Source organism: Corylus avellana, chromosome 1 (genome assembly GCF_965113065.1).
Source record: "Corylus avellana chromosome 1, dhCorAvel1.hap1.2, whole genome shotgun sequence".
In the NCBI taxonomy this organism is placed as follows: domain Eukaryota; kingdom Viridiplantae; phylum Streptophyta; class Magnoliopsida; order Fagales; family Betulaceae; genus Corylus; species Corylus avellana.
In genome coordinates this window covers 45864512-46104525 of record NC_142490.1, presented here as the reverse complement: position 1 = coordinate 46104525, position 240014 = coordinate 45864512, and the positions used below count along the sequence as shown (strand labels likewise).

Sequence of the window (240014 nt, the reverse complement as noted above, 5' to 3'; positions counted from 1 at the left end):
TTTTTGTAGATTTAATTTTTTAAATTAAATTAATAAAAAATTAATATTTTTATCAAGTAAAACGATGCGTTTTGAGTGGCCTTAACGGCTGTTAAAAAATTATGACGGTAGGGATTTTATTGTTATTTCAATTGACCTAGGGAGTAAATTGTTGAAAAAAAAAAAAAAAAAAAAAACCTTGGAGTTTTTAATTTTTGCGTGTTGACTTAGAGACTTATAATATATTTTTCCATTAATTTTTTAGATGGTTTTTTCTTTATTTAAAATTACTTTGACAATTTTAATATAGTAACATATGAATTATTTAATTTAAAAATAACAATTAATATTTTATGAACTATACTATAGAATTTCTCTAAGATTTTGACAATAGATGCTGACAATACCTACTTATATATCTCCAAGTAAAAGATAAAATAGTTTAATACAACTATAAAGAACATCTCATTCTCATCCTCTTTAAGTTCACTTAACTCTTGCTTGATGGTTGCTTAAAAAAAAAAAAAACTCTTGCTTGATGGTCTCTCAGACCAAAAATAAGATTAATTTTTTGCTCGAATTTATTTGAAAAATAGAAAGTTCGTTCGAGCAAAATTGTGATTAATTGTGAGTGAAAAGTGTTTCGACATCTTGATATTGGGATTATTTCTAAAAAGGCTATGTCTATAAAATAAATTTATCGGAACTAAGTATTTATTTAGAAAAAATTACACTTTATCCTTCTAAAGTTTCATATGATTTGTAATTTGACATTTAATGTTTTAAAATTTGCAATATACTTTATGAAGTCTCAAAAATTTGCAATGTGACTCATTCATTAAAAATTTATGTTTTCTTATACAAAAATTATGAAAAATACTTAATTGCCCATATTTAAAAAATAAATAAAAAAAATTGGGGTGGCCTCAGCCAACCCCCCCCCCCCCCCTTTTTTAATTTATTTAGTTTTTATTTTTGGTTTATTGAATTTGGGACATTTTTGAAATTTCTTAAAACACATGGGAGCAATTTAGAAATGTTAGACAAAAAAATGCATGTGAGCAATTTTTCAACAAATTTAACGGAAATTGCTAATGGAGTGGCCGAATGGCTACATTGCAAATTTTTGATACTTTGTTATGGTACATTGCAAATTTTTAAATATTAGATGTCAAATTGCAAATAGGGTGAAACTTTGAGAGAAAAGTGTAATTTTTTCATTAATTTATATTTAAGGGTTATTCCACATCGGTTGTGGAAGAAGATGGTGGCCAATTTATAAGTGTGAGGGAAAACTTCACATCTTGAGCTAGCTTTTGGGGCTGAGAGAAGCCCAAGACCTAGGGCTGGCAAAACAGGTCCGCGGGTCGACCCGTTTACGACCCGCGGGTACTCGCAACCCGTTTAAGCAATACCCAAACACGACCTGTTTAATAAACGGGTCGGACCCCCCCTGACACGACACGACACAGGTATTTTCCCGGTCACGGGTCACCCGACACGACCCGTGAGACCCATTTAAAATAATGGGTCGTGCCAGGTCGACATGACCCGACACGACCCATTTATTAGGAATAAATGGGACAAAACACTTAATAGACGCATTTTCAACCTTAACGCCTAGACCTAAAACTCGTCCCTGCCTAACGCACAACCTCAACGCCTCGCCCAATCGCTGCCGCCCCTACTGCCCCACTGTTCTTCTCCTCCCAAAACCCTTCTCTACTATTTCTCTACCCCTTCTTCTTCCTTTAGTTCGTGACAGGGAGGAGAGGATGTGGAGGTTAGTGGTGGCAATAGCTGCTCTCTCCAGTCAGGCAGTAGCACGGAGCTTCTATGCAACCAAAAACCCTAATGTACTTTCTTCCTCTAAAACCCTTACACAAGCTGATTTTGACTCACATCTCACTGAAGCGGGGCAGTCTTCGGTGGGTTTTGGTGAAAATGGTGATACCCAATTGGAGAATTTTTCCGATGGGGTTGAGATTCCTGGGGTTTTAGATAGGGATGCCCAGTTGGATAGTTCTGCCTCTGCGGCAGTGCGACATCAGCGGCGCAGCAGAGAGAGGGGGAGAGCGGCAGCGAGCGGAGAGCGGAGAGAGAGCGGCGAGCGAGAGAAAGAAAGAGGGGCAACGAGCCGGCAAGAGAGAGAGCGGCAGTGGATAAGTGGAGAAAGAAAGGAAAAATGGAAAAAGGTTGGAGAAAGCAAGAAGGGCAGTGGACCGGCGGTGGCATTGCGTGAGCGTGGCTGCGTGAGGAGTGAGGACTAGGAGCCGAAAGGGTCTAGACAGTGAACTCTAGATCTAGAATCTGGTCTCTGGAGAGTGAACTGCGTTTTTCACTTTTTCCTTTAGGCAATTAGGCTAAAAGTTTTTTTTTTTTTTTTTTTTTTTAAAAAAAGGTGTCTGGCGGGTCACCCACGGGTGACCTGTGACATAACCCGCCAGACCCTCATAAACGAGTCGGCCCGTTTATGACTCAAACCCATTTAATGTAAACCCAAATCCGCTAATTTCGTGTCGTGTTCGTGTCGGGTTGTCGGATCGTGTCAAAATTGTCAACCCTACCAAGACCACCTAACACTGATATCAAAGCTCAGGTTTACCAGTAAGTCTTGACCCAACGGTCCACGGAAGAAACGGGTTATCGCTGCTCCGACCTAAGGCCCGATGTATGAGGTGAAGATTGTTAAGGTTATCCCACATCAGTTGTGGAAGGGGCTGGTGGTCACTTTATAAGTGTGAGGGAAAGCCTCACCTCTTGAACTAGTTTTTTGGGTTGAGAGAGACCCAAGACCACCCAATACTAGTATCAAAGCCCAGATTTACCAACAAATCTCGGGCCAACAGTCTACGGGAGAAACGGGTTGTCGTTGCTCCAACTTAAGGCCCGATGTGTGAGGGAGAGATTGTTAGGGCTATCCGCCTATCCCACATCGGTTGTGGAATGGGCTAAAATTGGTTGTCTCTGTTCCGACCTAAGGTCCAATGTGTGAGGGGGAGATTGTTGGGGTTATCTTACATCGGCTGTGGAAGGAGTTGGTGGTCACTTTATAAGTGTGAGGAAAAACCTCACCTCTTGAGTTAACTTTTGGGATTGAGAGAGGCCCAAGACCACCTAAGAGACATAACCGACTAATTATCTCTTATTATTAGTTTTCTTAATAAAAATACTTCACATGAAGTTCTTCTTATATAAATACAAATAACATATTATTAGTGATAAGTTGATTAAATACAAGAATATGAAGAGTTGGCAATTAACATAACACACGTATTTAATTCGGATCGAATTCACACGTCATGTCAAAAATTATTCGCGATAAGCCAAAGTAACCCAGGAGCGATGTGATCAACTCAACAACCCATCAAAAGTAGATAGCTACCGGTCTTCTTTGTCTCAACCACCAATTATCTTTTATAAAAAGTTCCGATATGTTACTCCATATTGAGTTCTGCTGCCTGACCCATATTGACTTCTGTGGGCTTCTGGTGGAGAAAGATGGGGGAGTTAATCAAAGACGAAGAAACTAAAGGTACCCATTTTCAAACTCGACCCCTTCTACTCTTTCCTCAACCCCAACAACACCCTTGATTGATTGCTGAGAGTGAAAAAAGTCAATTACATGCTCTGTTTTTGCAGAGGTGAAAAGTCAGGAGGATTCTAAGCTGGAATTCTCAGAAGACGAGGTAACACTCATTGCCAGGATGTTTCGGTTGGTCGGAGACAGGTTTGTTTAGGCACTCTGTATCGGCGACAGAGCCATGCATGCAAATCTTAGTACCATCTAAATTCTAAATATGGTAACATGTGTGCATATGTATATATATATAGGTGGTCTCTGATTGCTGGGAGGATTCCTGGAAGAACTGCAGAAGAGATTGAGAAATACTGGACTTCAAGGCATTCATCTTCATCTTCAAGCCAAAGATCATGACACAAAGGCTTTGATTGTTTCTTTTAGATACATAGTGTCAACTTTCAAGCATGTTAGATATTTCGGCTCCGTTTTTTAAGAGGGTGTCTTTTTTTTTTTTTTTTTTTTTTTTTTTTCAATAATTTAAAGTGTTTTGTTTGTTGTGTGTTTGAAGTTGTTTGTTAATGTTTTTTTTTTTTTTTTTTTGAAACTAGAAAACGTATAAAAAATTTGTAATATTATAAGACTTGTTCGAGTTTATGTATTGTCCTTTTTTCCTAAAATAATCCTTATAAGATATTCGCTTTTGTGGAAGTTTGCTTATGCTTTGATTGATTGCTCTACTAATCCTAATACTTTTAGGGCAGTGTTTGTGAAAAAGATGGGCTGAAATGAGATTATTTATAAGTAAATTTAATTATTTAGTCATCGTGATACGAATTACAACTTTTATAATAATAGTTATTACCTAAAGCACTCTATATCATCGGTCGACATCAAATAATTATGTTGATCCCCTAATAATGAAGTAGGACTACCACGACAAGGAGATTCCATATGCTAAGTGCAAAGTCACAATCAAAAGAAAAAGACATTTATTTGGCTCATGTTTTATTTGGTTCGTTTACTTGTACTCGTATCTTTCGTTTTTGGGTCTATTGTAGGGGATCTCACTCTATTTTGGTTTTTTGACCGCTTGTACCCCTTTCCCAATTTAATTAAAAAAAAAAAAAAAGAAGAATAGAAAGACTTGAGCAATTGCATAAGTTATATTCTCGATATACTAATCAAGCTTGAATTATATATATTGATCTCTGAAATATGGCACACATTTTGATATAGTGTCTAATTTTGAAAATTTCCAATCCCATCTCAATATTTTATAATTGTAAATAATCTAGCTATTGTGTCCAAATTGATAATCATGTTTATGTTGATCAACACAAGGATGGTAATTTGTGAGTATAAGATTATATAATTTAATCACTCAATTAATTTAATTAAATCGATTAAATCTTTCAATCCTAATTTGTTAATTTGTCAGATTCACAAATTGTGTAAAAAATTATTACCCATGAATGTCACACGTCAAGTTGAGATTGTGTCTCGGTACAATACTATAAAAGAAGGTCACCCTTAATTCGATCAATTTAAGTAAACTAGTCATACCATTCAACCTTAATAACATTCATGAAATAAAAATATTTTCTGGTGACAGTTTCTAACCATTTTTATATATTTAAAATAATTAACAAATAATTTAAAATATAAAATACCACCGACATTGATAGGCCCATGACTCCAAGCCCGTTTCAGGCCCAGCCTAGTCCCAGTTTTTGCGCGAGTCTCAGCAGAGGTTTTAGAGGGTTTTTTTGGCGAAGGCACAATCGCAGAATGGAGTTCGAGAAGAGAAAAGCGGCGACGCTAGCGTCACTGAGCTCAGCTGACTCCGACAAGTCACCGAAAGGCACATTGGACGCGCCGATCATCCCCCTACTCAATACGCTCAACCACCACCCCTCCTACTACACCACCAGCTCCTGCTCCGGCCGAGTCTCTATTCTCTCCCAGCCCAAACACTCCACCACTCTCAACAAAAAAGCCCGAGGCGGCACGTGGCTCTTCGTCTCCCACGACCCAGCTGATCCAGACTCGGTCATCTCCCTCGTCTTCCCCACCGAGTCGACTCAGCAACCCGAATCCGAGCTTGTCCTCAGGTTCGAGCCGCTCATCATCGCCGTCGAGTGCAAAGACCTATCTTCGGCTCAGTCATTGGTCTCCATAGCCATATCCTCCGGGTTCAGAGAATCCGGTATTACAAGCGCGGGCAAGCGCGTTATCGTGGCGATTCGGTGCTCGATTCGGCTGGAGGTGCCGCTGGGGACCACTGAGACGGTCATGGTCTCGCCCGAGTTTGTCCGGTACCTCGTCGGCGTGGCGAACGAGAAGATGGAGGCTAATAGGAAGCGAACCGAAGGGTTTTTTCGTGCTTTGCAACGGACCGATGGGTTTGCGGAGTGCGACGGCGGCGATCGGATGGCGGAGGGTGCGGCATTGAGTGACGGGAACTCCTCGATGTGTGGCGAGGGCGCTCACGTGGAAGAAAGAGATGGCGATACGCATTTGGGTAATTTGATTGATATTACGATAAATTACCACTTGTCTTAAAGCTTAAACAGATGGGAAATGGTTAATTTAATTACTCTTTAACAGGTTTGTTTATGATTGTAATGAATATGTATGAGAGTTTAGGTTAAAGCAATCGAATCAGAAAAGGTGATGAAATGCTTTGACTACAATTAATATTGTTCAGTTGTCCATTTCTCGCCAATTTACGTGGTAGTTCGGTGTTGTTCTATTGGAGCCCGTGATTAAAGGTTGTGACTAAATCATTAGCGAATATGTTGATGTTGCTCATTGGTGTTTTTTGAAGTAATAAGAATGAGACTAAGAAGCATAAGGCGTTTGGCATCAACAGGTATAGTGATTCTTGATGCTCTGCGTGAATTGTGAAGTTCAATATGACGAGGACTATATATAGGTTCATTTTTTTTATTATTATTATTTTTTTAAGATGATGTGTATCTTAGCAAATATGTGTGGATGTCAGCGTTGCTATTACATACTAATATATGTTTGATTGCAGGAGACCTTTCCTTTTAATGTGAAAGAAGAGTCTGAGACTTTGAATCATTGGCAGGGACGGTGGGGGTTTCTGGTTGTAGTCTGTCTGTTGTTCCAATGGTGATTGTTGGTGAACCTGTGGAGAAGCTTTTCCTTTGGGGTCACTCGTCTTGTGTACTTGATGACAAAGTTATAGTATTTGGTGGTTTTGGAGGCACGGGAAGGCATGCAAGAAGAAGCGAGTCTTTACTGCTTAGTCCATTTTCTGGCACATTAAAAGCGATTAATCTGGAGGGCAGTCCAACTCCACGTTTAGGTCACACGTGTTCTCTGGCTGAAGATTGCGTGTTTGTTATTGGAGGCAGGGCCGATCCTGTGAATATTCTAGATGATGTATGGGTCCTCAATATAGCAAAGAGCGATTGGAAATTAGCAGGATGTATTGGCAGTGTTTTTCCTCCCAGGTGAAGCCTTTTGTGAGCTGATGCTTCTATCGTAGTTTCATCTCTTTGTGCTGTTCATTTTGCCATAACAGTGTTTTCTTGTAACTATTGTTTTAAAGTGTAACTTTTATTTGGTAATGTTACTTATCAAAAAAAAAAAACTTTTATTTGGTAATGTCTAGTTGAAAAACATTGATCTATCTCTTCTAAGTCTATATGTTTTCTACACAGGCATAGGCATGCAGCAGCTGTTGTAGGCTCAAAGATATATGTATTTGGTGGACTTAACAATGATTCAATCTGTTCATCCTTTCATGTCCTTGACACAGTTAACCTGCAGTGGAAAGAGTTACTGGTAGGCGGGGAGTGGCCGTGTGCCCGTCATTCTCACTCAATGGTGGCATATGGGTCTCGGCTATTTATGTTTGGAGGGTACGATGGTGAGAAAACACTTGGAGATTTGTATAGTTTTGACGTTCAAACATGTCAATGGAAGAAGGAAAAGACTGCAGGAAGAAGTCCACAAGCTAGGTTTTCCCACTCAATGTTTGTGTACAAAAACTATCTTGGGGTTATTGGTGGTTGTCCAGTTCGACAACATAGTCAAGAGTTGGCATTACTTGATTTGCGGCTCCGCATGTGGAAGCATGTGACACTTGATTCTGTTGGAAAAGATTTGTTTGTGCGAAGTACTGCCAATGTCATTGGTGATGATCTTGTTATGATTGGTGGTGGGGCATCTTGTTATGCATTTGGAACAAAGTTCAGTGAGCCAATGAAAATCAACTTGCTATCCTTGACATCTATAAATGGCAATCCAGTGCCTTCTAAAATTATACAAATGCATGGTACCCGTGGAAATAATGAGAAGACAGGAGAAAAGAATGAATTTTGCCAACCTCCACGAGTTGAAAATGTAGAGACTTTAATTGAAGCTCCTGTCTTGAACTTTGAGAGTGAATTACCTGGAGAAAATGGGCATCAGATAATTGCTTCACATTGGGTTCTACAGCTTGAAAGGAAATATGCAAAATTAGGGAAGGACATATTGAAGAAATTTGGATGGTTAGATCTTGGAAGGAAGGTTTATTCTTGGGAGGATGGAATACACATTTGTTTTCCCGTGACCAAAAACTTTTGTGGTGTATTTCATGAAAGGCAGCATCATTCGTCAGATGATTTTGAAGGATATAGTGACCGTCATTTATCTAAACCATTTACTGGAAAAGGGATTTTGTTAGATGACGTCTCTTGTTTGGAAGCCTTTAATCTTTTAAAGGAGTGTGGTGCCACTAAGCTGGTAGATGAGGTAGCTGAAGTGAAAAGAGTGGTGAAGTCTCCCCTAAAAGTAATGAATGAGGCTGTGGCCTCTTTGATAAGGCATAAAGACATTTCAGAACAACTGTTAGAGGAGCTACCCACAAGGTTTGTGCTTCGTTACTTGTTTCTTTATTGTTTGCCTGTCAGCTACAGTAATATGAATTGGGAATTTATTTCATGTCGCTTTCTTCAGTTAGAACCTTGTCTAGATGAAAGCTGTACTGGCACTTTTTGGCTCTTGGATACAGCGCCCATATACTATAGTCTGACTCATTAAATTCTCTCTGCCTTTTCAGATGGGAGCGACTTGGCGATATTGTTGTGCTTCCAGTGACATCCTTCAAGGATCCAGTGTGGGACACAATTGGGGCCGAGCTTTGGCCTATTGTTGCCAAATCACTTAATGCTCGTCGTCTTGCCCGCCAGGTAAGCTATATGCTTCAATTACATATAAACTGGTATATTGCTTGTTGATCCCTGTTTTCTTAATTGTGTCTAAACGTATTCTTTTGTGCCTATTTAATGTAGTCCATATTTTGGTTCCTTGAACTACCCTGTGCATCTAAAAGTAAAATAAACTTAATATGAAGGAAATGGGCATCTATTAAATTTGATTTGCATGTGATAAATATTTTGAAAGATGCGGTAAAAGCAAACAACAGAAATTTGATTATCCTCTTAGAATAACAATATTCTGTCCACAAGGTTGGATGCGTCATCATCCATTCAGATTATTGGTATAGATCCTCCTTTCAACATGGGGCATTGTTATGGCATGACCTTTTTGTCTTTACTATTTTAATTATTTATATTGAATTATTACTTGATAGACAAACAAAACTAAGTTTTTTTTTTTTTTTTTGGTTTCTATCAAGGATAATTTTTGCTCATTAGTTATTGGTTGAAATTAATTATTTATTTTGTTCCTACTGATGGGCGACTAGTTTTCAACCTCAGCTAATTAACTGCATTCCTCTTTCTTGAAAAGGGGCTACACATTGTTTTCCTAGCAGGTAATATCTTATAATGAATGTAACTAGAAGCTATAAAACTGCATAGCATGTTCAGTCAGAGTGAATTGCAGAAGTCTCTTCTGCAATTCACTCGCCAGAAGGTTTTGCTATACTTGTCTTTGCTTTGTAGTGAATTGGGTTTTTCTCGTACAATAGTTTCATGAGTTTTCTGGTATTTTCTAGGGCCGAGTTGCACCAACTGGAACAAGGGACAGTACTTTGGAGATTCTAGTCGGAGATAATGGTTGGGTTGATCATCGCGAAAATGGAATTCTCTATTCTTTCAATGCTACAAAGTGTATGTTCTCCTGGGGCAATCTTTCTGAGAAGCTTCGTATGGCCCGTCTAGACTGTAAAGATGAGGTTATTGTTGATTTGTTTGCTGGAATTGGATATTTTGTGCTGCCATTTCTTGCCAGGTGTGTTGTAATTATCTCTAGATTCCCTAAGGAGTAGTTTATTTATCAAAATTCCTTTCATCAATTGTGATATGAGTTTATCCAAAATAAGGAGGTAGAAAATTAGGCAGCATACAACCGGGGATAGGACATGTAATCTTTATGCGTAACAAATTTCAAACTTATTATCATGTCCTCTAAGATAGGAATTTATCCAGGAGAATAAATAATATATAAATCAGTTTTACTAAAAAAATGATAATTTAACATAGGATTACTATTGCACATTTGTGGGCTGGAATTTTGGCTCAGAATATGTGAAGCTTTCTAATTGTCTACTCTCATAGAAGCAATTCAACTGTTTGATAATTTGTACTCTACTGGTTCGCTGACCCTCACCTTGCTTGACCAGGGCAAATGCAAAACTTGTTTATGCTTGTGAATGGAATCCCAATGCCATTGAGGCACTGCAGCATAATCTACAAGCCAATTCTGTGTCTGATCGATGTATCATACTTGAAGGAGATAACCGGATTACGGCACCTAAAGTATGTTCAGCAACTGATTTTTTTTTTTTTTGGTTAATAAATACTCATGCTGCAACTGTTTATCCAAATAATTGGAACCTTATTCTTCATGAATTCATTGATTAAACTCCCATTAGGTTATTTCAAGCAAGTCAAAAAATTTCTTCTACTGATTATATAGATAGGAAAATCTTAACTGACAGCACATTAGCACACAGAAGATTGTTTATATGAAATGTGCATGTGAAGGTCATGGCTGATCAGGAAATAATTTCCTGTCAGCTTTCCTGTACGATATTTGATGAGAGCTGGATGTAGTGACCAGTGGCCTTACATAAATGCTTGATTTTTTAAATTAATTTGGAAGAAAAATTATTATACCTAGATGCTGCTCTTTTTTTTTCAAGAAAAAAAATTAATTTTATTTCTTTTAAGCCAAGACCTATGATTGCCACCTGAGCTAAGGCCCAAGGAATTCCTCTCCGGTGTCAGTTAAATGCATCTATTTTTTCATTCTTCTATTTAAATTTAGAAGCTCCCGTCCAATTGTTGATGATTGAAACCTTTTGTGACCTGGTTGGCAACAGTCTGTGATCCCATCCTTTATATACCTCTTGATAGAATACAGATGAAATGATTTATCTGTATTGGCTGATATTTTACACTGGTTTGGAAGGAAAAATTTAGTGTAAAAATATGCATTCATCTACAACAGGATGTGCTACTGCAATTGACTCCTTTTGATTGTTTGCCGACAGGGTGTTGCTAATCGAGTTTGTCTTGGTCTCCTTCCAACAAGTGAGGGCAGCTGGGTAACTGCTGTAAGGGCATTAAGGTAGTTACAAATATTCCATATATGGTTCCCTTTAACAAGATTTTTTTTTTTTATCGTTTTTCATTTTGTTGTTGACAACATCTTAAACTTCCAGGAAGTTCTATATATGCTCCCCCCCCCCCCCCCCCCCCCCCCCCCAATGATTTGTTCCGTATTGTTGCTTTATTTTTTGGATTGAAATGTCATAAACTTTGAGGATAAATTCTGTGCAACCTGAATGTTAAACTTCCATTCCCAGCTTAGGTTTTGTCTCCAAACATGCTCTACTTTCCACGAGATGCTTTGCATTCAAGGCAGGTGGAGCTCAGTTTGAAAGTGAAATACGCTTCCTTTCTTGGACGTGCTTGTTTCTTTTAAACAAGATTTCTTTTTGCATTTGCTTTTGTTCTCAATACATATGGTATCTGAGATTGGCTGAAAGTTTTCTTTTTAATGTGGCACTGAAGTTTTGAAATTTAGTTTAGCGTACAATTTGTCACACTATGCATATCTCCAAATGGGGCAAAATTGTGAATCAAAAGGAGGAAAGGAAGAGGAGGAAGACAAATCTACAGTGTGATGGTGTACCGTATTAAGATAAATGCCTTTTTTCAGTTAAAAAGGTTCCTCATGATGCCTTCGTGTCTCTTACCACCTACAACATCTAATTTCTGATTAGCTTGCCCCTGCAGATTTGATTTGTTTCTATTCTTTAATTCATCGACTATAGTTATCATTAAAAAAAATGTCAACTCATCAGGGTACCTAGTAAGTAGTAAGTGGAAGCTTATATCCCAAGCCAATCGTAGCATCTGGATTTTGGAAACCCACTATTATTAAATGTCTTAAGCAGCAGTTCTGCTTTGATGATAGTAACATAACCTTCACTGTTTCTGCTTGGTTATGTGAAGCATGAGTTCTCTCAAGTAAATTGGATCTAAAGTTGTCGAAAACTTTCTGTCAGCATTTATTCTCCCAATTTTAGGTCTAAATGGTAGATTCAATTGCATATGATCTTTGGCCAGATTCATTTTTGGAGTCCCTATTTCTTTTGACTGTCTTCTTCCCTTCTAATATTAACGCAGGAGTGAGGGTGGGATATTACATGTGCATGGGAATGTGAAGGACTCAGAGGAGGGTTTGTGGACGGAACATGTTTTGAAATCAGTATCTGAAATTTCTAGATCCGAAGGTATTCCTTTTTTGGGTAATGCTTGGACATATAACACCTAGGAAGTAATACTGAGGATGCCTGAACTTGCTCTTTTCTGCTTCGCAGGTTATTGTTGGGAAGTTTCAATGGACCATGTGGAGAGGGTGAAGTGGTACGCCCCGCACATCCGCCACCTTGTTGTTGATGTGAGATGCAAAGAGACCCAATGATAGCACTTGAGCCTTATGTTTATTGAAGGTAACAAAGTAAGCTTCTGCTTATAAAGATTAAAGTTGGGGTTTTTGAGTTCTATCACGTGCTTAGCCCCGAGCTGATCTACCTTTGTTGTTGTACTTAAAGTAGCACTGTAGCAGCAGCATTTTTCCTTGGGATAGAGATTCTCTGCAATTTTATTGTCTAGATTGCTAGCAATTCGGATAACAAATGTGAGAAAACTTTTATAAGGTTTACTTGCCTGAACAGGTCTTAGGCAGTCCCTTTTTCTGTTTAGGTTTATAAGAGCGTCTCATATTTACCGCCTGAATTGCTAGCAGTTTGAAAATAAATTACTGAAAATCCGAATCCTCTTTCTTTATTAGTATAGCAGGAGCATTAAAAACTCGCAAGTGCATGGGGTCCCACTGATCTGGTAGGCCACCCCAATCGATAAATCTGAAGATGGGAGAACACGCCCAGAGCCCGCCCCATGCTGGCTTTGCTTTGTAGAAGTCTTGAATCAAATTGCTGGGTATAATTCTTAGCATTATTTTTAGATAGCGTGGGAATTGGACCAGTAGTAAAAGAAAGGGGTGCCGGTGGGGCAGCATTTCCAGCGGGTGTAGTAATGACATGCAATCGACACCCACATGGGGCAGCATTAATGCATAATTTCATCTTATTAAGTCTCCAAGTATTTGTTATTTTATTAGTATTGTTACATTTTAGTGCTTGATGTGATAAGTGTAACATCGACTGTGACGTTAGTTTGTAATGAATTTGTAGTAAAAATTGTAGAATCCTTAACTTAACTCTTTGGATATAAGTGGTGACTAGAATGCACGAGTGTTATTAAATGGGCTGGAGGGCATACTTGCCTTCATTTTTGTGAATAACTGTTTAGTTTGAACTGAAAAACCTGTCAATTTACGCTAAAAAATAATTAAGAAGGAAAAGTTGGTAAGTTGAATCAAAGACATGTTGTAGGTGGAAGAATCGGGCAAATGCACTGGAAATTAGTTGTTGGCAATTTATATCCAAATAGTTCTTCCATTTAGTCGTTGCAAACATCCTTAAATTAGGTTTAAGTTTTGTTTTGTTTTGTGTTTTTTTTTTTGACATGTCCATACAAGGGAAGGGGCATGGAGGATTTGAACTTGTGATCTCTGCTTCATTAAGCGTGATCTATAGCCGATTGAGTTACCTCTTAGAGACTTAAGTGTTTTTTTTTTTTTTTTTTTTTTATTCTTTTAAATTAGGTTTGAAGAGATTATTTCAACTAAATTGGCATTTGTCATTAGAGAAATGCTACAGGTATAAAGGGAGTTTTACGAACAAGGTCTACGTACTGATGTGGCCAAACAAAAAAAATATTGGAAGAAAAAATATGACCCATGTAGGGTCACAAATGCCATGGGTCTCGGCCAGAGACTTGCCATGGGTCAGGTCATGACTCATAGTTGGGTTTGGCCAGACCCTGCAGGGGTCACGGCGAAGACCCAAGCATGGGTCACCGTGACCCGTTGGGTCTTGGCCATGACCCACATGAGTCTGGCGGCTAGACCCAGCGTGGGTCGCGGTGACCTAGGCGAACAGCAACCCACATTGGGTCTCGACTGGGTCTTATAGCTAGACTCGCGTGGGTCACGACCAAGACCCAGTAGGTTACGGTGACCCACACCTAGGTCTCCGCCATGGCCCACACGGGGTCTGGCTAGACCCAATCGTGGGTCACGACACCCACGACATTTGTGACCAAGCATTGGCAAATTTTTTCTCTATTTTTTTTTTTTTTTGTGCCACGTTTGTACGTACACTTTGTTTGTAAAACTCCATGGGTGCCTATAGCATTTTTCTTGTCATTATAGTTGAAAATTTCTCTTTAGCCCAATTCTAAAGAAAACTTTCTTGAGAGTACTATTATTAATTAACTGACTATTAAATTAAAGACGGCATCTATCTTTTGTAAGTCATTGTATCTAAAGATGATTTATCTGCGCCCTTTGATGTTTCCCATTTGAAATTTCTAGCGTTTGCAAAGAATGAGACACTTGTCGGTGATTCAACTATGCTGAACCATGATATGCTCGGTTTTGCCTTACTATATTACTCCCCCCTCCTTTTTTCTTTTTTTTCTTTTTGTATAATAATAATATATTCATTGGGATAGCAAAGATGCTATAAATGGTATTTGGTTAAACGTGTACGTTTATCTATATTTGATATATTTAGTTTTTTAATTATATAGAATCACATCAATAATTTATATATTCTTATAGTTACTAAATTTTTCTTCTTTGTCCATGATAGTCAATGTATATGTACGAAGCTTGACTTATCACCTTTCGTGGGTCGGTGGGTTTACACTTAACAAGTTGGGGGTGGGAATTCTAGCAATTTGTTACTTTTAAATTGCTAGTAATTTAGCCCGCAAATTGAGAGAATTTTATGAGGCATATTTGGTAGGCGGGTTGCTTGAAATATGTTCATGCTGGTAAGTCTTGTAAAAGTTTTTATATTTATTGTTTGAATTATTAGCAATTTAAACAGTAAAATTGTTGAGAATCTTTATCCTCGAGTTAGATGATTAACTCATATATTTCAGACTAAATATAATTTTCTTTCAAATTGAGTTTGAAAATTTAAATTTAGTTTATTAAATACAAATGAACAAGAGCAAATAAGTTTTGGCTAATTGGCAAGTGTCTAAAAAGCATGTAATTCTTACATGCATTTTGAACATATGTTAGTTTAATAAACAGTATGAAGAGTTTTTTCCAATCTAGTTTGAAATAAAACTTATGGTATTAGTAAATTAATTAATGATTCTTAAAAACTTTTCAAAAATTGGACTAGTAGTCCAAGAACACATAACTACATAAGTAGACTAAAACTAAGAGTAGTGTTTAGAAGAACACTGGCGTGTATGAACAGTGTGCACGTCAGTGTTCATATATTATTATTATTATTTTTTTTACTGTTTAAACCATATATGAAAAAAATGACATATATGGTTTAGATTCATCACGGCCCACGATGCACATGGATTAGATGGGTCTCTTGCTTGATTACTCAGCTTGTTTCCTTTTGTCATGTCTAGGTAGCTAGATAACGTGGTGATGAAGAAGGGGACAATGCCATAGCTTTCATTGCATTATTTTAGTTTGCGTCCTTGGCTTTCCTTATATAATACTAGTGTTAGGGATAAGTGCTTCTCATCTCCCATTCATATAATATAAAGGAAAAATCTTTTATTATAGAAAAATGTTACGTACTATATTTCTATCCCACTTTTATTTTACTGGGTAAATGTGACGATGTTCATGAACTATTGGATAGGCTTTTAGTAAACAAAAATTTAAGAGTTAATAGACACAGTTACATCAGTCCATTGAAATGAAATATAATATGTAACATTACTCTTTATTATAATCTTCTTACAAACTCACGTAGCAGTCTATTAAAGTGTCACGTGACATAATATGAGTGAAAAAATTAAGCAACAATATTTGACAGACAAATTTAATTATTTAATAACTCGGTATATCAGTTTAGGTGAGAAAGCCTTGGTAAAAGTTGCATGACTTCTACCATCACCGTTTATGAACATAATTCCTTTCAGTAGTCCACTTCATGGACACTGAAGACTGAGAACAAGACAAATTCATTTGAGTAAATTGGTAAGTATCATGTTGCTTCCAGTAATGTGCAACCTTGCTTGTTAATTACCATTATGTCCTTGTCACAGGCAGGTGACCATCGATAAAAAGTCAAATCCATCTTAATTAGAACCAATGGGTATTGTCATTTGAAAAGCAGAGGATCCAAATCCTCCATCTACACCTACTTGTTCAAGCTCAATTAAATGACTTCAATTATATTAGCATCATTAATAATGAAATTAAAGGGCTACCCCACGGAACAAGATCATCTCCAATTCAAATGAATTGGATAATATCCTGTTAGTTAGAGCATTCCTAACAGCCTCACTAAATTTTACTCACAAAAATAACAAAAAGTACACTTTTAGTTATTTTAACAACTCACATTTTCAGAGCACGCACAACAATCTCATTACTTTAACAATCAACTTTTACTATTTTATTTAAATATTATTTTTCAAAGATTTGTTTATTTTTTCTCTAACTTTTATATTTTTGAATGTTTGTTAATAGTCTATTTTAAGAATATTTGTCTTATTCTAACAGTAATATTTTTAAAAATTTGTAACATTTCCTTCATTTTCTTAGTTTTAATTTCTATTGGACGTTACTAACTCAGTTTTGGAATTTTTTTTTTTTGAGAAAAAAAGAAGGGATTTTGGTCTTTACTATCATTCAGCAGCAATAATATTTAATGCAATTATATGGCATAATATATACTTTGATTTCATTGAAGAGGGAGAGAAGAAAAGAGAAGGGAGAGAGGCTAAGAGAAAAGGGAAAGAAAAAGAAAAAAAGGAAAGAGAAATGAAAAGCAAAAGGGAAGAGATAAAAAATATATTTGTTTAATGAATATGTGAGTAAATAGTGAATTTTAAGTTTGGTAATTACTATTCACCTTTCTACTTTTTTCTTTTTTTTTTGTTAAAGTGGTCATGTTGAAAAGTGTACATTTAAGTTAAATTGCCTCACTAAAATAACAAAAAAAATAGATTTGGTGAGGTTGCAACGAGTGGATGAGTATTTTTGTCTTTTCACTTTTTGAGGGAACAAAAATACCCCTTCACCATAACTAATTGGATATTATTCCGTTCAAATAAAATAGAGATGATCATAATTACTACCCCCACATGGTAACTTTAAATCTCTTAAATAGGAAAGGATTTAGAAAAGATGATCGCTACTCAATAGGTGAGCTTATATACAAGAGTATTAAAAAAATACCAACTACCAAGTAGACAAATCTTATGTTCCAATTCACTATTTGTTTTCATTTTTAGTTTTGTTATTGTTCTTATTGCATGCTTTTGATTGAAAATGAGAATTTGCATAAATTATTCTTGCCATGTGTCTTTGATTATGTTGAAGCAATTTGTCCAACTACTAGACTGGTGATGAACCACCTGCAAAAAAAGAAGAGATGTCAACTGCAATTAATATTAAATATTAAAATAATTCACTTTAATTTACAACCGTTAAGCCTATCTCTGTTCATATGCATTGTCCATCAGCTTAAAACCTTAAATCAACTAGTTTTAATTGCCAGTCAAGAATATTTACTCTGTTTGTTAATGTTTTTTAAATATTTTTACGAGAGATTGCAAATTGCAGTGAGGATAGTACGTTTACTTTTTCCTAAAATAAGTTTCATGAATCATAACTGCTCTCAGTAATTAGTATTTTAGCTGGAAGACAATTTAGTCCGACTTCCAACACACGTAAAGGGTTGAAATATTGGAGTCAGTTGGGCACTGATGAAAGCAGTAAATGATGTAAAGACTACAAGTGTTAATAAAGGAAAGCATCATAATCCTGCAAATGTTGCTGAGGTTACAAGTGTTAAATTAATAAATAAAATTATCTTTATGTATAATTACTTTAATGGCAAATTTATCCGTCTCTGGCTTATTTAAGAAGCACCGACAGAGAAGCAAAAAAGCAAAGTCAGTTTTAGTGAGAGTGAAGAAATGGCTTCCAATTCCAAAGCTCTCTTCTTCTTTGCTTTGTTGTCCTTCTCAGCTGTGTCTCTCAGGCCTGCTTTTGCAGACAATGAGGAAGACCCAGGTCTTGTAATGAACTTTTACAAGGATGCATGTCCTCAGGCTGAGGATATTATCCGGGAACAAGTCAAGCTCCTCTACAAGCGCCACAAGAACACTGCTTTCTCATGGCTCAGGAACATCTTTCATGACTGTGGTGTTCAGGTAAGCTTTCCTCTCTCTCTTTCTCAACGTTTTTCTTTGATAAAATAAAGCATTTCTAATTCTATGGTTTGTGAACTAGTCATGTGATGCTTCACTACTGCTGGACTCTACAAGGAGGACCTTGTCTGAGAAGGAGACAGACAGGAGCTTTGGGCTGAGGAACTTTAGGTACATAGAAACCATCAAAGAAGCTGTGGAGAGGGAGTGCCCTGGAGTTGTTTCCTGTGCAGATATCCTTGTGTTGTCTGCTAGGGATGGCATTGTTTCGGTAACTCACTTCTGCCTTTCTCTGTCAATTTCACCTTCTGTCATTTGGCTTTCTAGATCCACTTTTCCACTCTCTGTTGTCTGTCTTACAGATGTTCTGGGTTCTAACAGTGTCTGATTAAGTTTTTTTTTCAACTTTTTTCCTTTTATGGTAAAGAATCAGAAGGGTTATGACAGATCTAGATCTTCTTATTAATTGTTGTACCATAAAGCTAGTACTGTTCTAGTATGTAAATGTGAATTTTGTTTTGAACTTTGGTACAGCTGGGAGGCCCTTACATCCCTCTGAAGACTGGAAGAAGAGATGGTAGGAAGAGCAGAGCAGCTGTGGTTGAGGAATACCTCCCAGACCACAATGAGAGCATCTCTGTTGTCCTTGAGAGGTTTTCTGCCATGGGTATTAACACCCCTGGAGTGGTTGCTTTGCTAGGTATATACACAGTACACTCACATCATCCATCATGCCCACATACTTTGTAACACATATACATGAGATTTACATGCATGCATACATGACTAATTAATTCTATTTAGTCTGTGCAACTGCCCAACAGTAGAAAAAATCAGTGTTAGCCTTGAATTAAAGTGGCTTAAATTGTTTAATTAATTCTGCTTTAATCCAACAGGAGCTCACAGTGTTGGTCGAACCCACTGTGTGAAGCTGGTGCACCGTTTGTACCCAGAAGTTGCTTCTGAGCTCAACCCGGACCATGTTGAGCACATGCTATACAAGTGCCCTGATCCAATCCCAGATCCTAAGGCTGTTCAATATGTGAGAAATGACCGTGGAACCCCTATGATTCTAGACAACAATTATTACAGGAACATATTGGATAACAAGGGACTATTGATAGTGGACCACCAACTAGCCACCGACAAGAGAACAAAGCCTTTTGTGAAGAAAATGGCGAAGAGCCAGGACTACTTTTTCAAGGAGTTTTCAAGAGCCATCGCCCTTCTCTCTGAGAACAACCCTCTTACTGGTTCAAAGGGTGAGATCAGAAAGCAGTGTAATGTTGCCAACAAGCTTCACTGAAAGCTCTACTACTATTAAGTTAATTAAGCTCTTCTTTCCTTGTCTGTATAAGGGGAAGAGTGAGAACTGCATAATAATGTGGGCTTTCTAGCTAAATCCGTTTGTTTTTCAGCAGGCGGTGGCTGTGCCAGCTCACTGCTTTTAGTGTACCTTTCTTCTTTCTTCTTGTGAGGTTGATGATGTTATGGGCATGGTGGATGTGGGACATATGTATATGTATAAATGGTAGTGATGGTGTGCGATGAATGTGTTGCAATGATGATGGTTATTGATGACTCATGCATAATGATATAATAGTCTCTTAGTGTGATCATCATGATGTCTGCATATATAAGCTCTACTACTATTAAGTTAATTAAGCTCTTCTGTCCTTGTCTGTATAAGGGGAAGAGTGAGAACTGCATAATAATATGGGCTTTCTAGCTAAATCCGTTTGTTTTTCAGCAGGCAGTGGTTGTGTCAGCTCACTGCTTTTAGTGTAGCTTTCTTCTTCTTCTTGTGAGGTTGATGAAGTTATGGGCATGGTGGCTGTGGGACATATGTATGTATAAATGGTAGTGATGGTGTGCGATGAATGTGTTGCAATGATGATGGTTATTGATGACTCATGCATAATGATATAATAGTCACTCTTAGTGTGATCATCATGATGTCTGCATATATATATATATATATATATATATATATAAGTAAGTGATGTTTGCATATTTAGATTTGGAATCCAATGGACAAGGCTAAAGTTAAGAAGCAAAGAATGTATCAAAATGTGCAATGGGGCCCCAAGAGTACGCAGAATTAACAAAATGACATTAAACAAAAAGTAAAAGATAAAAGTAGATTGGAAAGATTTAGTAGAAGGATAAAGAAAAGAAGAAACAGGGAAATGGTTCGGATAAGATTTGCGTATAAAGCTGTGTCCTTTATGCACCAGATGTGGCTTGTATTCTGTTTCTAGGCATGTAAGGACATGGTCAGATATGGACACGTGTCTTAAAGAAAAAGACGGGGACACAAGTTCTATCGTGTTCTCACAAGAACAAGATACAGAGCCATTTCCTTATCATTTTTTGGCAAGTGGGATTGTCAATTAATGTAGTCTCGACAAAGAGATGAATTGTGGAACAAGTGTCGGTCCCCCTCCTTTCCTTTTTCTTGTTTCTCACGGGTAAACTAACTCTTCATGCCAAGCCACGGTTAGACTTGTGTCATGATATTTTTACTTTTAACTGGTGACTGAATGTAACCCAAACATTCATGGATTATGGTGTGAAAAAGCTAGTCTTAATGATTTGGCAATGGACAGTGCATTTTTCAGTTACTTGGGATTAGAGCTTGTGCTCAGATAAAACATCACCATCAAAACTCTACCATCTGTTGAGAGTGATTTTAGACTTTTAGTGCAAGGGATAACAGGTCGAGGAGAGTGATGAGAAGCTCAAGCCCAGTAAACTTGAGCCCAATTGAATCCTGAAAATGCCAAGCAGGGGATACAAAGCTTATTTCATCACCAATTTGAAAATCCGGGCAAAATTCATCCAAGAGTTATAATATTGTAGGTTGGGTTCATACTTTCATACCTTAGAAATTCTGGTTTGGGTCTTCAAGTTTAGACTAATTCAGTGCAACCAGGACCCTCAAGTTGAGTCTACTGGAATTAACTCTAAAGCAGATTTTGATACTGTAGTAAGCCAATTATAACCAAAGCAAGAATTCAGAGTCGACAATGATTCAATAGTTATTGCATTGTAAATCATGAAGCTCTTTTCTTAATCCATCTCAGAAGTTTCATTGAATTGACGAATGCAAACTTACATAAAATAAGAACTTGTAAGTTACATGCTGCAAAGAAGAGGGCCAAAAATGCATCAGATTGCATCATTCTTCCACTAAAAAACTATTCCCAGTGATGAAAATTTACATGGAAATCATGTATGACAGAAGGTTCACTACTTGCACCTTGCTAATGTTCTTTTGGATCTATACTGCTTGAACTGCGGTCAGAGTCACTATCAGCTTCCACCAAGGCCGCATTGTTCTTCAGTGTGCCTGCTACCTTGTTGGGTGAGAAAGGACTGCTGGGGGGGTGGCTGTAATAAGGCTGTTGATGAATGGAGATGTAATTTGCAGTAGATGGAAAAGATGGGAAACCATATGTAGATGGGTAAGGTCCAGGAGGAAATGGGTTTGGAGGAGGCCAATACATTATAGGTAGGAAAGCATTTGCTTGCTGTTGTGGGAACACATGGTATGGGGTCTGATTACGAAAGGAGACATTAGTAGCAGTGCTGGGCATCACTGGATTTGAAATTTCATGGGTATCTGCTGAGGTCTGAGATGGCATGGGCTGTACTGCTGCCATTGACCGAGTGGGAATAGAGTTGCAGCCCATTAACCCAAATTGAGTAGGAGGTTCAGAGCTTGAAGGTGTAGACTGTTGGGCTGAGGATCTTTGCAAATTATTAGGCTTAGCATTTGAGCTGGTTTTTTTCCTCCCCCTTGCTTTAGTCAAAATCGTTTTCCCAGTTGACTGCTGAGAACCACAACTAGCCTGCTGAAAGAAAAAAGAATTACCAAACTGAGAAACTAATTTTAAACAGAAATCTCAATCTGTTCACTTTGAGTATATGATAATGAACAAGTTTTAGAGTCATATTAGGATATTTGCCCAGAGAATGCTAGTGAACCATTTACAAGCACTCGTAGACTTGTTTTTCTGAATGCATTTTCCTTCCAAAAATCAGAGCTGAAAATTGTATACAGAATGACAATAATCTCTCCTCTGCAATCTCTTAAAACTTCAAGTTATTCACATTAGAAGATGCATTTAATATTGGTTTGGAAGGCGTCCGGCACCAACTTCCCTTTCTATGTATATATCGACAACCTCTATGTAGCCAATTTGCAGTTATGCAAATTCAATTTTAATTTTTAAGCTTTTTGCAGACAACTACTAAATTTAAAAAAAACAACTGACTGGACAACTCACAAAAAGTTCTCAGTAGTATGAAATTGGGGTTGTGATCTTACAGTATTGCAAGGCACCGGATGTGGAAGAAATAACTCCTCCCCTTCAGCATCTTCATCTGTCCTGCAATAAGATGTGCATCAAGTACAATGACTCTAGATGATTCAGCAGGGATTGAAGACCATGACAAACAGTTACAGGTAGGTTAAACTCTACACATTTTGGCCAGATATAACCGAACAGTCCACATAGTTTTCATTATGTAATAAGAAATGGCCTTATTTCTTCTTGTCATCCAATTTGGTCATATGTGAGGAGAATATATTCAAGCATGCTATTCTATTGACTATGATTTGGAAACCAATATCTTAAATATTCTGCTATTCCATTCCATAAATATCATTTCCACAAGTATGCAGTAATGCATACCTGTAATATTTTTGAAGCAAGTCCAAGTTCCGGTATTTTGTTTCCCTTTGAACCAGGTCATCAGGAAAACCAGCCATGAACAGAAGTGTGATGCCTAAGGCCTTGAAGAAGAAGCTCCCACTGCGAATATGAACTAGCATTGCTTTTCGACACACCAATGGCCCAAAAGACTTGAGCTTGTTTCTTCCCATGCGCTGCCTAACATATCTGGAACAGTTCAGCATAGGACTGCTTTTAGATTAGACTGCAAAAGGATAATTTCAAATATTTTCAAAGCAGAAAGAAGTGAAAATTCATTGCATTGATTGCTAACACTAGCAAGGTTGAGTATATAAGAATACAACCATCCTTAATTGAAAAGTTCTCTATATTGTTTTAAGTAAACATTTAAAATTAAGGCAGTAAAGGGGGGAACAAGAAAACCATTTTGCAATGCATACATTGTCAGGAATTATGAAAATGGAAAAATGACAGGGAAAAGAGATGAATATAGATAAATCAATTATTTTACAAATCAATTATTGAAACTGTTAACCAAAAATCAATTGTTGGAAGTTTGGAAAAGTACTTACTCATTTTGTGGAAGATTTCTCGTTCTTCCTCCATACTTGATACACAGAAATAAGCATGATGGGCAACTAGCATCAGATGGTCGCATAGCCTTCTCCTCCTCAAGTATCTGAACAGGACATAATGTTGGATTCTGTCGATTGGGACAAAAGACCTTCCTCCGGACACCGGGATTCTCATATAAAACATGCTCCTGATAATAAAATAATTTAATGGCTTTGTTGATTAACAGAGGATTGAACAAGGAAAGAAACTAACTTGAGCAACCTGCAAGTTATCCAACAATAAGATAGAAACCATTCATATTATACAACTTATAAAAGGGTCCATGTGCTGATGTGCATCCTCTTGCAGTTGAAATATGTATTGAGACAGCTTTTTAGCAGATCTTACGATTCTTATGATTCTTAGCCGCACCATTTCAAATCTTATGATTCTTTGAGGGTCAAGTCTTTAGATCCTATGATGATATGCCTGGACCCAGAACAGACGTAGTTCAGCATATACCCCTTTATGTCAGGAGGCCAGCCAGTCAAGCAGAAACTGATGTGTGAAACACAAGATATATCCTAATTTTCAAGCAACATTTGATCTACCACGTGACAAACACCTAATAAATTACTTAATAAAGTTCAAATGAGATACTGCCTGGTGAAGACACCATCCTCTTGCTATCATCAGCTTAAACTAGTAAAGCTGTCTAATTCACTTGACAGACAGAACAAGGGGAAAGAAGTAAAGTAAATGTTCTGGGAAGCACTGTGCTACTGATGATAAGACAACATGGCAGCATGATGTGGCCCAATAGCCTCAAGATTGTATACATACATAACGTCAGTACTTATTATTGTGGATGCTTTTGAAGACAACATTCAGAGATATCAGGACTAGAATTCATTCAAAAACATCTGGAGACCTTTAATCTTAGATATCTAGCAACGTGCTGAAAAGGTAATGGATACTTCACATCAATTAAATAGAATGCCACCGGTAAGAACAGCAGCAAGGAGGAAGAACACCAGCAATTATCACCATAACTACTCACATCTTTTAAGTGACTATGCTAAAACCAATTATTGAGACTAAAGAAACTAACATAGTTTTCAAAAGCAGACTACTTACCCCAGGATTCTTTGGAGAAACATATGGTTCTCCCTTCCTTAAAATGCTAAAATGATTGAAGTCTAACTCATACATATCTTCACACCCATGCCTTATACCAAGAGATGAAAAAACTATAATTTTTCTTATGGTGTGAGACTGGGCATTTTTCTGTAACAGGATATCCGATTCAATGATTCCCTTCACTTCTTTTGGACAGAAAGCCACCTTTGGAGGTTTTTTCGGCAAAGATAGGCTTCCAGGTCCTGTATGACAAACCACTTTATCAAAAGTAAGGATCTCAGCTGGTTCTTTATGTCCTTCAGTCTTTTTGGTTTCGTTCCTGCCAGCTCTTTTGAGGTCCCTCTCATCATAAACTGGCTGTTTATCAGGTACCATGTGATTTTCCTTTTGATGTTTATTTGTTTCTCCGTTCACAATTGTATATGTGGGCTCACTCTGACCACCAGAGGAGTTATCCAAGCATGGTATATGTGATCCATCATCAACACCATCATGAAGATACTCTTTCAGCTCATCTGCAATTCTTAAATTCTGATCAATGTCCCCAACTTTATGGTCACTGTTAATATAATCCTCTTCACGATAATCTTCATCTTCGTCGTCACTGTCATCTGTATCATCACAATCTGCAGTTGAATCACCATCTTTAAATTTTTCAAAATGCAAAAACGGGGTCTCATCCATGCTCATCCAATTGACCAAGCGGTCTCCTAGACTTGGATCTTTTGGGGGCAAACACTGGGGGTCATGCGTCTTCTGCGATGCCGTTTCAGTTTTACTAATATTTCCATTCTCAATTCTATCACTAGCTATTTCTATTTTCTGCCTTTTCGATTTCTTGAAGCTTCTTTCAATTGCATTGGGACAATTGCCCTGAAATTAAAGTTAAAGGTAAGGGAGGCCGTTAATAATATGATCAAGAGAAATTTAATAGTAGAAAGAATTACTAAAGGTGTGTACAGCATACCTCCTATGCACACCTCTCTGTTAACTTTAATTCAAAATCAAAGGTATGGATGAAAGATAAGGATAATAAATGCACAAAAGAGGTGTACAAGTAACATTTTCCATTGTTATTGTAGAATTGTAGGTGCCAAGAAAGCTTGGCTGCTTGCAAACCCAGCAACACCCAGAAGATGGAGCAGAAAATGAATAAGAAGAAAGATCTGATCTTCAAAGACCATGATAATACACCAATTTGAGAGAGTGAAAGGTGAAGAGTGTTCCTTTAATAAGTTAAGAACTCTGTTTTAACAGTAGTTTTTAGATTAAAATGAAACTTCACCTTATTGTGAATGTAAAATGCTGTTCAATAATCTAATGAGCACATACTTTGCAGAGATTTCAGGAATATCGCATAATAATCAGATCGAACAGGTGATCCTCATATACTTGTAATTCACAATTAAACAAATATGATCTATTGATAAAACAATGTCTCCAATGAACATTAAAAAGTTAAATAAAAGAAAAGAAAACAGCACATCCAACGGTTATCTAATTTCTATTATGTAATTTGAGTTAGAAGAAAATGAAGCACATACTGATAAAAGACAAGTCAAGAAACTAAGCAGAAACACAAATATGAACTGGGCGGTCGTACTTGTCCATTTGTAGGAAGAGATTCCTTATTCCTTTCCTGTATTTGAGCTTCAAGAATTGATATTCTCTCCAAAAGCTTAGCATTCTTCCGTCTTTCCCTTTCTAACTCAGCAGTAATTTCAGCAATAACATTGACACCCTCCCCTTTCACTTCTTGCTCTATAGCACACAATGCAGAAGCATTGACCAAGCTAGCACAGGATTGAAGCTCCACCATTGGAATATACTAAAAGCCAATCTCAAAACCTATAGCTAGCCTTGAACCAATAAGAAATAAAAAAAATGATAAACGCCCACTAATCAAAACCTCCACCAAAAACAAATGATACATGAGAACATACGAGAGAGCAAAGATCAAAATACCCATGTAGCAAAACTGCTGGTGAAGTCAAAGAAATGACCATTTAAATGCAAAACCAATACCCATCTCATAGAGGTCGTTTTTGAAAGCATTTGTACTTTAGCTGATCAATGGGGAGAATGTATCCATGCATTAAGATTCTTAAAGAATATCTGAATGTTCACTGGAGGGGTTGAAGAACTGTGTAGTTTGAAGCTACACGGTCATGGACATATAGAAGAAAAAAGTTCAAAAGATACCAAGAGGGAGAAGTCTCTCTGTAACCAAAGATATTCTAGAGAAGGAGATGAAACCGATCGATTGGGATATGAAGAGCAGGCTTTTGTAAGAAGTAACTGAGGGAATAGAACGCCGAGGTTTAAGGCATGCATCCCCACGTGCTCCTCTCTCTCTCTCTCTCTTCCCCATTGGATTTCGGGGCTCCGAACCCCGCAATTCACACCAACTTGTTTTAATTGAAATTTAACTCGTTGAAATTGAAATGAGAACATTTTGACGTTCATTTCGCGTATATTTTTCGCTCACGTATATATACGAGATAAACACCAGAATGTAAAGACGTAAACCAAGTCCACCCCAAATTGGTTCCATCAAAACAGGTGGTGAAAAGATTACAGATCCATCATGACAGTTGAAAGATTGCTCTTTTTGGTTTTTTTGTCAACACCTGCTGTCTTGTTGTACCTTGTGTGATCATGTATCCGTTTGAATTAAATCTTAATAAGAATGAAAATGATCTAACATTACCCATATATCATAAATCACATTTTTATTTTTATTTTGTTAATAATTAGCTAAGAATAAAATAGTAATGAGATAAAAGTGTAGTTATTTTTTGTTGATAATTATTTTTATTTTAATTAATGTACGATCTTACAAAGCTAATTAAATAAGCACTTATTTTTCCATTGGTTATAACAACTCACAATTCTGACTTAATCATAATGGCCTTGTCTTCTTATGTAAGTGGTGAGGCTGGTGCCCAATTTAGGAGCATCCGAGGCTGGGACTGTATTATAATTTGTAGATGCTCCTCAACAGGTTAAAATATTTTCAAAAGTTTACCTACCTTCCAACGTTTGACACAAACAAGAGGAAGGTGTAGAAGAATGTCAATGGTCACCCTTTTTACCTGACCCACTTAGTCCCCCATACCCTCTAGCAATCAAGCTGGTTAGATTCGAATTTGGGTTCAGTTTCAACGGGAATTGGAAACATTAAAATTAAGACACGTGTCTCGTAATAAGACACAAAAAATACATAGCTCAATTTCAATTGAAACTGAACCCAAGTCAATTAACTCGGGCTTACTATTTGTACTTTTTCTTCTTTGCCCGACCAAAATATTAAATCAACATGTTCATGGGAAAGCAACCATATGTGAATTTCCTAGGAACCCATTTTCTGACATTGACTTCAAATTTTGTGGCTGCAAGACTTTTCCGGGAGAAAAAAGGTGTTATTTTAACACCCAATTGCCTCAATGAATGTGCAGTGATACCTTGAGCTTGAAGAAGCTTTATTCATTATAATTAATTAAGATTAAGTCCCTGTAAAGCTCTCAACTAAGAGAAATGGCTAACTATCAATTAATTAATGCAAAAATCAATGAGCAAAAAGTTATAATATCCCAAATAAAAAGAAAAAAAATTGAATAATGCTAGAACTCACACTTTTATCTAAATACTATGTCACCTCGCTAACATAATAGTGTTAATCAACCCTTAAAATTATTATTATTATTATTTTAAATAAGGGCTAATTCAAAAGTTGATTGACATCGTCACATCAATATATAAAATAATATAATTATTAAGGAACAAACAGAGTCTGTTTTGGATTCACTCTTTGAATCTAAACAGATCCGAACCACTATCTAGCATTATCCTTATCTCTAGCATTATTCTTATAGTTGTTTTTATCTCTTCCTTTTTAGTGTTCTAGTTGTATTTGTTCTACTTATTTGTATTGCATTAATTCTCTTAGTTTGTATCAAGTTTGGGTTTGTCAAACTTGATTATAATTGTAACTCTTTGCCTATATATATAATGAGAATAAAGCTGAGACTTAATTCCGTCAAAAGCAAGTTTACTCTGCTTTCTTTCAATAATAATTAAATAAAAAGTGTTATTTATAGTATTATTCATACAAATTTAATGTCGGTCTTAACTTGTGAGTCTTAAGACCCCTTTCCCAAATTAAATATTAAGAAAATAGGTGCACACGTGCATGTAATATGCTTTTCTGCTTAGTGGGGTACAATATAGAAAACAACCTCACGTGCAATGGTAACCTAAATGGTTGTCTCTTAAGGCAATTTGTGTCAGGGGAATATGAAGCTAAGCCTTGGATACCATCCTTCTAATTTTAAACTAAGCCCACCCATATGAACAAACCCTTGTTTTCAACAATTACAGCAACCCCATCTTATTTTAATGGGAGTAAAAGATAAAATACCCTTTGATTGTATCAGAGCTCATGATTATTTAATCTTTTCACTGGAGGGTTGCCCAATTAATGAATAAAAAGGGTAGCCTAAATCAGAGCTTTTCTTTAAAAAGGAAAAGAAAAATTGAAAAAAAAAAAAAAAGCACCAAATCACAGCCTTAGTAGCCCATGGAAAATGTGCTGGTAAGGTAATAGGAGTCCACAATGAGTACACACACCCCTTGATTCACTACTGGCTTTCTAGTTTTTAAGCTATATAATATTCATTTGAGAATGCAATTGGGAAGGTGTTATATAAATTTTTTGTTTGCCTTGTAGAGTGTGTTTAATAAGATTAATCCTTGTGATATCTAAGCTGTACTCTGTATTGATTAGCTTCACATGATAAGTTTGTTTATGTTTTTGATGACACCAAATTTTGTATAGTCAGATTGGATGACGGGTCACCTACAAAATAGGGAGAAAACTACTGGAGTAGGGAGAGTTTCTGATAGTTAAGTGAGTGATTTCGTCAGAGAGAGACAAATGGAATGAAGATAGTTTTGTCTTGAGGAAGGAGATTACCTTAAGTTTGGAGGAGGGGAGTCTTTTATTTGAGGCTCTCTAAGAGCTTTTTTGGGCTTTCATGATAGTTGGTCTTTGATTTTATTAGGCCTTATGATTATTTTTCAACCACATCAATACTAGAAGCGGAGAACTGTCCTGATAATTAAAAGCCTAACATAAAATGACTATGTAATTCAGTTAAGAATCCTCGATTATGGATATTAAAGCCTGTATGATAATAAGTGAATATCATTTTCCTATTTTCTGGTAAAAGTACTCAATAGGGACCATGCCATTGAAAATATTTCTAGAGAGAGAAGAATGAATTAGCACCCAAACCTCTTGCTTACACTGCTACAACCACATAAAAATTTATACTCCTGCAAATAAAAAGACAATTAGAATTTGGAAATTGGAAATTGGAATCATGGGAATTGCATGAACAACCACTGCTACTGGTGGAACTAAGATAGTTTTTATGTCTGTTTCTATTCATTGTGGCAGACATAAATTCAATGTAATCAACTGTTCCTGTCCATTCAACCGAACAATGGGATCTGTGCATATTTTGTGTATGATTCTATCTGTACACTATCTATAATTTCTTCTTCTGAGAGATTTCATGGTGCAATGATCAAGGTAACTTTTAACACTTTTAGAAGAAAATGGATGCAAAAAATAACATAAAACTCAGAAAATGAAAAATTAGTGCAGGAAGGACCATATCTTTTGCAAGGTAATCCCAACCAATTAATAAACAGTCTTGATACTAATACTTGATTCATTTCTTAATCAGTTAGCTTATTCAATTTCATCTATTTTGTTTACCACAATAGAATTTCCAAAAAACAAATTGGGAAATTGGGTTTTTGTTTCACTTATGTTTTTTTTTTTTTTTTTCCTCCCTCTGTTTTCGATAGATAGTACATAATGATAATTTTTGCTGTAATAGCTCATGTTGTTTTCAAATGATATGTAATCTTCATAATGGATGAATCTTTATGATCATATCTGATCTCACAATCTCTGCTTGGACTTGCATTCTATGCAGAGTTGAGAAACAACTTCTAGTACAAATGTATATGTAATATTCACAATGTATGAATCTTTATGATCATATCTGATCTCACAATCTCTGTTTGGACTTGCATTCTATGCAGAGTTGAGAAACAACTTCTAGTACAAATGTAATTTTGTATTGAATGAATGAATAATTATGGACGTACATGTAAATGGAATTAAAAGAAGAATTGAAAGTTGAATACTTTTCTATTGACCATTTACATATAATCAACTTTCATTCTCAAATTCTATATTCAACTTTCCATTCTTCTTTCAATTCCATTTACATGTACATCCACAGTTAGTCATTCAATACATAGCTGAACTCAATACAGAGATTAGTAAGCATGTTATAAAATAGGGTAAAGTCTACGTACCCGGTACCCCTCAAACTACCATCCAATTAACAATGTCTCTCAAACTTTCAATTGTGATAATTTCTTCAAAACTACCAACACATTGTCAATGTCCTCCCAATAATGAAACTACCTTTAGTGAAATAAACACAATGTCCGCCGAACTACCCTTAGTAAAATAAAACTTCACTTTGTGAGTAAGGCAGTTGTATTCTAACCGGAAATAAGTTAGAGGCAAAGATCAAGTGTTGCCTCTCTTCTTGAACCACAAGTGAGAAAACCTTGTTGATGGAAAGAATCTGAATTCTAACATGTGAGTAGCTTTCATTCAATCCCATAAGAAATTGATAGACATATTGCTGCTGATGATAAGCCATGAGAGTCTTCAATACACCACACCACATGTGTAGCTAGGAGCTAGTTGATGATTTCCCAGCTCATCCCAGAGTCCTTTAAGAGAAGTGAAATAGGAACTCACCAAGTTGTTTTCTTCTTACAGTGAGGAAATTGTTTTCTAAAGCTGAAAAACTCGTGGTCCATTGTGTTGGGAGAATTGATTTTGAACATCAATCCACGTGTTAGATGCATCATCAATGTAAATGATGCTAGTAGCTATCTCCTTCGATACAGAATTCAACATCCATGAGAGGAACATGTTGCATCGAGACCATGCAAAACTCATAGAATTAGAAGTGTTTGATGGCTTAGGCAGAGAACCATCAACAAAGTTGATCTTATTTTTGGCTGATAAAGACATCATCATTGCTCTTGCTCTGATACCATATTGGAAAAGGAAAAAGAGCTTGAGATTTGGAAGAATGCATAGAGATGATTGACATTAATGAAAGATTATAAACCCTTTACAGATAATGTATAATAGAATTTGTTCTAACCATACAAACTGCAAACTAACTAAACAAACTGAAAGTTAACTAATGCTAGCTCATTATTAATTTCCTCCAATATTTTAATTTTAATTTTTTTAAAAAATTTATCCGAATTCTCATACATTTTGAAATGAAGGTCTCTTTTGATCTATTATAATGACAATATTCATGCTATTAATCATGTAATAATAGAGCAGATAACATGTGCTGCTCATATAAATTTGGCCTATGCCAAATTCTTGTGACTGCTGATATTTATGACCCTATAAAACATGGTGACAAAGCACAATATTTTCATTTTTTTTCTTTCTTTATTCTTTGGTAATTTACTCAATCAACAGAAGATAATAATGTTGATAAATATATACAAAACTATGAAATAATAAGTATAATTAAAAAAAAAAATGAAGATATATATATATATATATATATATATATATAATTCAAATTACAAATTGATAGCCAAGAACTCAAATAGGATCAAGAAATCACCTTCCTCAATGAAGACAGACAGAACCCGAAATTGCTCCTTTACCCGGTTGGACCGGTTGTATAAAGGAAGCGATTTGTACGGTCCAAAGTTTACCCGACCCGACGAGTTCGGTGTGACCCTGCTTTAATTATAGCGGCCCAATGGGCCCATCCATGAGCAAGGCCTAGATTGACGATAATCCAAGTTATAACATCCGTAGACGAAAACCAAACCAAAATGTCCAACAACAGCAAAGATCCCTGGTGGGCTCCAGACAAGCTCTACCACCTCCTCTTCTGCTTCTCTCTCACCCTCCTCTTCTCTTCCCTCGCCACCCGTACCCGCTACCCGTTCCTCCGCCGCCACGCCATCCGGGTCGGATCCGTCCTTTCCCTCTTTGCTGGCGCCGTCAAAGAGGCTGCCGACCACCTCGGATTCTTCCAATCCTCCGGAGCCTCTGCCAAGGACGCTGTCGCCGATTTCATCGGCGTTTTTATAGCTTATCTCGTGCGATCGGCGTTCGATTTATCGTACCGACCCGAACACGATCCCGTCCTGGCCCGAGGGGCTTCGATGGTATGAGAGCCGCTACTGGGTCCGAATCGTTCGTGGGGTGCAGTTATTTTTTCCCATTGGGAAATGTCTCCAAGTCAAGGCGGCACAGAACCCAAGGCGTTCCTTCCAGAGCGGCTCATACACTTCCCAATGCCCCCTGCATCTGAGCCAATAAACTCCCTCCTCATGCCGTCCAGCTATCTCCCAATGTCTGAAACCTCAATCAATCTCAGCCGTCCCCGCTGTCTCTTCCCCTGGGGCCAAGAACCGGATCTTTCAATCTGGTCTCAAGATTTTTTTTTTTTTTCTTTTGTAAGTACATCTCAAGATTCTGGAATAGCGAAAATTTTGCATTTGGCCCATATTTGTAGCTGAAAATAAATCCCTTTTGCTTAATTATAGAAATGTTTGTTGGCTGTTGCAAATTAAGATTCTCTAAAATGCTTAAAAAGTATATTATTATAAATATTTCTCTTTTTAAGTATATTACTTAGTAAATATTAGAAAAATGTTAGATGTTATTTTAGTGTTCTCCTTATTGTAATGTATCTTTTAAAATTATTAATATATTAACAGTCAATAATAATAATCTTAAATTGAACGGTGATTTTAAAAATCATATTACAGTTAAGAGCACATCAAAAGAACACTAAAAAAACACTTAATATTTTTTTAAATATTAAGTTTATAAATAGAACACTAGAAAAACAGTTAATATTTTCCTAAATATTAAGTCATTAAAAATGATAAATAGTAAGATGACATCGCCCCAACAGAACTTTGCCTTAACATTATATTGCTCAGGTTTTGGCGGGAATTCTTATCCTTTTTACCGCCAAAAAAAATAGACTATATAAAAACATTCCCTCAATTATTTCCCACCCCCATCTTCATTCTCTTCTCTTCCCTCCAACCCAAACACCAAGCAACCCACGAGAAACGCCGTCGTTTAGTTCCCGCCAGTGGCTTGAGCGGTAATCTTCCAAACTTTTGTTTTTTTTTTTATTATTATCGTTAAGTAATAGTGAAAATTTTTCATCAGCCCATGCTTGTAGCTGAAATAAATCCCTTTGTAATGCTCATTTTCTCGACTGAATGTTTGTAAGTTTGTATTTGAGTGTTGATGTGTTTCTACAAAGTTTCCATTACAGACCTATAGACTTTTCTTGATGTTACAGTATATGACAGAGTATTGAGTGTATCAGGTGAACCATCTGAGTTATGGAGACAACTTGTGTTATTCAAAAAACCCAAAAGAAGCAGAAACTGAGTGAAAAAGAGGACATTGATGGGAACATAAAAGGCTTAGGTAGCTTACCTGAGGAGGTTCTTCGACACATACTTTCCTTTCTTCCAACAAGAGATGCTGTTAGAACGAGCGTACTTTCTAAAAGGTGGGAATACCTGTGGGTTTCTATTCCCAATCTAGATTTTGACAGATACATATATGATAAGAGAAAGCTTGTGGAGAGAGAGCTTTTGATGAATTTTGTGGACAGGGCACTTTGTCTTCGTGATTCTTCCTCTGTTATAAAACGATTCACTCTCTGTTGTGATGAACTCGGTGACGGTTTTGATGTTGTGTATGATTCTCGTATTTATTCTTGGATCTCTACAGCGGTAAACCATAATGTTCAAGAGTTGAATCTTGATATTAGATACTTTTCACTGCCTTCTTGCTTGTTTACTTGTAAGACACTGACAAGCTTGTACCTTAATATGTGGTGGAATATACTCAAGCCTCCCACTACAATTTGTTTCTCAAATCTAAAGATTTTGACTATCGAAAGGGTTAAATTTTCGAATGAGTACTTAACACAGCAGCTATTTTCTGGCCTGCCAGTCCTTGAAGAGTTGAAATTAGAAGATTGCAGCTGGGGGAATCTCAAGTTTGTGACCATTTCTGCTCCCAAGCTACATTCACTGAGCATATTCGAAATGCTAGATGATGATATTGAGAGATCTAGTGATTTGTGTCTGGTTATGATTGTTGGAGATAGTCTAAAAGAATTTTATTACAAGGGTCTTATGTTCGCGGAATATTGCTTATATAATTCATTCTCAGTTGAAAAGGCAGAGATTGTTACTAAACCTGAATATGATCGTAAACCTAAAAATATTGCTCGCTTCTTGTGGAACCTTCTTATAGGGCTCCCTGGCGTAGAACTCCTAAGACTTTCCTCTGACATGGTTAAGGTATGCCTGCTTCTCTCTTTGTAAATTCAATTTTTACTGTAAACATATCAATATAATGGTGGAAAAATTAAGCCCTCCTTTGCATTGCTTCCATAGATGTGGTATGATGTAGTGGTAAAATTGGAAAGGGTAACCAACTAAAGGTTAAAGCTAATGTCATATAAAGGAAAGTTACCATTCCATTTAAGTTGTGATAGATGTTACATGAATGATCTTGTAATTCTTTGCCAACTTCAAAGAACAATTATGTTATAGTTTTTTGTTTCTCTTCAATTTCATAGAAAGCTATATTTTTGTGATTTAACCATTCGTTTGTCATGTTAATTACTTTATTGTTGAGAATTCTCGTTTATGTAATTTTTTATAATGCTTACAAAATGAAGTGGTCAAAGCTATAATATAATCTTGCAATACTTGAATTGATGGACATTTCATAAATTAATTGATTTATTTTTTTTTTGCCTTTTATTTCTTTTAGAAAGTAATGCAACCAGACAGGATTAGTCTCTGCATCGCATTTGGAAAACCATTGGATAGGTGCTACTCTGATGGTTTCTTTTTGAATGATGAAATTTCCCATTTGTGGTTTATGTTCCTACTCTTAGGCTATGTGTTATTGATGTTAAACACAAGCCTTCTGCCCAGAAAAGGAAAAAAAAAATCCATATTCTTTTGCTTGGTAAGACTTGAACCCAAATCTTACTCCGATTCCATCCAATTTCTTACTACCAAATCCATGCGACTTTCTACGTACATAAGCGAGTGATTTGAAATTACTGATTAGTTTTTTTGTTTAATTCTAAGTTACTCTTGTTGTTCCTCATCTCTTAATTCTTAATCACTCTCCACCATGATCCTAGCATGTGTTTAGAATGTGTTTATCATTTTTGTTTGCTTTGTTCCTGGAAACATTTTAATTATTGATGCATTGCTTTGCCCTGTGCTTAGGTTCTGAGTAATTCTCCAGAATTCCTACCTCATATGCCTATGTTCAATAACCTGATCGATTTGATAATAGTTGACAAAAGCGTTGATCTTGACTGTACAGTACTATTGAAGATACTGCAAAAATCTCCGTGTCTTCAGACTTTGAACTTTTCTGAGGTAAACTTCAAAGTCTACTATCTTGTACTTTCTTCTATTGTTTCATCTTATTGCTAATTTACCATGATTGATAAAATATTTACTTTACAATGATCATTTAGGGGATCAGTCTATCCTTGAATCGGGAAGAAGATGATATGATATTGGACCCGGTGCCACCATGTTTCTTGTCCCATCTCAAGTGGATTAAAGTTGGTAATTATTTTGGCAATGAGAATGAGCTTTTTGGGGTAAAGATTTTGCTAGAGAATGCGGTTGTCTTGGACAAAATAATTATAACTTGCCCAGTTTCTTGTTATAAGAAATTTGAGAGGCAAGTGAAGGTATTTACACAGTTGTTCGAGCACCCTAGAAGGTCGCAAAATTGTAAAATCATTTTGGAATTTCTGTAAAAAAAGCTAATTAAATTTCTTTATTTTTGGAAAAGGTAACCTTCTCCCATCTTTATCTTCTTTAGCCATTTTACAAAATGTGCCTGTTAAATTCTCACAAAATGCTCTCAAATTCCTGGCCAGGAATATGAAAATGAGGGAGGTTTATGCACGGAGTAAAATTTTGAGAATAAAAGAGATTAGATTGATTTACTGTAGTGACAAAGTAACAGATTCTATTAAGTTACTTAACAGAAATTGATTTTAAATAATAAACTTTTATTTTGGCCTACTTTAAGGATTTATAAATTATTTTTTTATACCACATGGAGAGACTCGTAATTTAGGCCAATTACATGGGCTTATAAATTATTTGTTATACCACATAGAATGATTTATAATTTAGTCCAACCACAAATACCAATTTTACATTTATCCATTTTAAATATAGTTCGGTTGTTATATGGTGTTTTTATCTTATTTTCTTAATGTGTATGAGGTATTAGTATTTTAGTTGAAGGGAGAAAACTCATGTTTTTTCCGTGACCGCATAGAAACATCTCTCATTCAAGACACCACACAACACATGAAAAATAAAGAAAGCAGTAAAAAAGCCCATTGAGCAGCGATTTAAACAGAGAATGAGGCGGATGGAGGCGGGCAGAAGAGCATCTGGTAGAAGCTCGAATGGAGGCAAGCGGTGTGTGAGATTCACCCGCCAACATGTGAAATACTGAGATATACGCGCTGGCATGTGAGGACCACACAGCAGTGTGGTGGTTGGAACATGGCAAGCAGGGATGGTGTCGTCGGAAGGCAAGGCAGGGAGGCTGGGGAAGGCCTGGTATGGCGCCTCAGAGTTGGGGAGGAATGGAGGCCGACAGATCGGGCTTGGAAAATTCCAGAGTTGAGAATCACCGTAGAATCGAGAACGGTGCAGTTGCAAGGGATGTAAAGCGGCCAGAGGGAGCCGACTAGTTGGGGCGACGTGGACTAAGGAATGGCGGCGCCGCTACTCGAGAAAAATAAAAAAATAATAATAATAATAAGGATTAAATACTAAATACCCTTAGGGTTTAATTGCTTTCTTTTTTCTCTCGTAGGGTTTGATTTTTATCACATGAAGTTCCTGTGGTTTTGATAATAGACTAAATTATTCATCTATCAATTGACCGTTAGTTGACTTAACGGAAGTCCACGTGGACCAATCAAATGTTGACACGTAACACATACATAATTTTTTTTTAAATTAAAAAAAAGTATTTTTTTATTAAAAAAAAAAAATGGGGGTGGCCGTTTTTTTTTTTTTTTTTAAAAAAAAAAGTTACATTTTTTTAATTTAAAAAAAAAAAAATTAAGTAGGTGCTATGTGTTAATATTTGATTAGTTCATGTAGACTTCCGTTAAGTCAACTGACAGAATGACTAATTTGATCTATTATCAAAATCATATAATCCTCTCGTAATAAAAATCAAATCCTAAAAAAAAAAAAAAAAAAAAAAACAACAACAAAACCCCAAGAGGTTTTTAGTATTTAATGCTAATAATAATCTCTCGGGAGAGAGAGGAGAGAGAAGAGAGCAGCAGGCTCATTTTTATGTTCCTTCCTCCAACCAAAAGGGCATAGAAAAGCAAATGCTGAGGTTTGGAGGGAAAGGGAATGCTTTCCGCGCCAAAAAAGAGACCTAAAAAACACATTCCCACCACAAAATCCTATCCTTTCTGGTTCTCTTTCGCTGGCCTCTAATCGAAACAACAATCCACCCACGAGAAGCGACGTCATATAGTTCCCGCCAGTGTCACGAGCGGTAATTTTCCAACCTTTATTTTTATGATCTTTAAGCGTTCTTGATTCTTCCTTATATGATTTGCTTATGTGCTTGTAGTGTTACTTTGTTCAGATTATCATTTATCCATTAACAGAATGCAATGAATTGAGAAAAGTTAAAAGAAAAACTAGTGAGAAATGCTGAGATTTTGTGTAGATTTATCACATTAACATTAATCAAATCTCGTAAATTTTGATTGCTTAAACTTTTTACAAGAACTCAAGTTATTGACCGTTTATCCATGCTATCAGCTATGAAGTGCATGAATTAGAAATTATGTTCCTTTCTTGAATTTGATAATGTTACAAATGTAAATAAGAAAGATCCAGAAAAATCAAGCAGTGAATAATGGGGTGTTTTGTATGAAGAACTGTCAATATTTGTTATGAAAAAGTCAAGAAAGGAACTTGCTATCTCATGCTGCCATTCATGCTTTCCTTCCAAAAGAAGCCCAAAGTGCATTAACTGAATCGTCACTCCCCCAAGGCGTTCCCTTCCAAAGCAGCTCATACACTTCCCTATACTGTGCGTTTGATTTCCGATGTGTTGCACGTGTTCTTCATCTGAGCCGTTAAACTCCCTCCGCATGCCTTCCAGCTATCTCCCAATATCTCGTCACCCATGAATTTTCTCTGCCTTCATCAGCTTTGAATCTCAACCTCTCAATGTCTGCAAAACCCTAAAACTTCCTCATCTCCTCCACCAAATCAGACCTACAAAACACGTTACCTCTGCCAAATGCTTTCCCTTTTTGGTTCTCTATCGCTGCCCTCCAACCCAAACACCAAGCAACCCACGAGAAACGCCGTCGTTTAGTTCCCGCCAGTGGCTTGAGCGGTAATCATCCAACCTTTTGTTTTTTTTATTATCGTTAAGTAATAGTGAAAAATTTTCATCAGCCCATGCTTGTAGCTGAAATAAATCCCTTTGTAATGCTCATTTTCTTAACTGAATGTTTGTAAGTTTGTATTTGAGTGTTGATGTGTTTCTACAAAGTTTCCATTACAGACCTATAGACTTTTCTTGATGTTACAGTATATGACAGAGTATTGAGTGTATCAGGTGAACCATCTGAGTTATGGAGACAACTTGTGTTATTCAAAAAACCCAAAAGAAGCAGAAACTGAGTGAAAAAGAGGACATTGATGGGAACATAAAAAGCTTAGGTAGCTTACCTGAGGAGGTTCTTCGACACATACTTTCCTTTCTTCCAACAGAACATGCTGTTAGAACAAGCGTACTTTCTAAAAGGTGGGAGTACCTGTGGGTTTCTATTCCCAATCTAGATTTTGACAGATACACATATGATAAGAGAAAGTTTGTGGAGAGAGAGCTTTTGATGAATTTTGTGGACAGGGCACTTTGTCTTCGTGATTCTTCCTCTGTTATAAAACGATTCACTCTCTGTTGTGATGTTCTGCTTGATGCATCTCGTGTTTGTACTTGGATCTCTACAGCAGTAAGCCATAATGTTCAAGAGTTGAATATTGATATTAGAGACTTCGATGTAGTATTTTCACTGCCTTCTTGCTTGTTTGCTTGTAAGACACTGACAAGCTTGTACCTTAATATGTGGTCGTATATACTCAAGCTTCCCACTACAATTTGTTTCTCAAATCTAAAGATTTTGACTATTAAAGATGTTACATTTTCGAATGAGTACTTAACCCAGCAGCTATTTTCTGGTCTGCCAGTCCTTGAGGAGTTGAAATTAGAAGATTGCAGCTGGGGGAATCTCAAGTTTGTGACCATTTCTGCTCCCAAGCTACATTCACTGAGCATATTCAAAATGGAGGTGCTAGATGATGATATTGGGAGATCTGGTGATTTGTGTCTGGTTATGATTGTTGGAGATAGTCTAAAAGAATTTTATTACAAGGGTCTTATGTTTGCCGAATATTGCTTATATAATTCATTCAGAGTTGAAAAGGCAGAGATTGTTACTAAATCTAAATATGATCGTATACCTACAAATATTGCTCGTTTCTTGTGGAACCTTCTTATAGGGCTCTCCAGAGTAGAACTCCTAAGACTTTCCTCTGACATGGTTAAGGTATGCCTGCTTCTCTCTTTGTAAATTCAATTTTTACTATATAAAATATCAACATAATGGTGGAAAAATTAAGCCCTCCTTTGCATTGCTTCCATAGATGTGGTATGATTTAGTGGTAAAATTGGAAAGGGTAACCAACTAAAGGGTAAAGCTAATGTCATATAAAGGAAAGTTACCATTCTATATAAGTTGTAATAGATGTTACATGAATGATCCTGTAATTCTTTGCCAACTTCAAAGAACAATTATGGTATAGTTTTTTGTTTCTCTTCAATTTCATAGAAAGTTTTATTTTTGTGATTTAACCACTCGTTTGTCATGTTAATTACTTTATTGTTGAGAATTATCGTTTATGTAATTTTTTATAATGCTTACAAAATCAAGTGGTCAAAGCTGTAATATAATCTTGCAATACTTGAATTGATAAAGATTTCAAAGGAAAGTGTATGCAATTCATAAATTAATTGATTATTTTTTTGCCTTTTATTTCTTTTAGAAAGTAATGCAACCAGACGGGATTAGTCTCTGCATAGCATTTGGAAAACCATTGGATAGGTGCTACTCTGATGGTTCCTTTTTAAATGATGAAAGTTCCCATTTGTGGTTTATATTCCTACTCTTAGGCTATGTGCTATTGATATCAAACACAATCCTTCTGCCTAGAAAAGAAAAAAAACAATCCTTATTCTTTTGCTTGGTAAGACTTGAATCTAAATCTTACTCCGATCATCCAATTTCTTACTACCAAATCCATGTGACTTTCCACGTACATAAGCGAGTGATTGAAAATTACTGATTAGTTTTTTGTTTAATTCTAAGTTACTCTTGTTGTTACTCATCTCTTAATTATTAATCACTCTCCACCATGATCCTAGCATGTGTTTATAATGTGTTTATCATTTTTGTTTGCTTTGTTCCTGGAAACATTTTAATTATTGATGCATTGCTTTACCCTGTGCTTAGGTTCTGAGTGATTCTCCAGAATTCCTACCTCATATGCCTATGTTCAATAACCTGATCGATTTGATAATCGTTGACAATGAAGTTGATATTGACTGTACAGTTCTATTGAAGATACTGCAAAAATCTCCATGTCTTCAGACTTTGAACTTTTCTAAGGTAAACTTCAAAGTCTATTATCTTGTATCTGTTTCATCTTATTTCTAATATACCATGATTGATAAAATATTTATTTTACAATGATCATTTAGGGGATCAGTCTGTCCTTGAATTGGGAAGAAGATGATATGATATTGGACCCAGTGCCGGCATGTTTCTTGTCCCACCTCAAGTGGATTAAAGTTGGTCGTTATTTTGGCCTTGAGAAGGAGCTTTTCGCGGTAAAGATTTTGCTAAAGAATGCAATTGTCTTGGACAAAATAATTATAGCTTTCCCGTTTTCTTATACTAGGAACTTTGAGGAGCATGTGAAGGTATTGACACAGTTGTTAGAGCTCCCTAGAAGGTCACAAAATTGTAAAATCATTTTGGAATGAGCTTTTCTTGAGCTCTTACTCTAAAAAAAAAGCCGTTAAATTTATGTATTTTGGAAGAGGTTAGAGTACTGCTTTGTTGGCTTTCTACCTTAATTAACTTGTGGAATCTTCATTAGTTCTATTTGGTGATAATAGTTTTGAATCCTCGATGCTATAAGCTCATGCTATTTTTTTGGTTCTCTCCCTTTTTTTCTTAATTCAGTGTCCTTTGAGAAGCTCTCCTTACAATTTTTTTTTTTTTTTGTTTAAGATGGAGTAAAGAAGTAGAATTTCGATTGGTAATGCATATTTGCAAACCAATGAGCTTTTGCTCAAATGCTTCTCCCTTTGTAACAATGTGAAGGGTGAGGCTGTGGGTTCATGTTTCTGCTGAGTGTGTAACTTAAAAAATGATTTACTTAGCCTTTGAATTGTCTTCGCTTTTGTAATTATCTCCAAGAACTTTTAATTTGGCATATTAATCTTTTTTTTTCTTTTTTTTTTTAAATTTCATCTATTTGTTAGGATTTTTTCGATAAATCTTGTCAAAATTTCAAAATACCCATTATTTTTTTTTAAAAAAAAAATTGTATATAAATCTTGTCAAAATTGTAATTATTTTTGCAAATTTTGTTAAATTTTAACATGCGCTTAAATTTTTGCAATTTTTTTCCTAAAAAAAATAATAGGCATATTGAAAATCTTGGATTGAAAAAAATTGAATGATAAATATACTAAATTGAGATTTTTTTAAGTTTATGGGATAGTTTTAAATGTGATGAAAGCTTATGGGGTTAAGTGAATTTTTCGGTTTTAGAAAGGGGACGCGCACTAGCAAAGAATTACATCTATGTTATTGATTCTTTCCTTTTCTTTTCCCTTGGTTGCAAATTCATTCATATAAAAAAGAAGAAAAAAAAATCTCTATTTGAATAGATTGAAATAGTTAGTGTCATGCATGGTTTCTAACTAGTTTCTAAATTACATGATTTATGACCTTTTAAAGATATTCTAATAGTACATTTTAAATATAGAAATGTTTGTTGCAAATCAAGATTCTAGAAAATGCTTTAAAGTATTTTATCGTGGAGATTTTCCTTTTTTAGTCCCAAGTCCCAATAATTGTTTTCAAAATAAATTATTAGAATTTTGCTATATCAACATTTATGACTTCTAAAACACATGAAATATAGAAAATACCCAGTTAATTAGCGTGAGACCAAATCAAATCTTATGTATTTCTACGTGATATTACTTATTCACAATATATAAGTCCCATTTTTTTTTTTTTTTTTTTTTTCATATTTTAGCATTTTTATATTTTATATATATTTTAACATAGTATCAGAGTCTATATTGAAATATATATAAAATATAAAAATACTAAAATATGAAAGAGAAATAAAAAGAGAGAGCGAAAGTGGAGAGAGACGTAAATGGCTACATCTTGTATATTCACTATATCAAACAATATTACATAACTCTCTATTTATAGAGAGACAATAAGTAGTTACCAAGAAACTCAAATTAAACCCTAAAATACATAAGGAAATAAATAAACCCTACATTACAAATTAAATAATGAAAATATAAAATATTCTAACAAAGGAAATAATATATTCTAACTTTTTTTTTTTTTTTTCAACAACTATAATCGTCTTTATTTATTAAAATTTATGTGGTACAATTGTAAAATCAAGTCATTCAATAATTATTATCTTATTTTATTATAACAGGGATCTTTCAATCTGGCCAAGATTCTGTAACGTTGAAAATTCTGTTGTAGTTCATGTTTATAGCTGCGAATGTTTCCCTTCCTAAAGCTCCTGTATTTTGCTGAATTTTTCTGAAGAAGTATTGGGGATATAGGGTAACTGTCTGAATATGGAGGCAAATTCTATTATTCATAAACCCAGGGCAGAGACTGAATGAATAACAAGGCATTGATGGGAAAAGAAAATGCATGGGTAACTTACCCGAGGTGGTTCTTCGACACATTCTTTCCTTTCATCCCATAAAAGATGTTGTTAGAACGAGTGTACATTCTAGAAGGTGGGAATTCCTTTGGACTTCTAATCCCCATCTTAATTTTGGAGAACCTTTGCCTGGTATGGAAACACTTCTCATGAAATTTGTGGAAAGAGTGCTTTATGTTTGGGACTCCTCTGATATAAAAGAATTCGTTATTGATTTCGATGTGAAATGTGATGCATCTCGTGTCAAGTCATGGATCACTGCTGCAGTACGTAAGGCGTAACGTTCAAATTTTGAGTCTCTGCCTTTGGGACTTGAGAGGACATTTTTCATTGCCTCATTTGTGTTTTCTTGTGAGACACTGAGAATCCTTAACCTTGATATACCGTGTATCCTCAAAATTCCTCCTATAATCTGTTTCTCAAATCTAAAGATAGTGAATATCACAGATGTTACATTTCCGGATGGTTACACAACCCGGCCAGCAGCTTTTTCTGGTCTGCCAGTCCTTGAGATGTTGTGTTTAGAAAAATGCAAATGGGGTTGTCTCAAAGTTTTGAGTATTTCTGCCCCTAAGCTTTCTTCTCTAACCATAATCGAAGATGATATGCAGAATCCGACTGATTCTGATTGTTGTCAGGTCACAGTTTTTGGAGCTAGTCTCAATGAATTTTTTTTACACTGGTGATTTCTTCTATGAATATTGGTTATATAACTCATTCTCACTTGAAAGGGTAAAAATTGATGTTAGTTACTCTGATGAGAGAGCAAGACAAGTTGCTTACCGGCCGCATGTTTAAGGTACTTACAGGGCTCCCTAATGTAAAAGACCTAGAACTACAAGGTTCTGGTATTGAGGTACGTTTGCTTCTATCTTTATGATTTGAGTATTTAATGTATTTTATCAACATAATGGTGGAAAAAACTAAGCCCCCTCTGCATTTTTTGCATAAACGTGATATCACCACTAAGGATTTGGTGAAACTACCATTTATGCTTTAATGCTCGTTGAGTTGTGACACATGTTAGAAGAACATTCTAGTGGATAGCTACTACCCCCGAAGCATATAGCTAGTTCCACCCTTGTCTACACTAATACATTTGCTTCTCCTTTTTTTTTTTTTTTTTTTTTTTTTCTCTTTTTTTTTTTAATTAAGTAATGTGAATAAATGAGTTAGTTTTAGTATCAGAATGGGAAAATCATTGGATAAGTTCTACTCATGGTTTCTATTTGAATGGTGAGAGATTCTATATATTGCCTATGTTCTAATGTAGCCTGTGTCTCTTGGAAGAGTTATAGGGTTTGTGAGTCATTAGGGTTTTGAGATATTTTGATCATTGTTATATTTTCCTAAACCTATATAATAAGATGTGTGGTGGGCTACGTAACAAGTTGAACAGCCTCCACCTTTTATGTCTAAACCGTTCATGCAAACTACAACATGGTATAGAGTCTTAGGGTTTAGGTTCTTGGTCCCTTTAATTTGTTTGTAATCTTGGTTTTCTCATAATTTTTGGTTTTCCTCCCTAATTCCTTCACGTCTTTGATAGTAAGTGCCAAATCAGTCTTCGTTTTGCTTCGTCAGACTTGAAGCTAAGTCTTACCTGACCCCATCCAATCTCTTACAACTTGAGCCAAAGCCCAAGTGACTTTTTACCTAATATTAGAAAATGACTGGAGATTACTCATTAGATTTGTCTTTAATTCCAAGTTGTTGTTCTTGTTGTTTCACTACTGTACTAGCATGCTTTTATTATGCGCTTGTCATTTTTATCTGCTTTGTCCCGTTGAAGTCTCTTAATTATGATGCATTGCTTTATATTGGTCTTAGGTTCTCACATATGCAGCAGAACTCCTACCTAATATGCCTATTTTCAATAACCTGATGTATTTGGAACTGGCGTCATTAAGTTTAGATTGTGCAGCAGTATTGAAGATATTGCAAAATTCTCCCTGCCTTAGAACTTTGAATTTTATTGAGGTAACTTCTCTAGGCTACAATGTTAACCATCACAAATCTTTCCATATATACCATACCATGTTGGCTAAATCGTTTAATTTGAAATGAAATTTGGCAGATCGACTGTGAGAACGATGATATAATACTGGATCCAGTGCCTCCATGTTTCTTTTCAGACCACGAGAGCATTGAAGTAATTAGATCTTCTGGAGATAAGGAAGAGCTTTCTGTGTTAAAGATTTTGCTAAAAAATGCAGTGGTTTGCTCAAAGCATTTTGCAAGGGACTTAAAGAAGCAAAAGAATTTCTACAAAGAGTTGATAAAGCTCCCTAAAAGGTCACAAAATTGTAAAATCTTTTTGAAATGCTTTCCTTGAGCTCTTCTCTAGATAAGAGCCATTAATTCCTTTTTCTTGAATATGTAAAAGTATGGCTTGTTGGCGTTCTATCCTACTTAGATAACTTGCTGCTATGAAATGTTAGTTTGTGCTATTTAGAGATAATTAGTTTTGAATCTTCCAAACTGTAAGCTTATGCTCAATTTTATGTGTCCAGTGTTTACTTTGAATCCTCCAAAATTCTCAATTATGCATGCTACGTACTATGGAATAAACACCTCATTGTGATTGTTTGGCTTTTTAACTTTTGGCTATATTTATCAGAAAAAAAAAAAAAAAAAAAAATTCCATAAAATGATAAAGAAGAGTTAAATCATAGTTATAACAATTCAAGAAAAAGGCTAGCCGCATTTACGTTATTACTCCAAGAGAATTCGGCAATTTGGAACTTTTTTAAGAGTTACTTATAAAGTCCAGTTTTACTTAGTAATTAAGCATGTGAGACTTGGTATCTATGTCTGTCTTTATAAACCACCTACTAGTCCTACTCTATGTGAGCTATTCATTTTCTTAATATGAGACCAGGGTATTACAATCATTCCCTTAAACCCTTGAGGTTATCGATAGAGCCACGACAAGCAATACTCCAGTAATGCATAACACTATTAGGTGGCTTTAATACCACTTATCACAATTCAGGAAAAGCTCTAATCAAATTTGCGTTATTACCCCAAATTTGAGTTTATTTATAGTCACTTACCGAAACCCTGTCCCAACAATTGTTTTCAAATTAAATGATTGGAATTTTGATATATCAACATTTATCACTTTTAAAAAACAATGAAATTTAGAAAATACTAACATAATAAATATTAAGTCATTAAAAATGATAAATAGTAATATGACATCGCCCCAACAGAACTTTGCCTTAACATTATTTTCTCCAAACCCAAAAGCAACAGCAAATGCTCAGGTTTTGGCGGGAATTCTTATCCTCTTTCCCGCCAAAAAAAAAAAAATACCATACAAAATCATTCCCTCCATTACTTCCCATCCCATATTTATTCTATTCTCTTCCTACCAACCTAAAAACCTAGCAACCAACTTGACGCGCCGTCGTTTGGTTCCCGCCGGTTGCTTGAGCGGTAAGTATCCAGCCTTTGTTTTTATTATGCTGAAGTAATAGCGAAAATTTTTCATTAGCCCATGTTTGTAGGTGAAATAAATCCCTTTGTAATCCTCATCTTCTTAACTGAATGTTTGTAAGTTTGTATTTGAGTGTTAAGTGTGTTTATACAAAGTTTCCATTACAGGCCTATAGCCTTTTTATTGATGTTCCCGTACCTGACACAGTATTTGGTGTATCAGGTGAACCATCTGAGTAATGGAGACAACTTTTGTTATTCAAAAAACCCAAAAGAAGCAGAAACTGAGTGAAAAAGAGGACATTTCTGGGAACATAAAAAGCTTAGGTAGCTTACCTGAGGAGGTTCTTCGACACATACTTTCCTTTCTTCCAACAAAAGATGCTGTTAGAACAAGCGTACTTTCTAAAAGGTGGGAATTCCTGTGGGTTTCTATTCCCAATCTAAGTTTTGAACGATACACATCTGATAAGAGTAAGTTTGTGGAGACAGAGCTTTTGATGAATTTTGTGGACAGGGCGCTTTGTCTTCGTGATTCCTCTGTTATAAAACGATTCGCTCTCAGTTGTGATGTTCTGTTTGATCATGAAGCATCTCGTGTTTATACTTGTATTTCTACAGCAGTAAACCATAATGTTCAAGAGTTGAATATTGATATTGATATTAGAGGCTTCGATGTAGTGTTTTCACTGCCTTCTTGCTTGTTTACTTGTAAGACACTGACAAGCTTGTACCTTAATATGTGGGCACGCAAACTCAACCTTCCCACTACAATTTGTTTCTCAAATCTAAAGATTTTGACTATCGAATATCTTACATTTTCGAATGAGTACTTAACCCAGCAGCTATTTTCTAGTCTGCCAGTCCTTGAGGAGTTGAAATTAGAAGATTGCAGCTGGGGGGATCTCAAGTTTGTGACCATTTCTGCTCCCAAGCTACATTCACTGAGCATATTCAAAATGGGGATGCAAGATGGTGATATTCAGAGATCTGGTGATTTGTGTCTGGTTACGATTGTTGGAGATAGTCTAAAAGAATTTTATTACAAGGGTCTTATGTTCGCGGAATATTGCTTATATAATTCATTCTCAGTTGAAAAGGCAGAGATTGTTACTAAACCTGAATATGATCGTAAACCTACAAATATTGCTCGTTTCTTGTGGAACCTTCTTATAGGGCTCTCTGGCGTAGAACTCCTAAGACTTTCCTCTGACATGGTTAAGGTATGCCTGTTAATTACTTTATTGCTGAGAATTCTTGTGGAACCTTCTTATAGGGCTCTCCATTCGTTTGTCATGTTAATTACTTTATTGCTGAGAATTCTCGTTTATGTAATTTTTTATAATGCTTACAAAATCAAGTGGTCAAAGCTATAATATAATCTTGCAATACTTGAATTGATAGAGATTTCAAAGGAAAGTGTATGCAATTCATAAATTAATTGGTTATTTTTTTGCCTTTTATTTCTTTTAGAAAGTAATGCAACCAGACGGGATTAGTCTCTGCATAGCATTTGGAAAACCATTGGATAGGTGCTACTCTGATGGTTTCTTTTTGAATGATGAAAGTTCCCATTTGTGGTTTATATTCCTACTCTTAGGCTATGTGTTATTGATGTTAAACACAATCCTTCTGCCTAGAAAAGAAAAAAAAAATCCTTGTTCTTTTGCTTGGTAAGACTTGAACCTAAATCTTACTCCGATCATCCAATTTCTTACTTCCAAATCCATGTGACTTTCTACGTACATAAGCGAGTGATTGGAAATTACTGATTAGTTTTTTGTTTAATTCTAAGTTACTCTTGTTGTTGCTCATCTCTTAATTATTAATCACTCTTCACCATGATCCTAGCATGCGTTTATAATGTGTTTATCATTTTTGTTTGCTTGTTCCTGGAAACATTTTAATTATTGATGCATTGCTTTTGTGCTTAGGTTCTAAGTGATTCTCCAGAATTCCTACCTCATATGCCTATGTTCAATAACCTGATCGATTTGATAATCGTTGACTACAGAGTTGATCTTGACTGTACAGTACTATTGAAGATACTGCAAAAATCTCCGTGTCTTCAGACTTTGAGCTTTTCTGAGGTAAACTTCAAAGTCTATTATCTTGTATCCGTTTCATCTTATTGCTAATTTACCATGATTGATAAAATATTTATTTTACAATGATCATTTAGGGGATCAGTCTGTCCTTGAATCGGAAAGAAGATGATATGATATTGGACCCAGTGCCGCTATGTTTCTTGTCCCATCTCAAGTGGATTAACATTGGTACTTATTTTGGCCTTGAGGAGGAGCTTCTTGCGGTAAAGATTTTGCTAAAGAATGCGGTTGTCTTGGACAAAATAAATATAACTTGCCCAGCTTCTTATGACAAGAACTTTGACAGGCAAGTGAAGGTGTTGACACAGTTGTTAGAGCTCCCTAGAACGTCACAAAACTGTAAAATCAGAGCTCTTACTGTATAAAAAAAGAAAAAAAGAAAGCCGTTATATTTCTGTATTTTTGAAAAAGGAGTATTGCTTTGTTGGCCTTCTACCTTAATTAACTTGTGGAATCCTCGATGCTATATGCTCATGCTATCTTTTTGGTTCTCCTCCCCCCCCCTTTTTTTCTTAATTCAGTGTCATTTGAGAATCTCTTCTTTCAATTTTTTGTTTTGTTTGTTTGTTTTAAGAGTTTTAGATGGAGTAAAGAAGTAGAATTTACGATTGGTAATGCATATTTGCAAACCATTGAGCTTTCCCTCAAATGCTTCTCCCTTTGTAACAAGGTGAAGGGTGAGGTTGTGGGCTCATGTTCTACAAGTGTAACTTAAAAATAAAAATAAAAAATTACTTAGCCTTTTAAATTGTCGCCGCTTTTGTAAATATCTCCAAAAGTTTTCAATTTAGTGTATCAATATTTTAATTTTTTTAATTTCATCTATTTTTTAGTTTTTTTTTGGTTAAATTTTGTCAAAATTTCAAAATACCCATGCTTTTAAAAAATTCGATATAAATCTTTGGGAAAATTTCACTTTGGCCTTTTTAACTTTTACTCATTTTGACAAATTTTCCTGAATTTTCAAAACTCTTACTTAGGACCTCTGTTAGTTTTCAACTTTAAATTCAAACAGTTTGTATTTTTATACCCATTATATCCTCACTCAGTCTACTTGAAATTTTGAAAGCACCCAAAATTACAGCACGAGTGGGACGGGGGAGGCGAAACCACCCCCAAAACCCATTCTTTTTTTTTTTTTTTGGGGGGTGGCTGGACCGCCCCCTTGGCTATGAGGGTGGTTCGATCACCCCTACACCGACCATGGGCTCACGCCGATTTTTTTTTTTTTTCCTTTTTTTAATATTTTGCCTTTTTTTAAAAAAGAAAAAAAAGAAAAAAGAAGAAGATAATTTTAATGCCCAAAAACGGTGTCATTTTGGGCTGGGTGGATGCTATAGTTTTGGGACTCAAAATGGTAGTTTCTAGATGAAGGTATAATGGGCATAAAAATTCATTCCATTTGAGTTTAACATTAAAAACTAATAGAGGGGTTCAAAGTGATAGAAATTGAAAGTTTAGATGCCCAAAGTGAAAGATTTGAAAGTTTGGAGGGGTTTATCAAATTGCATGGAAGTTCAAGGGGTTAAAATGAAGTTTCCCCTAAATCTTTTTTAAAGATTCTGTTGTAATTATTTTTGCAAATTTTGTTAAATTTTAACTTACGCTTAAATTTTTGCGGTTTTTTTTTCCTAAAAGAAAATGGGTATTTTGAAAATTTTGGATTAAAAAAAAAAAATGAAAGATAGATATACTAAATTGAGAGTTTTTTAAGTTTTTGAGGTAATTGTAGATATGATGAAATTTCATGAGATTGTGAAATTTTTCCTAAAAAATATATATTTTGTGGTTTTAGAAAGGGGACGAGTGCTCGCAAAGGATTACATCTGTGTTATTGATTATTTCCATTTCTATTCCCTTGGTTGCAAATTCACTCATAAAAAAGAAAATGCTCAGGTTTTGGAGGGAATTCCTATCCTTATTCCCTACCAAAAAATCGACCGATAAAAACCATTCCATTCGTTAAATCCCATCCCTTTTTTCCACGGAAACAGCAATCAACCCATGAGAAGCGATGTCGTTTAGTTCCCGTCGGTCAGTGGCGGAGCCACATAGAGGTGGCCGTGGCCCCCCCAAGAAATTTTTTTTGAAAAAAAAAATTAAATAGGATCAGCATTAATTTATTGAGAATTTTTTTTTTTTTTTCTAAATTGGGCCCCTCAATTCTCTTGAAAGCTCTTTTGTTTTTTTCTAAATAGGGTCCAATGCACTACAGCTGGCCCCTCCATATTAAAAAAAAAAAAAATTTAGTTTATGTTTCTTTTGGGCCTTTGGCGGCTGCATGGTCTGATATTATTTATTAAAAAAATTTTGTTTTCCCCATTTCTCAAATCTCAATTTTACGCATCTTCCTCTTCTCCCCCTCATTGCCCTCAGTGACTCAATCCCTCTCTATTTTGAATTTGATGTCCATACCGATCCGACATTACAAATTTGTCTTCTATTGCAGAATTATGCCAAGAATTGGCAAAGACAGAAAAATCAAAGACATACTATCTTATTGATAGATTGATTCATCTTATTTTGACTCTTTCAGTGTCTACAGCAACTACCGAACGAGCATTTTCAGTAATGAAAATTGTTAAAACACGACTACGCAACAAAATGGAGGATGATTTTCTTGCAAATAGTTTAGTTATTTATATTGAAAGGGAAATTGCTGAGAGCTTTCATTTAGATTTGATACTTGATGATTTTGTACTTCTAAAAGACCGTAAAGTACAGTTCTAGACACTTTTTTGTATTTCTGTCTTTTTGATGTAATGCTGACATGTGATATTTCTAATATATCAATTTGAGCACATATTTATGAACTTTTATAGATATTTTTTTGTGATGTATATTTTGTGTGAATTACCAAATTTTCAGGACGCAAAAAAAAATTTTAGGACGCAAATTTTTTTTTTTACGACCCCTACATTCTGAAACGTCTGGCTCCGCCACTGCCCCCGGTGGCAATAATTGGCATGAGCTGTAAATATCAAGCCTTTGTTTTTATCCTCCTTAAACCATCGTTCTACATTCTTTAAGATTTCAGTATTTATTATCTGCTTTCCAACTTTTCTCGCTGAGATTTTGTGCAGATTTATCACACTAACATTAATTAAATCTCGTAGATTTGATTATCACGACATGTCATTTTGATTGCCCAAAATTTTCACCAGAACTCAAGTTATGGGCCGTTTACAGTTTATCCATGGTATGAAGTGCATGCGTTAGAAATTCTGTTCCTTACTTGATTTTGGTAATGTGAAAAATGTAAATAAGATTATAAGAAAGACCCAGAAAAATAAATAAGTGAATAGTGGGGTGTTTTTGTATGAAGATCTGTCAATCTGGTCAAGATTCTGGTTTGTACTAGCTCATGTTTGTAACTTTGTATGTCAGTGTCAATGTGTTTCTACAAAGTTCCCATTATAGGCGTATAGCCTTTTGTAGATATTGCTTTGTCTGACAAAGTATGGGATGTATCAGGGGAACCATGACAACTTCTCTTATTCAAGAACCCCAAAAGAAGCAGAAACTGAATGAAGAAGAGGACATTGATGGGAACAGCAAAAGCTTAGGTAACTTACCTGAGGAGCTTCTTCGACACATCCTTTCCTTTCTTCCAATAGAAGATGCTGTTAGGACAAGCCTACTTTGTAAAAGGTGGGAACACCTATGGACTTCTACTCCCAATCTAGATTTTGAACTATATGGAGCCTGCTAAGAGAATTTTGTGGAAAGGGTGCTCTGTCTTCGTGACTCCTCTGATATAAAACTATTCAGTCTCTGTTGTGATGTGCTACGTGATGCATCTCGTATTAATACTTGGATCTCTACCGCAGTAAGGCATAATGTTCAAGTGTTGTATATTGAGCTTGAGAACTTCGAAGGAGTATTCTCACTGCCTAGTTGCTTGTTTACTTGTAAGACTGTGACAAGATTACACCTTAATTTGACCCATATCCTCAAGCTTTCCCCTACAATTTGTTTCTCAAATCTAAAAGTTTTGACCATCGAAAATTAAGCACAAAATTCTTTTTCTTTTGCTTGGTAAGACTTGAACCTATATCTTACCCTAATCCCATCAATCTCTTACCACTTACCAAAATTCCAGATGACTTTTTACTCTCTTCATCTTCATCTAATTCTATTCTTCTTTTTCTCATCTCATAATTATTGATCATGATACTGATACAATTGCTTTATCCTGTTCTCAGTATCTCAAATGTTCAGCAGAACTCCTACTTCATATGCCCATATTCAATAACTTGATAAGTCTGACATGGGATTGGAACCAAGCAGATCTTGATAGTGTAGCAATATTGAAGATATTGCAAAAATCTCCTTGTCTCAAGATTCTGACATTTATGAGTGTAACTTCACCTGAACTTCAATTTTTACCATTGTGTATATCTTTTATCTTATTGTTGATTTATTAGCGTTGCTAACACTTTTAGTTTGTGATGATAATTTAGGGGATCACTCTCTCCTCGGATCGTGAAAAAGATGATTGGATACTAGAGCCAATGCCTCCATGTTTCTTGTCCCATCTCAAGCGCATTGAAGTTGGTAGTTATGATGGAGATGAGGAGGAACTTTATGCGTTAAAGATTTTGTTAAAGAATGCCGCTGTCTTGGACGAAATAATTATAACTTGCTCAGAACATTTTGCAGGAAACTTAGAAAAGCAAGAGAATTTCTACAAACAGTTGATAGAGTTCCCTAGAGGGTCACAAAATTGCAAAATCGTTTTGGAATGACTTGTTCCTGAGTTTTTACTTAGAAAAATAGGTAGTATTGGTAATGCATACTTGCAAACCAATGAGTTTTAGCTCAAATGCTACTTCCTTGGTAGCAAGGTGAAGTTGAGGTTGTGGGTTGCATGTGCAACTTTATTGATTCTTTCCCTTTCTTTCTCTGGTTGCAAATTCACTCTCTCTCAAAAAAAAAAAAAAAAACCTATTTGAATAGAGTTTCTATATTACATGATTTATGATCATAAGAAGAAAGATATTGTAATAGTACAGTTTATTTATTATTTTTTGACATGTTCACACAAGGGAAGGGAAATGGAGAGGGAGAATTCGAACTAGTAACCACCACTTTATGAGACGTGGTCCATAGTCAACTGAGCTACCCCTTGGAGAAGAATTACAAAACTTAGATTTATTCTTCAACATTATTTATATGATAAATATTGCCTTGATAATAATAGTAAATAGTAATATGACAACATGTTAAAAAAAAAAAAGTAGTAATATGACAACGTCCAAACTATTTAATTTCAAAACCCCCCAATTAATAAATCCTAATAAAACAATTTTCATAAAAAAAAAAATTAAAGACCTAATTGCGGTCAATATATATTCTTAAATTAAGGTCTCCTACTTAATTTAAAAAAGGCATTAATATCATTTGATTTTTCAACCTTCAAAAAGAAATAAGGCTTCAAAATTAATATAAATAAATAAGGGAATAAAATAATAATAATAAAGATATTCTTAAATAAAATAAAATCTTAAAATTCTTGAAGGTTGTGGGGCCGGTGAGTAGATATTATTTTTTGGCCCTATAAAATGACAAACATACCTCTCAAATATAATTAACTGAAGATGATCAAAGATTGTGTTCAACATTTAAAATCAAATGGAAAAAAAAATAATAATAAATGCTAGAAGATGAAAAGTTTCTAAAATATTTTATTCAATTACAAACTTTTGTATAAAAAAGTTTTTCAAAATTAAAATTGATAAAAGGGTAAAGTCCACATGCTCCCTTCAAACTACCATTCAATTGACAATGTTCCCCCCAAACTTTTAATTGTAACAATGTCCCCTCCAAACTACCACAATATTGTCAATGTCCCCCCCCCCCCCCAAAACTAGCAACAAGACAAAAATACCCCTATAAATTCAAAAAAATAAATAAATTTAAAAAGCGAAAAATTTTAATTTAAAAATAATAGTTTTTTAAAAAACAATTTTTTTTTTAAGCAAAAATTTTTAATTTTTTTTAAAACGGAAATTTTTATTTAAAAAAAAAAACTATTTTTTTATTTAGTTTTAAAAAACAAAAAATTTCATTTTATTAAACGAAAATTTTATTTTTTTAAACGTAAATTTTTATTTTAATAAAATTATAAAACAAAAATAAAAATAAAAAAACAAAAATTTTCAATTTTTATATTAAAAAAAAAATCGAAATTTTTTGAATTTTTTTCTTATAAAATTGATTTTAAAAAAAATGGCCAATGTTTGGATTTTATTTTATTTTTTGTTAGTTTTAGAGTTTTTCTAGAAGTTTTGTTTTGTTTTTGTTTTTGTTTTTGTTTTTGTTTTTTTATTTTATTTTATTTTACTAAGGGTAATTTCGTCATTAGGGGGAACATTGACAATTTTTGGTAGTTTGGGGAGGACATTGTCACAATTAAAAGTTTGGGGAGGACATTGTCAATTGAGTAGTAGTTTGAAAGGGTTACGTGGACTTTCCCCTTGATAAAATCTTACCTAAGATCGCCATATTATCAATTGAAAAGAGGATCTTGTAAAATTTTGAATATAAAAACTTAATAAGTAATTTTGCATTTTAAAAAGCGAGAAAAAAAAATTTTAAAACAAAAAATAGTTAATATTAAAATAAATATTATTTAATTAATATTTACATATTACGCCTAAAAAGACTCTTCACAATTTCAAGTTTAACCTTAAAACCTTAGACTTCCTCCTCTGCTTCCATTACACAAAAACAGACCTGCAAAACACGTTCCCTCCACGGAATATTTTCCCCTTGTGTTTCTCTTTCACTGCTCTGCAACCGAGATAACAATCCACCCACGCGAAGCGTCGTCGTTAAGTTCCCGCCAGTGGCCTGACCCGTAATCATCCGGCCTTTCTTTTCGCTTTTATTACATTACTTTGTTTTTAATGTAACTTTAAGTCGTGGTTCAGATTTATCGTATTGACACTATCTGAATAGAAATAATGTTTAGGATGCGTTTGTGATTGCGATTTTGTAAGAATAATTTATATTTTTAAAAGAAATTGCAAAACGTAAGGCATTTGGCACTGCGATTAAAAAACATTTACTTTAAAATAGGAAAAAAATATATGATTTGAATAAGCAAGCGAGGGGGTGCTTATTTGAAAAATTGCGAATTTAAACCAAAATCATGAATTTGCATAACAAATATTTAATAAAAAAGTATTTTTTAACATGTTTTACCAAACGCCTTTACGATTTTAAAAATGCTATTTTTAAAATCGCACTTATTGAAACCGTAATTCCAAACGGACCCTTAGGGTGCGTTTGGGAGTGCGTTTTTAAAAAAATAATCTGCGATTTCAAACCAAATCGCAACTTTAAGGTGTTTGGGATTGCGATTTTAAAAACGCAAATTTTAAAATCGCAGAAAAATCTGCGATTTCCATAAGCTGATTAAAGGGTGCTTATTTGAAAAAGTGCGAATTTAAAACAAAATCACGATTTCTATTAAAAATATATTTGGCATAATAGTTACCTTTTTTAGAACGGTAATGAAAAAAATACCAAGAATACCCACCTAAAATATATTAAAACCCTTATTTTCTCTTTTTTTTTTTTTTTTTTCTTCATCCTCCTTGTCTTGTTCATCCTTATTGGTAATTTGGTCATGAAACCGCAATTATATGCTAATGTTATCCAAACACTCAATTGATAAAAAAAGTATTTTTTAGTATGTTTTACCAAACGCCTATGCGGTTTTAAAAAGTAACGATTTTAAAAACACAATTTTTAAAAACGCAATTTTTAAAATCGCACTTATTGAAATCGCACTCCCAAACGGGCCCTAAGTGTTAAAAGAATTTTATGTTGGATTTCCTTTAGAAAATCCATAGATTTTTGCGCACGCATGAAAGTAATTTTGAGAAAAAAGTAAGAAAAAAAATAAATAAACAAGAACTCAATTTAATTGTTGTTTATTTGTCGTATGAAGTTCACGCTTTAGAATGTGAATAAGAAGGGCTGAGATAAATCAATAAGTAAATAATGGGGTGCTTTGTTTGAGGATCTATCAATCTGAAAATAATTCTTGTGTGTTAGCTGAAATAGCCTTTTATAGACAAAACTAGTGTTGGATGTATCAGGGGAAACCATCAGAATTATGGAGGCAAATTCAGCTATTCAAGAACCCCAAAAGAAGCAGGAACCGAATGAAGAACAGGACATTGATGAGAACAGCAAAAGCTTAGGAAACTTGCCTGAGGATGTTCTTCTAGACATCCTTCCCTTCTTCCAAAAAAGGAAGCTGTTAGAACAAGCCTACTTTCTAAAAGGTGGGAATACCTGTGGGCTTCTATGTCCAATCTAGTTTTTGATGGATCATTGCCTGCTAAGAGAACAATTTGCTTCCCAAATCTAAAGATCTTGACAATGAAACGTGTAACGTTTTTGGATGATTACTCAATCCAGCAGCTTGTGTCTGCTCCACCACTCCTTGAGAAGCTGGAATTACACAACTGCAGCTGGGGGGATCTCAAGGCTGTGACTATTTCTGCTCCCAAGCTTCAATATCTGAGCATAAGGGAATATGTGAGCATAAGGGAATATGAGAGACGAAGATCAAGCAATGGGGATGTTTGTGAGGTTATGATTTTTGGAGAGTCTCTCAAAGAATTTTATTACAGGAGTCTTTTCGGCCACTATTGCTTATATAACTCAGTCTCATTGAAAAAGGCAGGGATTTTTACTTACCCTAATCAATCAGAACAAATTGCTCATCGCATGTATAAGCTTCTTGCAGGGCTCTCCAACGTAGAATTCCTACAACTTTCATTTGCTGTCGTTAAGGTATGCCTGCTTCTCTCTTTTGTAAATGCAATTTTTACTGCAACATATCAACATAATGGTGGAAAAATTAAGCCCTCCTTTGCATTGCTTCCATAAATGTGGTATGATTTAGTGGTAAAAATGGAAAGGGTAACCAATTACTTTGTCATATAAAGGAAAGTTAACAATTCTAATTTACTCTTCTCATTGCATTGCTTTATCCTGTGCATAGGTTATGGTAATATATGGGAAAGAACTCGTACCTCAGATGCCTATGTTCAATAACCTGATGGATTTGGAGTTCATTGGAATGTCAATAGATATTCATTGTGCAACACTACTGGTGTTATTGCAAAAATTTCCTTGTCTTAAGACACTGAAATTTTCTGAGGTAACCTCGTCTAAGTTACAATGTCTACTATCTTGTATCTGTTACATCTTATTGTTGATTTACCATGAAGAGTAAAAAATTTCATTTAGAATGATAATTCAGGGGATCGGTGCTAAGTCAGATGGAATATTGAATCCAGTGCCTCCATGTTTCTTGTCACAACTCAAGTGCATTAAAATTGATAAGTATGGTGGATATGATTATGAGCTTTCTGCAGTAAAGATTTTGCTCGATAATGCAATTGTGTTGGATGAAATAGTTATAACTTGCGTTTTGCAAAGGACTCAGAGTTGCAAAAAGAGTTTTATAAACAGTTGAGAGAGCTCCCTAAACGGTCACACAATTGTAAAATGGTTTTGAAACAACCCTTTCCTGATTTCATACTCTAGAAACAAGCCATTAACTCTTGTTTCTTGAAAGATGTAAAAATATGGCTTGTTGGCCTTCTACTCTATCTAGGTAACTTGCTGTTATGGAATGTTCGTTCGAGCTATTTGGTGATTAATTAGTTCTGAATCCTCCAAGCTATATAAGCTTATGCTAAATTTTGTGTTCAGTGTTTGGTTTTTTATTCCCTACTTATGGTCTTAATTCATATTCATTTACGATGTTGCCTTTGGAAAACCAACTGTAATCTTTAGTTGTTAGGAGAGTATTGATAGTTTATCTGTATTGTTTGATTGTTGTTTCATATCTTTTTTGGAAGCATCCCTGCTTGTTCCTTTACCAATTCTCTACTTATTTATTTCCCTTTACCAAATCCTGTGAAAATTAACCAAAACCCATTAGACCACCTCCTTTTAGTGTGTATTTTAAAACCTCCATTGGAAAAATAAGTGGCTCTAAGAGTCATGGGGATATATTTCAGTCTAGATAAAAGGTTGCTTTATTTTGCTGTCTCCCACCAAATTAAATTGGTTTTGTTTTGGTTGTGTGTAGGATATGCTTCCTACACACTTAGAGCAGCTATTACTTGTTTATATTATCAACTCCCCTTGCACCAAAAAGGCACCATGCCACTTCCCTAGTTATGCTATAACCGAATCCTCGTCATTTCAAATAAAATATCAAGAATTTATTTTATGATCATTTAACGGTGTACATAATACTATATTATTCAAAATTTGAGTAACGATACTTTTCATACTCATTTTATGCCTACTGATATAAAAGATTTGAAGTGGCTGACACGAGAAACCACTGAAAACACGCCACATTGGCCTATACGAAATGTTAAAAACTTAAAAGGCACTTTTTTTTTTTTGGGTATTTATTTAGTGATTGTTTGGGGGAAAATCTAGCAAGAATTAATGGCAGCGAAGGCATATGATTTGTGAGGCGAGAGAGAGGAGGTGCGTCGTTTTCTTGAAAAAGGTAAAGCCAGAAGGCATCCATCCACACAATCTGAGTTTTTTTCTTTGATCATTCGGGCTTTCACTACCACCTTTTTTGGTGGGCCTTCGTCAAGTTGTGGCTGTTTGGGCCCACTGCCACAATCCATCACCCTCCATTAATTTAAAAGTAACAAAGCGTCCCTCTCTCCTGGATCGGACCCCACCCCAATTTTCCACCTTTGGATCTCCCATGCCCAACGGCTGGATGTTGGACGGGGCCAGCTCAAATTGGGCTTTGTTTAAACAACATAAAAAATATCACTGTACCTCTCATATAAAAAAAAAAAATAATTGTTAAAAGCATGTTTGGGATTGTTTTTTAAAAATAAAGGTTTTAAGTCAAAAAAAACGCTTTTTGAAAGGAAGTTTTTGCCAAAAGTGCGTTTTAACTGTTTTTAGGCTTTTTGGACCCTTAAAAGCGCTTTCAATTTTTTATACCAAATGGGTACTTTTTTCTTTAAACGAATTTTTTAAGTGTTAAACACATTTTTAGGTCTCTGAAACGCATACCTGAACAGGCCCTAAAGCTGGGTGCTATTATAAAAAAATTTATACCTACATTGAAAAGAGTAATTGTCCACTGAGATTAGGCTTTTATAATAAAAGAATTCCAATTACAATTTGACTTGTTATTTTGGGAATACAACGTAAATGTATATCAAAAAGAGCGAAAATACGAAGGCATTTTGACATAATTTTTTCCAAAAAAAAAAAAAAAAACCCTTTTAATCTATATATACCCTAGTACCCTAGCAGATTCCTCTTGAGAAAAGTTAGCCCTTGAGGTGGGGGGATTAGGTTAAGGTTGGTGTTTATTTGAGTAACTAGAATCTTAATGCGAATTTGTTCATTTTGATGGGCTCATAACATGTTATTGTGTCGGGTGTACATCTTTATTTTTGAATGGATTCTCATGTTCTATGCTCTTATTTTCTTATAGACTCCTACACAATTATTGGCTGTCAACTAAAGACAACCAATATGCTCTTTCTAAACATCATGACATGTACTTTGGCTTCCTTTCTATTTTCTCCCTTTTTTTAAAAGACATTAATAAACACTCACAATTACCTTATATTTATCAATTTATGTCACATCAAAATAATTTAATTTTAAATAAATTAAAAACCAGAAGTTGTGCCCTATCACTCATCCAACAATTGACCTCTACTGGAATCAAACACTTTCAACCCAATACTCGAATGGATAAGATTACGCACCATTTGACTTTCAAGCTTCCCTTTCTCCTCGTTAAAATGACTACACTCAATCTAGATTCTAGATGCCACTGTTAAATCACCATATTTAACTTGATTTAAAAAAAAAATTGTGTATTTTATTTTATTCAATCTAAATAAAATATTTTTATCATGTCAGTTGTCACTTCACGCGTGGTCTCTTCTTCCTCTTAAAAAGGAAGGAAGGCCCCCCAACAAATTAATTATATTAATCACTAATCACTAATCACCACTCATTCACAAGATTTAAGCGTATTAAAAATTGTTAATTTTGGTCATTACCTTAAGCAACAACATAAGAAAATTGATGGATCGGGGTATGGAATGGTTTACACGTCAAAATCAGTCACCGCCAGACTGGCAAAATAGGTACCCATTTATCTTTTGTACATAATTATTCTTTATGACGCTTAGAAGAATCTTATTATAAAAATGCATGGATAAGATAAAGCCAAAAATGAGGAGAAAATAAATAATAATAATAATAAGGTCTTCCTCTTCCTCATGCCTTTTGATTTTTCCTTTTTATTTACTTCATTATCCATCTCTATGATTTTTTTTTTACTTTTTATTCTTCCCTCTCATAACTATTTTACGTAAATAATAGTACTAAGAAATAAAAGTGTGCCACATCAAATTTTATAGAAAGTGAATTGTCGTTCTCAATAAATTGGAAAGCAATCCGGTGCTTAGAAGCACTTTACTTTCTTCTTTTAAAGTTAAATTAAAGTAATGTTCTGTCAAAAGTGAAAAAGTAAAAATAAAATAAAGTGTTTTCAAAACATAGATTAAGATAACGCCTGATATCAAACTCAAGTCGGGTCGAAGTATATGTATAAAATTATATGCTATAGGGCTAATTATAACTTGACTTTTTTTTCATTACACATGTAAGACTTCTTAACCTTAGCTTTACTAATTTTGTATAGAATTTGTGTCGAATTCACGGATCGTGTCAAAAATTATCCGATTACGTTGCAAATTTTGGCTTTCTTTTTGGGCAATGATATGCACAAATGAGCTAAAAATTCCAGTAACACACTTTTGACACAAGGCTAGACTCACAGCAGTGACATAACCAAGACAAATTGGGAGCAACACAGCTTCCAAATTCCATAACCCCAAGGACAGAAGAACAATAGGGACCTCAATCAGAAGTAGAAATTCTGAACCAATAGCGCCTGGGCTCACTCGTGGCCGAGTTGACTCGGTGAATCGACCCGACCGAACCGAATCATCGCCCAAGAAAAAAATAGGAATTAACAGTAACCAGCTGAACCCATTTTTACCATTAGCCATCGAACCCGGTCTGACTCCAAACGGCGTCGCGAATCCGGCTCATGTCGCGACCCTTGAGCGTGCGGCCCACGCCCTCGAAGACCGAGGTGGCGGCAATCTTGCGGCTGCGCGAGTACTCACGCGCCAGGTACTCGTGCGGTGGGACCATCTCCGAGTCGCGATCGTCGTCCAACCCGTCGTCCAGCCCGTGCAGCGAGTCCACCGAGTCGACACGGAGGATCTTGCTCCAGTCAGGCACGTTCACCGGCGCAGACGTGGCCATGTGCCGCTGACGAGGAGTCCCCCCCGAAACGTCATCGTTCCCGCGGAACTGGTGCACGATCCTAGACGACGACGTCCCAGAGTCATCGAAGGCCAGCGACAGACCCCCCACTTGGCGGTCATCCCGGGGGATCCGCCGCTGCTGGCGAGTACTCCTCACCCCCGCGCTCCCGTTGCTTTCCCCGGAGGCGCGTGGACTCCACTCGCCCTGCGAATTGTTGCTCTCGGAGGTCATGTTGTCGACCATGGACCACACGTCCTCTTCTCCGAGCTCCGACGAGTCCACGCCATTCGAACCCTGGCTGTGGCTCCCCAGCAACCTCTCGCTCCGACTCGCCGTCAATTTCCGACCCTTCGCCATAATAGCATTTGGTCAGAACCCCCGCAACCGAATCGGGTTCCACCGGCTAAACCCACTAAAAAACTACGAAATTTTTTCCACAATCAAACTACGCTACCAACTACAACTCCATTATAGTGGCTCAAGCATAAGCTGGGTTTGGAGGAGTGGACATGTATATATAGCAGTTGGGTTACACCACCACAAAACTTCATTTCATGTGAATTTGGGGTTCATTTTGTCTCTGCATTTCGTCAATGAACCTCCAATCAGATTTATGGTGAGAATAGAAGACGCCAAGTCCGTCACGTATCGAAGTGAAAAAGAGAGAGACAGTAATTACTTGTTGTTAGTTCTACGCTCTTTCCAATTCGCGTGCGGTTCACTGACCAATTGCTTGTGAAGTTGTGACCTCAACGAGACTTAGCCTATTTTGGACAATACACTCCAATGAGATTTACCATTTTTGGCCATTGCACTTTTCTCTTATGTCCAAATGTTTTGTTTTTGGAATTCTATCTAATTCAACGTCGGTCTCCATTTATCTTTTTAAAATGTACGATTTAAAGAATAAGGCGTTATTTAAAACATGTAACGTCTTAAAAATACGGTTAAGCATTTAGTAAATGAGAAATGTTTGATTTATATTTTATGGCAATCTCTTATCTATTTTTTTACAAAAGATTAGCAAATACACTAATAAATTTATAAACTCACATGAAGATTCTACATATTTAATAGTAAATTTGCAAAACAGATGAATCTGTAACGGTTTTCTTTTCAAAACGTACTCGGTAAAATTTGAGGGCCAAACCGACTCTAGTAAGAAAAAGGACAAAGCCACTTTTGTTAAAGTTCTTTTGTTTCCTCTTTTTAAGATAAAAAATTAACAAATGATTATAAACATAAAGCACTCACAAGAATACAGAAAATTGTTTTGAAATTTATTTAAACAAAAAAAAAAAAAATCACATTAACAAACATATCCCGAGCTTATATTCAAAGTAATGTTAGATACCACACAAACATCCCACAAAACGTGATAAGGTGTAGTAATCATTTATTTAATTTTTTTTTTTACAATGACTTATCCAAGAACTATTAAATCCTATGACGTTAATTTTATAGAACATTTTTGTGATACGTAGCATTACTCTTATATCTGTCACCTTTGGTTGAAAAGAATATGAGAGATGATAGGAGGTTGGTATTATCTTTTAAATATAATAAATAGCATTCCTTAATAGAGCCATATCCTGATTTTAATTTTACAGAAATAGATTTTTTTTTTTTTTTAATTCTTACTTGAATTTTTAAATCTCAAAAGACAAGTTCAGTTAAAAAAAAAAAAAAAAATCCCATAAAAAATATATTAACAAAATTTCCATCACCATCAATAAAACAAGAATCTATGACTTGAAATTCAATCAAGCTCAGACTCTTTTGGTGATGGTTGTGATGCAATTAATATCTTTTATCTAAAAATAATTTACAGAATCTATTTTATGTGAATCTTGTGGCGGCGATTGAATTACACGTGCTTGAGACCGGATATATCCACGTCAGTTTTCATTCTCTGCTCCAGGAAGGGCCCCCGCTATTTAACCAATCTTGTGTTGACTGCGTCAAGTGCATCCAACCTGGGGCCCACGCTCCACGTGGGTGACTCGTCCTATAACCGCCCACCACGTGTGTGCTTCCAATACCGGTGGAGGCCCGCCAACCGGAGTCACCATCAACGCCACGTGTCCAAACAGTGACCGGCTTGAAATTGTTGAAAAAGGGTTAGAGATGTTCTGGGAACGCTAATGATAGTGACAATAAATTAACACTGCATAATTGATTGCTAAGGACGTAATCAGTTTTTAAGATTGTGGTTTAAAATAATCCCCCACTTGTTTTTGGGGGGTTGGGGTTTCCGAAAAGCAAAGTCACCGTGAGAGCCACATTGGGCGGTCCAGAATGAAAATGGTGGGGGCCGCAATTGGAATCGTCGTTTCTGAAATGAACAAGTTGCCTTATCACCATTCATTGTCAAACATTTCACCATCACAAACAAAGTCCCAACCCCATCCGACGGCCAGATTTCACCCAACCCGTACGGTTGTAATTTGCACGAGGGTTTCGACCACTTAAGCCCCTAAGTTCGACAATTAAGGAATAAGGATCATGTTATTATGAGTAATATTATATAGTAGACTCTTATACTAATATCATGCAATTATGAATTTATGATGATGTGATAGTAAATATCAGTCATTGATTTTTATTTTTATAAACCTTTGTTGATTTAAATATTAATATTCAATGTCACATCATCATATTTGTATCATAATAATATGAGAGTCTAGTAAGAGCCTGTTTGGAATTGCGTTTGAAAAATAAAGTTTTTTGGCAAAAGCTTTATTTTTAAGCTTTTATCAAAAGTGCGTTTTGGCTATTTTTTGATTTTTTGGATCCCTTAAAATCGATTCTAATTTTTTTTATCAAACGAATATTTTTTTCTTCAAATGAGCTTTTTGAGTATTAAAAGCACTTTTAGGCCTCTCAAACGTTATCTCAAACGGTAACAAAATATGATTTCTCGATAATTATTACTTAAGATCAAAATTTTATTTCAAACTAAATTGAATGACATTTGTTTTTAGAACATGTATTTTTTTACTATATTTAAAAATATAACTATAAAAATAAATATTAATTTAATAGACTGAGTCAGAAAAAATATGAAATAAACCGTGTAAACAATTTTGTTGTTCAAATCGCTAACAATCTGCTTACTTCTTGTTAGACCACGTGAACTCCATAAAAGGGCTTTGTCACCCAATAATAATTTGCTGGAAATTCTGGATTTTTTTTTTTTTTTTTTATTTGAGTATAAAAATAATCCGGATTTATTTCTAAGGTTTGAGTGTTGTTTTCAAAGCCTATAAATTAGTAGGTTGATGGTACTGTAAAGTGCCACTTGTGTGGTGGTATTATTGAGGACCCCATATTGACCTCATTTTGTGGAGCGGACAGGAGATGGGACCCGGAATTACCATGACCGGACTTATTTGGGACCCGCAAGAAATTTGTTGGGTTTGCCAGATGCGGGCCCTGGCCCAACTCTGGCTAGTCTTGGACCTATTATTGCAATAAGTATCCTATGCTTGCCTAGGACTTGATCCAAGGTATATATACAGGTATCAAGTCGTCCTAAGGGATATTTCAATCAGCTGTGAACCACCACGCCTTATAAAGTGGAGGTCACTAGTTCGAATTTTTCCTCCCCCTTCTCTTGTGTGGACATGTCAATATATATATATATATATACACACTCATTTCTACTCTTATTTATAGATGATTTTCATGATTCTCTATTATCAAGCCCAAAAATCATTTCAATTTTACATGGATTTAATTTTATAATAAAGTTTTCTTCCTAACATGCCCGAAGAACAAATCTTAGTTTCATAGATTATGTTGAAGCAAATTTCCTTCGACCCAATTTAGATACAACTATCTTTGCAATTGTATAGCAATGTACTAAATAATAATACTTTAATTTTATATGAGGGCATGCGTATCCTCTTGTTAAAAAAAAAAAAAAATTACTTTAGATTCGATGTCTATCCTTTAAGATATTTAATTTCACCAATCCAAGTTTGGATTTATGATGGGTGAATATTCATTGGTGGCTTTAAGTATTCCCCACAACGAAACCATCCAAAGTAATAGGAACATCTATAGGACCTCCTCCTCAGTGAAAGCACCCAATACTATATAGGAACCCACATGATCTTTGTTGAATTAAAACATCGAAACAAAAGTTAGAATTTTCTTTTTCTTTTTCTTTTTCTTTTTCTTTTTTATTGTATAAACCTCTAATATTCCATGACCCACCATTTCTGTCTTCCATGTCCAACCATAAAAAAAAACCTACCTCTATAAGAAGCTGATTAGGGGATGCATTGAAAGTCTTCACTAGACTTAGCTTGGTGCCAAAAAAAAAACAAGATTTGGGTGCGGCATGCATAAAATATTCGGGTACTAAAACTTTTACTACAATTTTTTTATAAATTTATTTATATATAAATTTAAGTATTATTTAATAATTAACAGTATTATGTGCACGCACGGTCATACCGGTCACTTTAAACCTATCAAATTAATCCATAATAAATAAATACGAAAAAAGCATTAGTTTTTTTTTGGGAATAAGAAGCTCACCTGCTCTCCAAAGCGAAAACCAAATAAATAAATAGGAAAAATGGTCTCAATCCATGTGATATCATGGTTTCCAGGTTGATAATTTGGATATTTTATGAATAATATATTGAAAGCAGCGTTGAGGGTTTCTATAAAACAAAAGGCTCTCCTCCCACCAGCATATTAAAGTCAGAAAAATAAAATAATAATAATAATAATTTTCTGGTGGCTGTATTATATTAGTTAATCGGATCCACCGGATCAAGATCAGAGAGATTAAAATATTATTTGTTTCAGGCTTTGATGTGCGAAAAGTCATGGTGTATGATTAGTTTAACATGTGTTTGTTTGTACTATAAAAGTGTTGGGGTACTGTAGGAGTATCAGAAAGTTTTGCCAGCAAATGAACTCTGATCGACTCTCGCTTTTTTTTTTTTTTTTTTTTTTTCTAGAATAAAAGTAAACAGACATGTTCCTTAAATTTTACAGTGTGTGTACAGTACTTCCCAGTTCTGGGGAAGCTAGCCATGCATTTGGGTTTCCATCGATCATCCATGTCTTATTATGATATTAACAGCTAATTAACGATTAATCCTGTCCATTAATTACATATATATGACCTTCAACAGCTCATTAGTCACCATCTTAATAATAATAATACGTACGTGAAGCCACTCATTAAGAACGACATATTTTGTTAATAGTGTTGTGCTACATTGTTGTCCAACATAGCAGACACATATAATATATAGTCAGAGAAAGATCTTGACAAAATGGTTATAATATGAGAGAGAGAGCTTTAAATAGATACAATCTTTTAATACGATATGTCTATTCACCATGAACATACGTCTCCTATAAGAACTTACGATAAAGGATGCACGCTATTATAGTGTGATCACATGTCACATAATTTTAATAGGAGAGTCCGAGTCACCATTCTAGTGAAAAAAATGGTGACATGTAGAGACGGAACTAAGAAGAGGCTTAGGGGCCGGACGGGGCTTTAATCCCCCAAGCCTCAAGATGCTCCCTTATAATTCTTTTAAAATCAAAATTTTATTCCCTTGATTTTTGTCGTCGATCTCCCACGTCTAAAATCTCAATTCCGCCCCTGGTGACACCACTGACATGGGTGTACAACTTGTTTCTTGGATAGGTGTGTGTTGGTACTAGGATTTGGCTGGGTGTGTGAAATATAACATAAGTACATAACAACTTGCATGAACTATAAAAATCACAGCAGCCCAGTTGGTGAGGAGCAAGGATATTGATGATCACTATCCTAGTTTCATCCCCTATCCTATCCTCTTTTGAATTGTTATTTTCATGTTGGGTCACCATGTCTCCCATCCCATCTAATATGATTGAAAAGTTCCATTAATTAAAACCTTTCAATAAATATACTGAAATATAATAATTATCTCAAAAATTTAAGCTCTGAATCTTTTAATAAGTGGGGTTCAAGTACACATAAAATATTTAATTAAAATCAAAAATAAATTACGAAAACAAAATCAACAGTTATTTTATAAGTTTAAATTGATATTAAATTAAAGAAAATATATATATATATATATATATATATATATATATATATATATATATATAATAACTATTATGATTATCCAGTAAGCCACAAGCAAGGATCGCTATCCTACAACTTTTGAAATATTACTTTCATGTTGGGCCAGCTATAACCCCAGTCATTTGTCCCATTTCATCTCGTTAAAATACTTCATGATAAGCCTACAATTAAACTCCTGATATAAATTATAAGAAAAATGTATAATAAGTCTGTGAGTTAACCTTTTAAAATTTAAATTTTTTTAAGTTTTATTTTTCAAAAATTTCCTCTTTGGGTTAATCGAAATGACAATAAAATCTCTACCGTCAAAATTTTTTAACAGCCGTTAGTCCCAATTAAAACGCACCGTTTCATCTCACTTGTTGAAGGATGTTTGATCCCACAGTGAGAAAGAGCGTTAAAATATTAGTTAAATTATTAAATTCAAAATTTTCAATCAACTCAAATAATCAGCGATTTATCATTTACCAACCTCAATGAAAACATTGTGGTGCATAATCAGTAAGATCATTAGGCAATATATTCATCACGTAACATCATTTACCATTAAATTTCGACCACAAAGGAAGAACATTATGTTCCATTTAAAACAAGACAATACTATTAATCATGCATGTTATTGCTTTGATCTTGTAAACCTATAACTCAATAAGGTACAACAATATATATATACCTGCTTATCTCTCTCTCATTCTCCATGTTTTGTTGCTTTCGATATTCTCAACAAATATCAAGCTTGCAAGAATACTACCAAATTTTCGTAGAACGTGCATGGCTTATAAATATATAGAGTATATTCTTTTATGTAAGGCCGAGAATCAGGAGAACCCTACCACAGGCAGTGTTCCAATGACATCTCCGTAGTCCTTCAACAATTTTATAACTTACAAAATAAATAAATAGATAAATAAAATAATAAATAAATAAATCTTCACTCTCCTATAATGACATCACATTATGATCATGACTTGATCAAACCTCGATCTCTTCTTTTTTTTTTTTTTTTTTTTTTCATGGATTCCTTCTAGTATTTATTTATTATACAATTATTTCTGCCAGAATTACTTGCTTTGTTTAACAATTGCATTTACAAGAATCTTGCCCTTCAAGAATTGAAAGGGTATCCATTAATTGTTTAAAGCATTGTCGCATCTCAATCAAGCACCCTCCAGGCCCCATTCCTAGTCTCCTGTTTGCACTTTCTAGTCAGCATGTATTGATTAGGAGTGTCGATTCATGTTCAAACTTTTGAGTTCTTAACTTAATCTATGTACTTAAATAAGTCAGATTCGTCAGTTTTAACTCGTTAATTATGCGTTAGGTTCTTATTGAATTCGCAGGTTGATCGTGTCAAAAATTGATATCCTTAATATTGTGTGTTGAGTTTAGATCATGTCAAAACACGAGTATAAGACCATATAACTCAACCATAATCTAATTCTTTTAATTAAATGGTCTAGATCCTTTAACTCTAACCCATTCATTTTATACTGAGTTCATGAATCGTGTAAAAAATTATCCAAACTAATATTGAGTGATGTCTATACTAATATAGCCCTAGACAATTAGCAGCATTGCTGCTATTCTAATAATTCATATGTCATGTGAAAGCATTTGTTATTGTCACAAGTCATTATCATTGGACCAGGATCCTTTGCAACTAGGAATCTCTTACAATTGCTTACCCTGCAATAAACATACAATTATTACTTATCCGAATAACTGTTCAAACTGTCGAACATTTTTTAAAACATGCAAATTTCATAATAATAATAATAAATAAATAAATAAAAATTTTCTCACAATTATAGTCGAACAGGCTGCAACTCAAAGTTGCATCGAGTCAGAAGAACATGGTATATATAAAGCTTCACGGGTTAAAGAACTTTTCAGAGCTTTTTGTAAATTGGTCTGAGGTCACATTCAATGTGCCTAGCTAGCAAGGACCTAACAATTAGTAATTTATTTGTCTCCAGAAGCATATCTTTAAGCTCAGCTCTATACGTACGTAGATAAAGTGCTCCTCCCACTTGCAAAATATGATGCCTAGATTTGTGGTTTCAGCACCGGTGGGAAGTCCATTTCTTGGTCAGGTACGTTCTGTAGTCTGTACAATCATTAGACTTTCTTTGGCTGAAAGAATCGAAAGTATGATTTACTTGGCATCTTATTATTTGATGTAATGTGTCACCAGAACCAAACAGGCCAGTACTCTCACAAATCCTTTCTGATAATGACTTTTAAATGACGTAACCAAGCCTGAATTAGGATAGGATAAACTATTAATTGAATGATTAAATTAACTATTTTTTTTTATATAAATCTAAATTTTTGAGATAATTAGTGATAATTTAAGTCGCTCTCTTGCTTATGTCTTGAAAACTCTACAACCACCTATACATTTCATCTTAAATTGTGGGTTGACTTATGTGGCCTCTAAGTTCATAACATGAGTGAACCCTAATTAGGTTATCGGTTTTAATAAGGAGAGTGCTAGGGGCATCCATCCACAACAGCTTTTATTGCAAAGTTTCTTACAACTGACATGACAATTCATAACTGGTAAAATAATTGAATTAAAAGTCGTACTTGTTAATTTAATTAGTTAGTGATTAACTTGTTAACCATATACTTTTAATTAATCGTCAAGTGCTGCTAAGGGTATTATAACTGTTACTAGGAATTGTTCTACAAATTGACGTGTGACGGTCACTTACTATGTCAGTTACTATATAATTAAAAGTTGTAATATTCTACACATTTTCCTTGGCAGCATATGTTTCGTACAAGACCTATCATGTCCACATGTCGCGTGGATCATAAAGGGACAGTTTCTGGTGCAAAATCAACATTACTTTAAAGCATCCTTGTGCAAAAACTAGAATATATAGGTTAAAAATTACCATGTGTTCATATAGACTTGAAGGGGAAAGACCAGTAAAATGTTTGGTTTTTTCTGCTTGAGTTGACTGCCAAATTTATGTTTAGATCTTTCTCTTGACTTCTTCTGAATCTCTGATTGTATAAGCTTCATGGATTACAGAAGTCATCTAACAAAACTAGATTTGTGCCGGGCCATTTTCAATGTAGAATCAAACAATTAACATAATTAATTATCTTTTTAGAGATATTACTCTCAGGGTTCATTTGGTTCCATGATTCTCTCTGTTCAAACATGCATTTTTTTAAACAAAATCGCATAAATAGCTACTTTTCAGTAGTTCGTTTGAAACGTCAGAAAAAAAAAAAACACCTTTCATTTTTTAAAACACATTACTCATGAATTGATAGAAACAACACTCTTTTATAGATTTTATCAAATATTTAATTAACTACATATTTTGAAATGTTAAACCAAATGGACACTTGTATGTTTGAGATTGCGTTTGAGAAATAGAGCTTTTAAGTAAAAAAAAAAAAAAAAGCTTTTGTGCAAAAGCTTCATTTTAAGATTTTACCAAATGTACGTTTTGGCCATTTTTTAGGCTTTTTGAACCCTTAAAAGTGTTTTTAATTTTTTTTACTAAACGAGTATTTTTTTTTCTTCAAACGGGCTTTTTGAGTGTTAAAAACATTTTTAAACCTCTCAAATGTAATTCCAAACAGACCTATTGACAGAGACGAAATTAATACAAATTATTAACAGGTGCGATGACAATTACTACAAAGTATATATTTATGGAAAGATATTATTTTTACACTTCTTGTATACATCTCTTATAAACACATGTCATTTGAATTATAATTAAAGTATTGGATGCGGTATTAACTATATAATTAAAGTAGTCCCCAAGGGGTAGCTCAATCGGCTGTGTACCACGCCTCATGAAGCGGAGGTCACTAGTTCGAATCCCCCACCCCTCTTCCCTTGTGTGGACATGTTTAAAAAAAAAAAAAAAAAAAAAAAACTATATATATGCAAGTAAAAGGCACGAAAAATATTAAAAAAAAAAAAAAAAAAAACATAAAGAAGATAAAAGTTCACATTCTCCCCCTCAAATATTAAAAACATTATCAAATGGAGCCAATTTTGTGTACATGTCTTTGAATGAAAATATTTAAGTGTGGAAATAAAATGGGGATAAATAGTACATAAAAAATACTTTGTTGTATCTCCCACTTGCCCACTAATATTCCAAAACTTGTGGCTATGGCATTGTGGCAAGTCCATTTCTTGAACAGGGTAGGGTTTGTACAATCATGGAAAGTAGCACTATAGCTCTTGTCTGGCCAAGGTGGTGACTCATCGATTTTCTTGGTATCTCAATGCTTCAGCCATAAATGTCAACAGGACCCCCAGGACATTTCAAGTATCATTCCAGGGCTCGTACTCAGCATGATTGTAACAAGCTTTTCATCAACTTTTTTTCTTCTCTCTTTTCTCTTTTATTTTTACAGCGTCTGACTCTCCGTGGATATGCTAGATACGAAGGATCGGGATCCCCCCATTGCAGGGATCCTTCATCCTTGTAATTATTTCTTGCTTTTTGTTAGAAACGCTATAAATTATCTTTTTATTTTATTTTTATTTTGTCAAAGTTAATGTGACTTTCAAAATCACCATTAAATCAAAATTCAAGTATGATTCATCTAAAATTTAATTGTGATTTTAAAAATCATATCAAGTTTAGGAAGATAAAAAGAAAGTCTCTATTATTACTTATTTTTCGTTGAGCAGAAAATTGTAAAAAAGATTTCTTTGTTCGAGCAATAGAGTTCTGTCCAAACAAGGAATTTACCTGTGTTTGGGATCCACTCGGGTATAAAGCCTTGTTCGGGTAGGTCTTGTTGATTTAAATTTTTACTGTCACATCATTATAGTTGTATGACAATCGTATGAGAGTTTATTAAATGAGTAATGCTATGAACTATTTTTTTATCCTCCTAAAACTGATGTGGCTTTCAAAATCACTATTGGATCAAAATTCAAGTATTATTTATCTAAAATTTAATGATGATTTTAAAAGCCACATCAGCTTTAGGAGGATAAAAAGATGATAAAAAGATGGTCCATTATATTACTCTTATTAAATATCATTACTACATCTTTATTCTCTTTTTTTTTTTTCTTTTTCTTTTTTTTTTTATAGTAATACTAAAAGGATTTTTTGTGTCTCTCTTATATTACCCAAAAATAATGTGGCTTTTAAAATCACAATTTAACCAAAATCTGATAATGATTTATTACAAGCCAAATGATTTTTGAAATTACACCAGAGAAATTTCTAGATTACTTATTTTCTTTAGAGCATTTACATATGATTAGTCAAAGGCTATTTTAGCCAGCTGAAATGCAAATTTGAGTGAAAAATTACTCACATTTGGCTAATTACTATAATAAAATTGTAATGTTATTCTTCATAAATATTTAGTACACATATTTCATACAGTTAATAATATTGCGTGTTTTAAGTAAAATTTAGTGAGCTGCTGCAATACTCACCAAACTTGGTGAGGGCTATACTATACACTCACCAAAGGTTTTTAAAAAATATATATGTTGGTCTGTCTCCATATTGGTGTCCATACTAATTACTAGTTGCTTCCAAACTAAAAATAGGCATTTGTTGTGTGGAACTGGATCTCTTCGGTTCAAATGAGTAGGAGAATATTCAGTTAATTATATTTTGATGGGTATTTTTGTTTTTGTTTTTTTACTTTTTAAATGACAAAAATACCCATTCAATATAATTAGTTAAATATTCTCCCGTTGAAATGAACCGGAGATGATCCTAATTCTTGTTGTGTCTTCTCCTCTTAAATGATTTTTTTTTTTTTTTTTTTTTTGGGAGCAAATACAAACAAAAGGGAAGTGTTATATAGGGGGATCATTCCCACTATTAATCCCAATAGAAGATAAGATGGAAGAGGAATTGGGAATGCTTCCAAACATAAAGTTGATAACGACTCACTTGGCGAGGCGGTGCACATGAAAATTTACACTTCTAGAAACTTTTGTAGCATTCAAAACTTGAAAATGTTGTAGTTTTAACTGAATGTCGGCAATGATTGGAGCAATGGTCCATTCGGTGAAGAGATTCTGATTGTTAATAGCTAAGATAGAAACCAAAGAGTCACCCTCAATCAACAAATTGTTGCAGCCTTATAAGATAGCAAGATCTATTCCTGTAAGAGCAGCCATGGATTCTCCTTTGTTCACGTTGGTGAAAAGCAGTTTTTTGGTGAATGTTGAGATGATGTCACCAGATGAGTTGGTTAGGACAGCAGCAATGACTAAAAAATAAGCATTAGTAGCAACATCAAAGTTAATCTTCATAGAACCCTATAGGAGAAGGAAGCCAAATGGATTGACCAAATGAAGATACTTTCCAAGCTTGGAGATGTGTCCAGATGACATTAGAGATGGACTTCAAAGTGTTGGTTTCTTAAACAGCAGTTCATTGATTCAAATAGAACATGCCCAAAGAGCTTATTGGTCCAAAAATAGAGAGCAAAACAAGGAAAAATTTAAAGAGGTCGGGCCTAATAAAGCTAGGGCCTATGCTCAAGCATTGTCTTTCGAAATGGGTTTAGCAGGCTTTACCTTCAGGTTGGGCCGATTTCCCACATTACAAGGCCTGCCAGGTCCATTATTAAACAAAAATAAATAAACTATTTTTGATGAATTAAAAATAAACTTTTTTTTTGTTTATTTACCTTAAACAAAAGTAAATAAAACATTAAAAAAAAATAAATAAATCAAAGAATGGTTGGCAATAAGATAGTAATGGTATAAAAATATAATTTCTGAAATTATTCAAAATTATAACGTCATTAAGAATGAAATATTAGTTTATTAGACTTCTCTAAATATTTTTTTTTTTTATAAAAAAAATAAATATAAAAACTTTATCCTTTAATCTATACTTACATATAAAATCACACATACTTATAAAATATTTATTTGAATTAGTGAGTTGTCAACGAGTCAAATATATATATATATATATATATATAAAATAATTTCATCACTACATCGTTCAATAATATTCTTACAATATAAACATTTTTTCCTCTTAAAGTGAGATACACATAATAATATTAGGAATTATTGTTTGATAAAATATATTTTTTCTTTTTTTAATGTAGGGCTGCCAGTTGTGCATGAAATGGAGACAAGTTGTCACGTCGAAGGGGTGGCCCACTGGAGCTTGATGCGAACAAAGGAAACACAGCGTCTTGACATGTAATCTTTTACGTCCTTGTGGATCTGAGTCATCTGACGCGTACCTCATTCGTTTCTTTCTTTGGACAACATCCAATGTAGCATGCCCCGCTTAAAACCTATAATCCTTTTTTTTTTTTTTTTTTTTTATATTTTGTTTAAAATATTCAGACCAATATATACACCGACTCACATACTTATATTAAATTTTAAAGGTTATTTGCGTATCATATTTGAATCGTATCGAGATATAAATATAAGATTGAATAAACTTCACATGCGGATGGGCCGCAAAACACCACTTTTGCAACCTCCAATAAGAGGTTAACACCTCACCAAAAGCACAAAAAATTTACAAAACTAACCTACAACGAAAAACACTAAATTTTAAGGGTTTCATCTTCTTACTTTTCCTTAATCATCTGCCGACAAGTCCCATTTCTTCCTTCTTCCTTATCCTCCATTTATTCTTCCTTCCACATAGAAAGATAGAGAAAAGAGAGATGTTGTGAGTGAGAGAGAGAGAGAGAAAAAAAAACCCAACCATAGAGATGCTGTCGTGACAAGGCCGGCCAGACCCAGCCACCTAGGCAGCTGGGTCTACTAAAACGCCGCAGTGACCCACGGCAGGCGGCTTCCGTCTCTGGTAAGTTCCTTTAGGGTGATAAAATTTCTAAATGGTTAACCTTTCCCTTTAGGATTTAGTTTTGAATTCAAAAATAAGTTTTGAGGTATTAGAATCAATTTTTGAGGCATTAGAATATGATTTTGAAGCTGAGTTTCACAGAAAAATGGGCCGGAGATGGTGACCTAGCCGTGGGTCTAGCTGGGTCTGCCGTGACCCAACTGTGGGTCACGCCGGTGGTTTAGTTTTGTTGGCTGGCGCCGGGTCTAGTGTTTTGATCTTATTTTGTTAAAATGTACTTGCTGATGTGTTATCACATGAGTGGATGTTGCAAAACACCATTTTTATGCACTGATTGCATAATAGGAGCTCTTTATAAGATTATATAGGTCAACATTAATCCAATCGATTTAATTAAACATGTAAAAACCCTCGATCATAATGTGTTAATTTTATGTTAGGTTCCTATTGAATTTATAAGCCGTGTAAAAAATTGTCAATCCAAATATAACATTAATGTAAAGAAAAGTTTACATACTGACATGGTAATGACGTGACATTTGCCACATTAGGAAGCACATCACCGAAGCAATAAAAAATAGAATTGGGCTAACGAGGCAATATCTATCCATCATTTGATCTATTCTTATTTAAAAATGATAAAAAACAATTAAGCTGACAAACACTCTAATAATATGAGAGCGGGACAAGAAATGAGTATTTAGAATATTCTAAAAAAATATTAATGCATTGAATCCCGTAAAATTTGGCATTGCATACTGCCATACTGAGATGTCTCTTCCATGAGTGGTGACAAATGTAATCAAACAATCAAAGTTAACCTAACAACACAAAGAGTGTCCCCGATAGTTTAATCGGCTGAAACTCCGTCTAATGAAGCGGAAATCACTAGTTTGAATCTTCTTCCCCCTTTAGTACAGATAGGTCAAAAATAAAAAATAAAAATAACACAAGGAGCTCTAATAATGACTAATTCTTTTGGACTCTGGCACAAATGTGACTAATTATTAACTTCATTGTAATATTACTCAAAAACTAACAGGATTTAAATGCCAAAAAAAAAAAAAATTTGGAAAGAGAAAAGTGCTGCTCAATTATATTTCCTCAATTCTGTTGTCATATATCAATGAATTATACAAGAGTGTGGGTACATCCTCATTCCTCTCTAACAGCTGCTGGGAAAAATGACACTATTCTCTATGGAAACAAAGTACATATATATTTTTCATATTCAAAATAAAGTGCAACAACTAGAACCAAGAGAAGGAAACACCCCTTTAGCAGGGCTAAAAATCATCAATTGAATTACGAAACAAATTAAGGAGTGTTGCTCTGATCACACTTTGCTAAAACAACAAAATTTGAGAAACGTAGCTCACCTAAGTCTTCTGCTTAAGAATGTGGCGCAGTTGAGATTTCTGGCTTTCCAACCTCACCCCCAAAAGCTTGGGCTCCAAGTTCTGCTTTTGGACGCCTCGAGGCCACTCTATGTACCCTTTCATTCCTTGAGTGATGTGTGGATTGGCCGCCTCCGATGCGTCCCGTCGTGCCGCTTTATCCCGGCATCCGAGTCTGAGTCCACCACCTTTAGGAACTGAAAGCAAGCAAACCTCACTGACTTCACTACTCACAGATCCAGGCTCTGCATTTTCATCACATTCGGTTCCACTCTCCAAAACATTTTTCCCTTGGCTGAAGACCCTACCAACAGAGGCCTCAGAACCACTAGCTCTTCCCCTGCCTCGGATTTCTTCTTCTTCTAGCCCGCTGTTATAATCAATAGCATGGTTTGAATGTTTCAGCATTGAATTTTTGTAAGAGGCATCATTGTTAGTGCTTGAAGCGTGTCTAGTGGGACTGTAATTTACACAAGGTTCAATCTCGTCCCCCTTGGCTTTGAATTTTATGAGATCTTCATACATAGAGAATATATCATCTGATTTTGGGGGCATATACGAAAATTCGTTAATATCTTGAGCATCCATTGATTTAACTGCCTGCAGGATCAACTCGGCTTTCCTTAAGTCCATAACATCCAGGGTAGAACTTCTGGACTGCAGAAAAGTTTCGAGGTCTGTTAACAGCTTGTTCATCTGGCAATATCTATCTTCAAGAGCAAGTTTCGCATCAACCAGCTTCATTTGGACGCGTTCTTCACGCCAAACGTCAGCCATCTGCAACATCCGCCTCTCTTCTTCCACTTCCTCAAGGATTTTCATCGAATCCCTCTTCAATGTGTCGACCTCGGCCTTATCTTCTCCAATCTGCTTAGCCAATTCATTACAAACCTCCTCCATTAGTTCTCTCCCCCTTTTCTCTTCCTGGTAATTTTGCATGATCTGCATTGTTGATAACTTGGCATTGGCTAACTCATTCACCAATTTGGTATTGAGCATTTCCACCCTCTCACAAATCTTCCTCTCCCTTTCTAATTCATTCTTTAAGTCATCAACAACCGCACAAATTTTCTTTTTTTCTCTGCTCCGCCATGAAACCCTTTCCTCTTCAACTTGCCTCAGCAAGAGTTTCACTTTTTTCTTAGAGGATCGCTCCTCAGCTTTAAGCTCACAAATTCGTGATCGAGCATCCAATAGTTCTGCTTGCAAAGCAGAAACAATAGAGATAGATGCAGCATTTTGATCATGGAGAAGCGTCATGCGGCCGTAAAACCGGCAGCCGTCATGAGACACTTTCGAACTCCTGGGTTCCCACTTTGTAGTCCCCTCCATTGAAGATACAAGCTGGGGTAAAAGCAAGTAGTTAAAAGAACAAGGATTAGGTCGTGAAACTCTAAAAAGAGAGACAAAAGTACAAGAATAGCAAGCTGTGATCTTTCTGTTGCTGAGAAGGATTAGAGCAATTGACATGCATGCTAAACCCATTGCTTCATTATCATAACATCCTCTATACCCAAAATTCACATAAACAATGGCGTGAATCTCCTTAAATAGAGCAAGATTTCTAAGATTCAGTCTCACTGGTATTGTTCTAATCTAAAATTCTTGTAATTTTAGTAATAAGTCCTTGTATTATCACACTACTGATTATAATTAGTTTAAAAATGACCAATCTGTAACACAAGAGTTCAAACTGCGGAACAAAATTGAAACAGCCAGCACTTTAGGAACAATTGCAAACTAGAATAACCCAGAAAAAATTCATCCAATAAAAGAAAAAAAGAAAAAGAACCCAGAAAAAAGAAAAAGAAAAACATGTACAAGTAATAAATATATATATATAAAATGATTGGAGTGAAAAATGATTCTCTATTTACTATCGTTCTTTACAAGCCTCTCGACTAAGACGACGTTTTCTAGATGAAATTTCAGTTCATTTTCTTTTCTTTCTTCTTTTCCCGCATTTTCTCAGCAACCAAACACATCACTAGAGACAAAACGAAACGCTCCCCCGTTGCCGCGAAAACTTTCGAGTAAAAAACAAAACTCTCTTTCAAAGCCAAAAAGACTCCGAATTGTGAGGGGTTACCTGAGACCCAACCCGATCACACGGCCCGCATTTGAAACCGCCAATTTCACCACCACCACTACCGGCCGAGACCTCCGTGAACCGCAATTGCCAGAGCCCGGCGGCAAGCTTTCTCGCCGATACCGCGACTCTCGCTCGCCGGAATTGTCCTCCTCCGGCGAGCTTTCCTTCATCGCCGTCGTCGTCGAAGAACTTCCACTTCGAGTGAGGAGTCACCGGGCGGCGCCGGGAGGAGAGGGTGGATACGCTGGGACGCTTCGGTTTCCGGCGACACCCCGTCGCCGGATAGTGGGGCCCGCCGGTGAGGTTCATTCGGTTCCACGAGGCGTGGGAGGCATTACTGAGTTCGAAGTTTGGAAATGCTGTCCAAAGCACACGCAGTTCGTATTTGTATGCGTCCCTTTTCTGTCTCTTTCTTTCGTCTTTTCTTGGGTCAGGTGTGTTTGGTTTTTTTCGGATTTTATTGGATTCTAAATTTTTCATAAATTCTAAATATTATATTTTAATTTTTATTATCTATAAAGAGGCCGCCCATTTTTGTATCATCATGGTCTGATTGGGATTGCATTCGATAAATCGAGTTTTTAAATTAAAAAAAAAATTTTGGTAAAAATTTTATTTTTAAGCTTTTGTCAAAAGTGTTTTTTGTCATTTTTAGATTTTTTAGACCCTTAAAAACGCTTTTAATTTTTTTACCAAACAAAATTTTTTTAAAAAAAATTGGATATTTTGAGTGTTAAAAGCACTTTTAGGCCTGTCAAACGCAATTCCAAACAGACCCTAAATATCCCATTAAATTATGAATTAAAGTGATAAAATCTGAATCATTTTATGTAATCATAGGCTACAACTATCAAATCCCTCACAATAATGGCTACTACTCCTCAATACAACTCATCATGTTGAGGATATTCCAAATAAAGAAATGTACGTATATTACACTTCTATTTCATATACATCTCAATTGGCTTCTCGCTGTGTTCATCATCATTTCATTTGAATCTTTTTTTCTTCTTTATTTTATAAAGATTACTCTTCTTTTTATTTATTTTTCTCTCTTTTGGTTTCTTTGTTCTTGTTGCAAGTCATTTGCTACCAAAAAAAAAAAAAAAAAAATCTAAAATTTTAAAAGCAAATCTAATAGATCAAGGAATGCACTTGATTATGTTTATGGTTTCTTTTTATTATGGGTAAATTGTGTTAAAGATTATCTGTTAGACTGTTACTAATTCAATTTTTCACTTTCTTTTTTCTGTCCAAACATTATGGTGGTGGTGGTACAGTGGATCTGTAGATTCATGTGGATGGCAGCCAATTTATGACTCTTGTTATCCTATGTTACCTTCTTGAAACTGATATATATTGATTACTAAATTCACAAAGACTAGAGGCTTTCGCAACACTACATAGTTCTTATGCTAATTTCTTGCTTTTTTTTTTTTTTTTTAAGTAAAAGTGTAAAAGCATCAACAAAATAATTCAAAACACAAAATACTCTTAAAATAATTAAAATCATTTTGACCTTAATGTCACGTTACAATAAAAATAAAAATAAAATAAAATAAAAAACCCTCTATCAGATTTGGTCAAACGAATCATAAGCTTTGTTTGTTAAAATTTTTGTTTTTTGTTTTTATGCTCTCAAAATGAAAATATTAACAAACAACTTAAAACACAAAACACTTGTAAACATGGACAAAACCAAAAAAATCTAATGTGATGGGGCAAAACTTGAAAAAAAATAAAAATAAAAATTGTGGGGATAATACATTTTTTTGAATTTACCTTATAAAAAAAAAAACAAAAAATTTAAGAGAATTTTAAAAATTTGGAAGGGTCAGCCCCCACCCTGCCCAATGCCAATGGACTTGGTCCTTTATTTAAAAATGGTTTAAAATTTTACCTTTTTTAAAATAAGGAATCGGCTCACGTCTATTTCATTTGAAATTAAGAAGAGTTAATTTCTCAACCAATAGCGTGTCAAAACATGTTTTTATAATAATAATAATAATAAATAAATAAAATAAAATAAAATAAAAAACCCTCCAAATACGTTAGCAAATGGACTCAATATAGTCAATATGTTGTATACAAAAAAAAAATATAGTCAATATTTTCAAATGGTGGAGGAACGTGTGGCCAACAACTTTAGGCCCAAATACGTTATCATAAATGAAACATAAGAAGAGCATCCGAGGAATCTAATGGCCTGTCGGAGATGCATATATTTGGACAAGCATACAATGAAAAAGACTGTCAGGTTTTTAGTGCAATCCAATTATACGGCAGTGAAAGGCATTTTTTCCATTGAATTCTCCAGGAAGCAGCTCAAAAATCTCGGCTGTATGCAGTTAAAGTTGCTTCCACCTCAAACCTGCATACTTAATTCATTTCAGATGGATTCTGGTGAAACAGTGCTCTGAGAGACTGAGACGAAGCACACAGAGATTCACCAGTGTTTATAGCAGACCTAACCCAATCCACTTGTAAAATTGGCTTTGGCTCCTCTCCACCTGCTATGTCCTTGCCATACTAACCAACCAACCCAGCCCAATAAAACTGGTTGGTCCAACAGTGGCTTCTATCAATTTCCCCATTTTGACAAGACTGACAACTATTTTTGTGTACAACCTTTAGGGAAACTTATTTATATTGGAGTAACTGAAGGGGCTAAATCATTGTTTATCATAATTTCAACAAACAACTGTTAAAAATAAATGACCATGTTCATTCCATCGTACTACTTTGGTAATATGGACCTCCAATGACCATCATCTCTACAATTAGGGTGTTTAAATTTCACGTAATTTGAGTACTCAAAAAGGGTGCAAGGCTTATTGTTTAGGACAAGCAAATATTGCAAGTTTTTCTATTCATGTGTTGGGGTTATCTCACATCGGTTGTGGAAAGAGTTGGTGGTTGGTTTATAAGTGTGAAAGAAAGTATCACATCTTGAGCTATCTTTTAGGATTGAGAAAGGCTCAAGACCACCCAATATTAGTATTAGAGCATAGATTCAATCAACAAGTCTCGGCTCAACAGTCCACAAGAGAAACGGACTGTCTCTATTCCGACCTAAGCCTGATGTGTGAATGAGAGATTGTTGAAGTTATCCCACATCGGTCGTGGAAGGGGTTGGTAGTTAGTTTATAAATGTGAGAAAAAACATCACATCTTGAACTAGCTTTTGAGATTGAGAGAGACCCAAAACTACTCAACAACATGGGACGTCCAATTGCGTACAACCCATGTATAAAGGATCCCAATCCTATGGAGAGGCAAACTCCAGGATTAGTTGTTGCAATTTTGAAAAGAATATATATGTGCATTAACAAGAAGGGATAATTTTGAGGACCCAATTCTTTAGTATTTGCAGCGATATTAGAGATCAGGCCGTGCAAGCCAATACACACACAAGCGTATATATACACACACAGTCATCTTGCCTATTGAACAAGTATGTATGGGTTGTAGTATTCACTTGTTTAGTAAATCTAATCAAGTAATATGAATTTTTTTGTGTAAGTTTTAATATCGTTATATAATGTTTTCAGTGTGTTTTTGAAAATGCATGATTTTAAAGTTTGAATTGCATTAAAACAACACCCTTTTATAAATTTTATTAGATACTTAATTGCGTTTTTAAAAATTACATTTTCATTAACTCTATTGTGAAATTTGAAATTTTCAAACCGCGTACTTTGAAACCGGCAAACTAAATGGATAATAAATAAATATCAGTATGTGATAGTGATTGATTGGGGCGTTGGCGTGCTATGAATGTGACCTGAATGCTGTGTCGAATAGAGGCAGTGGAAACTAAATGAGCAAGTCTTTTTGTGGGTTCACCTTGCTTTAATGGGTTGTCTTCCAACGCCTAAAACCTCCATGCTTGGAATGGTTGTTGATTGTTGTCAAAAGTGTGATGAACATCCAATCACATTATAATCCATCCCTCGCATTCTTGCTGCTTTGGTTGGAGACGGGTTGAGGGGCTTTTCAAGGTTCGTAATCCTTTTCGTGCCTTTCAGAAGGGTTGGGTGATTTCTCGAGTTTGTGTCCATTCACTTTCCTCAAATTGCCAATTAAGACGACCAATTTTCTAGTGTTTGTGCCAAGAATTCATAGAATTGTGTCATTTATTTGGCACATTTTCTCTTATTTTATGTTTATGTATGGAAGCTTATTGTTTGGTTATCCAACTATTTGGTCGTGATGTTTTGCTTAGAAAATAAAAATTATAATCCAAATAAAGCTTTTATTAAAGGTTGTAGGCCATATGAAAATTGGGATTAGGTGCAATTTGCCCTGACAACAAATAAGATAGGGGACATAGTTTCCTCCAAATTGGATTGGAGAAATTTCCTTCAACCTAGTTTATAAAAGTAACGTGCGTCCATTTTTTTAATAAAATGTATTTCAACTTTGTTCTTACTATTAAAAAAGTATGTGCTTTTCAAATGTTTAAGAGACACATGTTATTTTTATAGACTAAGTTAAAGAAAATTCATTCAACTCAGTTTGGAGACAAATAGGCCTATTAAGACCCTATCTTAATTAAATGTCCAACTTAACTGCATTTCAAGCTGTCAATTGCAAAAAAATCCCAATCCATTACACCGGCTCAAAGCAACGGTCGGGATTAGAGTTGTGACTTGTGAGATTACACCACATCAGTTGATTTGGTGAAGAACTTCACCCTTCTGCCCCTTGGCTACTTTATATTATGCTTAGTTGGACACAATGTATTAATTGGAGAAGTTAAGTTTGTTAATAATTCCATTTGCCATCCCAACCAAATTGTACGAAAAGCTTGACGAGTCCAAAAATGCACAACTAGGATAAGACAGAATGGGAATCGTGATGGGGTAAATGCGGTGAATCATAATTGGAAAGCTCCTTTTGTAGTGATTTTGTGAAAGGTAATTTTTTTTTTTTTTGAGGAGGAGCTTGGGATTCTTATTCAAAAAATCTCAATAAAAAAGTACACTCAGGGAGGAGGAAGAACTTCCTCCCTCCTTACAATACCACAGATGCTTGAGGGAATTTCTTTCCTCCAAAAAGAACCTATGCATGACATGCTTGGTAGCATCTTGTGCTAAACCGTGTGCGGCAAAATTGGCTTCCCTTGGAGTATGTATCACGCACGTGTTGCCCATGATCCGTAACCCAGCCTGAATGTCCTCAATGAAATGGTCGTATCTCCTTCTGCATGGATGCATTGAATTGATTGCATTTATAACTTTCAACGCATCCCCTCCTAAGACAACACCTTCACCGCCAAGGTCTTTCCCCATCATAATGGCATACAAACCAGCAATTGCTTCTGCAGCAGCCGGTTCAAGTAGCTGCCATTTTTAATGCTTCGTGCTGCACATACCTTTCCCATACAATCTCTAGAAAGGTAAATTTTTTGAACAGGAATGTTGTTAAATTTTATTGATAAAAGATCTGATAATCATATTTAAAAGTTATTAGGTTACAAAATCATAGATATAATAAGAAATTTTTTACAAGAAGTAGATGCTAACCCATTTACAACTACATGCAGTTATGAAACAGATTTGCTCTGGGCATATTAGATTTAAGATATGGATAGCAGAAATTTTCAAATTTTATTTTTTGGCGTTTAAAGATAATCTCACACACCGATTTAGTTCTTATCCGTCCAAAGGTCAGGAGACAACTCACATCCTTAACCCAAAGGCCACAATAAAAAGAACAAAAAAATCGAAACAAAACAAACAAAATCCCCAACACAAGTAGCAGCGAAGGAGTACGGCATTGTAGACATCCTTGAAAAGACACGCCTTAACTAGTGAAGACAAACAGATCTGAGTTTGAAAAATTATATCTAGATCTAGATCAACAAACTAGATCTAAAATAAAACAGTCAGAAATGGAGACCGGAAGATACTACAGAGAAGACACCGGACACTGATACTAAAAGAAGAGAGAGAATGATAGGAAAATAGGAGGAGAAAATAACGACAAAGCCTTGTGAAAGTTAAATTGGAACCCTACAATAGACACGGAAAATAAAAAAAAATGAGCATCGGTGTGATTTTGAGAGACTCTCTATGAGAGTGGTCTCGGCAGCATTGATAGCTCCCAAATGTAATGAAACAAATCTAGTCATTGCAGAATTCATAACGACTTTAAGGACTACAGTTTTTATCAGAGAGTTGGGGCTGCAAAAGGTATAAGGGGAAGGAAATTCGGTATAGGTAGTGCAAGCATCATGTAAGGAAAACAAAAATTGGTGCCGATATAGACAACTAATTGACGATGTCCGAATGGTGCTAAATGGTCGACAACAGTTAAGAGTGTCTCATGTTAGATTGGAAGCAAATCTAGCTATGGAAGCGCTTTCGTTCCGTGTATTAGTAACATTGTGTTAGTTGAACACATTGTTCAATTTTTTTTTTCTCATCAATAAAATGTGCTAATCTTATTAGGTCCAATTTTACTGTCAATACACGTGTGTGATGTTGACATGAGTTAGAAATTGTATTAAATATTATTAATAGAATTCAATTCTATTACAATTTTTAGCTTGTTTCAACATTACTTCAGAACAATGTGACACCTGTTTGGTAATCAAATGAGCACGTGAAAATGACTTCAAATTTGCCACTTCATTGAAATTGAATCATCTAACTTTGTAATTGGTGGGTTTTAAAGTTTTTTATGAGGAGCTCAAAAAATATCTTCCAAGTGCACATGTTCATTCAGGTTTATTTGGTTCAACTTTTTTCATTGGTTCCAGCTTTGAAGAGTTCAATTTATCCAACCATTTTTCTTCGCTGTTTGCTTCAACATCTCCGTCTTCCACATCTTTCCAATGGGCTTTAATCAAACCGTCTTACGTTTTTCGTGGTCTTTGATTCATGCTTGTTTTTTTCTTTTTGAGTTTAGCCATGTTATTCGTGTGCTAGCAAACAAGATGAACGTCACAACGAGAATTTTCATGCCTATTTAGTGTAAACTACTTTAATTCTCATTGATGTCTTAGTGACACTAGGTTAGATTATGATTCAGTTAATTTAAAAAAAACACTTACTATTTATACCGTCTATGCATTTTTTGTGACGCTTCCAACAGATAAATATTATTAGGGGTACTTACTTTTTGCTCTCATGAACTATAGCGCATTGACACTTTCTCCCCATGAACTACCAACTATGACATATAACCCTATAAAACTATCATCTTATCACAAAAAGCCTCATTTCGTCAGTCAAAGAGGTTAAAATTGACGGTTAACGGTCATATACAAGTCATGTGTCATTTTATTTTATTTTTCTTCTATTTTTGCCCTCATTTTAAATTGTTTTCATGTGTTGGATTAGGGTTTAGAAGGGTATAAGCGTCATTTTCTCTGTCTGAAGTGAAGGCAAAAGTTGAAGAAAAAAAAATTAAAATGGTACATGACTTGCATATGACTGTTGACAGTTAATTTTAACCTCTTTGACTGACGAAATAGAATTTTTTGTTATAAGATGGTAATTGCATGAGGTCAAGTATCATAGTTAATAATTCATAGAGAAAATACCAAAGCATTGTAATTCATGAGTGCAAAAAGATAATTACCCCAGTGTTACAATTAATTTCTCACGCGGACCATTTTGCATAATTATTTTATGTCCAACTCTATCTTGATGAATCATTACCTCTCGAAGCCTCGCGCTCCCTTCCTCGGTCACCATATTCTAGACCCTTTTCATTATTTACTGTAGAATTGTCTTTTGCTTAGAAAAGAAAATTGATTTTTTCAATTACTTAAAAGACACGCTTGTACACGCCCACAAGCGAAATCATGTGAGGCAATTTCGTCAATGTGTCCACCACTAGCACTATGCGTAGCTGTACAACAGACAGTTCTTTCTTTTTCTGTTTCGTTTCTTTTTATGGACCATGATTATGATTGAAAAGGACAAAAGTTTTCTTCCAAAATAGTTGCGAGGAAATACTTTCCATTTATTCTTAAACGACTCATTTTCTAAAGGGTTAAATACTAAATTAGTCCCTGAGGTTTCACAACTTTATTTGTAAAATCCCAACCACCATTGGGGGTGGTTTCGGCCACCCCCAAGGCTCCATGGGGGTGGCCGAGCCACCCCCTGGTACCCAGGGGTGGCTCGGCCACCCCCACCCGAAGGTGGCCTGGCCACCCCCATGGCCAAAGAGGGTGGCCGAGCCACTCCCTGTTTCGTCCTTTTTTTTTTTTTTTAATTAAAAAAAATTAATATATGTGCCACGTGTCGACGTCTGATTGGTCCACGTGTCAGTTTAACGGTTAACTAACGGATGGACTAATTTGGTCACTTATCAAAACCACAGGGACCTCCTGTGATAAAAATGAAACCCCAAGGGAGAAAAAATAAAGTTGTGAAACCCCATGGGAGTTTTGGAGTATTTAACTCTTTTCTAAATGAGTTTTAAAAATTAATGTAAAAATTATATGCACTAAAAATAAGTATTAATAGTCCTCAAGCGGTAGTTCAACTGAGTAAAAATTATACCTTATGAAGCAAAAGTTACTGGTTCGATTTCCTCCCCCTCTTATGTGGACATGTCAATATATATATATATATATATATATATATATATATATATATATATAATTAGCCCTACATTACATTACTCAAAATATATATATATATTAAAGAGTAATGTAATGTAGGGCTAATTATTTTTAACATGAAATTAAATTGTTAGAGTTGAGAAATCGGATCCATTTAATTAAATCGGTCGGATTATGACTAACTATATAGTTTTATAAGTATGCCTCGACATGACTTGAACTCAATATACGACATAATTTTAATATAACTCGTAAACCTGACATGAAACCAATACAAAATTAGAGGGCTAGAGTTGAGGAGTTTAACCTGTTTAATTAAATTGTCCGGGTTATGGTTAACCTATATAGTCTTATACAAATGTTTTTGACACAACCTGCATCCAACACACCAGTGGCGGAGCCACATAGGCCTGGCACCCCCAAAGATTTAAAAAAAAAAATTCCCAAATTTTTTTCTTTTGAAAAAAAAAAAAGAAATTCCTTGGATGCTAGTGTATGGTAAACTTTAATAATGCCGAAACTTAATACATATGTATGGTAACAAAAAAAAAATCCTTATTTAATACATATGTATGGTAAACTTTAATATCCATATGATTGTTTATTTTGTTGTTTAATGTTTAGAAACTTTGATTGTCTCTTACGAGGTCTTGATTTAACTTGAAAATTTTAAGTTCATGAATAAACTTTAGGTTTATGAATTGATTGATTTAACTTGTTAAGAGCTTCGATACTTGATGATTTTGTACTTCTAAGAGACTGTAAAGTGTAGTTCTAAACACTTTTTTATTTTTTTTTTATTTATATATATATATATATATATATATATATATATATATATAGTGCCGACATGTTACATTTATAATATATCAATTTGAGCACATATTTATCAACTTTATATATATATATATATATATATATATATTTTTTTTTTTTTTGTGATGCATATATTATGTGAATTACCAAATTTTTAGGGTGGAGAAAATTTTAAGATGCCAAAAAAATTTTTGTGGCACCCTGATATGAATTGTTTGGCTCCACCACTGCAACACACTAACACGAATTATGACTCCTAATGTTATGAACTACACTGTTATCTCCTCATTAATTGTTTTACTATGCAAATTTACCCTTTGATTTTTTTTTTTTAATTTTTTTTTTAACAAAGACAAATTCAAATGTCGTTCGACATTGACACATCATCATAATATAATAGTGATTAGATAAAAATATAATTTTTAACATTACTGGGGCATGAATTGGCAAAATCTAAGACTTTTATTATTCAAATTGGAACCCAAAAACTAAATACAAATCAAATAAAAAAAACTAAGACTAAATATGATTTTTTTTTCCGAGAAAAAAACAATAGCAAGCTTAAGATTCAAGAAGAAATAAATTCGTCTATGCAAATAAAACTGAGCGCACACGTGAAGGCATGGACTATTATGAAATAAAACTACAAAATTTTTAGCTTGTTTCAACATTACTTCCGTAACAATGTGACACCTGTTGGGTAATCAAATGAGCAGAGAAAATGACTTCAAATTTGCCACTTCATTCATGTTTATTTGGTTCCAGTTTTGAAGAGTACAATTTATCCAACCATTTTTCTTCGCTGTTTGCTTCAACATCTCCCTCTCCCACATCTTTACAATGGGCTTTAATCACACTGTCTTACGTTTCCACTTCAACTTTTCCGTGGGCTTTGATCCTAATTTCGTGTGCTAGCAAACAAGATGAACGTCTCCATGAGAATTTTTATGCTTATTTAGTGTAAATTACTTTAGTTTTTATTGATATCTTAATGATACTGAGTTAGATTATGATTTAGTTAAATTTAAAGAAACACTTACAATTTATACTGCATTTTTTGTGCCGCTTCTGACAAGTAAATATTATTATGATTACGTTGAATTAGAATAGTTACGATTAATTTCTCACGCCGGCTATTTTGCAAAATTATGTTACGTCCAACTCTATCTTTGAATCATTACCTCTCGAAGCCTCGCCCTCCTTTCCTCAGTCACCATATTCTAGACCCTTTTCATTATTTACTGTAAAATTGTCTTTTGCTTAGAAAAGAAAATTGATTTTTTCAATTACTTAAAAGACACGCTTGTACAAGCCCACAAACGATATCATGCGAGGCAATTTCGTCAATGTGTTCACCACTAGCACTATGCGCAGCTGTACAACAGGCAGTTTTTTTCTTTCTGTTTCTTTTTTTTTTTGGACCATGATTATGATTGAAAAGGTAATCGAAAAGGACAAAAGTTTTCTTCCAAAATAGTTGCGAGGAAATACTTTCCATTTATTCTTAAACCACTCATTTTCTAAATGCGATTTAAGAATAAATGTAAAAATTATATGCACTAAAAATAAGTATTAATAGTCCTCAAGAGATACTTTAATTGGCTGAAAATTATACCTTATGAAGTGAACGTTATTGGTTCGACTTCTTCCCCCCTCTTATGTGGACATGTCAAAAAAAAAATATATATATATATATATATTAAAGAGTAATGTTATGTTGGGCTAATTATTTTTAACATGAAATTAAACTATTAGAGCTGAGAAATCAGATCCATTTAATTAAATCGGTCGAATTATGGCTAACTATATAGTTTTATAAGTATGCCTCGACATGACTTGAACTCAATATGCGACATAATTTTAATATAACTCGTAAACTTGACATTAAACCAATACAAAATTATAGGGCTAGAGTTGAAGAGTTTGACATGTTTAATTAAATTGTTCGGATTATAGTTAACACAACCCGCATCCGACACGCCAATGGCGGAGCCACATAGGCCTTTGGGGGTGCCGTGAGATTTAATTTTTTTTCCCAAAATTTTTTTTTTAAAAAAAAAGAAAGAAATTCCTTGGATGCTGCTGTGTATAGTAAACTTTATTAATGCCGAAACTTAATACATATGTATAGTAACCAAAAAAAATCCTTATTTAATACGTATGTATGGTAAACTTTAATATCCATACGATTGTTTATTTTGTTGTTTAATGTTTATAAACTTTGATTGTCTCTTACGAGGCCGTGATTTAACTTAAAAATTTTAGGTTCATGAATAAACTTTAAGTTTATGAATTGATTGATTTAACTTGCTGAGAGTTTCGATTTAGATTCAATACTTAATGATTTTGTACTTCTAAGAGACCATAAAGTGTAGTTCTAAACACTTAATTTTTTTTTTTTTTGATATATATAGTGCCGACATGTTACATTTCTAATATATCAATTTGAGCACATATTTATAAACTTTTATAGATTTTTTTTTGTGATGCATATATTGTGTGAATTACCAAATTTTTAGGGTGGAGAAAATTTTAGGATGCCAAAAAAATTTTAACGACACCTCCAATATGAGTTGTCTAACTTCGCCACTGCGACATGCGAATACTAATTACCACTCCTAATGTTATGAACTACATTGTTATCTCGTCATTGTTTTACTATGCAAATTTACCCTTCAATTTTTTTTTTTTTAACAAAGACAGATTCAAATGTCGTTCGGCATTGACACATCATCATAATATGATAGTAATTAGATAAAAATATAATTTTTAACATTACATCGGCATGAATTGGCAAAATCTAAGACTTTTATTATTCAAATTGGAACCCAAAAACTAAATACAAATCAAATAAAAAAACTTAGACTAAATATGATTTTTTTTTCCGAGAAAAAAACTATTGCAAGCTTAAGATTCAAGAAGAAATAAAATTCGTCTATGCAAATAAAACTGATCGCACACGTGAAGGCATGGACTATTATGAAATAGAACCAAGTCAAAGATACCATTTGCGTATCTGTGTTCACACTAGACCTGTTCAAGAAGATGCTCTCTTTTATCCATTTCACACTGAAAAGGCAAACTAGAATATTATTAACCATTTCATTTGGTGTTATTTGGTCAACCAACCGCCCCGTTAGATTGCCACGTAAGAGAGACACAGTCATCTGACGTGCCCTCTGTTTCTCGGAACCTAAATTGCTTCCATGTATAAATAACACGAACCTCTCCAGCTTCCAGATCTCTCTCTCTATCTTTCCAGAGAAGCACAAGAAAAATGGGAAACTGTTTAAGGCGTCAATCTGGGTCGTCGGTGGTCTGGGCCGGGGATGATTGGGGTTCTCTGACGTCGAAGAACTCTTTTGAAGATGATGATGATGACAATGCATGCAACGTGGAAAGGCATAGGCTGCTGGGAGTTGAAACGGGAGCGTTTTCTTTGTCTTCCTCTTCTACCAATACCAGCACTACAGGAACAAGAGAGGTGAAGATCACGATTACAAAAAAGGAGCTGGAGGAGTTGGTAGGAAGAGCTGACATGCAAGGGTTGTCTACGAAACAAATTCTGTCTCGTTTGATGGACTCTGCTGATAGATATGATGAGCATCAACGGCCGTGGAGGCCTGCCCTGCAAAGTATTCCCGAGGTCAATTAGCCGTCAATTAGCCATCATCACCAAGGTTAATTAATTGGAATATATGTCATTGTATATAGGGATAGAGGTGCCCGAATTGTTAAAAAAGCTTTTATTACATGTGAATTTTATAGATATTTTCTCACATTTTTTGGTCGAGATTGAAAATTAGTGAGGACATGGATCGTGTTATGTAGAAGTTGGAATGTAAATCCTTTATGTACATATTGGATTTTGTGGGTAATCGATCGAGATGCATGTAAATTGATTAGTTCTGTAAATTGATTAGTTCTTTTTTGAGAAAATTACAGTTTACCCCTTAAAGTTGATAATGTTTTACAATTCGAATACCAGCGTTTTAATTTTTGCAATCCACCCTTCAAAGTTTCAAATTTTTGCAATTTGACCAATTGTCTCTAAAACTTTTCATATTGCCCCTAATTTTTATTATTATTTTTTTAAAAAAAAAAAATTATAAAAAAAATTCAGGATGGCTATGGCCATCTGATCATTTTTACACTCTCAATTTTTTTTTTCATAAATAATAAAAAAAATAAAAATAAAAATTATGAGGAATATGAGAATTTTGGGATAATATTGGTCAAATTGAAAAAAAAATTGAAACTTTGTGACGATACATTACAAATATTGAAACTTTGATGTTCAAATTAAAAAACGCTATCAACTAATTTTCCTTTCTTTTTTAGCTTGAGTTTCTAACCTTTCTCATCACATGGATCAGGATTTAGGCTCAATTTTATTGTATTTAATTTAATATTAATTAAATAATTAAATTTTTTATTTTTTATCCGTTTATATTGTATTTTTGTGGTAGATTCGCGTGAATGAGAAAAGCAAACAATTATCTCTGCTCGTAGTGGAAGATGATCTTCCAATATTCTAGAGTATTATATCTTATTAAACAATAAGAAAATATATATAGCAGGAATTAGGGAATCTAATACAAATGCCACCTTCACTGCACAGTTAAATAACAGTATCGTTTTCTTTGGCCAAGGTGTGTCTTCCAAAAGGCTATCTACGATGTTGTGCTATTTCGCTGTTGCTTGTGGGGTTTTTGTTTTTTAATTTTTATTTTGTTTGTCCTGGCCTTCGGGTTGTGGATGGATTTATTGTCATTGCCTTCAGGTTGAAGATAGAGTAGATCGGTGTGTGGGCTTAATTCTCATGATTGGATTTTTAGTTTCTAGTTGTTTTTTTATTTTTGTTTGTATTTGAGCTACCTATGTCCTAGATCTTGTTTGTTTAAAGCAGATATGTTCCTTAAATGCAATTGTACATGGGTTAGCTGAAGCTTGAAGTCATTTTTATGACTTTGTAATCTTCATAGCTTTTGGCTATGATTTTTAAAGCTGTATGCTTTATGATGTAAGAGTTTTATGTTCATGAAATTGAGGGCTGCTAGGCATCTCAACACTTTTTCCCAAATGATCTAAAGTTTGGACTCACATTCATTTAAGAAAAAAAAATATATATAAATTTATTTATTTATTGAATAGACCAGATCATTTGAAAAAAATGAATTTGGAAAAAAGTGTTAGAATGTCTAGTATTATCCCATGAATTTCATCAATGGAAATTCTATATTTTTCAAAGAAATATATATATATATATATACAATAAAAATGAGATATAAAAACATCGTAAAAAAATAAAAAATAAAAAGAAAAAAAGAAAGAAAGAAAAGGTCTAAAACCGTGTGTATGAATGTCCAACTTGAATTATAGTCTTAATAGTCGACAGAGTGAGCCCAGCCCATTGAAATGTCAATTTCGGGTAGGCCCTATTGCCCATATCGCGCTGGCATCGTCGCCTGTTGCCGCCCACCACAATGATCAGCGGCCTATTGTAAATGTATTATGTACCATGTATTAAAAAGAAAAAAATAAAAAAGTGTGATCAACGGAGGATCATGTAAACAAACAACTTCATTAAACTAACAAATATAAATAATATATAAACAACACCAAGAAGAACTTCAAGATGAGGAAAGATCTAGATCTTCTCTCCTCTCCTTTCATGGCAGTAGTGCTTGACATCTTCTCTGTAAGCTCCACCGGTCTCTATTTCTGGTGAGTTAGTTTAGATCTAGTTTGTAAATCTAGATCTAGATTCAGATCTAGTCTCTTCAACCTTAGATCTGATCGTTTTCTTCAACTTAGGCTTGTCTTCCGAAGGAATGTCTACAATGTTGTGCTTCTCCATTACTGCTTATAGGGTTTTTTTTTTTGTTTTTATTTGATGGTCCTAGCCGTTGGACTGATGATGTGAATAATGCTCATAGCTTTCAGGTCGAGAGGAGAATGGTTTGGGTGTGAGTATTTTGCTCATACTTGGGAAATGGCTTCCTGTGCTCCTGGAAGGAGTCTGCGCTAGCAAATCTGTTATATAATCTGAAAATCGGATTGAGATAACGGATATTTGATGTCATAAATTGGTTTATCATTGTAAGATCTGTTATGTTTTTGATTTTTTGACGTGTAATCTTTTAGCTTCGGCTATGATCTTGTAAAACTATATGTTTTGTGATTGTAAGAGCTTTTATGCTCTTGACTATTATTAATGAAATCATATTGATTTTTCCTAAAATTTTTTTTTTTTTTTAAAAAATGGTATTATGTACCCACACAACATTAAAAAGCATAGAGAAAAGAATAAGCACAAAAGGTGGTGCAAAATACCTAAGCAACACATAGTTTATAAACACCTATAAGTGAATGAAAATATGGATTGAGAATTTGAGACCCATCTGGTGCAATTGTTTTTATGCGAGCACTTCATTTTAAATAAACGATTACACTCTTTGATGTAAGAGTTTTATATTCATGAAATTGAGAGCTATTAGGCATCCCAACACTTTTTCCCAAATTTTATTTTCTAAATGACTGGACCCACATTCATTTTTTTTTTTTAAAATATAAATCTATTTATTTATTGAATAGGCCAGATCATTTGAGAAAAAGTGTTGGGATGTCTAGTATTATCCCATGAAATTTCATCGATGAAAGTTCCATATTTAAAAAAAAAAGAAAAAAAAAAAGGTAAAAATAAGATATAAAAACATCGTAAAAAAAAAAAATTTAAAAAGAAAAAAGAAAAAGAAAGAAAGAAAGAAAAGGTCTAAAACCGTGTGTATGAGTATGAATGTCCAACTTGAATTATAGTCTTAATAGTCGACCCAGAGTGAGCCCAGCCCATTGAAATGTCAATTTCGGGTAGGCCCTATTGCCCACATCGCGCTGGCATCGTCTCCTGTTGCCGCCCACCGCAATGTTCAGCGGCCTATTGTAAATGTATTATGTACCCACACAATAACACTAAAAAGCACAGAGAAAAGAATAAGCACAAAAGGTGGTGCGAAATACCTAAGCAACACATAGATTATTTATTAACACTTATAAGTGAATGAAAATATGGATTGAGAATTTGAGATCCATCGGTTGCAATTGTTTTTATACGAGCACTTCATTTTAAATAAATGATTACACACAATAACTGCTATTAAGTGGCTGAATCATTTTTTATTAGCTATTAGAGTGATTCGGTTATCTCAACCACTTTTTATCATTATTGTCTAAATAAATTTTGAGCTGTTTGATCACTTATTCGAATAAGTGAATCTCATATAAGCTTTTTCACATGTGTTGTTGAATTAAATTATTGTCTATCCATATTCAATGTTGAAGAGTTTCATATTAATTAAAGGAGTGCTACACGAGCTCTCACTCTTACCTTATCTAACGCTTACTCCTTTATGTGGTAATTGCTATACTAACTTTTTACTACAACATTTTTTTAATTATATGTACTTACTTTTTTAGGCAACTATCACCTTAAAGAGTAAGTATTTAAACATGTAAAGGTGAAAATGGATCCAACACTTCTCTATTAATTAATTTAAATGACTAGAATGTTTGCTAAACTTCTCATTTTCTGTTTTTTTTTTTTTTTTTTTTTAAACAATGTTAATAAATAATCATAAACATAAAATGCTATTTAAAATATTTAAAAAATAAATAAATTGTTACGTTTTATGTGATGTCATGTGATGCCAGAAGAAATTTTGAAAACAAAAATAAAAACCACTTATAATTATCCTCAAAAACTAGCTAGCACCAGAAAAATTAAATCCCAAACCCATGCACTGACAAATATTAATTACTTGAACAACCAGCTGGCGAAATTGGCTGTAAACCCCTGAAGGAATGAGAAATCCACACGTGTGTGAGACACGGCAAGCATGCAAGCAAGCAGCTCCACACACGTGTCACGCGTGCAAGACAGAACTGGTGTACAAAGTGGCGAGTGGGGGAAAAGGCAATCGATGGCGTTAATGCGACCGGTGCTGTTTTGTCTGAGTTTCTTGGGCCCTTGGCCATGTGGGGCCCTACCCCTCACTCTCTCACAGCTAATATTATTACTTACTAGTACGGCTTTCGTCCCCACACACTTTGGAGCTCATTCATGGCTTCTCAATACTCTGTCTCTTTCTCTACATTTGTTTATTCACACATCCACCACTCCCTTAATAGTTAATTCCAAAGGCTGAGACTTCTTAGCCACTCTTTCTACTTTGTTTCCTTTTTAGCTTTGTTTGGCAGCGTTTGGGCGCTACTGTTTTTGATTCTTTTTCTTTCTGTTTGAGAGTGATAGAAGTGAAGGCATGAAAGGGTGGGTGTCTCTCAAGTTCAGTCTCAACATCGTTCTTGTGGAACTGTTTCTGTTGGTTCTCTGTGAGTATGCAGCTTTTTACTTTGTGATTCCTTTTATGGGTTTTGGTTATTTAACTTATTTCACATGATCTGTGAGCTTTCTCAGTTGGGTCATTGTTAATTTCCTCTATTTTGGAAGAAATGCAACTGGGTTTTGTTTTGGTTTTGGTTTTTTGTTTTTTAAATGCGTTTTCTAGAATTTCACCAGTGGTATGTAAACATGGTGTTCAAAGTTCCTTTTATTTTTCAGCTTTTGAGAATGTGTTGCACCGGCAATAGATTGGCTGAGCTTATAGTCTCTTGTGCTATTGGCACTATCGGTTTACTTGTATGATCTCCATGTTGTGTTTGCTATGAATTAATTTCTTGTTCTGAAGCTTCTGATTGAGGGTAGTGCTAGGGTTTTGGAATTAATTGGTTTCATTAGTTTAGGTACAGAGTTGTATTAATAACTTGCCACTGTGTTGGTGTAGTGGCCCGCTGTTGTTGTGACAAATGGGACACAATTAATGTCTCAAATCACTTTACATGGCTTAAATTTTGGCAAGGTTGCTTTTCATGGAAATGCTGCTAACATAAGCATGATCTTATTGGGTGCGTCTGAGGACTTTGTACTTGGTAACAATTTCCGGAGAATTGATCAATAAGGGAGAAGTCATACTGCATCCTTTACTTAGAACAAAATAAATTAACGGGTCAATGAGACTCCTTTTTTGTGTGTTGTTTAATGGAGGGTAAAACGTCCGCTTAAAGCCTCAGTTACTTGTCAAATTTTGTGTTAAAGTTTAGAGCTTTCACTCTATTTTACTATTTTTTCTTTTCTAGGCTGTTTTGCTTGGATTTACTGTTTTATTTTTGGTTACTTTTCTAGTCAGTTTTATGTTTTAATTTGTAAAGAATCATATTTATTGCCTCTTCAGGTTTTTACAAGTTTACTCCTTTTTCATCTCTAGAATATTTTCTAGTATCTCTCTGTATGCGTGCCTGAAGCAATTCAAATCTTTTTAACTTTAATTTTGTAAAACGCAAGAGGAAGCTATACATGTATGATTTTTTGTTACGATATTTAAATTTACAAGATAATATCCTCTCTTTCCCATGCTTTTGGTATAGGTTTCCATGAATCTTGCTGCAGCCGGTTAGATCATCCTAAAGGTCCTGTTCTTATGGTAAGAAAAATGGATGCTATTCTTCCTGAGATCTCTCCTAGTGGTTCTCCTCAGCCTTTTCTTCCTCTTCTTGCACCTTCACCATTGGTACCCTTCACAAATGCTACTGTCCCAAAATTATCAGGTCTATTAATTTATTTATATATAGTTTTTGTAGTTTTTTTAATGTTAGTAAAATCTTTATTTACATTCCATTCTTAAAGCTATTTGGATTGAGAATTTCACTTACATTTTCTGCTTGGTTATCTCTCTCTTCCATTACAGGGCTCTGTATGTTAAACTTCTCTGCTGCTGAAAGCTTGATGGGTGTAACTGCAATAGATTGCTGGTCCGCTTTTGCACCATTTCTGGCTAATGTAATTTGTTGTCCGCAGTTGGAAGCCACTCTTGCAATTCTCATTGGTCAGTCAAGTAAAGAAACCAATGTGCTTGCTTTAAATAGGACCCTTGCCAAACCTTGTCTCTCAGATATTGAGCAGATTCTGATAGGTCAGGGTGCAAATGATAGTCTAACACAGATTTGCTCCGTTCATGCTTCAATTCTCACTGAAGCATCTTGCCCAGTTAAACATGTTAATGAGTTTGAGAACACAGTAGATACTTCTAAGCTTCTGGCAGCTTGTGAAGTGATTGATCCTGTAAAAGAATGCTGCGCCCAAATTTGTCAGAGTGCAATATTAGAAGCTGCTACAAGGATTGCATTGAAAGCTTCTGAGATTTTGAGCATGGATGGGTCCCACGTCTTACCTGAGTACTCGACTAGGGTAAATGACTGTAAAAGTATTGTCCTTCGGTGGCTGGCTAGTAAACTTGATCCTTCTCGTTCGAAAAAAGTTCTCAGAGGACTATCAAATTGCAAAGTAAATCAAGGTGAGTTTCGGCTAGTACATGGAGGTCCAGAGTACCTCACTCAAGATTTTTGGTCTAGGGTTTTGTTAGAGAGACCTCCTGACACTAAAGCATCCACAAACCCATTGGAGTGCATGTATTAGAAGAAAAATTATTGCATGTGGGAGTATGCGGAATATTGCATACCTTTGATAGCTCACCTCACTCTAATACAAAACACTGCATCTTTCGCCTCAATGTCTCCATTTCAATGAAGGGAAAAAATTTTTGTTAGTACAAAATCCTACTTGAGGTTCACTTTGATCAATTCTTTATCTAGAAAATTAATTAATTCCATATTTCTTTGTGTTCTTGTTTGCTATATTTTCTTGTACTTGTTTAGTTTCAATTAGTGATGCCAATCCCATGAGCTGGCCTCACTGGTCTTGTATTTCTTTTCTTAGTTTTTCTCTTGTATTTTCTGCTTCAGTTTGCCCCCTGGTTTTCCCTGACATGAGGCATGTTGCAAGGGGGTGCGGGGATGGGATAAGTAACCAGACAGCATGCTGTAGCGCCATGGAAAGCTATGTGTCCCACTTGCAAAAGCAGAGTTTTATAACCAACTTGCAAGCCTTGGATTGTGCTACATCATTGGGAATAAAGTTAAGAAAGTTAAATATAACTGAAAATGTGTATACCCTCTGTCATGTAAGCCTCAAGGATTTCTCCCTCCAAGGTTGGTGGTGTTTCTTGATTCCCTTTTCATGAGCAAACTATATCTGTTCTCGGTCACATTGACTCTAAGCTGATTCTAATACATGATTGTTTTGTCATTTTTTGGCCGTTTTGATATGCTGTGGAATAATGATTTGAACGTCTCAGTTGGAAATCAAGGTAATGTGCATAATGCATACGCATTGCGATTTGATGAGCTATAGACGAAAGTATGATGCTGAAATTATTCTTTTCCTTTCTTTCTAGTGTCCTTTCTTTTCTGACACAAGTTCTGGTAATAGAACCTTCAGTTTCTAATCTAGATCTGTGTCAGTGAATGGACTAAAAATAATTATTTTCTGATTGTAATTTTGTGATTAGCTCACTTTTCTTCGTCCTTTTTATGGAGCAGAGGCTGGATGTCTTTTGCCAAGCATGCCGTCTGATGCAACATTTGACACATCTTCAGGTGTAAGCTTCCTTTGTGATCTGAATGACAACATTCCGGCTCCCTGGCCCACTACATCGCACGTTCCAGGTTCATCATGCAAGAAAAGTATGTCCTAAGCATTGAATTTTATTTATTTATATAGAGTGCCAGGTCTTGCGAATTTCTTTCTTATTCCTTTTGAAAATTAAGGTTCTTTTGGTGAAACAAAGGCTTATTTTCTTTCTGTTATGTTTATCAACCTGGCGTATTGGATTTCAGCTGTCAAAATACCTGCACTTCCAGCAGCAGCATCTGCTCAGAGTGGTAAGTATCCCTGTTATTTATTTTTCCTTTTCACCTAATGTGAATTAAGATTTGTGCAATCCTCAATTGTAGATAACAACAACAGATGCTTAGTTTCATAGTTTTACTTGCCAAGAATGGTAGTTGTCTTAATTGAGGTAGTTGTCATACAAAAATGAAAAAGTGCCTGTAATCCAATTTGGTCCCATCAAGTTGGTAATGAAGTATCTTTACCCTTCCGCCTCAATTTCCATGAAAAGAACATGAAGTGGAATGACACAGGCAGAGTTGGCTTTATTGCAAAGTTCGACTGGCACCGGTTTTTGTTGGGAGGAAGATTGAGAAACAGAATCCCTCAGTCACCCACTTTCTTTATCCTAATAAAACACACAACTTGTTGGCAAAGAGGTTGGAGGAAGCCTTGTGTTATTGAAAACTATACTTTGTGCATCCCAAGTTCTCACTATAACCTGTTGCTTTGCATTGTGGATCTTCCCAAGCCCTCATTGACCTGATGCTCACTTGCTTTGCAGGACTTTGTAACGATGATGTCATACATTTTCTGCTCTTTGCTTCCTCAATGGTCCTCATAATGCTCTTCTAATTTGAAGAAGTTTTCCCATGGACATTGCACCTTGCCAGTCCTTGAAGAGCAAAGGATAACTAGATGAATGTTATGTCCAAGAAAGGACAATCCTCATCCAATCTGTGTGCCCTCTCAGTAGAAGGCAATTGTGTATTGGGTTTTAGGTAAATTTATAACTGTGTTTCTAGTCATTGATTCTTGATTCTTACCTGCTGGTGTAATAAAATTTTTGTACAGGAAATTAGGAATTTGAGGAAATTGATGTTGTAATTACCCATATTGAGATTGCTATGTAAATTTAGGTTGTAGGAGGAAAAAGCTCTGTTGTTGTAACTTGTTTGTAACATGGCCAATGCCTATATTTTTCAGTGCTTTATCTATTTATGAAAACAATTGACCCACTTTTCTAGTCAGAACCAACTCTTGGGCTAGGCGTGGGCTTGACAACTGAAGGCCCAATCCACTCCAGCTTGATGTTTACTTTTAATAATACTGTTTCTATAATGCCCTTTATTAAGATTCAAAATGTTTTTTTGTTCTTTGCTGTGAATTACGCCTCATAAAACAGAAGCCATTAGTTTGAATTTTTTTTCTCATTTTTCTTTTTCTTGTGAGAACATGTTAACAATAAATAAATAAATAAATAATAAATAAATGAACAAACGTGGCCTTGGGCTTTATCTTAGGATTCAATATGGTGTGATAATTGTCCGACGTGTGTGGGGGAGAGAGATTGGGCATGCCAACCTGGGCTTCCACACATGCCTCAAGGGTTGGGCTAGAGCTGCCAATAGTCGGTCCATTAAACAAAGGGCCAGAAGAGTTTCGGACTTTGAAAATCTGATTTTTTTATGGGTTAAATACTAAATACTTCATGGGTTTGATAATTTTATTTTTTCTCTCATGGGATTTGGTTTTTATAACAGGAGGTCCTTGTGATTTTAATAAATGTCCAAGTTAGTCCCTTCGTCTGTTGACCGTTAGTTGACCTAACGGAATTCCACGTGGACCAATCAGATCTTGATACGTGGCGTCTACTTAATTTTTTTTTAAAATTAAAAAAAAATATATTGTTTTAAAATTAAAAAAAAAAATATATTTTTTTAAATTAAAAAAAAAAAGTAAAGGAAAAAAAATTGGGGGTGGCTCAGTACCCACTAGAGGTGGGTTTTGACCACCCCCTTGGACACCAACGGGGTGGGCCGCCCCCTTTGGCCATGGGGGTGGCCGAGCCACCCCCTAGGCTCCGTGGGAGCCACCCCCAATTTTTTTTCCTTTTCTTTTTGTTTTAAATATAATTTTTTTTAAATTTTTTTTAAAAAAATTCAGTAGGTGTCACGTGTCAACATCTGATTGGTTCGCGGGCAATTTCGTTAGGTCAACTGACGGAGGGACTAACTTGGTCATTTATCAAAACCGTAGGGACCTCCTGTGATAAAAATCAAACCTCAGGGGAAAAAAAAAAAAAAGTTATCAAACCCCATAGAGGTATTAAGTATGTAACCATTTTTTTAATGCAATTTCAAAGACTGCCGCATGCAGGCAACGTATTAGGTGAGAAACCATGCATATGGCCTGCAGCAAAATCTTATGTTATTAGAATTCGTCAGCATAAGCTAACTTATACATTTGGGCATGACTAAATCTTGTTTGGGATTGGAGAAAATTATGATTATTATCTCAATTATTTGCAATTCATCAAAATTATTGGGGTCACTATCCTTTTATTTTAGCATTGATTCCTCTAGCCACTGATGAGGAGACTCAGGCAGCCGAAACTTAATTACAAGCCACCTATTAGTTTTGCAGGTTTCTACTTAACTCTTGTAGATCATAGGTGGTCCTTATAAAAAAAAAAAACATACTATACAAAGAGGTGGACTTAGAATGCTATACGAATAGGTCCTTATTTAAAAAAAAAAAAAAAAAAAAAAACTATATCAATTAATTTTTTAAGAATATTTTGAGTTGTTTGTTGATATAATATTCTTCTTAGAATAGTGCTAGAAACCACAATCAATTTAAGATACGCGAGCTCCATCCAGTCGTGACATATAAGCTCTGCAATTCTCTTTTCTTAGACTGTTCAAATTTATGCATTGTTCAAACAACATAACTACTGAAAATCCCATTTTGTAAGTGAAATTGAAATCACAAAGTAGGGCAACTTGTACTATTCCGACTTCCGAGGATAAGCCCAATATACAGCTACACACTCCTCCATGTGAAATATTCATTTTCATTGGAGCTATTTTTTGCCCTAATTAAATAATCCTCGGACAGACCACCCTTTGAACCATACCCGAGTCCGACAACTTTAAGGAGATTTTGAGCCACCTAATTAACTAATTAAGTTGGTCCAAAGTTGTGTCTCTATTGATTTTTTTTTTTTTTCTTTTAAATTTCTTGTATCGTTTCTTATTTTAATATAATTCTTACCTCATGCCACACGTCACATAGCGAACTGTTTGTGTGGACCGTTGGATTTAAAAATTCAAGCACTAAATAAAAATAAGCGAAAACCATTAAAATTTCCTTTTTTTTTTTTTTTTTTCCCCCAGTATTTGTGCCTACCTAATATTTTTCAGAGGTAAGATACATCAAACTACAATTTTGTTGTAATAAAACCACTTTTCTGTCATTCTTCCAAAAGTACACATATTTTCTTTAAAAAAAATCATAGGTTAATTAAAAAAATAAAATCAAAAATCAAAACTTCATGCAAATTAAGACGAATAGGGATAATTAATAACCTCACGATATGTATTTTAGTATTTAATCAAAATTTAACCATTTTATATATATATATATATATATATATATATATATATATATAGAAATGTATTTAATTTTTTTAAAAAAATAATAGGGATATTCTTGGGAAAATGACAAAAAAAATGGCTTAATTCTAACAAAATTGTTGTTTTATGTATCTAAGAGTCATACTCTAAAGAACCTTTTTTTTTTTTTTTTTTTTTTTTTTTTTTAAAAAAGACCGATAGTTAAATGGACTTAAATATATTTAACCCAAAAAAACAAATAGGCATATGTTAGAAAAGTCCATCCATTTCAAATGGCTAAAAAAAAAAATGAGAATCCAATGTGGAAATACGACCAGAATTAACTTTATTTGCTGGATTCCATGATTAATTCCTATATAGAGCGAATAATCTATTAAGAAACTAAAGTTTAATTGGATGTATGATGTCTACGTCGCCACTCGCCACTCGCCACTCGCCAGTTGTGTGTACAAGAATCCCACTACACGGGTAATATAGTGTACACTGTGTTCTTAACTCAGCAGTTCAAATGATGTGCCTTTATATATATCCATCTATCACCTTGATCGGTCAAGGTCAACCAGGATGAAACAATCTCAGCCGTGTAAACGAGAGAAATGGATTCAGAACACGGTGTTTCCAAAAGCACTAGAGGAAGACGAAAGTATTTTAATTTTTCTCCTAATCATAGCCTAGTGAGAAAACAAGAAAATATATGTCTGTCACATGCAGAGGGTTGACGACGACTCAAAACTTTTTTGACTACCCAAGAATTTCCAGGAATTGATGCTCGGAGCTCAATTAAGCTCTCAGGGATGATGTACGTTAACCTGCTTGACAGCTTAATTTGCATCGTTTCCTGAAACATGCAAATTCAGAATCTTGAAAATTTCGCCAGGCTGTGTGCCACCTCATTGGCCTCTCGAGGAACATCATCCACCCTCCATTCCAGGAACCTTCCTAGCTAGTGGCTATCCTCCATCTGAAATCCCATTCTTTGTAAACCTTTATAAATATTTACGATCATTGAGAGAGAGAGAGAGAGAGAGAGAGAGAGAGAGAGAATGGAGTCGGTTGAGAATGAGCTGCATCAAACGATATTAGAGTCAAAAACAGCAACAGTTGAGCCATCAGTGATTAGCACCGCACTAGAAGACGTTCTATCAAACACGCAGCTTTCATACTTCCGGCGCCATCAATCTGCCACATGGCTTGAGCTGAAAACCCTCTTCCGCCTCGCAGCCCCCGCCATCGTCGTTTACTTGGTCAACAGCCTCACCATCATGTCCACCCAAATCCTCTGCGGCCACCTCGGCAATCTCGAGCTCGCCGCCGCCTCTCTCGGAAACAACGGCATCCAAATATTCGCCTTCGGCCTCCTGGTAATTATTAATTAACCCCAACACTTCCTTTATTTACTATCTTTCATCCTACATCTGACACGTTACAAGGTTTGTTTGGGCAGCTTGGAATGGGGAGCGCCGTGGAGACACTGTGCGGGCAGGCTTACGGTGCGCACAAGTACGAAATGCTTGGAGTATATCTCCAGCGATCAACGATCCTCCTGATGTCGACATCTGTCCTAGTTATGTTCATCTACATTTTCTCCAAGCCCCTCTTGCTCCTGCTAGGCGAATCATCCTCCATTGCCTCGTCAGCTGCAATATTCGTGTACGGACTCATCCCACAAATCTTTGCCTACGCTGCAAATTTTCCAATCCAAAAGTTCCTCCAAGCGCAGAGCATAGTGGCGCCGAGCTCCTACATCTCCGCCGCTACGTTTGTGGTGCACGTGTTGCTGAGCTGGCTGGTGATTTACAAGCTGGGCTGGGGGCTGCTGGGCGCATCCTTGACGCTCAGCTTCTCATGGTGGGTCATAGTGATTGCACAGTTTGTGTACATCTTGACGAGTGAAAAATGCAAGCGTACGTGGAATGGTTTTAGCCTGCAGGCTTTCTCTGGCCTCTGGGAGTTTCTGAAATTGTCTACTGCATCCGCTATAATGATTTGCCTTGAGACTTGGTATTATCAGATACTTGTGTTGATCGCTGGCTTGCTTCCAAATGCTGAGATTGAGTTGGACGCTCTCGCCATCGGGTAACAAAATTCCTTTTTCTTTTTTATTTGGTGAGACTAATTTGAAGTATCTCGTGTTTTTGAAAAGTCTCTCAATTTATACCCACAAATTTTCAATAATTTTGAATTAATTTATCTCCTCCGTTATATTCTAAACGTTAAAAATGATAAAATGACGTTTATACTTTTGATTTTTTTATAAAATTTCAAATTTACCTTTGATTTCCTTTTAAAAAAACAAAAATCGAAGGGTAACTTAGTCTTTTAAGCATTTTGGTAAGAAGTTAACGGCTAAAACTAATAGAGTGAGGTAAATTGATTGAAATTGAAAGTTCAGGAGTGTAAATTGAGAGCTTTTGAATTTTGAAAGAATTTTCTCAAAACGCGCAGTAGTTCAGAGGTCTAAAATAAAGTTTTTCCTTTTTATTTTCTCACTTTGGTAATTTGAAAATGTTGAAGGATGGGAGAAGAAAGTCTATATAAAAAAAAAACATACATATAATAAAAGCTGGTTAGATCATCTACTCCGATTCTTCGTTCACACGTCCTTTGCCTTTGCCTTTTCCTTTTTTTTTTTTTTTTTTTTTTTAAATAATCCATTTATTGGTCATACAATTCGTTCCCTATAATATTTTTTTCCCCATATATCTCTTGGATTTTTCTGATAGAATAAGATGGAGACGCATCACTACAAGTTTTACAGACAGTAATGTGCAGAAAAAGAAATTAAAAGAGGCTGTGGTGGCCATATATGGCGGCTCCAAATGGATCCATATCCTACAGGCTACAAGTAACATTCAACCTGTGCTTTCTATTGATTCTGCTACCATTCCAAGCATTCCTTACTTCTGCCTTTATATGATCACTTTTGCCACCATAGTCCCTTCTAGCTAAAGACCTGCTATATATTTCATAGGTCCTCCTTAGCCATATATGGTGCGAAAGTGGTAAATCGTCATTTATCTCAAAAGTTTAAGTCAATAAGAATCGATAAATTTAATCATGTAATCAATACATTGATATTCTCTATAATGTGTGAACTCAAATTTCGTTTTTAATAAGTGAGATACTTCAACACTTGAATATTTAGTTTAAATGGTGGGTAAAGAACTGAAACAAGATTGGAATTCAGAATCTTTAACTCTAATACCATTTTAAATCTTGTTTAACAAAAAAGTTTATGGCACATACTCTCATTATAAATATATATATATAATTAATGCAGCTTGACAATATCTGGATGGGCGTATATGATCTCAGTGGGATTCAATGCGGCCGCAAGGTTAGTACATGCATCAAACATGTTTGTTACCACTCAATTTTTTTTTTTTTTTTTTCTCGTAAGATTAATTATAAGAGTCACTACAAAATTTTTCACATTTAATGACACGTTTTCACTTGTCACATTCTAAAAGGTGGCGTTTTGACTAAAATGTCGCATTTGCACTACATTTTTCTGTTCAAATGTCATTAATTTGGATTATAGTCTCTACAATTGAAGTCATTTTGAAAAAAACCACTATTTCAACGTCACTAGTTTAATAATAACTTTTTTTTGGGGCAAAAAACGTCATTATTAAAGAGTCATTAAATGTGAAAATTTTTGTGGTGAGGGATTATTGATATATATAACATAATTAAGTATTAAATAATATAACAGTGTGAGGGTGAGCAACGAGCTGGGGGCAAAGCATCCGAAATCAGCAGCATATTCAGTTGTGATAGTAACTCTAAGCTCTCTCGTCATCGCCTTGATCTGCGCCATCCTTGTTCTTGTGCTGAGACATGTCATGAGCTATGTCTTCACCAGTGGCACTACTATTGCTGATGCTGTCTCTGAACTCTCTCCCTTCCTGGCCGTCTCTATCATACTTAATGGGATCCAACCCGTTTTATCCGGTAATTAATTAAACAATTAATATTTTCTTCACTTAAATATCAAAATTAATGGATAAACATATATAAACTAAAACTTCACATTAATATTAAAGTATAATTAAAAAATTAAATTTTAATGATTTATGTTATTGTAATCAATTCGACGCATGGCTGGCCATGCAAAAGTAGTTTAGGGTTTTTTTTTTTTTTTTTTTTACCTAATCGAGTAGTTTAGGGTTAAAAGCATAAGAAATACCACGCATGCCTGGGTTGAATTTGAAAAACATTCAAAAACATAATAATATAAAATATTTAACATCGAAACAAACGGAATTTTAATGTGAAAAATATAAGAAATACAACCAAAAAAATAGGTAGTAAAAAAAAAAATTTGAATTTGAATTAAATTATTAAATTCATCATTTCTTTAAACAAAAATTTCCTTAAATTAAGCTCGCTTAGAAAAATTTCCTCCTCATTCCAAGTATAAGAACACACTAAAGAGAATGAAATACTTTTCACCCTACTCATCTAGGTGAGCTTCCATGGTACGTTTACAATGTAATCTAGATATGATTTCTATTTACTCTGAATCTCATTGAATCACGTTCAAAAAGAGAAATTAGATAGAGTTTAAGTTCCCTTTTGCTAGCTAGGATAGTGATGTGAAGGCCAGGAATAAAATACAAAAGCTAGCTAGGACTGACGGAAATTAACACAAGTGTAATCTCAATGGAATTTTGTTTGTGTCTCATTTGTCTGCATGTCTTCTTTCCTTAATGGAGAATAGACTAAGACTAAGACCACTTAGACACAAGACAAAAACTGATGAATGGGATTTAATTTTGTTTTTGTTTTGTTTTTTTTTTTCATTTTTCATTTTCAAGGAGTTGCTGTTGGTTGTGGATGGCAAGCATTTGTGGCATACGTTAATGTGGGATGTTACTACATAGTTGGTATCCCCGTGGGTGCAGTTCTGGGCTTCAAGTTCAACCTTGGAGCTAAGGTTTGAGTTCTTACTTTCTTTATCATTATCATCATCTCATTTTCGCTTACAAATGTCACGATTCGACCGATTTAATTTCAGTTAAAATTAGGCTCGTTAAAATTAAGATGCGTGTGTCCTATGTCTCGTTATTTGACACGTGCCTTAATCCCAACGGTTTAGCTCCATCCGAAATTGAACCCGAGCCAAATTTGAATCTTTACATTTGAATTTCGAATAGAAATTGCTCAAAATGGTTTTGGTGCAGGGTATATGGTCTGGCATGATAGGGGGAACTTTTATTCAGACTCTCATCTTATTGTGGGTCACATTTCGGACTGATTGGAATAAAGAGGTAAACTGTAAAAGCAGCTTGAGTAATCATTTTGTTCAATATCACATAATAAAGTTGCCATTAATTAAGTCATGTCTTCTGATCATGACAATATTGAAATGTATATCAGGCCGAAATTCTGGACCCATAATGGCAAGGAATGACCATTTTATTGGCCAAGTGGAATTATGATGCTGACACTGAAAATATAATAAAAATTAGAAAAGTTCAATTAACATTCTTATTTTGACTATATTATTAATTAGTCAATTACCCACCAACCCCAAAAAATTCCATTAATCTACATTTGGCATTTACTTAATCCCTCTGGCATGTCTCTCATTTTCTGCCTAAATTCTTGAAATTTTAACAAATAACTGCTAAAAAATTACATCCGATTAGAATCCACTTAATTTCTTGGATATTTGTTTAGCATATTATTGAATTTAGCAGCCTGGTGATTATTATGGGTATTGAAATTTGAAAATTTTCAGGTTGAAGTTGCACAAAAGCGTTTGGATAAGTGGGATGAGAGCATTAAGAAGGAGCCTCTTTCGAACAATTAATACCTCTTGATCAGTGGCAGTTTTCCTTTGTTAGAAGGGAAGGGAACACAATGGCTCATCTAATTGCGCAGTTTGCTGTGAAAAACTGTGAGAATAATTCATGGTTGGTTTTGCCGCCTAAGTGTATTCGTGTTGTTTTGATATCGGAGCATTTTACTCCGACTGATTGATTCCTTAATGAGAAATTTTCTATTATCTTCAAAAAAAAATAAAAAAAAATAAATAAATAAATAAAAAATCTCTTGATCAAGAGGTATTAATTACTCATGAGTAATGCTAAATTGCATTTTTTATTTTATAATTATTTAATAATGTTGATGTAGTAGTCTTGACCAACATTTGTATTAATTTTTTTTTCTTAAAAAAATAATAATTCAAGAGTTTGTCGAGATTGCTACAATAACATTGTAAAATAACTATGAGATAAAAATGCAATAAATAGCATTTCTCATGCCGTTTTTACATCAAGTAACAAGCCCACCATCCTTAACTTCATAAGCCTACAATGATGGTTATGGCTGATCATGAGGCATCCATTTTGGTACCATTTTCCATCTCCTATTGAAACGTTTAGATGGATTGATTTAATATTTCTTTGTATCTTCTGTTTTGGTTTTTTGGGTGGGGGGCGGCATTTCGGCTAGACGGAATGCTAAAATAATAGCAAGATGAGTTGCATTCGCCTAAGCAATCTGGATAAAAATTTGGTCAGCTACTATAGTGCTCACCAAATTTTGGTCAGCACTATACGCTCGAGCACCAAACGTTAAAAGATGTTTTTTTTATTCTATCATTCTTTCTCCTCTTAATTTTTTATTTATTTATATTTTTTTAAATCTTGTTGGTTTTTCTACTCTCTACTCTTCTTCCGTTCTTTCTCTTGCATACTCTACCTCTTTGCATAAAGAAGCTGCTGAAAAGACAAATATTAAAAAATATGACAATTAGGAAAAGAGGAATTTTAAAAAATATGACAATTAATTTGAGTTCATAAAGTGTAAGAAATTGAAGAAGAAGAAGAAGAAGAGGCCTTTGTCAGGCTAATAATGTACGTCCATCTAAGCTAGTCAGCCCAATAACCCTAAGGACATTACGACAGTAAACATAACAACAAACATGTTCTAACTATGAACCTACATTAATTTGGGCTTCCCAATTATATGTGCCTCACTCTTCAAGACATGCACTACAGCTAGGCATGCGAGGACGGGAAGTCTTGAAACTTTCAGCAACTATTCTTATAATTGAGCTCTCTTCGTGCATGGTTGCACTGCTAAATAGAAAGGGATCATAATCATTGGTCCTTCAATTCAGATTTTAAAAAAGAATAAGAATAAGAAAAAGAAAAAGAAAAAGTAACGTATGAGATACCTAATGCTACATGTTTAACTTTTAAGTGAAAAGTCACTTAAAAATACATGCGATAAATAGATGCGAAAACTAGTAAAGAAACATAAACAGTAAAAGTAAGAGAGAAGAGAATGGAAATGCATGGGAGTACTATGGAAGCACGAGAGTTATCTATGCAGCCTTTTGGCTGGTTTCCTTTTCAGATGCGCGCGTTTACCCCTCAACTCAGAAAGCCAAATTCCTAATCAAGCTTAGCATACAATTTAGGTGCATGTCATTTTAAAGAAAGGCTTAAGATCATCGAATGACGGTTGGCAAGTATATTAATGTTACCTCTAGCTTCTTACCCAACCCACTGACAATCCATGGCGGCCATCTCATCATTCTCAGCTAACTATCCATACCAAGAATCTAACACTATTCCAAGGATTCTTGTTTTTTTTTTTTTGGTGAGCAAACTATATCCCACTGGTCTGAGCAAACTAGGAGTCGTCGTACGCACACTCTCATTCTTTTATACTTTACAAATTATCAGGTGGGTTTTTCCCACAACAAATGGGGATAGAACGAGGGGGGATAAAAAAAAATGCAGCCCGATCGAGAAGATCGATGCATGAATATTGTAGTACAGACAAGTGAGACAACTAACATGTTTTATCCAGCATGAATGTTCATCACGTACAGCTCATGCATGATGTCATAATTGCTTGCTGTCACACAAACTTTCAATGATCTTTTGGCCTCCACATCTAATCTTCCAATCGTGTAGAAAGTTAATTAATAGGATAACTTTACTTTATACTTCTAAATTATCAAGTGATTTCAAAATTTCTTTAAACTTTAATACTTTTTTAATTTGGACCCTTAAATTTTCAATTGCAAACAATTTGAATCTTGGCCTCCATCAGATTTTAAATATTAAAAGTGAGACAATGACGTTTATACTCATAATTTTTTTTTTATAAAATTTCAAATTTACCCTTAATTACAAATTTTTAAAAAAAAGTTAAAAAAAAAAGGGGATATTTTAGTCTTTTTAAGGGTAAATCAGGAAAGTTAACTGCTAAATCTGACGAAGGGGTTCAAATTAACTACAATTGAAAGTTCTGGGGTCCAAATTGAGAGGCTTTGAAGTTTAGGGGCTTCTCAAATCGCGTGGTACCTGGTAATTCAACCTCACTAAATTTTACTCATCAAAATAACTAAAAGTACATTTTTTTTTTTTTTTTTTTTCTATTTTAACAACTCAGTTTTTTAGAGTACCCCAGCAGCCTCACTATTTTAACAATCAACTTTCACTATTCCATTTAAATATTCTTTTTAAAGATTTGTTTATTCTTTTTTTAACTATTAAAGGAAGAGAGAGAAACGAAAAGCAAAAAAGAAAGAGAAATGAGTTGTTTAATCAATAGGTGAATGAATAATACTTTTTATATTTGGTGAGTACTGTTCATTTTACTATTTTTTATTTTTGTTAAAGTAGCGAGTCTAAAAAGTAGAGATTTAAGAGCACTCATAGCGAATTCACCCAAACCATTTTTTGGTTATATATATATATATATATATATATATATATATATACCCATCTTAATTGAACCAACAAAATTTGAAGCTGTTTAATTTAATATTTACCAAAATTAAGAGCAAGTAAATACACACACGTACACAAAAACACGTAGGTAATACGGAATATGTTCCGTATAGTATTAAGATTTATTCATAAAGGTATGACGATTTAACGTATCTCATTTTTTTAATTTTATTTTACTGACGTAACACTAATAATAATAATTATTCTCTAATGATTGATTTACAGTAAGTGGATACAAATACTCTCCAGCAAGATTACAAAGTAGATGAGGGCACACATTCGATCGATACACGTACGCACGCATCGGCCATGAAGCATCAGCAAAAGGCAAAGACTTCCCACCAAAGCTCTTACGAAATTTATTCCCTAAATTCTCTTTTCAAGCTGTAAAGGAAGGGGACCATATATCTCATGCATTTATGCAACGCGTCATAAATCTTAACCCATTTTCCACCTCTTATCTTTTTGATGAATAAGCAACTATATATATCAAAACAGTAACCAATTACACATCAACACCTAAAACAAACCTGGCAAAGCAGGCTGAAAACAGCCTATGCAGAGGCCAAAACCAAAACCACACTAAACAAAAAAAACACAAGTTGCAAAACACCAACAGCAACCCAGAAACAGGCTAAACCAAGCCCTTACAAAAGACTAGACAAAACCAAACTTTCATCAACAAAGTAAGTTACAGGCAAGTTCAGAAACCTACAGTAACTTCCATCAACAAAGTATACTTGCAGGTAGGTTCCATAAGGAACAGAGCACCAAATTCTCCTTAGTCTTTGGGAGTTTTCCTTTCCCAGCAACTCTTGCACGAACTTCCCATAAAATTTGCTTCAAAATCTGTTCTTCTGTCCTTGGGAGTCCTGCATGTTTAATTTCATTTCTAGTTCTCCAAATATTGTACACTGCAGAACCAAAACCTAGCCGACACAAGCAGCCTTTAAGAGTATTGCACCTCCAAGAATCACATCCCAATTGTATGATATCCTCCCAAATAATAGGTGGGTTAGCCACTTTGCATCTGGACATACAAAACTTCTACTCTATAGTAGAAACTACATTCAAAAAATAAATGGTTGTGGTTCTCCATTTGATTTCTGCAGAAAGAGCAATTGACATCTCCTTTATAACCCCAACTCAATAGCCTTTCTCCTGTATCCAACCTATCCTTCATGGCAAGCCATAAGATGAAAGCTTGCTTATATAGGAATAGCTAGAGAAAACCAGACTAACTTCCACCACTCAACTTGACCTCTCTTTTCCCTAAGAGCCTCTCAAGTATCATAACTAACATATACTCCTTTCCTAGAAGCAGTCCATGTGGGTTTATCAGAAGATCCCAAACTGATTTCAGCAAGTCGAATTTGAATATCCACCAAAGCTTCAAACCTAGCAGGCCTCCAAAACCAATCTCCATTGTGAATGATAGAAGATAGTTTTGCCTCCACACTACTTTGGGCATCATAAACAACTCTAAAGCCATACTTCTCAAAAAGAACGCTAGCAGGGTGCCACAAATCCAACCAAAGATGTATATTTTTCCCATTTCCAACTTCAAATCTCAAAAACTTCTTTGTAGTATCCCTCAACCTAAGTAGCTTCCTCCAACACCAAGAGCAATTCTGAGGAATGCTAACACTCCAAAAACTCTTTTGTTTTAAATTTTTTTCCTTAACCCAGGTCACCCAAAGAGATCCTAACCTTTCAAACAAACTCCAAATGTGCCTAAGCATAGAGGTTTTATTCCAGACATCAATACTTTTCAACCCCAAACCACCCTCTTTCTTAGGAAAACAAACATCAGACCAAGCCACTTTTGTTTTTGTAGCCTCAACAGACTTTCCATTCCACAGAAACCGATTAAATTTATGCTCTATAGCCTTTATAATTTTCTCGGGGAGAATGAAAATACCTGTCCAATAAACTTGCAGACAGTACAAAACAGAAGACAACAACTGAAGCCTGCCTGCATAAGAGAGATTCCTAGATAACCAAGAATCAATTCTAGAAGTAATTTTATCCAAAAGCACATAACAATCAGTAAAAGAAAGCCTAGAAGATATTAGGGGAACCACAAGGTATCTCATAGGGAGAACACCCTCCTTCATCTGCAAATCATTCAATAAATTGAGCTTAGTCCTATCTGAAATACCAGAGCAGAAAAAAGAACTTTTTGAATGATTGGCTTTCAAGCCAGACAACTCCTCAAACTCAGCCAAAGCATCTTTAATGACCTTAATAGACCCCAAACTGGCTTCAGAAAAAATAAGCAAATCATCAGCAAAATAAAGATGAGTAAGCTTCATTTTCAAGCATTTGGGGTGAAACTTGAAACTCGAAGCAGTAGTAGTAGATTCAGCCATGATCCTAGAAAAAACTTCCATAGCTAGGACAAACAAATAGGGAGACAAAGGATTCTCCTGCCTTAGACCCTTTTTCCTTCAAAATAGCCAACCAAAGTCCTATTCAAACAAACCGAAAACCTAGGAGAGGTAATGCATTCCCTGATCCAACTCGGAAACTTCTCTGGAAAACCAAAACAATGAAGACAATGGATCATGAACGCCCAATTGACTGAATCATAAGCTTTCATGAGGTCAACCTTCAAGGTGCATCTAGGCTTCCCCTTACCCTTATGATAATTTCTAACAAGTTTATGAGCCAACAAGACATTTTCAAAAGTACTTCTAGATGGAATAAAGGCTGATTGATTCATACTCACCAAATCTCCCAAAAGGGGCAGCATCCTATTTGCAATAATCTTTGTAATGCATTTGTAAATGACATTATAGCAAGCTATTGGTCTGAAATCCCCCATAGCAGAAGGGTTAGTCTTCATAGGAACCAAAGTGAGGATAGTAGCATTAACTTCTTTCAGTAACAAACCAGAGAGAAAAAAATTCTGAATCGCAACTACCACCTCCTTCCCAACAATAGGCCAAGCAGCCTTGAAAAAATCAGTAGAAAATCCATCAGGACCAAGGGCCTTATTGGCTTTCATGTGAAATAAAGTCTCTCTGATCTCTTCTTCTGTAACTTCTTTGTCCAACAAAATTGCCTTTTCAGCAGGAATGACAACTGGAATCAAATGTCTTATACGAGCTGCCTTGGACTCATTAAAGATCATTTGATCAGTACATCATCTACTTTGTGGCCGTTCTCATCCCACAAATGAGTGATGGTGTTCTTTGCATGTTGCACTTTAAGGGATTTATGAAAGAAACTATTATTCTGGTCACCTAGCTGCAGCCATTGATTCCTAGCTTTTTGCTTCAAAAAAGATTCTTCAGCTTTTGTTATGGAAACATAAGTATATATGAAGGCACTCCCTTTCCTTAAGCAAACAATCAGCCCTACCAAAAGAAGCAATAACCTCTCTTTGAGCTAAATCCAAATAATCTCGAGCCTGCAGAACTTTCTGTTTTAGATTTCCAAAACAAGCCACATTTTGTTTTCTCAACACCCCTTTGACAGATCTAAGCTTCACATACAACTGATACATAGGAAAACCATCAACCTGAATATTCCAGTCTTCCCTCACCCAATCCATAAACCCTTTATGCTCCAACTAATAGTTATAGAATTCAAAAGGTTTAGGGCCAAAACTTTGAAAAAAACCTGCTGTAATAATAGCAAGGGAGTGATCTAAAATGCCTCCAGACTGAAAGTCCACAAGATTTTTTCCACCTCTTATCTCCTTACTCATCATCATCAAGAGCGACCACCTCACCGCCGCTGATCACCGATCAGCCATGGCCACCTCCCAAGATGATCATCATGATCACCTCCACCAACCCATCTTAGTCTCTGACCAAGCGCAGCCGCTCGAACCGGAACCCATCTCTTCTGGCCCCCATGTAGTGGACTCGCGGTTAGAAAAGGTGCTCTCGGATACAAAGTTACCGCGTCTCAATTGCCTTCGGTTGGCCACCTTCGTCGAATTGAAGATCCTCTTCCGCCTTGCCGCACCGGTGGTCTTCGTCTGCATGATCAACAACTTAATGTCCTTGTCCACCTGAGTCTTCACCAGCCACCTCGGCAATCTTGAGCTCACCGCCGCCTCTCTTGGCAACAGCGGCATCCAACTCTTCGCCTACAGCCTCGTGGTATATCGTTTCTCATTTTGATGATGTGGCCGGTGGTAAAAATAAAAAATTAATGATGAATTATTAATGTGTGTTTGATTTGTTTGTGTAGTTAGGCATGGGAAGCGCGGTAAAGATTCTATGCGGGCAGGCATATGGAGCCCACAGGTATGAAATGCAAGGCGTTTATCTGCAAAGAGCAACGATCGTGCTGACTTTGACTAGCATTCCAGCGACGGTGATCTACGTTCTATCAGAGCCTATATTGCTTTTACTAGGTGAATCAACGGCTGTGGTGTCCGCAGCAGCAGTTTTCGTCTACGGACTCATTCCGCAAATATTTGCTTACGCTGTGAACTTCCCCATACAAAAATTCCTCCAATCCCAGAGCATTGTGGCCCCCAGTGCGTACATATCGGCGGCGATGCTTGTGGTGCACCTGCTGCTGAGCTGGGTGGCTGTGTACAAACTGGGCATGGGGTTGATCGGCTCGTCGTTGGTGCTGAGCCTGTCATGGTGGATAATTGTGGTGGCACAGTTGGTGTATATCTTGGTGAGCGGCAACTGTAAGCTGACGTGGAATGGCTTGAGTATGCAGGCATTTTCTAGGCTCTGGGATTTCCTGAAATTGTCGTCGGCGTCGGCCGTTATGCTGTGTTTGGAAACGTGGTACTATCAGATTCTGGTCTTGGTTGCTGGGCTGCTCCCAGACCCCGAGCTTGCTTTGGATTCTCCTGCCGTCTGGTAAGATAGATAACCTTCGGCCCCAGAATTAGGATTCTCTCAAATTCATTTGAACTGGATAATATCTCATTAGTTATATTAGAAATATATTTTTGGAAAAATGATCCTCTCCATTTCAAAATCCTTCAATTTCTTTCATTTAGTGCATTTTGAAGGATATTGCATTTAATGCACTACCATCATTAAAACTTTTAGACAACACTACCCTTCAAAATGTACTAAATGGAGGAAATTGAGGGATTTTGAAATAGAGATGATCATTTTCTGTATTTTTGTCCTCTTAAAAAGTAAAAAGACGAAAACACCTATTTATGGATATTATCTAATTTGTATGAATCGAAGATGATCCTATTCCTCACCCCCTCAATCACATGATAAATATGTTTCCATGCCATTTTAAATACTTTAAATGACATGTCATTAGGTGCATTAATGATATTAAATTCTATCATGCAATGGAAGGAATTGTCTTTTGGATGGATCTGGCTTTAATAACAACATGTATGTTAGCTGTAGTAAAAGCAACGGTTAAGATTGAATCTCAAAGTTGACTTACTTTTAGAAGAGAAAGAAAATGAAGAGAGATTTTGAGAGATTCAATCTTAACCATTGTTTTTACTACATCATACATGTTATTATTAAATGTAAGCCGTATCCTAAAATAATAGCATGAATGCTATAGTGTAAGCAGTTATTAAGATTGAATCTCAAAATTAACTTATTTTGAGAAGTTTTTAATAGGAGAGAGAAAATGAAGAAATATTTTGAAAGATTCAATCTTGACCGTTGCTTAAACTACAACATACATACTGTTATTTGTAAGCCGGATCCTTTCAGAACATGAACAGTTGCACACTCTTGTTAATAAAAGCTGTAGGACTGGAGCATTTTCCCTTAAAATGATACAGTAGTAGTGTGATTCCTCAGGAATCACGTTTAAAGATACAACAGGGTCAAGAAAACTAAAAAAATTACCTTTAAAAAAAAAAAAAAAAAGAATCTAAACTTTTTGAAGGGGCGGGTGCGAGCTTGCCACCCTTTATATCCGCCTCTGTTCCTAGCTAATGCTAAATAAGCCTTTATTCTATGTGCTCTTTTTTATTATTATTATTTTTTATTTTTGACATGTCTGCACAAAAGGAGGGAGATACGAACTAGTGACCTTCGCTTCATTATACGTGGTCCTAACTGATTGAACTACCTTTTGTGGACTTACTTTTAATTATTATTATTCTCTCATTGTGTGCAGCATGGCAATTAATGGGTTGTTTTGCTTGGATTTACTGTTTTATTTTTGGTTACTTTTCTAGTCAGTTTCATGTTTTAATTTGTAAAGAATCATATTTATTGCCCCTTCAGGTTTTTACAAGTTTACTCCTTTTTCATCTCTAGAATATTTTCTAGTATCTCTCTGTATGCGTGCCTCTAGCAATTCAAATCTTTTTAACTTCAATTTTGTAAAACGCAAGAGGAAGCTATACATGTATGATTTTTTGTTACTATATTTAAATTTTCAAGATTATATCCACACTTTCCCTTGCTTTTGGTATAGGTTTCCATGAATCTTGCTGCACCCGGTTAGATCATCCTAAAGGTCCTGTTCTTATGGTAAGAAAAATGGATGCTATTCTTCCTGAGATCTCTCCTAGTGGTTCTCCTCAGCCTTTTCTTCCTCTTCTTGCACCTTCACCATTGGTACCCTTCACAAATGCTACTGTCCCAAAATTATCAGGTCTATTAATTTATTTATATATAGTTTTTGTAGTTTTTTTAATGTTAGTAAAATCTTTATTTACATTCCATTCTTAAAGCTATTTGGTTTGAGAATTTCACTTACGTTTTCTGCTTGGTTATCTCTCTCTTCCATTACAGGGCTCTGTATGTTAAACTTCTCTGCTGCTGAAAGCTTCATGGGTATAACTGCAATAGATTGCTGGTCCGCTTTTGCACCATTTCTGGCTAATGTAATTTGTTGTCCGCAGTTGGAAGCCACTCTTGCAATTCTCATTGGTCAGTCAAGTAAAGAAACCAATGTGCTTGCTTTAAATAGGACCCTTGCCAAACCTTGTCTCTCAGATATTGAGCAGATTCTGATAGGTCAGGGTGCAAATGATAGTCTAACACAGATTTGCTCGGTTCATGCTTCAATTCTCACTGAAGCATCTTGCCCAGTTAAACATGTTAATGAGTTTGAGAACACAGTAGATACTTCTAAGCTTCTGGCAGCTTGTGAAGTGATTGATCCTGTAAAAGAATGCTGCGCCCAAATTTGTCAGAGTGCAATATTAGAAGCTGCTACAAGGATTGCATTGAAAGCTTCTGAGATTTTGAGCATGGATGGGTCCCACGTCTTACCTGAGTACTCGACTAGGGTAAATGACTGTAAAAGTATTGTCCTTCGGTGGCTGGCTAGTAAACTTGATCCTTCTCGTTCGAAAAAAGTTCTCAGAGGACTATCAAATTGCAATGTAAGTCAAGGTGAGTTTCGGCTAGTACATGGAGGTCCAGAGTACCTCACTCAAGATTATTGGTCTAGGGTTTTGTTAGAGAGACCTCCTGACACTAAAGTATCCACAAACCCATTGGAGTGCATGTATTAGAAGAAAAATTATTACATGTGGGAGTATGCGGAATATTGCATACCTCTGATAGCTCACTCTAATACAAAACACTGCATCTTTCGCCTCAATGTCTCCATTTCGATGAAGAAAAATTTTTTGTTAGTGCAAAATCCTACTTGAGGTTCACTTTGATCAATTCTTTATCTAGAAAATTAATTAATTCCATATTAATTTCTTTGTGTTCTTGTTTGCTATATTTTCTTGTACTTGTTTAGTTTCAATTAGTGATGCCAATCCCATGAGCTGGCCTCACTGGTCTTGTATTTCTTTTCTTAGTTTTTCTCTTGTATTTTCTGCTTCAGTTTGCCCCCTGGTTTTCCCTGACATGAGGCATGTTGCAAGGGGGTGCGGGGATGGGATAAGTAACCAGACAGCATGCTGTAGCGCCATGGAAAGCTATGTGTCCCACTTGCAAAAGCAGAGTTTTATAACCAACTTGCAAGCCTTGGATTGTGCTACATCATTGGGAATAAAGTTAAGAAAGTTAAATATAACTGAAAATGTGTATACCCTCTGTCATGTAAGCCTCAAGGATTTCTCCCTCCAAGGTTGGTGGTGTTTCTTGATTCCCTTTTCATGAGCAAACTATATCTGTTCTCTGTCACATTGACTCTAAGCTGATTCTAATACATGATTGTTTTGTCATTTTTTGGCCGTTTTGATATGCTGTGGAATAATGATTTGAACGTCTCAGTTGGAAATCAAGGTAATGTGCATAATGCATACGCATTGCGATTTGATGAGCTATAGACGAAAGTATGATGCTGAAATTATTCTTTTCCTTTCTTTCTAGTGTCCTTTCTTTTCTGACACAAGTTCTGGTAATAGAACCTTCAGTTTCTAATCTAGATCTGTGTCAGTGAATGGACTAAAAATAATTATTTTCTGATTGTAATTTTGTGATTAGCTCACTTTTCTTCGTCCTTTTTATGGAGCAGAGGCTGGATGTCTTTTGCCAAGCATGCCGTCTGATGCAACATTTGACACATCTTCAGGAGTAAGCTTCCTTTGTGATCTGAATTATTAGATCAGATAAAGATGAAGCATCACAAGCAGCCCAAACTCTCAAAGCAGATACACTCCAAGCAAAAGACAAACACCGAGAAGACGAACTTCATCAAACATCAAAGTCTTAGATATTTGAGTACAAATAGGTTTCTGTTTTATTGTTGATAACTATGCATTGTTTCATTATAAATAAGAATACTCTGCCATATGGTTAGGCGGGCAGAAAACATAAACACAAAAATACCATATGAATGACAACATTCCGGCTCCCTGGCCCACTACATCGCACGTTCCAGGTTCATCATGCAATAAAAGTATGTCCTAAGCATTGAATTTTATTTATTTATATAGAGTGCCAGGTCTTGCGAATTTCTTTCTTATTCCTTTTGAAAATTAAGGTTCTTTTGGTGAAACAAAGGCTTATTTTCTTTCTGTTATGTTTATCAACCTGGCGTATTGGATTTCAGCTGTCAAAATACCTGCACTTCCAGCAGCAGCATCTGCTCAGAGTGGTAAGTATCCCTGTTATTTATTTTTCCTTTTCACCTAATGTGAATTAAGATTTGTGCAATCCTCAATTTTGGATAACAACAACAGATGCTTAGTTTCATAGTTTTACTTGCCAAGAATGGTAGTTGTCTTAATTGAGGTAGTTGTCATACAAAAATGAAAAAGTGCCTGTAATCCAATTTGGTCCCATCAAGTTGGTAATGAAGTATCTTTACCCTTCCGCCTCAATTTCCATGAAAAGAACATGAAGTAGAATGACACAGGCAGAGTTGGCTTTATTGCAAAGTTCGACTGGCACCGGTTTTTGTTGGGAGGAAGATTGAGAAACAGAATCCCTCAGTCACCCACTTTCTTTATCCTAATAAAACACACAACTTGTTGGCAAAGAGGTTGGAGGAAGCCTTGTGTAATTGAAAACTATACTTTGTGCATCCCAAGTTCTCACTATAACCTGTTGCTTTGCATTGTGGAACTTCCCAAGCCCTCATTGACCTGATGCTCACTTGCTTTGCAGGACTTTGTAACGATGATGTCATACATTTTCTGCTCTTGCTTCCTCAATGGTCCTCATAATGCTCTTCTAATTTGAAGAAGTTTTCCCATGGACATTGCACCTTGCCAGTCCTTGAAGAGCAAAGGATAACTAGATGAGTGTTATGTCCAAGAAAGGACTATCTTCATCCAATCTCTGTGCCCTCTCAGTAGAAGGCAATTGTGTATTGGGTTTTAGGTAAATTTATAACTGTGTTTCTAGTCATTGATTCTTGATTCTTGATTCTTGCCTGCTGGTGTTATAAAATTTTTGTACAGGAAATTAGGAATTTGAGGAAATTGATGTTGTAATTACCCATATTGAGATTGCTATGTAAATTTAGGTTGTAGGAGGAAAAAGCTCTGTTGTTGTAACTTGTTTGTAACATGGCCAATGCCTATATTTTTCAGTGCTTTATCTATTTATGAAAACAATTGACCCACTTTCCTAGTCAGAACCAACTCTTGGGCTAGGCGTGGGCTTGACTAAATCTTGTTTGGGATTGGAGAAAATAATCATGATTATTATCTCAATTATTTGCAATTCATCAAAATTATTGGGGTCACTATCCATTTATTTTAGCATTGATTCCTCTAGCCGACTGATGAGGAGATTCAGGTTGGCGAAACTTATACATCATAGGTGGTCCTTATTAAAAAAAAAAAAAAAAAAAAAAAAAAACATACTATACAAAGAGGTGGACTTAGAACCATACCTGCACACTCCGAGGATAAGCCCAATATACAGCTGCACACTCCTCTATGTGAAATATTCATTTTCATTGGAGCTATTTTTTGCCCTAATTAACTAATCCTCGGATAGACCAACCTTTGAACCATACCTGAGTTCGACAACCTTAAGGAGATTTTGAGCCACCTTAAGTTGGTCCAAAGTTGTATCTCTATCCATCATCTTTTTTTCTTTTAAATTTCTTGTATTGTTTCTTATTTTAATATAATTCTTACCACATGTCACACGTCACATAGCAAACTGTTTGTGTTGACCGTTGGATTTAAAAATTCAAGCACTAAATAAAAATAAGCGAAAACCATTTTTTTTTTTTTTTTTTCAGTATTTGTGCCTACCTAATATTTTTCAGAGGTAAGATAGACGTTCTAGTGGCTATCCTCCATCTGAAATCCCTTTCTTTGTAAACCTTCATAAATATTTACAATCATTGAGAGAGAGAGAGAGAGGGAGAATGGAGTCGGTTGAGAATGAGCTGCATCAGCCAATATTAGAGTCGAAAACAGCAACAGTTGAGCCATCAGTGATCAGCACCGCACTAGAAGACGTTCTATCAAACACGCAGCTTTCATACTTCCGGCGCCACCAATCTGCCACATGGCTTGAGCTGAAAACCCTCTTCCGCCTCGCAGCCCCCGCCGTCGTCGTTTACTTGGTCAACAACCTCACCTCCATGTCCACCCAAATCCTCTGCGGCCACCTCGGCAATCTCGAGCTCGCCGCCGCCTCTCTCGGAAACAACGGCATCCAAATATTTGCCTACGGCCTCATGGTAATTAATTATTAATTAACCCCAACACTTCCTTTATTTACTATCTTTCATCGTACATCTGACACGTTACAAGGTTTGTTTGGGCAGCTTGGAATGGGGAGCGCGGTGGAGACGCTGTGCGGGCAGGCTTTCGGTGCGCACAAGTACGAAATGCTTGGAGTATATCTCCAGCGATCAACGATCCTCCTGATGTCGACATCTGTCCTAGTTATGTTCATCTACATTTTCTCCAAGCCCCTCTTGCTCCTGCTAGGCGAATCATCCTCCATTGCCTCGTCAGCTGCAGTATTCGTGTACGGACTCATCCCACAAATCTTTGCCTACGCTGCAAATTTTCCAATCCAAAAGTTCCTCCAAGCGCAGAGCATAGTGGCGCCGAGCTCCTACATCTCCGCCGCTACGTTTGTGGTGCACGTGTTGCTGAGCTGGCTGGTGATTTACAAGCTGGGCTGGGGGCTGCTGGGCGCATCCTTGACGCTCAGCTTCTCATGGTGGGTCATAGTGATTGCGCAGTTTGTGTACATCTTGACGAGTGAAAAATGCAAGCGTACGTGGAATGGTTTTAGCCTGCAGGCTTTCTCTGGCCTCTGGGAGTTTCTGAAATTGTCTACTGCATCCGCTATAATGCTTTGCCTCGAGACTTGGTATTATCAGATACTTGTGTTGATCGCTGGCTTGCTTCCAAATGCTGAGATTGAGCTGGACGCTCTCTCCATCTGGTAACAAAATTCCTTTTTTTCTTTTTTATTTGGTCGGACGAATCTCGACTATTGCGCGTTTTGAAAAAATTCTTAATTTATACCCACAAACTTTTAATAATTTCAATTAATTTACTTTCTTTATCAGATTTTAAACGTTAAAAAAGATAAAATGACGTTTATACCCTTAACATTTTTATAAAATTCTAAATTTACTTTTGATTTCCTTTTTGAAAAAACAATAATCAAAAGGTAATTTGGTCTTTTAGACATTTTGGTAAGAAGTTAATGGCTAAAACTAACAAAGTGAGGTAAATTGATTGAAATTGAAAGTTCAGGAGTGTAAATTGAGAGTTTTTGAATTTTTAAAAAATTTTCTCAAAATGTGTAATAGTTTAGGAGTATAAAGTGAAGTTTTTCTTTTTTAATTTCTCACTTTTGGTAATTTGAAAAAGTTGAAGGATGGGAGAAGAAAGTCTATAAAAAAAAAAAACATACATATATAATAAAGATTAGATCATCCACTCCGATTCTTCGTTCACGTACGTCCTTTTCGACTTTTTTTTTTTTCTTAAATAAACTATTTATTGGTCCTACAATTCGTTCCCTATAATATTTTTTTCCCCATATATCTCTTGGATTTTTCTGATAGAATAAGATGGAGACGCATCACGACAAGTTTTACAGACAGTAATGGGCAGAAAAAGAAATTAAAAGAGGCTGTGGTAGCCGTATATGGCGGCCCCAAATGGATCCATATCGTACAACTAACATTCAACCTGTGCTTTCTATTGATTCTGCTACCATTCCTTGCCTTTATATGATCACTTCTGCCACCATAGCCCCTTTTCAGCTAAAGACCTGCTATATATTTCATAGGTCCTCCTTAGCCATATATGGTGAAAAAGTGTTAAATCATTATTTATTTCAAAAGTTTAAGTTAATAGGAATAGATAAATTTAATCATGTAATTGATCAATACATTGATACTCTCTATAACGTGTGAACTCAAATTTCGTTTTTAATAAGTGAGGTACTTTAACACTTAAATATTCAGTTTAAATGGTGGATAAATGACTGAAACAAGATTGAAATTCAGAATCTTTAACTCTAATATCATATTAAATCGCTTGTTTAACAAAAAAGTTTACGGTACATACTCTCATTATGAATATATATATATAATTAATGCAGCATGACAATATCTGGATGGGTGTATATGGTCTCAGTGGGATTCAATGCGGCCGCAAGGTTAGTACGTCAAACTTGTTTGTTACCACTCATTTTTTTTATTTTTTATTTTTATCATTATTTTTTTCTCTTTCTCTCGTAAGGTTAATTATAAGAGTCACTAAAAAAATTTCCACATTTAATGACACGTTTTCACACGTCACCTTCTAAAAGGTGGCGTTTTGGCTAAAATGTTGCGTTTTCACTACATTTTTTTGTTCAAACGTCATTAATTCGGATTCTACTCTATGCAATTGAAGTCATTTTGAAAAAAGTCACTATTTGAATGTCACTAGTTTAATAATAACGTTTTTTGCAATGTGGAAATTTTTGTATTGAGGGATTATATATATATTTAACATAATTAAGCATTAAATGATATAACAGTGTGAGGGTGAGCAATGAGTTGGGGGCAAAGCACCCGAAATCAGCAGCATATTCAGTTGTGATAGTAACTCTAAGCTCTCTCGTCATCGCCTTGATCTGCGCCATCCTTGTTCTTGTGCTGAGACATGTCATGAGCTATGTCTTCACCAGTGGCACTACTGTTGCTGATGCTGTCTCTGAACTCTCTCCCTTCCTGGCCGTCTCTATCATACTTAACGGGATCCAACCCGTTTTATCCGGTAATTAATTAAACAATTAATATTTTCTTCGCTTAAATATCAGAAATGGATAAACATATATAAACTAAAATTTCACATTAATATTAAAGTATAATTAAAAAATTAAATTTTAATGATTTATGTTATTGTAAATTTGTAATCAATTCCACGCATGGCTGGCCCATGCAAAAGTAGTTTAGGTTTTTTTTTTTTTTTTTTTTTTTTTCGTAAGCGAGTAGTTTAGGGTTAAAAGCATAAGAAATACCACGTATGCCTGGATTGAATTTGAAAAACATTCAAAAACATAATAATATAAAATATTTGACATCGAAACAAACTGAGCTTTAATGTAAAAAATATAAGAAATACAATAAAAAAATAAATAGTAAAAAAAAAAAAAGAATTTGAATTAAATTATCAAATTCATCATTTCTTTAAACAAAAATTTCCTCAAATTAAGCTCGCTTAGAAAAATTTCCTCCTCAATATTCCAAGTATAAGAACACACTAAAGAGAATGAAATACTTTTCACCCTACTCATCTAGGTGAGTTTTCATGGTACGTTTACAATGTAATCTAGATATGATTTCTATTTACTCTGAATCTCATTGAATCACGTTCAAAAAGAGAAATTAGATAAGAGTTTCAGTTCCCTTTTGCTAGCTAGGATAGTGATATGAAGGCCAGGAATAAAATACAAAAGCTAGCTAGCTAGGACTGACGGAGATTAACACTAGTGTTATCTCAATGGAATTTTGTTTGTGTCTCATTTGTCTGCTTGTTTCCTTAATGGAGAATAGACTAAGACTAAGACCACTTAGACACAAGACAAAAACTGAACAATCATTACGAAATAATGAAGCTAGAAACCTAAAAGTCAGCCTATTTATGGTGTTGTCAAGGACTGGTCGTTGAACTTGAACATCTCTATCACGCACCAATTTTGTAATGCAATAATTCTCAAGGTGATGATCTACAAACACAACTTTTACTCTCATTCTATCACTTATATATATAGCATATTTGACCCATAAATAAGAGAGATTTAATGAAGCTCACTTATCTAAACAGATTTCAAATATGGCCTGAAATTCACCTGCTGGAGATCCCGATCCATATTAAAAAATCTTTTAAAAAGTTGAATGGAAAAATGGCAAGAAAATTATATATATATATATATATATATATATATATATATATAGGAAATGGAAATTAGAATGATGAATGGGATTTTTGTTTTTTTGTTTTCTTTCTCATTTTCAAGGAGTTGCTGTTGGTTGTGGATGGCAAGCATTTGTGGCATACGTTAATGTGGGATGTTACTACGTAATTGGTATCCCCGTGGGTGCAGTTCTGGGCTTCAAGTTCAACCTTGGAGCTAAGGTTTGAGTTCTTACTTTCTTTATCATCATCATCTCATTTTCGCTTACAAATTTCACAATTCGACCGGTTTAATTTTAGTTAAAATTAGGCTCGTTAAAATTAAGATGCGTGTCTTAATTATGTCACGTTATTTGACACATGTCTTAATTAATTAATCCCAACGGTTTAGCTCCAACTGAAATTGAACCCGAGCCAAATTTAAATCTTTACATTTGAATTTCGAATAGAAATTGCTCAAAATGGTTTTGGTGCAGGGTATATGGTCTGGCATGATAGGGGGAACTTTTATTCAGACTCTCATCTTATTATGGGTCACATTTCGGACAGATTGGAATAAAGAGGTAAACTGTAAAAGCAGCTTGAGTAATCATTTTGTTCAATATCATATAATAAAGTTGCCATTTAAGTCATGTCTTCTGATCAAGATTAAAGAACTTTTGGCTTAAATGATCATGACAATATTGAAATGTATATCAGGCCGAAATTCTGGAGCCATAATGGCAGGCAATGACCATTTTATTGGCCAAGTGGAATTATGATGCTGACACTGAAAATATAATAAAAATTAGAAAAGTTCAACTAACATTCTTATTTTGACTATATTATTAATTAGTCAATTACCCACCAACCCCAAAAAATTCCATTAATCTACATTTGGCATTTACTTAATCCCTCTGGCATGTCTCTCATTTTTCTGCCTAAATTCTTGAAATTTTAACAAATAACTTCAAAAAAATTCTATCTGATTAGAATCCACTTAATTTCTTGGATTTTTGTTTAGCATATTATTGAATTTAGCAGCCTGGTGATTATTATGGGTATTGAAATTTGAAAATTTTCAGGTTGAAGTTGCCCAGAAGCGTTTGGATAAGTGGGATGAGAGCACTAGCATTGAGAAGGAGCCTCTTTCGAACAATTAATACCTCTTGAGTAATGCACTAAATTACATTTTTATTTTATAATTATTTAATAATGTTAATGTAGCAGTTTCAACCAACATTTGTATTAATTTTTTTTTTCTTAAAAAATAATAATTCAAAAATTTGTTGAGATTGCTACAATAACATTGTAAAATAACTACGAGATAAAAATGCAATAAATAGCATTTCTCATGCCGTTTTTCCGTCAAGTAACAAGCCCACCATCCTTAACTTCATAAGCCTACAAAAATACTTATGGCTGATCATGAGGCATCCATTTTGGTACCATTTTCGATCCATCTGCTATTGAAATGTTTAGATTGATTGATTTAATATTTCTTTGTATCTTTTTTTTTTTTTTGTTTTTTTTGGTGGGGGCAGCATTTCGGCTAGACGAAATGGTAAAATAATAGCAAGATGAGTTGCATTCGCCTAAGCAATTTGGATAAAAATTTGGTCAGCTACTATAGTGCTCACCAAATTTTGGTCAGCACTATACGCTCACCAAACGTTAAAAAAATGTTTTTTTTATTCTATCATTCTCTCTCCTCTCAATTTTTTTTTCTTTTTTTTAATCTTTTTGGTTGTTCTACTCTCTACTCTTCTTCCGTTCTTTCTCTTGCATACTCTACCTCTTTGCATAAAGAAGCTGTTGAAAAGACAAATATTGAAAAAAATTGACCATTAGGAAAAGAGGAATTTTAAAAAAATATGACAATTAATTGAGTTCATGAAGTGTCGTAAGAAATTGAAGAAGAAGAAGAAGAAGAAGAAGAGGCCTTTGTCAGGCTAATAATGTACGTCTATCTAAGCTAGTCAGCCCTATAACCCTAAGGTCATTACGACAGTAAACATAACAACAAACATGTTCTAACTACGTATGAACCTACATTAATTTGGGCTTCCCAATATGTGCCTCAATCTTCAAGACATGCACTATAGGCATGCGAGGCCGGGAAGTCTTGAAACTTTCAGCAACTATTCTTATAATTGAGCTCTCTTCGTGCATGGTTGCAGTGCTAAATAGAAAGGGATCGTAACCATTGGTCCTTCAATTCAGACTAAATAGAAAGGGATCGTAACCATTGGTCCTTCAATTCAGATTTAAAAAGAGAAAAAAAAAAAGTAACGTATGAGATGCCAAATGCTGCATGTTTTAACGTTTAAGTGAAAAGTCACTTTAGTTGGTGCAAAATGAGTGCGATAAATAGTTCCAAAAACTAAGTAAAGGAACAAAAACAGTAAAAGTAAGAGAGAAGAGAATGGAAATGCATTGGAGTACTATGGAAGCACGAGAGTTATGCAGCTGGTTTCCTTTCAGATGCGCACGTTTACCCCTCAACTCCGAAAGCCAAATTCCTAATCAAGCTTAGCATACAATTTAGGTGCATGTCATTTTAAAGAAAGGCTTAAGATCATCGAATGACGGTTGGCAAGTATATTAATTAATGTTACCTCTAGCTTCTTACCCAACTCAGTGACAATCAATGGCGGCCATCTCATCATTCTCAGCTAACTATCCATACCAAGAATCTAACACTATTCCAAGGATTCTTTTTTCCTTTTTTTTTTTTTTTGGTGACCAAATTAACTATATCCCACTGGTCTGAGCAAACTAGGAGTCGTCGTACACACACTCTCATTCTTTTACACTTTACAAATTAATTAGGTGGGTTTTTCCCACAACAAATGGGGATAGAGGGGGGATAAAAAAAAAATGCAGTCCTATCGAGAAGATCGAATCATGAATGTAGTACAGACAACTAACTTGTTTTATCCAGCATGAATGTTTATCACGTACAGCTCATGCATGATGTCATAATTACTTGCTATCACACAAACTTTCAATGATCTTTTGGCCTCCAAATCAAATCTTCCAGTCGCGTAGAAAGTTAATTAATAGGGGTAATTTTATTTTATACCATTAAATTATCAAGCAATTTGAAAATCTTTCCAAACTTTAATATCTTTCAATTTGAACCTCTGAACTTTCAATTGCAATCAATTTGAACAACTCTGTCAAATTTTAAACGGCTAAATCTGACAGAGAGGTTTAAATTGACTGCAATTGAAAGTTCAGAGGTCCCCAAATTGAGAGGTTTTGAAGTTTGAGAGCTTGTTAAATCGTGTGGTAATTCAGGGGTTTAAAGTAATTACCCTTAATTAGAGTATTTTTAGCAGCCTCATCAAATTTTACTCATCAAAATAACCAAAAGTATATATATATATATTTTTTCTATTTTAACAACTCAGTTTTTTTAAAGCACCACAGTAGCCTCACTATTTTAACATTCAACTTCCACTATTCCATTTAAATATTCTTTTCAAAGATTTGTTTATTTTTTATTTTTAACTATTAAAGGAAGAGTGAGAAACAAAAAGCAAAAAAAAAAAGAGAGAAATGAGTTGTTTAATCAATAAGTGAGTGAGCAGTACTTTTTATATTTGGTGAGTACTATTCACTTCACTATATATATATTTGTTTTGTTAAAGTAGTGAGTCTGAAAAGTAGAGATTTAAACTATTTTTGTTAAATTACTTTACCAAAATAACCAAAAAATGGTTTTGGTGAAACTGCTATGAGTGCTCTTAATATATATATACCCATCTTAATTGAACCAACAAAATTTGAAGCTGTTTAATTTAATATTTACCAAAATTAAGAACAAGTAAATACACACACGTACACAAAAACACGTAGGTAATACGGAACATGTTACGTATAATATTCAGATTTATTCCTAAAGGTCCGATGACTTAATTTATCTCATTTTTAAAAAAAAATTTTATTTTACTGACGTAACACTAATAATTATTATTCTCTAATGATTGATTTACAGTAAGTGGATACAAATACCCTCCAGCAAGATTACAAAGTAGATGAGGGCAAGCATTGGATCGATACACGTACGTACGCATCGGCCATGAAGCATCAGCAAAAGGCAAAGACTTCCCACCAAAGCTCTTACGAAATTTATTCCCTAAATTCTCTTTTCAAGCTGTAAAGGAAGGGGACCATATATCTCTTGATTCTCATGCATTTATGCAACGCGTCATAAATCTTAACCCATTTTCCACCTCTTATCTCCTTACTCATCATCATCAACCAGCCACCACCTCACCGCCGCTGATCACCGATCAGCCATGGCCACCTCCCAAGATGATCATCATGATCACCTCCACCAACCCATCTTAGCCTCTGACCAAGCGAAGCCGCTCGAACCGGAACCCATCTCTTCTGGCCCCCATGTAGTGGACTCGCGGCTAGAAAAGGTGCTCTCGGATACAAAGTTACCGCGTCTCAAGCGCCTCCGGTTGGCCACCTTCGTCGAACTGAAGATCCTCTTCCGCCTTGCCGCACCGGTGGTCTTCGTCTACATGATCAACAACTTAATGTCCTTGTCAACCCGAGTCTTCGCCGGCCACCTCGGCAATCTTGAGCTCGCCGCCGCCTCTCTTGGCAACAGCGGCATCCAACTCTTCGCCTACGGCCTCATGGTATATCATTTCTCATTTTTATGATGTGGCCGGCGGTAAAAATAAAAAATTAATGATGAATTATTAATGTGTGTTTGATTTGTTTGAGTAGTTAGGCATGGGAAGCGCGGTAGAGACTCTATGCGGGCAGGCATATGGAGCCCACAGGTATGAAATGCTAGGCGTTTATCTGCAAAGAGCAACGATCGTGCTGACTTTGACTGGCATTCCAGTGACGGTGATCTACGTCCTATCAGAGCCTATATTGCTCTTACTAGGTGAATCAACGGCTGTGGCGTCCGCAGCAGCAGTTTTCGTCTACGGACTCATTCCGCGAATATTTGCTTACGCTGTGAACTTCCCCATACAAAAATTCCTCCAATCCCAGAGCATTGTGGCCCCCAGTGCGTACATATCGGCGGCGACGCTTGTGGTGCACCTGCTGCTGAGCTGGGTGGCGGTGTACAAACTGGGCATGGGGTTGATCGGCTCGTCGTTGGTGCTGAGCCTGTCGTGGTGGATAATTGTGGTGGCGCAGTTGGTGTATATCTTGGTGAGCAGCAATTGTAAGCTGACGTGGAATGGCTTGAGCTTGCAGGCATTTTCTGGGCTCTGGGATTTCCTGAAAATGGCGTCGGCGTCGGCCGTTATGCTCTGTTTGGAAACGTGGTACTATCAGATTCTGGTCTTGGTTGCTGGGCTGCTCCCAGACCCCGAGCTTGCTTTAATTTGGATTCTCTTGCTGTCTGGTAAGATAGAAAACCTTCGGCCTAGAATTAAGATTTTCTCCAATTTATTTGAACTAGATAATATCTTATTAGTTATATTATAAGGATATTTTTGAAAAAAATGGTCTTCTCCATTTCAAAATCTCTCAATTTTTTTCATTTAGTACATTTTAATTGAAGGATATTGCATTTAATGCACTACTATCATTAAAATTTTTAGACAACACTACCCTTCAAAATGCACTAAATGGAGAAAATTGAAGAATTTTGAAATAGAAATGATTATTTTTTGTATTTTTGTCCATTTAAAAAGTAAAAAGACAAAAACACCTCTTTATAGATATTATCTAATTCGTATGAATCGGAGATGATCCTATTCCGTGAGGGAAATATGTTTCCATGCCATTTTAAATACTTTAAATGACATGTCATTAGGTGCATTAATGATATTAAATTCTGTCATGCAATTGAAGGAACTGTCTTTTGGATGGATTTGGCTTACATGCTGTTATTAGAAAAATGGATCAAACTTTAATAATAGCATGTATGCTAGCTGTAGTAAAGGCAACGGTTAAGATTAAATCTCAAAGTTAACTTACCTTTAGAAGAGAGAAAAAATGAAAAGAGATTTTGAGAGATTCAATCTTAATCGTTGTTTTTACTACAACATACATGTTATTATTAAATGTAAGCCGTATCCTAAAATAATAGTATGTATGCTATAGTGTAAGTAACGGTTAAGATTGAATCTCAAAATTAACTTATTTTGAGAAGTTTTTAATAGAAGAGAGATAATGAAGAAAGATTTTGAGAGATTCAATTTTGATCATTACTTAAACTACAACATACATACTCTTATTTGTAAGCCGGATCCTTTAAGGACATGAACAGTTGCACACTACTGTTAATAAAAGCTGTAGGACCTAAGCATTTTCCCTTAAAATGATACAGTAGTAGTGTGATTCCTCATGAATCACGTTTAAAGATACAATAGGGTCAAGAAAACTAAAAAAAATTAAACTTTTTGAAGAGGCGAGCGCGAGCCTGCCACCCTTTATTTCCGCCTCTGTTCCTTGCTAATGCTAAATAAGCCTTTATTCTCTGTACTCCTTTTTATTATTATTATTTTTTACTTTTGGCATGTCCGCATAAGAGATGGGAGATTTGAACTAGTAACTTTTGTTTCATTATACGTGGTTCTACCTGATTAAACTACCTTAATCTTGTGGACTTACTTTTAATTATTATTATTCTCTCATTATGTGCAGCATGGGAATTAATGGGTTGTTTTGCTTGGATTTACTGTTTTATTTTTGGTTACTTTTCTAGTCAGTTTCATGTTTTAATTTGTAAAGAATCATATTTATTGCCTCTTCAGGTTTTTACAAGTTTACTCCTTTTTCATCTCTAGAATATTTTCTAGTATCTCTCTGTATGCGTGCCTCTAGCAATTCAAATCTTTTTAACTTTAATTTTGTAAAACGCAAGAGGAAGCTATACATGTATATTTTTTTGTTACTATATTTAAATTTACAAGATTATATCCTCACTTTCCCATGCTTTCGGTATAGGTTTCCATGAATCTTGCTGCAGCCGGTTAGATCATCCTAAAGGTCCTGTTCTTATGGTAAGAAAAATGGATGCTATTCTTCCTGAGATCTCTCCTAGTGGTTCTCCCCAGCCATTTCTTCCTCTTCTTGCACCTTCACCATTGGTACCCTTCACAAATGCTACTGTCCCAAAATTATCACGTCTATTTATTTATAGTTTTTGTAGTTTTTTTAATGTTAGTAAAATCTTTATTTACATTCCATTCTTAAAGCTATTTGGATTGAGAATTTCACTTACGTTTTCTGCTTGGTTATCTCTCTCTTCCATTACAGGGCTCTGTATGTTAAACTTCTCTGCTGCTGAAAGCTTGATGGGTATAACTGCAATAGATTGCTGGTCCGCTTTTGCACCATTTCTGGCTAATGTAATTTGTTGTCCGCAGTTGGAAGCCACTCTTGCAATTTTCATTGGTCAGTCAAGTAAAGAAACCAATGTGCTTGCTTTAAATAGGACCCTTGCCAAACCTTGTCTCTCAGATATTGAGCAGATTCTGATAGGTCAGGGTGCAAATGATAGTCTAACACAGATTTGCTCGGTTCATGCTTCAATTCTCACTGAAGCATCTTGCCCAGTTAAACATGTTAATGAGTTTGAGAACACAGTAGATACTTCTAAGCTTCCGGCAGCTTGTGAAGTGATTGATCCTGTAAAAGAATGCTGCGCCCAAATTTGTCAGAGTGCAATATTAGAAGCTGCTACAAGGATTGCATTCAAAGCTTCTGAGATTTTGAGCATGGATGGGTCCCACGTCTTACCTGAGTACTCGACTAGGGTAAATGACTGTAAAAGTATTGTCCTTCGGTGGCTGGCTAGTAAACTTGATCCTTCTCGTTCGAAAAAAGTTCTCAGAGGACTATCAAATTGCAATGTAAATCAAGGTGAGTTTCGGCTAGTACATGGAGGTCCAGAGTACCTCACTCAAGATTATTGGTCTAGGGTTTTGTTAGAGAGACCTCCTGACATTAAAGTATCCACAAAGCCATTGGAGTGCATGTATTAGAAGAAAAATTATTACATGTGGGAGTATGCGGAATATTGCATACCTTTGATAGCTCACCTCACTCTAATACAAAACACTGCATCTTTCCCCTCAATGTCTCCATTTCGATGAAGGAAAATTTTTGTTAGTACAAAATCCTACTTGAGGTTCACTTTGATCAATTCTTTATCTAGAAAATTAATTAATTCCATATTTCTTTGTGTTCTTGTTTGCTATATTTTCTTGTACTTGTTTAGTTTCAATTAGTGATGCCAATCCCATGAGCTGGCCTCACTGATATTATATTTCTTTTCTTAGTTTTTCTCTTGTATTTTCTGCTTCAGTTTGCCCCCTGGTTTTCCCTGACATGAGGCATGTTGCAAGGGGGTGCGGGGATGGGATAAGTAACCAGACGGCATGCTGTGGCGCCATGGAAAGCTATGTGTCCCACTTGCAAAAGCAGAGTTTTATAACCAACTTGCAAGCCTTGGATTGTGCTACATCATTGGGAATAAAGTTAAGAAAGTTAAATATAACTGGAAATGTGTATACCCTCTATCATGTAAGCCTCAAGGATTTCTCCCTCCAAGGTTGGTGTTGTTTCTTGATTCCCTTTTCATGAGCAAACTATATCCGTTCTCTGTCACATTGACTCTAAGCTGATTCTAATACATGACTGTTTTGTCATTTTTTGGCCGTTTTGATATGCTGTGGAATAATGATTTGAACGTCTCAGTTGGAAATCAAGGTAATGTGCATAATGCATACGCATTGCGATTTGATGAGCTATAGACGAAAGTATGATGCTGAAATAATTCTTTTCCTTTCTTTCTAGTGTCCTTTCTTTTCTGACACAAGTTTTGGTAATAGAACCTTCAGTTTCTAATCTAGATCTGTGTCAGTGAATGGACTAAAACTAATTATTTTCTGATATTAATTTTGTGATTAGCTCACTTTTCTTCGTCCTTTTTATGGAGCAGAGGCTGGATGTCTTTTGCCAAGCATGCCGTCTGATGCAACATTTGACACATCTTCAGGAGTAAGCTTCCTTTGTGATCTGAATGACAACATTCCGGCTCCCTGGCCCACTACATCGCACGTTCCAGGTTCATCATGCAAGAAAAGTATGTCCTAAGCGTTGAATTTTATTTATTTATATAGAGTGCCAGGTCTTGCGAATTTCTTTCTTATTCCTTTTGAAAATTAAGGTTCTTTTGGTGAAACAAAGGCTTATTTTCTTTCTGTTATGTTTATCAACCTGGCGTATTGGATTTTAGCTGTCAAAATACCTGCACTTCCAGCAGCAGCATCTGCTCAGATTGGTAAGTATCCCTGTTATTTATTTTTCCTTTTCACCTAATGTGAATTAAGATTTGTGCAATCCTCAATTGTGGATAACAAGAACAGATGCTTGGTTTCATAGTTTTACTTGCCAAGAATGGTAGTTGTCTTAATTGAGGTAGTTGTGTCATACAAAAATGAAAAAGTTCCTGTAATCCAATTTGGTCCCGTCAAGTTGGTAATGAAGTATCTTTACACTTCCACCTCAATCTCCATGAAAAGAACATGAAGTAGAATGACACAGGCAGAGTTGGCTTTATTGCAAAGTTCGACTGGCACCGGTTTTTGGGAAGATTGAGAAACAGAATCCCTCAGTCACCCACTTTCTTTATTTTAATAAAACACAAAGAACTTGTTGGCAAAGAGGTTGGAGGAAGCCTTGTGTTATTGAAAACTATACTTTGTGCATCCCAAGTTCTCACTATAACCTGTTGCTTTGCATTGTGGATCTTCCCAAGCCCTCATTGACCTGATCCTCACTTGCTTTGCAGGACTTTGTAACGATGATGTCATACATTTTCTGCTCTTTGCTTCCTCAATGGTCCTCATAATGCTCTTCTAATTTGAAGAAGTTTTCCCATGGACATTGCACCTTGCCAGTCCTTGAAGAGCAAAGGATAACTAGATGAATGTTATGTCCAAGAAAGGACTATCTTCATCCAATCTGTGTGCCCTCTCAGTAGAAGGCAATTGTGTATTGGGTTTTAGGTAAATTTATTACTGTGTTTCTAGTCATTGATTCTTGATTCTTGCCTGTTGGTGTAATAAAATTTTTGTACAGGAAATTAGGAATTTGAGGAAATTGATGTTGTAATTACCCATATTGAGATTGCTATGTAAATTTAGGTTGTAGGAGGAAAAAGTTCTGTTGTTGTAACTTTGTTTGTAACATGGCCAATGCCTATATTTTTCAGTGCTTTATCTATTTATGAAAACAATTGACCCACTTTTCTAGTCAGAACCAACTCTTGGGCTAGGCGTGGGCTTGACTAAATCTTGTTTGGGATTGGAGAAAATCATGATTATTATCTCAATTATTTGCAATTCATCAAAATTATTGGGGTCACTACCCTTCTATTTTAGCATTGATTCCTCTAGCCGACTGATGAGGAGATTCAGGTTGGCGAAACTTAATTACAAGCCACCTACTACTTTTGCAGGTTTCTACTGAACTCTTGTACATCATAGGTGATCCAGGGGAAACTTCAGAAAACCCCCCTGAAGTTCCAGCCGATTTGAAAAACTCTCCCTGAATTTCCAAAGCTCTCACTTAGACACCCTGAACTTTGGTTTTCTCTCACTTTGGACCCCTTTAACATTAAACTACGTCGTTTTGGATGTTTTATACTCATTTTACCCTTCCCCAAAACTATGTTGTTTTGTGTCCTAAAATCACAACACATATCCAGCCCAAAACGACGTCGTTTTAAGCATAATTTTTTTTTTAATTAAAAAAAGTAAAATATATATATAAAATAAAATAAAAATAAAAAAAAAAAAAAAAAACGGGGGGTGGCTGTAGGCCGATCTGGGGTGGTTCGACCACCCCCATGGCCAAGGGGATGGCCGGACCATCCCCTTGGCCAAAAAAAAAAAAAAAAAAAAAAAAGGGGGATGGGGTGTTTTTGGGGGTGGCCGGACCACCCCCAAGGGGCTGGGGTGGTTTCGGCCACCCCATACCGTATGGGGTGGCCAAAACCACCCCCAGCCCCTTGGGGGTGGTCCGGCCACCCCCCCCCCCCCCTGTTTTTTTTTTTTTTTTGCCCTTTTGGCCATGGGGGTGGTCCGGCCACCCCATTTTGGCCAAGGGGGTGGCTTCAGTTTTTTTCTTTTTCTTTTTCTTTTTCTTTTTTTTTTTCAATTTTAAATTTTTTCTTTTAAAAAAAAATAAAAATTAATCCCTAAAACGACGTCGTTTTAGGCTGGGTAATTTTAGGACACAAAACGACGTAGTTTTGGGAAAGGGTAAAATGGGCATAAAACATTCAAAACGACGTAGTTTAATGTTAAAGGGGTCCAAAGTGAGAAAAAATCAAAGTTCAGGGGGCTTAAATGAGAGTTTTGGAAATTCAGGGAGGGTTTTTCAAATCGGCTAGAACTTTAGGGGGGTTTTCTGAAGTTTCCCCTAAAAAAAAAAAAACATACTATACAAAGAGGTGGACTTAGAATTCCATACGAATAGGTCTAATTCCATACGAATAGGTCTTTATATATATATATATATATATATATATATATATATCAATTAATTTTTTAAGAATATTTTGAGTTGTTTGTTGATATAATATTCGTCTTAGAATAGTGCTAGAAACCACAATCAATTTAAGATACACGAGCTCTATCCAGTCGGGACATATAAGCTTTGCAATTCTCTTTTTATAGACTGTTCAAATTTATGTGTTATTCAAACAACATAACTACTGAAAATCCCATTTTGTAAGTGAAATTGAAATCACAAAGTAGGGTAACTTGTACTATTCCGACTTCCGAGGATAAGCCCAATATACAGCTGCACACTCCTTCATGTGAAATATTCATTTTCATTGGAGCTATTTTTTCCCCTCATTAACTAATCCTCAGACAGACCAACCTTTGAACCATACCTGAGTTCGACAACCTTAAGGAGATTTTGAGCCACCTTAAATTGGTCCAAAGTTGTATCTCTATCCTCTTTTTTCTTTTAAATTTCTTGTATTGTTTCTTATTTTAATATAATTCTTACCACATGTCACACGTCACATAGCAAACTGTTTGTGTTGACCGTTGGATTTAAAAATTCAAGCACTAAATAAAAATAAGCGAAAACGATTTTTTTTTTTTTTTTTCATTATTTATGCCTACCTAATATTTTTCAGAGGTAAGATAGACGTTCTAGTGGCTATCCTCCATCTGAAATCCCTTTCTTTGTAAACCTTCATAAATATTTACAATCATTGAGAGAGAGAGAGAGAGAGAGAGAGAGAATGGAGTCGGTTGAGAATGAGCTGCATCAACCGATATTAGAGTCGAAAGCAGCAACAGTTGAGCCGTCAGTGATCAGCAACGCACTCGAAGACGTTCTATCAAACACGCAGCTTTCATACTTCCGGCGCCACCAATCTGCCACATGGCTTGAACTGAAAACCCTCTCCCGCCTCGCAGCCCCCGCCGTCATCGTTTACTTGGTCAACAACCTCACCTCCATGTCCACCCAAATCCTCTGCGGCCACCTCGGCAATCTCGAGCTCGCCGCCGCCTCTCTCGGATACAACGGCATCCAAATATTCGCCTACGGCCTCATGGTAATTAATTATTAATTAACCCCAAGACTTCCTTTATTTACTATCTTTCATCGTACATCTGACACGTTACAAGGTTTGTTTGGGCAGCTTGGAATGGGAAGCGCGGTGGAGACGCTGTGCGGGCAGGCTTTCGGTGCGCAAAAGTACGAAATGCTTGGAGTATATCTCCAGCGATCAACGATCCTCCTGATGTCGACATCTGTCCTAGTTATGTTCATCCACATTTTCTCCAAGCCCCTCTTGCTCCTGCTAGGCGAATCATCCTCAATTGCCTCATCAGCTGCAATATTCGTGTACGGACTCATCCCACAAATCTTTGCCTACGCTGCAAATTTTCCAATCCAAAAGTTCCTTCAAGCGCAGAGCATAGTGGCACCGAGCTCCTACATCTCCGCCGCTACGTTTGTGGTGAACGTGTTGCTGAGCTGGGTGGTGATTTACAAGCTGGGCTCGGGGCTACTGGGCGCATCCTTGACGCTCAGCTTCTCATGGTGGGTCATAGTGATTGCGCAGTTTGTGTACATCTTGACGAGTGAAAAATGCAAGCGTACGTGGAATGGTTTTAGCCTGCAGGCTTTCTCTGGCCTCTGGGAGTTTCTGAAATTGTCTACTGCATCCGCTATAATGCTTTGCCTCGAGATTTGGTATTATCAGATACTTGTGTTGATCGCTGGCTTGCTTCCAAATGCTGAAATTGAGCTGGACGCTCTCTCCATCTGGTAACAAAATTCCTTTGTCTTTTTTATTTGGTGAGACGAATCTCGACTAAAACAAAAATCAAAATTCACCTTTGATTTTCTTTTTAAAAAAACAAAAATCGAAGGAAAATTTAGTCTTTTAGGCATTTTGGTAAGAAGTAAATGGCTAAAACTAACAAAGTTGGGTAAATTGATTGAAATTGAAAATTCAGGAGTGTAAATTGAGAGTTTTTGAATTTTTGTAAAAAAATTTCAAAACGTGTAGTAGTTCAGAAGTATAAAGTGAAGTTTTCCTTTTTTAATTTCTCACTTTTGGTAATTTGAAAAAGTTGAAGGATGGGAGAAGAAAGTCTATAAAATAAATAAATAAATAAATAAATACATATAATAAAGGTTAGATCATCCACTCCGATTATTCGTTCACGTACACGTCCGCCTTTTCCATTTTTTTTTTCTTAAATAAACCATTTATTGGTCCTACAATTCGTTCCCTATCATATTTTTTTCCCCATATATCTCTTGGATTTTTCTGATAGAATAAGATGGAGACGCATCACGACAAGTTTTACAGACAGTAATGGGCAGAAAAAGAAACTAAAAGAGGCTGTGGTGGCCGTATATGGCGGCTCCAAATGGATCCATATCCTACAACTAACATTCAACCTGTGCTTTCTATTGATTCTGCTACCATTCCAGGAATTCGTTACTTCTGCCTTTATATGATCACTTTTGCCACCATAGCTCCTTTTCAGCTAAAGACCTGCTATATATTTCATAGGTCTCCTTAGCCATATATGGTGCAAAAGTCTTAAATTGTTATTTATTTCAAAAGTTTAAGTTAATAGGAATAAATAAATTTAATTATGTAATTGATCAATACATTGATACTCTCTATAACGTGTGAACTCAAATTTCGTTTTTAATAAATGAGGTACTTCAACACTTGAATATATTCAGTTTAAATGGTGGGTAAATGACCGAAACGAGATTGGAATTCAGAATATTTAACTCTAATATTATATTAAATCGCTCGTTTAACAAAAAAGTTTACGGTACATACTCTCATTATATATATATATATATATATATATATATATATATATATATATATAATTAATGCAGCATTGCAATATCTGGATGGGTGTATATGATCTCAGTGGGATTCAATGCGGCCGCAAGGTTAGTACGTCAAACATGTTTGTTACCACTCAATTTTCTCTCTCTCTCTCTCTGTCTCGTAAGGTTAATTATAAGAGTCACTACAAAAATTTTTACATTTAATGTCGCGTTTTCACACGTCACCTTCTAAAAGGTGGCGTTTTGGCTAAAATGTTGCGTTTTCACTACATTTTTTTGCTCAAACGTCATTAATTCGGATTCTAGTCTATGCAATTGAAGTCATTTTGAAAAAGTTACTATTTGAATGTCACTAGTTTAATAATAACGTTTTTTTTTGGACAAAAAACGTCATTATTAAAGTCATTAAATGTGGAAATTTTTGTAGTGAGGGATTATTGATATATATATTTAACATAATTAAGCATTAAATGATATAACAGTGTGAGGGTGAGCAATGAGCTAGGGGCAAAGCACCCGAAATCAGCAGCATATTCAATTGTGATAGTAACTCTAAGCTCTCTCGTCATCGCCTTGATCTGCGCCATCCTTGTACTTGTGCTGAGAAATCTCATGAGCTATGTCTTCACCAGTGGAACTACTGTTGCTGATGTTGTCTCTGAACTCTCTCCCTTTATGGCCGTCTCTATCATACTTAACGGGATTCAACCCGTTTTATCCGGTAATTAATTAAACAATTAAAATTTTCTTCACTTAAATATCAGAAATGGATAAACATATATAAACTAAAATTTCACATTAATATTAAAGTATAATTAAAAAATTAAATTTTAATGATTTATGTTATTTTAATCAATTCCACGCATGGCTGGCCCATGCAAAAGTAGTTTAGGTTTTTTTTTTTTTTCCTAAGCGAGTAGTTTAGGGTTAAAAGAATAAGAAATACCACACATGACTGGGTTGAATTTGAAAAACATTCAAGAACATAATAATATAAAATATTTTACATCGAAAGAAACGGAGTTTTAATGTGAAAAATATAAGAAATACAACCAAAAAAATAAATAGTAAAAAAAAATGAATTTGAATTAAATTATTAAATTCATCATTTCTTTAAACAAAAATTTCCTTAAATTAAGCTTGCTTAGAAAATTTCCTCCTCATTCCAAGTATAAGAACACACTAAAGAGAATGAAATACTTTTCACCCTACTAATCTAGGTGAGCTTTCATGGTACGTTTACAATGTAATCTAGATATGATTTCTATTTACTCTGAATCTCATTGAATCGCGTTCTAAAAGAGAAATTAGATAGAGTTTAAGTTCCCTTTTGCTAGCTAGGATAGTGATGTGAAGGCCAGGAATAAAATACAAAAGCTAGCTAGGACTGACGGAAATTAACACTAGTGTAATCTCAATGGAATTTTGTTTGTGTCTCATTTGTCTGCATGTCTTCTTTCCTTAATGGAGAATAGACTAAGACTAAGACCACTTAGACACAAGACAAAAACTGAACAATCATTACGAAATAATGCAGCTAGAAACCTAAAAGTCAGCCTATTTAGGGTGTTGTCAAGGACTGGTCGTTGAACTTGAACATCTCTATCACGCACCAATTTTGTAATGCAATAATTCTCAAGGTGATGATCTACAAACACAACTTTTACTCTCACTCTATCACTTATATATAGCATGTTTGACCCATAAATAAGAAAGATTTAATGAAGCTCACTTATCTAAACAGATTTCAAATAAGGCCTGAAATTCACCTGCAGGAGATCCCGATCCATATTAAAAAAGCTTTTAAAAGTTGAAGGGAAAAATGACATGAAGATTATATATATACATATATATATACAGGAAATGGAAATGTGAATGATGAATGGGATTTTTGTTTTTTTGTTTTCTTTCTCATTTTCAAGGAGTTGCTGTTGGTTGTGGATGGCAAGCATTTGTGGCATACGTTAATGTGGGATGTTACTACATAATTGGTATCCCCGTGGGTGCAGTTCTGGGCTTCAAGTTCAACCTTGGAGCTAAGGTTTGAGTTCTTACTTTCCTTATCATCATCATCTCATTTTCGCTTACAAATTTCACGATTCGACCGGTTTAATTTCAGTTAAAACTAGGCTCGTTAAAATTAAGATGCGTGTGTCTTATGTCCTGTTATTTGACACATGTCTTAATTAATCCCAACGGTTTAGCTCCAACTGAAATTGAAAAATCTTTACATTTGAATTTCGAATAGAAATTGCTCAAAATGGTTTTGGTGCAGGGTATATGGTCTGGCATGATAGGGGGAACTTTTATTCAGACTCTCATCTTATTGTGGGTCACATTTCGTACTGATTGGAATAAAGAGGTAAACTGTAAAAGCAGCTTGGGTAATCATTTTGTTCAATATCACATAATAAAGTTGCCATTTAAGTCGTGTCTTCTGATCAAGATTAAAGAAATTTTGGTTTAAATGATCATGACAATATTGAAATTTTGGTTTAAATTCTGGACCCATAATGGCAAGGAATGACCGTTTTATTGGCCAAGTGGAATTATGATGCTGACACTGAAAATATAATAAAAATTAGAAAAGTTCAACTAACATTCTATATTATTAATTAGTCAATTGCCCACCAACCCCAAAAAATTCCATTAATCTACATTTCGCATTTACTTAATCCCTCTGGCATGTCTCTCATTTTTCTGCCTAGATTCTTGAAATTTTAACAAATAACTCCAAAAAAATTCTATATGATTAGAATCCACTTAACTTCTTGGATTTTTGTTTAGCATATTATTGAATTTAGCAGCCTGGTGATTATTATGGGTATTGAAATTTGAAAATTTTCAGGTTGAAGTTGCACAAAAGCGTTTGGATAAGTGGGATGAGAGCATTGAGAAGGAGCCTCTTTCGAACAATTAATACCTCTTGAGTAATGCGCTAAATTACATTTTTATTTTATAATTATTTAATAATGTTGATGTAGCAATCTCAACTAACATTTGTATTAATTTTTTTTCTTAAAAAAATAATAATTCAAAAATTTGTTGAGATTGCTACAATAACATTGTAAAATAACTACGAGATAAAAATGCAATAAATAGCATTTCTCATGCCGTTTTTCCGTCAAGCAACAAGCCCACCATCCTTAACTTCATAAGCCTACAATGATACTTATGGCTGATCATGAGGCATCCATTTTGGTACCATTTTCGATCCATCTCCTATTGAAATGTTTAGATTGATTGATTTAATATTTCTTTGTATCTTTTTTTTTTTTTTTGCTTTTTTTGGTGGGGGCGGCATTTCGGCTAGACGAATGCTAAAATAATAGCAAGATGAGTTGCATTCACCTAAGCAATTTGGATAAAAATTTGGTCACGTACTATAGTGCTCACCAAATTTTGGTCAGCACTATACGCTCACCAAACGTTAAAAAATGTTTTTTTTATTCTATCATTCTATCTCCTCTCAATTTTTTTTTTCTTTTTTTTAATCTTTTTGGTTGTTCTACACTCTACTCTTCTTCCGTTCTTTCCCTTGCATACTCTACCTCTTTGCATAAAGAAGCTGTTGAAAAGACAAATATTGAAAAATATGACCATTAGGAAAAGAGGAATTTTAAAAAAAATATGACAACTAATTGAGTTCATGAAGTGTAAGAAATTGAAGAAGAAGAAAAAGAAGAAGAAGAAGAAGAGGCCTTTGTCAGGCTAATAATGTACGTCCATCTAAGCTAGTCGTCCCAATAACCCTAAGGTCATTACGACAGTAAACATAACAACAAACATGTTCTAACTACGTACGAACCTACATTAATTTGGGCTTCCCAATATGTGCCTCAATCTTCAAGACATGCACTATAGGCATGCGAGGCCGGGAAGTCTTGAAACTTTCAGCAACTATTCTTATAATTGAGCTCTCTTCGTGCATGGTTGCAGTGCTAAATAGAAAGGGATCGTAACCATTGGTCCTTCAATTCAGATTTAAAAAGAGAAAAAGAAAAAGTAACGTATGAGATGCCGAATGCTGAATGTTTTAACTTTTAAGTGAAAAGTCACTTTAATTGGTACAAAATGAGTGCCATAAATAGTTGCGAAAACTAAGTAAAGGAACAAAAACAGTAAAAGTAAAAGAGAAGAGAATGGAAATGCATGGGAGTACTATGGAAGCACGAGAGTTATCTATGCAGCCTTTTGGCTGGTTTCCTTTTCAGATGCGCGCGTCTACCCCTCAACTCAGAAAGCCAAATTCCTAATCAAGCTTAGCATACAATTTAGGTGCATGTCATTTTAAAGAAAGGCTTAAGATCATCCAATGACGGTTGGCAAGTATATTAATGTTACCTCTAGCTTCTTACCCAACTCACTGACAATCAATGGCGGCCATCTCATCACTCTCAGCTAACTATCTATACCAAGAATCTTACACTATTCCAAGGATTCTTTTTTTTTTTTTTTTTTGGTGAGCAGACTATATCCCACCGGTCTGAGCAAACTAGGAGTCGTCGTACGCACACTCTCATTCTTTTACACTTTACAAATTAATTAGGTGGGTTTTTCCCACAACAAATGGGGATAGAGGGGGGATAAAAAAAAAAATGCAGTCCTATCGAGAAGATCGAATCATGAATGTAGTACAGACAACTAACATGTTTTATCCAGCATGAATGTTTATCACGTACAGCTCATGCATGATGTCATAATTGCTTGCTATCACACAAACTTTCAATGATCTTTTGGCCTCCAAATCTAATCTTCCAGTCGCGTAGAAAGTTAATTAATAGGGGTAATTTTATTTTATACCATTAAATTATCAAGCAATTTGAAAATCTTTCCAAACTTCAATATCTTTCAATTTGAACCTCTGAACTTTCAATTGCAATCAATTTGAACAACTCTGTCAAATTTTAAACGGCTAAATCTGACAGAGAGGTTTAAATTGACTGCAATTGAAAGTTCAGAGGTCTCCAAATTGAGAGGTTTTAAAGTTTGAGAGCTTGTTAAATCGCGTGGTAATTCAGGGGTTTAAAGTAATTACCCTTAATTAGAGTATTCTTAACAGCCTCACCAAATTTTACTCATCAAAATAACCAAAAGTATATATATATATTTTTTCTATTTTAACAACTCAGTTTTTTTAGAGCACCGTACCCCAGTAGCCTTACTATTTTAACATTCAACTTTCACTATTCCATTTAAATATTCTTTTCAAAGATTTGTTTATTTTTTATTTTTAACTATTAAAGGAAGAGTGAGAAACAAAAAGCAAAAAAGAAAGAGAGAAATGAGTTGTTTAATCAATAAGTGAGTGAGCAGTATTTTTTATATTTGATGAGTATTATTCACTTCACTATATATATATATTTGTTTTATTAAAGTAGTGTCTGAAAAATAGAGATTTAAGCCATTTTTGTTAAATTACATTACCAAAATAACCAAAAAATGGTTTTGGTGAAACTGCTATGAGTGCTCTTAATATATATATACCCATCTTAATTGAACCAACAAAATTTGAAGCTGTTTAATTTAATATTTACCAAAATTAAGAGCAAGTAAATACACACACGTACACAAAAACACGTAGGTAATACGGAATATGTTACGTATAGTATTAAGATTTATTCCTAAAGGTATGACGATTTAACGTATCTCATTTTTTTAATTTTATTTTACTGACGTAACACTAATAATAATAATTATTCTCTAATGATTGATTTACAGTAAGTGGATACAAATACTCTCCAGCAAGATTACAAAGTAGATGAGGGCACACATTCGATCGATACACGTACGCACGCATCGGCCATGAAGCATCAGCAAAAGGCAAAGACTTCCCACCAAAGCTCTTACGAAATTTATTCCCTAAATTCTCTTTTCAAGCTGTAAAGGAAGGGGACCATATATCTCTTGATTCTCATGCATTTATGCAACGCGTCATAAATCTTAACCCATTTTCCACCTCTTATCTCCTTACTCATCATCATCAACCAGCCACCACCTCACCGCCGCTGATCACCGATCAGCCATGGCCTTCTCCCAAGATGATCACCTCCACCAACCCATCTTAGCCTCTGACCAAGCGCAGCCGCTCGAACCGGAACCCATCTCTTCTGGCCCCCATGTAGTGGACTCGCGGCTAGAAAAGGTGCTCTTGGATACAAAGTTGCCGCGTCTCAAGCGCCTCCGATTGGCCACCTTCGTCGAACTGAAGATCCTCTTCCGCCTCGCCGCACCAGCGGTCTTCGTCTACATGATCAACAACTTAATGTCCTTGTCCACCCGAGTCTTCGCCGGCCACCTCGGCAATCTTGAGCTCGCCGCCGCCTCTCTTGGCAACAGCGGCATCCAACTCTTCGCCTACGGCCTCATGGTATATCATTTCTCATTTTGATGAAGTGGCCGGCAGTAAAAATAAAAAATTAATGATGAATTATTAATGTGTGTTTGATTTGGTTGTGTAGTTAGGCATGGGAAGCGCGGTAGAGACTCTATGCGGGCAGGCATATGGAGCCCACAGGTATGAAATGCTAGGCGTTTATCTGCAAAGAGCAACGATCGTGCTGACTTTGACTGGCATTCCAGTGACGGTGATCTACGTCCTATCAGAGCCTATATTGCTCTTACTAGGTGAATCAACGGCTGTGGCGTCCGCAGCAGCAGTTTTCGTCTACGGACTCATTCCGCAAATATTTGCTTACGCTGTGAACTTCCCCATACAAAAATTCCTCCAATCCCAGAGCATTGTGGCCCCCAGTGCGTACATATCGGCGGCGACGCTTGTGGTGCACCTGCTGCTGAGCTGGGTGGCGGTGTACAAACTGGGCATGGGGTTGATCGGCTCGTCGTTGGTGCTGAGCCTGTCGTGGTGGATAATTGTGGTGGCGCAGTTGGTGTATATCTTGGTGAGCGGCAACTGTAAGCTGACGTGGAATGGCTTGAGTATGCAGGCATTTTCTGGGCTCTGGGATTTCCTGAAATTGTCGTCGGCGTCGGCCGTTATGCTGTGTTTGGAAACGTGGTACTATCAGATTCTGGTCTTGGTTGCTGGGCTGCTCCCAGACCCCGAGCTTGCTTTGGATTCTCTTGCCATCTGGTAAGATAGATACCCTTGGTGTCTTGAAATTAGGGTTCTCTCCAATTCATTTGAAGTTGATAATATCTCTTTAATTTTTTTTTAAAAAGTATTTTTGTCACCTCAAAAAACAAAAAAAACAAAAATACCACTCTATAGATATTATTTAGTTCATATGAATTAGAGAGGATCCTATTCTTCACCCCCTCAATCACTAGATAAGTATGTTTCCATGCCATGTTAAATACTTTAAATGACATGTCATTAGGTGCATTAATGATATTAAATTCTGTCATGCAATGGAAGAAATTGTTTTTTGGACGGATCTGGCTTACATGCTGTTATTAGAAAAACAGATTCGGCTTTAATAACAGCTTGTATGCTAGCTGTAGTAAAAGCAACGGTTAAGATTAAATTTCAAAGTTAAACCGTTACTTTTACTTTTAATAGGAGAGAGAAAATAAAGAGAAATTTTGAAAGATTCAATCTTAACCGTTACTTTTACTCCAGCATACATGCTATTATTAAATGTAAACCGGATCCTAAAATAACAGTATATATGCTATAATGTAAGCAACGGTTAAGATTGAATCTCAAAATTGACTTACTTTGATAAGCTTTTAGTAAGAAAGAGAAAATAAAAAAAGATTTTGAGAAATTTAATCTTGACCGTTGTTTAAACTACAACATACATATTGTTATTTATAAGCCGGATCCTTTCGGGACATGCACGAGTGCACACTATTGTTAATAAAAGCTGTAGGACCCAAGCATTTTCCCTTAAAATGATACAGTAATAGTGTAATTCCTCATGAATCACGTTTAAAGATACAGTTAAGAGTTTGGAAAAGAAATGAATGGTAAGTGAATTGGGCAGGACATAGGAAGACTTAATTATGAGGTTCACCGGGCCATAATTATAGGGACAATTTTGTCGGTTATAGGTTGTTGATAAACGTACGTAGCTAACAATTTTGACTAATGATAGGGATAATTTTTTTTTAGTTTTTTGGACACCCTCTATTTATTTTTTTCAAGACCAATAATATCATTATGTCACTACAAATTGGAATGTTTGGATTATAAACATATTTTACAAATTGATGTAGTATAGCATAATTAAATATGAAATAAATTTAAATTTTAAGAAATTTAATTATATTATGCCGTTAGTTTATAAAATATTTTTTATAAAATGTATTTATAAACGTAACATTTTTATTTTGAAAATAAGACATGGATGTGATATAAAGAATGAAGGGATAATAGTGAATGACTTTTTGAGGAGAAAAGTGAAAACTTTGAAAAATTATTTATGATTAATAATTGTCCAATATCCAATAGGAAGGCAAAAGAAAAAGGTTTCCAGTGATTTGTTTCTGAATTCTCTCTATCTTGATAAGTACAACTGAGAATGATAAAAGTCGATCTCTTTTAATTTTAGTATGAAAAAGTGTTTAGATATAATATAAATAAGACAAATAATTTTTGTGTTTTGATTGATTTATTTATTTATTTGCATATCATATCTTTCTTAGCCTCTAAGAATTTGTATTAAGAGGAGCAGAACAAAAATAATAATTTTTTAAAAGTTTTTGGAGAGGCGAGAGAAAAAATGAGTAAGGGTTAGGGTCAAGAAAACTAAAAAAATTACACTTAAAAAAAAAAAAAAAAAGTCTAAAATTTTTGAAGGGCGGGCGCAAGCCTGCCCCCCTTATATCCCGATTCTGTTCCTAGCTAATGCTAGATAAGTCTTTATTCTTTGTGCTGTTTTTTTATTATTATTATTATTTATTTGATATGTCCGCATAAGATTATGAGAATTTGAACTAATGATTTTCGCTTTATTATGCATAGTCCTAGCAAATTGAGCTACCTCTTAAAGACTTTTAATTATTATTATTCTCTCATTATGTGCAGCATGGCAATTAATGGGTTGGTGTTCATGGTTTCGGTCGGGTTTAACGCAGCTGCAAGGTCGGTCATAATTTGCAACTACTGTTTCTATTTTCTTTATTATTAATAATATTACAAATTATCATTTATGCCCTATTTTTTTTAAAAAAAAAAACAAAAACAAAAGAATTAACAAACAACATATAACACTCAATTATGTATTCATCTGTTCGAGACAGTGTGAGGGTGAGCAATGAGCTCGGAGCGGGTCATCCGAAATCAGCAGCATTCAGTGTCGTAGTCGTGAACGTGGTTTCGTTCATAATTGCTGTAATGGAAGCGGTGGTAGTGCTTGCGTTGCGCCACGTGATAAGCTATGCTTTCACCAGCGGCGAGACCGTGGCCGATGCAGTCTCCGACCTATGTCCATTCTTGGCAGTCACTCTTATTCTCAATGGGGTTCAACCAGTCTTGTCCGGTAACCAACAACTACTGATCTAACTCTTTCTTCATCTTTTTTAACATATTTTGTTGGCATTTTCCATCTCATATTTAACATGTTTCTAATAATATTGCGTTTAATTACGTACGTACACCAGCAGATTGTACGTGTGGCTAGAATTACTCAGCTCAAGAAATGACAAAACTAACTAGGTACAACATTAATAATACAAAAAATATATGCAAACCTGCAGAGAGTTCAACACCAACAGAACCACATGGTCCCAATACATCTGTCATTTTTAATAATAAAAGATATCTCTGGCTGGCTCTATTAATATTGCTGGGACAGTCTCTGAATCTATCAATAAAAGACATATAATATGTTTGTTGTTTTTCTTTTTCTTTTTTTTGTCTTTCTGAAAAAGTTAAAAACAGATGAAAGATATTTTCTATAGTGTATATATAATATAATACGTACGTTTGGTTTATAATTAATATTAATCTGGTTTTTAAACCAAGAAATGTTACGATTAATTAATAAATGTACAGGGGTGGCTGTTGGATGTGGATGGCAAGCATTTGTTGCATATGTCAATGTGGGATGTTACTACGGGGTTGGAATACCTTTGGGTTGCCTTCTTGGTTTTAAGTTTGATCTTGGCGCCAAGGTTTAACAATATTTAATCACTCTTTTTTCTATAATTCAAAAATTAATAATAATAGTAATAATAATAATTGGACTTCAATTTCGTGTGCATGTAGGGAATATGGTCGGGGATGATAGGAGGAACTTTAATGCAGACCGCCATTTTACTGTGGATAACTTTTCGCACGGACTGGAATAAAGAGGTAAGTTTTATGAATTATTTGAAGCTTTGCATGCCCATCTTATATTTTTCAAAGAAAATGCTTTAGGTATTATATATATATATATATATATATATATATGGTAGTTCACATTTTTATAAAAATATAAAGACTGTCATATCAAATTGTAAATGTAGGATGTGTCATGTAGGCTCCACATGGCGGCAATCTGCATTTCATAATAAATATCATATAAACTGTTATGTCAATTTATTAAGAAACTTATAATACACCCTTGAGGTCGGATATAGATTTCTAACAATTCAAGCATTAAATATGAAAGCATCTCTACCCTAATAGGCCTCGGACAACTTATCTTCCTGTTGGGATAATTTGGACAATCCAGACAAAAAATTGCCGGGAATAAGAATTTTCAATGCCACAATCTACTTAATGATTAATGACATGGTCTAACAAAGACCTGTTACACCTCGGTACCACAAGATGGCATAAATGCACTGGCCCTAGCCTGAAGCCCATCTGATCTTCACTCAGTTGACTAGTTGGTTACAATCAATAACTTTTCAGAGCCAACACCCAGGATAAAAAAAAAAAACAAAAAAAATGGTTGAGCAAGTGTATGATATGTGACTTCAGTGAAATTGGAATTTCAGGTGGAGACAGCGAGGAGACGATTGGACAAATGGGAGGACAAGGAGCCACTGATGAATAGCTGAAGAGTTTGCTGAAGATGTCATTGATTATTATAGGCTACAGGAAGCAAAAGGATGTGCCTAGGGGTTGAGTTTGGAGATGGATACATAACAATCAAGCATCACACATGCATGTGAATGTCCACTCCTAAAGTCATCTGATGGATTTCAACTGCCAGGGTTTGCCCATTGACTAGCAAAATCTATTGTTGTCACATAAAGAATTAGGGTTTGATTTGCTCAAGCCTCAATGTGCTCTTAAAAATGTACTAAATTGAAATGTTTGGGTGTGCAATTTTGTTGTATCATTTTGTATTATTCTTTATTGTATTCAAAATTGCGAATACCAAGTAGAAAATGATTTGAAAATTATGTTTGGATGGTTTCGAGAATATAAAACAAAATTGGAAGATGTTTGAGAAGATGAATCAAATTGAAATGTAATGAAAAATAAAAATAAAAGGACATCCAAACATGCAATATTATGTATCCTCCCTGTGTTACTGCTGGACTAATTCAAATTCATCTTGATAATCAATCATGAATCATGACCATCCATTTTAGTTGGATGCATCCATTTGCATCCAACTAAAATGTCGTGTATATATGAGGTTTACAGTTTATCCAATAGGCTACATGCATTGTCATAAGAGTATAATTTTCTTTCCGATCATACACATTGAATAAGTAAAATCAAAACCAAAAATATAAAAACAATAAGCAAAGAGTCATTATCCATAATGCCACTGTTCTGATTAAGCGAAGAAACAAAACTGGATCTCACCGTATAAAGACGATCTCTGCTTTCTGCTAGAAGAGTAAAGATTTTGCATTGGTCAAACAGCAAACAGATTCCAGATGAATCAGCGTGAATCTACTTCATGCGATCAAGTTTTGTGCTGTGTGTCTTATATTCTTAGTTAACTCAAAGTTACGTCAACCCACATCAATCTATTTGCATTCTAAAGCCATCAGGTTTGTCTCTCTGGTCTGAGTCATTCGCATCCTCTAGGCTTGGGAGAGAAGCATAGGATCTCATTATACATTTGCATGTCCTGAATAAACAATACACGCAACCCCATCAAGTTTAAGGTAAAAAAAAATGAAAGAGCAATCAAATGTAAGATAACAAACAAAACATCGTAAATGAAAAGAGCTGGTTGCAATTCAAAGCCGTTTGTCTCTAGTGGATTTGGGTGTTCATGATGTGCCTATTTGGCAGCCTTCAAAGAACCGCAAAGATTCTTGTAGGGACACATGGGAGGCTCTTAGAGAGAAGTTTCCTAAAGTTGGATGGCATAAACTGGTATAGTTTTCTTTTGCTATTCCTAGACACTCTTTCTTCCTCTGGCTGGCTATTAGAGGGGGCTTATATACACTGGGGATAGGTTGCTACGTTAGGGTATGGTGGGGGATATGAAGTGCTTGTTTTGTCATCATACTATTGCATGTAGGGAGCATTTATTTTTTGAGAGTGATTGGAGTAAGAGGCTATTGAGAGAAGTAATGCTTAAAATTTTGGTTAGTCAGATTTGGCTGAATTGGGATGAGGTGGTGAGGGAAGGCAAGAAGGCATGGAACGTGTAAAATTTTCAAAGCCCAATGCGTAAATTGGCTTTTAGGGCAACTGTGTATCACATATAAAAGCACCTGAATGGTATTAAATTTTGCAATAGGGTAAATTCTGAGGAGCAAATATTGCAGCTTATTTGTTGGGAGATTAGTACAAGAATCATGGGAAATGGCAAAGGAAAATTCAAGCATACCAATGAAAATGTCAAGATTTGTGAGAATTGGAGCATTCCTTTGAGTATCTTGGTTCAAAATGGGTGATGAAGCTCTATTTTTCTTTGATGGGTGGTGGTATTTTTTTTTAGCTTGTGGTTTTTCCTTTTTTTGTGTAGGAGACCATTTGTAATTGTTCGATTTGGGTTTGGTTTATCGTTATTTGATGTAAAGAACTGTGTTTCAGCTTTCTTGCCGGTGTGTTTGAATGTTTTGTTTGTGTTGGAATGAAAATTTTATTCATCCAAAAAAGAAAAGAGGAAAGATTAGCCAGTTCCAGAATATCCTTGTCCATGTACGATTATTTAAATCATGGGTTAGTAAAGTGAAGATTAATAGTGTACGAGAACAGTACTTGTCAAGAGCCTGTGTCTTTCTCTTGATTTCATTTGACCATAGTACCGGATCAGTATCTTTAGGCAAAGAATGCAACCATTGCTCTGCTTTATTGCATACATCAATGACCTGCAAAAGAGAAGAATCAATTTGTGGACTCTGGCTATTCACTAAGAATGTCTTCACCACCAACCAATTAATGGACAAGGATCATACCGCAGCTCTCTCACTGGCTGGAAGTGACCCTATAACCATCCGATAATTTGTGACACAATCTGACAGACCCTTACTAGCTTCATTTCGCACCTTTTCTTCTTTAAATCGGTTTTCAATGGGATCAACCAGCTATTACAAACCCAAACTCTGTCAAATGCATCCTTTTGAGGAAAAAATCATATAAATCAGATAAAAATCTATATTATTTAGCACCTGTTTAAGATACTCCAGTTTTTCAGTATAAACATCTAGAGATTCATCAGCTCCTTCCTCATAAAGCCACTCTTCTGTCTGTTGAAGATTATTGGAGATCCCTTCCAGCTGTGACTCGGTGGAAAAGCCCCTGTATTTATTTAACATCTACCACATGATAGTGTTATTCTAACATCCAAAACAATAAAATGGAATAAAACAGCCGAAAGATCTGAAGTTGACTCAGTAACAATTTAAGATGCACACATGAGAATTTACATATTGGTAAAAATGATGTTGGACTTGACATACAAAAAATTCACCAGGACCTCATGCCAGAATGACAGGACTATACATATGGGAACCCTGTTCAAGTTACATCCAATTAGTAGAAAATTCTAGCTGTTTATCAGCTTTAATTTTCACAAGAAGAAAGGTGCTCTATACTAAGCAAAATATTCATTAACAGTGTTTTGGTAACAAAAGAAAATGTACGCATTATCCCCCCTAGCAATAATAGCATCAGCAGTTTAAAAGGAAGCATACTAATCATCTTCAATCTTCAAACACATGGAGGTATAAGGTATGGGCCCCAATTATTCAAATTCAGAGGCCCAATCATTAGTTAAATATAAGAGGAGAAGTCATAAGTAAGATTTTTCACATTTCCTATCCTATGAACCATAGAAGAAATTTTGTGAATGCACATTATGAGCCAGAATTTTCATGAATACAAATTCCAAGTAAATGGTCTTAACTTACATCAAAATCATAGAAGGGGAATGATACATTGGAATGCAGCCAAAAAAGAGTACTAACTAATGGTTAGAGTGAAGAAGGGTAATAAGAAATAGCTTTGTTTCGGTAAGGGGTAAAGCTATAAAGTTCATCCTTTAAATATAACTAAACCCTGACATAAGAAGTAAGGCTCAAGGGAACAAGCCCAGGAATTTCTCCAACCATTCCGTCCAAGTAGAGCATAGAGGCCAACACCACATTGACCATTTGATGCGCTCATTGCATCAATGAATGATCAAGTATTACCATATCAGAATATAAGTTTTGTTTCTCTACATAAGTGGAACAAGTTTTATAGAGCATATTCCATGAAAGCTTAGCCAAGTTGAAGTAGGTTTGACTCATTTTCTGCAGATTCCCCTACTCTTGGGAACTGGTCTTTAAATTTGGGAGGGTAACTCAATCAATTGATTAGGAATTTTGATGTCATACCTTATCACGCATCTCATAGACATAGGACTCCAATGCATTTTTCTTATCTTTTGTATCCTCAATCTTTTGGTCTTGTTGCACCAGCTGATATTCTTTCTCTTTAGCGTCTGAGAGCTCCGCATTTGTCATTCCACCATGGACACTCTCACTAACACGAATAACCAGCTTATTGACAAGCTTGCTTTTTCTCATTCCATCAGCCTACACAAGGAAACTGAACTTAATACCAAAAGTTCCAACTTATTACACATGAATATTAAATAATTTCCTCATTTCAACACAACATAAGATATACATGATAAACTGGTCCACTATATAACATAAAGTCTCTTGAAGGTGAGAGGACTGCTAATGAAAGAAAGTATATGTTTCTAATTTTTCCGGAGAGTGTGGAAGGCAGTAAATTAATAATGTCAATGCAGCCTAGAACAAGAAACACACACATCAAAGGCTATCCGACTAAACTTACAGCAGACATGGATGAAGGTTGCAACCGTTTGAGATTATTATCTTTGGCACTAGAAGACCCATGATTGGATTCCACCTCAATCTTTGCTGAAGTCAAATGAGTATCACTCCTTGTAAGAGGATCATCCATATGATTTTCTAATAGCTGATTCTGTATAAAGGGCATATAACAAGTTAGCATCCATATGATTGGATTCCACCTCCATCTTTGCTAAAATCAAATGAGCATCAAAGGAGGTCTCCTGCTAAATATGTTCAGTGTACCAAGTGTTAAAATTACACTTACTGAGGCTGATACAAGAGTAACAATCCCATGCATGTTTAGCTGCACTCTAACTTTAACTTTTCTTGCTTCCATGTGAGAAACTTGGAAAGGTTCAATCTAGAGAAATCGAAAATTAAAAATCAAGCCTAAATAAACAAAAGAACAAAACTAAACAATAACTGCATCGAGCTTCAAACAAAGACATTGATTACACAGTAAAGATATTGAAATATAAGTACCTCGCTGAAAAGTAAAAATAATTACAGATTTGGAAACACAAACAGAGACAAATTTAGCCCCATGCTGTTTGGAAGATAAAATATGCATTAGAGAGAGAGGAGCATAAAAAGCCTTGCATAATGTCATCTCCAAACTACGGCATACCCCAGCAATAATTAAATATGAACCTCAGTCATCATAAATTGATATCCAAAGGTATTTCCAACTTCATGTCTACTCAATCTGTAAATATTAAAAAGAGAAGGCAGTAGCAGAAATTATGTAACATGGGCAGGAGATAATGTATAACTGTAGTATGGTACTCTATCATCAAGGGCCCATGGGCTGCTTTTAAATTATCATTCTTATGCCACTTTAGCACAGAAGATATCTATGATTATGCATCATGACTAACCATCCAAACTGAATAAACTCTTATTTCTCAAGGTAGCCTGCACCAGTCAGCATTTGTTTCTTACAATATGGTCAACACAAGGAAGCCTTTTGTCCCGAGTGCTTGGGGTCAACCACAAAAAACCATTTTCACCTTCAAACCTAACTAGGGCCATATCTAGCCCCCCAAATTACAGGTTACAGCATTGCTAAACGGGATTGCATTAGCATAAGATTGTAACTTTCCAGATTCATGCTACTAATCTACCCCATGACTCCCTCTCTTCTTTTCTTGGGAGTACCATGTGAAAAGTACCAAAATATTAGACAAAAAAAAAGTTATTAAAATAAAGTCTATAAAATTGAATCATTTTTACCAAAGCTTATTATAGGTAAAGGGGGAGAATGTACAAAACAAAAAGTCCATGAAGATCATCCCACGAAGTGCTTTACATCACAATTGTTAAGAACCCAAAAGGAGCTAATGTATATTTGTAACATTGTCTAAACCACTAGCATGCATGATTTAGATAAAATCTATTAATTACAAATTTTACATATATTTACAAAAAAAAAAAAAAAGACATGTTCAAGAAGCATTCATACCATAAAACTACTGATTTTAGATGATACACCAGAGGGCAATTCACTTGGATCAGCATAGTAAGCTTCCATATGGAACATACGAGTCCTATGCAAACTAAGAATCTTAACACTGGGGAATGGTTGGTGTTTTCGCAAAAGAGCATAATTTGACAGCCTGCAAACTGGACCTTTATCCGATGAGAATCCTATGGAGAAAGGAAATGCATCTTCAACCTGTGGATGACAACATCTGTAAACACCATATATTAAATAGGAAATGAACACAAAAATTACATGCAAGAGTGCAGGCATCTCTTCATATATTCTGGTAGAATTGACATTTATTTGCCCAAAGAAAAGTTAATTGAAGAGAACTTAAAAACTTAAGATGATCCATGATTGTTTCAGATATAAGTCATTACCATTATTAATGATCAGAGGGGAAAAAAATGGAAAAGAAGAAGTACACAAATGAAGCCAGAATTGAGTTATGTATCCATATCTCCAATCGCAGGACCCCACTTTTTACACCAGCACTTGAGGCATATTTGGTACGCAGACCCTGGAATGGAATATATATTCCTAGTTATTCCACTCGTTTGATATGTTTATTATTCTTAGGAATAGCTATTCCATAAGAATAATTATTCCTCAAAATACGGAATAGCTATTCCTCCCAAAAATGAGATGAATACTTATTCCTTTCCTGTCAGAATAGCATAGAGATTGATATTTACGCAAAAGCCCTTCTATATCTCTCTCGTCTGACTAGGTCTAGCAAGACCATTTCGCTCCTCTCCCTCATCACCATCTTCTCCAGGCCCTGCATCCTAATCAAGTTCATATACGAGATGGAGAAGACCCTTGCCAAGGTCAAGCTCCTCCGCAACTACCTGACCACCCATCTCGGTGACCATGCCAAGATGGTCTCTCCTCCCACAAGAAGCCATGTGTCAACCCATTGGTTCTCGCCGCCGAAAATCAGGACTTCGTCTACACCGGTTGTTGGAGACTCACCGCTAGAACCACCCCCAAATGACCAAGGGGTGGTCGGCCAACCACCTCTGGCCAAAGGCCACCCCCATTTGGCCAAGTCCACCCCATGTTCTTTTCTTTTTAATTTTTAATTTTTAGTTTTTAGTTTTTCTTCTTTTTTATGTTTCGAATTTATAGGGATTTTTTTGTCTTATTGAACAATTTTTTGGGTAATCTTTGTCTTCTTGCGGGACAAAAATCATACATTGCAAATTTCTGATAATTTGGAGGAGACATTAATGCAATCTTTAGTTTGAGGGGGATATTGTAAATTGGGTGTTAGTTTAAAGGGGATATGTTTACTTTAACCAATTCCATTCTCCAATATATTGCACAGTACTAAACAGTGGAATATATATTCAGGGTTCCATTCCAATGTTACAACCAAACTATTGAATAGAAATAGTTATTTCATTCCTAGTAATGACCATTGCAGAATCTCATGCCCCTTCCCATTGAATAAACAGATAAAAATATATGAAAAAAAATAAAAGTTTGTTTCAGAGACATTATGGCAGCCTGCCAAGAAAAAACATATTAGTTAAGGGGTAAACATATTTACATACTTGCTGAATGGCCAACAACTAATGTATAGCAGTCCTAACTTTCAAGGAGCATCTTTCCATATTAACCAGGAACGAAATAAACCCTTAGAAAATAAACAAAGAATACAAGCAGGCAGATGTTTGAGAAGATGATGAGTAAGAAAAATAGTTAAGTAATAGGAGACATCATCTTATCTTGATAGAATAGACTGGAAACTGTGTAGAAAAAAGACAAACCTCATATTCTCTCACACAGAATGTTGGGCTAAGCATTGCACACTGAAGAGCACAACCATGAGCAACACACTCACTTGCATTCATTTTCCGGCTTGGTTCTCTCTTGAAATAAGAAGCTAGTATCCTACCAATTATTGGTATCCGAGACCCTGAGCCAACAAGCTCTACTGAGCGAATCTCCCCCACAGTTAAACGAGAGTCAGACAAAGCCTTACCACAAGTTTCCAGGATTTTATTCAACAAGTTCGTTGACAATTTCTCAAACTCCACCCTTTTAATAAAACCTTCAACATCTATCTCATCCATCAGGCACTCTATATTTAGTGGCGCCTCAGCATTTGCACTCAGCACCTTCTTTAGTTTCTCACAAGATGCCCTCAACCGAATAGATGCTCTGGCATTTGAGTAGACATCAATGTTATACTGCTCCTTGAACTGCGCCACAAAATAACTGAATAGAACCTCATCAAAATCTCTCCCTCCCAAGTTCCTGTCAAAAGCATGGGAAATTATCTTCATTTGTCCACTCACAAATGATGCAACACAAACCTGTGTGTCACAATGCCCAATGTCGACAAACACAACATAAGTTGGGCCTTCAATGGGGAAATCAGTCTTGTAAATACCATAGCCAAGCGCTGTAGCAGTACAGTCATGCATCAATCTCAGTGGCCTCAGTCCAGCAATCTCTGCAGCGTCCAAATAAGCACGTCTCTGCAAATCCGTAGAGTAAGAGGGAATCCCAATCACACAATCCGAAATGTCCGTTTCAAGATTCTTCTCAGTTATGCGCTTCAAATGAGAAAACAACATCCCCAGAATCTGAACCGGAGCAAATGTTTGTATCTCACCCAAGTATTCTAAGCAAATTAAGATGCCACCATCTGGGCCTTCTACACATTCAAAAGGGAACGATTTAAGGTCTTTCTGAACATCTGGTTCCATAAATTTCTGTCCAATTAACCTCTTCACCTGAGAAATTGTTGATTTGGGGTTCGTTGTCGCACTAGCGGCTCCAGCAAAACCCATGAATCGCTGCTTCTTTCCAAATGACACCACTGCTGGTGTTTCACGCTTCGATTCATCATTCAACAAAACATCAATACCACTTTGCTTCGCAACCGCAATAACGCAGTTCTCATTTCCAAAATCAAATCCCACCACACTCATTTCTACTAGGCCAGAGCTCAAACCTCACAAATTTGTAGCACTATAATCCCAGACGGAATTGGGAACAAGAGCACCACGTAGTATCCATCTTTTCAGAGATCAATCCAACAAAATTCATAAAACCTACCTTGAAATTACAAAAATAAACGAACTTAAATTTCCAGCATTCACGAACCACCACCTAAACCAATAGCTAAATATCCTTATACAATGCTTGAACTAACTGTAAAATTCACTGATCAAACTAAAAATCAGCCACCGAGAAACAGTTATAAGCTTAAAATTATACATAAAAAAACTCATTTAAACCACAATTCAATCAACTAACCCTAAACCCCAACCCCTAACCAAACTTAAATTTTGAGCGTTGAAGAATAACATATAAATCAATTCAATTAACTAAATTCCTTTAATAACATCCTTGATCTAACTTTAAAATTCACTGATCAAACTAAAAAAACAATCAGCAAATGGAGCAATTGGTATAAGCTTAAAATCACACATAAATAACCTCAATCAAACAACAATTCAGAGCACGTAAGAGAAAGAAACAAGTACGATTACCAAGTCAAGCAAATGCAGTAGAAAAAGGAAGCTGAAAGTTTCCGTTTGGTTGCTGAGGAAACCTGAAAGAAACCAAGAGTGCCTGACAAGTAAAAAGGAACGACCACAAGTAGTCGTCTTTGGTTTTCGGGATCCACGTCAGCAGTGAGAGATAGTGTGGGACCACGTCCAAAGGATTCTACGCCGTCAGATTTAACCAAGTGTAAGGAATGAATGGGTGGTCGTAACAATCTAGTCCACAGTTTGGGCCTGTAGACAGTATTCTGGCCCAGTTTAAAGGACAGTCCGTCAAATTTATGGATCGAGATTCCCGGCAATAGTGAAAAAATTGCCCACCAATTTTTTTGAAATCCTGACCATTTATTTTTATCCAACAGCCACCATTTCGCCACATATCCTACTCAATATAAAATAATAAAATATTATTATTTTTTAAAAGATAAATATAAAATTAAATAATAATAAATAAAAATAATTATTAAAAAATATGGGGTGGCTTCTAAGGCCCCGGGGGTGGCTTAGCCCTTCGGCCACCCTCAAGGCTGAACTGGGGTGGCCGGCCACCCGCTATGGGATGGTTTGGCCACCCCATATTTTTTAATAATTTTTTTTATTTTTTATTATTTACTTTATATTTATTTTTTAAAAATAATAATATTTTATTATTTTATATTAAGAGGGGCACGTGGCAGAATGGCAACTATTAGATGAAAATTGATGGTCAGGATTTCAAAAAAAATTGGTGGGCAGTTTTCCCACTATTGTCGGGGATCTCAATCCCAAATTTATGTATTTTTCAAATAATTTCTTTCAACTCAAAACTTGTTATTGTTAAAAAGAGAAAATACATTTTACCCACCTGAACTATCTACCTATTTGCATTTTTACCTTTAATGTTTAAAGCGTGACACTTGACCCCACCAAAATTTTAAATTATTGCAATTCGACCGTTCTGACTTTTTTTTTTTTTTCTCAAAATGCCCCCATCACATATTTTATTTAAAAAAAAACAAAAAAACAAAAAACAAAAACCAAAAAAAAAAAAAAATATGCTGGGGTGGGCTGGCCTGGAGGTGGTTCAGGCACCCCCTTGGGCCAAACCCTCAATGGGGGTGGCCCCAGGGCCCAAGGGGGTGGTTCGGCCACCCTAGCATATTTCTTCTTCTTTTTTTTCTTTTGGATTTTTTTTTAAATAAAATATTTTTTTAAAAAAAAATTAACTTGGAATGGGGGCATTTTAGGAAAAAAAAATCAAAATGGTCGAATTACAACAATTTGAAAGTTTTGGGGGTCAGGTGCCATGTTTTAAATATTTGAGGTAAAAATGCAAATGAATGAATAGTTCAGAGGGGTAAAATGTATTTTCCCCTTGTTAAAATTAAAATGTGTACATGAATTCTACACTAAATGAGATTATGTTATGTAATATGACTATATAAGGGTTGTGATAACTATAGCATCTAAACATAGTTTTTAATCAAGTTTGAGTAAAACTCGTTATATTCACTATTATTAAACTTGTAATACCTATAAATTAAGAACTGTCAATTTTTGACACGATCTGCAAATCTGCTTCGAATCCAAAACAAAATTGAGAAATGTTATTTTTCCATCTCTCATCTACTTTCATTCATATTTGTTTTCTTCAAATCTATGGGTCCTATATGTTTAATGATATATTTGAACAGTAGAAGAAGGAATAGTAGGTTTCAACAAAATTAGAGGGTTAAGGTTGAAGGATCTCGCTCTCCTACCGAATACCGACCTTAGCGACATCACGGTGTAACTTCCCTTCAACAGCTCCAATCCAACCTTTTTAATTTCAATGCTTGTTCACTTGTTATAGAGCGTCCTTTCGCTTGCTGCAATTGTTGCGTAGGTAGTTTTCCTTTATGGAACATTGCCTCTGCAAATCGTCATTTGTAGCTGCCCTAGTTATTCCAATGGACCGAGTCATTTATTTAATCTATTTTCAATATAGTTTTTAAAATTTTATTGCACTGATTTTTTTTTTTTTTTTTTTTGGAGTTCTTGTTTGAGTTGCCCACCATTTTATTTTTATTTTTATTTTTTATATTCTAATCTCCCATTTATAGTTTCCTGATTTGAAAAAAAAAAAAAAAAAAAAAAAGTGCCAATATATCATCCGTACAACATTGACTTTTAGCAGGTGGAGCCATCGGCCTAACGTGAATCCGACCCCTTATGGTGGTGTCATGCATGCAATGGGCTATGGTGGTTTTGAGTCATTCTGTGATCGAATGGCGTGCCATACATGAACCTTGCCTTGTCTATTTCTTATATTAATCGGTTTTGAGTTTTTTTTTTTTTGTAGTGAAAATTAATCGCGTTAATTAGGCAAAACCCTGATCTGTATCTATATTGGGATGCGTGAGATATGCTATAGAATGGAAAAACCTAATATATTTAAGTCCTTAAAGAGTATCAGTAAAGATAATTGTTAATTTTAATTTAAAAACTAATGGATGAAAAAGTATGATATATAACATTACATATTGGTCAAATGATTTTTTTAAAAAAACCTAATGAGGTCTATGGGACAGGGCCACCTGTACACCCCAATAGTAAAAGATTTTTTTTTTTTTTTTTTTAATAATGTCATGGGACATTTTTAATGATGTGGCATTTTACATATGTCGTAATATTATTGAGTATGACATGGCATTTTATAAGTTAAAAAAAAATGTCAAAATGATTTGATAACATATTAAACCGCATTCATTTGATGGATTTTGATTCTAGGTTATTAATTTGATAAAAGGTCAAACCCATGAACTAAGACATTACCCTTTTCTTTTATTTTGAAAAAATTAAAAAATAAAATACTCACTACCCAACCAATTCTTTAATAGAAAGAAAGAAGGATAGTGCTGCAGGTTGGAGATAGTGTTAATTATTATTATTATTATTATTGTTTTGAAGGATAGTGGTGCAGGTTGGAGAGAATGTTAATTATTATTATTATATTTGTTTTACATGTTTGCATAAGAGAGAAAGAGAGATTCAAACTAGTGACATTCACTTTATTAGGCGTGATTACAGCCGATTGAACTACCTCTTGGGAACGAAAAATCTCGTCGTTAATTAGGAGTACGCTTCTACTCAAATCTTCCAAAGCATTAAAAGTAAACCATTTAACGACTAGATTCAGTGTGACTATCTTAGAGGATTACACCTTTCGTTTTCGTCAACTTGCCCCATATTTAATATGCTATCATGCTACTGGTTGATGTCATTTATTTCCTTGGAGCTATAATTTTGGGGAAGACATGCAATTAAAAGCATTTCAGGCCTCTAATTAATCTATTTTTTTAATTTCCCAACTAGTTGGTTAAAAAATTCAGTTGAAATTAATATAAGAAGAACGTACAAAGACAAAATTATTTGTTACAATATTTTTCTATGTTACGCATTAATGATTTATTTTTCTAATTATAGCTTTAATTATCTTATCTTAATTGCATTGTGGAATTCAATACAATAAAGATTTAGCTCTACTAGAGGCACTTACTAGTATCTTCAATTCCGCTGTTCTTTTATTAATTATTTTAATATTTTACATAAAATTTTACGTGGTAGTGTTATTGAGGGAGATCGTTAGAATATTAATTTGATGATTGGATAGCGGGGGAGAAGGGAAGAAAGATCAAACTATTTGAAAGGGTATCTTAGGATTTAGCTTTCAAGCTTCAAACAAGATCATACCCAAAAAAAAAAAGAAAAAACACATCATCAAGTGAACACAGAAGGCAGCCTAACAAGGGTCTCTGTCTCTCCACGGTGAAACAGGCGCTGCCATTTTTTCACATGGCTGATAACTCGTTTGTGTGCACCGACTCTTGCCGCAGATATGCCAAACAACATGCAAACCTTCCTCAGCTTCTTTAATCTCCTCCCAATCTTAACCTTCAACCTACAAATCCTGATTCTCAAAACCCATGATCTTCTTCGAGAATCCGCCTGCAAAAGCACTTTCTGGATCAAGAACTGCGCCAGCTGATGTTTTTTCTCTTCTGGGTCTTCATTGTCGATCTTTGAGTAACCATTTGATGGTCGTCTCCTCAGAAGAGCCATTTCCTTAATTTGTATGAAAACGAGGGAGAGTAAATTAAGAGTGAGCTGAAATGTTAATATTGGAGGCATATTTATAGAGTAAATTAAGATATTGAAGAGTTTTCCTGGTAATGAAGGGTGGGTCATAGCTGAGGAGGTCACATGTAAGGAAGCTGGCATGTGCACCAGTATTTGGTAGAAAAATAATGGAGGAGAAAAACTGCAGTCTCTTAGCTGGCGTTACATCATCGCCTCAAACAAAAACCTACTCTTTAGAGAGTATGCCAATAGATTTAATTGTTCTCATAAAAGAACCACAGGAAGGTGGCAGGCATGCAGAGCTCCCCAAGTTCAAGCCTCTTGCATGATGAACCATATCAAAAGGTACCAATCGACCACATGTTGAGGTTACTATATCTACCCCGGGATGAGAGAGACACATGCCACCAATTTAGGATGGCACGAAACTCGGGGCATCTAGGGGAATGCTCTCCCGTGAGGTAGCAATTCGTGTTTGTGTTTCGAATTTTATAATCATATCGAAATATGGGTCAAACTTGTCAACCTTATCATGCTAATTTCATATTGAGTTCTTGTCAAGTTCACATGTTCGTGTCAAAAATGGCCAACCTTAAATATTGTCGTGTGTTGGGTTCGAGTCATGTTAAGATGTGAATATAAGACTATATAGATCAATTCTAATCTAATCCATTTAATTAAACGGATTAGGCCCATAATCCTCTAATTTAGTTTTTGATTCGTATCGAGATCATTATAGAAACATATAATAAGATAAATATAAAAGCGGAATAATAATAATGAAATAAAATATAATAAACACAGAGTTTAAGGTGGTTCAGTATATAGCCTACATTCATACATCGAAGCCTTAATATGCTACATATTTATTTCTTTCATATATGATCAAAGTACAGGACTCTATTATAGAATTTTACATGTGATTTGAAATACTTCAAATACAAACATATCCTTTAAATCAGTTTAACAAATATTATCTAAATCACTTGATTTAGGGAATACAAAATCAACATTTATTCCAAATAATTTATATGGTTAATAACATGAGTCACATATAAGTTTTGTTTCAAATCATCCACAAATTTCAAAATCGGAGGGTATGGTCGTAATCCCTAACCCCAATTGGATGGAATCCATCCTTGATAGGATCAGATCGAGTATGCCAAGAGGAAAAAAAATAAAAAATAAATAAGAGAAAGAAGTAGTCGGTTAATTAGTTTAGGGATATTACGTAATCCACGCATTCATATGGCCAGGTTATGGTGAATTATTATTAAAAAGAATGCTTAATTTAGATCAATATCGATGGTGGAAGTGTGTGCTGACCGTAATAATGCTAACTTTACTGCTAAATTATGTTATAATATAACATTATTGAAGCCCAATTTTCTTTACGAGATCTTGTAATTAATTAATTGTATTATAGAGTAGAGCAGTTTGCACATGCTCTGGAAACACGCAGCCTAAGTAAAATAATGTCATTATGAAACCAAAGGGCATTTTCACTTTGGATAAACCTTTTTTTTTAATTTTTCAAATTTAATCAGAGAAAATTCTTTAAATTCAGTCTATTAAAAATTCAGAGAAAATTCTTTAAAGACATATAACCTAGCATTTCTTGTCATATATATATAAAATCTAGCTAAAAACTTTTTTTAATTTTTTTTGTTATTTTGTGCTGGTGATCGAGCTCCAAAGTCAAAGAGGGAAAGCCTGCCGTTCGCAATATAGAAAGACAAGATTGACAAAAATTTCCATCGACTGGTGTGAATGATGCATCTTGTACACTAAACAAATAAAGTCAGACAAAGAAAGAGAAACTGAAGTGTCTAAAGAAAGTGAGGAGACAAAGGCAACCTCATACATGTTGGCCATCAAGTGGTTGGGGTGTGGCTTTCTCAAAGAGTCAACTCACCGACGGCATACGATGACTCTTTCTACAAATAGTAGGAATTAAAACACTATTTATTTAATTAATTGGGAGGCACATATATTAATTAATATAATTTGATCCACCCTCCCACCATTAAAAAAAAGAGAGGCGATGATATCGTAACTTTATAGTAAATATTATCACCAAGAGTAATATATTGATAGAAAGAAAAGATGACGACGTTTTAATGTTTTGTGATTAAGAGTTGCGTGAAAGAACATTGTATCATATTATATAACACTCACTCAATTCATTTGTTAATGTTTTTAATTTGAAAAGAGCACGTCAAAGTTCTTTTTTTTTTTACTCTATTGTTCCAATAGAAAACCAGAAAAACAAAATGGGAGACGAAGCGATTTTTTTTTTCTCAATGGAGATAATTGATAGAGAGATTGACACTCGGGAAAGTCTTTCAGTAAGACCATAATATATATATATATATATATATAGAGAGAGAGAGAGAGAGAGAATGTTAAAACATCACACAACCTAAATATTTAAGCAATATTTGTAAAATAAAGTTACTCATATGTACATACTCAATAAGAATAAGGCATGGCATGTACATAATTTTCTTATTATTATCGGAATAACGAATCAAAAAACCTATCTAGACATTCTGATTTTCTAACTAATAAAACCGTCACTCACTTTCAACTAATTTGAGACTCATATGGACTTGTCATTTGCTTCCTTTAGCATCTATTGGTAGAGTCTTGTGCATACAAGAAGAAAGTTGAACCAACAAGCTTTCAAAATCCGTTTGGACTCGTGAGAGCGTTTTCAAAACTATGAGTTTAAAGATCAAACTGCGATTTAATTAAATGTTTAACTGCGTTTTTCAAAAACCTCATTTTCAAATCATTATTTTTTAAATTGCAAGTTTTGAAATTACAAAACGAAACGGATTCTCAATATCCCAATTCAAAATCGAATACAATACAACGGTTTGTTATAATATATTTTATATCAATCATAACCAAACAAATAATAATTTGATTAAGGTTTTGATTGACATATATTATATATGATTGAGGGAAATTGATGTAAGCAATTTCAATAAGGTTTGAGGCTGTGATCACCTCTCTCCCTAAAATAACATTTTGGATTGCATCAATTACGTCAACTTGCCATACCCAAGCAGCTGACACCATAGTGCATGTGAATGCATGGCCGGTGACAAGTTTAATTTTGTTATCCACCTCTCTCTTTACTCACCAGACAACCTCATTCATGTAATTTATTAATGCCTATATATATATATTTTATTTCAATTATTAGTAACGATTTTTGGATGCATTAGTCATGTATATGTGTGATACTTTTTATTAAATAATTTTATTTTTTATTAATTTAAAATTTTAAAATAATTGGTGATTTAAGATAGTATTAGAATAGTGGTCATGAGTTTTAATTTTAACTCTAAAGTTTATCCACTATTTCAATCAAAACATTCCACGTGTTATTTGGTCTCACACGTAAGAGAGAGTTTTAAGTAGAGGTGAGGGGTGTTCAAACCGTTATAACCGTCAGTTATTGGCTATAACCGACTTGAGCAGTTATTGGTTTTTAATAACCGCAACCGTCTAGGCGGTTATTGGTTATTTTATAACCGACAGTTAGTGGTTATTCAATCCAATAACCGTTTTTTTTTTAAAAAAAAAAAAAAAAAAAAAAAAAAGCTTTTCGGCTTTTTAAGTGTTTTGGGTCTTTAATTTGCTATTTTTTGGTTTTATTTTAAGGGTTTAAGGCCAAAATATTCCAAAAAAGATGAATAAAAATGGCCAAATAAATTCTAGCCCAAAAACATGGCTAAAAAAACATAGCCGAAATCCATTAATTCAAATTCAAATAAAAAAATTAAAAAGACAAATCTCAAATCCTACGGGTTTCATCTTATTCTCCCTCCAAAACGGTGTCGTTTTGGATGTTTTATTTAATAGTTTATATATATATATATATATATATATATATATATATATATATATATATAGGTAGTTATTGGTTATAACCGCATTTTCCTACCTCTAAAATGGCTAACCGCAACCGCTCTAGTCAATTAGTGATTTTTAATAATCTACTACTAAATCGGTTAGCAGTTAGCGGTTATCGGTTTGCGATTATAATCAGTTATCGGTTGGCGGGTCGGTTCCCTATGGTGGCAATTTGTATTCCCATGTTAAGTTTGAAACATATGGTATTGTGTTCAGGTCATGTCGAGACATGAGTATACAAACTATATAGATTAATCATAATCTCACTTATTTAATTAAATAGATCAGATTTTTCAACTACAATATGCTAATTTCATGGTTTAAAAGAATTGAGAACATAATCTATATTGATAATATTCAGTTAGTTATATTAAAAAAGATATTCTTGTCGCCGGTCCTAATTTTAAGCATATAGGATTGAGTTAGGTTGTTTTGGGTTGAAGTGGGTCTGACAAGCCCAACCCTAAAGATCCATAAAGAACCCGATATACCTAGGGCAAGGAGATGTCTCAAACGACATGCATTCGATCGGGCAGCGCATAAACGACATTGTCTTGATCGAACGGCTCACAAAATGACAACAACTTCTTTCCTTCCGTACCAGATCCAACACTCTCAACGAGTCAACGTATCGTGACGTTACGGAGGAGAAGCGATCGTTAACCCTACGCCCATTCCGTTACGGTCTGAATTTTTATTTTCCACGAAATCCAAAAAGGAAAAAAAATAATAATAATAAACGACATAGTAAATATATGAAGAAATAAATAAATGCACCATATTTCACGATTAGCGCAGATTTTGGATTTTCTTGATTGATTTCTTGGAAACCCTTTTGGCTTCTCAGTGCATTGGAGCCCTTGCAATTTGTAGGTACGTATTTCACAGTGCATTTTGCAAATTTTTTTTTTAATGATAATATTATTTTGCACTGCGTTAATTGTTGGAATGGTTACGTCATTGTTGATACAAAAACTGAAAAATACTTTGTTGGGTCAGTAAGTAATTTAGGGCTTTGATCCCAGGGAGTGCGGAGGCTGGTCTTTGTTGTCTTGTGGGATAGTAGTGCATTAGTGAGCTGAGATTGAGTGTTGGTTAGATTCACTGAAATGGATAATGCAGTGTAGAATATAGGATTCTAGGCGTTAGGATGAGATGCTCATATATGAAATTTCTCAAAAGGGTTTGAATTTTTGTGGGTGGTGTGCGTTGTTTTGTTCATTTTGTGTTTGTGATGCTATATCATTCATGGCTCTCTTGTTTCTGTGTTTGATTAAATCCAGAGATCCACCTAGCTGACTTGGAGCCAAAATTATGCCCTTTGGACATCCGTTGGTTGTTCTCGTTTGTATTAGGTCTTCTGTTGTATAAAAATTTAGAACTTTATTTTTCTGAATCTTGTTTTCTTGCTAAATCTTGAGTTATTAGGTCTTCCTTTTATACAAATATTTAGACTTTGTCTTCTGGATACTTGTTTTTTTTGCTGGATTTAACATTTGTTATTGTTCGCAATTCTATGTCGTCCTGACAAAGAATGATTTAGATCTACTTGCCATGGTGAAATTGAAAAAAGCATGCATTAAAATTGGCAATAGCAATGACTATTTACTGGTCCTATAAGCAAGTGTCACTAAACAAGGATGATTGAGATCCACGGCCAGAATTCCCGGCCTTTTTGGTTTGGTGTGTGCTTTGGTTATCTGGCTTTGCTCAAGTTTTAGTTCTCAATGAGAAGATTAGGAGGATCTTTTAGTTCTTGAGTGACACTGTTCTTTTTCTTTTTCACCAAAGACTGGTGGAGATAAGTTAATTCCATGAGGGTCTCGATCTTAATCATGAAAATAACTTCTTTTTTTTGTTCACCTTGAGAAAGTTAGGAAGGTCTTGAGAAAATCTTGAATTTCTCAAACTGGTATATGTACATCTTTTATGCTTAAATAAGTTACTCGTGATAGACTTTATTTCATATTAACAGAATAAAATTATTCTGTTAATATGATCGAATTAGTATCAATTCTCGACTTCTTGTATATACTTGTTTAACATTGCTCATGAAAAAGGATCCTTGTATGAAAAAGATTTCTTATAACATAATTATTTTATAAATAGAATCAATCTGTCTTTTAATATTCAATGGGCCTTATCATTGTATTTCAAGATTACAAGGTGATATCTAGTGGTTGAGATCAAGGCATAACTGTGTTTTATGAGCTTTTGATTTAGAGCCTGTTTGAGATTGTGTTAACGAGTTTAAGAAGTACATTTAATACATAAAAAGTTGTGCCAAACAAAAAACTAGTTTGTTTGAGAAAAAAACTTTTGGGAAAAGTTTAAAAATGAAGATTTTTCTAAAAAGCTTGTTACGACTTTAAAAACTTTATTTCTCAACGCAATCTCGAGCATGCTCTTAGTTTTTTGACCAATGTACTTATTGGACTTGACATACCAGCTATTAATCTTAGTTTCTCTATTATTACTTTCCATTTTATTATTCAAAATTTTATTGTTTTGCCACTGTGTTCAGTTCTTCCTTCTATTCAAATTGATATGTCAATGTCTTTATGTTTCTCTGGAATCTCAATTATCTTCATGTTTTTAAAATTAGGTCCTCCCTTCGATCCGTTTTGCTTTCTATTGTATACTTCAGTTATTCTTCAGGTTCTTCTTATGGCTGTTTCTCGCAGTGAAGAGACTAGCGTCAACACAAATATGGAGGTATAAAAATCAGGAATTAGATCACAGATTGTCATAATCAGGCTCACCCAACTTAGCTGGATTTTCAAATGAGTGATGAGTGGAGCCCTGGCCTCGGGGCTTGGGGTGAAGATTAGGCAGGTTGAGCCTAGGGTAGGGTTTTGTAGATTAGTGTTGAATTCGGTGATGTCCTCACAGAAGTGTATAGATGGTTCAGGGTCAAAAAAGTATGATGTTAAACTCAGTACTTCTGGTATGATCAGTTAACAGTGTTCCATCCCTGATCGTAAGTGGACATAGGGAGCTGATATGGTGATGTAGAGAGACGTGGGTATATCTTGGAGGGTATATGTCTTCTAACTCTAAATTAGAGAGGTAATTTTTTATGGCAGTTCCTCTATAAACGTAGTCACTAACACCCTGTACGAGAAGCAGAGATCCTGATCATATTATGTGTAATGCTTAGTATGGGGATAGGGGGTTGGCTCAGTGGTTGGACAGTCTGAGACTTTGAATATGCGCCTAGTTTCATTTATCATATTGAGGACATAAATGCTTACGGGAATAATATGGGCCACATATGAAAATTGAAGTTTTTTGCCAATCAATTGAAGTCTTCATTCGTCAGTACGATATATGCAGTTATGGGCAGTGGTATTTAGAGTTATATGGTTTCTGCTTAGCAAACCAGAGTATTAGGAATTTTATATCATTGCCAAGTAATTATCCAAACTAATCATGTTATTGTTTGTTCTCTGTTGTTTGCAGGAAAAAGAATTCTAAGACCAGTGTAGAACTGTCATTTTGTTTGTGAACATGGACCAACAGAGTCAAAGGACCAGTTCTTTATCTCCTGGAGACCTTCCCATGAAGCGGAAACGTGGTCGTCCACGTAAGGATGAAAATCCGGTGCTGGGGAAGAAGAGCCCTGTGACGCCAGGATCTGACAGCGTGAGGAAAAACAAAGAAAGTGCGGGTACAAGTGATGATGTTAATCTTGACATGGTGGGTCAGGTGGTTACTGGTGTCATTGAAGGTTCATTTGATGCTGGATATCTTCTTAATGTTAAGGTAGGCGACACCGATACTCAAATGAGGGGTGTTGTATTTCTTCCGGGGCTGTTCACTCCAATTACTGCAGCAAATGATGTGGCTCCACATGCTAAGATGCACACCAGAAAAGAGATTCCAATCCCAGTTCTCAACCCACAAACTCAGTTCCATAATTCTGTTCCCCTATCAGGACAAAGTGGTAAGCAACCTAATGAGCATAAAACCCTTGCACCTGAACTTTCAGATCAACTTATATCCTCTGAGATACAGACTGCACTGCGAAATGCTCTTGAGAACCAATCTGCCTCTGTTGTTGTCCCTCCAGCTGTCAAGTTGCCAAAGAATGATACAGGTCTTTCCTTGGGAGGAAATGAAGCGCCACAGCAAACTTTGGAGCCTGCACTTGAGACCCAATCTGCTATTATTATGGCACAGCCAGATCATGATAAGATTGTTGAACGCGATGAGTTGTTGCAGGAATGTGAAGCTTCCACACTGCTTAAAGGGCCTAATCTTGATACTGAGGCAGCTGAAGAATCAAAGGCAGAACCAGCATCTGAGCCAGTAGTTGTTGATGCAGTGCCAGGCATTGAGATAGTTACTAAAGAGCCTCAAGTTCAGCATCAGGATGCAAGTCTCAACCTTGACCCGAACGAATTGGTTCATGATGAAGCAAAGAACCAAAGTCTTGAACTCAACCAAACCCCTGTATTTGCCGAACCCAAACCTGAACCCAAACCTGAACCTGAAACCGAACCCATTTCTTCAGAACAGATTAATAACCCTGTGGACACTGTGATGGAAGATCAGGCTTCACCAAAGGAAGATATTGCACAAGCTTCACTGTTGGAGCTTCGGCTTTTAAATGGAACGCCTGCAAGTGATCCTGCTGACACTACTGAGTTGGGCTCACACTCTACACCACAGACCAGCCAACTGCCAGTGATTTTTGAGGGAGAGATTATTCCATCCGAGTCCAAGCTCGTTTCAGGAATGATTGAGCCTCAGATAACTAGTTCTGGTGCCACGAGTGATCCTGCTGACACTACTGAGTTGGGCTCACACTCTACACCACAGACCAGCCAACTGCCAGTGATTTCTGAGGGAGAGATTATTCCAGCAGAGTCCAAGCTTGTTTCAGGAATGATTGAGCCCCAGATATCTGGCTCTGGTGCCACGAGTGATATGGAATATGGTATCAAAGATGTCATTCCTTCTACACCATCTTAGAGCCTTCCTATAGGATCTGAGAATTGTTCGTGAAATTTAACATAGGAAAAAAGACATGACGGTAGATTCAAGGCTTGAGAATAAATAGGTAGTAGTCCCTTGATGGTTTTGTTTTATCATTCTACTTTGCACTGTTACTTTTGACCTTTTCCAAATTACTTATTTAAAAAAAAAATTGATGTTGATTTTTTTTTTTTTGATGCTTTTCCCATGATTATTGGGAAGGATTTTGTGCTTATTTATTCTTAGAAGTATTTGTTACCAGTTTCTTGTCTCTTCACATGCCAATCTATTCAATATAATACCTTAATAATGTGATGACCGAATTACTAATAATTCGGGCAATAAATATGAGATAGCTACTATAGGGCATATCTGTCTTAGCAAGGGGCAGTTCGCCCGAGATTTGCCCAAATAGGCAGGTTTTATAAGAATCCAAGTAAAATATAGAAGAGTAATACTGCACAATTTCACTTGTAGTTTTTACAATTATCAGTAATAATCCATCCTAAATTCAACTGCCTAATGTCTAAATAAAATATAGAGATATGATAGTTCCCTTGCTCGGCATTAAAAAAAAGTAAGGTTCATGCACTCCTTCAAACTACTACTTAATTGACAAAATTACTCTTAATTGACAATATCTTTTCAAATTATCAAAAATTGACAATGTTTCCGTAACGAAACTACTCTTAATAAAATTAAAATATATATATATATATACTAAAACTTTTAGAAAAAAAAAAACTAAAACTTAAAAAAAAAAAAAAAAAAAAAAAACTAATACTCATGTTATCCCCAAATCCCCCAAATTTTTTTAAAACCTAATACTCTCCCTCGCCCGCTGCTCTCCCTACCTCGCTCACCCTCTCTCTTACTCCGGCGAGAGATACCGGCCACCGGCGAAGAACGGGGCTTGCTCCTGTCTCTCTCTCACTCCGGCTCAAGCGTTCCGGCCACCGGCGAAGAAGAAGGCTCTTTCTCTCTCCCACCGGTTGGTTTTAGGTTAATTTTGGAGAACAAGACAAAAACACCTGTAAAATCTAGGGCTTTTCGAAGATTTGGGTATTTCTTTTCATCCGAATCATTTGAGGTTTTTTTTTTTTTATCTAATTTTGCTTTGCAAAATCTAGGGCTGTTCGAAGGATTTGGGTATTTCTTTTGATTTGGGATTTGGGCATTGGGCGTGCTCTCCCTCCCTAGCTCACACTCTCTCTCACTCCGGCGATGTAGCTTTTCTCCGGCGAAGAACAACGTGATATCTTGCCAAGCTCCTGATCATTCGCAAAAGGGTTACGTCTCTCTCTCTCTCTCTCAGGACCGAATCTCAATCCGTTCCGTTGTTTGGCACACTATCGAAAGCGGCCCCGGCGGTCAAACACCAAAGTCCACTAGAGTGTTCTTGTTTTTTTTTTTTTGTCAAACTGCTTGATTTGGACCGTCCGATTGATCCTACGCTAAACATTAAAGGCACGGCAGAGTAAAATAGGAAAAAGTACAGAGCACGCGTGGACGCTACAGTCGCCTCTCTCCGCCGCCCGATCCCTCCCAAGGTGGCGATCTCTCTCCAAACTTGGCAACCATCGTCTCTAGCTCCAATTGATACGAAACGTTGCAGCTTTTGCAGATCTCTTGGCCTCTTTGTTTGGTTTCTGAGAAAACTGAGGAAAGTTAAAAGAATTTGCAAGCCTCGTTCGGTATTTTTGTCGAGCAGAAGATGGACATAATATCGCAACTACAAGAGCAAGTGAACACAATCGCAGCGCTGGCCTTCAACACCTTCGGAACGCTCCAGAGGGACGCTCCTCCGGTGCGACTCTCTCCGAACTACCCGGAGCCACCACCGAATACCGCCGAGGACGCCGCCGCGAATATCTCCGAACAGCCTAAGCCCCTCAGCGCCGCTCTGGTCAAGGCCGCTAAACAGGTATATCATTTGCCAGATCAAGAATGCTGTAGAATTTCTAGGTATTCTACCTCCTCAAATTTCAAGGTATGCCAAAATTGCTTTTGCAGTTTGATGCTCTGGTTACAGCACTGCCATTGTCTGAGGGAGGTGAAGAAGCGCAACTGAAAAGGATTGCGGAACTGCAGGTATGGAGTCGACTGACTGACCGACCTACCGCGCTCAAATTCAAGATTCTAACAGTTTTTGTATGAATTGATTGTGCAGGCCGAGAACGATGCCGTTGGTCAAGAGCTTCAGAGACAACTGGAGGCTGCAGGTCTGTCTCTGGCATTTCACACATTTTTTTTCTTTTTTTCTTATTTCGTTTAGAAGTGTCTAAAAAAATTCAAGTTAATTTGTCGTTGTTGGATCTAAGAATCTCAATTGTGTGTGGTGGTTCGCCAGAGAAGGAACTAAGAGAGGTCCAGGAGTTGTTCGGCCAAGCGACGGATAATTGCTTGAATTTGAAGAAACCAGATTGAAGAAGAGGAGAGGAGAGAAGAGAAGAACATCATCGTTTACTTCTGTTTTCCTGTCGTTTATACTCCCCTTTGTTACCTTCCTATAATATCATTTTCCATGCAAAGGCATCTAATGTAGTCTTCATTTCAATGGCCACTGAAAACTTTTTTCTTTCCTCTTGGGCATATTTTTTCCTTGTTTTATATGTACATTTGGCATTATCATTAGTAATGGTGTCTTAAAAAGAGTATTGCTCTTGTTTGGTAACAATGTTGAACATACTTTTTGTTTTCAAAAAACCAATAACACGTTTTCTCAAAGCCATTAACAAACAGAAAAACTAAACTCTTTAAAAAATATAAACCTGAAAAACACTTCTCAAAACCATTATCGAATGAACATCATTTGGGAGAAGAAGACGCCAACTAGAGTAGCACAACAACACAACCAGCGAGTAGATAAAATTGCAGAACTTGGTGAGGAACACAACATTAGCAAGTGAAGGAGTTATGAGACATACAAGAAACAAGAGTGTCATAATTAGTTTCCTCGAAAAGACTAGGGAGAGATCCAAAGTAGCTTCAAACAGTATCTTACAACTAAATTTATTTATTAAATAACAAAACCAGGGAAGGTAGCGACGGAAGAAGCCAAAAATTCTCAGCTATATCCCGCTTGCTGCTGTGGTGCCTGCTGCTGGTAATTCCCGTAAGGATATCCATACATGTTAGGGTCTTGAGGAGCCGGGGCATATCCATAGCCTTCATGCCCATATGCATATCCATAATATGCACCATTCCACTGGTTTGGATCTGGCTGAGACTGGACACCAGCAGATATACCCTGTACATATTAGACACAGATTCATGCACCCATGGAAACTCCCACGAAGAAAACATTGGAAATTACTTGGTAAGACATACCGCCTGTTTGTTTGAAGGACTACGGCCCCAAGAAAGTCGAATATTTTGTCCACCCAACTGTGTTCCATTTAACATCCTCAATGCTTCCTCAGCACAGCTTCTGATGTGCATCCACATAAACACACAACAGAATAAATGTGAGCTCTATAATTCAGAAATATCACTCTACAAATATCTGGAATATTTACTTGCCTGTCAACAAATTGAACGAACCCACATCGCTTGCCTGATGGTATTTTCACATGTAATAATTGCCCATATTGGCTGAAAACTTGTCTCAAATGGTCATCTGTAACATTAGGATCCAAATTGCCCACAAATATCTGCAGTGAAAGTTTTTAAGTCACAAACATGTTGCGCAAAAGAAATTTCCATGCAGGAAACAAGCCAAGTACTCACAGTTGTGTTATTTGGATCATTCTCGTTCTGAGTCCCTTGAGAATTCTGGTATGAAGCTGCATATAAAATATAAACGTGAAATAAAAGGGAAATAAAAGGTGAGGTGTTTTGGCAAAACAGGTTTCAAGAAGCAGTTCACCAACACTAGAAACTGTTTACTTTAAAACGTGAACACAAATGAATTTAATAGGGAATCCTCATCCCCATGAAACACCATATAGAAGCAGAACAATTGTCAAAATGTATTCTACAAGTGTCGCAGAAAACAAACAAACAATTGAAGATACAACATCATCGAAACAGAAAGCACCAATAATAGTACCCGGTGGCTGTAGGAAAATTTGGCAGCCACCACCTTAACTAGTACACGGTGGCAGGGATCACTGACATCACTGCCAGTCTTTCTAAGTGATCACTCAATCCAAGGGTTAGATCCTCATAAAATTAATAAATGAACAGAGGAGAGAATGATCAAGGTTCTACGATGCAACTTTTTGATTTAGTTTCAAAATTAATAGCTACTGTCCCTCAGATCAAAACATTTAGAGATGACCCAAAAAGTCTATTAAGGAGACTTTATGCTTCTTGATATTGTAATACATTTACAATGCATTCACCCATCCCTTCATTTGAGTCTTAAAATGCTCCATCTGGCTGCCAGCGAAATACGAGCAAAGCAAACAAAGTTGTGGATCTTGCAACTAACCCACCTAAGTGTATGACCCAAAACTTTATTCGCTAATCCTCCATCATTGTTGATGGAGGACTGATAACCACATTCCCTTTTTTTTTTATAAGTAATCAGAATTTTATCACATACATATTCTGTTAATAAGTACATAATAAAGCCCTCTTTCTAATTATTGATCACATTATACTAGGACCATTATTTTACTACTTGAATATGTCTTCACGATGCTTCCATCAGATATTTACAAGAATGTAGAGAGTAACCTCTGAGGCACAAAAGTTAACCCTTAACATTTAACATAATTATGTGCTCTCCAGAAGATAGGATGAAACATAGGTGGCCATGCGTGTAGCCACCCCAAGTGATAAAAGCCAGTGAGATTAATCATTATGAACCCACAGACTAAAATAGAATTCAGCCCGTAACATGCAGTTTCTGGCAATTCCAATGATTTGCCAGCTGCAAACCCAGAGAATCTTTTCCCATGGACTGAAATCTAGAAAAAAGTAATCAGAGTTCGGCATCGTGGAGCAACAAGGGGAACAATAAATCTGACTAAAAAGTAAATGACATAAGGAACTAGTACATGAGAATATAAAGATGTAAATCTCCTGAAAAAAAGCACAGAAGGGAGATAAACTCGTAAACCAAAAATGTTATTGGGCGATAAACTCTCTCAGTAATCAGAAGAGCCGCAAAATGTAACTTTGACTAAAAGCTCAACCAATAGAATGAACTGAAACTTGAATTTGAAATGTAGCATTCCAAATGCCACACAGAAATAAAGGGCAAGACATAACTGGGAAACTGACCTAAGGGAGGCCATGCACTATAGGGGTAACCATTTCAGCTGAAATCAGTTCCAGGCCCCTAGATGACAGAGCCTCTTGACACCCTGCTTTGAGACAACATGAGTTCTATAAGTTTTAAGATTTTAATAGCATTTACTGTGCCCAAATCTTAAACGAGAGTAAAGGAAGGAAATCGCTTTCGAAAGTGCTGCATGTCTTCATGTGCATAACTGAAAGGAAGCAAACTAGATCATAATGTTTAGCATACAACAGAACGACTAATGATTGAATTTGGCAGAAACAAACTAACAACGAAATTTTATATTGGAGAAGAAACCCAGGCTCAGAGTATCGGCAACAAATTGAACTGATTATTATTTTCTCTTAACACAACAACTTAAGATTTTATAGATTGCTAATACATAAGGCCATCAAAAGTATAGTTAACCAAGAAAATATCTTCATTAAATGTTTTACATACCTTTTGGTTGCTGACCCGTTTTATTTGTAGCCGGCCCAATTCGCATAGGCCTTGAAGAACAGATAACTCCATTCATCTCAGTCATAGCACGCAACTGTTCACCTTCATCTCCAAATCTAACAAACCCATAACCCTTTGTCCGACCAGTGAGCCTATCAATCACAACCTTTGCACCCTTAACAGTGGGAAAACGGCCCCTGAAGGTCTCTTGTAACATGTAATCGGTAACGTCAGGAGCCAAATCCCCCACAAATATTGTGAAATCAGGAGAATCATCAGAGCGCCTGTCACCTGAACTAAAAGTCGCCCAGTTCAGTCTGAAGTTCTGACCACCATTTGGCATTATGGTACCATTATACGTTTGAAGAACTCTTTCTGCAGCAGCACGTGTTAAAAAATCAATAAAGCCATAACCCTCTGACTGACCAGTCTGCTTATTGCGGATAACTTTCACCGCAGCTACCTGCAACCACAAACATCTTCAATAATTTAACCCCCAAAAGAAAAACCATGAATCTCCTCTCTTTCCCCTCATTTATTTGTCAACAGGCATGGTTTACAGTTTGACACAAATTGAATAAAGATGATATAATATCCTGATGCTCGAATACTAATTTTTCCAAATTTTGATCACTGCATATTCAACACAGTAAAAAAAAAAAAAAAACCCAACTTTTTTCCATGCTGAAAACATGCCAATAAGCCATAGCCACCCCAACCCCCCCCCCCCCCCCCCCCCATTAAAGAAAGCAAAAGAAAGAAAAAGCCCACCAAGTTTTACAACCAAAAAATGACAGAAACATCAACAGGATCCAAAATCTAACCATAAAATAACAAATAAAAAAGTAAAAATATTTCACAAGGAATCACTGAGACAATACGTCAAACACGTATGCTACATAAAGAACCACTAAGATACAACGCAAACACAGATCAACCCCCCCAAAAAAAAATCAATAACATAAATAAAAAATAACATGAAGATAGCTTATGGTTGGGTGGGGTTGTAACTTGTATACCTCGCCGGCCTGAGCAAAGCAAGAGAAGAGATAGTTCTCGTCCATCCAGTACTGTAGGTCCCCGATCCAGAGCGTGCGGACCTCGTCGGCGCTGGTGGGCTGGGCCGGCTGATGGGCCTGGTGAGGCTGGACCTGCTGCTGAGCCCACATCGGCGGAGGCGCCTGAGCCGGGGCTGCCGCCGGCGGCATCATCATGTACGGCTGTTGTGGGTATTGCTGTGCCTGTTGTGGCATTGTTGGCTGAGCCACGCCTGTTGGAGGCGGTTGCATCATTGTTGACAGGGAGAGAGAGGTACAGAGAAGGTTTGTGTTTGAGCGGGCGCTTTGCGTTTAGGGCTATACCAAACCTAACCCTAGACAGGAAAGGTGTGAAAGACACAGAGCGTGTGTGTGTTAAGGGGATTGGGTTTAAAGAAAGAGTAGGAACGCAATCTGTACGCGTGGCGGTTTCGGTCAAATTTGACCAACTGTTTATTGCCATTTAGATCAAGTTTAACTTCCTCGTACTGAAACGATGTATTAATTGGAAATAAAAATAATGATTAGAAATACAAATTTTTTTAATGCAATATAACAACTATCCTTTTTCTTTTCATTTCATAAAAAGACCAATTTTTTAAAACTAAATGAAATAATATTTTAATGAAATTTTCTAAAATATCCTTATAAACTCTTCCTCCTATCTTCAACATTTGTAACCCACATAAAAAATAAAAAAAAATAAAAAACAAAAAGAATTTAAAAAAAAGAAGGGTAAAATTCACTTAACCCCTCAAATTACCATCACAATGATAATCTATCCCACAAACTATCAATTACGACAATTTACCATCAATGACAATGTACCCCTCAATACTAGCAAAATTATAAAATTACTCCTATAAAATTTTTAATAAGACAAAAATATCCTTAAAAATTTGAAAAAAAAAAATTTAGTATTTTTATTTTTATTTTAGTAAGGGTAATTTCATCATTTTGTTAAAATTGATGGTACATTATCATTATTTTAGTAATTTGAGAGGGTAAATTGTCATTGAGATGGTAGTTTGAGGGGGTTAAGTAAACTTTACCAAAAAAAAAAAAAAAGATACTTCTCACATTGAAAACGCTTTAAAAAAATAACCTAAACACGGAACAAGATTTTTTCCAATTCTTTTGAAATATTCTTGAGTATAGAATGAGAGGTAATATTTTAAATTTTTATCCTTCTACTTTTATATTAAGACAATATTACTCGTCATTTTACACTTAATAAATACTCCCAATTTAAAATTAAGAGAATGCTACAAGCCATACCCATAAAATTCAAATAAAAAAGAAAAATGAATGGGTGCTTAATGTTGACCAAGTTTGGATTTGGCATACTTTTAAAAAACTACAATTTTTTTAATAATGCAAATTTAATTTTAAGTTTTTTATAAAATAAATATACAAGCCGAGAACAAATTACGGCACAATTTTTATTTATTATTATTATTATTTTTTAAATTCTATCTTTTGCAAATCACAGTACTCTACCTTGGTAGTCCTTTTCTCAGTTCGTAGTAGAAGTGGCTCCGAATCTGGCTTGCTCTTGAACTCAATCACTCTCTCCAGAGCGCTTGTTTTATGCATCCACGCCACTGTGCTCGGAGCTTTGAGGGAGAGTTTGTCGTTTAAACAAGAAACCTGGTATGAAGCACTAATCTTTTCCATATTTTCAAGTTCAGAAATTTTACATGATCTCCGTACTCTTCTCAGTTTCCATAGCAGTTTTAGGGTCCATGAATTAAATTCTGCAATTCCCATGACTGTAATTTGTGTGCTTCTCTTTGGGGTTGAATTTTGTAACATTCACATGGTAAAAGTTACCCTTTTTCCTATACTTGGGGCATCTTTCACTACTGGCTACCTGAGTTTCAGGGTTCTTGTTTTGGATAACATTGGGGTAAGTGAACAATATTTATGCAGTTGTTTAACCCTTTTGAGACCATATTCACTGTAAAACTAAGAGTATGACCTTTTGTCATTTGTAAATTTGTAATTGCAAGGGGTGATGATTTGTTATTGTTTTACAGGTGTATGAGGATTTAGGGGTTTCAAAATTTTAGTTAGATCCAATAATAGGGGCAGTATGGATCTGCATTTGAAGAACCTGTTTGATAGATTCCAGGAGCAATTCGGATCTGGTCCTGGGCTTGGTCCTGGATCCGGAACATGTCTTATGAACGTAGAGGGTATTGCTCCTAATTTTATTAAGTCAATATTTAAATCTTCAGCAGCTCTATATAGAACTGATCCCTGGAGAAGGTTGCGACCGGGACATCCTTTTGGTATCCGGGTTGGGAAAGATTCAGATTGGTCTGGCAAGAAACAGCCTTTCTCATGTGCTCAATTCATTGGAGGGGATGGTGGTGATATTGGGTTCAACATGTTTCGATCTGAAAATGACGCTAAGAAGATGACAGGCTCGAGAGAGACTATCCAGGTTCCAAATGTTGAGCTGCTAAGAGTCACATATGAACGTGAGTCATTGATGTTTCCCTCAAATAGGAAAATGATCAAGTCTTTGTCACTGGAAGCATCGGGGACTGATCGTTTTCCAGTTTTTGATGTTGCCCGTTGCACATCTTCAGGTGATCTTCGGTTTAGGAACCCGACTCTTGAAGAACTTAGATTTGTATATGCATTCATGAAAGCCATCTCTCTGGTGCACCCATTACTTCAGGTAGATAGAGAAGGTGGTCCAAAGTGGTCTATGTTGATGTATTTTGAACCATTTATTGAGACAGTTGATGTCCAGTGGCCTCCAGAAATGGCCAAGGGTTACGACCTTGTTGCAGTTACAGTCTCACATCCACCTGGTCAGGCATATGAAGAGAAGGCTACTACTACAGCTAGCTCTACCCCTACCAAATATTCAGAACCTCCTAAGGATGACGCTTTTATTGATGTGAAATTATACTCAAATGCAGGCCTGAGGCAGTGTGCAATGTGCGATATAGAAGTTGTTGGAGAACAGTCCCTCTGTTGTGGGCAGTGTCGAGCAGTGGTTTACTGCAGTTCCATATGCCAGAAGCAGCATTGGAAGGAAACACATAAAAGCATGTGTGGTCTTTACAAGGTTATGATGGAAAAGGAAGAAGAGCTGGCAATCAAAATATTCATGTTCCCCTGTTCTGCTGAGCAGCCTTGTAAATGGCTTGAATCATTAGGTATCCATCAGAAGGGCATGTGGAGGAGAAGGTGTAGTTGCTATTCTCACTGTCCTTTTGGTCTCCTTCCTGTTAAAGGGGGTCTGTGGGATTCATGGGGTGGGCTTGATGATGAAGAGTACCCTCGTGATTCACCTTTTCACAATCATTTAAGAGATGGCATCTCAAACCCAATCCTTCTTTCTGGTTGGTTAGAGTACTATAATCTTAAGTCGCTGCCATTATCAAGCCCTGTTGCTGATATTCTCTCCCATCCATTGACAGTTTATCACATTTTAACAGCTCTCAATATCAGTTCAAAGAACCTTCTACTCAAGGGGAAGGAGGTGATTCTTCACTATCTAGGGCCTGAGGGGGAGTTGGACTGGATGCCAGCATTTGCAGAGGTAGGTCACTTACTCAATGGATTGGGCAATATACAAATAGTAATGGTAGGTCCTGAAGTTCCAACAAATTTGTCTGGTACAACTTCAGGAATAAGTAGCAGAGTGAGGGTGAATCTTGTGAGGGGTGTTTACCAGGACGAAGCTACCTACCTGCCTTCTCCCCATGTTATTGTTGCTCTCAACTGTGGATTGGATAGCCATGTGAGTTGGGTTGGAGCTCTAGACTTGATCAAATCCATGGGCACTCCTGCCTTCTTCACAGATCAATCTGAAATTTTGTGTGCTAATGCTAAGAAGGTTCTTCGTAGTGCTGGACTGCATATCACACTTCCTGTGACGCCGAATCCATTCCGCTCTCCAGTGAAAAATCATGGGGCTTCTTGCAATCTTCCCTCATATAGCAATGGTTTCATTCTTGGGGTGAATACTTGAACTCGGAGCCATGAAAGGCCTTGGTGTATTTCTGGTGGTTGTGTTTACTCCCCCAGATGGCAATGATTTGCTTTTGAGATTGGGACGAGAGGTAATGTAATGATTGAGGCACTAGATTTTTACACTTTTTTTTTTCTTCAAATGAGTTCAATAGACAAATTTCTGCTGGCATGAACTATTTGTTGATCCTTTGGTTGTGAACATTCTCCATGTTGTACAACACTTCATCTTCCATTCTTTGTTATCAATCTATTGTGAGCAGTTCATGAGTCACGACAGATATGATCCACTGTTCATTGACACTCTTTCTGAGAATATGTTTTTTCTTACTGAAGTCCCTTTTTTTTTTTTATCAATCTACTGTGTTCTGCTCTGCATTTAGAACTTATCTAAGCAAATTCACAGAAAATGACAAAACATTCCCGCATTGCTCCAAAGGGACTTTGGACTTGCATCAGACACCATGAAAACTTGCCCAAATGTACTTTGAAAGTTGGCCAATATCTGGTTTTCGATGGACTCCTTTTTTCTCCATTTGATTTTTCCATTTAAATCAGGGGAAAAGATGACTAAATTCTTAGGGTATGTTTGGTAAAAAGAATAGCTTTGGTGTTAGAATATATGATCAGGATAGAATCTTTATCATATACTAACACTTAGACTAGCGATTCCCATGAGAATGGCTATTTCAAGGTCATTCCATTTTACATTATTCTATTTTCAATAAAAATTATTTCTTTTTTCTAATGGAATAACCATTCCGCTTATTAAAAATAGATGAAAATGAGATCTCCAATTTCAACGAACACTTAACGAAAGAAATTAGGTCAGCATACAACTTTCATTATTTAGGCAAATCAACGCTCTAAATATGTCATAAACAATTCTCTTCTTGTTTAGTAATGGGTTTTGTCGATCTCTAAACCTAAAAGTTTTGATATTTAGCTAGGTGGGATAGAAATAAAGTTACCCTTCATAGAAACGTACGGTAATGCCATGGACCTAGTGATTGTGCCAAATTATATATTACTTTGTGAATTCCGTGCAATAGGGTTTCACAAATTATATATTACTGTGTGATTGTGCCAAATTATATATTACAATGTAATAGAATAGTTTTCGTGTAATAGGGTTGTTCTATTACAATGTAATAGAACAGTCTCATGTGAGAGTTTGTTCATATCTTGTTAGCTCGGGCAAGCTCTCACTTAGATTATCGTATTGCACATATCAGAATCATTTGCTTACAACACTCGAAAAAATAAATAAATAAAAATTCACAACTGAGAAGTTTGACACTCATCATTCCCCCAAGATAGGTAGTGTCTTGTGAACTTTCAACTCCGGAAGCCCATTCCCCATTTGGCCATCTTGGCTACTTCTTCTATCAAAAACAACCAACTACCTTCCTTTCCTACTTACTATTGTTAGAACAATTTTCTGAAATATCAATTCGAAGTAAAAGATGAGAAAATTAAGCAAAAGAGCTTCTCAATGTAAGCTGGTCGGAATGATTCTGATGTTTAAGTCAGTACATGTTAAAGAGTAGCTTGAAAGAAAAATAGGACAAAATTTTGAGAATGGACCTAAAGTCTCCCTTTATAATTGCTTGTCATCAACTGCTCACTATCAGTTCCTCCACAATGATAGTTTTTGGAATGATTTATCTCCCGTTCCTTCACATTTTATCATAACCTATGCTTTGAAATTCGAGACTTGCAAAGTGGTTATAAAAATTGCCCAAGTGGCATGAAAGTGGTTAAACGGACTATTTGGTGAACTTGGGTTTCAATGGTGGATTGGTATTTTCAGTTATATGGGCTTGTCGGTGTTGAAATATTTTCAATATATATATATTGTTTTGAAGGTTTTAAAGAGTATTTGAATGAAAGTTGTCTCATATTGAAAAGAGTGAAGATTTTGTTGGCATTTATAAGTTCCAACAAATTTAAGCTGTTAAATGAGTTATGCTAGGGTACACCCTAATACATGTTACCATATCGGAGCTCAGAACGATCTAATAATGACCATTCATTTTTGGACGGTCAAGATCGTTCAATCTAGTGGTTTGATCTAAATCGTAGAATGCTTCTTAAGTAAATCCAGTTGTTGGATCTACTGGATTGTTGATCTAACGATTGAGATTAAATAATTATTTAATCTCACGGTTAGATTTAAGTGCCAGTTAGATTATCAGTTTATAGTAGTTTAATTTTTTGAAATTCAAAATAGCAGTTTTATTTTGAAATTCAAAATTATCTAAGAATATATAATTATCTATGACAATTCAATTCTCTATAATATCTTTGTTTGAATTAAAAAAAAAAAAAAAAAACATTATCCTTTTATTTTTTGGTCTCTAATTAGAATAGAAAATTTGGGAGTATTTTCGGGTTTTAACATAGTACAAAAGTTTCTAGGCTCCATTGTATTCTGGAGAAAAAATTGCTATAAACCTATTGCATACCATTTCTAGTGGGGACAAATATTTTCTTAAGAAAAATGACGTTGTAATACAGCTTAGAGCAATTTTCATTTTGTGTTCTCTCCTAATTGTATAACAGTTGGCGGAACATTATCCGACCCCACAACCTTATATTAACCCAACCAAAAACAACTCTCTCACAAAATGGAGCTCCCAGCTGCTCTGCCCGCTTCATGGCGACGCCTCTACCCCTCTCCTCTCCTTTTCCCCTACCACATCATCCCTGAAAACCATGTTCATTGGATTGAGACCCCGGAGTCCCACATTTTCTCAGTTGACCTCCCCGGTAAGCACCTTCCTATTCTATATCTTCTTCCCCTGTTTTGGTATTAAATTCTTCTCTTTGGTTTTGCCATGGCAGGTGTGAGGAAAGAAGAAATAAAAGTGGAAGTAGAGGACTCGACGTACCTCATAATTCGAACCGAGGCAATAGATGAATCTTCAGAGCCTGCGAAGAGCTTCATGAGGAAGTTCCGGCTGCCGGGCATGGTCGATATCGGTGGAATTTCTGCCGGGTATGAAAACGGGGTCCTGACCGTTACAGTACCAAGATCTTTTAGGAGCAGAGAGTTCCTTATCGATCCGGCAGACGCGCCAGCGAGGGTAGAAATTGCTGCACGAGCTGCTTGAGTTGAAACATGGTGTCTTGCCTTGGTGGTGTGTGTTGGATTTGGAGTTCTTATTATGTACCAAAAAAAAAAAATTGTCACAATTTTGTTGGTGTTTCTCTAGTTTCCTAATTAAGAGATATTCAATATCTTGTTCCTTCAATACTCCATCTTGCACATGAATTAGAGTTATTTGATTTCTTACCAAAAAAAAAAAAAATTTCTTTTTTGTCAGGTAAATAATCAAATTGACATGGCTACTAGGAGTTTGTCTGCCTATAAATAATAAATAAATAAACCCAAAACCAAAAAATTTCCTCCAAGGTTGCGTTTAGGATTGCAATTTCGCAAAAATAATCTGCGTTTTTAAAATATATCGCAAAACATAAGGTATTTAATTTAAAAAGCACTTAATTTAAAATAAGAAAAAAATTTGCGATTTCTATAAGCAAGTTAGGAGGTGCTTATTGAAAAGGCTTAGAATTTAAACCAAAATTACGATTTCACATAACAAATATTTGATGAAAAAAATATATATTTTTTAACATGTTTTACCAAATGCCTTTACAATTTTAAAAAGTAGCGATTTCAAAACCACAATTTTTAAAAACGTAATTTTTAAAATCATACTTATTAAAACTACAATTCCAAACAGACCCTAAATCGCCGATGCGTTTGTGGGTTTTTTTATTCTGGTTTGTCAATAATATATATTGTTTGAGAGTGGGTAGGAGTGCACAATACCGTAGCTAAGAGCATCTCCAACAGTAAAAGGTATTATACCTAGTCAAAAAGTACAACTCTCTATTTTAGCTACTCATTTTTTAATACCAACTCCAACAGATTCTTTATTTCATTAAATATTATTTTTTAATCTTTCTTCTTCTTTTTTTTTGATTTGCGACCGTTTTTGCATTATCTTGTAAATTGTAATAGAATTGATTTACGCAGCATAGCTGTATGTTATTTTTATTTATTTTTATTTTTCCATTTTTAGTTTGTCAATTATATGCATGTTATTCAATTTTTTTGGGAGAGTTTTTAGTGATTCAAAAGACTTGAATTTGTATCATAAATTCATGAGCAGAGAAGAGAGAAGAGAGAGAAAATAATATTATATTCAACAATCTAGTGTGCTACAGTGACTAGCAATATGAAGCTATTTAATGTAGCAATTAAGATATAATAACTAATATGAAGCTATTCTGTTGGAACAAAAAAAAGACAGAAATAACTAAATGTAACTAATATCTCTCTTTTAGCTATACTGCCGAAGATGTTCTAAGTAGCTTCCAGTGCTGCACACCTTTTGAGGAGAAAAAGGGTGAACCAGTTTCCCAGGACTTCTTTGCTATTCGATCATTATCTGGTGCATTAGTAGTAGTCAGGTCAGTTACTATCCAAACAGTCCCTCGAAGTTGTACCTAGATATTTTTTAAGACCCAATCCTACGTTTTCAAGATATTTGTGGATCCTTTTATGTATATGAGTGTGTGTGCGGGAGGGAGGGACGGAGGAGGCTAAATAAGTCGGTGGCCATTAATTGCTCCACATTGTTTCAAGACTTTTGCCTATAGTATGAACCACAATTAACAATGTCTCTAATATGTAACATAAAATAAAAGATTAGCCTCGAGGTCCGTTGCATGTGAGTCATGTGACCTCCAAAGGTAAGAAAGGGACAGAATTTCAACAAAGTGGGAACACTGAATGCTGGCAAACTAAAAAAAAAATTAAGTAGAAGCGGCTTTGAAATGAAAAATCTTATCGTCATTGTAAGAAAGTTATCCAAAAATCCCCGATAAAAGATGTTCGGACAGAACTTGTCTTTGAAAATTGACTTACAAGGATAAAGTGTCTAAGAATTTATATACGCATGACTGATATTGTGCTCAAACCATACCATCACACTCCGTAGCCAACAACCATGATGATGTACCCAATCAACACTACAAGTCACACCCTTCATGACTTTAACCACAAAGTCGCAAGTTATTTGATCCTATACTCAACATGATGACTAATTCTAATATCAAATAATATAAATCTCAAGTAGAATTTACTCTTAAAAACTGATTTGCAAGATAAAAGTATCTAAAAGTTTATATACATGCATAGTTAACATTGTATTTAAACAATATAAAACGCTAACACAATCAGTATTGATGGCTGATTGGTGAAGACAATCAGTGTTGATTACAACATTTTCTGCAAACTAACACTACACAACCGTGCACTGATCATGCACACAGCACACAAAGATCCGGACAACTTCAAAGCAATCGACAAATTTCACCAAGACTGTCAAGTTTCTGTACCATTGAATGTGTAATTTCAACGGCAAATATACACAACTAATCCTAACATAATACATCTTATGCATGCATCAATACCTAAACTTGACCATTTGCTGCCGCTTTTAGAACTTGAACAGCCTCTCTTAATCTTCTCTCTACATTTTCTCTCGCAGCTGGTCCCCGTGTATTCCTGCATCAATGTAGCATTGATTGATGAACCATAAATGAATTCAAGTTCCAATAAGCTTCAACTAATTAATATTAGCAGAGATGCATTCCTTCTCCCAGAATCTAACCTCTTCTCATTGCTTGCTTTCCTTGTGAGTTCCTCAACAAGACCCTGAAGCCTTTTCAAATGGGTTGGTAACTTGCGTATAGCTTCAACACCTTTGTGAGTTGAACATATCTTCTTCAGAAGCTCAGAAGCAATGAAATATCCCTCCTCCTTGCTCCTGTAAGGGGTGGTTAATAAAATATAGGACTTAATCATTCCTCCAGATATCAAAGCAGAAGACAAGGGCACCCTTATTCTTGATTTTAAATATTGATACTAAACCTTAGGAACTCCCAGAGAATTATTTCTACAGATCCATGACTATCAACTAACGCTTCAACCAGATGTGGATGGCGGGCAAGATTTCTGAGAGTTGAAAGCGCATGCTTTAGAACCTCCTGATCTGGTATGCTTCTGCTGACTGAACGAATAAGCTTCAGCAAAGTGTTGATTGCTCCTGCATCCACAAGTTCTTCGCAACATTTCTGAGAATGTTCTGTAGCCATATCTGTAAGGAAGAGTATGACATAAGTAGAAGAAATCCATGATTACTTTCAGGGCCATAATGCATTGTTACCGCATTACTGCAATTGCAGCAACAAATTTAAATTCTCACATCTATATTCAATCAATTAAATTTTGATAAAAATAATAATCATAATAACAAGGACCATATACAACAGTACATCGAAACATATATTTGTAAAATATACTACCACGGTCTATGTCATTGCTACCTGTATCCACCAAGCAAGCTTGTTCTAAAAGTATCCTTTCCCTAGTACGTTCACCATTTAGATCGAGAAATTCAAGAATATAATTGTAAGGCCAAAGAATTGCAAACCAAATAATGCAGGACTTCTGTAGTACATTCAAGAAAGTCACAAGAATAGCAAATTAAAGCCATGCTATGTTATTAAACCATTAATCTAACTCTTACCCAGAGTTGCACAAGTATGAAGTATGCCACTGACACTTTTCATGCTTAGTAGTTCTGAAAGTGCTGCAAGAAGTCTGTTTATGATACGCCTACTGTCATCCACATTTGTAGAAGACTTCTGCACTCTCAAGCGCAAATCCAGTAGCTGCCCTCTTAATTCTTTCCGTGCGAGGTAACCTTTCCAGTACGACTATCAAATTCAAAACAAATTAGTAAGGATAAACTAAATTGAGCAAGCTCAACTTACATATAAATGCCCATGAACAGTGACAAAAGACAACATAACCAAATCCAAAACTCTACTGCCATTTAACACATATCCAGCTGACCTTCAATCAAAAACAAAAACTTTCAAATTTATCCTGTAAATTTCAATAATGATGGTTATTTAGAACTGCAAAAAAGAGATTTGACATTTCTCAATTTTTCCCAATGTAATCCTAAAACCTAAATTATCCAATGCCAATTGTTGTTTGACACGATGGCCGTGAAAGCTGCGATAGTATGCACGGATTCATCAATGCAGGTGATTGGCTTGTAGAACCATAGCCTAAAAGCTACAGCTTTACTTCCAAAGTTCCATTTCATTCTTACTCATTACAATTTCCCCCTAGAAAATCAGGAAAGGGCAAGAAGGTAAGAACAGCTTTCAACCTGCTTGGGAAGCTTAAACCCAGGCCTATAGAGTATGACCACTAGCCTTTAGCCAACATCCCCTACGACACTCTATACCACAAACAGAAATTACCATTTGTACTACTTTATTGAAACATGACTAACAAAAAAATGATTCCAACCAATATATGTAGCGCATGTTTGTAGCACTCTATACACATTATCCAATATTACCATAGAGGTGGGATATAGTAATGCATGGAAGAAACTAGATTACTTGGATCACAATAATACGATGCTTCTCGCTTGCAATATTTCGCCTATCAATCCATGCACGGATATGAGACTGAATTATGACTGCAGATTTTGTTCTTAACTCAAACAACAAAACACTACGATGCTTCTCTCTTGCAGCATTTCGCCTATCAAGCCATGCACGGATATGAGACTGAATTATGACTGCAGATTTTGTTCTTAACTCAAACAACAAAACACTACGATGCTTCTCTCTTGCAGCATTTCGCCTAACAAGCCATGCACGGATATGAGACTGAATTACGACTGCAGATTTTGTTCTTAACTTGAGCAACAAAACACCCTTCCACCACCTTTGCAGTTTCAGAATTGAACATAAAAATATTTCCAGTTCAATACTCTTGAAACACCCTCTTGAGCTCTTCAACAAGCAATCACTAGAAATGACTGCACGTAAGCTAGAAGCCCCTGCCACGAACAAACACCAGAAACACTTATAATACGAAGCACACCGGAAGTCACAACTAAAAACATGCAAATAAAAGCTTATCACTAACATAAATGAGAACTACCTAAAAGTGAATTTCGAGAAAGATGCCCCCGAATAAACCGTTGAATCTCAATTGCAGCATGTCTCTGACACTGAAATGCCTTCCAGCATGTCACATATCGAATAGCACTTTGTATTTTTGTTACACCCTCTATTTGGACCAAGAACTCCCTTCTTATTAACCAACCACGGCAATGTCTCTGAAATCATACAAGCAAAGTGTAATATTACCATTAAAACTTGTAATTAAAACAACAAGGCATTCATCTAAAAGATAGAAATGTTATGGATCTAACTGCATATAAGAAATGTAGCCCAAAATATATCAACAAAAAAATAAGCATTTACAACACATAAATACCACAAAATCCCAGAGAACACACCTGGATTGCAACAATGAGATGCCTGCATCTACAGGCTCCTCTCCGGGCAATCCATCCACGGACAAAAGATTGAATGAGGGTGGCTGAGATGGTAGCAATTTTGTAGCGTTGGTAAGCACTCCAATCTCTTTTCATTCGAAAACTACTTTGTATTTTTATTGTTGCTTGCCTTTGATTTAGAAACCTTCTTCTCGATAGCCAACCAAGGAAATGACTCTGAATTTTAGTTGCAGCAAAGTGTTGATTGCGGAGAGATCTGCAGATGATAAAATTCTTCAAAGCAAGCTGAATTTTAACCACTGCTTTTGTTTGAAGATCACTTGCACCCTTTTCTTCACAGAAGTTTGAAGGTTTCTCTAACTTAGCAACCCCATGCACAGATTCAAATCCTGCTGACCACCCACAACTAGATTTCTGAGCAACAGTGGCAGTGTTGACTTGGTCAAAAGCAGATACATCCCCAATTGCAATACTTCTACCATGACGTCTTTGATTGATCCAAGTCCTTGCTGCTCGCTGGATAAGCAATACTGATCTCTTTAACTTGACAAAACTGTGTCTGTCACAAATGAGGATAAAATATCTCTCCCAGTTTATTGACTGTTTCCACCTTTCTGTATAATTAGCCAAGCAAGTTATGCTAGTGAGAGTCTCAATTAATCTGCATAAGTGCACATAAAAGAATCACTGACACAGAGGAGATACCATACCACTTGAAAACTCTTCAACTTGAACAGTGTCAAATTTGATACAAATTGATTTCTTTCTGACAGTTAACCAAGCTCGAATTACAATTTGCAACAAAGAAACAGCATTCACCATCTTCAAGAAATTGCGACGTTCAATAAATCGTTTGAAATGAGACTGTATAACTTTTGCAGCATTTTCTGGTAGCATTACACAGATTGCTTAGTCAGAGAAAGGATATGGCTGACATAGCTTTAGGTATCAAAGTATGAAGGAAATCAATTACATAAGGGTTACAAATTCCCAAAAAAACTTACCCTTTTGAACTATTTAGAGGAGAAAACAAATGTACATACACAAATACATAAATATGTATGAAATACCAAACACTGGGTCTTCAAATAAGAAAAATGAATGAGAGGGCAAAGAGAGAGAGGGGGAGAAAAAAGAAACTCCGCAACTATTTTAGACAAATTTTCATGCAGACTACCAACATTTGGACAAGGAGATTGATTCCATATCTTATGGAAACAAACAGCAGTTAGTTATTGAACGATGAAAGGACCAATTAAAGAATATAGCAACATGATAGCAAGCAATCACCATACACACTAGAAAGATAGCAATCACCATAACAATGAGCTAGAGAAGGTCATACTAGTTACCTCTGTGAATGCTAATAATGTCTTTGACTGTTGATAAGCATGGTGAAGGAGGAGGAGCTGGTTTTCTAACAGGTTTATAGTTCCGTTCAGCCATATCTTGCCACAAAGCTTGGATGGCTTTAAAATTCCTGTTTCTGACAGCATCTGTTTGTTTAGAGACACATTAGACTGGAAGAAAAAAAAGTAATGGAAGAAAAACTAGTATCAAACCAGTGCAAGGAAGCCCCAATCAACTTGCTGACTTTACAAATTAAAAAACAAAAATTTGTTTCTTTTTCCCAGATACTACTATTTCACATTTTAAAGAAATTACAAATACAGAGTGCACCACAAAACTCCACCAAAAGAACCAAAGAACGATGGGACTATGGCTTTCTTAAAGAGAATGCATGAGAAAGGCAGTGGGTTCTTTTTCTCATCAAGAAAGTGACCCCAGCCATTATTCAATGGTTTTGGTAAAGTTAGCATCAATTTCTCGCAGAAAACATTGAAACTTGTTATAGTTTGTATGAACGTTTTAGACACAAAAGGCGGAGGCTATTATATTATTCAACTTATGTTAACCTAATACAAGCATCCTATTATATAGGATTAGGGAAATACCATAGAGACTAAAATACCCCCAAAACCCTAATGACTCAAACCCTAACTCTTCTAACACTCCCCCTCAAGCTGGAGCATATACATCATATGAATCCAGCTTGGAAGATACAAACAAACGAAAAACAACTAGAAAACATATTCTAACACTCCCCCTCAAGCTGGAACAGCTTGGGCCACACAAGTTAATTAAATAAAACTTCAATGCTGGTTGAAAAACTCGTTGGTAACTTGAACAACCATTTGATCGGTTCTCGCCAAAAAACACCAAGGCCGGTCGGATGCAACGATCACTTGATCGGTTCTCGCCGGAGAATCCAAGGCTGGTCGGATACATCGATCTTGGGATTGGTTCTCGCCGAAAAACACCAAGGCCGGTCGGATGCAACGATCACTTGATCGGTTCTCGCCGGAGAATCCAAGGCCGGTCGGATACATCAATCACAAACAACAAATTTTCACATGATTAACCAACAAGATTAGCCGGAAAACAGATACCGGAAAAACAAAAAACTTTGCCGGAGCTTTGCTGGAAATATGCCAGAACTTCGTCGGGGCTTCAAAACTGGCCAGAAACACACAGAACTAGCCGGCAGTACCTAAAAACACAAGAAAAACACTGAAAAACAGAACAGAAACAGTCACCGGAGGCTCGCCGGACCTTCGCCGGAACTTGCCGGAGAAGACAGAACACTCCGGCCACTTCAAAAACAGCAACTACAGAATCAATAGAGGGCCACACAGTAACGTTTCAACACCAAAAGCATCAAATCGTCGGAATATTTTTTTTTTTCCCGATGGCCGCTGCAACTTTTCCGGCCACCACAGAACACTCCGGCCACTTCAGACAAGACAGAAAACCACCGCAGAACCATCCGACCAGCATCACAGAACATCAAAAACAAACAAAATATATATATATTTTTTTTTCTCACCGGAAGGAGTTTCGGTCACCATAAAACAAGAACAAAACAGCTCTACGGAACTCTTTGGAGCTCTTTGAAGGTACTGCCCGTGTGGGTTAGCCCACACGGGCAGTGCTGCCACTAAGAAGAAAACTAAACTACCCAAGAATCGAAACAAGCTCTGATACCATGTTATAGTTTGTATGAACGTTTTAGACACAAAAGGCGGAGGATATTATATTATTCAACTTATGTTAACCTAATACAAGCATCCTATTATATAGGATTAGGGAAATACCATAGAGACTAAAATACCCCCAAAACCCTAATGACTCAAACCCTAACCTAACTCTTCTAACAAAACTATTATGTTAATATAATGTTACATTTATTTATATATATAGAGAGAGAGAAACCAAGATTGCTCTGACATTCACTGTAGCCAATAGAGTGGAGTCCAACTACATATTATCCACTAAATCACATGAAACTAAAATTTGAGCGATATAATTGTAAGGTTACTGCATGTTTTCAAACCCCAATTCAGCAATATATGAAACAAGAAACATATCTACCTAAATGACATACATTACTTACTAAAAGGATAACTATTATTAGACAGAGAAAGAAAACCTTCGGTATTGCGCCATTCTGTCTCTTGGTTATGTAGCGCTTCAGAACTGACAAAGCACCGCTCCAAACATGAATGTTTTCTCTCTGTACTTTTACAATCACAACCTAAGAATTTATGGAAATTCAACTGATCCTAGCAAGGTGAAAAAAGAAAATATAATTTTTGATGTATGACCAAAAAAAATTCAACTACATAAACACAATAATTCAAGCAGTACCATATTTTTCTTCATAACCAGTTGTGAAGCAAGGAGCACCAGCAAAATGGCCACACTCTGCTCATTACATGCACCATTATATTCAAGTATGTCACTGATTTGCAGAACCTGTAAAAAACAATATAATCACTTTGTCATGCATGACAATACTGGATTGAATGTATTGATACAATTCACCGAAAAATATCTAAACATTGATAAATTTCTCAACTTAATTAAAATGCCTAGCCAATATTAAACTGACAGTATCAAATAATATCACAACAAATTATTCTCTTAATCTTTTTTTCTGAGTTCTAATCACATCATTGATATGGTTGTTCCCTGAGGCTTCTTGGCCTGATAGTAAATTGGAAATAACAAAGACCCGTGCGTCCAAATCATATCTTTTGACCAAAAAACAAACAATTTATTTTTATTTTTAAAAAAAATTAGGTGGCTTGAAAAGATACGTATTACAATTGATATCTATTAGAATAGATGGTTTAAAAGTCAATAGAAAGGTGTGAATAAAAATAACTTCAGATGGCTTCCTCCTAAAATGAAAACTCATCACCATATTTCTCTTAACAGCCACTTTCCTAGACTCAATCTAAATTGTGATTGCTCTACAAGATCTTTAGGATGGATAACCCACTCCATCAATATATAACTTATAAGATACGCAACGCTGATACTTTGGAAAAACCTAATGTTGTAAACTCAAAATATATTATTTTTACGAATTTCTACTAAAATTTTGTAGCATGGTTGCCTTGTATACTTGTTTTAAACAAGCTTAACAATGTTTTGAGAGCATTTTTATGTGTAATAATATACCACAAATTATATGAATTTTTTATAGCGACAATGTTCTTTAAATAGACACATACATGTGGAGATATGTACTGATTTACTAATATATCTATGCATGCACGTACACGAGTGTGTATATATAAATATTACATATACATGGCAGATAAAAACATATGCAATGCATATGAGTGTATACATGCATGAATTGTAAAGTGTTTACAGCACCATGGTAACATACGTTAAAATACCAAGATTCATAACTTTGCTTTCTCACGGATATGCAGGGATACGTACTTGCATTCATACAACGCATAAGTGTGTGTACACATAATTTTTTTTTTTTGTTTATTTCATAACTTTAATGCAATTCAAATGGCAACCAATCTCCCTGCATGTCAATAATAATGGCACTAGAAATTGTATCATAATTAAAGCTATATCATTAACAATATCTGAAACATAACTTTTGCCTCAGAAATCCATGAATCGTAAAGTGTTTACAGCATCATTATAACTTGGGTAAAATACCACTATTCTTCAGATTGTTTGGCACTATGCACAAGTCCATAGGATGGTTATATTTAACTAGAAAGCCACGAAGCACTTACCTCTGGAAAATTTCCCAATAATGTTGTTAATTTCTGTGATAATATAAAATTGTGCACTGCATCTGGATAATCAGTAGCTGACATAATTGAGTCTTTACTACTTGTTTTTTTAAAATCCTGCGAACAAATAATTAAAATGAAGTCAAATAAGCAGATCTGTAGATGTAGAAGATCAGTTAGAATGGAAAGAATATATAACACCTTTAAAGAACAAGAACAATGAAGTTCCTTGCGAAAGTAATAATCGAGTAAGCACCATATGGCTTTTCCATCAACCAGCGAAGAAAATTTCTCGATCTTGAAACCATAATTTTCACATATTGCCTGGAAACAAAATTACAATGATTGTCAATTCAAGAAAAAATATTGCTCTAAAATATTTATCATATGTAAAAAAAAACAGTAAAAGCCTTCCAAAAGGAGTGGTTTGCCCAAAAGGCAAGTTGACAGTCCTAGTCACAAGATGGTGAAAACTGAAAAGGCCTAACACCAATTATTGACCCACAATGGAACAGAGAGAGGACCCAACACCAAAACTAAATCCATGGTTTGAATTAGCAGCACTTCATAAATAAAGAAGAGTAGTGGATTACAGCAAAACCTGCTCAAACCAGTAACATATATCCAAAATTTTAACAGTTCGTCAGCATTTTTAGATTAAAACAATGCACAAAGATTGAAAAAAGCATTCTGTATACAAATTGCTGCTGTCCATAAGAGAGAGAGAGACAGAGATTAGTGGCTTTGATCCAATTGACATAAGTCCACAAAAACATGGGAAACTCAGTATAATGACTGGTTATCATCTTATCAAAACAGAAGCATTTCCTCACAAGAGACTCAGAGAAGCCCAATCTCTCTGAAGTTAAAATACGGTGCCACTTTGCACAACAGAATATCATTCAAACTTTTTGCTCACAAGCAAAAAAAGAAAAAAATCAAATCAATATTTGATCAATTTTAATGTAATATTAAACTACTAAGAGCTATCATATTATGACATGGATTGCTAGGGGTGGTGGTATGCACAATGCATGGTAGTCGGTTGTATGTACACAAACAATCATTTTTTCATGATTGCGAAAGAACAATATCTAGGGCAGCGATGAAGACACATATACATGCATTATTTGTTATACTGCAAACTGGGCGGTATCTAAGGCTTAGATGAAAAATATCCTAATCTAAGTTCTCAGACCACAGCAATACCTGGATCCAATTGAGAAGCATTTCCAAATGAGTGAGGTTGTCACTACCTGACTTATCCTGTGAAATGAACGAGAATCAGTGTAACTCAAGCATAATTTCTCTGGAAACAAGTTAGGATACTAATGAAAGAACTTTATGACAGAAAAATGAAGAGATATCTTTCAGTTTAAAACTGATCTCAGAAAACCAGAAGACAAATAACTTTATTTTGTACTTCATCATTTACATTTTTTGACAAAAAAGCTAAATGAAAGAAAACTCATCCACATCAAGACCTACCACGTTAACTCCATGAACTTTAGAAATTTCCTCGAATAAAATTGTCTTGTTGATCAAAAGAGGCAGCTGCAAGTTTCATGGTGAAATTAAATTAAAATTGGAGTAACAAGTAGAAGAGTATCAACTTCTACGTAACCGTCACTTCAACTTTTCTAAAAATTTGGGAGAGAGGAAAGAAACTGACATACCTGCAAGTGAACGAAAATGTTCCACAGCAAGGAGAGAGTAAGTTCCTTATCTCCATTAGCAACATCATCTTCCATAATCATCATTCCATCTTCATCATATAACATCACACCAGCCTGCCTAAGACACTGCAGGGCAATGCCACAATTTGCCAAGTTCTTCTTACGAGTATCTGATGGAACTACAATTTTCTGCCAACGTAATAAAGCATCAAAATTAGAAAAGAATATTCCACACTCAACTAAATGAAATTTGGAACAGCACTCTTATTCAGAAACACAAAATACAAAAAAAAAAAGAAAAGAGAAAAACCGTGAGGATAGAAGAGTCATTTCGCAAGAGCTGAATGGCTCTACAGAGCCGGACCCCATCTTGGAGTTCTACAAATAAATCTGTAACTCTGAAATCATACTCAGTGAGTGGACACTGCACAATCATGCACATTCTTATATTAAAAATAGCAAACCAACAAAGTTATTTTCTTTATACCTCACCATTAAAGAATAAGGGCATACGTACCCACCCTAAAAGCACATACACACAAACAGAGACACAAACTCACCTATAGCAATACATGTGCATGGAAATCAGCATAATAGATAAAATGAACCGCATACCTGCTTATAAGATACCTTGTACCCTATAATCAGCAGATGTGCTAAAAGATTACCTTCCCCGTGCATTATATCCGAGGATAGGAAATCTAATTTTTGAACCAAAAAGAGAGAAAAGTCAACCTACAATTGACAAATTACAGTAATAACACAATCGACACGGGACTGAAATGAGGAACGGATAAATAATTACCTTGGATGACTTGATGGCTTGATTTAATACCAGACTGTACCGTGAACAATAACGGAGAACCCCCATCCAATCCATCAATACCATACTTGAGGGGAAGACTGCTCTGAGATTTAGCTTTATCAAGGATAAGAGCAAGCAGCAAAAATCTCTTCAATATAACATTCCCCAGGCTTTCATAGTAACCAGGTCTGTATAGACCTTCAACCATCTTGTTATAAGCATAAACTTTTGCAAGACCCGCATGCGAGAAGAACTGCTTCTCAATAATCATTTTCAAGAACGCAATTTCTTGATCAGAATTAACATCTCCATCGGACAACAAAGAATCACCACCGAATACAATGTACAATCCAATCCGTAGCCAAATTGGGTTATAACTCATTAGTATTCTAGTGGCCTTCTCCTTCAATCCAAAATCTGTTACTATAGGGCAATGTGGCTTCATTTTCAACCTCCCTTCATCAATATTCTGAGAAATTAAAGCACACCCAAATGATTCAAGACCACCAATAACAAATTTTACATACATAACACCAAAGAATCGTTCAATGAGAGTATTTAACAATCAATATCGACAAACTGACAGTCAAGATTTTTACAAGCAACAAAAACCAAAAATCTCAATGCGACTACAAATTCTTAACATAAGCTGGAAAATCTGTAATTTAGGTAATAATAACTAGCTGATACGATTTTCGACATTATGCAAGCCTCTACATACAACTATTTTCCTTTAATTGGCAAATATCATTTTCTTTTTCTTCCCTAAGTTTCTCGGCAACCAAACAAAGCAACCACAAACCTTAGCCACTTGACTCATCACTTGGAAAATCTCCTTGCATCTCCCTAAACTCAAATAAACCCGCATCCGCTGCTTCAAGTCATCGAAACTACACACATCTTTCAACGAACGCCGCAAACTCACAAACATCGAATTCGGAAACTCCGCCAAGTTATTCTCCGCCGCCCGCCACATCGAATCTCTCTGCCGCTTCGGGCTTCGCCACGCGGCATCCACGCCGACCCCAATCCAGGGCCCACTGTCCCTCTTGCCCTTCGCAGTCGCACGATCACCATCACCACCACCAGCGACGGACAAATCGCAGCCGCACGATCCGGGGTTCTGGAGGAGGAAGTTGAGCCAGACGGTGAGGGACTTGGCTAGGGATTTGAGAGACTGTTCCTTCTTGACTTGGGCCTTGCGAGCCGACTTGGACTGCTCGAGCTCGAATGCCCTGAGCCTGCGGGCAGCGGCCTTGGGCCGGGCCGAGGAGGAGGGCGGGGCTAGAGAAGGGCGGTGGCGGCGAAACGAGGAGGAGGAGGCTCGTGGGGTTTGCTTGGAGGCGGTGAAGAACTGGGGGCAGGGGGAGTGGAATTTGGGGATGTGGGAGGGGCGTTTTGGGGTTTTGAAATTTGAGATGTCTTTGAGAAGAGAGGAAGATGAGACGTATGGTGACGTTGACGGAAATGGCGGTTCTTCGCCGTCCATTTTCGTCCGATCGAAATATGATTTTCTTGCAAGAATTTGGGAAGTTTTGTTGTCTGAATGAAAGAGAAACGGAAGCGGATGAAGAGGTGCAGGAGGAGGAGGAGGAGGAGGGCGTTTGAAGTTTGAATTCGAAATGTAGGGGAAGAGAGGCGCGCTTTGTTTGAGTGAGGAGGATGGTGTGGGTCACGTGCGCGGGGTGAAATTATGAAAGCACGGTTTACGACGACTCCTTTGTCAGAGCGGTCTTCCTTTGTTTGAATTAATGACTTTATTCTTTTTCTTTTTTCTTTTCTTTTTTTCATGTGAGGGAGACGAACATCGCACAAAATTTTCATATGGAATTCTGTTAAGCGTTTTGAATTCAAATGGATATTGTGTTTTGATTTGATATAAATTTGAGAGGTGCCCATCTCCTGCAATTCGCTCAATCTCTACCGTTTGATTGTAAAGAATAATTGAAAATAAGTCACGTTAAAACATGAAAAGAATCTCTCAATCGGTCACTTTCAACATAAATAATTAAATTACCTCCAAAAGTATGTTTTGGAGTAGTGGTTAACAAATCTCAAATTTAAGTTGGGGGTGGTCAACCACTCTTTTTTCTACTCTCTCATTCGGACGATGTTGTGGGCTGGTTTTTCTTTATTCTCCGTCCACTTGGAACGATTTTAAAGGCCAACCCAAACTAAATCAAGATTTTTGGCTAAAGTTTCAATTAAAATAACCTACCAAAGCTATCTTTTGCAGATGGTTCTTACTTCTTAGTTCCAAAAAGAATTGCTTCCTCTACTGTTTGTCTGACTGTGCCTGGTTGTTTGTTTTGTAATGAACCAAATATTGAACCATTCAGAGGAATGTTTAGCAGCAGATGCCAGTACACATGCAAAAAGACATCCCAGAAACCAACCATCATTCACACTCTGGAGAATCATCTTACCATTTCACTTTCCCCATCTTTTGATTACAATGTAGTATAGAACAGAAGCACCAAACCTCAAGGGTGCCGAAGATTCACCTCTGTTAGATTTCAATATTGTAGACAATGACTAAATACATAATAGAGAATACAAATATAGCAAAGCCATTACATCTTTTCCATCAAATGCTTTTCAAAAGTACTGGTTTACTCGGTTACCACAGACCGGCCACAATGCATCCAGCATACTGCTTAAACTGTGCCCTTCTGTCTCAGTACCAATCAACCATTTGATTTTGTAGCCTGCTTTAGTACTCCTTATCTCCACATTTTTTGGCTCTGCAATGCCACAATTGGTGATGCTGACTGTCACGAGTTTACTACACTTGGATAAAATAGCATGCAAACTAGCTCTTGAGATTGAAACATTCTGCAATCCTAACTCCTTCAGGTGGCGTAAATTCTCGGCTATGAGAACAGCAAAATATACGTTTAACTCGAAACTGCACAAGCAGAAAACTTGTAATTTCTTGCACTGTATGCCAATTTCTCTTATGATATGATCATAGTAACGTGGATCCAGTGAGCCCAATGACATCTCTTCAATTGCTTTCCAATTGCGGATTGCCCGTGAAAATCCTCTGCCAGTGATTCTCTTTGCACAATCTAAGGAAAGCCTTTGCAGCCTTGGTGACCTACAAAATATAACAGACATAAGTATAAATCTGAAAATTGGTTTGCACGGATACGGTGCTCAAGAGCTTGTATTCACTTCATATTGTAACATTCAACCCCCTTTTCAAATCCAATATCTACGGTGGCCCACTCTATCCCATAAGTCACTTTCTCTATGACTCAAACTTGTGATGTGATGCTTAGCTCTAATACCAAATGATAAAAGTATTAAGTGAAGTTCTTATCGTTCTACTGGTTTGAACATAAACCCATTGAAAAAGTCATAGGATGACTGCCACTGTTTTTTTTTTTTTTTTTTTTTTTTTGCAACATAATTTCCATTTCTTCCATTAATATAAAACCAAGTATCTAGAACCTATCAGGGTTCTAAATTTGGGAGAGCATGGAGCTCTAAATTCACGGTGTGCAAAATACATGTTGGGGTCTCATCCACCCATATGTGTTCAGAAGGACATTGGACACCCATCTTCGCCAAACCATGCGCAGCTTGATTGCCCAGCCTTAGGACATGACGCACCATCCAGCTTCTCCGCGTCCCGAGCAAGGCTCGTGCATCGTCGATTATATGTCCAAAAGGACGCAAGCTTTGCTGAGGATCCTTGAGAGTTTGAACCACCATCAAAGAGTCCCCTTCAAGTATAATATCGTGGATATTTTGCTCCTTACTAAACTCCACCGCCGCCAAGACTGCCATTGCTTCTCCCACAGTTGGCTCTTGGATACCAGTGAGCCTTTTACACGTAGCAGCACATACTTGTCCCCAATGATCACGTATTAGGACCCCAATGCCCATACAGTGCTGAGTTTTGTCTATGGCTACGTCCCAGTTCACCTTAAATCGCCCAAATGGAGGAGGATCCCATTTCGTTGGACTTTGGGTTGATCGCTGGTCACTCCCGGTTTCCCTCTCCTCCGTATCTACCTTAGTGTACTGCATGATCCCTTCCACTTCTCTGATAATATTGGTCGGGGAACTGAACGTACCTCCATGCACCACGGCATTTCGTCGCGCCCATATCTTCTTGGCAACCAAGACCGCCTGTTGTAACTCCTGGCGATTGCATCGTTTCATTAAATCAACCACTACCTCCAAAAACGAGTTAAAGATGCCGTGGCTCTTCTGAATTTTGCGGTTACAAGCACTCCATACATCTACTGCAGCCGGGCATTCCCATAGTGCGTGTAGTCCAGTTTCAGCTTCTCTGGCGCAGAAAATGCAGCAATCTTCTGTTAGAATGCCCCTCTTTCGGAGATTGTGCTTGGTAGGGAGTATGTTCTGACAAGCCCTCCATAAAAATACTTTTGCAGCATTTGGTAGATCTAGACCCCATAGGTCCTTCCAGATAGGGAAGAAACCTGAACGTACAGAGCCTTCTCCATTTTTCCGTGCTTGCTGCTCCCTCACCATGTGGTATGCACTCCGGACTGTGAAATCACCTGTGGCAGATGGTCTCCAAATCAGCTTATCAGGTTGCCCATATTTACTGATTGGAATATTGCAGATTATCTCAGCTTCATCCGCCTGGAATACTTCGTTGATCAATGAGGTATTCCATTCCCCCGTACGTTGGTTGATAAGGTCACTCACCTTGGCTGCTTGTGGGACCAGAGTACTAATAGGAGATTGCACTGCAAAAGTAATTGGTCTAGGAATCCATTTGGCCCCCCATATTGAGATCTGTTTGCCATCTCCCACTCGCCATAACATGCCATCTTGTATGATCTCCCGGGCTGCATGTAGACTCCTCCAAGCAAAGGAGGGTCTGCTCCCAATGTTGGCCTCCATAAAGCTTATCGTGGGAAAATATTTTCCTTTAAAAATCCTTCCCAGTAAACTGTCCGGTTGTTGAACCATTCGCCAGCACTGTTTGGCAAGTAGTGCCCTATTGAAAGAGTTGATGTCCCTGAATCCCAGTCCACCACTTGTTTTTGCCATGCTCAATTTTTCCCAACTCATCCAGTGGATCTTCCGATCATTCTCCTTATGTCCCCACCAGAATTTCTGCATTATAGAGTTTAGCTCCCTACACAACTCTTTAGGAAGTAAAAAAATATTCATGCAGTAGGTTGGGATAGCCTGGATCACAGCTTTCAGAAGGATCTCCTTACCCGCTTGGGATAAGAATTTATTTTTCCAGTCATTCACCCGCTTCCGAACCCTATCCGTGATGTGCTGAAATTCCCGGACCCGTGATTTTCCCACTAGGGCAGGTAGCCCCAGATATTGATCATAGCGTTTAGCAGCCGGAACGCCTATTGATTGCAGCATTTCATTGCGAGAGCTTTGGCTAGAATTTCGGCTAAAGAAAACCGATGTCTTGTCTTTATTGAGCCTTTGCCCTGATGCCTTTTCATATTGTTCAAGCAACCCCTCCATAATCTGCCATTCAATCAAATTAGCCTTGCAAAATAATAGACAGTCATCAGCAAAAAATAAGTGAGTTAACCTTGGCCCCCTCGGAGAGGTGGGGACACCCCTTAGGAGACCGGTTCGCTCCACTTGCTGAAGTTGCGAGCTTAGCACTTCCGCACAAAGGAGAAAAAGATAAGGGGATAGAGGGTCCCCTTGTCTTATTCCTCTAGTCGGCCGAATACACCCCACCGGCTGCCCATTCACAATGATTGAGTACTTGACAGTAGTGATACATGCCATAATTAATTCAACCCATCTAGGATCAAAACCAATTCGTTCCATAACTGCTTTTAAAAAACCCCATTCCACTCGGTCATAGGCCTTACTCATATCGAGTTTGATGGCCATATAACCCTCCTTTCCCCAGATCCGGGATTGCATGGTATGGAGCGTTTCGTAGGCAATCAAAACATTATCCGAAATGAGTCTCCCCGGGATAAATGCACTTTGATTGCTAGAGATGATCATATGCAATAAGGGTTTCAATCTATTTGCCAATACTTTTGATAAAATTAAACAAAATTACCACTGTTAACAAGAAACCATGGCATGAGTTCTATAATGGTGAAAAGAGATTACCGTCTTACTAATGCTTTGGGAGCAAAATCAGTGCTAAAAAACGTAATAATAGCCCAATCCCCTTTAAAAGAGAATGATTTGCGGTTGTATGATAAACTACTAGTTATTATAAAATGATAAAATAATAAGAAGAGATAAATTTAATTACTTAATCATTACTTTTAATATTCTCTCTCACGTGTGAGCTCGTAAAATATTTAATTTAAATTGGGAGATTTGATGGAATCAAGGCCTTTGGTTCTGATATCAGTTATCCTAAAAAGTTAAGTCGATAGAAAAAAAAGATAAATTTATCATTTAATCATTACTTTAATATTTCTCCCGCACAGAAATAGTACACCAAGTGTTTGATGTATATACACACACAGATGCTGTGCAATGAACGTGAAAGGCAGAAAAGGAAACCTAATCTACTGCTGTGTTAGTATTGCCTTGTGGAAACAAACAAATACTAGAAATCCCCACTACTTGGATTCAAAAGTCAATGTTGCAACCCTTTATAATGGCACCATTCTTCAACGCTCCCTGAGTGAATTGCATGACCAAATCTCCAGCGTAAATGAAATCACTGAGATCAGAAAGTGCTCTAAGCACCAGCTGAACATCTTAACAAAAAAAAAAAAAAAAAAGGTGTACCTTTCAGCGAGATAGACGAGGTGTTTGTCAGACAAAGGAAGAGCCCAGTGAAAGACCATGGAAGTGGCAGAAGTAAGTCTGTCTTCTTCAAAAGCTATGCTTTTTAGCACACTCATCAACCTCGTTGCTACAGAATGATAACTCTCACAGAAGTCTCCCCTGCACGACCGCTTTAGAGCAGTGAAATCGAGGGTGTTTTCTGAATTCCAGACCAAAAGGTCCCAGCATGCCAATCTCCATGAACTGCACACCCAAGGGACTGTCTCAACCAACTCCTTGTGCTTCATCAGTGAAAATATGAGTATCAGCACATCCTTGTCTAGATCCTCCCATCTCCTTCCACTCCTTTGTTTCCTCTTCTTGCACTTCCTCACCATCTCTCTCTCTCCCCCCCCCCCCCCCCCCCCCCCTTTCGCGTGTGGGAGTCGCTTTTAGGTTAAATACTTTACTCACTCTCATGGTTTAATTTCTTTATTTTTTTACCCGTAAGATTTACTTGTTATTACAGAAAGTTCTTCTGATTTACCTAAAGACGGAGATAGTCGCTCCGTCAAAATTTTGTCCAAAATTTAATGGAACGTTACTTCAGCACCAATCACGATTTGACACGTGTCCATATACTTAATTAAAAAAAGATTTTTTTTTAAATTAAAAACATTACAAAATTAAAAAATTATATTTAATTAAATCTTTTTAAAAAAATTAATTAAATATAATTTTTTAATGTTTTTAAATTTTTTTAAAAAAAAGTTATTTTTTAATTATTCTTTTTAAAAAAATTAATTAAATATAATTTTTTAATGTTTTTAATTTTTTACGTGTTAAACTGTGATTAGTGCTGACGTGGCATTCCGTCAAATTTTTTACGGAATTTTGACTGAGGGATGATCTCGTCTTTAGGCAAACTAGAGAAACCTCATATAATAAAAAGTAAACCCTAAAGGTCAAAAAATAAAAAAGTTAAATTATAGGGGTAAATAAGGTATTTAACCATTTCTTTTATGACAAGAGCACTATTGGCTGGCATGGCTGTCTCACCAAATTTTTTATCGAAAAACTTCAATTTTTAACATCACCATTTTATGAGAAAAAAAAAGTTGTAAAAAGAAAAATTTAATTGCTGATATTCACTGTCACATTATCATAGTCGTATGACAGTTATTAGAGAAATTTTCATAAGAAAATTGAGATACTAGCACAAATGGAAGAACAATATGTGTGAGTGTTACGTATATTTGTTATGTTTGGTATGTGGAATGACTATTACATTAGGAAAATATATATATATATTAGAAATAGAAGAAAATTGGAGTGGAGTCCATGGCCCATAAAAGAATTAGTATTCCAAATGTTATAACATATGTATACTTTTAGCACCAAAACTATTTTATTCTATCTTCTTTCATTTTTCTTAATAAATTAGTCATTTACCAAACATACATTAAGTGTTATGGGCATGCTGCTTATTCATGTCCTAAGGAAGAAAGGCAAATATGGATTTCAAGGAAGAATGACGAGCAGAAGGAAGAGGTAATTAAGCCTAAGAAGACTGTAATTGAAATGAAAAACCATATAGGTTTTGATAAAATAATCAGAAAGCCAGAGAAACAACGAAATAGTAGTGAAGGAGGGGATAGGAGGTGGTCGAATTCTGTCCAGCCTTTGGATAGGCAAGAAGGGGGATGTACTAGAAGAAGGGGAGATAAGAAGTGGAGAGAGATCAATCAATGCATACTTTGCAGTATGAGCGAGGTTTTTTATTTTTTTTAATTTATAATTAAAAAAGGTATGCCGAAGAAACCAATCGCAGCTATCCTACTTGGGCATGACCATAGTAGCACCTACTCACTGTGAGCCGTGCGAGGGGTTTAACGGTAGGAATCGCAGGCGCTCTCTCAAGTCTGACTAAGTCATAGCTTGACCCAGCCCCACTAAGGCATCAATGAAAATCCAAAACGACTAATACTAATCAGGCATATGTGAAAATTCTCTATTGCGGAGATTCAAACCCACGCCCTAATACAAGCCCTAACCACTTAGGAATTTCTTTGGGCTATTGATTACCACCAAGAAAGAGAGAGATTCTAGAGATGATATATAAAAAAGTTACTAAAAAACTCATTCAATCTTGAGGTGATTGGAGTTTGAGTAATTTTCATTTTAAACAAGTGATAATGGAAGTCGATACAATGAGATATCCTTATTTCCTGCACATCTCTATTGCAAACTGATTAATTCTTAAAGTATGAATAAAAACTCTGTCGGTTGTTTTAATAATTATGGGAAATAAACTCTATATAGGAACAAAGTTTATAATTTAAAATGAAATTTGAGATAGTTACACTTAGATACTCTATCTTGCATGAAAAAGACAAGTAAGAACCTTTGGAAGGACAAAAACAAAAAACAAAAAGCTTTGACCAATAAGAGAAGCAATGTTGTATATTTTTAATTAGTAATCAAAGAGAGCAAATGGGTATTTACCTTCAAGCAATTTGGTATTTGGTGTCAACAAATTAGTCATGTCATTGTCTTCCAAATCTGAAAAGACAAACCCAAAAACCCTAGTATGACAAATTCTTGAATCTTTCATAAACTTCTTCATTTTCATATTAAAATAGTTGTCGAAATCCCAAGCTCAAGAGATAAGGATCAAGGGGAGAGACACCCTTCAATCAATTGTGTGTACACGTGGGGCCTTAAATGGGCCGTGTCACGTGACTAAGTCACAACCCATTGGGCCTTTAGATCCCAAAAAGACAAATTACTAGCCCAGTACCAAACAAGTAGATACCGAGTTGATCAAAGCAGGCGATTGGTTCGTGAATTGCACGCGTTCTCTGATTAGCCAGCGCTTGTCATGCTTGTTGGGTTGCCACCACAGAAGAATCCAAGGCTCTCTCAGATTCGCTGGGATTTTCCTTCGCTTTCTCTGTGTGTACCCAAATTCCATAATCCAGAGCTCCTAGTTGCGTTGAATTTGAGAAAATTTAGTTGAAAAATTGTCATCAGAAATTGAGGAGGGGAAGATATCAGAATGGCTCAGGCAGTGGAGGAATGGTACAAGCAGATGCCTATCATCACGCGCTCATATCTCACAGCCGTTATTGTTACCACGGTCGGTTGCTCTCTCGACGTATGTGCCTCTCTCTATCTCCCTCTAAGCTTTCTCGTTTTAGGAAGGTGCTAATGTCATTTGTTAAAGCATTGATTGAATGATTAAATTTACCCTTCCTATTAGCTGGTGATTTACTATTTAATCTGGGTCAATAGGTTTTAACTTTTGTTTTTGTTGGGTAGGACTTTGTGGGTTTTGTGTTTTGGGCTAATGGGGTTGTTTGGTGGTTGGATTTGAACTGGGTTTGGTTTAAATTTAGGGAAAATTTCGGTTATTTTCTAATTTTCGTTTTGTAGCGCTTACGATGATCTGAATGGTTAACTGGGAGTTGTGTAAATGATAGGATTTCTTTTTGTGCCGCTGGGTTTGATTAGTTTAGGTTGATTATAAATGGATTTGTTTAATTCCGGTAAATTTGGCTCTTCCTTCTCGAATGAATTGGGTCCTTTTTATTCCTGTTCTTATATGTCAGGAAGGAGAGCTGAAGTTTGAAAGGTTAACTGATTCTTATTTTAACATAAAGTTGAAATTTTGCAGATAATATCACCTTATAAGTTGTACTTGAACCCTATGCTAGTGGTCAAGCAATATGAGTTCTGGCGTCTCGTCACCAACTTCTTGTACTTCCGGAAAATGGGTAATTTTTTCAGCTTCAATATGTAGTGGGAGGGGCTGGAGGGCTTTCTTCTAAAAAAAATTTGGAAAGAATTTTTCGTAGTTGAACTTGTTTCCCCTATTATGGTAGTGAAACACTATTGCCTTTATATGTAATGTGTTTTTTTTTTACAACTTGACTCAGATGACAACCATATAATGGGTAATCACCTAAAGTATGTAGCCTGCATTGGGTATTCATCTACCTATCTTTCACTCTCTCCTCATGAACTCACAGACAAAGAGATATGAATTTGCAATTGTATAACTACATTTGGTCGTGGCAAATTAGTTTCTGACTGCGATCTTCAAACAAGTTTAGCCTAAGAAAAATATTTTAATTCGGTCCTCTCTGTGGTGCATTATGCCGTGGATTGTAGTTGGTCATTTTCATGTATCTGGATGGTTTTGGCCCCTTGAATTTGTATATGGGAGATTTTTGTGTTAGTTAAAATGTTTATTGTTGGTGTCGCCCTATCCTTAATGTGTTCCGCCCTTTTTTCTTTTTTCTTTTTTTAATGTTCTCTTTTACAACTATATGCATATGTTTTTTCAATAGAAATGGGAAGGATCTATGGACAAAGTGGCAATTTGCTCGTGTTGTCATTTTTCGTTTCAAAAATATCTAATGCTGGATTAGCAACAGATTGGCAGCAGAGGTTTTATTGCACCACGTAGCCTGTTGAAATCAAGTATTCTGCACATTTTGACATGATGGATTCTTGCCACATGGCACCCTATTCACTTTCCCCAATGACCTCCCTGAACACAATAGTTCAAGGAACTCATGAATTATGTTTCTGTTTTCAGCTGTTCATTCATGTTATTGCATGTATTGCAATCAGATCATACAATGTCCTAATGTTATTTTAATGTCTATGCTATCCAACTGTTAATTATGATGGTTGTTTGAAATTTGATTGAGGCCAAGTTATCATCAAGTTTGTTGTTAATAACATGATTTTTAACTTGGTACTGCAGACTTGGACTTTATGTTTCACATGTTCTTTCTTGCTCGATACTGCAAGCTCCTTGAAGAGAACTCGTTCAGGGGAAGGACGGCTGATTTCTTTTACATGCTCTTATTTGGTGCCACTGTTTTAACTGGAATTGTTCTTGTTGGGGGGATGATACCTTACTTGTCAGAGTCGTTTGCAAAAATTATATTCCTTAGCAATTCATTGACCTTCATGATGGTTAGTTCCTTTCTTTCTGTTTTAAGTGTAGCTACTCATAACTACCATACAATAGGAATACCATGACAACCATAGTACAATGGAGAAAAGCAAAAAACATCTATACAATTCTGTAAAATAAAGTTATTATTGACCTGTGCTTTCATCAGCGTTCTTCCTGCTTCAATATAGCTTTAGTGATTCTGATCTTAAATGAGTCGATAAGGATTTTGTACTTCTGCAAAAAGATTGTTACTTTTTCCTATTTTACAGGTCTATGTGTGGAGCAAGCAAAATCCTTTCATACATATGAGTTTCTTGGGCCTTTTTACTTTCACAGCAGCTTATCTACCCTGGGTGAGTAAGCTTTGATGACTTCTCGTGTTATCTTTTTGAAAGTTATAAGGACTTGTTTGGATCGTATTTTTTTTTTTATCCTTCCTTTCAGTCAAATGTACTCTACACAAGTTATTATAGTTATATTATAGGGCTGTTCGGACTTGAACCGTAGACCTTCTCAGTAAAACAGATCAGACTGATTATTATCAAAATGATATGAACTGTTTCAAAGAACAAGCATGCATTTTTATTTTTTTGGATCGGTGTCTTTCATAAACCATAATTTGTAATGCCCATTCCTTGTTTTCCCTGCAGGTTCTTTTGGGATTCTCTGTTCTTGTTGGCGCTAGTGCCTGGGTGGATCTACTGGTGAGAATCTGCACCATAGTTGAAATATCAAATTCTTATTTTGGCCTAGCCCGCTAGCACTAAGAAAAATGCAGCAAAACCTTGCCTTTCCTATAACATGAGCTACGACATGGCTAGTTCCTTTTGTAATTTTATTCTGTTCTCCTGAATGAATGCCTGTCATAACGAGAGAAAGCCCAGGTGAATGAACAGAAGCCAATTTTATATAGAATGGATATGATCACCTGGAGGGTTGCCTGTGAACCCATATGTTGCTCCCACATATTTTCTTTCAATGTATTGACCCCTCTATTTGTTTCCCCTCTAATGGCTTTTCCATGTTGGAACTGTTTTCTTGTTCTGTTTTCAGGGAATGATTGCTGGTCATGCCTACTATTTTCTTGAAGAAGTGTATCCACGAATGACGGGCCGTCGACCTCTAAAGACTCCGTCGGTTATTAAAGCACTATTTGCGGATGAGCCTGTTGTAATGGCACGGCCTGCAGATGTGCAATTTGCTCCGCCACCTGCTATGGACGTTGCCCAAGATTAATCAGGATCACTGGGAAAACTGGACTTGTGGGTGCTAGCCCTCGGTGTATTTATCTGGAATTGGAAATAGCGAGCATCAACAGCAGAATTGTCGGCCTTGTAATATATTGAAGAATATTCTGATATGCTAATTGCTTTTTTGTGCATTTATTTGATTTAAGGTTTAGCAAACACATACTACGATCAAAGGTTTTACTCAAATTGCAGAAATTTGTCTTGTTTCTTTGCCTTTTTTTTATTTGCCACGCTGACTTCATTTGTTTTTTGGTAAGTCAGTGACTTCATTTCTGGTCAATTTTATTTGATGGTCATGGCAATATTTATTTGGTTTCTGGTTGTTGTCTTTCTCCGTCTGTTCCTTGGGAAAAAAATTACGAGGAAGAAGTTGCAAACTGAAATCATTTGTAGAATTTCCTTCTCCTCTCTCTCTCTCTCTCTCATAAAAAAAAAAAAAAAAAAAAAAAAAAAAAAAAAAAAAAAAAAATTTATTAGATATTTATGTCATTTGTTATTCTTTATTAGAATTTAACAAAAAAAACCCTAAGAAGTTGAAAGATCAAAACCTCATATTGCAAAATTTTAAAGTTTAAGAAAGACATTGAAAATTGCTCAGAAATTCAGAATAAGAGGTGCCATTTATAATCTTATATCTAAAAACTCACCATATAAAGCATAAGCTAGGAACAAATCAAGTAACAAGTAAACAATATAGAGTCAAGTGTCTCAGCGGAGAGCTTGAAAAGTTAATAGAAGTGTAAACTTCTATGCCCACTCAGTGACACATTGGGCCATAGTCAGATTTTCATCTGGCAGCATTCTCATTGCTCCGCCTCCACCTCCCTCTGTTCGGATTGTTAGTGGAAAAGATCCTCCCCCTTTGATCTCAGTTTGTTAATTTTAGGCTTGTTTAGCTTAGTTTTTTTGGTTTGCTTGTTTGTTGTTTAATGTACTTAAAAATAAAAAAATAAAAATAAAAATAATAATAATAATAATAATAATAAAGTAAACAATATAGAAAGTTCATCCACTTCTAACCTCACTGATGGCTCAAATGTATAAATCTTTACATAAATACCTAAAAGCAACTAAAAATATCATGTGATATGTTATTTTGAGGGACAAATAACAAATTGTCTCTAATAATTATTCAGCAAAAACCAATTTTTAACCCTAACCACATACTGAGGTGAGACCTAAAACATATAAGTTACAAAAAAACTTTCCTTTTTTCCATATGTTGACCAATATTACCACATAACCAGTTCTTGAAGTCACATAACCCAAGAAGAATTGAAGAAATTAATTCAAATTCTCCCCTCCAACAAGCTGCAAACAGAATGGAATTAATATACATGAAAAAAGAAAAGAATTGCCGGCGTCATGAGCCAACCAGAATGCTACATCTGGATTTTCTTTTTCTTGGCTCTCCTCCTGCTGAACTCCAATAGGATCTAACTCCCAAACTAAGAAAAATCTTTTTTTGATGGGAAAAAGAACACCAAGATCCAAGATGCACCATGGTCAACGGATGGGGTGATATTGGGCTGATATTCTCTTGGGAGGCAACTTACGCAGGATGTAAAGGACTAGAGCTGAAGGCAGGATCTCAACCAACTGTGATTAGAGCAGCAAAAATTTCCAAAATTTATTCTCAGTGTGAGAGAGAGAGAGAATATATATATATATATATATATATATATATATATATATATATATAAGGTTTTCAAAATAACAAGCTTAGTAGAATACCATGTAGTAGATCAAGTTCAAAACGGGATGATCCAAAACATCAAGTGAAGCATCTGTATCAAAAGCAGATAAAACAACCTGCATTTTGTGAATTAAGTTATAAAAGCATCCACAAACCCAACATATGCTTAAGAAAGCAGCAACACTTTTGAAAATAGATAAACAAAGTCACATAGGAGCGTACTCTTTTCAATAAAACAAAGAAGAATTGTGATGTAAATGTCTAGGTTCATACAGACTTAGTTTGAAGCTTACCACAAAGCATCTTATGAGAAAGCAGGTGAAACATACAGCTGTAACAGATCCAACCTGCACAAAAAGCACAATTTTCACATCAATAGAAACTAGTTTGTGTGAAAGACTATCCTCTCTCTCTCTCTCTCTCTCTCTCTCTCTTTTATTTGCGCGGGGAGGTGGAGTTGGGAGAGGTTCGTTTTAGTCCAGAATGATATACTCATTAATCTGCAGTTTATAATTGTGAAACTTGATAAGGAATTACTTTGTTGGCAAGGATAACTAGACAACACACCCCAACCAGATAATTCAATCATTTCTCACACAAGCTTTGATAAAGCAGCAGGATCTTGCACTTGGAAGGCTTTTTTAGTCAATCAAGTTTCTATAAGAACTGGCAAGTGCTGTTCCATACTAGATCTAAGCATACATGACCAACTGCCCCCAATTAAATGGAATTTAAGTCATATGCAGATCCATTTAGAGCCCTAGTTTGGTAACGTTTAGTTTCCCCAATATATGCCAATAAGAGATCCTGGTAAGTAACATACATATGTCATACCCAAAGATAAAGGCGAACATTTCACTGTAACAATTCTAGCAATCAAGTAGACAAACTATAATCGGAAGTCACAAACCTCATGAAGTTTCTTCCGTCTTCCTTTTGATTCGATAGGAAAGCGTCTCAACATGAAAAATAATCTGGAAGCATCTTATATGTCAACCCACCAAGAGAAATTGTAGAAATAAAACCCAAAAACAGACATGAAAAACAAACAAGTAGCCAGAATTGAGGCAATTCCATATGCACGGAAGAGTAAATAACATAGAGATCGTTGAATAGAGAACGCTCACCTTCCTCCATATAGCAAGAAACCTACTGCAGCTATAATTGACACCACTGGGAGAACAAATATGTAATAAAATAAGCACCATTGATCAAATGAAAGAAGCAATACTTAGAATGTAGAATATGTATTTTGAGATGGAAAATGAAGTCGCAATCTCAAGGAAAATGGACCGTATGAAAGTTGTAGCATAATTAGATACAAAGTCTAACCTGCAATAAATATCTTTCCGATGAATTCTACAACGCTGTTGTCATCGATCCAAAGGTATATCCAGATGCCAATCTGGTACCAAAACCTCACTTTGATTCAATTCTTCTTAAAATCTTGAAAGTTAAATTACATTTATGAAGTGACCCTTAAGGGCTTGGGTAGGGCGTTTATGCTAGGATGACATGCATTCCATGGAAAAAAGAAAGATTTGTATTTTCTATTCTATGAAATTCAGTGTCCAGAAAATGGGTTAAGAATTTCACTTGAGAGCTCGTAAACTAAGAAACAGGCCATCTCATCACTCCTAAAACTTTGACCCAAACCCTTCACCCCTACTTTTTCCTTATTTTGAAGGGAAAAATGCTCTAATGGTCCTTGAAGTTTCATCTTTTATCAAATCGCTCCTTAAGGTTTAAACCTTATCAAATCACTCCCTAAGATTCACATTGTTATCAAATAACTCCCTTTGTTCCCCTTCCATTAACTTCTTAACGATGACCATCAGGCCATGTCGTGTCCAATAAAAAGAAGACGTGTCTAAACCATCCAGTCAATTAGCTTACATAAGAAACATGTCACACAGAACACACCACGTCCCTGACATGTAAGTCAGAACTTAAAAATTGGTCACATCAACCAGAACTTCAAAATAAAATAAAATAAAATAAAAACCTCTATTTCCGGAGGGGGTGGCCGCACGACCATTCCCTCTGTTGTAGGAGGGGCTGCGGCCACGTCCTTTGTTGTGGAAGGCGGCCACCCCCTCTCAAAGTAGAGGGGACTTGTGGCCAATTTTTAATTTGTGGCTAACATGTCAATGGCATAGCGCATGCAGTGTGGTTGACTGAATGGTCTAGACACATGCCTTCTTTTTGTTGGAAATGACATGGCTTGATAGCCACGCATCACTCATCTCTGTTAAAAAGTTAACATAATGAGAATGGAGTTATTTAATAATGGTGTGAATCTTAGAGAGTGATTTGATAAGCTCTAAACCTTAAGGAAGGATCGATTTGATAAAAGGTGAAACCTCAAGGACCATTGGACCATTTTTACCTATGTTGAAAGAACAAAGAAGATTCAAACTAACACCCCCGGCCACCCCCCCACCCCCCACCCCTCTCCCAAAAAAAATAGCTGTCATCCTGAGAACCACATGAAATGAAACAAGGCACAAACTGAAGTGCTTCAAAGATGATATTTCGGCAGCAGATCAGCGAAATAATAAGTAATGCAACTGCAGCAGCATTAGAACGTGTGTGACGCAGATCATACCTGTATAGCATATATCCAAGCATTAACTGAAATATAAACAAGCCTGAGCTTCTCGCTTGGTAAACTTCTTGCCTGTCCATTAATAGTAACGAAAAGGTTAATATTTTCCCACCTGCACAACTTCAATATTTTGCTGAAATGTGGAAATGGCCTTGCACTCTGATAATAACAAGAAAATTTACTTGCCTGGTGATAAATCTCAGCCCAAAAAAGGACAAGGAGTGTATATGTAGTGAAAAATAGAAGACCGGGAAGATCCAATAACACTAAAATTAGAACCTGGTTCAAGGTGCAGCAGCTCAATGTCAGTATATTGCTGATACTTGGAAAGAACATTTTTTACTCTAACTAGTCTAATTTAAAAAGGAAAAAAAAAAAAAAAAAACATGTATGAAACTCACAATTCAATGCAAGTGTCACATCACTTAACATGGTTAGGTTAGAAATTAAAATTCCAAAACAACATTGCTCGAAACGTCAACAAACTAACCTTTGGATGCAAGTAAAATACTTGAGTGTGAAATCCGAACACAATCGCACGTACTGCAGCATAAGAAAGGCATAACCAAAGAGTGAAATTATACCCAAATGACAAAGTATACTCAAGACTCCGAATATCACCAAAATTTAAAATATCACCTCCATTCACAATGAAGTTCATAAGATGGAAAACTTTCTGAGTTGTCCAACCATATTCGGGCACTCTCATCTCAATCCTTATCAATTGAATCTGCACATAACCACAGGTACACAACCTCCTCAGAAATCCCCTGAAAAACTTCAACAAGTTTCCTTATCTTTTTTTTTTTTTTTTTTCTTTGACTAATCGTTTCAAGTTGAAATAATCCAAAGCCAGGCGTAACTTGAAGAAATCCGAAAAACAAGTAAAAATTGAAAAGAATGATATGAACTGAAAATACATATTAACCATAATCGGAAACTTTTCAGGCAATCAAGTTATTCAACAAAATCTAATAGTAACCGAAAACAACACATGATTATGTCTCCAAGAACAACTTGAAATATTTTGAAACAATTACGGATTTCACTACTTTTTCCCCACCTCTAAGATTCTAAATAGCCCATCATAATGTCACTACTTAGAGACCCAAATCCTGGTGATTCTTACAAATGAAAATGCCACAAACCATACATCCACAATAGCTCCCAATCTATCACTTTCTCAATCCCAGCCCCACAAAAAATAAAAAGAAAGAAAGAAAAAGAACTACCCAAATACAAATAAAATCAGTTACAGCTATTCCTAGAGCAATAGACCCAAATACTAGAATCACCAAAAAAAAAAAAAAAAACTAAATCTTACAAGAAAAAAGTGAATACTAAGTTTTCTAGAGAGAGAGAGAGAGAGAGAGAGAGTAAGGGACCAGAGCGACGGAGGAGACAAGTGCGTAAAGGGCGCAGAGAGTGTAGAAGATCCCGTCCTGCCACCGAGTGGACTCATTGATCACGTCCCACCAGCTGGAAACCAGAGCTTCCAGGTCCGCCATGGGCGCCAAGCTCAGTGGCATTCTCGTCATTCCGCTCTCAGCTCTCCCCGCGAAGAGCTTCCGCACACGCCAAAGTCAAATACTGCTTTCAGAGACGCCCAAGCTCAAATTCAAAGAGAGAGAGAGAGAGAGAGAGAGAGACAGAGAGAAAGAAGGGTCTACCAGACGGTCTTCGTGAGGAGAGAGAGAGAGAGGGAGTGAGAGACAGGTCGAGCTCCTTGGGGGCTTTTGGTTTGGTCGTTTCTCACCTAAGCTTCTACGGGTATTAGATAGCCAAGTGGTCGTGTTACTTTGGCAGAAATTTGCTACATAGCTAATTCATACACCCCATCTATGACACGTTTCTCTTATCATACAAGAGTCATATGATCTTTTTAAAATATTTAGGGAAAACTTCACTAAGGATCTTCAAATTTCTATCCGTTTTGAAATACTCTCATAAATTTTAAAATCTCTCAATTTAATCCCTTGAACTTTCAATTGCTTTCAATTTGGACACCTCCGTCAGATTTTAAACGTCACATGACGTTTATACCCCTGATTATTGTATAAAATTTCAACTTTTAAAACGTTTTTTTATTTAAAAAAAAAAACAAAAATCAAGGATATTTTGATTTTTTTTGAATTTTTAATGGCTAAATTAACTGAATGATCCAAATTTAGAGCAATTGAAAGTTCAGGGGACTAAATTGAGAGATTTTGAAGTTCATAGGGTATTTCAAAACGGATAGAAGTTTAGGGATCCTTAGTAAAATTTCTCCAATTATTTATGAGATACATATTACTTTATTCAAAGATGTGTTATTATGTACTTTTATTATCTCTGCTTACGTCTTTATTTTTATTAGATTTCATTTTTAAATCAGTTTTTGTTTACTATTAAATTTAGATTTTTTTAAATTACATCCATTTTAAAAGGATAACATCAGTTAATTAGTAAAGTAATTAAATTTAATTTTATTTATCCGTTTAGAATAAGTGAAAACATTTTTTAATTAAAAATTATATAAATACATGTGATTTAATAGACTGATTAAAACAAATCACATCTTTGCCCAATTTAAATGAAATTTCAAATCCTTTGACTTTGGTCTAAAACTTATCTGGTGTTTTTTTGTTACACATGCTTCTTTCCATTGTACTACGGGGACGAAACTACCCTCTCGTAAAGTGTTAATCTACAGAAACGGAAAATATTATATATGGCGTGCACGATAATTTTTTATTTATTTTTTGAATAAGGACGGCACGACACACTTGAGTCTATGACTCAGGTTCACCCAACCAAAAAAAAAAAAAGCAAAGAAATTCATGAAAGGTCTCGACGAAAAAATAATTTATTTACAAAAACCATTAAGGTGGTTCAATTTTAAGCTAATTTTCATGTGATTTAGGTAAATAATAGGGCATAGATTTAACTCCCGCAATAAGAATTTGCATATTTGATTAGTTTAAATTAAATTGGGTTTTACTGTTATCATTACTAGATTAAGTTATAGTTTAAACAAGCTTGAGAGAGTTAATCTTGGAGAAAAAAAATCACTTAAGCCTCATAACTTTATCTCATGCTCCACAACGAAGCTTGATATCTAGGAGTAATTTTAGGGATCATATTTTTATCTTTTTAAAGTTAATGTGGCTTTTAAAATTACTATTAAATTTAAAATTACTATTAAATTTTAGATAAATCATATTTGAATTTTGATCAAATGGTGATTTTGATAGGCACATCAACTTTAGGAAGATAAAAAGATAATCCCTGACATTACTCGATATATAGCTACCGAAGATGAATAGAAAAATCATTTTCCTTCTTGTTAGCTACTAATCTAAATGCATTCGAGTTAGAGTAAAATTTATTATCATAATAAAGATTACGTGACATAACAAGTGTCGAATCTAATGTATTATGGACAAAGATTCTCTCTATTTTAACTTATTTTGGATCAAAGAGAGTTATACTGGTCTTTCTTAAAAAAAATTTAAAAACAATTGCCTTAAAATTTAAACTTTTTATAAGGTGAACCCCTAAAAACTTTCTTTGGATATTGGTATTTGAAAAGCATATCTAACAAAATTTAAATTTTAAAATAAAGAAGATAGTTTGTTCAATTGTTATTTTTACGAGTTTTCTCAAATTTTAAAAAAATATTAAGGATAATTGAATAATAAGCCACTGAATCAACCTTCTAAAATTTTTAAATACCTAACTTTTTTAAATTTTTTTTTTTTTTACTCCCTAGGTCAATCAAAATGACAATAAAATCTTAGCCGTCAAAATTTTTTAACAGCCGTTAGTCTAGGTCAAAACGCACGGTTTCACTTCATTAAAATATTAATTTTTTTAATTTAATTTTAAAATTTAATAAAAATTAAAAATAAAATAATAAAAAAAGGACAGGGGTGGCCGACCACCTCATTTTGCCTGGGGGTGGTTCGGCCACCCGGCCCACCCCTGTCCTTTTTTTTATATATATATTTTTTTATATTTAAATTTTAAAATTAAAATTTTAATGAGATGAAACAGTGTATTTTGACTCAGAATAACGGCTGTTAAAAAATTTTTACGGCATGAATTTTATTGTCATTTTGATTGACCTAGAGAATAAAAATTCAAAGAAAAAAAAGTAGAAATTTAAAAATTTTGGAGGGTTGAATCAAAGACTTATTATATAATTACTCAAATATTAAATGTAAAGAGCTCAATAGAAATGTTTTAAAAGGGCATAAAAAGCCTTATTTGGTCAAATTAAAAACATATATTTTTTCAAAATAATTAATAAATAATTCAAAATATAAAATATTTGCTACAAATTAAACACTTTTAAAATGTGGACTCCACTAAAATATTTTTTATTTATTTATTTTTTGAAAGAAAATATTTTATATTTATATCACATTAAACCACTTTTTTCAAATTAAAAAAAAATAATAATAATAAATAAATTACTTTCATATGCTTATATGCCATTTGAAAAGACGGAAAAGGCCGATTTGTCCCTTGGGCGGCAAAGGATTTTGACGAGGAGCGGCGGGATTGGAATTGGATTGTCGACTTAAATTAACCCAGGGCTATTATAGTCACGTGGTGCACGTGAGAGGATGCCGTAGAAGATTCTTCCGCTTGGGTCCTCTGACAACTGAGGCGCTAGAGGAGTACTACTCTCACAGGAAGGTGACGCGAAGTTTCTACATCGGATGACGTGGCTTCGACGGCTGGTCGGTGTCGGTTTGTGGGACTCGGACGTATGCTATATGCATTATCTCTGGATAAAACCTCTCTCTTTTTTTGTTTGTTCTCTTCAAAAATATATTCTTTTTTGGTATAAAAATGTGTTTACATTATTAAAATATGTTTGGACTTCTCAAACCTTTTTTTTTTTTTTTTCTCCTTTAAGCTCTAAGAATTTTTAACGTTTTATTTATAATGGTAACAAAAATTCTCTTGATTTGGTAAATAAATGCCTACTTTGATCGATGCCAAACTCCATTGGACCTCTCCCAACTTTTAACACTTTCTAAAAATATATGTAGGAGTGCTATTAAGGGTATTGGTGTTAATGTAATTATTACGTTAGTTATTAAAATGTGTATTATCAGTAAAATTAGTAATTTTTTACACGATTTTTAAACCAATACAAAATTAGTATATTAGGGTTGGGGAGTCTAATTTGTTTAATAAAATGAGTCGGGTTAATGGTGCATTTGGCATTGCAATTTCATAAATAAAAAGTACGATTTTAAACAAAATCGCAAAAGATTGATTGTTTGAGATTGCATTTTTAAAAAATTACGATTTAAAAACACATTTTATATAATTTTTTAAATGCTAAACTACAATTTTAATTGTCAAATATTTAACTGCGTTTTTAAAAACCTTTTTTTTTTTTTTTTTTTTTTCAAATCGGACATTTTAAAATCGCACTTTTTTTTGATAGGTAAAAATCGCACTTTTTGAAATCGCAATCCCAAACGGATGCAAAAGTTGACTTATGTAGTCTTATACCCATATCTCAACTCGACATAACCTAAACTTAGCACATGACATAACCTAAACTTTTGCATCCGTTTGGGCTAATGTTTTTTTTACTTGACCCGCGAATTTGACACGAAATTAGTGAGTTATGATTGACCTATATAGTATTATACTCACATTTCGACATGATCTGAACCCAATACACAAACACGAATTGCAATCCTTAACTGTCATATGACAGCTTACATAACACTTATCACATATACAAAATGACTAAAAAATCCACATGACTTACTTTATCGGCTATTAAAATATAAACTGTCACATAATAGTTAGCGTAACACTTCAGTTGTAATGAATAATAATAAAAATTGTTGTATTCCAAACATTTTCTTTTCTCCTATGCACACGTTTTATAGAGCCTATGATACTAGAGTACAAGGTATATATGTACGTAGGTGCATTATACGGGTAAGATGTCTGTTTCTTTTGTCTTAGTCGTCAATACACAAAAACAAAAAGATTGATGCCTCTATCCATTAGCTTCTGTCCTTTTCAATTTTCATATCAAATCACTGTTACAAACGCTTAAAAGATAATTAAGTAGACAATTTGCATACCTAATCGATTTTTCAGAATTGAATTGATGAGTCCGATAGTGTTTCTACTGTCTATGGCTTTTTATGTATGGCATCGGGTAAGACCGTTAGATTTGTTATAAATTTAATTATGATTTTAAAAGCCATGTCAACGTGTGGAGTATTCTAAGTTATAATTAGAGTTTCTTAAAATTATTTATATAGTTCAGTCTCAATTCCTGACATCCTCGTCAGAACTCATGCCATGCAGCGATTTCAATACCATTTATTACGACTCGTAAAAAGCTTTAGACACATCTAATCTATACTATTACTCTGAATTAGTTGAATTACAATTAAAGCTTTTAAAGTCGCTTATACCGCGGGATTACAAAATTGTCAAAGTCCAAAGACCAAAATGTGCAGTTGGTGAGAGGCTACATGCCGCTCTTTGGACCATCCATTCAACCGGCTAATATTTGAAGCCTGAGAAGTTGAAATGCTGGTGCCATCAACATAATTTTCCATATAAATCCTCTAGCCGCCTTTGCCACTCAAAAGCCACCGTTTTGTCAAGGTTGAGTAAATTTACTCAACCTTTAAAGGTGGCAATATTATAGCCCTTGATATATATATATATATTCACAGGTGATAATATCCTCCCATTTTTAAAGGAGGTTCCCAATTGAATACTTTTTGTTTCTCGTGAAGACTGGTAAATTTCATTATGATCCCCCAAAAAGTGGTGCAAGTTTGTTTGTTGGGTTAATTTTTAAATATTGGATCTATTAGTATTCACTTCCTATTTGCTTGCCAACAAATATATTTAAAGCAAAAACTCTTACCTTTTTTTTCTTTTTATTTTTTTTTAAAGTAGGAATTAGTTATACATTAAGAGCCCCGTTTGATAGTGCAATTTTAAAATTTGCATTTTTAAAATTGCATAAGTATTTGGTAAAACATGTTAAGAAGTACTTTTATTTTTTATTATCAATTGAGTATTTTGATAACATTGGAATATAATTGCAGTTTCATGGCCAAATAGATAAATATTGCGCCAAATATTATTTTAAGCGAAATCGTAATTGTTTAAATTCGCACTTTTTCAAATAAGCACCCTTAGTCAGCTTATAGAAATCGCAAATTTTTCTCACTATTTTAAAATTTGCGTTTTTAAAATTACAATCCCAAATACTCAAAAATTACAATTTAGTTTAAAAATACACTCCCAAAAGGACCTTTAGCTTATTGACCAAAAACTACAAAAACAAATTATTAACTTTTACTAGTTATATTTAAAAGTATAGAAACCTACCAGTAGGATCCGTGGCGCAATGGTAGCGCGTCTGACTCCAGATCAGAAGGTTGCGTGTTCGATTCACGTCGGGTTCAAATCCCTTTGTTCGGATTTTTTATCCATTTCTTAATTTTTATTTATTTTTAATACTTTTTCTATCGCTCACACTGTCACAAACAGTCGCTCTCTCTCGTCTACTAAAAATTCCCAAATCTGAAGCAAAAACCATTTCTGTCCATCTCTCCCTAAACCCTAAACCCCATACACACCATGTCCCTCGTCTCTCGCCTCCGCCACTCCCTCACCCACCACCTCCACCGACGCCAGCTCTCCACGGCATCCTCAATCCTCTCCCCAAACTCCACCACTCCTCTCACCTCCAAACAGAAGACACGAGCCGCGCTCGCCCTCCTCAAGTCCGAGCAGAACCCCCACACCATCCTCGACATTTGCCGTGCCGCGGCCCTCACCCCCGATAACCACCTCGACCGCATCGCTTTCTCCGTTGCCGTCTCCCAGCTCTCCTACTCCAAACACTTCGACTCGATCCGGAAGTTACTAGAGTCGGAGCTCCAGACCCGACCTGACCTCCAAACGGAGCGTTTTGTTGCCCACTCCATCGTCCTGTACGGTCAGGCTGGTATGGTCAACCAGGCCTTTGAGGCTTTTAAGCAAATGGGTGATCTGGGTATTAGTCGCTCGGTGAAATCGTTCAATGCGTTGCTTTTTGCTTGCCTGCTGGCGAAGGATTACAAGGAGCTGCACCGGGTTTTCGTTGAGTTTCCCAAAGTCTATGGGCTTGAGCCGGATTTGGACTCGTATAACACGGTAATCAAGGGGTTTTCGGAATCTGGGTCGACGAGTTCTGGGTATTCTGTGGTGGCCGAGATGGAGAGGAAGTCCGTGAAGCCGAATGCGACGAGTTTTGGGCATTTGCTTGCTGGGTTTTATAGGGAAGAAAGGTTTGAGGACGTTGGGAAAGTAATGACGTTGATGAAGAAGCATGATGTGGACATGGGGATTGGTACGTACAACATTAGGATTCAGGGTCTGTGTAAGCTGAAGAAGTCGTCGGAGGCCATGGCATTGCTTGATGGAATGTTGTCGAGAGGGATGAAGCCGAATTCGGTCACGTATACACATTTGATTCATGGGTTTTGTAAAGAAGGCAATTTGGAGCAAGCCAAGAAGCTCTTCAAGACCATGAAAAGTAGGGGTTGCCAACCGGAATATGATTGCTATTCTACTTTGGTTTACTTCCTATGCAAAGGTGGGGATGTCGAGGCCGCCTTGTCAATCGCTAAGGAGAGTATGGAGAAAGGTTGGTTTCCCAATTTCGGGACTATGAAGAGGCTTGTGGAGGGGCTTGTGGAAATTAAAAAGGTTGAAGAGGCACGCGAGCTTATTAAGCAGATCAAGGAGAAAGTTACTAAGAATGTTCACATGTGGGATGAAATTGAAGCTGGGTTGCCTCAATGAAGATCGTTGCTTGGCGTGCGGAGTTAGATGGAACTGTGGGGATCAAATTGATGATCACGGAATTTTTGTATGGAAACCTGCTCGCTCCCTTGTCTCGAGTTCATTTCCCTTGTTGAATTATTGACCTACATTGTTATTTTTGAATGAAGATGGTGTTTGTTGAAGAAACTTTGTTTCATCTTATTCTGTTACGGGAAACACAGTTATGATTTATGTGCTGTTCACTTGGCTCCTTTGTAGAAGATTAGATGGTTTATTCTGATTAAAATAATTTGGTTTTGGTGGTTATCCAAGTGGAACCATGGTTGATGCAAGCAGTGATAGGATCAGGTTTGAGATTTTTATTTATTTATTTTACTGTAGAGCAAATCTGAATTTTTTTTTTTATTCGGGAAGGTTTACAGTGTTTTTGCTTTATTTTGCCTCTGAGAGTAGATGAACTTTTGGTATTCCTTCACCTTTGGTGTAAGTATTGTAGATTAGCCGCTAATCTTAACTTTGATTACAAGTCTCTATTATGCATAGTCATGGTAGTTAACCTTGTAGTGCTTTAACTTTAGTTTCATTGGCAAGCCAGCTTCTCTATCACAAAAGTTGGAATGAGTATAGGTGGCATCATTGCTGTGTTTTCATCACTTCACTGGGTCTTTGCGAGTTATCTATTTTTGCATTTGAAATTCTTTTGATCTCAATGTTTCTATGTCTTGGACGGGATAGGGGTTCACATGCCGCCATTCAACTCCATTGTCTAGAAAGCTACTTTGACCACCACATGGAGTAACGTTGTTGCTGCTTGCATTTCATCCGAACCATATATTTTAAGAGCGAGAGCTTTGACATCAGACAATTCTTCGTAGTCTTCCAGTAAAAGACACATTTGTGCAGACTTTCACATTTTTACTGCTCATTGTATTATATGTTGACAGCGATGTAAACTTTAGATGAGACTGGAAGTGAAAAGTAAGAAATGGGGATAAATATTTCATGTATCATCTGATTCTGAGATGAAATATCATCTCAAATCTGGGAATATATTAATTGTAGGAAGCATTTCAAAATGTGGATGGCCCTCAATTTTGACTTCACTTGCAATTGGTCCTTAGGTTATATGTAAAATATTGGATCCCTGGTCATTAACTAGGAAGCTACCAGTTAGACATTTGGGTTTTCATTGCCAATTCAGGTTTTGATGTTACTGAATTTTGTTAGCTGCTTGATACCTGAATCTTTGTAATGCATTTGGGTGTATATGACAAGGTCACATCCCTAAAGTGGCCCTAACCCGAAAAAGAGTGGCCATCTGAGCTTAGTGCTTTGTGTACCCAGTGGAAAAGGTGTTCATGCTATTCCAAGGTTAATTGGTTGAAAGAGAGTTGCTGTGATGAGATACCTGTTGGTTTTGATTCACCAAGAAGTCTTTTGGGATAGTTGATCGGAGGCAGGAGTTTGGGAGTGCTATCTATCTGCAAGATGCTTCATGTGCTTGGAGAAAAACTGGTTGTCTTTTTGGATGCATTTCGAACGCTGTACTCCTGGAATATGGTTATTGTATTGTAGCGTGTCTGATTGTAATGGTGAGAGGCTCGTTGCTTGGATTGTAGACTGTCTAATAGCAATTGTGAGAGGCTACTAATGAGCAGTCTCAAACGTAATGGAAAATAGGATCTTCTTTAACGGACGGGAGAGTATCAGTTAATGCCAAGATTTCTTATAAGAAATTCAAGGGCCATAAATTGAACACCTATCATTATAATAAAAAAATAATGAACTATTATGTAAAGTGTAATAAAAATTGAAAATAAAAATAATAAAAGCCATAGATTTTTAACCACTTGGGTGGCCAAAGCCACCTCAGTGGCCCTTGGGGGTGATTGGCCGAACCACCCCCAAGGGCCAAATGAAAACAAAATAAAAATTACAATGTTGGCCTTGGGGGTGGCCGAACCACTCCCAAGGGCCTTGGGGTGGTTCGGCCACCCCCCAAGGGCCGGTTTGGGGTGGCCAAAGCCACCCCATGGCCCTTGGGGGTGGTTCGGCCACCGCCAAAGGCAAACCCAATTTTATTTTTTATTTTTTTATTTTTTTCATTTGGGTTTGCCTTTTGGGGTAGCTAAACCACCCCCAAGGTTTTTTCATTCATTTGGCCCTTGGGGTGGCTCGGCTACCCCCAAGGGCCACCGGGGTGGCCAGCCACTCCAATGGTTAAAAATGGGGTGGCCGGCCACCTCAATGGGGTGGTCCGGGCACCCCTATAGCTTTTATTATTTTTATTTTTAATTTTTATTAAACTTTAAATAATAGTTTGTTATTTTTTGGGTTAAATACTTACCCTCATTGGAGTTTCATTACTTTATTTTTTCTTCCCCTAGGGTTTGATTTTTATCACAAGAGGTCCGTGTGGTTTTGATAATAGACCAAACTAGTCCTTTTGTCAGTTGACCGTTAGTTGACTTAACGGAAATCCACGTAGACCAATTAAATGTTGACATGTGGCACTTACTTAATTTTTTAAAAAAATTAAAAGAAAAAATGTATTTTTTTTTTTAACAGAAAAAAAATTGGGGGTGGCCGACTTGGCCATTTGAGCCACCCCCTAGGCTCCATGGGGTTGGCCGAGCCACCCTCAAATGGCCAAGAGCCACCCCAAATTTTTTTTTTTTTAAATACCTTTTTTTTAAAAAAAAAAAAAATTAAGTAAGTGCCACGTGTCAACATTTGATTGGTCCACGTGAATTTCCGTTAAGTCAACTAACGGTCAACTAACAAAGGGATTAGTTTGGTATATTATCAAAACCACAAGGACCTTCTATGATAAAAATCAAACCATAGGAGGAAAAAATAAAGCAATGAAACCCCGGAGGTATTTAGTATTTAACCCTTATTTTTTTATTATAAGGACAGATGTTCAATTTGTGGCCATTGGATTTCTTATAGGAAATCTTGGCCATTAATTGGATACCCTCCGGTTCAAAATGGACTGGAGATGATCATTTTCCAAACATAACATGCTTGATTGCAATTATGCATGGTCTTAACGAGGCCATTTGACCGAGCAAATACTCAGACAACTCAAAACCTGCTCGAGTATATAGACTTCATCAAACACCGCTCACAATTTGTGTGGCCAAGTGCATACAATTAAATAGAAGTAATCTATCATACCGTGTTATTGCTTATATATACCCAAAAATGAAATAAAAAGCAGTCTATTCACAATTTAAATTTTATTTTATTATATTTAACAATATATAGTAGGGGTAAATACTAAATAACCCTATGGGATTTTACTTAATTTTTTTTCCTTCCTTAGGGTTTATTCTTTATCACAAAAGGTTATTTTGGTTTTGATAAAAGACCAAATTTGTTTTTCCGTCCATTGACCGTTAGTTGACCTAACAGAACTTCACGTGGACCAATTAAAAACTGACATTTGGCATAAGTGGCCTGATGATGTGGCACCTAATGAAATTTTTTTATTTTTTATTTTTTAAATTAAAATTGAAAAATATATTTTTTCATAATATATATATATATATATAAATTGGGGGGTGGCATGGAGCCAAGGCCAGTTCGGCCACCCCCCAAAAATTTTAATTTTTTTTATTTTTTTTATTTTTTATTATGAAAAAATATATTTTTTTAATTTTAATTTTTTTTTAAAAAAAAGTAAAAAATTTAATTAGGTGCTTATGTCAAATGTCAGCTTCTAATTGGTCAACGTAGAATTCCGTTTGGTCAACTAACGGTCAATGGACGAAATAATGAATTTGGCCTTTTATCAAAATCAGAAGGATCTCCTATGATAAAAAATAAATTATAAGAGAAAAAAAAAAAAATTAAGTGAAACCCCGTTGAGTTATTTAGTATTTACTCCTATATATTATTAAAAAAAATTAAATAACGTGACTGTTGTGTATATGTATATATATTTAAAATTTTGTATGGGCAGGAAATAGATGATCTCCGTTTCACAGCATCCAATTCCATTTGTGTTTATATCTGTATCCAAACCCTAAACCCCGTACACCCAATGTCCCTCCTCTCTCGCCTCCGCCACTCCCTCACCCACAACCTCAACTGCCGCCACCTCTCCACGGCATCCTCAATCCTCTCCCCAGACTGCACCACTCCTCTCACCTCCAAGCAGAAGACCCGAGCCGCGCTCAACCTCCTCAAGTCCGAGCAAAACCCCCACACCATCCTCGACATCTGCCGCGCCGCGGCCCTCACACCCTACTACCGCCTCGACCAAATCGCCTTAAACGTCGCCGTCTCCCAGCTCTCCGGCTCCAAAAACTTTGAGTCAATCCGCGAGTTACTGGAGTCGGGGCTCCGGACCCGCCCCGAACTCCGAACGGAGCGTTTTGTTGCCCACTCTATCGTCCTCTACGGCCGGGCTGGTATGGTCAACCAGGCTATTGAGGCTTTTAAGCAAATGGGTGATCTGGGTATTCGTCGCTCGGTGAAATCGCTCAACGCGTTACTGTTTGCTTGCCTGGTGGCGAAGGATTACAAGGAGCTGAATCGGGTTTTCGTTGAGTTTCCAAAGGTTTATGGGCTTGAGCCGGATTTGGACTCGTATAACACGGTGATCAAGGGGTTTTCGGAGTCTGGGTCGACGAGTTCCGGGTATTCTGTGGTGGCCGAGATGGAGAGGAACTGGATGAAGCCGAGCGCGACGACTTTTGGGCATTTGTTTGCTGGGTTTTACAGGGAAGAGAGGTTTGAGGACATTGGGAAAGTAATGAAGTTGATGAAGAAGCATGGTGTGGACATGGGGATTGGTACGTACAACATTAGGATTCAGGGTCTGTGCAAGCTGAAGAAATCTTCGGAGGCCAAGGCATTGCTGGATGGAATGTTGTTGAGGGGCCTGAGGCCGAATTCGGTCACGTATGAACATTTGATTCAAGGGTTTTGTAACGAAGGCAATTTGGAGCAAGCCAAGAAGCTCTTCAAGACCATGAAGAAGAGGGGTTGTCAACCGGATTACGATTGCTATTCTACTCTGGTTTGCTTCCTATGCCAAGGTGGGGATATTGAGGCCGCATTGTCGATTGCTAAGGAGAGTATGGAGAAGGGTTGGTTACCGAATTTCGTGACGATGAAGGGGCTTGTAGAGGGGCTTGTGGGGATTAAAAAGGTTGAAGAGGCACGCGAGCTTATTAAGCAGATCAAGGAGAAAGTTATCAAGAATGTTCACATGTGGGATGAAATTGAAGCTGGGTTGCCTCAATGAAAAGTGTTGCTTGGTGTGCAAGTTGGATGAAACTGTGGAGATCAATTTGATGATCGCGGAATTTGTGTGGAAACCTGCTCTCTCCTGTGATGAGATTCTTGTTGATTCTGATTCAGCAATGAGTCTTTTGGGATAGTTGATCAGAGGCAAGAGTTTGTGATTGCTATCTTGCAAGAACCTTTTGCGGCGGTAGAGAGCCAAATAAATGAATTCAAAAAAAATTTTAAACTGGTGTGACAAAATTTTTAAATTAAAAAATGTAATTTCTTCTCTCTTGTCTGCCATGATCTGGTACATAAATTTTTTAAAAAAATTTAGTTTAAAAAATTTAGTTCATTTATTTGGCTCTCGACACTTCCCCCTTTGGCATAGATCATGACATTTCAAGTTTGATGTCTTAGTGGACGACCATCAAGAGTTGCTTTTGAGATTGCTTGTGAACCACTCCCGCGAAAAGTAAAACCTGGTTGGGTCGTAATTGGACATCTATGAGTTCACTTTTGTCCTCCACTAGAGAGATTTTTTACTGCAGACATGTCGGTAAAGGAACTAGAAACCAACCTGTGGTCTCATCTTGTACTCTTCTCAAACTACTGTTGGTAATGGACCATACTTATTCCGCACGTATGCATTCTATTGTAAAGTTTGGAAGCCTATCATTACTCTGAGGCAACCTTTTGATTGGATGAGTGCGATGGGGGTTTTGCTTCTTCCTAGTTTTGCGATTTTGTAAATCTGTACAATTAGCAGGAAGGGTAATGAGCTTTTGATTAGCAGCATACTGAATGCAGTGCTTGGAAGGTGTTGATGACAAAGGCTCGTGTAACAAAATGAGTACTGGCATCCATAATAACTTTCTCAGAACAAACCCTAGATATTTTATTTTCATTCTTTGAAGAATTTGTGATGTCGAGTATATAAATTACAAGGACATATTTCTTTATTCACAATAACAAGTTCACTCTCAAAGACCCTCCCGTTCTTTCCCTTTAAAAGAAGGAAAAATGAAAAGAGAAAAAAAGGAACGGACCGAAAAAAAAAAAAGAGCTTCTGTTATGAATCTTCACAGCTTAACCAAGTTTTTCCAACTTTTAGCATACTTGCCAAGCAATTCCAGGAGTTAAAAGGCCACAACTCAGTCTCTGACAGATGGAACTTGTGAAAGATGACCTTAAAAAGTTCTAACACCTTCCGTGTCTTGTGTCTATGGATACCACAACCTCAATACCACCATTTGTTCTTCAATCTTTTAACATTGACGCCCACTAAATAACTCAGAGCTGATGAAGTTGATGTATTTTACCAGCTACCTGAAAGGTAAGATTCAAACTAAGGTTTCCTACTGATCAAGGCAGATCTCTTCCTTATGTGTTGTACTCCATATGCTGCAGTGGAAGCCACTGTTGTTGAAGCCACTAACCAACTGCGCCAAATTAAATGGACTTATGCTATATAATATCAAAAGAATCAAAACTTACACAACAGCCAGAAAGGTGACTGAGTTACCTTAAATATGTGATGTATGACTGAGTTTCTTGGGTTCCAAACTCTGGTTGAAGAAGAGCTGCAGCTACTAAAACCAACTGGAGAACCGTATTAACCTGTAAAGATTAGCACTCCTTGTTAAGCTATCTATTTCCTCCTATCTATATATCAGCCATGAGCCCTATAACATTTCATGCTTCAATATATATTTAATTAAAAAAGAGAGAGCATATTTTTAATCCAAAAATAGGAAAAGGAGTTTATAAACTTTACTAAATAACCTGTTCCCTAACGTCCACATTGCAGAATTTAGATACACTACTTTACATATATTACTCTATTACTAACCCCGTCCATCAGATAATCAAGTTATGACACTCGAACCTTACCTTGCTAAGAAAGAGAGGCTCAACCTTTTGGGGACAGGTACCATCAAGGTTGAAGAAATCAAACCCACTTTTCCACTGAAAGAAGAAATTCAATAGTAACAATCAAGATTTCAACTAGATAACTACCAAGACTGTCAAGTGGAGAAAAAGGGGGGGAAAAAAATCCTATAACAAGTTCAAATTAGGCTATATTACCTCCCAACCCAAGCTACTACCTCTTTGATATACTGCACCACCAACAAGGAAGACATCTCGCAACACAACGAGTCCAACAAGTCCAGCTTCACAGTCCAAAATACCAAATGAGATTCATTTTCTCCACAACAGACATAAAAGAGAACTGTGTGCATGTTAATCTTATGTGCTCCAAAAAAAATTATTAAAGGAGCAAATATATACTGCCATGTGACAACCATTACAACCAATGAACCAATCCTTTGAAATAGTGAGCTAAGCTTTCTTGAAAAATACAGATACACATATTGCTAATTTTCATCGATACGTCCAACGGCTCAATATGCACTGTTTTACTTTTTTCAATTGGGAGGGTGGGGGGATCAAGACTACTTACGGTGCAGAAGATCTTTATGTACCATTGCCAAAGCAACACATCCAATAAGAACCTGTATCAACCAGACATAGCAAAAACAAAGTTCAGCCAAAGGCAGGTAAAATGAACCAAATACAACCTGAAAAGAGCAACCCAGCAAAGCTATTGAGCTCAGAAGAAGAGGCTTGAACTTTTACCTTGTCAGCAAGGGGATCAAGGTAGGAACCCACAACAGAATTTATTCTCATCTTCCTTGCCACGTATCCATCTAGCTACATGATGAATGAAGAAAAAGTAAAGCGTTTAACATCTCATTTTTGTAACATTGGGATTTGCTTCCATCAAAGACGTGTGTCCATACCCAATCAGTTGCCCCAGAGATAGCCAATCCCACCATTGCCGAAGAATACCACTCATTTGTGATCATCCTGCATAAAGATTGTTAATCCCATTTCCAGTGCAGGGCAATTAAAAAATTTAAACATTTATGTTAAAAAATAAGCAAAAAGATCTGAAGATAAAAGGTGCGTTACTATAAAAAATTAGATAATTCAAAATCCAAATAAGATCAACATCTAAAGAAATGAACATCCTAGAGTGATTTGAATGAGAATCTTTGTTGAAGAGAAAGCGCACTGCACCTCGGAGATGGCATATCCAAAGGACTCAAAAAGTACACAGGGGAAGATCCTAGCTAAAGGGCACAATTTATCCTAAAAAATCCCAATTTCAGTTAATTCGCATTCAAGAGAAGATTAAAGCAACAGCAGTTTGTGGCAGTTCTATGCCCTCAAACATTCTAATATTGTTTTCATTACTACCCTACTCAAGATCTTAAATAGCTCAAGCATAAATTTGGCATTTACCCAAGTCGGGCCAAGCAAAGAGACCTTAATTTCTAGCACCAGAACAATGTATGACCAAATGCTCCATAGTCTCAACTCCTCCTTAAACACACACCACAAGCTACTAGTAAAATTGGGCCTCAGATATGTTTATCTGTACTAAAAATCAACAAAGTAATGTGCAATCAAATCCTCTTTTAGTTTTGATCTCACCCAATATATGCTAGTAAAGTAAAGTAAATAAATAAAACGAATAGGCTACTTTGCTATATGTACAGTGGTGCACTCAACCAAAATCTTTCGTTCAACAAGGTGGTACCTTTTTACGAGCTTAAACCCCCAAGAAGCAGCACATTGCATAAAGCAAATGACCCTTAATTATCTCACATAACCCAATCTATAATCACCGATTCTTCTTATTTACTCAACCACGTATGCCTATGACTGTTAAAAAATTTCTCTATTTATAGACCCAAATTTTCTTTTCTTTTGCTCTAACTTTCCCAGCAACTAAACGGAGCATCAAAGGGGAAAAAAACCGTACCATCCAAGCACAGGACCTGAGAGCAATCGGGTCATGGAGATCAAGTTCGGCAAGTTCACGAAGCTCTCCAGAAAGGCTGCGTCAGCGGGCTCCTTGGGCCGCTCGACCCGATCCAAGACGGCCTGGCCCAAAGTGATGGGCAAAGCCCTGCGCAAAACGACGGCGGGGGCCTTGCCCTGGAGGTATAGGGGCGTGGCGGACTGGGAGAGCTTCCATGGAGGGAAAGAAAGGAAGAGAGGGCCGTGGAAGGAGGGGCTGAAGATCCATTTGGTGGAACAGGGGAGGCGAAAGAGAGGGCGAGCGAGATGGTGAGAGAGAGGGAAGTACGGAAGTGGGATTGTGGAGGTTGTGTTGCTGGTGATGGTGGTGAGGGTGAGGAAAGTTTTGGATCTTTTGGGGTCTTTGATTAGGGCTTTGAGGGACCTGAAGACCACCATTTTGGTAGTGGCATTGTTTGAGGATTGCCAGCGAGCAACTCTGGTAGGTTTTGCAGGGGTTTTGGAGGGGCTCTCACAGGGGAAGCATATCACCTGCTATGTGTTTTCCTACAATTCCTACAACGTCTCCATCTGGCTTTCTTTCTATGCGCCACGTGTTTAACAAGTATGATTTGGCAAACTTACAAGGCTCATTCATATCCTGCATCTCTCTTATTATCTTTGTGCTCATTCGGGCAAGGTGCTGTTAATATGTGTTATAATTTTTTTAACGGTTTAAATTTGTTGGCAGATAAAATTTATGGAAAATGTTAAGATTACAACATAAATCTAACTTATGGTTAACTTCTCTCCTATGTGTTATTTAAAAATAAAATAAAAAATTGATTGAGAGGATTTTGGGGATTCTGAAAATTTGAGAAAAAAAACAATTTGTTTGGTTTAAAATTCAAATTTTTTTTACACGTAGAAGAGAAGTTAGCCATGAGTTGGGTTCGCGTTGTGTCCGTATCAAACCTCAAAATTTATTATGGGTCCTTTGTAATTCAAGCAATCTCATTCAAATAATTCAGCCACTCCAGATATTTCAAGAGATTATTTTTCCACCATCTGAACATGAAAAGACTATTATCTCTTAACCAACAGATAAACGTACAACGGCATAATACTAGCAGTTACCTAAAACCCTATAAAAGGAAAGTGGATGAATCCATTGCTATATTTTCTCTCCAAATAAGAATGCTAACTTTAGCATCGGAGTTTTTCTGGTCTTCGGACCGACAGATCTTTTGACACTCTTACTATTTTGCAGGTAGCTTATTACTGATTAGGTCGTACCAAAAACTACTCTAACTAGATTTAATTTTAAACTTAAAAAAAAAAAATCTAAACTATTGAATTACAGGACCAAAGTTAAATCCGAACAAAAATGCATGCGATTAAGAACCTGTTTTGAATTGCGTTTGACAAATAAAGTTTTTAAGTAAAAAAATGTTTTTTGGCAAAAGCTTTATTTTTAAGCTTTTGCTAAAAGTGCGTTTCGGTCATTTTTAGGTTTTTTAGAACCTTAAAAGCGTTTTTAATTTTTTTTATCAAACAAATATTTTTTTTTCAAACGGACTTTTTGAGCATTAAACAAGTCTCTCAAACTCAATCTCAAACGGGCCTTTTGAGTGTTGAACAAGCCCTTCAAACCCAATCCCAAACGAACCCCTTAAACAAGTACTTTATTCTTTAAAATGCAAGAACTACTAGTCTATGCCCCATGGCATCTGTGCAGAGATAGATTGTTATTAGTAACTTTCAAAGTTTGAAAGTTCACCAATCAAATTTTGGTATAAACAATAAGACAAAACTATCATTTGACTTTGAAACGATCAAAATCTCTTATCTTAGAGATTTTTCAGCACGTGTAAAGACGTGGACAGAGCTTTGGTCATGGAATACGTAAGAATGTAAGATGGCCAACTGGTCATAACCTCTTCATCTTCTTGCCTTCACATGTTTTATGAATTGATGGAAGAATAATACTTCAAAATTTTATAAAAAAATATTTCCTCAAAGTTTTAATTTAGTCGATTATATTAATATATATTTAAAGTACATGTCATTCTTACATGTATTTTTAATACAAATATGTGAGAATCAAGTGCATATATATATATATAAGTTAAATAGACTGGATTGAAAAAAAAAAAAAAAAATGACACTCCAAATAGACCCAATAAATTCAATGGTGAGGTGAATGGGCCTTAAAACTCAATACGACATATTTGACCCGAAGTCCGAAAAAAAGAGATCCTTCCTGGGTTAGAAATCCAGGATAGA

At 35.8% G+C, this 240014-nt stretch overlaps 33 protein-coding genes, 1 non-coding gene and 4 pseudogenes across 54 annotated transcripts; 28 read left to right on the top strand and 10 right to left on the bottom strand.

Annotated features, from left to right (window-relative positions):
- Window positions 1-3409: 3409 nt before the first annotated feature.
- LOC132172413 (transcription factor CPC) lies at window positions 3410-4210 on the top strand. The gene is made up of 3 exons (XM_059583909.2): window positions 3410-3514; window positions 3622-3709; window positions 3814-4210. Exons 1-3 carry the CDS (start codon window positions 3481-3483, stop codon window positions 3914-3916), a joined length of 225 nt encoding a protein of 74 aa, XP_059439892.1. The 5' UTR covers window positions 3410-3480; the 3' UTR covers window positions 3917-4210.
- Window positions 4211-4889: 679 nt separating this feature from the next.
- On the top strand, window positions 4890-13113 carry LOC132170917 (Met-10+ like family protein / kelch repeat-containing protein). Of its 4 annotated transcripts, none has more exons than XM_059582074.2 (10): window positions 4890-6023; window positions 6597-6984; window positions 7195-8388; window positions 8580-8709; window positions 9480-9715; window positions 10107-10242; window positions 10980-11056; window positions 12121-12227; window positions 12315-12446; window positions 12793-13113. In XM_059582074.2, exons 1-9 carry the CDS (start codon window positions 5192-5194, stop codon window positions 12416-12418), a joined length of 3204 nt encoding a protein of 1067 aa, XP_059438057.2. In that variant the 5' UTR covers window positions 4890-5191; the 3' UTR covers window positions 12419-12446; window positions 12793-13113. The 4 variants fall into 4 exon arrangements, with proteins under 4 accessions (XP_059438057.2, XP_059438058.2, XP_059438056.2 ...); XM_059582075.2 differs by having other exon boundaries at window positions 12315-12454; window positions 12788-13113; XM_059582073.2 differs by having other exon boundaries at window positions 4891-6023; window positions 12788-13113.
- A 4873-nt stretch (window positions 13114-17986) lies between these two features.
- PRXR1 (Peroxidase superfamily protein) lies at window positions 17987-19819 on the top strand. The gene is made up of 4 exons (XM_059582944.2): window positions 17987-18270; window positions 18350-18538; window positions 18802-18967; window positions 19164-19819. Exons 1-4 carry the CDS (start codon window positions 18034-18036, stop codon window positions 19571-19573), a joined length of 1002 nt encoding a protein of 333 aa, XP_059438927.1. The 5' UTR covers window positions 17987-18033; the 3' UTR covers window positions 19574-19819.
- Window positions 19820-21358: 1539 nt separating this feature from the next.
- Window positions 21359-26481, bottom strand: LOC148589947 (uncharacterized). The gene is made up of 6 exons (XM_088512344.1): window positions 26266-26481; window positions 24660-25535; window positions 23540-23730; window positions 22968-23174; window positions 22601-22661; window positions 21359-22124 (listed from the first exon to the last, which is right to left on the bottom strand). Exons 1-6 carry the CDS (start codon window positions 26479-26481, stop codon window positions 21534-21536), a joined length of 2142 nt encoding a protein of 713 aa, XP_088368470.1. The 3' UTR covers window positions 21359-21533.
- Window positions 26482-32422: 5941 nt separating this feature from the next.
- On the top strand, window positions 32423-33359 carry LOC148589946 (uncharacterized). The gene has a single exon (XM_088512273.1). It carries the CDS (start codon window positions 32634-32636, stop codon window positions 32976-32978), a length of 345 nt encoding a protein of 114 aa, XP_088368399.1. The 5' UTR covers window positions 32423-32633; the 3' UTR covers window positions 32979-33359.
- Window positions 33360-33687: 328 nt separating this feature from the next.
- On the top strand, window positions 33688-36674 carry LOC132172005 (F-box/LRR-repeat protein At4g14103). 2 transcript variants are annotated; one of them, XM_059583424.2, is made up of 4 exons: window positions 33688-33925; window positions 34157-35147; window positions 36096-36251; window positions 36353-36674. In XM_059583424.2, the coding sequence occupies exons 2-4, from the start codon at window positions 34173-34175 to the stop codon at window positions 36641-36643; spliced, it is 1422 nt and encodes a 473-aa protein (XP_059439407.2). In that variant the 5' UTR covers window positions 33688-33925; window positions 34157-34172; the 3' UTR covers window positions 36644-36674. The 2 variants fall into 2 exon arrangements, with proteins under 2 accessions (XP_059439407.2, XP_088368807.1); XM_088512681.1 differs by lacking the exon at window positions 33688-33925 and having other exon boundaries at window positions 33945-35147.
- A 1569-nt stretch (window positions 36675-38243) lies between these two features.
- Window positions 38244-42177, top strand: LOC132172006 (F-box/LRR-repeat protein At4g14103-like). Of its 3 annotated transcripts, none has more exons than XM_059583429.2 (4): window positions 38244-38430; window positions 39514-40504; window positions 41468-41623; window positions 41716-42177. In XM_059583429.2, exons 2-4 carry the CDS (start codon window positions 39530-39532, stop codon window positions 41998-42000), a joined length of 1416 nt encoding a protein of 471 aa, XP_059439412.2. In that variant the 5' UTR covers window positions 38244-38430; window positions 39514-39529; the 3' UTR covers window positions 42001-42177. The 3 variants fall into 3 exon arrangements, with proteins under 3 accessions (XP_059439412.2, XP_059439413.2, XP_088368814.1); XM_059583430.2 differs by lacking the exon at window positions 38244-38430 and adding an exon at window positions 39087-39288; XM_088512688.1 differs by lacking the exon at window positions 38244-38430 and adding an exon at window positions 39087-39288 and having other exon boundaries at window positions 39487-40504.
- Window positions 42178-43863: 1686 nt separating this feature from the next.
- Window positions 43864-46290, top strand: LOC132170106 (F-box/LRR-repeat protein At4g14103-like; annotated as a pseudogene).
- Window positions 46291-47328: 1038 nt separating this feature from the next.
- Window positions 47329-50001, top strand: LOC132168496 (putative F-box/FBD/LRR-repeat protein At1g78760). Of its 2 annotated transcripts, XM_059579486.2 has the most exons (5): window positions 47329-47396; window positions 47620-47808; window positions 48253-48619; window positions 49331-49486; window positions 49579-50001. In XM_059579486.2, the coding sequence occupies exons 2-5, from the start codon at window positions 47636-47638 to the stop codon at window positions 49867-49869; spliced, it is 987 nt and encodes a 328-aa protein (XP_059435469.2). In that variant the 5' UTR covers window positions 47329-47396; window positions 47620-47635; the 3' UTR covers window positions 49870-50001. The 2 variants fall into 2 exon arrangements, with proteins under 2 accessions (XP_059435469.2, XP_059435467.2); XM_059579484.2 differs by having other exon boundaries at window positions 47620-48619.
- Window positions 50002-52985: 2984 nt separating this feature from the next.
- LOC132170101 (F-box/FBD/LRR-repeat protein At5g56420-like) lies at window positions 52986-59077 on the top strand (annotated as a pseudogene). The gene is made up of 4 exons (XR_015911934.1): window positions 52986-53495; window positions 57893-58318; window positions 58530-58688; window positions 58791-59077. The product of XR_015911934.1 is annotated as an F-box/FBD/LRR-repeat protein At5g56420-like (transcript).
- LOC132170104 (FBD-associated F-box protein At5g22730-like) lies at window positions 53719-54252 on the top strand. Its single transcript, XM_088512690.1, has 2 exons — window positions 53719-53865; window positions 53968-54252. Exons 1-2 carry the CDS (start codon window positions 53743-53745, stop codon window positions 54250-54252), a joined length of 408 nt encoding a protein of 135 aa, XP_088368816.1. The 5' UTR covers window positions 53719-53742.
- A 3196-nt stretch (window positions 59078-62273) lies between the features above and the next one.
- Window positions 62274-63461, bottom strand: LOC132171361 (protein S40-6-like). Its single transcript, XM_059582658.2, has one exon. It carries the CDS (start codon window positions 63239-63241, stop codon window positions 62612-62614), a length of 630 nt encoding a protein of 209 aa, XP_059438641.1. The 5' UTR covers window positions 63242-63461; the 3' UTR covers window positions 62274-62611.
- Window positions 63462-77900: 14439 nt separating this feature from the next.
- On the bottom strand, window positions 77901-80650 carry LOC132171177 (uncharacterized). The gene is made up of 2 exons (XM_059582424.2): window positions 80297-80650; window positions 77901-79551 (listed from the first exon to the last, which is right to left on the bottom strand). The coding sequence occupies exons 1-2, from the start codon at window positions 80606-80608 to the stop codon at window positions 78190-78192; spliced, it is 1674 nt and encodes a 557-aa protein (XP_059438407.2). The 5' UTR covers window positions 80609-80650; the 3' UTR covers window positions 77901-78189.
- A 12326-nt stretch (window positions 80651-92976) lies between these two features.
- Window positions 92977-93354, top strand: LOC132172945 (uncharacterized). The gene has a single exon (XM_059584507.2). The coding sequence runs from the start codon at window positions 92977-92979 to the stop codon at window positions 93352-93354; it is 378 nt and encodes a 125-aa protein (XP_059440490.2).
- A 4404-nt stretch (window positions 93355-97758) lies between these two features.
- Window positions 97759-102543, top strand: LOC132170100 (putative GPI-anchored protein At1g61900). 2 transcript variants are annotated; one of them, XM_059581006.2, is made up of 8 exons: window positions 97765-98087; window positions 99180-99359; window positions 99500-100105; window positions 100554-100799; window positions 100946-100957; window positions 101190-101333; window positions 101487-101531; window positions 102044-102543. In XM_059581006.2, the coding sequence occupies exons 1-8, from the start codon at window positions 98018-98020 to the stop codon at window positions 102112-102114; spliced, it is 1374 nt and encodes a 457-aa protein (XP_059436989.2). In that variant the 5' UTR covers window positions 97765-98017; the 3' UTR covers window positions 102115-102543. The 2 variants fall into 2 exon arrangements, with proteins under 2 accessions (XP_088368558.1, XP_059436989.2); XM_088512432.1 differs by lacking the exons at window positions 101487-101531; window positions 102044-102543 and having other exon boundaries at window positions 97759-98087; window positions 100946-101007; window positions 101190-101264.
- A 3801-nt stretch (window positions 102544-106344) lies between these two features.
- Window positions 106345-110778, top strand: LOC132171456 (protein DETOXIFICATION 40-like). Its single transcript, XM_088518764.1, has 6 exons — window positions 106345-106973; window positions 108178-108234; window positions 108613-108851; window positions 109718-109836; window positions 110084-110170; window positions 110644-110778. Exons 1-6 carry the CDS (start codon window positions 106348-106350, stop codon window positions 110713-110715), a joined length of 1200 nt encoding a protein of 399 aa, XP_088374890.1. The 5' UTR covers window positions 106345-106347; the 3' UTR covers window positions 110716-110778.
- A 7084-nt stretch (window positions 110779-117862) lies between these two features.
- On the top strand, window positions 117863-119804 carry LOC132170099 (protein DETOXIFICATION 40 pseudogene; annotated as a pseudogene).
- A 105-nt stretch (window positions 119805-119909) lies between these two features.
- On the top strand, window positions 119910-123607 carry LOC132170094 (putative GPI-anchored protein At1g61900). The gene is made up of 9 exons (XM_088515856.1): window positions 119910-119913; window positions 120047-120226; window positions 120367-120972; window positions 121418-121663; window positions 121810-121821; window positions 122054-122131; window positions 122372-122437; window positions 122591-122635; window positions 123148-123607. The coding sequence occupies exons 1-9, from the start codon at window positions 119910-119912 to the stop codon at window positions 123204-123206; spliced, it is 1296 nt and encodes a 431-aa protein (XP_088371982.1). The 3' UTR covers window positions 123207-123607.
- Window positions 123608-124282: 675 nt separating this feature from the next.
- LOC132170524 (protein DETOXIFICATION 40) lies at window positions 124283-130050 on the top strand. Its single transcript, XM_059581529.2, has 7 exons — window positions 124283-124684; window positions 124772-125403; window positions 126577-126633; window positions 127000-127238; window positions 128482-128600; window positions 128855-128941; window positions 129443-130050. The coding sequence occupies exons 1-7, from the start codon at window positions 124367-124369 to the stop codon at window positions 129518-129520; spliced, it is 1530 nt and encodes a 509-aa protein (XP_059437512.1). The 5' UTR covers window positions 124283-124366; the 3' UTR covers window positions 129521-130050.
- A 2456-nt stretch (window positions 130051-132506) lies between these two features.
- On the top strand, window positions 132507-133750 carry LOC132170097 (protein DETOXIFICATION 40 pseudogene; annotated as a pseudogene). Its single transcript, XR_015911930.1, has 2 exons — window positions 132507-133018; window positions 133110-133750. The product of XR_015911930.1 is annotated as a protein DETOXIFICATION 40 pseudogene (transcript).
- A 1254-nt stretch (window positions 133751-135004) lies between these two features.
- LOC132170098 (putative GPI-anchored protein At1g61900) lies at window positions 135005-137927 on the top strand. The gene is made up of 9 exons (XM_088515844.1): window positions 135005-135008; window positions 135104-135157; window positions 135297-135476; window positions 135609-136214; window positions 136660-136905; window positions 137052-137063; window positions 137296-137439; window positions 137593-137649; window positions 137779-137927. The coding sequence occupies exons 1-9, from the start codon at window positions 135005-135007 to the stop codon at window positions 137883-137885; spliced, it is 1410 nt and encodes a 469-aa protein (XP_088371970.1). The 3' UTR covers window positions 137886-137927.
- A 2553-nt stretch (window positions 137928-140480) lies between these two features.
- On the top strand, window positions 140481-145700 carry LOC132170096 (protein DETOXIFICATION 40-like). Of its 2 annotated transcripts, none has more exons than XM_088517003.1 (7): window positions 140481-140937; window positions 141025-141656; window positions 142758-142814; window positions 143195-143433; window positions 144638-144753; window positions 144988-145074; window positions 145561-145700. In XM_088517003.1, exons 1-7 carry the CDS (start codon window positions 140620-140622, stop codon window positions 145630-145632), a joined length of 1521 nt encoding a protein of 506 aa, XP_088373129.1. In that variant the 5' UTR covers window positions 140481-140619; the 3' UTR covers window positions 145633-145700. The 2 variants fall into 2 exon arrangements, with proteins under 2 accessions (XP_088373129.1, XP_088373127.1); XM_088517001.1 differs by having other exon boundaries at window positions 144635-144753.
- A 2846-nt stretch (window positions 145701-148546) lies between these two features.
- LOC132170539 (protein DETOXIFICATION 40) lies at window positions 148547-154004 on the top strand. The gene is made up of 7 exons (XM_059581550.2): window positions 148547-149082; window positions 149174-149805; window positions 151705-151761; window positions 151920-152158; window positions 152674-152792; window positions 152887-152973; window positions 153606-154004. Exons 1-7 carry the CDS (start codon window positions 148738-148740, stop codon window positions 153666-153668), a joined length of 1542 nt encoding a protein of 513 aa, XP_059437533.2. The 5' UTR covers window positions 148547-148737; the 3' UTR covers window positions 153669-154004.
- Window positions 154005-154180: 176 nt separating this feature from the next.
- Window positions 154181-162986, bottom strand: LOC132170404 (heat shock 70 kDa protein 16). 2 transcript variants are annotated; one of them, XM_059581384.1, is made up of 10 exons: window positions 162885-162986; window positions 161151-162443; window positions 159355-159567; window positions 158158-158253; window positions 157873-158022; window positions 157404-157604; window positions 156195-156341; window positions 155982-156110; window positions 155785-155894; window positions 154181-154699 (listed from the first exon to the last, which is right to left on the bottom strand). In XM_059581384.1, exons 2-10 carry the CDS (start codon window positions 162318-162320, stop codon window positions 154591-154593), a joined length of 2325 nt encoding a protein of 774 aa, XP_059437367.1. In that variant the 5' UTR covers window positions 162321-162443; window positions 162885-162986; the 3' UTR covers window positions 154181-154590. The 2 variants fall into 2 exon arrangements, with proteins under 2 accessions (XP_059437367.1, XP_059437366.1); XM_059581383.1 differs by having other exon boundaries at window positions 161151-162447; window positions 162885-162981.
- A 3551-nt stretch (window positions 162987-166537) lies between these two features.
- On the bottom strand, window positions 166538-167104 carry LOC132173126 (uncharacterized). Its single transcript, XM_059584712.2, has one exon. The coding sequence runs from the start codon at window positions 167046-167048 to the stop codon at window positions 166638-166640; it is 411 nt and encodes a 136-aa protein (XP_059440695.1). The 5' UTR covers window positions 167049-167104; the 3' UTR covers window positions 166538-166637.
- A 4585-nt stretch (window positions 167105-171689) lies between these two features.
- LOC132172646 (DNA binding protein) lies at window positions 171690-176045 on the top strand. 2 transcript variants are annotated; one of them, XM_059584183.2, is made up of 3 exons: window positions 171690-171797; window positions 174387-174870; window positions 174997-176045. In XM_059584183.2, exons 2-3 carry the CDS (start codon window positions 174435-174437, stop codon window positions 175899-175901), a joined length of 1341 nt encoding a protein of 446 aa, XP_059440166.2. In that variant the 5' UTR covers window positions 171690-171797; window positions 174387-174434; the 3' UTR covers window positions 175902-176045. The 2 variants fall into 2 exon arrangements, with proteins under 2 accessions (XP_059440166.2, XP_059440165.2); XM_059584182.2 differs by having other exon boundaries at window positions 174387-176045.
- Window positions 176046-176723: 678 nt separating this feature from the next.
- MED21 (mediator 21) lies at window positions 176724-178561 on the top strand. Of its 4 annotated transcripts, none has more exons than XM_088510453.1 (5): window positions 176724-176895; window positions 177035-177828; window positions 177918-177995; window positions 178075-178126; window positions 178255-178561. In XM_088510453.1, exons 2-5 carry the CDS (start codon window positions 177619-177621, stop codon window positions 178329-178331), a joined length of 417 nt encoding a protein of 138 aa, XP_088366579.1. In that variant the 5' UTR covers window positions 176724-176895; window positions 177035-177618; the 3' UTR covers window positions 178332-178561. The 4 variants fall into 4 exon arrangements, with proteins under 4 accessions (XP_088366579.1, XP_059438026.1, XP_059438024.1 ...); XM_059582043.2 differs by having other exon boundaries at window positions 176724-176966; window positions 177135-177828; XM_059582041.2 differs by having other exon boundaries at window positions 176724-177454; window positions 177529-177828.
- A 181-nt stretch (window positions 178562-178742) lies between these two features.
- LOC132170758 (polyadenylate-binding protein RBP45) lies at window positions 178743-183006 on the bottom strand. The gene is made up of 6 exons (XM_059581855.2): window positions 182616-183006; window positions 181597-182059; window positions 179634-179689; window positions 179427-179557; window positions 179235-179334; window positions 178743-179154 (listed from the first exon to the last, which is right to left on the bottom strand). The coding sequence occupies exons 1-6, from the start codon at window positions 182886-182888 to the stop codon at window positions 178972-178974; spliced, it is 1206 nt and encodes a 401-aa protein (XP_059437838.1). The 5' UTR covers window positions 182889-183006; the 3' UTR covers window positions 178743-178971.
- A 1122-nt stretch (window positions 183007-184128) lies between these two features.
- On the top strand, window positions 184129-186955 carry LOC132171338 (zinc finger MYND domain protein). Of its 2 annotated transcripts, none has more exons than XM_059582630.2 (2): window positions 184129-184286; window positions 184673-186955. In XM_059582630.2, the coding sequence occupies exon 2, from the start codon at window positions 184729-184731 to the stop codon at window positions 186625-186627; it is 1899 nt and encodes a 632-aa protein (XP_059438613.2). In that variant the 5' UTR covers window positions 184129-184286; window positions 184673-184728; the 3' UTR covers window positions 186628-186955. The 2 variants fall into 2 exon arrangements, with proteins under 2 accessions (XP_059438613.2, XP_059438614.2); XM_059582631.2 differs by lacking the exon at window positions 184129-184286 and adding an exon at window positions 184305-184542.
- A 2191-nt stretch (window positions 186956-189146) lies between these two features.
- LOC132171339 (HSP20-like chaperones superfamily protein) lies at window positions 189147-189883 on the top strand. The gene is made up of 2 exons (XM_059582632.2): window positions 189147-189398; window positions 189474-189883. The coding sequence occupies exons 1-2, from the start codon at window positions 189257-189259 to the stop codon at window positions 189740-189742; spliced, it is 411 nt and encodes a 136-aa protein (XP_059438615.2). The 5' UTR covers window positions 189147-189256; the 3' UTR covers window positions 189743-189883.
- Window positions 189884-191862: 1979 nt separating this feature from the next.
- On the bottom strand, window positions 191863-204220 carry LOC132172458 (binding / calmodulin binding protein). Of its 2 annotated transcripts, none has more exons than XM_059583967.2 (20): window positions 203429-204220; window positions 202627-203095; window positions 202437-202522; window positions 202132-202245; window positions 201822-202010; window positions 201634-201699; window positions 201355-201411; window positions 200347-200469; window positions 200146-200262; window positions 198743-198850; window positions 198525-198657; window positions 196387-196530; window positions 195745-195921; window positions 195035-195648; window positions 194674-194851; window positions 194124-194569; window positions 193232-193421; window positions 192574-192799; window positions 192314-192469; window positions 191863-192207 (listed from the first exon to the last, which is right to left on the bottom strand). In XM_059583967.2, exons 1-20 carry the CDS (start codon window positions 204113-204115, stop codon window positions 192114-192116), a joined length of 4374 nt encoding a protein of 1457 aa, XP_059439950.2. In that variant the 5' UTR covers window positions 204116-204220; the 3' UTR covers window positions 191863-192113. The 2 variants fall into 2 exon arrangements, with proteins under 2 accessions (XP_059439950.2, XP_059439951.2); XM_059583968.2 differs by having other exon boundaries at window positions 198525-198651.
- An 869-nt stretch (window positions 204221-205089) lies between these two features.
- Window positions 205090-209741, bottom strand: LOC132171331 (F-box/LRR-repeat protein At3g48880). Its single transcript, XM_059582622.2, has 2 exons — window positions 209356-209741; window positions 205090-205726 (listed from the first exon to the last, which is right to left on the bottom strand). Exons 1-2 carry the CDS (start codon window positions 209730-209732, stop codon window positions 205225-205227), a joined length of 879 nt encoding a protein of 292 aa, XP_059438605.2. The 5' UTR covers window positions 209733-209741; the 3' UTR covers window positions 205090-205224.
- A 2495-nt stretch (window positions 209742-212236) lies between these two features.
- On the top strand, window positions 212237-215959 carry LOC132172559 (derlin-2.2). Its single transcript, XM_059584081.2, has 6 exons — window positions 212237-212491; window positions 213011-213110; window positions 214109-214323; window positions 214576-214659; window positions 214957-215010; window positions 215360-215959. The coding sequence occupies exons 1-6, from the start codon at window positions 212393-212395 to the stop codon at window positions 215540-215542; spliced, it is 735 nt and encodes a 244-aa protein (XP_059440064.2). The 5' UTR covers window positions 212237-212392; the 3' UTR covers window positions 215543-215959.
- A 577-nt stretch (window positions 215960-216536) lies between these two features.
- Window positions 216537-221635, bottom strand: TOM1 (tobamovirus multiplication 1). Of its 2 annotated transcripts, none has more exons than XM_059582237.2 (12): window positions 221531-221635; window positions 221246-221450; window positions 220500-220590; window positions 220351-220403; window positions 220047-220139; window positions 219861-219932; window positions 218585-218657; window positions 218380-218425; window positions 218163-218226; window positions 217546-217599; window positions 217291-217368; window positions 216537-217155 (listed from the first exon to the last, which is right to left on the bottom strand). In XM_059582237.2, the coding sequence occupies exons 2-12, from the start codon at window positions 221396-221398 to the stop codon at window positions 217063-217065; spliced, it is 870 nt and encodes a 289-aa protein (XP_059438220.1). In that variant the 5' UTR covers window positions 221399-221450; window positions 221531-221635; the 3' UTR covers window positions 216537-217062. The 2 variants fall into 2 exon arrangements, with proteins under 2 accessions (XP_059438220.1, XP_059438221.1); XM_059582238.2 differs by having other exon boundaries at window positions 221246-221425; window positions 221531-221614.
- A 5607-nt stretch (window positions 221636-227242) lies between these two features.
- Window positions 227243-227314, top strand: TRNAW-CCA (transfer RNA tryptophan (anticodon CCA)). Its single transcript has one exon. It is a non-coding gene; the product is annotated as a tRNA-Trp (tRNA).
- Window positions 227315-227400: 86 nt separating this feature from the next.
- LOC132170495 (small ribosomal subunit protein mS86 (rPPR1)-like) lies at window positions 227401-229741 on the top strand. 2 transcript variants are annotated; one of them, XR_009438971.2, is made up of 2 exons: window positions 227401-229028; window positions 229416-229741. XR_009438971.2 is itself a non-coding variant. In XM_059581493.2 (1 exon), the coding sequence occupies exon 1, from the start codon at window positions 227490-227492 to the stop codon at window positions 228696-228698; it is 1209 nt and encodes a 402-aa protein (XP_059437476.2). In that variant the 5' UTR covers window positions 227401-227489; the 3' UTR covers window positions 228699-229211. The 2 variants fall into 2 exon arrangements, 1 of the variants encoding a protein (XP_059437476.2); XM_059581493.2 differs by lacking the exon at window positions 229416-229741 and having other exon boundaries at window positions 227401-229211.
- A 2917-nt stretch (window positions 229742-232658) lies between these two features.
- Window positions 232659-234645, top strand: LOC132170459 (pentatricopeptide repeat-containing protein At1g11630, mitochondrial). The gene has a single exon (XM_059581450.2). The coding sequence runs from the start codon at window positions 232729-232731 to the stop codon at window positions 233935-233937; it is 1209 nt and encodes a 402-aa protein (XP_059437433.2). The 5' UTR covers window positions 232659-232728; the 3' UTR covers window positions 233938-234645.
- A 113-nt stretch (window positions 234646-234758) lies between these two features.
- CLS (cardiolipin synthase) lies at window positions 234759-238301 on the bottom strand. The gene is made up of 8 exons (XM_059581452.2): window positions 237751-238301; window positions 236723-236789; window positions 236559-236633; window positions 236383-236434; window positions 236007-236092; window positions 235812-235886; window positions 235444-235538; window positions 234759-235360 (listed from the first exon to the last, which is right to left on the bottom strand). Exons 1-8 carry the CDS (start codon window positions 238185-238187, stop codon window positions 235267-235269), a joined length of 981 nt encoding a protein of 326 aa, XP_059437435.2. The 5' UTR covers window positions 238188-238301; the 3' UTR covers window positions 234759-235266.
- Window positions 238302-240014: the final 1713 nt, after the last annotated feature.

What these genes read in the sequence shown, in the direction of transcription:
- LOC132172413 (XM_059583909.2), top strand. Translation starts at nt 3,481, where the DNA reads ATGGGGGAGTTAATCAAAGACGAAGAAACTAAAG. An exon ending in CAAAGACGAAGAAACTAAAG is followed by an intron (nt 3,515 to 3,621) that starts GTACCCATTTTC and finishes CTGTTTTTGCAG; the next exon opens with AGGTGAAAAGTCAGGAGGAT. An exon ending in TTTCGGTTGGTCGGAGACAG is followed by an intron (nt 3,710 to 3,813) that starts GTTTGTTTAGGC and finishes ATATATATATAG; the next exon opens with GTGGTCTCTGATTGCTGGGA.
- LOC132170917 (XM_059582074.2), top strand. Translation starts at nt 5,192, where the DNA reads ATGACTCCAAGCCCGTTTCAGGCCCAGCCTAGTCCCAGTTTTTGCGCG. An exon ending in AGATGGCGATACGCATTTGG is followed by an intron (nt 6,024 to 6,596) that starts GTAATTTGATTG and finishes AATCATTGGCAG; the next exon opens with GGACGGTGGGGGTTTCTGGT. An exon ending in TGAAATTTCTAGATCCGAAG is followed by an intron (nt 12,228 to 12,314) that starts GTATTCCTTTTT and finishes TCTGCTTCGCAG; the next exon opens with GTTATTGTTGGGAAGTTTCA.
- PRXR1 (XM_059582944.2), top strand. Translation starts at nt 18,034, where the DNA reads ATGGCTTCCAATTCCAAAGCTCTCTTCTTCTTTGCTTTGTTGTCCTTC. An exon ending in TTCATGACTGTGGTGTTCAG is followed by an intron (nt 18,271 to 18,349) that starts GTAAGCTTTCCT and finishes TTTGTGAACTAG; the next exon opens with TCATGTGATGCTTCACTACT. An exon ending in TGGAGTGGTTGCTTTGCTAG is followed by an intron (nt 18,968 to 19,163) that starts GTATATACACAG and finishes TTAATCCAACAG; the next exon opens with GAGCTCACAGTGTTGGTCGA.
- LOC148589947 (XM_088512344.1), bottom strand. Translation starts at nt 26,481, where the DNA reads ATGGTGGAGCTTCAATCCTGTGCTAGCTTGGTCAATGCTTCTGCATTG. An exon ending in TTTCTCCAAAGAATCCTGGG is followed by an intron (nt 23,731 to 24,659) that starts GTAAGTAGTCTG and finishes TTTTATTATCAG; the next exon opens with GAGCATGTTTTATATGAGAA. An exon ending in TTGCTTCAAAAATATTACAG is followed by an intron (nt 22,662 to 22,967) that starts GTATGCATTACT and finishes ATCTTATTGCAG; the next exon opens with GACAGATGAAGATGCTGAAG.
- LOC148589946 (XM_088512273.1), top strand. Translation starts at nt 32,634, where the DNA reads ATGTCCAACAACAGCAAAGATCCCTGGTGGGCTCCAGACAAGCTCTAC.
- LOC132172005 (XM_059583424.2), top strand. Translation starts at nt 34,173, where the DNA reads ATGGAGACAACTTGTGTTATTCAAAAAACCCAAAAGAAGCAGAAACTG. An exon ending in TTTCCTCTGACATGGTTAAG is followed by an intron (nt 35,148 to 36,095) that starts GTATGCCTGCTT and finishes CCCTGTGCTTAG; the next exon opens with GTTCTGAGTAATTCTCCAGA. An exon ending in AGACTTTGAACTTTTCTGAG is followed by an intron (nt 36,252 to 36,352) that starts GTAAACTTCAAA and finishes ATGATCATTTAG; the next exon opens with GGGATCAGTCTATCCTTGAA.
- LOC132172006 (XM_059583429.2), top strand. Translation starts at nt 39,530, where the DNA reads ATGGAGACAACTTGTGTTATTCAAAAAACCCAAAAGAAGCAGAAACTG. An exon ending in TTTCCTCTGACATGGTTAAG is followed by an intron (nt 40,505 to 41,467) that starts GTATGCCTGCTT and finishes CCCTGTGCTTAG; the next exon opens with GTTCTGAGTGATTCTCCAGA. An exon ending in AGACTTTGAACTTTTCTAAG is followed by an intron (nt 41,624 to 41,715) that starts GTAAACTTCAAA and finishes ATGATCATTTAG; the next exon opens with GGGATCAGTCTGTCCTTGAA.
- LOC132168496 (XM_059579484.2), top strand. Translation starts at nt 47,636, where the DNA reads ATGGAGACAACTTTTGTTATTCAAAAAACCCAAAAGAAGCAGAAACTG. An exon ending in TTTCCTCTGACATGGTTAAG is followed by an intron (nt 48,620 to 49,330) that starts GTATGCCTGTTA and finishes TTTTGTGCTTAG; the next exon opens with GTTCTAAGTGATTCTCCAGA. An exon ending in AGACTTTGAGCTTTTCTGAG is followed by an intron (nt 49,487 to 49,578) that starts GTAAACTTCAAA and finishes ATGATCATTTAG; the next exon opens with GGGATCAGTCTGTCCTTGAA.
- LOC132170104 (XM_088512690.1), top strand. Translation starts at nt 53,743, where the DNA reads ATGCCCATATTCAATAACTTGATAAGTCTGACATGGGATTGGAACCAA. An exon ending in AGATTCTGACATTTATGAGT is followed by an intron (nt 53,866 to 53,967) that starts GTAACTTCACCT and finishes ATGATAATTTAG; the next exon opens with GGGATCACTCTCTCCTCGGA.
- LOC132171361 (XM_059582658.2), bottom strand. Translation starts at nt 63,241, where the DNA reads ATGGCGAAGGGTCGGAAATTGACGGCGAGTCGGAGCGAGAGGTTGCTG.
- LOC132171177 (XM_059582424.2), bottom strand. Translation starts at nt 80,608, where the DNA reads ATGAACCTCACCGGCGGGCCCCACTATCCGGCGACGGGGTGTCGCCGG. An exon ending in GTGATCGGGTTGGGTCTCAG is followed by an intron (nt 79,552 to 80,296) that starts GTAACCCCTCAC and finishes CTTTTACCCCAG; the next exon opens with CTTGTATCTTCAATGGAGGG.
- LOC132172945 (XM_059584507.2), top strand. Translation starts at nt 92,977, where the DNA reads ATGGGAAACTGTTTAAGGCGTCAATCTGGGTCGTCGGTGGTCTGGGCC.
- LOC132170100 (XM_059581006.2), top strand. Translation starts at nt 98,018, where the DNA reads ATGAAAGGGTGGGTGTCTCTCAAGTTCAGTCTCAACATCGTTCTTGTG. An exon ending in ACTGTTTCTGTTGGTTCTCT is followed by an intron (nt 98,088 to 99,179) that starts GTGAGTATGCAG and finishes CTTTTGGTATAG; the next exon opens with GTTTCCATGAATCTTGCTGC. An exon ending in AGGTTCATCATGCAAGAAAA is followed by an intron (nt 101,334 to 101,486) that starts GTATGTCCTAAG and finishes ATTGGATTTCAG; the next exon opens with CTGTCAAAATACCTGCACTT.
- LOC132171456 (XM_088518764.1), top strand. Translation starts at nt 106,348, where the DNA reads ATGGGGAGCGCCGTGGAGACACTGTGCGGGCAGGCTTACGGTGCGCAC. An exon ending in GGATTCAATGCGGCCGCAAG is followed by an intron (nt 108,235 to 108,612) that starts GTTAGTACATGC and finishes ATAATATAACAG; the next exon opens with TGTGAGGGTGAGCAACGAGC. An exon ending in GGACTGATTGGAATAAAGAG is followed by an intron (nt 110,171 to 110,643) that starts GTAAACTGTAAA and finishes GAAAATTTTCAG; the next exon opens with GTTGAAGTTGCACAAAAGCG.
- LOC132170094 (XM_088515856.1), top strand. An exon ending in TACTGTCCCAAAATTATCAG is followed by an intron (nt 120,227 to 120,366) that starts GTCTATTAATTT and finishes CTTCCATTACAG; the next exon opens with GGCTCTGTATGTTAAACTTC. An exon ending in AGCAGCATCTGCTCAGAGTG is followed by an intron (nt 122,636 to 123,147) that starts GTAAGTATCCCT and finishes CTTGCTTTGCAG; the next exon opens with GACTTTGTAACGATGATGTC.
- LOC132170524 (XM_059581529.2), top strand. Translation starts at nt 124,367, where the DNA reads ATGGAGTCGGTTGAGAATGAGCTGCATCAGCCAATATTAGAGTCGAAA. An exon ending in CTGGACGCTCTCTCCATCTG is followed by an intron (nt 125,404 to 126,576) that starts GTAACAAAATTC and finishes TAATTAATGCAG; the next exon opens with CATGACAATATCTGGATGGG. An exon ending in AGTTCAACCTTGGAGCTAAG is followed by an intron (nt 128,601 to 128,854) that starts GTTTGAGTTCTT and finishes GTTTTGGTGCAG; the next exon opens with GGTATATGGTCTGGCATGAT.
- LOC132170098 (XM_088515844.1), top strand. An exon ending in ATATTTTCTAGTATCTCTCT is followed by an intron (nt 135,158 to 135,296) that starts GTATGCGTGCCT and finishes CTTTCGGTATAG; the next exon opens with GTTTCCATGAATCTTGCTGC. An exon ending in TACTGTCCCAAAATTATCAC is followed by an intron (nt 135,477 to 135,608) that starts GTCTATTTATTT and finishes CTTCCATTACAG; the next exon opens with GGCTCTGTATGTTAAACTTC.
- LOC132170096 (XM_088517001.1), top strand. Translation starts at nt 140,620, where the DNA reads ATGGAGTCGGTTGAGAATGAGCTGCATCAACCGATATTAGAGTCGAAA. An exon ending in GATTCAACCCGTTTTATCCG is followed by an intron (nt 143,434 to 144,634) that starts GTAATTAATTAA and finishes CTCATTTTCAAG; the next exon opens with GAGTTGCTGTTGGTTGTGGA. An exon ending in AGTTCAACCTTGGAGCTAAG is followed by an intron (nt 144,754 to 144,987) that starts GTTTGAGTTCTT and finishes GTTTTGGTGCAG; the next exon opens with GGTATATGGTCTGGCATGAT.
- LOC132170539 (XM_059581550.2), top strand. Translation starts at nt 148,738, where the DNA reads ATGGCCTTCTCCCAAGATGATCACCTCCACCAACCCATCTTAGCCTCT. An exon ending in TCTTCGCCTACGGCCTCATG is followed by an intron (nt 149,083 to 149,173) that starts GTATATCATTTC and finishes TTGGTTGTGTAG; the next exon opens with TTAGGCATGGGAAGCGCGGT. An exon ending in GCACGGACTGGAATAAAGAG is followed by an intron (nt 152,974 to 153,605) that starts GTAAGTTTTATG and finishes TTGGAATTTCAG; the next exon opens with GTGGAGACAGCGAGGAGACG.
- LOC132170404 (XM_059581384.1), bottom strand. Translation starts at nt 162,320, where the DNA reads ATGAGTGTGGTGGGATTTGATTTTGGAAATGAGAACTGCGTTATTGCG. An exon ending in CTAAAATCAGTAGTTTTATG is followed by an intron (nt 158,254 to 159,354) that starts GTATGAATGCTT and finishes CGATTTCTCTAG; the next exon opens with ATTGAACCTTTCCAAGTTTC. An exon ending in AACCTTCATCCATGTCTGCT is followed by an intron (nt 157,605 to 157,872) that starts GTAAGTTTAGTC and finishes TTCCTTGTGTAG; the next exon opens with GCTGATGGAATGAGAAAAAG.
- LOC132173126 (XM_059584712.2), bottom strand. Translation starts at nt 167,048, where the DNA reads ATGCCTCCAATATTAACATTTCAGCTCACTCTTAATTTACTCTCCCTC.
- LOC132172646 (XM_059584182.2), top strand. Translation starts at nt 174,435, where the DNA reads ATGGACCAACAGAGTCAAAGGACCAGTTCTTTATCTCCTGGAGACCTT.
- MED21 (XM_088510453.1), top strand. Translation starts at nt 177,619, where the DNA reads ATGGACATAATATCGCAACTACAAGAGCAAGTGAACACAATCGCAGCG. An exon ending in TGGTCAAGGCCGCTAAACAG is followed by an intron (nt 177,829 to 177,917) that starts GTATATCATTTG and finishes TTGCTTTTGCAG; the next exon opens with TTTGATGCTCTGGTTACAGC. An exon ending in AAAGGATTGCGGAACTGCAG is followed by an intron (nt 177,996 to 178,074) that starts GTATGGAGTCGA and finishes TTGATTGTGCAG; the next exon opens with GCCGAGAACGATGCCGTTGG.
- LOC132170758 (XM_059581855.2), bottom strand. Translation starts at nt 182,888, where the DNA reads ATGATGCAACCGCCTCCAACAGGCGTGGCTCAGCCAACAATGCCACAA. An exon ending in AACGGGTCAGCAACCAAAAG is followed by an intron (nt 179,690 to 181,596) that starts GTATGTAAAACA and finishes TTTTATATGCAG; the next exon opens with CTTCATACCAGAATTCTCAA. An exon ending in TTCGTTCAATTTGTTGACAG is followed by an intron (nt 179,335 to 179,426) that starts GCAAGTAAATAT and finishes GATGCACATCAG; the next exon opens with AAGCTGTGCTGAGGAAGCAT.
- LOC132171338 (XM_059582630.2), top strand. Translation starts at nt 184,729, where the DNA reads ATGGATCTGCATTTGAAGAACCTGTTTGATAGATTCCAGGAGCAATTC.
- LOC132171339 (XM_059582632.2), top strand. Translation starts at nt 189,257, where the DNA reads ATGGAGCTCCCAGCTGCTCTGCCCGCTTCATGGCGACGCCTCTACCCC. An exon ending in TTTCTCAGTTGACCTCCCCG is followed by an intron (nt 189,399 to 189,473) that starts GTAAGCACCTTC and finishes TTGCCATGGCAG; the next exon opens with GTGTGAGGAAAGAAGAAATA.
- LOC132172458 (XM_059583967.2), bottom strand. Translation starts at nt 204,115, where the DNA reads ATGGACGGCGAAGAACCGCCATTTCCGTCAACGTCACCATACGTCTCA. An exon ending in ATGACTCTTCTATCCTCACG is followed by an intron (nt 202,011 to 202,131) that starts GTTTTTCTCTTT and finishes TTACGTTGGCAG; the next exon opens with AAAATTGTAGTTCCATCAGA. An exon ending in ATTGTTCTTGTTCTTTAAAG is followed by an intron (nt 200,263 to 200,346) that starts GTGTTATATATT and finishes ATTTGTTCGCAG; the next exon opens with GATTTTAAAAAAACAAGTAG.
- LOC132171331 (XM_059582622.2), bottom strand. Translation starts at nt 209,732, where the DNA reads ATGGTGAGGAAGTGCAAGAAGAGGAAACAAAGGAGTGGAAGGAGATGG. An exon ending in CTCGTCTATCTCGCTGAAAG is followed by an intron (nt 205,727 to 209,355) that starts GTACACCTTTTT and finishes TATATTTTGTAG; the next exon opens with GTCACCAAGGCTGCAAAGGC.
- LOC132172559 (XM_059584081.2), top strand. Translation starts at nt 212,393, where the DNA reads ATGGCTCAGGCAGTGGAGGAATGGTACAAGCAGATGCCTATCATCACG. An exon ending in CGGTCGGTTGCTCTCTCGAC is followed by an intron (nt 212,492 to 213,010) that starts GTATGTGCCTCT and finishes GAAATTTTGCAG; the next exon opens with ATAATATCACCTTATAAGTT. An exon ending in CTTGTACTTCCGGAAAATGG is followed by an intron (nt 213,111 to 214,108) that starts GTAATTTTTTCA and finishes TTGGTACTGCAG; the next exon opens with ACTTGGACTTTATGTTTCAC.
- TOM1 (XM_059582237.2), bottom strand. Translation starts at nt 221,398, where the DNA reads ATGACGAGAATGCCACTGAGCTTGGCGCCCATGGCGGACCTGGAAGCT. An exon ending in TTGTCTCCTCCGTCGCTCTG is followed by an intron (nt 220,591 to 221,245) that starts GTCCCTTACTCT and finishes GGTTATGTGCAG; the next exon opens with ATTCAATTGATAAGGATTGA. An exon ending in GAACTTCATTGTGAATGGAG is followed by an intron (nt 220,404 to 220,499) that starts GTGATATTTTAA and finishes CTTATGCTGCAG; the next exon opens with TACGTGCGATTGTGTTCGGA.
- LOC132170495 (XM_059581493.2), top strand. Translation starts at nt 227,490, where the DNA reads ATGTCCCTCGTCTCTCGCCTCCGCCACTCCCTCACCCACCACCTCCAC.
- LOC132170459 (XM_059581450.2), top strand. Translation starts at nt 232,729, where the DNA reads ATGTCCCTCCTCTCTCGCCTCCGCCACTCCCTCACCCACAACCTCAAC.
- CLS (XM_059581452.2), bottom strand. Translation starts at nt 238,187, where the DNA reads ATGGTGGTCTTCAGGTCCCTCAAAGCCCTAATCAAAGACCCCAAAAGA. An exon ending in TCTCTGGGGCAACTGATTGG is followed by an intron (nt 236,634 to 236,722) that starts GTATGGACACAC and finishes TTCATCATGTAG; the next exon opens with CTAGATGGATACGTGGCAAG. An exon ending in GTAGTAGCTTGGGTTGGGAG is followed by an intron (nt 235,887 to 236,006) that starts GTAATATAGCCT and finishes TTCTTCTTTCAG; the next exon opens with TGGAAAAGTGGGTTTGATTT.